The sequence below is a fragment of the Maniola hyperantus genome, chromosome 15 (genome assembly GCF_902806685.2).
Source record: "Maniola hyperantus chromosome 15, iAphHyp1.2, whole genome shotgun sequence".
Taxonomy (NCBI): domain Eukaryota; kingdom Metazoa; phylum Arthropoda; class Insecta; order Lepidoptera; family Nymphalidae; genus Maniola; species Maniola hyperantus.
In genome coordinates this window covers 3,963,603-4,213,168 of record NC_048550.1, presented here as the reverse complement: position 1 = coordinate 4,213,168, position 249,566 = coordinate 3,963,603, and the positions used below count along the sequence as shown (strand labels likewise).

At 37.7% G+C, this 249,566-nt stretch overlaps 17 protein-coding genes and 2 long non-coding RNA genes across 26 annotated transcripts; 11 read left to right on the top strand and 8 right to left on the bottom strand.

Moving 5' to 3' along the window:
- Positions 1–5,785: 5,785 nt before the first annotated feature.
- LOC138403334 (uncharacterized) lies at positions 5,786–9,752 on the top strand (the record flags this gene model as incomplete). The annotated part of the gene is made up of 5 exons (XM_069503474.1): positions 5,786–5,882; positions 6,837–6,961; positions 7,143–7,238; positions 8,169–8,449; positions 9,600–9,752. Coding segments are annotated over exons 1-5 (705 nt in total), but the record flags the coding sequence as incomplete, so codon positions are not given.
- Positions 9,753–11,240: 1,488 nt separating this feature from the next.
- Positions 11,241–26,030, bottom strand: LOC117988977 (uncharacterized). Its single transcript, XM_034976272.2, has 11 exons — positions 22,702–26,030; positions 22,394–22,461; positions 22,148–22,257; positions 20,258–20,488; positions 19,801–19,915; positions 19,624–19,681; positions 18,718–18,841; positions 13,585–13,720; positions 12,217–12,363; positions 11,966–12,105; positions 11,241–11,447 (listed from the first exon to the last, which is right to left on the bottom strand). The coding sequence occupies exons 1-11, from the start codon at positions 22,793–22,795 to the stop codon at positions 11,255–11,257; spliced, it is 1,416 nt and encodes a 471-aa protein (XP_034832163.1). The 5' UTR covers positions 22,796–26,030; the 3' UTR covers positions 11,241–11,254.
- LOC138403326 (uncharacterized) lies at positions 13,835–15,390 on the top strand. Its single transcript, XM_069503458.1, has 2 exons — positions 13,835–14,097; positions 14,177–15,390. The coding sequence occupies exon 2, from the start codon at positions 14,260–14,262 to the stop codon at positions 15,388–15,390; it is 1,131 nt and encodes a 376-aa protein (XP_069359559.1). The 5' UTR covers positions 13,835–14,097; positions 14,177–14,259.
- LOC117989008 (uncharacterized) lies at positions 24,619–44,397 on the top strand. Its single transcript, XM_069503473.1, has 12 exons — positions 24,619–24,634; positions 25,395–25,471; positions 26,004–26,128; positions 27,993–28,184; positions 28,743–28,857; positions 29,390–29,441; positions 30,089–30,191; positions 30,990–31,203; positions 32,561–32,686; positions 33,427–33,581; positions 34,838–34,977; positions 43,898–44,397. Exons 1-12 carry the CDS (start codon positions 24,619–24,621, stop codon positions 44,395–44,397), a joined length of 1,815 nt encoding a protein of 604 aa, XP_069359574.1.
- A 2,327-nt stretch (positions 44,398–46,724) lies between these two features.
- Positions 46,725–58,788, top strand: LOC117988815 (uncharacterized). Its single transcript, XM_034976031.2, has 10 exons — positions 46,725–46,960; positions 47,046–47,143; positions 47,465–47,650; positions 49,204–49,318; positions 49,915–49,987; positions 52,763–52,910; positions 53,382–53,517; positions 54,316–54,468; positions 55,028–55,188; positions 55,818–58,788. The coding sequence occupies exons 1-10, from the start codon at positions 46,871–46,873 to the stop codon at positions 55,999–56,001; spliced, it is 1,344 nt and encodes a 447-aa protein (XP_034831922.1). The 5' UTR covers positions 46,725–46,870; the 3' UTR covers positions 56,002–58,788.
- Positions 58,789–66,547: 7,759 nt separating this feature from the next.
- On the top strand, positions 66,548–69,346 carry LOC117988816 (uncharacterized). Its single transcript, XM_034976032.2, has 6 exons — positions 66,548–66,585; positions 66,987–67,055; positions 67,431–67,555; positions 68,190–68,321; positions 68,500–68,581; positions 69,060–69,346. Exons 2-6 carry the CDS (start codon positions 67,006–67,008, stop codon positions 69,211–69,213), a joined length of 543 nt encoding a protein of 180 aa, XP_034831923.1. The 5' UTR covers positions 66,548–66,585; positions 66,987–67,005; the 3' UTR covers positions 69,214–69,346.
- Positions 69,347–69,544: 198 nt separating this feature from the next.
- LOC138403346 (uncharacterized) lies at positions 69,545–71,263 on the bottom strand. The gene is made up of 3 exons (XM_069503499.1): positions 71,083–71,263; positions 70,716–70,843; positions 69,545–69,807 (listed from the first exon to the last, which is right to left on the bottom strand). Exons 1-3 carry the CDS (start codon positions 71,142–71,144, stop codon positions 69,578–69,580), a joined length of 420 nt encoding a protein of 139 aa, XP_069359600.1. The 5' UTR covers positions 71,145–71,263; the 3' UTR covers positions 69,545–69,577.
- Positions 71,264–76,326: 5,063 nt separating this feature from the next.
- LOC117988817 (transmembrane protein 203-like) lies at positions 76,327–77,432 on the top strand. Of its 3 annotated transcripts, XM_034976034.2 has the most exons (3): positions 76,327–76,514; positions 76,606–76,774; positions 76,857–77,112. In XM_034976034.2, the coding sequence occupies exons 1-3, from the start codon at positions 76,365–76,367 to the stop codon at positions 76,964–76,966; spliced, it is 429 nt and encodes a 142-aa protein (XP_034831925.1). In that variant the 5' UTR covers positions 76,327–76,364; the 3' UTR covers positions 76,967–77,112. The 3 variants fall into 3 exon arrangements, with proteins under 3 accessions (XP_034831925.1, XP_069359399.1, XP_069359398.1); XM_069503298.1 differs by lacking the exon at positions 76,606–76,774 and having other exon boundaries at positions 76,373–76,514; positions 76,857–77,432; XM_069503297.1 differs by lacking the exon at positions 76,327–76,514 and having other exon boundaries at positions 76,632–76,774; positions 76,857–77,432.
- Positions 77,433–82,688: 5,256 nt separating this feature from the next.
- On the bottom strand, positions 82,689–134,367 carry Ip6k (Inositol hexakisphosphate kinase). Of its 3 annotated transcripts, none has more exons than XM_034975843.2 (8): positions 134,022–134,367; positions 97,241–97,411; positions 92,308–92,434; positions 90,068–90,191; positions 88,632–88,708; positions 87,283–87,458; positions 85,709–85,914; positions 82,689–85,386 (listed from the first exon to the last, which is right to left on the bottom strand). In XM_034975843.2, exons 2-8 carry the CDS (start codon positions 97,376–97,378, stop codon positions 84,870–84,872), a joined length of 1,365 nt encoding a protein of 454 aa, XP_034831734.1. In that variant the 5' UTR covers positions 97,379–97,411; positions 134,022–134,367; the 3' UTR covers positions 82,689–84,869. The 3 variants fall into 3 exon arrangements, with proteins under 3 accessions (XP_034831734.1, XP_034831732.1, XP_034831733.1); XM_034975841.2 differs by lacking the exon at positions 134,022–134,367 and adding an exon at positions 113,478–113,617; XM_034975842.2 differs by lacking the exon at positions 134,022–134,367 and adding an exon at positions 111,502–111,841.
- Positions 134,368–135,609: 1,242 nt separating this feature from the next.
- On the top strand, positions 135,610–139,382 carry mge (translocase of outer mitochondrial membrane 22 homolog mge). The gene is made up of 5 exons (XM_034975844.2): positions 135,610–135,892; positions 136,147–136,206; positions 137,224–137,321; positions 138,252–138,393; positions 138,861–139,382. Exons 1-5 carry the CDS (start codon positions 135,776–135,778, stop codon positions 138,924–138,926), a joined length of 483 nt encoding a protein of 160 aa, XP_034831735.1. The 5' UTR covers positions 135,610–135,775; the 3' UTR covers positions 138,927–139,382.
- Positions 139,383–139,752: 370 nt separating this feature from the next.
- fliI (FLII actin remodeling protein) lies at positions 139,753–172,810 on the top strand. Its single transcript, XM_034975879.2, has 23 exons — positions 139,753–139,892; positions 139,980–140,090; positions 140,442–140,680; positions 141,573–141,734; positions 142,382–142,596; positions 155,847–156,069; positions 157,201–157,442; positions 157,829–157,988; positions 158,674–158,806; positions 159,174–159,287; positions 160,428–160,610; positions 161,721–161,854; positions 162,343–162,517; positions 163,184–163,347; positions 163,805–163,931; positions 164,401–164,522; positions 165,749–165,962; positions 166,245–166,514; positions 167,248–167,360; positions 167,932–168,082; positions 168,497–168,661; positions 169,039–169,152; positions 169,774–172,810. The coding sequence occupies exons 1-23, from the start codon at positions 139,830–139,832 to the stop codon at positions 169,906–169,908; spliced, it is 3,729 nt and encodes a 1,242-aa protein (XP_034831770.1). The 5' UTR covers positions 139,753–139,829; the 3' UTR covers positions 169,909–172,810.
- LOC138403312 (uncharacterized) lies at positions 145,597–150,016 on the bottom strand. 2 transcript variants are annotated; one of them, XR_011237597.1, is made up of 4 exons: positions 148,792–150,016; positions 146,975–148,745; positions 145,849–145,985; positions 145,597–145,759 (listed from the first exon to the last, which is right to left on the bottom strand). It is a non-coding gene; the product is annotated as an uncharacterized lncRNA (long non-coding RNA). The 2 variants fall into 2 exon arrangements; XR_011237596.1 differs by having other exon boundaries at positions 146,975–150,016.
- EMRE (Essential MCU regulator) lies at positions 171,868–173,285 on the bottom strand. The gene has a single exon (XM_034975891.2). The coding sequence runs from the start codon at positions 173,176–173,178 to the stop codon at positions 172,912–172,914; it is 267 nt and encodes an 88-aa protein (XP_034831782.1). The 5' UTR covers positions 173,179–173,285; the 3' UTR covers positions 171,868–172,911.
- An 889-nt stretch (positions 173,286–174,174) lies between these two features.
- Positions 174,175–182,397, top strand: Gga (ADP-ribosylation factor-binding protein Gga). Its single transcript, XM_034975882.2, has 9 exons — positions 174,175–174,308; positions 174,378–174,676; positions 175,726–175,995; positions 176,367–176,580; positions 177,141–177,419; positions 177,854–177,980; positions 178,588–179,005; positions 179,448–179,609; positions 180,402–182,397. The coding sequence occupies exons 1-9, from the start codon at positions 174,272–174,274 to the stop codon at positions 180,615–180,617; spliced, it is 2,022 nt and encodes a 673-aa protein (XP_034831773.1). The 5' UTR covers positions 174,175–174,271; the 3' UTR covers positions 180,618–182,397.
- A 685-nt stretch (positions 182,398–183,082) lies between these two features.
- On the bottom strand, positions 183,083–190,687 carry Lst8 (MTOR associated protein, LST8). Of its 2 annotated transcripts, none has more exons than XM_034975887.2 (7): positions 190,096–190,687; positions 189,792–189,944; positions 189,140–189,201; positions 185,957–186,110; positions 185,391–185,581; positions 185,027–185,169; positions 183,083–184,100 (listed from the first exon to the last, which is right to left on the bottom strand). In XM_034975887.2, exons 1-7 carry the CDS (start codon positions 190,222–190,224, stop codon positions 183,985–183,987), a joined length of 948 nt encoding a protein of 315 aa, XP_034831778.1. In that variant the 5' UTR covers positions 190,225–190,687; the 3' UTR covers positions 183,083–183,984. The 2 variants fall into 2 exon arrangements, with proteins under 2 accessions (XP_034831778.1, XP_069359425.1); XM_069503324.1 differs by having other exon boundaries at positions 190,083–190,202.
- A 1,966-nt stretch (positions 190,688–192,653) lies between these two features.
- On the bottom strand, positions 192,654–194,956 carry LOC117988716 (high mobility group protein D-like). Of its 2 annotated transcripts, none has more exons than XM_034975889.2 (4): positions 194,800–194,956; positions 194,020–194,182; positions 193,786–193,929; positions 192,654–193,613 (listed from the first exon to the last, which is right to left on the bottom strand). In XM_034975889.2, exons 2-4 carry the CDS (start codon positions 194,167–194,169, stop codon positions 193,542–193,544), a joined length of 366 nt encoding a protein of 121 aa, XP_034831780.1. In that variant the 5' UTR covers positions 194,170–194,182; positions 194,800–194,956; the 3' UTR covers positions 192,654–193,541. The 2 variants fall into 2 exon arrangements, with proteins under 2 accessions (XP_034831780.1, XP_034831781.1); XM_034975890.2 differs by having other exon boundaries at positions 192,654–193,610.
- A 2,544-nt stretch (positions 194,957–197,500) lies between these two features.
- Positions 197,501–210,917, bottom strand: Ssrp (structure specific recognition protein). The gene is made up of 14 exons (XM_034975881.2): positions 210,759–210,917; positions 210,115–210,300; positions 209,648–209,863; positions 208,463–208,641; positions 207,724–207,963; positions 206,669–206,797; positions 206,174–206,335; positions 205,226–205,358; positions 204,228–204,406; positions 202,887–202,995; positions 201,018–201,215; positions 199,210–199,324; positions 198,561–198,745; positions 197,501–197,892 (listed from the first exon to the last, which is right to left on the bottom strand). The coding sequence occupies exons 1-14, from the start codon at positions 210,807–210,809 to the stop codon at positions 197,800–197,802; spliced, it is 2,175 nt and encodes a 724-aa protein (XP_034831772.1). The 5' UTR covers positions 210,810–210,917; the 3' UTR covers positions 197,501–197,799.
- A 1,105-nt stretch (positions 210,918–212,022) lies between these two features.
- Positions 212,023–249,275, top strand: LOC117988719 (huntingtin-interacting protein 1-like). Its single transcript, XM_069503344.1, is given in 26 exon segments — positions 212,023–212,372; positions 230,212–230,317; positions 230,465–230,482; positions 230,834–230,935; positions 230,938–230,969; positions 231,267–231,287; positions 231,289–231,422; positions 232,252–232,270; positions 232,272–232,334; positions 232,402–232,585; positions 233,170–233,291; positions 234,123–234,230; positions 235,163–235,284; positions 237,954–238,050; positions 238,421–238,484; positions 238,561–238,670; positions 239,007–239,107; positions 239,467–239,875; positions 242,369–242,456; positions 242,999–243,153; positions 243,773–243,893; positions 244,411–244,637; positions 245,110–245,351; positions 245,716–245,945; positions 246,438–246,595; positions 247,350–249,275. Coding segments are annotated over 26 exon segments (3,147 nt in total). The 5' UTR covers positions 212,023–212,288; the 3' UTR covers positions 247,380–249,275.
- On the top strand, positions 214,564–225,277 carry LOC138403319 (uncharacterized). Its single transcript, XR_011237600.1, has 3 exons — positions 214,564–214,701; positions 222,523–222,715; positions 225,099–225,277. It is a non-coding gene; the product is annotated as an uncharacterized lncRNA (long non-coding RNA).
- Positions 249,276–249,566: the final 291 nt, after the last annotated feature.

The following is a 249,566-nucleotide window of genomic DNA, read 5'->3' as shown; positions in this document are numbered from 1 at the left end:
AAATGTAGACACTGAATGAGTATGCCAGTGAAGACCGCAATCATTAGGTAATCTATGAGGTATACTTTAGTTTTTCTTAGTTTACTGAAAAGGTAAACAAGTAGCTACTCGTTTAAACTAACGTGAGTGATTTCCATTATACATGTCTCACACCCGGCATTACTCACGTGTTTAGTCGACGCGACGAGCCTGACTAGTTTTGAACCCTTTCGGGGTCCTTTTTCACAGGGCTAACGTCGTCCAAACACATGAGTAAAGCCGGGTGTGAGACATATATAAGTAGCTTCTCACTAAAATACGTATGAGGCGCATTTTATTGGCCCACTATACTGAAGCCCGCGACTTCGTACGCGTGGATTTAGTTTTCAAAAATCCCGTGGGAACTCTTTGGTTTTCTGGGATAAAATATCAGTCTCCAGGTCTTAAACTACACCCATGCAAAAATCACGTCAATCCAAGGACAAACCAACAAACAAACACATTTCGCATTTATAATATGGTAATGATTAATTATAGTATGGAAGTACATATGGAAGTATGGACATACTTATAAGTACGGTGGCAATACCTGGCAGCACCAATGTCAGGGTAAAAGTTTGATGGTTTGAAGCTGGTTTGAAGATACTCTACCTTTGCTAAATGCCAAGGCCACCCACCCCCAAAGGCCTCAACCAAAGAAGTTGGAAGTACTACTACGTAGACAACATAAAGATATCAACAACCTCAACATAAAGATCTTTGACCCCAATTTACTTTTCAGCTAGGTACTTATTTGAAATAGGTCAGTTTCTATGTAAACTGTTTTATGTACCTACATAATAAAGTAAATAATAAATGGGTGTTTATCTGTTACCATCATCATAAAGACAATTTATTTACATCACCGATCTCTACTAAAACAAGTACGCTGGACTTGCGATTGCCGACCTGCTTTTGAAGCATCTTGATCTTCGCTATTTTGGCGCTGCTGATACGCAGCAGTGAGCGTTGTGAGCGTACTCGGAAGTAAATGGTAGTGATGAGACATCTATCAACATAGTGTCAATCAACACGAAGACCATTTGACACAAAGTGTGCCCTAAAGTGACCCAAAGTTAATATTTAACTATTTATACACCTCTTCCACCGTACGTGTATATTATGTCCATTTCAGTGGTGTTATTAATTGTTACCAACATAAAGACAATTTATTTACAGAGTAGGTAATTTACAGACATTGACATAAATGTTACTGCTTTGTTACTGCCACAATCCATGTCATGCTAGGTGCTAGGTACTTATTTTCAAAACAATTTGTGGAGCCGACTTTCTGGAAATATTTTATCTAAATGCTTTTTATTTATAACGATTTGAAGGTAAGAGAATAGTAATTACGTAATATCGATATTATCTAAGTGAATACTGATCTAAACATTGTAAGATTTTTTCTTATTGAGTGCCAATGAGCTACTTAATTGAACTATGATCTAGCCATTAGCCTATTTTTTTTGGCTTATTAGTACTTACCTTTGCTTTAACCTAAACGTATAAATTATCTCACATACCTACTAAGAACTAAGAAATTGTCAATTGAAGCATCTATAATTTCTTCCAGAGACACTTTGTTCACGTTTTCTTTTGTGTAGTACAGTTCTTACACTACACTTTCACTAATCTTTAAATGCACTAACTCGAAAAGGTTTAGTTCTTTTTAGTCTTAACACTATCTTCGTTAGGTACATCGAGTAGCTGGATTTCCTCAACGTTAACACTGACTAAAAAGGACTATGCACTACGGTTTCTTTATGCACTAACTTAAACCTTTTGAGTTAGTGCAGAAACTCAAAAGGTTTAGTCCTTTTTAGTCCCCACTCTCCAGTAACATGGTGATGAAGCCTATTCTAAGAATTACATAATAGAAACCGTTCCCAAAAAAATTACACGTTGACTTACACACTTTGTTTTAGATTACAATTTTACCTCAATTGAGATTTTCATTTTTGTGATGAAAATCGCTTAATACAGCTACAAAGAGAAAATTAAAGTCGCTTTCTCGTTTAAAACATATAGATGAGCCGCTGTAGTAGAATAGAAAGGGACTTCAAACGAATTTCCAAAAACGACCACAAACATTTGTTTAACGCTAACAAAATGGGTGTAATTCCATGCTGGTAGCGACAAAGAATTAACATTGTAGGTACGTACTGGCATGTGCTATCATTCTCACGCATAAATAAATAGGCCAAACTTTTATTGTGGCTATCTAGTGTCACGGGAAAAGTAAATAATGAAAAATAGTCTCAATCTAGGTACTCACATAACGTAATACGGTGATTTTGTCTTGAAAATAAAGATCCAAGAGTGGATTTCAGCGCCCATTGTCGTTTCAACAGTAGGTGGGATGAGCACCTCGCACAATCCCTCCTAACTGTTCAAGCACGTAGGTACAAATTAGCAGTAACTAATACTTTAGACTTTTAGTTTGTGGACGAGGCCAACTGTCAGTGTCCACGTTTCCGCTCCATACGTCATCACAGGTAGGACACACTCGTTGAAGACCTTAGTCTTAAGGCTTTGCGGTATTGACGATTCGAAGACCTGTCGTAGCTTTGAAAATGCTGCCCAGCCCAGCTGAATTCGTCTGTCAGCTTCCTTGTCGAAGTTGTTTCTACCGAGTTGTAAGATCTCAGACCTACTCGAAACACAACCTTTTACTAAGTTGGAAGTAAATTATAATATTAATTAATATGGCTAATTTTCTTTAAAAAAATCAATTACCAATCGTTTTGTATACTTACCTACTTATATAATATTACCTAATGCATCGATATAAATGACAAGATATGGTCAAGCGAACAAAATTTTTCACGGTTTTGGAACCAAATAAATCAGCGCCACCTCTTACATAGTAATCGAACGACCCGTTTGAAATCCAGACGTCACTGAGGTTGCATTGGTGCTAAAGCACCACTGAGTCGGTGCCATTTTGTTTGTTCAATAGCCCTGTCCATACGAAGTAATATATAAATCAATGACCTGACCTTTTGTGCAATACAGTTTACTTCTAATTCTTCTGCTTCTGCCCTGGTAGTGAACAAGGGAGTTTTGCGTGCTCTTTTTGACAACAAACTCAAATTCAATTATCCATACTAATATTATTATAAATGACAAAATCTGTCTGTCCGTCTGTTTGCTAGCTTCTCACAGCCCATCCATTTAACCGATTTAGATGAAATTCGGTACAGAGATAACTTGCATCCCGGAGAAGGGCATAGGCTACTTTTGATCCCGAAAAATCAGAGTTCCCACGGGATTTTTAAAAACCTAAATCCACGCGGACTAAGTCGCGGGCATCATCTAGTTATTTAATATATTATAACTATCAAAGCTGATGAAGCACCGTATATTCCCAAGCTTTCTTATGATTTAAATAATCCTTTACAATGTTAGATTATATACATCTCCGTTGAACCATACCATTGAATACATACCTAACTCATTCCTTACTTCTCATTCCAATTCCTTGGAATCCCAGTTCCCTTATTTATATTCAGCGATTTTTATGAGCCACAGCAGTATACTATACATTATACCTACAGATGCTTTAACATCAGTACCCTTATTATAAATGGGAAAGTGTGTTGGTTTGTTGGTTTGTCCTTCAATCACGTCACAACGGTGCAACCGATTGACGTGATTTTTGGTATGGGTATAGATAAAGACCTGGAGAGTGACACAGGCTACTTTTTATCCCGGAAAATAAACGAGTTCCCACAGGATTTTTAAAGACCTAATTCCACGCGGATGAAGTCGCGGGCATCAGCTAGTCAGTACTCCTATTATAAATGCGAAAGTGTTTGTTTGTTGGTTTGTTGGTTTGTCCTTCAATGTTCAATCACGTCGCAACGGTGCAACAGATTGACGTGATTTTTTGCATGGGTATAGATAAGGACCTGGAAAGGGACATAGGCTACTTTTTATTCCGGAAAATCAAAGAGTTCCCACGGGATTTTTAATAAACCTAATTCCACGCCGACGAAGTCGCGGGCATCAGCTAGTTTCCCATAATATTTTACCGGTTGCCGGGGCAAAGATTCAAAGCTTTCCGTCTTTCGAGAACAATACCCGTGATAGGTCTCGGCTACCATCGATACTTGAATGTGTAAAGGTTCTTGTACCCCCGAGGTCAAGTAGTTGTAGATACAACTACCTATAGTACCCGACTGGTCGAGATGGCAGTCGGGATACGAGGCGCGGGACGTCCCGCTCACCCGCGCTCTCCCGCACCGGGTTAGCGCGGGGCGTCCCCACCCCGATTGGCATCTCGACTGTTCGCGTTCTTTTCGTGTATGGGCACGTATGTAAACGTAGTAGTTTTATTTGTTTATAGGCAATTTTTTGGCATACCTATCTATTATCTGTATTAATCGTTTCCTCTAACTTAACACTGCATACAACTTTTTGGCACTATACGAAAATACTAGGTATGTACGTCTATCTAAATCTTACTCAACCATTGAACTAAACTATTACCAATAGAAGGGCTATTTTATTCAAAAATCGTGTTCTATAGAGCTGTCAAAATTAGTATAGGCACTGGACATCACCTCATCACCTTATAAGCAAAAGCGAATGGCAGAACGCAAAAACTTTTGTTCGGAAGGTCCTGTCTATTGCGTACTTAGTACGTACTACATAGAGGTCGTTTTTCTTAACTAGCTACCTTCCCTTGTTGTAAATAACAGCCTATAATAATCGACACTGTGTCTAACAGCCGCACTCAGTGTCGCTAATCGTTACTTAAGATTGAGTTAAAACGAGACAGATTTATGTGAGAGATATAGCTCTGTCTCGTTTTAATTAAACTTAAGTAAAAAATGAATATTTCGATCGCAAATCCCCATACGATTTTGTATGGAGAATTTTTGTGGAAATATTTAGAACGTTTGGACATTTTTCATAAAATAATGAACGGACACAAGTCTACAATAAAAATATGCACAGGGTCAATCAATACCTTTAGTTTACAAAAAGGATTTTTGTTTCGTATTTAATGCAGTAGACAAGTCATAACTAGTAGAACGCCACAAGGCGTTTTAGTTGGTTTTTCGTGATTTTAGCAATGTTTTACATTTTTTCCCGGGATAACTGTGGCACTTTTGTCAAATCAGAAAGTCGTACAAGGAAGGTCACCTTTTGAACTAGCTACACAATTTTTTGTATCTCATAACATTTCTGTTTAGTACTTTGAATAGTCCAAACGCGACAGCATGTTTAGTATATAGGCCCGTTAAGCGACTCTGAGTAGGTACGGCTGTTAGTCTACAGCTGAAAGTTACAAATTACAGCCATTTGTAAAATAAACATCTACATTCTACATTCACGAAGCACCTAATACGTTTCTTAACTTTAAATTAATATTAACTGATTTCGTAAACAAACATTAGGAGCTTAATGCTGGCATGTGTGGTGCTTACACTGAAACATTTTCTGGGTAAGCAATTACTTAAACGTGTGTATGCGACAATTATCATATTAATCCGTTTTTAGGGCTCCGTACCTCAAAAGAAAAAAAAGGAACCCTTATAGGATTGACTTTGTTTTTTGTCTGTCTATCCGTCTATCCATCTGTTGTCCAGAAACCTATAGGCTACCTCCCGTTGACCTAGAATCATGAAATTTCGCAGGTAGGTATAGGTCTTATTGCACAAGGGAAAAATCCAAAGACCACAAAAAAAAAATATGTGTTCCTGAACAAATTAGTATTTTCAAGTATTTTCAAGAAATTCACAAACAGTTTTATTATACTCTCCACAGCGAAGTTCCTGACATCCGACATCTTCCTGTAAAGTTATGTGCTACATATGCAGTTGTTTTACATGGACATTGGATTTGCTTCAAAGGTCAGTGAAAGGTTTAATTCAAAACCGACGTAACTTTTACTAGGTATACAAAAAGTCAATAGTTCGCAACGTATTAATTACTAGCGACCCGCCCCGGCTTCGCATGGGTGGCAATGTAGTACATACTAATATTATAAATGCAACCACCGCCGCCTCCGTCTCGTTTTTTGCGCGTAATATTTGTTAAGCCTGATTTCTTCCGACATTTTGTTCAAATATCGTCATATTTCAACAAATTAACACAAACCAATATTAAATTAAACCTTCCTCTTGAATTACTCTATGTATTGGTGAAAACCGCACTAAAATACGTTGCTTAGTTTAAAAGATCTACGCGTTCATACATACAGACAGCAGGAAGCGACTTTATTTTATACTATGTAGAGAAGCTGGGTGACATGAACACAAACGCAACAGTTCGCAACCCAAGCTAGGTAATAAGAAGAGTCTATTTATTTTTAGGGTTCCGTACCTCAAAAGGAAAAACGGAACCCTTATAGGATCACTTTGTTGTCTGTCTGTCTGTCCGTCTAGAATCATGAAATTAAGCAGATAGGTAGGCTTTATAGCTGGCATTAGGGGAAAAATCTGAAAACCGTGAATTTGTGGTTACATCACACACAAAAAATTAAATTGTGGTCATGAACTAATAATTAGTATTTTCAATTTTAGAAGTAAGATAACTATATCAAGTGGGGTATCATATGAAAGGTCTTCACTTGTACATTCTAAAACAGATTTTTATTTATTTTTATGCATCATAGTTTTTGAATTATCGTGCAAAATGTCGAAAAAATACGACTGTTGTACGGACCCTCGTTGCGCGAGCCTGACTCGCACTTGGCCGGTTTTTACTATGTGGTGGTCTATTTGTCTGAGGAACCTAAACGCAAAAACCGCAAGTTTGAACTGTATGTTTAAAAGAAGATATTTAGATACGTTTTCTGTTGACAGGATATTAACTTTTTTCCTCTCGTGCTGGTTGGTTTGTTCTGTATGCTGTGGACTGAGCATTGCAACCATTGCTGGAGTTGCGTACGGCTACAATTACTGTTTCGCTGAGTTTATTGTCCACGCAAGTAAGTTTGTTGATGTTAAAGTGTCTATCGTATATTTTCACCTTAATATTACACCGAATTGATCACCGAAAAAGTGGGCCGAAATTTCACGAACCCTGTTCGTGAAATTTCGGCTCTAAACCTTAACGGTGGTTACGCACTACGCAATCGACATTTTGTTTTTCATATCATTATTTTGCAGGGCCTGATGTAAAAGTGTACATGCGCCGAGGTCAGTTTTATGACAAGCCAGATAATATGTTGGTCCACCACAGAAGGAGTGATAAAGAAGATGACGGTAGGTAATTACTACTACGTTGATTCCAATTGTACCGCGCTTAAAATCAGCAAAAAATTATTTGTAATCGCTGAGTCATCATCTATAGGTCTATAGGTCTATACGTCATCATCTATATATCTATCCGCGACAGATCAAGATGGCAAGCGGGGAGGGAATGCCACGTATAACCTGCACAATCCCCGCACTAACCCGCTGCGAGCGAGCGCGGGTGGCGTGCGGGTGTGCGGGGCGTACCCCCGCCTCTTACTTCGATTGCCATCTCGACCTTTCGAGTACTATGGGCATATTGTGATTTTTTACACATTGAAGTCTGTACCTATATAATACGTGTGAATAAGGGGTCCCAACAGGAACTAGAGAATTAAAGAAAACCTACATTCAAGCATATGTTTACAAGTGATAACCGGTGTACTAAGGTTAGCATAACTAATTTTTATCTTATTGTTGGTGTATTTATGGTGTAAATAGAACATTTCAAAGTCAAAGTCAAATGATTTATTCAAAATAGGTAATAAATTACTCTTATTGATGGTCTGGTATGGTGTTAGATTTGTAAGATATAGTGGTGATAATTATTACGCAAACTTAAAACTAAAGCTACGATAGCTGGTAAGTTGCTGGACCATTTAAATGGTCTTAAAATATGAAGCTGGTAAGTTTGAAAGGGGCGTCTAAAGCCTGCCAAACTATGTTTAATTATATTTTTATGTGTTTATCCTAGGTTAATAAGACATAAACTATGTATATATTTTCGTTAATTATTAATAAACACATTTTTCAAACAAACAAACAAACATTCAAATGCAATGTGCCTTGTGGTACCTAGTGAACTCATAAAGATTAACTCACGTACCTACATTACGCAATTGTCTTCCCAAAAAATTCCCATAAAATTTTAACACATTTGCTTTCCTATTTTCAACACAGCCTTCGCCGCCAATCTCACTGAAGAATATCAGCAAGAAGCTCCACCGGGAGATGATTCTCTTGCGGAACAGTGGGAAAAAGAACGAGACACAAGTAAATATGCGGAGAAGCTCACGAAATACTCGAACAGCAAAAATAACATTGTTAACGCGGAACAAAGTGATATAAATCATAAAGAAGATCACTCTGATTCATTATATTGGGAGAAGAGCCAGGATACACCAAGATATTCCATTGGAAAGGCCATCTTCAATGCAGACCACCGAGATCCTGAGGTAAATGTAAAACATACGAACACTCCATCTGCAAATTTAACGTGTATAAAATCGTATTGACTTTTAACAATCATCTTATGTATTTAAATACTAGCTGACCTGGCGGACTTCGTACCGCCTTAACAGTCGATTCTTTTTCAGGCAATTTTTTAATTTTTTTCTCTCCGTAAGAACCATCCTCGTACCTACATCAAGGAATATTATAAAAAAAGAATTAGCGAAATCGGTTCAGCTGTTCTCAAGATTTCCGATGACCAACACATTTAGTGATTCATTTTTATATTATAGAGATTTTCCTTTTATTAACCTCTTTAAAAGTCTAAACGACGCAGTTATTTAAATAAGAAAGTATTTTCATTTTGCAGCTGTGGAGATTACCTTTATCTAAGGACTGAGAAACGCAAAAATGTCTATACCTATGTTTAAAGACTAGGTTTTAAGTCCTCGCCCCTATTTTACGAAGCTTCCTAGGGTTTAATCTGGTCATAAATCTAAACATATCATCATAGTTTCCCGTCTAGACGACAGCGTGGTCCTAAAACTGCCGGGTATATTGGATTTCTGCGAGAATCACATGCATGATATATTATGTTCAAGTACCTACTTACGTAACAACAAAAATTTTGTTAGTTTTCACTTTGAATGGCTTTAAAACTTGTTTTAACAAAAAAACCGGCCAAGTTTCAGGCTCAGGCTCGCGCAATGAGGGTTCCGTACTAAAGTCGTATTTTTTAGACATTTTGCACGATAATTCAAAAACTATGATGCATAAAAATATATAAAAATCTGTTTTAAAATGTACAGGTGAAGACCTTTCATATGATAGCCTACTTGATATAGTCACTCACTTGGAAAGTTGAAAATACTAATTATTAGTTCATGACCACAATTTAATTTTTTTGTGTGATCTAACCCTTAATTCGCGGTTTTCAGATTTTTCCCCAAATGTCAGCTATAAGATCTACCTACCTGCCAAATTTCATGATTCTAGGTCAACGGGAAGTACCCTGTAGGTTTCTTGACAGACAGACGGACAGACAGACAGACAGACAGACAGACAGACAGACATACAACAAAGTGATCCTATAAGGGTTCCGTTTTTCCTTTTGAGGTACGGAACCCTAAAAATATCAATTTTATAAATATTGTTTTATAGGGTAACAATTATTACTACAAACTCACAATGCCTCCAGCGCGGCGGGTATCGATATTACCCAATCCGATCATCCTTACAACAGTAATACAAAGTGGGTCTTCAGAAATAGTGATGAGAAAGTTTGAGCCTGGTCCAAATTTCTTCCCAGAACCAAATCTAGACAAATCTATCAGGATCATCAGTAAAGAAACTGCTTCGAACACAAAACCTCCTGAAGAAAGAGAGAGGAGAACACAAGCATTTTCACCTGATAATAGAATGCAGCTTGAAGATAGTCCTACAAGGTAATCTTTGAATGATAAAATAAGGTATAAGATTCAAGATCTTTGGTACAGAAAGTTGAATTCATCTACAAGGCCATTAAGTACCTACTAAGAGACTATAATATATAACCATAATATAACACTTGACTACCTTTTTAATTCACAGAAAACTTGTAAAAATGAGACACTGGGGGACATCTCCGAAACCAGTCATGTTGGAATACACGACAGACGTGGATGAAGACAACGTCATTTATAAAGCCGTGTAACGGATAAGAAAATATATAAATATCTTGAGTTACTTTAATCATAAACATTACTGTAGTTTTATTCTTCTAGTTTCATTGTAATACTAAATAATTTTATGCCCACGACTCCCTCCGCGAAGGTCACAAACCCCAATTACCCGCGTAAGAGCTAGCGCACACCACAGTAAATTTCCGTACGTTTTTTCCCGCAAAATCTGTGAACTATAGAATACATAAAAGCACGCGTACTGCGGAACTAACTCCACACCGGATTTCATACATTTAAACGATTTTTAAACGCACCGCAACTCGCCGCACCGTGGTGCGCGCTAGCTCTAAGGGTTGAATTTCCAATTCTTAGCGGATGTCTACGTCATAATAGCTGTCTGCATGATAGCCTGTTCTCTCCAGCAGTTTGAGCTGTGCGTTGATAGATCAGTCAGTCATTACTCAATAAATAGGTATATTATTTAGACTTTTGTGTAGTTAGATTTCTTATGTAAATAGAATCAAAGATTCTCCTCAGTAGTAGGTATCTTCTTAAGATATACTAGCGACCCGCTCCGGCTTCGCATGGGTGCAATGTAGATACTAATGTGGTGTCATTGAGGTGTCATTGCCTCGGAAGCTCTCAAATGAGAGGATTTTTTCCGACCTAATTCACATTATTTCAATTTCCCTAGAGATCTCTAATTTTTGAGAATTAAACTATACCTATAAACCTTCCTCTTGAATCACTCTATCTATTGGTGAAAAGCGCATTAAAATCCGTTGCGTAGTTCAAAAGATCTACGCGTTCATACATACATTCAGCCGCGGGAAGCGACTTTATTTTATACTATGTAGAGATGGTCTACTGTTGTTAAATTTACTGCACCGATTTTGATGCGAATTTTATCGTTCCACAGGTACTAAGGCTGAGATCGAGAGTGTACTTTTTAATTGCTCAGATGTAACTTAAAGTTAAAATGAGACAGATTTATTGTGAGAGACATAAACCTGTCGCGTTTTAACTGTGTCTTAAGGCTGAGCAACTAGTACCAACATTCTTTATACTTCAGCCTGCATGCATATTCTCAGACAAGTTTATCAGTAAAAAAAGCTTAGCTTTTGGTTTTACGAATCGCGTTTATTCATATTTTGATTAGGTACCACAATCGCAAATAGTTGATGCAGCTCCTACTAACGGCGTAGAGTGACTCAGTAGTTTGTATGTATTGGTTAAATGATTGTTGAGTAATTTAGGCAGCACGTTTAGTAAGTATCCATGGATGAATGATTCCAGAGATTTTTGGTCTTTTCGATGTTCGAATGGAAGAATCGAAAACTCAAATGATCTGAAAAAAAAATTTTTTTTACACAAGTATTATTATGAAACTATATTAACACTTGTATACATAATAAATTCGGTAATAAATTAAATTATTTTTAATTTATAGTGTTTGTGTATTGAAGTCGGTTTTTTTTTGTAAAATTTTTTTTTGATACTAAGTAAGTAGGTTAGGTAAGATTTTAAAAACGATAATTATTATATTACTAGCTTATGCCCACGACTTCGTCCGCGTGCGTGGACCCCCGTGGATTTTACCCCTTTAGGTGTTAAATTTTTAACTGACCGACCGACCGGCCGACTGACCGACTGACTGATCCATCAACACAGACACACAGCTCAAACTACTGGACGGCCCGGGCTGAAATTTGACATGCAGATAGCTATTATGACGTAGACATCGCTAAGAAAGGATTTTTGAAAATTCAACCCCATAAGGAGGTAAAATTGGGGTTTATGTAGTCCACGCGGACAAAGTCGCAGGATAAGCTAGTATCTAATGTATTTAGATGATATTAATTGTACCTCCAGCTGACAACTTCAAATCTTGCTTCCGGTTTTTCCACGTTAATTTCAAATTCGACGGCAACATCGTGGATTTCAGCTACAAATAAGTGTTTCTCTACAGCCGAATCATTATGAAAATAGTCTGTAATTCCTCTAACCTGTAATCAATCACAATGTAATGCGGGTTTTTCTTCTGTATTTTATTTTACTACTTAAAATCTGAATATTTTGGTTTCTAGTTAATTTTTTAAAAAGATGTGGTACCATACCATTAACGAGTCAAATCTTAATGATTCCGTTATTCTTGCGGACATCGTCTTAATAGGACCACCAGTGTGAGCGGAGTATACTGTATCCAACCCATGTACAGTCACGTTATCGATAAGGACATCACCGGAACAGAACTCTTCTGGGCACTTGAAATATAAATATACTAGCTGATGCCTGCGACTTCGTACGCGTGGATTTAGGTTTTTAAAAATCCTGTGGGAACTCCTAAATTTTCCGGGATAAAAAGTAGCCCATGTCCTTCCCCGGGTTGCAAGCTACCTCTGTACCAAATTTTGTCAAAATCGGTTGAACGGTTGAGCCAAGAAAAGCTAGCAGACAGACAGACAGACAGACAGACAGGCACACTTTCGCATTTATAATATTAGTATGCAAGCTTATGGATTAAACAGGGCTGGCTCATTTTTTGCGCAACGGATCAGCTTGACTGTCTAGCGCGGAAACACAGCCAGTATTCTTGGCACCATTCCATGTGGGCAAGATTTGTGTAGTATAATAAGATAATTGCTAGCTTTAAGTTTTATTGTAATACTAGCTGATGTCGGCGACTTCGTTCGCGTGGTTTTAGTGTCTTTTAAATCCCGTGGGAACTCTTTGATTTTCCGGGATAAAAAGTAGCCTTTGTCACTCTCCAGGTCTATAACTATATCCATGCAAAAAATCACGTCGATCCGTTGCTCCGTTGCAGCGTGATTGAAGGACAAATCAACAAACCAATAAACATCACGTCGCAAGGGAGCAACGGTTTGACATGATTTAGATGCAGCATAGATTACTTTTATTCCAGAAAATTAAAGGGTTCCTAAACCTAAATCCACGCGCATAAAGTCGCAGCATTAGCTAGTATTTTATTATTTAAAAACTAAATAAACACGCTTTTATAACTACACGATATCTATAGAGCGTACTTACTTTGACTTTGCTCAGACTTTACTTTTAATAAGTCTGAGCAAAGTCAAAGTTTTGTACACTTTTGACAAACTTCTACATAAACTTACTTTTAACCATTGTCAACTTGAAGTCTCTGCATAGCTTTCTGTCATATGTGCATATACATATTATGTGTGTCTACCATGTATAGTACGCCACAGGTTGAGATGGCAATCGGGGTATGAGGCGAGGGGACACCCCGCACACCCGCACGTCACTAACGCTATTCCGCGCCGCGCCGGGTTAGCGCGGGGGCTGTACGGGTGTGCGGGGTGTCCCCCACCCCTACGGCCATCTCCACCTGTCGGGACTTTACCAGCTCGATAGTTCCATAACTGTACTGTCAATGTCAACAGATTTTATTTTGATATCTGCAATCAATTAGGTACCTACCTATTAGTATTTTACCAAGAGTTTACCTTAACATCCCAAGTTAGGCTGATTGGCGGAGCATCCACTGTCGCCTGGTTTCCCGCAACAGTTTTACTGTCAAGGGCTATGGCAATATCTCTCATATATTTTGACGTCTCCTTAAATATATCATTTTGGTAATCTCTAAAGCAAATACATAATATATTTCCAATGAAATTCAGTCTGAATAAGATCAGAAGTAAATAGTACTCATTCTATTAATTAGAACTACTTATAATCTTCTCTATATATATATAAATGACCTTAGGAAGCCCATTTATTTCTCTTCATTTATTTGTCTATGTCAATGTCATCACTTATCTATGTCTATGATCACATAATTTGAATCTGCCGCGCATTGACCCGAGAGAGCTGTCAAGTGTCAACTGTCAGGTTGTTATTTTATTAAAACGTTAGCTGTGCGAGTGAATTTCGAATTATAATATAAAATTAGAATTTAAAGTTTAAACAATACCTAATAACAGTGAAATAATAGCTTCAATTGTTGTTTCTCTTTACAGGTAAGATAATCTTTAACAACTTATGTGTTTGGTTCTTGTAAAATGTCAGGTCGTTAATAAAACATAATTCTCTTTACAGAGCAACGCAAGATCTTTTATTTCACAAGAGTGTTTATAAACACATTATAAAACAACAATTCTATAGCTATTTTTTGCAAGAACATGGAGAAGTTAAGATTGGAATTTGTTGTAAAAAAATCGATGGATGATCCGAAATCAAATGTCATCTGCTTAACATCAATAACTAATAATAATCGTACCTTCTTAATGCCGGAAGAATTCCAACCAGCAAAACTGCACGACACATTGATAAAAACTCAAACATTTCAAAAAGTAAAAACCACACTACAAAAGAGAAATGATAGAAGACAAGTTTGGTTTACACTAACACCAGAGATATGTGGTACCTACATAGATGAAGATGGAAACATGCAGTTTAAAGGATATTTGCTAGAGGAATCAACACAAGAAACGCGGACACTGCCCTCTACTTCTGGAATTTCAGAAGAGGCTTTGACGAGAATCTTAGAGAATTTTGCTGAAAAAAAGAATTCATCGAAGTCCGACAATATAAAAAAGCTGACAGAAAAAATTGTATTAGAGAAATTCTATAATAAGATGTCAAATGTATCACAATGGATGGCTATTTTTGAATCAGAATGTATTCGTGTTGGTATAGAAGAAGACACTAAGAAAATTGACGCCTTGAGATTATTCTTAGAAGATTCATGCCTCGATTGGTACAGTTCAAGACTCATAAAATGTACAGTAAACTCAGAATGGTCAACATGGAAGGAAAACTTCTGTGAAACTTACGCAGACAGGGGATGGTCGCCAGTGAGATATGCAATGCTATTCAAATATAGACAAGGATCATTACTGGAATATGCTTTGAAAAAGGAAAAACTTTTATTAGAAGTTAATAAATCAATGGATAATACCACGTTAATTGATTTAATTGCCACCGGGCTCCCAAATTTTATTGCAGACAAAATCAATAGAACTAGCTTAAAGGAGACTAAGGATTTGTTTAATAATATCAGGGGCTTGGAACATCTAGTGAATAAAAAGAATTCGGGAATAAAAATGAAAGGTTTAGAAAATAAAATTAAAGACCGAGATGGAAGTTACAAACCATGCAGAATTTGTGAGAAAGAAAACAAAGTCCATTCCTTTGAAGATCGAAGACAGGGAAAAAACAGCATTTGTTACCCAGGATGGGCATTACCAATGGACATGCTTACCATTCGGTTTAAAAACATCACCTGCAATTTTTCAAAGAATATTGAGTAGTATTATACGGAAACACAGACTATCAGATTTCACTGTTAACTACATTGATGATATTTTGGTATTTTCTGAGACATTTTCAGACCACATCAAGCACTTATCACTTTTGCTGGAAGCAACATTAGAAGAAGGCTTTAGATTAAAATTCTCAAAATGTAACTTTGCACAAGACTCAGTAAAATATTTGGGCCATATTATCAAGAATAATACAGTCACTCCACTGAAAGATAACTTAATTGCTATAAAGAATTTCCCTGTTCCGAAAACCCAGAAAAATGTTAGACAGTTTCTAGGGAAGATAAACTTTTATGGGAAATATGTGCCAAAAATATCAATAATATTAGATCCATTACATAATTTGTTAAGAAAAGGACAAAAATTTATTTGGTCAGGAAAATGTCAAGAGTCTTTTGAGACAATAAAAAAATTACTTTGTTCGCAACCTATTTTAGCGATCTTTGACCCTAATCTCCCGATACATATATATACAGACGCTAGTATACAAGGTATCGCTGCTGTTTTGAAGCAACCTCAACACAGTGGAGAAGAAAAACCATGTGCATATTTTTCAAGAAAATTAAATGACACACAAAAAAAGAAAAAAGCCATTTATCTAGAATGTTTAGCAATAAAGGAAGCAGTAAAATACTGGCAATACTGGCTTATAGGAAAAAGATTCAAGGTTTTCACTGATCATAAACCTTTAGAGAAAATGAACATAAAGGCAAGAACAGATGAGGAACTAGGAGACTTAACGTATTACCTATCACAGTTCAACTTTGAGATAGAATACTCTCCAGGAAAATACACTGTGGAAGCAAATAGCTTAAGCAGAAATGCAGTATTAGACCCATGGGAAAATCAAGATGAAATTTTAAAAATTATAAACTTGATTCAACTAGAGGATATACAAAATGATCAAAAAAGGAATCAAGATATAAACCAGAATAAATATAAAGTAACATTAAAAGATAACATATACTATCGTAAGGATGGGAAAAGGGAAAAGATAATACTAACTGAGGAATTTAGTAAAAAATTTATACAGAAAATACATTATATGTACTGTCATATTGGGATACAACAGATGAAAAGGAAAATTAATCCATTCTATACAGCAAAAAATTTAACATATAATATCAAAAAAATTTGTGACAACTGTGAAATCTGTATAAAAAACAAATCTAGAGGGAAATATAATTTTGGACTAATGTCTCACTTAGGTCCGGCTACTTATCCTTTTGAAATAATGTCTATAGATACTATTGGTGGATTTGGTGGCTCACGTTCTACAAAGACATATTTACACCTCCTAGTAGACCACTTTTCGAGATATGCTTATATTTTGACTTCGAAAACCCAAAATGCCAATGATTTTATAAGGTTGGTCCAAAAGGTAACACGTGAAAATAAAATTGGCTTAATTTTATCTGATCAATATCCCGGCATCAATTCAAAGGATTTTAAAAATTTCTTAGACAAAGAGAATATACCTATCATCTTTACTGCAGTGAATTCACCATTTTCTAATGGTCTGAATGAAAGATTAAATCAAACACTGACAAATAAAATAAGATGTAAGATAAATGAAAGGAAAGATAAATTAGCTTGGACAACTATTGCTCATGAATGCACAAAAAAGTATAATGAAACGGAACATACTGTAACAGGATTTTCACCAAAATATCTATTGGAAGGAAAAAATGTTGATATACTACCAGAAGAATTGAAACAAGATAAAAGCCGTAATGATTTATTGAAGGATAGAAAAACCGCATTGGAAAACACTTTAAAATCGCACAATTATAATAAACAATACTTTGACAAGAACAGGAGAACATGTGAATTAAAAGTAGGAGACTTAGTATATGTTGAAAATGGTAACCGTTTGAACAGGAAAAAACTAGATGAGTTAAAAATTGGCCCGTATGAGGTCTTAGAAAAATTTCAACCTCAGTCTACAAAATAAACACAGGACATAAGAAGTGTGAATCAAACCTATTCCACATAACAAAATTGGTTCCAGTGTTGAATTGACGACGGCTGGGGGGGGAGATATAAATGACCTTAGGAAGCCCATTTATTTCTCTTCATTTATTTGTCTATGTCAATGTCATCACTTATCTATGTCTATGATCACATAATTTGAATCTGCCGCGCATTGACCCGAGAGAGCTGTCAAGTGTCAACTGTCAGGTTGTTATTTTATTAAAACGTTAGCTGTGCGAGTGAATTTCGAATTATAATATAAAATTAGAATTTAAAGTTTAAACAATACCTAATAACAGTGAAATAATAGCTTCAATTGTTGTTTCTCTTTACAGGTAAGATAATCTTTAACAACTTATGTGTTTGGTTCTTGTAAAATGTCAGGTCGTTAATAAAACATAATTCTCTTTACAGAGCAACGCAAGATCTTTTATTTCACAAGAGTGTTTATAAACACATTATATATAAAAATAAATCGCTGAATGTGTTGCTGATCGCAAATCTCGAGAATAGCTGAACCTATTTCGCTAATTATTTTTTTATAATATTTCTTGAAGTACGTACGTAAGTAGATTTAAGAAAAAAAATTAAAAAATTTGAATCAACTGTTAGGCGGTACGAAGTTCGCCGGAGCAGCTAGCTCCGGTAGAGTCCGGTATTCTATAAAGTATAGAAAGAAACGGTTCTAGAAAGAAAGTTATCTGCGTATAATGACCGCCAAACAAAGGGCGTGGACTGAAACCAAAGGGCCGTAGATTCAAATCCCATTCGTTGGACTATACCAGGCTTTAAGTTTAGTTAAGCATGTTTGTTGGTCATGCATGTTAATTGTTAAGAGGAAGAAAATTTGGTCAAAATTTGACAAGTTTTGGAGGTTTGATTAAAGCAAGTGATTGTTTAAAAACCGGCCAAGTGCGAGTCAGGCTCGCGCAACGGTGGTTCCGTAATTCAGTCGTATTTTTTAGACATTTTGCACGATTATTAAAAAACTATGCTGCGTAAAAATAATTAAAAATCAGTTTAAGAATGCACAGGTGAAGCCCTTTCATATGAAACCCCACTTGATATAGTTATCTTACTTCGAAATATGAAAATACTAATTATTAGTTCATGGCCACAATATTTTTTTGTGTGATATAACCACAAATTCACGGTTTTCAGATTTTTCCCCTAATACCAGCTATAAGACCCACCTACCTACCAAATTTCATGATTCTAGGTCAACGGGAAGTACCCTGTAGGTTTCTTGACAGACAGACGGACAGACAGACAACAAAGTGATCCTATATAAGGGTTCCGTTTTTCCTTTTGAGGTACGGAACCCTAATTTAAGAGACTTACCGAAATTTATACAGATAATCCTCAAATACGAGCGATGTATTAATATAAGTAAATACTGCTGCCTGAAGTTTCGGCAGCATTTCTGCGCGAATTGGTCTTGTCAACAAAAGTTCTAGCTGTTTACCTTAAAAATAAAATATTTTTTAGCAACTAGCTGATGCCCGCGACTTCGTCCGCTTGGAATTAGGTTTTCAAAAGTCCCGTGGGAACTCTTCGGTTTTTCGGGATAAAAAGTAGCTTATGCCACTCTCCAGGTCTTTATCTATACCCATACAAAAAATTACACGTTGATCCGTTGAACCGTTGCGACGTGATTGAAGGACAAACCAACAAACTAACAATCCAACAAACCAACAAACAAAAACACTTTCGCATTTATAATAAGGGTACCTACTGATAATAAGGGTTACTGATAAGCATTTAAACTATTGTAAGTCCATTTTAAATAAAATACAATCTTAATATTAGCGAAACCAATATTAATCTATGCTAAATATATATCAAAGGAAAAGGTTACTGACTGACTGATTGATCTATCAACGCACAGCTCGAACTACTGGACGGATCGGGCTGAAATTTGGCATGCAGACAGCTATTGTAACGTAGGCATCCGCTAAGAAAGGATTTTTGAAAATTCAACCCCAAGGTGGTGAAATAGGGGTTTTTAATTTGTGTAGTCCACGCGGACGAAGTCGTGAGCATAAGCTACTATATGGTATAAATTTAAATGTCGGAGTATGCCCGACTAGTTTCAAGCCCGACTAGCCCTTTTCAATGGGCCTTTGCTCGCGACGCGCGGCGCTAACAACTTACGTGTTAACCCAGTCGGGCAAACTCCGACTAACACGTGAGTTCAGCCGCCAGACATTTTATATTTGCAATAAATAATGAATATTGATTACATACTCTGTTCCACGGTAAAATATGGCGCTATTATCGGCGGCTGTCGACGATTGGAAGAAATCTATAAGGAATAAACAAATCTAGCTTTTAAAAGCTTGGCTTAGAATTTTTTCGCTATTAAAAGACTTTAATAATAGTTTCTTCATTTTTACTGACACAAGTCATTGGATGGATACATACCTCAATGCTAAATTTACAATTCCTTACTCGAAATGTGTCGTGCCCCAAGTTAATGGACATACCGCTTAGTTTTGTTACAACATAACCGTCTATTGTACAGTCTTCAGCAATGATACTAAACAAGAAAATATAAGTTAACTTTCTACTACACTAAATTTAGAGATGTTAAGGTTTCACCTACTTACATATTTTCAGCTGTAGGATCAAAATAAAATAGGTAGGTATACTAGGTACACAGTCGGAAGAAGGATTGCCATCTCGACCTGTCGCGACATACGTGACAGGTCGAGATGGTAATCCGGGCTAACCTGTACCTGAATAAATAAATAAGAAAATAAAAAAATAAAAAAACCATCAGGTGAGAACGCAGTCAAGGATTTAAGTAGTTGTACCTAATGGAAAAAAAATACGCCAACGTACGTCACGGGAAAAAGTTAGTAATAAATAAAAATCTTACGCCAACTGTCCATAAGGCGTCACCTGCACGTAGCTAAAAGGCGATTTGTGCAGGGTCTGCTCCTCTGGCGAGTACACGATATCAGACTGGTTTCTGATCAGAGTATACTTGGCTTCCAATATCATCTTGCTGAGACCGGCTTGCAGACGGAGGTGGTTTGACGCCAAAGCGAAGATCACGTCTGGCATGATAAGATTTGTTAAACTAGTCAGCGTTATGTCTAACAAAAGCCTGAAAACGAATTAAACTTTGCAACAATCAATAACTCACTGCAGCATCCTGTAGCATAAGGCTAAAGGTGTTTCAACCCTCCAACTCCCGATAATAGCTTCTTCAAACAGCTTAAGTACCAAAAACTATTTTGAAAAAGCCATTAGACACCCCAACCCTTTAGTAGTTGAGGCAGCGACATACAGCCCTGACCGGAACGACCAACCCCCGATAAAAGACGCTCTAAGCACGTCCTTAACGATCCCGGACGATCAAATCATGCCCGACAATCTCGTGGGGCTACATAATAACCTTATCACAGCGTCTTCGCCGGCGAAGACGAGGTTCCCGATTTGTAACGCCACCCGGACGTGGACTCACGCCACGGCCTCGGAGGCGTACGGACTAACCAGTAGTCCAACAACTCCACCCATCCCAACGTCATCCTAAGCCGTGGCCTGAGCCTCACAGGAGGACGTTGCCCCCCCGACCTTCCAAATTATTTCTTCGAGCCCAGCTAGGGCTCACCCCCAGGCGGAGCTTCGCACTCGCCACCCTCCCGGTGACGCTGTAGCGGCCAGTAGGGCCTACGCAGCATAGTCAATCCGAAACAACAACAGGTGTTTCAACTTCTAGGAGCCGTGGTTGCCACGACACGTTTTTGACAATTGAACAGAAGTTTCCCTAGCGCAGGAAGTCCGCTAGGGAAACTTCTGTTCAATTGTTAGGTTCAGGTTAGCACGCTCCGGGCGCACTCCAAACAAACATAGCTTGATTCTCATATCAATTAGTTGCGTGTCTACATAATTTCATTGTTGATTAGTAAAGTTATAATATTCAAATGAGAAGGAAACCACGTTTGTTTGAATTGCATCATCATCATCATCAACCGATAGACGTCCACACGCTACGGTTTTGCGCCGCCTGAATCCAGCGAATCCCTGCGACTCGTTCGATGTCGTCCGTCCACCTATAGAAGGGGGTGTTGGAACACTGCGTCTTCCGTTGCGAGGTTGCCATTCCAGCACCTTGGGACCCCAACGTCTATTGGTTTAACGAACCACGAGTATGTGCCCTGTCCATTGCTACTTGAGCTTCGCAACCCAGTGAGCTACTCGTATGTCGGTTTGAAGTGCGCTACGAATAAACTCCTCTCAAAAGATAAAGTCGGATCGTGCTAACCTAAAAGGTAGTATTGGATCTTACCGATCTTACCAACCTAGTGCCTACCTTATTAGTCAAGTTATCATTTTCCCTATTAAGGCTTTGCTGTTTCAGCGTACCATTTTAAAAGCGTTGGCAAAAAACTTTCAGTCAGGGTTTAGTCAAGGTATAACTAGAAAAGGTGGTAGTGGAAAACACTTAGGCATAGGAACCTACCCGTGGTACCTACTATAGTACGCGACAGGTCGAAATGGCAATCGAGGAAAAAACCGCGCCCGCACAGCCCCTGCGCTAACCCAGTGCGGGCAAAAACGGGTGATGTGCGGGTGTGCGGGGCGTCCACCCGTCGCATACCCCGATTGCCATATCGATTAAAACTTAGTTCATTGCTACTTTAAGATAAGCGCTTATAAAATAGAAAGTTGAGCGGGCGCGGGCGGACGGGTTGAATTTGTTATCATTAAACTGACTATATTGTATGTACTGATAAAATAATTAATTAGTAGGTATACTTACCAATCTATAACGTTATCAGATCCATATAAACCAGTGCATATTTTGAGGGCATCAGCTGATCGTCTTACGTATATGTTCATTCCTCTGTTCCCATAACTCTCTTTTAATGTCTAAAAAAATATTTGTTGTATCATAAACCAACCAATTTAACGGAAACCAAGGGCTTCGTCATGAAGATGCATGTTTTTTCATTTTACAACACGTATCTTTAAATGTGTTCTATATCTAGCTACTACATATACTTACCAAAAGTACAGCATTTTCGAAAGATTTTCGGTGTGTCCGCCACTGCTTTTGAAATGCCTTAAATACATCTAAAAAGTAAATGTTTCTTAAGAAAAAATCGATAAACCTATTTAAAAAAATTATACTTATCTGTTATTTTTTAATCAAATTATAAATTAAAGTGTAAAGGCCTATAAAGAATATGTAGTAGCTAAACGGTTATAAAAAACCTGATTAAAAAATCAATTTTTCAGAAATACTAACGATCCTTGTTAAATTGTTTTCGAGAAAATCACGTCGTAAAAGTTGATTTTCTATAAAATTCTTACCACTGCTAAAGTATTTTTTTACTTTATCTTCTATCCCTGATGAATCGACACCAACGGCCAGGACAAAAATAATAATAAATAAATTAACTTGCATTTCACTAACTTTTATGCGTAAAAATTAAAAAATTAAAACAAAGAAAGTGATATAAAAAAGAATGAATATTGCTTTATTCACTTTACCATGAAATTGCTTAATGTAATAACTTTTTCAACTCTACTCATAATTATGCATTTTTGCATAACCCTCGAGCCGCAATTGCGTCTATCGTGACTAGGGCTTTCGAATACTGGATTTTTTCAATACCGATTTTTTTTTCAATACCGGGATCCTGGGATCCTTTTATTGATTTGTGTCAATTAACAATTGAAATTCGGAAAAAAATGATTTTTGAAGAAGTGTTTCCGAATAAAGTAAGTTTTCTTCTTTCTTTCTTAGAAGGGCTTTCGAATACCAGATCTAATTGAATCAAACTTGACCCAATTTGATTGACGGAAAACAATAAAAAAAACTACAAAAATATCATATTGGTTTTGATCTTAACTTTTTATAAGCAACTGTGGACCCTTTATGAAAAAAGCTTTTTAATTTTAGAACTAAGTATATGGTCTATCACGTTGGAACAAAAACAGTAGGGATGGTGAAAAACATGTAATAGCAATAAAATACAATTTGAAACGATATTTTATCATAGGTAGCTTAGTCGGATAAAAAATATTGGCCATACCGCCAATACTGGTATCCCGGTATTACAAGTTTAAATACTGGTATTGAAAAAGAACGAAAAAGACCGGAATCCCGGTATTAGTCAATACCGGTATCTCGGTTTTGAAAGCCCTTACCGTGATACACGCAGATTTGACCAGAAATTATCGGCTATCGTCACGATAGTTTGGGCTGCGCTACGTAGCACAGCGCTTACCGCCTGAGCGGCGATAAATCAAAGGGTTTTAGCGCGCTGCTTAGCGATGCGCGTGGTCAGACTAGCTTTGTTCATTTTGACTGTTGATTCCTAACTGTGCAGATGTTCTGAATAATAATGGAGTGGAAGAAATGAAGGAGTTGCATTCCTAAATCATGGTGATCCCACGGGATTTTTAAAGAATCATCCATTTAAATGTTTTCACGAAATTTGGAACAGAGATACCTTGTATCCCGTCCCCCTAGGACGGGCTACTACGGCTACTTTTTGTCTTGGAAAATCAAACGTTTCCACGGATTTTTACAAACCTAAATTCACGCGGGCGAAGCGTGAGTACCATCTAGTCTAAAACAATTTTAGTTTTTAAACTTTACAAATGTTGAACTAAAGAAGAAGAGGAGTTCTCTAATGGCCTAAATTACAGGAATAAATCAGGCGTGTTGTTCTCAAACACCATCTTCACTGTTTAGGTTTTTTTAGTTTTCAAGTGCATGAAGTAATTGTTAAAACACATGTATGTCATCATCCATTGTCAAAACATCACAGCTGTTATGCGAACGGCCATCTTGGAATATTGCACGATTGTTCATTTACCTATTGATTCGAAGCTGCATATGTTACCATCGTATTAGCATGATAAATTTTTAACGCGCAAAACATACGAAGCTTCTGCACGAATTGCTTTGTACTATAGCCGCAAATGCGGCCGGAGCATAATAACAAAACTTCAGAGTAAAAAAGTCAATTTAACTTTAATTAGCGATAGTAATTAAAAACTGAACTGAAAGATTTTAAAATTAACTTTTCATCGTGTGAAGCAACAAGCAATAAAGTCTTCAATGAAACTTTATTATCCGATAGTACATTTAAAATGTTTTTGAGCCATATACTTTTACTAATAAAACCGTTGTTTTTCATTTGTTTGTCTACTGAAAATGTTGTCCATTGTAACAAAGATTGCTGGAGAAGTTATGATGCTGAACAACTCTTCGATGAAATGGATAAATTAGATGGTAATATATTAATTTAACATCGTGCATTATATTAGAAATAGTTATTTGTTATGCAAGGCTGCAAAGCTGTTATTTTGTCGCGATAGTTTGTATTGGATACGGTGTTTTACACCAAGCGAGAAAAATCTAAAAACTTATAAACAAGATAGTTTTAGCAATAAGCAATCGAAAAAATTACATTTCGCGAAATTCCAACGGGCACCCAGTTTTTAGGGTTCCGTACCTCAAAAGGAAAAACGGAACCCTTATGCCCGGTTTCTGAACTCGTCAGTTATGTTCTCATTAGCTGTTAATTCAATAAAGTTATTAATAAGATAAACGTCAGTTACAGTAACCGTAACAGAAAATGTCGTGAACAAACGTACCAGGTTGACTAACGCCAGTTTACCCGGTCTGCAGGATGCCCGCAACTGCATCTGCGTGGATTTAGGGTTCTAAAAATCCCGTGAGAACTCTTTGATTTTCCGGGATAAAAAGTAGGCTATGTCACTCTCCAGATCTTTAACTATATGCATGCAAAAAATCAGGTTGATCCGATGCTTCGTTGCTACGTCATTGAAGGACAAACCAACGAACCAATAAACCAACAAACAAACACAATTTCGCATTAATATCGGTAGTGATATTAAAGGAGCTAGCACGCTCCCTTAGGGTACACCGGAATTGATCTTACTATCGGATCTAAAAGGTGTAATTGTTGAATTTTGATGTCTATGTCAAATTCGAAGGTCTAATAACAAAGCTTTATTTTTTCTTTCAGAACAATATCCCAAAATCACACAAAATCACTACAAAAAGGGGGAAAAGACTAATAATTTTGATAAAGAAATGCTAAATGTAAGTTTTAAACTTTACACGCTGTTTTCTACGACAAGACGAACTTACTTATCAAACGCTTAATCTCAAGTACCTAGCTGATATCTTATTGTCCGTAAAATCGGACAAAATTAAGAGCCTCGAAAATTAATGGCTCGTTGGCGGGTGGAGCCTAAAATAGTTCCGTTTCGGTGAGTTGTGAGGTGTGAGTTCGGGTGAATGAGTTTTTGCAAATCGGTGTTTAGAATTACGCCTACTTTTGGCAAAATAAAACATTTTATTATACCAATTAAGACATTTGATATTATTATGAAGTAAAGTGCGACACGAAGTTTTTCTAGTTTATTACTTCATTTACGAACGCAGTTGCCTCAAAATTTGCCCTAGAGATTTTTCAAGGGACCTATATAAGGGACCTATTGAAATAAATAAAATTTTACTATATTAAAATTGTTTTAGGGCATAGATAATAATAAAGCCTAACTAAAACAACGTGGTAGTTTAAACTTTGAAGGCAAAAAGTACCTTATGTTAAGTTTACTTATGTTCACAGGCATTGCTAAGAAATAAATTAAAAGCTGCGCGGGCCATCCACGCAGCGAAGGGCGACAAGAACCTCATACCGGCTGGCATCAACCTTGGTGGATATTGCATGATGAGGCTACCCAAATCCATCCTGTTAGTATTTCAAAAGGTTCGCTGCATATTATCAGGAAACTTTGTGACGCACGCTTGACACCTTCACGTCATTATCACAAATTTTGCTACGACAAACCGCTCGGTTTGTGATTGGGCGCCAGCTCCGTGATTCTGAAGCCTGATGGTTTTTTTAAACTAAATATTCATGTGATTGACTGCAATCACATTAAAAGTACTTAGTTGATGATGTCTAATGATGCACCCAAAGGTGAAGCGTGCCTGCCTAGAAGGCCTATTCACTCTTCCTTTGAGGGTCGAAAGTCAACGGCAAGACTGGATCAAATCTGATACTGAATCACTAAAACTACAAGTAGGTGTATTTAAGGCAAATTTATTGGATTGTGCTTAGGTAGTTATAATAAGGGTCGTATTTAACGCCTCGCCAAATAAATAGTAATTCAGCTGTTTGAAATATTAACTACGGCTTCCAAAAATATTAGGTTGGCGTAATATTAGGTAGGTTGGTGATGCTCGGCGACAAAAAATAGAATCGGGAACCTGTTAATATGATTGTGGTATCTTTTAAATTATATTATCTGGCCGCGAAAATTATCTATTAAAATAGAATTAAATTATGGTGGGGGGAGGTCCGGGGAGATAGGGTAGATGAGGAAGCAGGGGGATGGTGTAGATGAGGTGGAGGGGAGGTGGGAGAGATCGGGGAGAGGTCAGGGGAGGTCAGTAGAGGTCGGGGGAGGTTGGGCAGGTGACGGAGGTTGGGGTAGAAGAGGGGGAGGTGTGGGGGAAGGTAGAGGGAAGTGGTGACGGGGGTGGGGTTCCCGGTTATTATTCTGTCAGTTTTCCTAGATCGCAAAAAAAAACTATTGAACTACCGCGTGCGTGCGAATCTGGAAGTTTTCGACGATCATAATTTTTCACCTAAGATCACAAATCATAATTAGCGAATCTGTGAATCGGTGTGACATCCTGCCGTCCTGCCGACGACGTGTTGTATTTTTTGTACTGCCTTTAATTTAATCTTTTAAGAAACTTTTGCATTTTAACAAAAACTCCCGTTGAAATTTCATTATAAATTCATACTGTAATTTTTGTGTTTTGTACGTTAAGCCAGGTTAATTAAGGCGTAGCTTGGTCGGCTTGTTGCTAACGAAATGAATATAGGTATTTTTAACATAATGATTTGGTTTGTTTCCATAATCCATGGAATGCATAAAAGAGTATATAATCACTACGTTTTACATGCATAATTATTATTATAAATGTCAAAGTGGATGTCTTTTTATTTGTCTGTGTTACCTTTTCATAGTTCAACCTAACTGTTCTTGAAGATTGGCGCAGGCTTACTTATGATACTTTTCATCCCAAGATTCCTCCCCATAGTTGTTCCGGGTAACCTAAGTGAGGGGCCGTCACATTTTGAAGCACGCTTGAAGGTGTTGACGACACCTTCGAGAGCGTAAGCACTGCGCCACTATCTAGCAGCTAGCTACTCTGCTGTACTGCTACAGTGCGGCACTGCTCTCTTGGCACTTGAATGACATTGACAGGGGGGCGCTGTTGGAGAACAAAGGCTTAGAATATTCAAACAAGAACAAAGGGGACACTTGACGGCAACGTTAGTTCTGATTTTTGCCACGCGCCAAGATAGCCTTGTCGCACTGTACGTTCTTACGTGTCGCAACTCACATGTGTGTGGACTAGAATTTGAATTTCTAGAGTACGAATGTATGAGCTTTGCCTTTCTGGAGTTTTATAATGTCCGAGTTTTTCACTGAAGAATAAATAAATAAATAGCAAGATTCGGAACTCGTGTTTTTAGTAAAAGGTACCTTTTAGTAGAATACTATATATTATTAAGATATCATTCATGTTTTTTTTTTAGTTTCTTCCACCGCATGAAACTACGAAACAACACCAATTTCCGTATAACAAGTCTGAAAACTGATATCAGTGAACTAAAAATAAATGCCCACATCATGCTGAATGACCTGCATCTCTTCGGTTCCTATGACTTCACCAACATCTTAAACAAACCTAATATCCTTTCTTATGACCCCACATTCGGACAAGTCGAGTAAGTACCAGGGGGGTGATTCGCTAACTCAGTGTCTAACACAGAATGATAGCCACCAAGCTCATTTGACATGGTTGGTTCTACATCGGTTTTCGTAGAAAGCCTTCAAGGGATTAAAAATAAAATAAAAAACCTTTATTTTAAAAGTTCGCAATGTATTGCAAATAAAACATCTGACTGTCGGTAGAAGTCAATAAACGTTACGTACATACTTAGATTGCCCGCTTACGACGCGGCATTGACCCCGAGTTTTGGACGCTATACATTGCGAATTTGAAAAATACTAAATCACTAAAAGTACAAGGATAAGGTAAATGATTTTATTGATATTGGATAAATATAAATAATAACAGCTCTAAGTTTTACTAGCATTCTAATTGCACCTGTATTATTTACGTCTAATTTAGCTTCATCTTGATTTTACAAGCACAAGTATCTTGTAGTAGAAAGAAGTTTAATTAAGTAGGACTCGAGATGACATGAACGTTTTAATTAGTCACTTACTTCATTAATTATTTCACTTTTGTATAATTTTCACAGTAATTATATCGTTTGCAGACTTTTATTAAAAAACGTGAGCTACAAGATGGAAGGAAGGTATCGTATTTTGAGATATAAACTCATTATAGAACTGATTGTTTCCGAAATTGATTTAGACGACGTTATAGTGATGGTAAATATTCTGATCTTAATTTTTCAGGGTCCTTACCCTACTATTATTTTAATTTTATTAAATTAAAATGATTTTTATTTTATAAAAATGATGGAAAATTCTTAAGTGAAAAATATTGTTTATTATGATAGAACGGTGATAGCCTAGTGGTTATGATGTCGACCTCTTATTCTGAGGGTCGGGGGCACACACCTCCAACTTTTCGAACTTATGTGCGTTTTAAGCAGTTAAATATTACTTGCTTTTACTGTAAAAGAAAACATCGTGAGGAAACCTGCATGCCTGATAGTTCTCCTTAAATTTCTTAAGGGTGTGTGAAGTTTGCCAATCCGCATTTGGCCAGCGTGGTGGATTATAGCCAAACCACAGCCAAACCATTCACATTCTGAGAAGAGACTCGTTCTCATGATGATGATAGATTAATTTCTTTTATAAAATTGATCATAAAACGCTTGACCATACTGTTTCGATTTATTTTTACTACTTAAGTGATAATATTGAGATTGACTTTCAAAATAACTTTTTGTTGTAGTATCGGAACAAAGACTCGTCACAATCAGTTTCACTACAAAGAAAAAACATTGGTAATTTATAGGTTTTTATTATTTAAAAATATATTGCTAGCTGTAGCTCACTTCGCTTCAAATCGCTCTTTCAAATACTAGCGTCTTCAACCGACTTGCAACCTGAAAGATTTCAGGCTGAAACCTAAAATGATTCTAATATTGCTGACTATGAGGTATCTCTAACTAAACCAAAGACTAACTTAATATATTCTAACGATCTCTCTGGCGCAGTGGTAAGCACTGTGGTCTTATTAGTGGGAGGTCCCGGGTTCGTTTCCTAGCAGGGGTTTGGAATTTTATAATTACTAAATTTTGTGGTCTGGTCTGGTGGGAGGCCGTGGCTAGTCCTACCGGCTAAGCTGTGCTACCAAGCCATTTAGCGTTCCGGTACGATGCCGTGAAGAAACCAAAGGGGCGTGGGTTAATAAAAACTGCCACACCCCTTCCAGGTTAGCCTGCTTCCATTTTAGACTGCATCATCGTTTACCACCAGGTGAGATTGCAGTCAAAGGGCTAACTTGTATCTGAATTAAAAAAAATACTTAAGTATCTACTATATTAAACAAATATTTTTTGTGATCTACGGATAAAACTACATAAGAAAAATCTTTCTAAATAAGTCCAAGCTGGACTTATCGGATGATACAACATTATTTATTATGCAGATATATTCATTGATAGACTGAAAGTTGACCTAGACAAGTGGCTGAAAGACTACTTCAACGACGACCTAATGTATGGAATCGGCTATGGGAATGCTCGGTTCGAGTAAGTATAAAGTTGAACTAGACAAGTGGCTGAAAGACTACTGCAACGACGACCTAATAAGTATATAATATCCTCTCTGTGAATGCTCAGTTCGAGTAAGTATAAACTTGAACTAGACAAGTGTCTGAAAGACTACTGCAACGACGACCTAATGTATAATATCCACTCTGGGAATGCTCGGTTTGAGTAAGTATAAAGTTGACCTAGACAAGTGGCTGAAAGACTACTTCAAGGACGACCTAATGTATGAAATCAGCTATGGGAATGCTCGGTTCGAGTAGGTATAAAGTTGACCTAGACAAGTGGCTGAACGACTACTTCAACGACGATCTAATGTTTCATATCCGCTCTGGGAATGCTTGGTTCGAGTTAGTATAAAGTTGACCTAGACAAGTTGCTAAAAGACTACTTCAACGACGACCTAATGAATCATAATATCCGCTTTGGGAATGCTCAGTTTGAGTAAGTAAAAATTAATGATCACCGAACTAAGCATTTACTTGCATAAGTTCAAGTACGTAGGAGAAAATAGAAATTCACCTACTAATATTATAAATGCAAAAGTGTGTCTGTCTATCTGTCTGCTAGCCTTTTACGGCAAATTCGTTCCACTGATTTTGACGAAATTTGGTATGGACGAGATAACTTGCATACTGGGGAAGGGCATAGGCTACTTTTTATCCCAGAAAACCAAAAAATTCCGACGTGATTTTAAAATCTAAATCCACGCGGACGAAGTTGCGGACATCATCTAGTAAACAATAACCAAAATTTTTGAAATCTGATTGGTCGATCTAATTACCTCTCCGCTTTGGTAGAAACCGGGCCTAACACTTTCTCGCTTTTGCAAAATCACTTTTTACTGCCTTTCAGAGCATATAGTCAAAAAAGGACGATGGCGCTCAATCAGTATGCAGACAGAGCGATAGACAAGGTGCTCGAACGACTGAACGAAATTAAAGCCAATGCCATCAACCTACCTTCTTTTGAATTACATACCATGAGTGTTGCGGTAATTAAATCACATACATAGATATATACTTACTTAATATGCGTTTAGTTAGCATGGAAAATATAAAGGGCTAAAATATGAAACTGAGATACGACGCCCTGCAAAATCTGAAATCTGAAATCTGTGAGCTCGCACGACTCTTCGAAATAACTTACAGACCTACGCATAAGAATTATTATTATTTTGAATCGCATCGCGCGTGCTTGTTATTCTTATTATATTTCGTTATTTAACCTATCTACTGAGGACGATTTTTGAACGAACGGTTTGGTAGGTTATCCGTACTATGGCAGCAGGTCCTTGCGGCGTGAAATAACATCGCAGTATCGTGTCGCACGCAACGCATTTTTTGTTTCGTCCCTCCTAACGCACAGTACCCGGCAGAAAATATTGTAGATACCTTTGGAAAGAGATAGCGTTTTGTAGAGCGTCTCTGTCGTTGAGACCGACAAAACGCCAGATAGGTACGAGTGACAGAAACAACGCTCTACGAAGCCGCCGCTCTAAAGGTCGATGGACAATGTTTTCTGCCAGATACTGGCCTTTTCGGTACACGACGATGCACAAACATTGTCGTAGGATTGCAACCAAAACCAAAATCAAATCCGAACCGTCACATGTGCTCAAATGCTCAAGTGCTCAAATGCTCTTCATACATTTCTATTTTTATTTATTTATTTTTATTTTTCATGTACCAAAATTGTAGTTACAAAGTACCTAATAATAAATTAAGTTACATTACATCTATATAGGCTACGGAATGCTGACCAAGAGGTGCAACGAAGTTACATTAGTGTTGTTCACCTCCGAGCCTCGTACAGCATGACATAAAAGCGTTGACTATGCGCCTGATCTTTCTCCGAGTTGGCTTAAATAAAGGAAATGGATTTAGGCATTGGGCCGACCGCCAGCGAGAAAACGACTAACTATCGGCGATTTTCTCTCTCAAGAAACGCACAATAAATGTACATTAATGTACATTTATTATGCGTGTAATGTAAATGTACATCGTGTAAACGAAAGAGATGCATATATCAAAAATTGCTCTCTGACTGTTCACACTGCCGGCGACGACTCGCTTTACTAGTTTTGTCGATGAGCGACGAGCTTTCAAAAATATTCGTTCAGCGATGCTCGCTTGCTTGAACACATGTAACGCGCGCTCAGGTTTGCACAGGACTGAGCGACCGCGGGCGAATGGCGCGAATAATCGCTCGTTGCACTTGCACACTCGCATATAGCCCGGTGACAAAACTATCGAAACTACACACTCGCTTCCCGCTGATCGCCAACTCGTTTATAGTTTCTAGTTCTACTGTCGGCAGTCGGACTTTTTTGAATTTTGTTTTACTTTTAGGAAATATCTCTAAGTAACGGGGTGTTACGGGGACTGGACAGCATTTACAGACGATCCATCGCCACCGGCTCGAGGCGTGACGACGTGCGTGCCGTCAACACTGTAGTTGGGTTCAGCAATTTGAAAGTGAGACTTCCTGTTTCTGATCAATCCTACTTATTTATTTATTTTGGATTTTTAAAAAAAATCTTGACATAAACTCGAGTCTGTGAGAATATAAGTAGTGGCTGAACGCCCCGTGCTGTTCGGAGTCCGCGAATTTTTCGTAACAATAATTAATTTCTCAATTAATTTTTTTTTTTTTTTAACTTTTTAGACTATGGTCAATATAGGTACCTAAATGGGTAAAATGGCGATTCACTTAGACACGGCTCTAAAAACACTGAAATTTTACCGTGTAGAGAGAAAGTCTATCAACCTGTCAGTTTATTGTTTTATAACCAACTTCAAAAAAAGAAGGAGGTTCTCAATTCGACTGTATGTTATTTGTATTTTTTTTGTATGTTTGTTACGCGATTACTTCGCCAATTATTATAAACCGACTTTGATGATTCTCTTTTTGTTTAGTAGGTCATACTTCAGAAGTGGTTCCATTACTTCAATTTCAATTTGGTTAAGATTTAATTAATGAATATCTTCGGAAATGGAGAACGGAACTGTATACTTACTGAACGGAACGAATGCTGTACACATATAGCCACTCTCCCTGATGGACTAAACATCCATATTCTTATACCGAGTCTATCTGAGTTTCACCGTTATTATCCTTGCAAAGTTAACTTTCCTCTATGCTAAACTACAAATAAGACCTGAGTCAGCTTATCCTTTCATATGTAGGTAGGTACAGATCAACTTGTTTTTTTTAGCTTAGCTACAGATACGATGCGTTGCTGCAGTCGGGGCCCCCAGTGACCGGGGTGTTGACTCTGACAGCGGATGACCTGACCGCACACATGGCACTCTCTCTGACCAGAAACCCGGAGGCAGTCGATCTGAGTTTCACTTTTTTGGAACAAGCAAAGTATGTCTGAGAGTATGAGTTTGTTTGTTATAAATCAATACTAAGTATAATTTTGCTTCCACCATACGTTTACAATAAACACTCATTGATTCTGATTTTTAAATGACATAAGTACCTATCTATTAACATAGAATCTCGTGTACTTAAGTACATAACTAAAATAATTAAATTAAACTAAATATGTACCTAACAATATTCGGAGTAAACTATCCACTATACTTACTACAAAAACATATTTTATTAAAAACTAGCTGATCCCCGCGGCTTCGCCCGCGTAGATTTAGGTTTTTAAAGATCCCGTATAGCCTTTGTCACTCAGGAATAATGTAGCTTTCTACTGGTCAAAGAATTTTTAAAATCGGTTCAGTAGTTCTAAAGATTACCCCCTACAAACAAACTTAACGACATTACCTCTTTATATAATATTATTATATTACAACGGGCCGTGCAGCAGAAATCGTAATATTTTAATTTCGCCATAACTTCAAAACCAAACGTCCAATTTTAATCATTCAAAGACCAAATATTATCTCCATAAACTGTTCTTAGTGATGAAATCATTTATTTTGATAAGGATTAATAGCATGAGTAAAATAAACGCGTTTAAATGTAGTCCAAAAAAAATTCAAGATTTTTAAATAAAAAAATGGTTGCTGTGCCTCACTCGACATAGATGGGTATAGTGTGTCGCGGACTTTTTTGTAGATATTTATAAGATCTACAATTAATTAGAACATTTTATGGTTCTATCTTTTATAGTTTAGGCAGCGTACGCAAAATAAGTAACTTTTCTGGTTGATTTTTTACACCTTGTGTCCGAAAAACCCAAATATCTTACGGAACCCTATTTTTTTCCAAAATAAAATATAGCCTATGTTACTCGTGGATAATGTAGCTTTCGAATGGTGAAAGAATTTTTAAAATCGGTCCAGTAGTTTTTGAGCCTATTCAGTACAAACAAACAAACATACAAACAAAGTTTTCCTCTTTATAATATTAGTGTAGATGGGTTCAAATACTACAAACTCGACGCAATACACATTAGATTACACAGGCACTGAAATTCCTATTGTTACGTTTTCACAGCTAGCATCGACTTAGTGATATTCGGTATTCAGGTAAACAGTAATTTAGTTAAATCGCTGCCTGAACCGATCTTGATACTGTACTAGCTTGCACTCTGAAGTCGTACCCAGGCTTGGTATTCATTACCGCAACAATATCTTACGGGTAAATAAAAAAACGTTATTTTTCAGACCGGAATTTCTGACAATAGAAGGTCCAGCTAACCGAATGATATCGAACTTCAAATATATGCTGGAACGTCACATCATCGCCTTAATGACCAACACTTTGATGCACAGCATAAAAATGCTCGGAACTTTAACCCGATGTGGTACGTACTGTTAGGAGGTCCGCTTCGACAGTCTTTTGAAAAAAAAAACCACAAGAAATGTCCAACGAATTTAATTTGGAAATTCACACACACGGAACTTTTACTTCACGCGAATACAGTAGTTTCAGTGTTAACTATTCAATATGGAAATGTGGACTGCTTCGCCGCCTCGCGGATTGTTCGCTTTATATAAATTGAAATGCTGAAGCAGCGAATTAACACGTCATGTTAAAATTATTAATTTATAACATTTCCCCCCTTTAGACGAAGCTTTAATTTAAAATAAAGCGTAGTAAAAAAAAGAAAAGGAAAAGGAGAGAAATGGTAAAATATTCTACATAATTTAATTATTTGAAAGATTTCTTTGCACTGATGCACTAAGATTTCGAAGGTCTACAGATGCGTTATCTTCATCATCTGTTATCTGTGACATTTCAATAGAACTTTGGGCTTTGTTTTCTTTATGCGAAATCTTTTTGCGATTACATTGGAAAAAAAATTGAATGCAGAATTTGTTACAATTACGTTGTTTAAAACATCTGATAATCTTATAACATAAAAATAGAAAAATTAACGAAATAATTATATAAGTAAAAGCAGAATAATACGAGCTATATTTTATAAAATGAGATTCCTCTTGGATCCTGTTGATTTGCAACTCAAGATCGTTGAATTGGTTTATCGAATTTTTTAAGGAATCTAAATTAATATTACTTAGGTTAATAGGTGATAGAAGAGGAATCGTTTTGTTAACAATCTCTTGGTTGCAGCAGTTATCATTAGTTATATCAAAATTAATATTAAAGTTATTATTATCAATAGTTAAATTTGAAATGGTAGAAGGTATAAATTGAATCGTTTTAAAGTAACCAATGCAACCTTTGTTCAGTTTTAATATTCCAGTGCCAGATATAGAATAATCCTTAAAGTTATCATTACAATTGATAGTTAGTTTGCTTGTTTTTGACTGTACAAATATCCATTGATTATTTTTTAATTTATGCCATATGTCAATAAGACCATATAGGATTTTCGGTTCACATTCCCTTGGTAAAGATAGAGTCACTTCAGTTAAAAGTTTTGTCTCGCATGAAGGATTCGAATTTACAGAATAAATTGACTCTAATTTACAGATGGAATTTTCACTATTTAAAATAGTACAATCTCTTAAAGTATCTAATAATACGTAATTTAATCTATCGTCAGTTATAGCTAAATAGGGTTTAGTAGGTTTGATTAAGGCAAAACTTTTGGATTGTCCTTCGTAATGAGGAGTCGGGAGCGGGATTGTTTTATAGACGTTATACTTAACGGGAGAGACAAGAGGGATCTGTATTACAAATACTATCTTATTGTTATAGAAATAGGAGACTAACTTAGATATATCTATAATGGTATGTATATTTTCTATACTTAGTGCTACAGGAAAATCTAAACCTTTATTGATTGAGTTTCTGTGTTTAGACAGTTCATCATACAGTTTTACAGGACTTAGAACAGAAGGATGTAGAACATTAACTTTTGAAAACAAAATTGCGTTTATTACAGTATCGAGAAAATTTGAGATAGCTAGTAAAGAGCTTTCGATTATATTAACTAAGCTATTAAATCTAGTTAAATACATTAATTTTTCATTATCACTAGTAACATAAGACAATATATCGTTTAATTTATTAATCTGAGAGTTTAACTTTATCTCATTTTGATTTAACCTAGAAATAGTAGAATTAAAAGTATTAATAGACGACTTAACTATATGAATATTATCTTTCATTAAATGAAATATCTCAGATTCAGATCTCTGACAAGAGCTAATTGCAGCATCATATTTTCGGGCATCTTCAGCATCTAAAGTGCCAAAGAAAAACTTAAGGATTTCACCACCAAATTCTAAAGATCTTTTGAATCTAGCAGGATTTTCGCTTGAGATAATATGAGATAGAGATTGAGCCTTGAGATAATTGGATTCTAGAAGTACTTCAATTGGACTAAAAACATTTTTGCAGCTAGAGTACTCTTCTGGTTGCAACTTAGCACAAACTAGAGAGGTTTTAACAATCAACCGGTCAACTTTGTCAAGCTGTGGTTCCAATGAGACGGTGTTGAGATGCGTGATTACTTTCCAATAATCATTGTAGAAATAAATTTTAGTAATGGGGTCGAAATATATTCCAGGGCTATGCGTTATGGGTGTAATCATTGGCTCAGACGAGACGTAGGAGAAAAATCTGAAAATAATGATAAGCTTAAGTTACAGCGAGCTTAATTAAATTAGTATGATACTTAACATGTTTTCTATTTATTAATAAAGTAACATTATGTTTTCCATTTATTTTAACGATTTTGTAAGGGCCTTTCCATATTGGAGATAAGGCTTACGAAGTCTGTGATGGTATTTTAAATATACCATGTCACCAACTTTATATTCTATGTTAGGATTAGAACTTGAATCATAGATTTGTTTTGAAGATTCTTTACTTGATCTAATATACTCTAAAGCTTTTTCGCGGCTTACTTTCATTCTATACTGAAGCGCACGGACATACTCGTGGTATGTAACATTATTATCTGTGTCGTAGAGAGAATTAGGAAGGGTTGGTTTCTGTCCAAACAGAAGTTCAAACGGAGTAAATTGAGTAGTAGTATGAGGAGTTGTATTATACGCGAGAACAGCTGTTGCTAGGTAGCAATGCCAATCATTTTGATTTTCGTTTACAAAGGATTTTAGGTATTCTTTAAGAGTAGCGTGGCTGCGTTCCAGCGCACCGTTAGTTTGGGGATGGTAAGGGCTAGAAAGTAAGGGTTTGATTTTGAAAATATCGGTAACTTGTTTAAACAGTTCTGATGTAAAAGTCATGGCTTGATCAGTAAGGATCATTTTAGGAATAGCGAATAAGGACATAAAGTGGACCAGATTACGGGCTACTTCTTCACTTGTTGAAGAAATCATAGGATAGACACATAGGAATTTGGTAAGATCATCTTGCAGAGTCAGTATGAACTTGAACTTTTGGAAACCTGCTTCAGGTAAGACACCAACTATGTCCAGAGCTAATCGTTCAAAAGGCTTTGTGCTCGTTGATGTAATAACCATAGGAGCTTTATTGCAAGCTCGTAAAGGTTTGTTAACTTGGCATAGTTTGCAAGACTTCACATAGCGTTCTATGTCAGTTCTCATTCCTTTCCAGTAGTATGAGGCTTTAATTCGACTATACATCCTATTCACACCAGGATGTCCTGCTATGGGAGTGTCGTGATTCTCTTTGAGAATTGTAGGAACTTCAGCTGGAGTTGGAAATATTATTTGATTTTTATAAATATGTATTTTGATATCAGTGTTATGAAATACGTAGGAAATCATATTATAAATTTTGGTATAGGATAATTTAGTAAAAGGTTCAGAGAAATCGGAGATAGCTATTTCATCAATGCTAGGGTGATGTGATATAAGTTCATCACGAAGCATCATCAAAGTGTCGTAAATGGAGCGAAAAGTTGTCTCATCGTAATGATGAACCTTGGTAAAAAGAAAATAATATGTTTTATTATTTTTTGTAACTGACCTTACCGAACATTGTTCACGTTCGGCTTCTAACAATGAAGCGGTGTCGGTTATCTGAGATAATAATTCCTCACAATGTGGCATTGAGTTGTCGAAATCTAGAGAAACGGGGCATGCAATAATTTTGCATTTGGAAAGATGTAAAGCTTGTGAGTGTTCTTCAATTTTTGTGTTAGAATCTGGTAAAGAGTTTGTAAGTTGTTTCTTAAAATATGCCTCGTAGGAAAGCTTAGTAAGATTATCTGTATTTATAGCATGAATTGGGATGCGAGACAGAGCGTCTGCATTTGAATTTAATTTTCCAGGTTTGTAAATAATCTCGTAATCGTATTCCTCAAGTTTGAGGCGCCAACGGACGAGTTTGGAACCAGGATCTTTGACGTTGAAGAGCCATACTAAGGGCCGATGATCTGTTACGATTTTGAATTTAGTGCCGTAGAGATATGGTCGGAAAGTTTTAACGGCGAATAAAATAGAAACTAACTCCTTTTCTGTGGTCGAGTAATTTCCTTCTTGTTTGTTTAAGGTTCTAGAAGCATAGGCTATTGGTTTGTCCTTGCCGACAGGGCCTTGAGATAGCACTGCGCCAACGGCGTAGTTGCTGGCGTCTGTGGTAACGATAAATGGTTGAGAAAAATCAGGGTATTGGAGAAGAGGAGCTGAGGTTAACTTTTCCTTCAGGAGGTTAAAAGCTTGGTCTTGTTCTATAGACCAATGAAAAGTGACATCCTTTTTGAGTAAAGATGTTAGAGGTTTTGTGATCTTGGAGAAATTGTCAATAAATCGGCGGTAATAACCAACGAGACCGAGGAATGATTTTACTTCTTTAGGATTTTTAGGAATTGGGAAATCACAGACTGATTTAATTTTTTCTGGGTTTGGAGAGACACCTTTATCCGTTATAATGTGACCTAGATAGGTGACTTCCTTTCTAAGGAATTCACATTTATCCGGTTGTAATTTGAGATTATAATCTCTGAAACGGTTGAATACCATTTTCAGTTTTTCACAATGTGATTTGAGATCTGCACTATAGATGATACAGTCATCTAAATAGACATAGCAATGTAAACCTTGAAGACCTGATAATACTGTGTTCATAAGACGTTGAAAAGTACTGGGAGCGTTCTTAAGTCCGAACGGCATCCTAGTGAATTCGTAGTGGCCTGTTGAACCATTTGTGTTGACTACAGTAAAACCAGTTTTAGGTGCATCTGAAGGATTCAGCGGAATTTGATGGAAACCGGAGACTAAGTCCAGTGTGCTAAAATATTTGGAATGACCTAGTTGATCTAGGATATCTGTGATCAAGGGAATAGGATATACTTCGGATACAGTGACGTCATTGAGGCGGCGGTAGTCGATAACTATTCGCCATTTCTTTTTCCCGGATGCGTCCATTTTTTTGGGAACCACCCAAACGGGAGCATTCCATGGAGAGATAGACGGTTTTATAATTTTCTGTTGTAGCATTTTCTGGATTTGGGAATCGACTTCGTTTTTATGACATTCGGGAAAACGGTAAGATTTAACATTAATAGGAGAGCTATTACCCGTGTCAATAGAGTGTTGGATAGCGTTAGTATGAGTTAGAGTGTCTCCTTCGAGATAAAATATATCAGAGTATTCAGAACAGCACTCTAAGAGAGCTTTTCTCTCCTCATCGTTAAGATGTGAGTGTCTTATAAGACTTAGAACACGATCGAGTCGATTTGATGAAGAATTAGAAACGTGGTTGATAATTTCGGGGGATTGAGACACTTGGCGTAGTTCAGAGAAGTCTATAGGGGTTAAATGGACCTTGAAATCTTGGATTTCTATTTGAGATTCAGTGGTATTTAAAACAGAGACATTGACTTTATAATTAGGCTTCAAACTTACCATACAGTTTGCTATATATACACCTTCGGATATAGAGTGATCTAATATGAGTGCGTCTTTTAAATGACGTAACTCGAACTTGTCATTTGAGACAGTGCATTCAACAATAGCTTCGGAGCGAGCCGGTATTATATATCTAGGGCTCGAATAATGAATTGGTAAAGTGTAATTTGAGATAGTAAGGGATTTAGTATTATAATCGATATTAGTATGGAAAAAATGTAGAAAATCGGTACCTAAGATACCGTCTGATTCCAGATTCAGAGCGTCAGTTATGACGTGGAATTTAAAAGAAATGGTGTGGTCGTTTATAATAAGGTTAAGCACAACTGTTCCTAAAGTTTCGCTATAGGAATCCTTATCGTTTATGCCTTTGAGTTTTATAATTTCTTGAGACAATTGGGGCTCTGCTGGTAAACACGAGCGCTTAATAATGCTGACACTTGCGCCTGTGTCAACTAAGAAACAGAGAGGTTTTTTATTACATTCTATTTGTAAAAATGCATGAGGTAAGGACACCAACTTTTTCAGGGTGCTTGTTTCGAAGATCGGGACGTCTTTAAGAGGCAATGAGCTTTTGCTTGCGTTGCTTTGGGGGTCATTTTGAATGACTTTAGATTTTGTAAGACTCAGTTGATCCTTTGAAGGAAACTGAGATTTAAAGGATTTTGTAGTATAAGAGCTAGTATAAGAATTAGAATGAGATATAGTATTATTTGAGCAATCTTCTTTGGAATGCTTTGTATTCGATTTTGTAGGAATCAGTGAGGATTTAGGATATGATTCAGCGATATTTTGGCAGTCTTTTGGTGATTGCCGGGATATAAAAGATTTGGTATAAGATTCAGTGTGACTCGGACAGTCATGTAGCGATTGCCGAGATGTAACGATTTGGGGGAATTAGTATAAAAGGATTTAGTAGTTCGAGTGCCATTTTGGATTGTTGATTTCGGCAGGCACGCATCCGAAATCAGTTTAAGTTTTTTTGATTCAGGGACGTAACTATTCGTCACTTCATTTAAGGATTCAGAGTATTCATACATGTTAACATTAGCACTGTTACTATGAGAGGGACCCGACGGAGGGTGAGAGTTCATCCGACGCTGATTATTATTATATTGGCGCTTACGACATTCTGAGATAAGATGTCCTTTGTGTTTACAATAGGCACAGGTTTTGACGAAATTTGAGTCCTTTGATGAACTTTGACTTGTTTCTGCAGAATATTGAGGGTTAGCGGGAGGAATATGGAAAGATGATCTCTGTGTGAAATCGTGCTTTTTCTTAAAGCACTCTGAGAAACTATGATTGGTCTTCTTACATAAGGAACAAAATTTAGTTGGATGTTTTGGTTGAGTAATTTTTACAAGTTTGAAAATTTTTTCTTCTTCGACTGCTAGAGAAATTGCTTCATTAAGTGTCGAAGGGTTTCTGCAGCGGACAATATTAGAAATGTTAGGGTTAAGACCCAATTGGAATGAGCTTAAGGCGAGTTCTTCCATAGCTGTGATTTTGCCTAGAAGGAGATTACGATCAGTGCATGAATTTTGAATATCAGCTTGAAGTCGAGTTAGGCATGCTTCGAGTCTGATAGAATATTGTGTCACGCTTTCGGACTGGCCCTGTTTACAGTTTTGGAGATCAAGTAGCAGATGGGACGAGTGTTTTTTCTCGCCAAACGTGCTTTTTAAATATGATTTTAATTCATCCCAATTATTGAAATTTTTAAGGCTGCAGGCTAATTGTGCTTTGCCCTCAAGTTGGGAGATTATATATTTACATAAGATATTTTGCTGGTCGGGAGCAGCTAAACTAATTGCGTTATCGCAGTTAGTTAGGAACGCGGCAAGAGTTTCCCGATTCCCATCATAAGACCTTACGAATTTAGTGAGTATAGAGAGAGTCACTTTTGCGTCCGAACTTTCTGACTTTAAACTCATTTTTGATCACTGAAACTGAGATATGGAGAAAAAAAAAGGATTTATATTTAAAATACAGTACGAAAATATACAATTAAGACAATTTACGCTTTTTATACAAAATAATATAAACTACTTACAGGATAACGGCAAACATCACGATTTATTTTTCACAAAAAGGTTTTCACTTTGATGTCACTGCACTGAAAGTTAAATTAGGTCGATGCGTTTGCGACACGTGAAGGCTTTGAACTGTACGGAATGCGTCTCGTATTTCACGCGGCGACGATATCGAGTAGGTTTCTGAAGATATTGAAGAAATTGTATTTCGTAATTTTGAAGGCTTAAAATTTATTTCACTGATGTTTTTGAGTGAGTCCAGGATATTCGCGTTCTTCGTGTGAGATGCGGGCTCAGTCTGGCAGGCTGAGACTTATCGTCGATCTTGAGTAGAACCGGTGCTTAGTGGTTGTGATGCGGGCTCAACCCTGCGGGCGAGGCTTATCGTCGATCACGACTGCGATGACCTCAGGATTCTTTGGATGCTAAGGGTCCTCTTGCGTGAACCTTCTTAGCATCCCACTTCTGACACCAATTGTTAGGAGGTCCGCTTCGACAGTCTTTTGAAAAAAAAAAACCACAAGAAATGTCCAACGAATTTAATTTGGAAATTCACACACACGGAACTTTTACTTCACGCGAATACAGTAGTTTCAGTGTTAACTATTCAATATGGAAATGTGGACTGCTTCGCCGCCTCGCGGATTGTTCGCTTTATATAAATTGAAATGCTGAAGCAGCGAATTAACACGTCATGTTAAAATTATTAATTTATAACATTATATGATATTTTTATACAGGAACAGGCATAACGCACACTGAGTAGGTTCCTGCTGACGCTGTAGTTGAGCGATGCGGGAGAGATGTGATGAACAGACGTGACGCGAGAGCTCAGGGACTCGTCAACTTGTGACAACTGAAAAATAAACCTAAATCTAAGTGTATAAATCTCTATTAAAGCTTGCATCATAGAGACAGATAAATAGAGTACCTACCTACCTACTTTTGAACCCAAAAAATATAGAGCTCCCACAGGATTTTTGAAAACCTAAATCCACGTGGATGAAGTCGCGGGCATGATCTAATCCTGTATAATACCAACATGTGGAATTTCTTCATAATATTATAGTCAACATGGACATATCACATAGGTACTAAAAAATACCTAATTGTGGTCGTAATTTGGTCTTCACAAACAGTCAACGATGAACGGTAATCTAAGGCTTTTTCTACACTCGACCTATTGGATGCTTAGAGGGAAGGTAAACGCCTAAGTTTGGCCTCCAAAGTTCAATAATTCAATTACCGACTTGAGTCGAGGATATGACAAGTACAATGGATGGTTAAACGAGTCTATTAAGAGACAGAATAATAAGAAATTACTAGGTTAAAGCAAAGAATAATATGCTGGGTAGGAGAAGATAAACAATTGCAAATAATATATTCAGGTTCCCATGACCCATACCCACTTTATAGATTTTACGTGTTTTTCTTCCAGTTCCATTACTATCGCCTTACAAAGAAGCCGAAGCTAAAACTAATAATACAGATCGGAATGAACATAATCAAAATTCACTTGGATCTATAAAAAATAATAATGAAACGGACACTACTGATACCGACACTGATGAAGTTCCTCCCTCTGAAGATATCAAAAAAGAAACGAATAAAAATGATAATACTCCAGAGCCTTCCGAAGAATCAGAGAATTCTGAAAATTATAAAAATGAAATTCCTCAAAATCCTTCCCAAAAAGTAGAGAAAGGTGATGAAGAAAGTTCTAATCAAAACGAAGATCACAGTAATAAAACACCTTCGCAAGAACTAAATGAAAATGATGACAATAATACGAGAAAAGGAAATCACACATCAAATATTGTATTACCCGGTTTTGTTGGAAACTGGACCGAAGCAGAAAAACAGAAACTCATAGAGAAAGGAGGCTTACGCTCTAAATTAAAACAGAAAAAGCGCATTCGTTTTCGTAGACGTAATTAAAGAAATTTAAGAATTAAAAAGAACAGCGAAATATTAATAAAAAAAATTACCTACTTCACCTGTTTTCTAATAATTACCTTTTTGTAAAATCTTCTTCGTAACACTCTTAGCAGAGTGGTCGTGGGCCGTGGCTATTACGAAATTACATCTTAAATAGGTAGGTAGATGTGCGCCTCACGAGCAATATCGCGACTACTACTCCCTGCTCGCCAACAGCTTATTATAGTGCAAGGGATACCAAACAGTAGGTAGGTAGGACTTTTATTTTATTTTATTGTATTTTATTGGATGCCTACCTACATTGTATTATCACTAGATGATGCATGCGACTTTGTCTGCGTGGATTCAGGCTCTTGAAAAATCCCGTGAAACTTTTTGATTTTCCGGGAAAAAAAATTACCTGTGCCCGTCCCTGGGATGCAAGAAATCTCTACGTCAAAATCGGTTTAATAGATGGGCCGTAAAAAGCTAGCAGACAAACAGACACACTTTCGCATTTATAAGTAGGTACCTACCTATAGTGTGGAATAAATATTCTTATTTAGGTCATTTTTATTTTATTATTGTCTGTTGTTGTTATATTTGGTAGGTACCTACTTACCTACAGTTAAAATAGTTTTCCCTGAAGTATTTTATTTAATTGATTTAATTAAGTACCTACCTAACCACGCTAAAAGTATCCTATATCTGACTCATTAACATCTGCGTAATGGATAATATAATGTTGTACAGTCGGCGCCGAAAATAATATACCTACATCGACGTAGTACATGGGATAGGCAGTTGCTACTTGCTCGTAGTGTCGCGATTGATAAAAGCATAAGCGTTTTTAAAACCTCAAAAATCTAGAATCCAGAACCAGTAAAATAATATTGCACGAATCACGAATGTATACCTACCAAAGAGTATATTTAATTTAATCACTACGTTTTATGTATACTCAAAAGTGCTCAAAAAAAGACACACTAAAGATTAGAGAAAGCAGTGTTTCCATATGTAAATCGAGAATTACCGTGTTGAAGGGTTAAAATTACGGTGTTTCTGGATTAAATTACGGTGGATTAGCTAAAAGAATACCGTGTAAATTACCGTGTCATTTTTAAAAGAAAAAAAGTCACGAATTTGCTTTTTAATCAATTATTAATATTATTCTGAATCCGACTCTCCTAACATAGCAATATCTTTTTCATAAACGGATTTATTCATATTATAATATTTTGTTAAATCTCATTAATTTTACATTTCACTCCTTCCTAATTGCTTGAATAAGGACGAAAATAGATTGCTGAGATTTGATGCTTAAACCGAGAGCAAGAGAAATGTTATTACGAAATCTAAGGTGACTGAGATTCGTACTCGTATTACGCAGTATATTATGAATTTTTAACGTGATTTTTGTATTACGGTGACACGGTCAAGGTAATGGCTATATTACCTTGACCGTAGATTAGGACTGAATTACGGTGCATCTACGGTAATTATCGTGTACATGGAAACACTGAGAGAAAGCAATATTGATACTGACCATAGACACTGACGAGTGTCAAGAAACGGCTTGTGTCAACACTGTCAACGTGCTGTCAACAAATTATCAATGTCACAATGTCATATCAAATCCAAATGCAATGTTACCACTTTAGGATATTTTACCTAAAGGTGCGGTAAAACTGAACTAGCAGTGTAATTGGGATTTGAATTAAGGTACTTTTAGGTGCAAAAAATTTACTTGTAGTATTTTTTTATTTATCATTTATAATATACCGACGACTTCGTCCACGTTGTTAGATTTTTAAAAATCCTACGGGAACTCTTTTATTTTCTGGGATTACAGTAATATTTCAAGCAATCTAGCTTTGTATCCAGTTTTGGTGAAATCGATTAAGTAACTAATTAAAGTGTAAAATTTACCAACAGACAGACAAATTCTAATGTAACGTTTGAAAGTCAATAATTATTTATAACTGATAAAAACTACAAACAACAGTAGGTAGGTACTGAACAAAATAGCTCAAAAATGGTACCTTATACAAGTTACTGCGGTAAGTGGAGCTTAAAATTATACCACGCAGCGCTGACAGTTCGCCTTGCGATGCCAATATGAACTTGAAGTAGCTTATCGCGTTTGACCTCGAGGAATTCATAGTCAAAAATATAGGGGCTTCTGTAATGCTTCTGTAGGGGACAATAATTGACATGTGTCATATTCAACCTTTAATGCAATGCATCCGGCCATCAAGACCATCACAGGTATAATAAAATCAAGATCTGGCAACACTCTAACATCTAAATGTCATTGGCAAATGTCATTACAAAATCATCCATCGTGATAGTATAGTAGGTACCTACTGTAGTAAATTATAATATACTGTGTGGCATTCAATATGTTTCGAAACTTTCGATAATATTTAAACATTTTATCGAATATTCCTGTGATAAAACAAGAATTTAAAGCACAAGTAATGTTCACATCAAGATGACAGAGGAAGAGACAGTTGATATCGAGCAGGAGCTCCAAAACCTGTTGACCAAAGTGCAACCGAACCTTCAAGACGTTATCAAAAGAGTAAATAATTTCACATCATTATTTTTGTGTACTATTTTAGTTCCCAACACAGTGAAGTTTATTATTTATTAAATTTGTTTTCTAGAGTTTTACCAATGTTGCGCTTCAGCAGACTAAAAATGGAGAACAAATTAAGGCTGATACCCTGGAAGATACCTCATACTTTGCCAAAAATACACAGGTGTAAGTAAAAAAATTATTATTTCGTAGGTTCAAAATGATGCGTTCTAATTTATAGCGACATACGACAGTTATAAAATTAAGTTAATATAAATGCTCCCGGCTGTACTCCCGTGGTTAGTCGACGTAAGCTCGACTAGTTTCGAACCCATTTAGGGTCCTTTTTCACTCATCGACTAATCACGTGAGCACAGCCGGCAGCATCTATATTTATAGTGGAAATCACTAAAGTCTAAAATTATAATCAAAGTTATTTTAAAATTGACACAAGCAATTTGTCAGTGTTGTAGTGTATATGATAATATTGCCCAAACCTTTTTACAGGAACCTCTCACGGCTAGAGCTAGTCAGGCCACCAACCTTCCACATGCAGGCCTTGTCGTTAGACTTGAAATCAATGGCTCTTATGTTACGTTGTTCTCTTGGTGAAGTTAACGTTAAAGGACTTTATAGTGCATTTAACGAGAATCTATTCAACCTCATACCTGTTATGGCTGAAGGACATCTTCTGTGAGTATGACATGTTCATTATTTTCAGCATCAATATAATGTTCACAGATTATAAATAATTGATTACTTGTGTACGTTAGATGATTGTAATGATGTTGGTTTTCCTTCAATTACGTCGCAATGGAGTAACATAAACTACATACTACTTGTTATCCTGGAAAATCAAAGAGTTCCCACAGGATTTTAAAAAACCTAAATCCATGCGGTTGAAGTCACTGGCTAGTAGATTATGAATTTGGGAATAAGTGTATATTTTGTGTGTTAGTTTGTGCTTCAATCATGCCACCATGAAGCAACAAATCAATGTGATTTTTTTACATCAATATAAAGACTTGGAGATTTTATTTTTTATCCCGGAAAATCAAGGAGTTCCCATGGGATTTTTAAAAACCAAAAAAGGTACAGGCATCAGCTAGTGACATAATTTTGCATCATTTCTTTGTAAAATAAAAGAAAAAATCATTAGGTTTATATATTCAGCTTTGTTTGTGTCTGCGATACTCGAAAAGCAGTTGATAGATTGATTTGTAATTTTTACACATACTTTATATTCCAAAGTTCTCACTGGAACGATAATTACTTCCCTAATATAATAATTAATATCAGAGTTAGCCACAGTGAAACTTGGCCGGGTTTAGCTAGTCTTATACATAATAATAAACTTACAATGGGGCCCATTCTCTAGTACACAATCTCTAAACTAAACTAAATTAACAGGTCTAAGTCTATTGCTATCCCTTTCATAATGTTGCTCGCGGAAAAGGATAGCACTAGATTTAGACCTGTTAATTAAGTTTAGTTAAGAGATTGTGTACAAGAGAATCGGCCCCAATGTATTATAATATTTAAACTAAATTTATATCTTCTAATAGCTGACTTAATTAAATCTAATAGGTCTTTCATGTTAAGGAAATAAAAGGTTTGTTGTGCACATAATTTAATTATTCAGGTACCTACTAATTATTTAAGCCTAAAAAAATTCTCTGAAAAATTGAAGTGGGTATACTATTATGAATAAACTTATCTAATGAATATATAATAATATTATGGGCTTGAAACCATAGGGGAAATTTTTGTGAAAAAATACCATACATTTTTAACAATTATAACATTGTTGCTAAGTAACTTTAGGACAAATTAAAAATAGAATAGATTATTAATTTTGGCTGTAAGGGTACTGTGGATCTCTATATGGCTTGAAGCTCACAAAACATAGATATAGAAAATCATGCTGGTTTGAAGTACTAAAATATAATTAAACCATAACTTTGCTTTGCAAGCACTTTTTGTGATATAATCTTAATCTTAATATATAAAAGGAGAAGGTGACTGACTGACTGATCTATCAACGCACAGCTCAAACTACGGCTCAAACTTGGCACGCAGATAGCTTTTATGACGTAGGCATCCGCTAAGAAAGGATTTTTGAAAATTCAACCCCTAAGGGGGTGAAATTTGTGTAGCTCACGCGGACGAAGTCGTAAGCATAAAATAGTAGCTATTATGTAAGCTGGTTGATACATAAAATATGCTAATTATTTTTTCAATTGCAGAATGACATTATCAAACTTGACAGCAGATGTCAGCGTTGGTTTGGTGCTAGAAGATGATGCCTTCTCATTTGTTAATCCTGGAATAGAATTTAATCACGATGAAGTGGTTGTTAAGGTATCGAAATAATTTAAAAGTGATTAGGATTAATAAGAATAATTAAAATTAGAACCTTAATTAAAAAGTAATTAAACCTATACTACATTTTGCTTTAGATGTGCCATTTATTCTGTTTTTTAGGGTTTCACACCTCAAAAGGAAAAAAGGAACCTTTATGGGATCACTTTGTTATCTGTCTGTCTGTATGTCTGTCAAGAAAACCTGTTGACCTAGCATCACGAAATTTGGCAGGTATGTAGGTGGTATGTAGATCTTATAGCATAATTAATAGAATAAATGTTCGCGAAAAAATTAATTTACTGTATATCACATATCCATGGTGCAGTCCGTCGTTACCTTGCAGTGTTCTACATAAAAATGTTAGGCATACCTTGTACGATGGCACGGAACCCTTCGTGTGTGAGTCCGACTCGCACTTGACCAGTTTTTTATTTGCTACTAATCTAAGATTATTAACGGGAAGTACTCTATAAGTTTTTTGACAGACAACGAAGGGATCCTTTTTCTTTTTGAGGTACAAAACCGTAAAAATCACGTAGTATATAAATATCAAATTAGGTAAACTATTGTTATCTTTTAATAAACCTTTTTAGTTGTCGTGGCCCTCACCACAAAGAGGCGGAGGATATGAATTTACGACTACAGAGCAGTTGGCAAGACATATTGGTATGTTTTTGTAGAATAGAATAGAATTTATTTTATTCAAGTAGACTTATTACAAGTGCTTTTGCATCGTTGACTAGCTTAATTTACCACTGGTTCGGAATGCCATTCCTACCGAGAAGAACCAGCAAGAAACTCGGCGGTTGCTCTTTTCAAGTCATCAATTTACAATATTATTATACCATACTGTACAAGCAATTGCAGCCCCGTGCATTGCTGGAGCGAGTCAAATCCAAGCTTTCCTATCATTTACATAGTCTTCCACTGTATAATATGCTTTTTTTAAGAGCATACTTTTAATAGATTTTTTAAACTTGTGTAAAGGCAAGTCTAAAATGGTTTGTGGGATTTTATTATAAAATTTTATTCATGTTATTGGTACCTAACCCTACCCTACGCTCTAACTCTGACCTTTTACTTTTCGGAGTAATGTGCATTCTAAGCAAGTATTTGACAACCAGTCAAATCAGTAACTTTTTATCAAACGTCAAAACGCGCGCTTAAGTAGTACCTACGCGACCTTCTATGAAATACTGAAATGTGACGTCACAATCATTCGACGTGTTTTTTTAGTTGAATCGATAATTTAAAATTATTATTACACCTAAAACTAACAAAAAAATTTACGTATTTTGGAAGACCCTCTATTTAGTAATCACTGAGAAATAATTTATTTTTGACATAGACATGTACCCAATTAAGTAGGTAAGTATCACTTGCTATAACTGTGAAGGAACATCGTGAGGAAACCTGCATGTCTGAGAGTGTTTTCAAAGATTTGTGAAATCTGCCGATCCGTATTTGCGCAGTGTGGTGGACTATATTGTGGTACCTAAAACCTTCTTATTCCGTACTCGATTCGCATTCCATTCAATGCTTCATGCGTTCACCTCATGCCGGTAGACTGCCATATCCCTTCCAGGTCAGGCCGCTTCCATCTTAGTCTGCATCATCACTTCACCGGCCGAGATTGCAGTCATGGGCTAACTTGTTTCTGAACTAGCTGACCTGCCCCGGCTTCCCCCGAGTGGAATTTAGAAAATCGAGGTGGGGGTTGAATTTCCAAAAACCATAGAACACGTATTTCTTCATTTGTGACCGGAAATCCAAATACCAATTTTCATGCAAATAACTTGAAAAATGACGGACTTTCATACAAACTTTCATCCCCTATTTAACCCACTTAGTTACTTTCCACCACTAGTAGAATTTCGAAAAATCCTTTCTTAGTGGATACCTACTCTATACAAAGAACACAACCCTCAAATTTCATGTCTCTAAAACCAGCGATTTAGGCTGTGCGTTGATATATAAGTCAGTCAGTCTGTCAGGACTTTGAATTTTATATATACAGATAAAAAAGGCAATGAATAGAGATGGTGATAATCCATACTTAATATTATAGGTAAATGCGAAAGTGTGTCTGTCTGTCTGTCTGCTAGCTTTTCACGGCTCCACCGTTCAACCGATTTTGATGAAATTTAATACAGAGTTAGCTTATATCCCGGGGCAGGACATAGGCTTATTTTACATCCCGGAAAATTGATGAGTTCCCACGGGATTTTTCAAAACCTAAATCCACGCGTACGAAGTCGCGGGCAACAGCTAGTTGCCTATAAAATTTACGCTTACTACCAAGACATTTAAATGAACGATGTCGAGTACGCCCATCTTTTAGGTCTATAGGCTTATCAAGATAAAATTCCGCCCTTAGGAAAAATTGCAGTCAACCACAAACCTCAAACAGCCATATTAGCTACAACATGACGTACAAACTATATTAATATGAAGTTAATTCAGGTTTATGTGCACAAACTAATTTGGTTCCTAAGTAACTAAGTCCGTCTGTCTGTCTGCTAACTTTTCACGGCTCAACCGTTCAACCGATTTTGATGAAATTTAGTACAGAGATAGCTTGCATCCCATGGAAGAACTTACTATACTTTTTATCCCGGAAAATTGAAGAGTTCCTACAAGATTTTTAAAAACCTAAATCTACGCGGACGAAGTCGCGGGTGTCATCTAGTTTTGAATGAATTATTTGACTTTTGAGCACAATATGTTAAACGCTATGTTGTCTAATTTCAAATTTGGTCACATACCACGGTGACTAATTTAAATCGAATGTAAATGTAAAACATAGCTTATCAGTTACAAAAGTAATTTCACCTCAAACAGGCAGTAAAGATAACTTAAAAATAACAACCAATCATACCACATTATTAACAATAAAACTATTCTGTTATCATATAACATAGTCTAAATTTCTGGTTCCAAATACTGGAATTTTCAGGATAAGATGCCCTCAGCATCAAATATATTAAATATCAGTTATCTAGCTTTTATAGTTTCAGATTCGCTCCACTCCTTGACCTTGTTCCTTGTTCCTTGTTGTGGGACGTACCTACTAATTGTCCCGCCCGTAAATGTTGGTTGCAACAGCACGCTCGACTTAGAGCGACCATACGCGAAAGGGCGCACCCCACCAATATATTCTTAGGTTACGTGACCCAGTGAGCCAGACCTGTTACCATAAAATACAACTTTTTTTATTCGATTACAAGTTAGACCTTGACTGCGATCTCACTGGTGGTAATAGTGATAATGCAATCTAAGGTGGTAGCGGTCTAACTTGGAAGGGGTTTGACAGTTTTATTAAAACCCATATCGGTTTCTACGCAGCATCGTACCGGAACCTTAAATCGCTTGGCGGCAGGACTTTGCCGGTAGGGTTAGTTAGCCACCAGTAAAACTACTGCATGGTTCGATTCATTACAGACGACCTACCTCTCACCGCGGCGATTTCTCTTTCCCTGTTTGCGTTACTCCGTCAGAAGTTGCAAAGGCATTTGAGCCAAGTGCTGCGTCAAGCCACCAGCGTCTCTGATGTCATGTGCTGCAACCCTAGCATGCTGGAAGCTTACAGGTAACTAAATGCTCATACTGGATTGTACATTTAAAAACCTTTTTTGGGTACACCCCTATGTATCTGTAACAGCAGTGATTGACAAAACATAGAAACCGCGTTTCTAACAACTTTCCAGGACTGTTCCTTAAAAGTGTCATAGGTGGCGTTTTTCGTGCCCTTCCAACGCCCTGCAAAGCCCTCGCGATAGCCCGGTGCGTGACAGCCTGGGTGACGTGCGAGTGTGCGGGGCGTCCCCCGCCTCATACCCAGATTGCCATCCCGATCTGTCGGGTACTATACGAAAGTTGGACGTTAGTGAGTGGAATGCATGATCAGTGAGTGGAACTTCCAATGACCTATGTATTCAATCGACCAATCAATCACATTCTTAATAGGATGACGTGAAAAAATTATAACGTCTGAATCTGATTGGTCACTGAACCTCTCTCCAATGGCAAACTGGGTCTTATGAGGATTTTTCCTTGGCAGCTCAATGGTAGAGCAACTGGCGCAGAACGGCAACAGAGTGGTGGACATGGTGCTTATCAACATGCGGCGAACCTTGCTGCAGACCTGCCGGGAGGTGCTCGAGCTGCCTCCGCTACATGCCACTTTTATGCACAAGGTAACTTATAAAAGTAAATCTATATATACCAGCAACTAAACATCACTTGCTTTAACGGTGAAGGAAAACATCATGAGGAAACCTGCATGTCTGTGAGTTCTCCATAATGTTCTCAATGATGTGTGAAGTCTGCAACCCGCATTTGGTCAGCGTGGTGGACTATGGCCAAACCCTTCTCGTACTAAAAGAAGGCTCTGTAGTGAACCAGCGAGGGGTTGATTATGATGATATACATACCAGCTTCATGTGGTAAAGGGTGGATATTTTAACTATATTAAAACTAGCTTATGCTCGAGACTTCGTCCGCGTGGACTACAAAAACTTCAAACCCCTATTTTACCTTCAGGGGTTGAATTTTGAAAAATCCTTTCTTAGCGGACGCCTACGTTATAATAGCTATTTGCATGCCGAATATCAGCGTGATCCGTCAAGTAGTTTGAGCTGTGCGTTGATAGATCAGTCAGTCAGTCGCCTTTTCCTTTTATATAAATTATATAGATCGGGTTCCTGTCGCTTGGTATATTTTAATAGTATACTATATTTATGTTTATGAATTCAGTTTAAATTATTTTTTGCTTTTGTGTTAAGTGAGATGTCAAACGAAAGAAGAATATTACTTTTTTGGATGTAACATCCGTCAATTCGATTTTATTCGGTTTTATTGTATGAGTGACAGAGACAACGCTCTACAAAGCCGAACTCTCTTTCTAAAGGTCGATGAACAATATTTTCTGCCGCGTTCTGTATATTGTTATACAATCAATCCGTAATCCTCCCTTTTCCCTGAACAAATTTCAGATAGGATCGATATCGTTCATAGGCAAACTGGAGACCGACACGGGCTGGCTCAAGAACTTGGCGACTGTGAACCGGATCAATGACGTCAGCGTCACGCGCCCCGACCCCATGAAGACCAGCTTCCATGTCACGCTGAGGATAAAGGACTTGCAGGTTGGTACAACACACCTCTTACCATACATTTTTTATTCGATTACAAGTTAGCCCTTGACTGCGATCTCACCTGGTGGTAGTGATGATGCAGTTGAAGGTGGTAGCGGGCTAACTTGGAAGGGGTAACGACTAGGCACTCCATATGTTTCACGTTCTCAATCATTTTGTTTGTATTATCACAATGCCGGCCCGAGATGACTTTTAGAATGGATTCAATGTAGGTACCAAGTAAGTACCTCTTTGGTTGTCAATTGCTAAATTTGTATATCAAGCAAAGTGAGTGCGAAGATTTTTCTATAATTATGCAGATTTTTAAAAAAAATATATTTAACTAGCTGATGCCCGCGACTTCGTCCGCGTGGATTTACGTTTTTCAAAATCCCGCGGGAACTCTTTGATTTTCCGGGATGAAAAGTAGCCTATGTTTTAATACAGGGTATAATCTATCTCCGTTCCAAATTTCAGCCAAATCCGTCCAGTAGTTTTTGCGTGAAGGAGTTACAAACACACACACACACACACACACACTTATACAAACTTTCGCCTTTGTGATTCTTAGATCGGCTATGATGAATACCGTATCAAAGCAATGGGCGTATCATGCACGGGGCGAGTGGAAGCCGCCTTCACCAACAACGCGATACACATGGCCATCAGTGTGGGCCTCACTCGCTGGGAGCCTTACGCGCAGCTGGACGACTTGAGGGTGCAGTATATGGAGTAAGTGATTAGTCAAATATAAGCCAAAAGGTTTTTATCACTGACCTCTATTAATAAACACTGGAACTGCGATTGCCGACCTGTTTGTCAAGCAACTTGATTTTCGCCATTTTGGCGCTGACTGCAGCAATTAGGGTCATGAGAGCGTTCTCAGAACTAAATGTTAGTGATCAACATAGAATAAATAATTAAATAAAATAAATAAATAAAAATCTTTTTATTCGAATAAACTTTTACAAGTACTTTCGAAGTAAGATAGTGTCGGGACGAGACCATTTGATAATTTTGACACAAAATATAACTTATGTTGGCACACGTCGTCCAACATACTTGTATATTTCAGTGAGTTGTCTCACGGTTCACAGTAACGAAACTTCTATTAAAACGTTGAGGCTTCATCTACACTGGCAAGCGTCAAATATTACCTACATTTGACGCTAAGTAGGCTATGACACGACTAGGCATCTCTGATTTCACGTCCCCTCTAGCCTAATATTTTATAGATTGTCCATTCAGAATCAAATCAAGAGTTCCCTCACTCTAGTTCATTTTGGCTGTTCTAAATCAAAAAAAATCAAATTTTATTGATTTTGCCAACTAGTGGCTGATATCAAAATTTCCTCCTCCAGTGGCATGGACCTACACGTCAGCGGGCTGGGTCCGCTGAGCGGGCTGACTGGCGCCGTGCGCGCCTGGACGCGTGGCGCTGCCGTCGCGCACGCCGCGCCCGCGCTCGCGGCGCAGCTGCAGCACGAGCTGCACACCGCGCTGGCCGAGCTGCAGCTGTGGGAGCTGCTGCACGGGAAGCAGTAGCTTATTGACTAGAGGATAGAGTTCAATATCAAGACCAGCCCTTCGACCGCGTTCCTTCTTGCTGTGCTGCGGCATAGGAAACAGTAGCTTATCGTCTATAAGATAGAGTTTAATATCAAGCCCAGACGTTTCTTCTTTTAGTCAGGGACCAGGGTGTTTCGTCGCTATACCGTACTCGCCCCGCAGCTATGCATGACGCTGACGAAGCTGCTGCACGGAAAACAGTAGCTTATGGACGAGATAATAGAGTTCAATATCAAGTCCAGGCTATTTAACCTCATTTCTTTTAGTCTAAGAGTGTTTAAATACTGTACCGTATTCGCCGCACAGCTACTCATGGCGCTGGCCGAGCTGCAACTGTGGGAGCTGCTACACGGGAAACAGTAGCTTATTGACATGGGAAGAGAGTTCAATATCCAGCCCAGCCCTTCGACTTCATTCCTTAATTAAATCAAGGTGTTATATTACTTACTTGCCGCGCAGCTTCAGCTGTGGGAGCTGCTGCACGAGAAACAGTACCCTATCAACAAGGGATTAGAGTTCAAAATCCACTAGTTCAATAAAGTTGTAACTGTCCTCACTAAGGTTTTCAAAATCAATAATACAAAGCTTGTACTGTTTACTGTGAATGCCGTGCCCACACAAGTTGCCTTTTATTTTTGTTTTGCAAAATGGGCAGTCGTTTGCTCTACAAAATATATATTGTTTAGTGGATTAATTATTATTAGACTTCTGGGTATAGAAACTTTTTAAAATCACAAAACATTCACATTAATGTGAATTTGATATTTTTTTATTGCTAGTCTTTTTATCGTTTTCTTTCGTGATATTTTTATATATATTTAATTTTAATTCTCAAATATTTAAGAAAACATATCCATACCAAGTTTACCTAAATTAGATTTTTGTATAAAAAGCAATTTGTATAATTGTATATAATAATATATTGTAATTGTATAAAATATGTGTTTGTTCTTTAATCTGTTTTTTAAATATCTCGTTCGAAGCAATAGTTATAAGTACATTAAAATTTTGTTAGTAGAAACTAATAGTGTTACCTTAGTTAAACTATCATATAATGAAGTTTGTTTGTATTATCTTTAATAATTGCATTTTTCCCAAAAGTTTTCTATTTTATTTTACCGCTAGATGCGCGACTCTGTCCGCGTGGATTTTGTTTTTAAAAATCCCGTAAGAACTCTTTGATTTTCCGGGTCAAAAAGTAGCATAGGTAGATATGTGCTTTCCCAGCAAAGTAAAGTAAAATATTCTTCATTGTACACCAAAACAATAGAAATATATAACAATTTTTTATTTAATTAAAAAGTCAAAATCTGTTAAATGGATGGGTCGTGGAAAAACAGCAGACAGACATATAGACACTTTCGCATTTATAATATTAGTACGGATACGTAAATTGAAAATTTCAGTTTGTGGTGACTCAGATTTTTTTACATGCAATATGAAAACTTTTGGGATACCTACTAGATTAAAAATTATGTAATTTGATGATAAAAATAACAATCAATAATTACTATCGACCCAGTCGATAACTTATTTTATCATTCAATAGTTTTAATTTTGATCTATTTTGTATATAAACAGTTGATATTATAATTATTGTACTCAGGCAGGCATTTGTTTGTAGAAATCTAAGGTACGGTTTATGTATAGTACGCTACAGGTCGAGATGGCAATCGAGGAGGTAACACCCCGCACAACCGCACAGCCCTCACGCTAACTCAGTGCGGGCGAGCGCGGGTGACGTGTGGGTGTGCGGGGCGTCCCCCCGCCTCATACCCCGATTGGCATCTCAACCTGTTGCGGACTATAGATGTGGCGACAGCGGGAGTAGCACAGACCTATGTCACTACTACAGACCAAGTATGTTTAATATATTTACGCCATAGTTGGCACACGTTATACCTAAACCGCACCTATGACTTGTTACCGCTCATTTACACATTCGCCCTCGCATCTCGTCTCGCCATATTGTGTCTGAGGTGTCTCGCAATGTCAATGACGCTACTTGTCTCGTGCATCGCGTTCACACATTCGCTACAACGGGCATGAATGATAAGTTTCTACCACCAGGTGACATTATTAGAAACCAAATAGATTCGAAAGAGGCTATTGTAAGCAGTACCTACATTAGATTCAGAGATTTATTTTTTATTCTACTCGAAACGAAAAATGGAGGACGAGGAAATATTATGGGCAGCGTCCGCGTTTCAACAGCTTTTACTTATAGCTATTTAAAAAAGTTTGTTTCCATCCGTTATATAAGTCCCGCAAATTGTTATTACGCTGGAACCATGTCTCATTAACATAGAAATGACGTCATTTGATGTATATTTAAGTAAAAATATACCATCAGCTCGAATGTTCAGTCTAGTGTTGACGTCACTAAAATGGCGGCCACACGCATTAGCAATTTGCGGGACTTATAGTATTTATCGTTTATATTCTCTTCGGTCATCGACTAATACACTTGGGCAGAACCCGCCACCGTGCACCACACGAATGCAAGACGATGCACGCGCATGTGTAAATGCACTTTAAAAGATAAGGATTTCACGGATTATTACAAAATTGCTCAAAGTATCCCTTTAACGTAAATATTAATTAAGCATAGGTATACCTATTATTTATTTTTATATAAAAAAATATGGCTTCCATCCATGGGCGAAACTTCGATAAGCATTATATTGGTTGTGCCTTATTTTGAGACTGTTGTATTTTATAAAGTATACAAGTTGTTTAATAAAGTCCATAATCGCTGTTAAATTTTGTATTTTATTAATTAATTAATATACCTACCTACCGTCAATTTTAGGATTAAGGGAATTGGATTCGCTAATGACAGTTGCCGTTTCACCTTGAAACTAGCAATTTTTGTTTTGGCGTTTGGTTTTGGCGCAATTTATTGACATTTGATCAGCTGATACTAATTACTAACACGCACTTTTAGTACTTTAACGTACTAGGGTAAAGGACTCCAGGAAATGAACGAATACGAAACCTCGAAAAAATCGGTGTACATACATTTAAAAAAACGGGCCGAATTGAGAACCATCTCCTTTTTGGAAGTTGGTTACTAAATGCGAAAGTGTATCTGTCTGTCTGCTAAGGCTAATTTTTAACCCGTAAAATTAGAGAGTTCCCACGGGATTTTCAAAAAGCCTAAATCCACGCCCACGAAATCGCGGGCATCATTTAGTATTTTTTTATTATTTTGTGTATCTATATTATAGTCATAAATTATTTAATAATCAAAAAGAGCAAAAATAATGCGCGGTATTAATTATTGTTATACTTATATTTTTTTATTTAACAGGAAAACTTAAAGCTAATTGGAAAAGTAAATTGATAAGAACAGAAGAAAATTGAAGCTGATGACAAGTTTCACAAATAGAATTTATATAAGACTAGCTTATGCTCGCGACTACGTCCGCGTAGACTACATAAATTTCAAACACCTATTTCACCCCCTTAGGAGTTGAATTTTCAAAAATCCTTTCTTAGCGGATGCCTACGTCGTAGATAGATAGAAATACTTTATTGCACACAAAAAATATTACATAACATGACAAAGAAACTAAAACGAAAAAAAGATTGTATGCAAAGGCGGCCTTATTGCTCACAGCAATCTACCAGGCAACCTTTGGTGAAAGGAGAAACTAGGTGTGTTGGATAGTACTTACACGCAATACAGAAAAATGAAGTAGTATAAAACAATATAATATAATTAATTAATAAGTACCTACCGTAGTGGCACCAATAATCGACAAGGACCAATAATCGACAATTTTTTCTTTAACCGTCGAAAATAAGGACAGACAACGAGTTTTTTAATTTGGCAACACTGTATCATAGGCAAAGTACTTCGTACTGTCATCCAGTAAAATGTCACGGAAATCCGCCATTTTATTTAAAAATGTCGAATTAAAAACTAAGTGGAGACCGCTCGTCTGTAAAAAATCAAGATTTGTTAAAGAAATGGTTAAGAGGGTGAGTCCAAACTTTTGACAATTGTTTTAATACTATGAAAGTTATTTGAATGAAACTTTATTTTATGGATTTCTATAAATATCCTTTTAATGATTGTGTAGATAAACTATTTGAGGTCATAATAATTTTGTCAAAACAGCCGGTGTCGAACACTAGTTCCTGTAAACTACCTTTCTCCAATAATCGACATATGTCGATAATAATTATTTTTGACGTTTATTTAATTGTTAATGCAATCTAGCTCTTTTTTCTTTCCTTGTTGATTTAATATTTGAAAGCAATTGATCAGTGTTTAACTACCAGTAATCGACAAAGTGTCGATGACTGGATATAAATGTGTCGATAGTTGGTTTCACAGATGGTCCCGAGAAAAGATTACACCTGCTGATAGAATTTCGAATTGAGAAGAAGCAATTGAGGCCGTAAAAAAGGAAGAAAAGCTGCAGTTAAAAAAGTGGGCTCGAATTATGCTACACGATAAAGTCAGAGGGAATACTCCAATTTGTTGCACAGTGGAACCGAGCACAGACCTATCAAAAACAGAAGAGGATATATTAATGAGATGGCTATTAGCATATATACCCAAAAATCTATAAACGCCCTCCGAGTCCAGTATAATAACATCTTCAGAATAATGTTGGGACTGCCTCGGTACTGTAGCGCGTCCGGTATGTTTGCGGATAACTGTGTAGACGGCTTCTTCGCAATCATACGGAAAAGGATCGCCTCAATTAAAAGTAGGTTGGAGAGAAGTCCTAACATTATCCTGAAGGTGATAGCAGACAGACAGGACAGCGCTCTCAAGGCGCACTGGATGTCTGCATTAGTTAATAAGTATATTAATTATATTAACTAACATAGAATAAGTTTCTTACTAACATACATTATATTATAATATAGTTACTAACATAGATTAAGATGGTTACTAACATAATATTGTGGGCCTTGATGTCTGTGAAATAAAGATTATTTATTTATTATTTATTTATTATCTGAAAGACATTCCAATGACAAAAGACAATTAATTGGACAGTGTGCAGAAAGCAAAGCGTGGAAACGATATTATGAAAAAAAAAGAGAAAGAATGGATAAAAGTAAATCCAGGAAGAAAAAAAGAGAGATCTAAGCAGAGAATAGCTAAATAGGAAAATATAAGACTAAATTATTGAAGATAAAAGAAACAAGTCTAAATTTAAATCCCAAGGAAAAAAAGAACTCGAGAAGAATTGACGTCTGAACTCTGAAGACACTAATTTGGCAGATGATGAAGGACCAGAAATAGAGAATGTAACAAAAGAAATACGTCTAGAGAAATCCAGCTACAAACCACAATTACCGCTATTCGACTATAAAACGGATAATTTACCTAAAAACAAACTGTTTTCTTTGCAAGCCAGGAGATTGAAGAAAAGTAAGAATTTACTTCCAGGAAAGATCGTAATAGTAAAGTACGAAGGTGAATATTTTCCAAGGAAAGTGGAAGATGTGCAAAAAGATAAATATGAAATAAGTACAATAATTCCGACAAAAGGAAATACATTTCGATGGCCTAATTAACACCCCAAATAAAATATTGTACAGTCGTGAAGAGATCATTGAAATATTAAGCCTGTATGTCTCAACAAAAGAGGTTTTTACAGAATATTGAAAATGGATAAATATTTGCCCGATATGTATACTTAATACGATCTTTAAAATATTATAATAAATAAATACACTTACCCAAATATATTTTAATTTTTTATTTGTTTGTCAAGATAACTTCGGGATACGTAAAATTATAAAATAAATAAATTAAAAAGTAAGTAGTTAATCGAAGTACCTAACATTAATCCAATGATCCGATAGAAGAAGCCGATGTCGATTATTAGGTGTCGTTTACTGGTGACTGTCGATTACTGGGTGTCGACTACTGGAACTTCGATGTCGATAACTGGAGATTTTTAATATTTTTGATTATTTGGCTTTTTCTTTTAATCTATAGCTTTTCAGTTAATAAAAAGCTAATATATATTTTCTTAAAGATATATTTTATTATTTGCACTCCTAGTTATTGCTCTAAGTGTTAAACATTTATTTTTAAATTGTGATGAAAATACACAACCTCCTTAAAGTGTCGATTATTGGTGCCACTACGGTAACTATTTCAGTAATACATACATAACTATCATACATATACATATCTATTATAAATATCAATAAATATACAATCCATATTAGTAATATATATATATATATTACTCGACTACGACGACGATAGGTATATACCTATCGTCGTCGTAGTCGTAATAGCTATCAGCATGCCAAATTTCAGCCCGATCCGTCCATTAGTTTGAGCTGTGCATTGATAGATCAGTCAGTCAGTCAGTCAGTCAGTCACGTTTTCCTTCTATATATTAAAGATCAAAAAACAAAAAAAAACTCGACTGAGGGAGAGAGAGAATAGAGGCAAAAGTAGTAAATGTTTGTCGTATACCGTCAATTGTAACACCTACAGTTGACGATTGATTTTTAAAAAACCTAATTCTACGCGGACGAAGTCGCAGGCATCACCTAGTAGTTTATAAGTCACTTAGGACCTTTGTAAACAGCGTCATACTTCTTCTTCTTCTTCTTTCTTCTTTGGGGCTATACAGGTCCTTACTATCCCTGAATCACTGCGACCGTCTCCGATCTATTGTGTTTGCCTCCACTTCACATTTCCTTGTCAAATCCAGTGGCCGCCAGATACAGCAGCACCTTCTTGACTGGAATTGAAGTAACATAGCGTCATACTTACTCATAGGCGAGCAAAATCCGACACGATTTTATTCCGAACGTAGAGGGCTGGCAAAACACCCGACATTTCTTGTCGGCGCCAACACAAAATCGGTTTTAGTCAAGCGTGCATCATATAAAATGTTCTGCCACTGGAACATCCGATTAAAATCCGGGCCCGACAACCGACAAGTGGGAACCGACTCTTACGGAAATAATCGACTGTGATAGACAAACAGACGGAAGGACGGAGCAAATCGAACCATAAGGGTTCCATTTTTAGGGTTCCGTAGCCAAATGGCAAAAAACGGAACCCTTATAGATTCGTCATGTCTGTCTGTCTATCCGTCCGTATGTCACAGCCACTTTTTTACGAAACTATAGGAGCTATACTGTTGAAACTTGGTAAGTTGACGTATGCTGTGAACCGCACTAAGATTTTCACACAAAAATAGAAAAAAACAGTAAATTTTGGGGGTTCCCCATGCTTAGAACTGAAACTGAATAATTTTTTTTCATCAAACCCATACGTGTGGGGTATCTATGGATAGGTCTTTAAAAATGAAATTGAAGTTTCTAATATAATTTTTTTCCAAACTGAATAGTTTGCGCGATACTTCCAAAGTGGCAAAATGTGTGTGTGTGTGTGTGTCCCCCTGTTACTTCTAAAATACTAGAATGATAAAACAAAAAAAAAATATGATGATATTACCATGAAAGTTTGCTTTCACCGAAAATTGGTTTGAACGAGATAGAGTAAGTAGTTTTTGATTTATCGTGCAAAATGTCGATAAAATACGATTGAAGTACGGAACCCTTAGTGCGCGAGTCTGATTCGCACTTGGCTGGTTTTTACGATTATGGTACGGAAACCCTTAAAAACTCTTATTCATAAAAATTTGTATCAGCTGGTTTAATTCCTGGTAGTTTTTATTTATGGTAAAAACCTGTGATTTGTTTATTCACTTGAGTCTTTTACCCTAGAACCCGATTAAACCGACCGCCCCATATCGAAACCCAGTAAATGTCATTTTTTGAAAAATCGTTATCTTATGTCATAATTCTTACTTCAATAGTATCTCCCATTATTGTAAGGAAAACAGCATTAAAATCTATACTTCCACATCCATATCTATACTCCATACCTACTTAATATTATAAATGCGAAAGTGTGTCTGTCTGTCCGTCCGTCTGTCTGTCTGTCTGTCTGTCTGCTAGCCTTTCACGGCCCACCCGTTCAACCAATTTTGACGAAATTTGGTACAGCGATAGCTTGCATCCCGGGGAAGGACATAGGCTACTTTTTATCTCGGAAAATCAAAGAGTTCCCACAGGATTTTAAAAACCTAAATCCACGCAGACGAAGTCGCGGACATCCTCTGGTTTTCCATATAACAGAAATTTTGATACCTCTAAAGTCTAAACCTACAGTACGCGACAGGTTGAAAAAATGGTAATCGGGGAGGGAACGCCTCGTATACCCGCACAGCTCCTGCGCTAACCCGGTGCAGTCGTGCGCCTTATGACGTGCGGGTGTACGGCGCGTCCCCTTGCCTTATATCCCGATTACCCTCTCAACCTGTCGCAGGCTATATATAGTAAGTGCACCTTATACAATGAGAAAACCAATTCAAAGCCTAGTAAGTCGCTGTGACCATTTGAAAAACATAACCCATGATCTAAAATCCAAATCAAAACAGTAAAGACGTTTAATAATGCATTAAAAGTAAGAATAGGAAAGGCAATAAGCTCTATAGTACGCGAGATGAATGATGAGAAAATGACAGATGGAAATCGGGGTAAAAGGCCCGCACACCCGCACAGCCCCCACGCTAACCCGGTGCGTGATAGCGCGGGTGACGTCCCCACCCCGATTGCCATCTCGACCTGTCACGTACTATAGGTACATGTTAAATGTTTGCAAGGAAAATACTTTGCATACAATAATGTTTTTTCTGCATTATTTAACAAAGTCTAACTACTAGACAATCTACTGAAAATACTTAGTCTTAAAATAAAATAAATTAAATTATCTCCCTGCGATCTCGTCTGATGTCGTTTACAGGGTTTGGATTTTAGGCAGCCGAAATGTCACTGTTGACGCTATCAGAAGACCTAAAGCTTACGCTAGAACACAGAACTGTCATAATTCGTGTTCACTTAACCTAACGTCTCTCAGAGGGCTGAGAGGCAATAAATCTTTTTCTTATAATCCATACTAATAGTATAAATGCGAAATTGTGTCTGTCTGTCTGTCTGCTAGCTTTTCACGGCCCAACAGTTTCACCGATTTTGATGAAATTTAGTACAGAGTCAGCTTATATTCCAGAGAAGGCTACTTAGGCTACTTTTTATCTCGCAAGAGTTCCCAGGGGATTTTAAAAAACCCAAATCCACGCGGACGAAGTCGCGGGCATTATCTTGTTTTAAATATCATTTTAATTTGAAATAGCCTTAATAATTATTATTAAGGCTTCAAGTTAACAGGTTATGCCAGATGCTTTCAAATTATTTTTTTTCAAAATTTAAGAAGAAGAAGAAAGGCATAATCATCATCATCATCATCATCATCAACCGACAGACGTCCACTGTTGGACATAGGTCTCTAATAAGGTCTTCCTCATGGCACAGTCTTTCACCGCCTGAATCGAGCGGCTCCCTGTGACTCGATTGATTCGTCTGTCCACCTAGAGGGGGTCTTCTAACGCTGCGCTTTCAGGTGCGAGGTCGCCATTCCAGTACCTTGGGAATTGGGATCGTATTTTGTAAATATATATTGGCTTTTCGAATTACGAGCGCTCATTGCCACTTGAAATGAAATGAAATGAAATTCAAATATGGATCTGACACATAGGTATAATACTTACTTAGAAAATATTACTGTCTGTCAACATAATCTATGACAACCTCACAACTAGTACGTAATACTACGATAATTTTAAAATAAATTTGAGTAGTGAGCAGGCTACATTTTGAGATAAATAAATCCCTATTTTATTATTCAACCATTACCAGTACATATAAACACAACTTTCATTCAAAAATAATAAGTTTATAGCGTAATTTTACGAAGAAATGGATGCGCGCAGCTCCGCCCGCCATGAAAGCCAAAAGGCTACTGACAGGATTTAGCGCCTGCAAGAAAATGAATAATTTCCGTTCGTTTTAGATTATTTAAGAAATGAAAAACATTTAGTTTAAAACCAATAATTTAAAATGATAAGATAACCTAAACATATTGTTTTGTGATGGTTTGAATTTAACACGTTTAGCCGTTAAAGAAAAAAACAACAAAACAAGTTGATCATAGCAATGTTTTCAACATCAATTCTTCAAAAAACGGGATAATTTGAACAAATGTGATATAGGTCATTATGATCTTCACAAATTGAAGTTTTTTATTACATGTATTTAATAGCTATTAATGCTTTAGGAAAGAAAATCTTTTTCTTCAAATTTACAGCATTTTCGCGATTTGACACTTCCTTTCCCCTTAAAGTGCTAATCAAGATATCGGTAAATTCGCAGAACAATTTGATCAAGGATTTGATGGATATGGATATGAACTAGTCTCTCTGATTTCACTTGAATTTCACACTGGCCAAATAATATTTGAATTTTTTATAAGGTGACTTAAACGTGACATGACATTCGTTTCATAACACAGATCTGTCTTTCATAATATTATTATGAGCCTACTTTGCAATAATATTTACTTATTTATTTTAATTATTTGATAAATGTTCTATTTTAGTTCTTATCTTGTTCATCGAAATTATTAAACTAACAGTGACTTGAGTTTACCTACTTTTGTTCGTAAGTATCTACCTATAGTACGCGACAGGTCGACATGACAATCGGGGAGGTAACGCCCCGCACACCTGCACAGCCCCCGCGCCAACCTGGTGCGGGCGAGCGTGGGTGTACGGGGCGTCCCTCCACCTCATCCCAATTCAACGTTAAAGCTATAACATAGCAATGGAACTTAAGTACGCAGCAGTCACTTAGGTATTAAAAGTTGAAGCAAGAGTTTAGAAGCGGGTAGGTTATAGGTATGCCTAAATACTGTGATAATCAAAAAGTAACGGGGCACCTCTACGAACAGGTACACGACGTTGCCTTTTGTCAATGTAAGAGACCACTGGGTCAAAAAATGAAGATGTCTTCAAAAGGTCCTGAACTTAGGAAGTGGAAATCATTATATTTAATTTTTCCAGATTTACAAAGTAGCAAAATATGGGCTTACTACAATCAGTATTTTGTTCTATAGTATTCTGCGTTGAGAGGTAAGATGTTACATTTTATCTTTATACCCTTGAATACATCTTACATGAAAAATTTTTGATTTTAGGACTTACGTACTATTATATTACGTATATTTTAACTGATACGTTTTTAGCGTTGATTCATATACAGCTACTTACGTAGTAAAATTCCATAAATAGTTTATTCAAGTAGGTAACTAGGTACTTATATAAAATTTTGTGGAATAGCTTTTCAGTAGCTCTTTCTATTGGACCAATTTTGATCAAAATTGAAGCAGTATTGTAGTCATAATAATTATATTTTTAGAGCATAGTTTAATCTGAATCGATCCAAAGGTTTTGTGTTATAAATAAACAAATAGACAAATATTTGATGAGTTTTTCTTTTTACTTTAGAGTGCTAACATGGACTTGCTGCGCTTTCCTGCTCATGTTAATGATGTTTACAATCATCATACTGATGGTGTACGGCATATCAGTTGGATATCATTATGCTCAAAAAGAACTTGCTTCTTTTGCAAGTAAGTGCAAAAGCCCATTAGATTCGCCGAATCGATCGCAGTTTCTTGCCTCCCATATTAGGTACCTACTGTATGTACAATTGATTCATTTAAAAATAATGAACGCCATTTCTGAGTTTATACTATCCACACTAATATTAGAAATGAGAAAGTAGGATCTGTCTATTAGTTACCTTCTCACGGGTCAACCGCTTAACCGATTTTGACGGCACAAAAGTACCTAGCTGACATCCCGTCGACGAAGATAAGACTTTTTACCCCCAGAAAATCAAAATTCTAATGGGATTTTTAAAAACCTAAGGCGTCATATAGGGAATTAACTATTCCAATCGGCAAAGTGGACGTTAGGCTACCTGATATGAAATAAACTGCTAAAACCTAGACCTATTCAAAAATACTTTAGGGACCTGTACCTAACAGGTCCCTAAAGTATTTTTGAATACATTTTAATTCAGGGTACCTATAGTACGCGACAGGTCGAGATGACAATCGGGGTACGAGGCCCCGTGCTCGCCCGCACCGGATTAGCGCGGAGGGTGTGCGGGGCTTTCCCACCTCGATTGTCATCTCGGCCTGTCACGTACCTACGTATAGGTACGTGACAGTTAACTTTAAACAATGTTTTTATTGACAGTGACCTCCAGGTCCACGACAGAACCGACGATGATGAGACGATCTGGCGGTGGCAACGCTGATAATCGACCAATTGTGAGACTGGTTGCCGTCAACCAGTCTGAGGTCGAGTCTGCGCCGGAACCTCTTCTTGGTGAGTTCATAATCATGAGTTATTTATTTACAACGAAAAATATCACTATCTATTTTAATATAAAATCTAAGTTTATAGATTAAACAAATAATATAGGTACCTAATAATATTATTTCCCGTGTAGGTAAATATACCTAATTACATTAATACTTGCCTAACTACCGATTTATTTATGCAGAGATTCACCAAACTAAAAGACCAGGCGAACGCGTTTACTTGGAGACATCTGAAACCCCAGTTGTCCTTCTTGAAACACAAAGGTGAGATGTTTTGTAATAAATAACGTGCCCTTTGCTAAAGAACTTGAACTCTTAGTTCATCTGATGGTAGGGCCAGAGAGGATTGAAGTGTTCCATTTTTTACGTGATTTATTTACTTACATTTTTCTAGAAGTTTGTTGAATTTAAATACTTAATCAAAATGTCCTGGGAAGATTGCAGTCTTCCCAGAACATTTTGAATCGGACGAAAGCGCCATGTCTCCTCCTAGCTTTGTAACTTGTCAGTAGGCCGTAGCATTTTATATTATCATCGATCGTATAGTGAGGTCGCTGCCGGCCAGCCTAATCACCAGTCACAGATTAGGTATTTGTTCTGAGACCAGAGTAGACCCATGGGTACTTTCTAACTTTCTTCAAATACCCAGTACCCACGTAAAGAGAAAAAGACAGAGAGGTGGCGTTCAGGTACGGGCGTGGATCAGATCTTTACGGGATTGGGTAAACTTTAATGTTTTCAGACCGCCTAGAGAACCGGAATTGTCACCACATGAAAGAGAACTAACGCGTAGACTCATTGGAAGATTCCGTCGATCAAGAAACACCACCTCTACGTCAATACCATTTCTACGTCCTCTTAATAGCACAGAACGGCCGATACCAGCAGCTGCATAGAAATTCCCCTTCGTTTGAAACATTTATCTACGCGAAAGTTTTAATAATTTTGTGGGTAGTTGAAGATTACCTAGCATCGATCGTTAATTCGATACAAATTCAATTGTTTAACATTATGAATCGATGACGGCGATCGATCCTTGATGCGAACTTGCGAAGTATGAAGTACAGATACGAGGCGCGTTCGGTCAACGCGTTCTGATATGATTAGGAGCAAATCTAGCTAAATTATGCGAGTGGGGAAAAATACCGAATTAATATTATTGTTAACAAGAACCGTATGATGGACCTTAAAATAAAAGAATATAAGAAATAGAAAATGCATTTAATTTCTGCTCCTTCTTACATTAAATACCCGCAAAATTCAACTCAAACCTAATTTTGTGAAGGTTGTGAAATTAGTCCGAGTGTAAGACATTCTCGATGAATTAAACTTGTCTATGGTTGCATTGTTTGAATCCGGTGAATTGTCTATATCTCTTCGCGCGACTCGATGTGCGAATCCTCTTGTTGCTGCTCTTCCTACAGAGCGCATTACACTGCCAGGTTTTGCAGGGCCCGATCGCAATGCGCCCGCAGCCTCCGCTGCTTTAGCTACAGAAAATAAAGGCTTAGTACACAGTGAGTGACCGCAAAACAAAGTCTAATCTGAAGTGGCAACATAGTGATTTGCGCGGGTCAGAGGATAAAGATAATACATAAGGCCAGCTGAGGTCTGTTTTTGCGCAACTCATACGCCTCGTGTTCAAACTGAACTAACTAGGTGCTTGTTTTGCGCGCACTATACAGTTGGGTTCAGGTAAAAAAAACCTCTGGACAACTACAGTGTAAAGGAATTTGTCTGCATGGTAGGTGTGTCACGCAGGAAGTAAATGTTAAGAAACGCGTGGTGGCACATAGACAGCACCTTACTTACCTAGCAAATAGATCGAAAAATATCGCCCACTGCGCTGATTCAAAGTCGTATGAATCATACATGAAAATTGGGCCGATTATGAGTTTTTCAGCAGTTAGATTATGCACAGTTCCTACCGACTGCACCATTCATGATAATTATTGAACTTCGAAGATACTAGTTAAAGAATACAACAGTGGTGAATGCAATCTAATTTCACTACTTACCTCTACTACTTAGTTTGTACAGTAATTGTCCAGTCTGAAGTCATACGCAGGCTTACGCATACCTACATAGTGGACAAATACCACCGAACGTTAGTACTAGTAGGTACCTAAATACTTAAAGTAAAACCACTGAGTGTATATTTTACTAGCTGATGCCCGCGACTTCGTCCGCGTGGAATTAGGTTTTTTAAAAATCCCGTTGGAACTCTTTGATTTTTCCGGGATTAAAGTAGCCTATGACATTCTCCAGGTCTTTATCTATACCCATGTAGTAAATCACGTCAATTCGTTGCACCGTTGCGACGTGATTGAAGGACAAACCAACAAACAAACACACTTTCGCATTTATAATAAGGGTACTGATTATTCAGTATTCATACCCATAGAATCGACGGAATTTTGTACAAAACAATAGTGGTATCCGATCCCAACGCCGAGCAACATGACCGTTAATATTGTCCAAGTCAGGCAACATGTAAGCATCGCACATACAGTGCATAGTGATACCCTGCAAAATTATATTTTTAAATCCATTCTAACAAGAACAAAAACTACAAACAAAACTTAGGTAAGTAACTATATACCTACCTACTAAGTATTTAAAAAACACAGTTTTTCTAAAACTGATTCAGTCGTGAATCGAATCTTAAACATATATACGCATACCGATGTGCCACGTAGAATATGGGATGAAACCTTAATGAGATAGATAGCAGCCCGGTGCAGTCTTGCTATAAAATGAAATACCTTTCGAGAGCATCTAGGAGAATTGACACGAACGAACTCAGGGAACAGCACACGCAGCCCATTTTCCGATGCCTATGCCAGTTTTATTTTCTTACTCAAAATTTAAAAACCAAAATTCTAAGCATCTGGGATGATTATACTCACTAAAATATTAGCCCATTAAATTAAATTTAAAATAACTTTTAAAAAAATATTACAAACCCATTACAAAGCACAACAAAGAAATGTCTATGTTAATCAAATTTATTTGCCAAACATAATAATATTGATAATAATTTTTGGACATTCTCGTCTTTAATCCATGTAAGAGAAACCTCAACCTATTTTTTCAGTTTTCTTTTGGATTTCATTTAAAGTTACAAAATTATTCCTTGCAGTAATTATTTCTTTTTCATGCATTAATATTATAATCGATTTCCATTGAATCGATTTTCAATTGAAGTGAACTTCGTGGAACTTCTGCGGGCCGATTGCGAATCGACTGCATCTATCATTTAATGACAGCATCAATGTCAAAATATGGTTTTCCTCGGGCCGATTGCGAATCGACTGCATCTATCATTTAATGACAGCATCAATGTCAAAATATGGTTTTCCTATCACGGTTCGGTGAGACAGTCCACAAAGGATAGATGTGGACAAAAAAATGTTTTGACAGTTCATTTACACTATCGATAAAATTTATTGTATGAAAAATGCTATTGCGGACGCGTTTTGAAGTTTGATGTCATATAAGAACCTCGACAAATGTTACGTCAAATGAGGTTTTCATTGAAACAACTCGAGAGGTGTTTTTATCAGTGACATAAGCTATCCGCAAATCGTTTTACTACTCATATTAATTAAAATAAAGTTATGAAAGGGATTAAAAAAGGCTATAGTAATTCTTCTGCTAGATAAGAAATCAATTATTAATTTTAGAAGCTAGTATAATAGTATAAAAGTATTTTTAGATTAATGTAAGTCTCATAAGTACTTTTAAAAGAATATGTGATGACTCTTTCATTAGTAGGTTTGATGCACAGAGTACATTAAATATAGAGGTATACTAACACTGAGAAATGAGAATCACAGAGTACTTTTTACACGCACCTATAACTTCTTGGAGAACAGTTATGTGCATTTTAACTAAATAATTAAATATCATTGCTTTAACGGTGATGGAAAACATCGTGTGGAAACCTGCATGCCTGAGAGTTCTCCAAAATGTTATCAAAGGTGTGTGAAGTGAAGTCTACCAATCCGCATTTGGCCAGCATGGTAGACTATGGCCAAAACTCTTCTCACACTCAAGAGAACCGTACTCTATAGTGAGCCAGCGACAAGCTGAACATAATAGTATACCTTTGACTCCTTTGAGAACAATATGGAGAACTCTCAGGCATGCAGATTTCCTCATGATGTTTCCTTCACCGCTAAATCAAGTTAAGTATAATTAATTGTTTAAAACGCACATAACTCTTAGAGATGCGTACCTAGAATTGAACCCCCAACCTTCAATTATTCAGAGGTGGACATCCTAACCACTAGGCTCTTCGGGGAACTTCTAAAATTATTCCCCAAAGTAATGTCCAAAAGTCAAATCATTTTCTGATTTAATTGATTTAGCTTTGGAAATTACTTTGGAATTTAAATTATTTAGGCAAATAAAACAACAGTTTGATGATTTTTTATGTATTCTTTATTAAAGTAGATTAGATTCTGACATTTTAATTATATCACCATCTGCTTCTTATAAATCTAATCTGGCACCGTTCATTATTTTATTTGTCTCTGCACGGGGTCCAAGAGCTCGAGTTCACAACATATCCCAATCCATATCTTTGTCAGGATGAAGAAATGAATGCAGCACTGTATCACCTTTGCCTGAAAAAAAATTATGATAACTGAGTAAGTGACCACTGACTGTGTTGCTTAATCTATACCACTAGGCACTATCTGTTTAGGTATGACGTTGTCTGCGAAGACTTTAGAATCAGTGTATATGGTATCTTTGTTACTAATTTAGCTAATCCAAATTGTTTCTTTAAATATTTGTGGTGCGAAGGAGTAAGAAACATCCAAACTTTCATATGAAGAGCAACGTTTTAGGCAGCTCTAGATACATAAGGAAACATACTCGAGAAAGCACTTGTAGTGTGGAGGTACTTACTATGAAGTCATAACCACCAGTAGCAATGGACTCAATTTGTATAATAGGTACTTTATGAAACGCTGTTAAAACTCCTCTAACTTTTCCGAGTTTAATACCATTGTAACAACTAAATATCACTTGCTTAGCTGTGAAGGAAAAGGAAGATCGTGAGGAAACCCGCATGAGAGCCTTTACTTGTATTGAATGATAACGTTTGTTAACTTACGAGTTTTAACTTCTACCACACCTCGTCACACAACAACTTCTCGAAGCAGCTACAGTCCGTCAATAAGGGTCCCAATACTTAGGCAAATCAGTGCCCAGGCATTTGCGTATAAGTTCAGTGAGAAAAACTAAGTCTCCGGAGTCCGAGGAGCAAGCAAAGTTGCAGAATTAATCACAAAAAACAAACGGGTAAACTAAGGAAAAACAACAAAAAATTGTACTCTGTGGTCTGGGGTTCTAAATAGTTAGGTACCACAGACTAACTACTTACTTGTAATAAGTAACGTAGCCAAATTTAGGAGACTGTTATGTCCATGTAAATTGCTAGATTACCAAGTGATTACCATAGATATTCGATTTAGTCGGATTATAATAGGTCCGTGCTACCAATACGTCATCAAAATGTCGATAATGACCAAATGCGATATAGTGCATTAGTCGTCCGCGATAGCAAATTTATCAACTGTAACGATCACGATTCTTAAGGATATTTCTATTGCGATGTCACATGTCAGTTTACGGCAATCGGCCTGCCTATCACGGTTCGGTGAGACAGTCCACAAAGGATAGATGTGGACAAAAAAATGTTTTGACAGTTCATTTACACTATCGATAAAATTTATTGTATGAAAAATGCTATTGCGGACGCGTTTTGAAGTTTGATGTCATATAAGAACCAAGACAAATGTTACGTCAAATGAGGTTTTCATTGAAACAACTCGAGAGGTGTTTTTATCAGTGACATAAGCTATCCGCAAATCGTTTTACTACTCATATTAATTAAAATAAAGTTATGAAAGGGATTAAAAAAGGCTATAGCGATTCTTCTGCTAGATAAGAAATCAATTATTAATTTTAGAAGCTAGTATAATAGTATAAAAGCATTTTTAGATTAATATAAGTCTCATAAGTACTTTTAAAAGAATATGTGATGACTCTTTCATTAGTAGGTTTGATGCACAGAGTACATTAAATATAGAGGTATACTAACACTGAAAAATGAGAATCACAGAGTACTTTTTACACGCACCTATAACTTCTTGGAGAACAGTTATGTGCATTTTAAGTAAATTTTTAAATATCATTGCTTTAACGGTGATGGAAAACATCGTGTGGAAACCTGCATGCCTGAGAGTTCTCCAAAATGTTATCAAAGGTGTGTGAAGTCTACCAATCCGCATTTGGCCAGCATGGTAGACTATGGCCAAAACTCTTCTCACACTCAAGAGAACCGTACTCTATAGTGAGCCAGCGACAGGCTGAACATAATAGTATACCTTTGACTCCTTTGAGAACAATATGGAGAACTCTCAGGCATGCAGATTTCCTCATGATGTTTCCTTCACCGCTAAATCAAGTTAAGTATAATTAATTGTTTAAAACGCACATAACTCTTAGAGATGCGTATCTAGAATTGAACCCCCAACCTTCAATTATTCAGAGGTGGACATCCTAACCACTAGGCTCTTCGGGGGACTTCTTCTAAAATTATTCCCCAAAGTAATGTCCAAAAGTCAAATCATTTTCTGATTTAATTGATTTAGCTTTGGAAATTACTTTGGAATTTAAATTATTTAGGCAAATAAAACAACAGATTGATGATTTTTTATGTTTTCTTTTATTAAAGTAGATTAGATTCTGACATTTTAATTATATCACCATCTGCTTCTTATAAATCTAATCTGGCACCGTTCATTATTTTATTTGTCTCTGCACGGGGTCCAAGAGCTAGAGTTCACAACATATCCCAATCCATATCTTTGTCAGGATGAAGAAATGAATGCAGCACTGTATCACCTTTGCCTGAAAAAAAATTATGATAACTGAGTAAGTGACCACTGACTGTGTTGCTTAATCTATACCACTAGGCACTACCAGCTTCTGTTTAGGTATGACGTTGTCTGCGAAGACTTTAGAATCAGTGTATATGGTATCTTTGTTACTAATTTAGCTAATCCAAATTGTTTCTTTAAATATTTGTGGTGCGAAGGAGTAAGAAACATCCAAACTTTCATATAAAGAGCAACGTTTTAGGCAGCTCTAGATACATAAGGAAACATACTCGAGAAAGCACTTGTAGTGTGGAGGTACTTACTATGAAGTCATAACCACCAGTAGCAATGGACTCAATTTGTATAATAGGTACTTTATGAAACGCTGTTAAAACTCCTCTAACTTTTCGGAGTTTAATACCATTGTAACAACTAAATATCACTTGCTTAGCTGTGAAGGAAAAGGAAGATCGTGAGGAAACCCGCATGAGAGCCTTTACTTGTATTGAATGATAACGTTTGTTAACTTACGAGTTCTAACTACCACACCTCGTCACACAACAACTTCTCGAAGCAGCCACAGTCCGTCAATAAGGGTCCCAATACTTAGGCAAAACAGTGCCCAGGCATTTGCGTATAAGTTCAGTGAGAAAAACTAAGTCTCCGGAGTCCGAGGAGCAAGCAAAGTTGCAGAATTAATCACAAAAAACAAGTAAACTAAGGAAAAACAACAAAAAATTGTACTCTGTGGTCTGGGGTTCTAAATAGTTAGGTACCACAGACTAACTACTTATTTGTAATAAGTAACGTAGCCAAATTTAGGAGACTGTTATGTCCATGTAAATTGCTAGATTACCAAGTGATTACCATAGATATTCGATTTAGTCGGGTTATAAATAGGTCCGTGCTACCAATACGTCATCAAAATGTCGATAATGACCAAATGCGATATAGTGCATTAGTCGTCCGCGATAGCAAATTTATCAACTGTAACGATCACGATTCTTAAGGATATTTCTATTGCGATGTCACATGTCAGTTTACGGCAATCGGCCCGCTGGTGACTATCCTCTGTAAATAAGTGCTCTGTGGCTTATAAGAGTGTGCGTGAACAATTGACACATAGATGACATTGACGTTTGACACTAAATATGGGAGATGAAAATATTGCAAAAAAGAAACAAGATCAAAGAAATCCTAAACGCCTCCCAAATAAGAAATATGCTATCAAAAAGAGATTACCAGTGCGGCCTGTTGAAGGCGAAAATGTTATATTTGTAACCAAAAAGACGAATTTCAAGGTAACCTTAAATTTTATTTGTTTTACAAATATTCCTGGAAAAGGTGTAGGTACACTAAAACTTGTAATATTGGAATTGGCATTATTTTTAGGCCCAGCTTGAAAAATGCTGTGATCTCTTGTCTAAGGGTGAGAAAGAAATAATACTGCATGGTTTGGGAGCAGCTATTCAAAGGTGTTGTAACCTAGCCCTCCAGCTGGAATTACTTTTCGCTGGAACGTGTCAAATTGAAGTAAATACAGGAACAGTTGATATTATTGGTTAGTTGTACTTTGTTCGTACTTATAGTAAAATATTAAATCACAATTATTTACTACTTAAATGTGAAATGATTCTTTACAGATGATCTGGAGCCACTGACAGACGATGTAGACTTCGGTGCTCAGGTCAGACATTCGTCATCAATTCACATTCGGATATTCAGGAGTGCAATGCTTGGGGCCAACAAATAAATATGTTTTTCACACTTAACGAGATAGTGCAGTGGTTAGGACTTACTGTTTTTGAAATATGGATAAATTTGATTACGATTGCTATATTCACTGCGCTGCTAGCTCTTAAGATTGATGGTGTGGTGAACAGTGCATGGTGGACAATATTTGCCCCATTATTTGTGAGTGATGCTATGAATGCGTATTTTTGTTGCATAGTGTGTATAAGAATGACTTTGGAAGTCTCCTACAAAGCCTCACTATATAGGGTATCCTGGAGTTGTATATTTTTAGGTCTGACATTTGTGTTTAAGTTCTTACTATGTAGAAAGCTTCAAGGCGACTCTGCTATAGAATATAGTGAAGTGTTTGCTCCACTGTTTATTTTATTGCAACTCATAGCTGTTAGAGCTTGTCAGTTACATCAATAAGTATTTAATCATGTTTTTATCTAACTGTTCTATAATAAAGATATACAGAACATAAAGATACTGGTTTTATTTAACTTAGGGCCTGCACAGATGATAACTATTGTCAGATTCGCGCATTGAGGGTTCCAATTGAGGGTTGCCGCTTTACTTCTCCCATAGTAATGAGAGAAGTAAAACGGCAAGAATTACTTTAAAATAAAATCTATGGCTTCCAGGCATGAAAGACTTAATTTACTCTACTTTTTGGAATGAGTTGGATAAGATTAATTGAAGCTGTTGAGTTATATTTCTACACATAAGCAGAATGAAGACAAAATCACCTTTTCTTAAACGATTAGTTCAGTAGCCAGCAGAAAATATTGTTACGCCACACACTTGAGCCAACCCGAGCCAATCCGAGCCAACCCGAGCCAACCTATGTGAGGCCGGCTAATCACTGCCCAGCCGGTCTATCACAGCCAATGACAGCCACTTACCGCCACTGACAGCGAATCACCGCCAACCGCAGCCTAACAGCGAATCACAGCCCACCTACCGGACGCCTTCGGTAGGGATACAGCTTTAAAAAGCCATGAGAGCTCATTTCGAGAGATATTATTGTACGTAACATGGTGTCAGCAAAAACTATGCCAGTTTGTGTTCTAAATATTAGTTAGTCGGTAAATTCAGTGTAAGTAGAAATTGTGACAAGTAAATCAATGCAAATTAATAGTGATATAAATAAACAGTAATAAATACATCAGTGTAAGCAAAAACTAATGTGTTGTAAATAGTATTAAATATAAATCAGTGATTATTATTGCGATGAATGATTAATAAATGAATTGGAGCGATTATACTGCTTGCTGGTTTTTATTTAACCCACTGCTTCATCTCAGAAGTGGGATAGATAAGGAAGGCTATGTGGCATAATCGCGCCGATTCGGAAAAGACGGGCTGCTTTGTTTGTCCGCAAGGATAGAACAAATCACCACGTGAAAATTCATGTAAAACGAGCGGCAAGAAGACACTTCTGCGGCCCGGAAAATCCTTAGAAGAATTTTGGAAAGAGATATTCATCTGCAGTGTTTATGGTTTCGACACTCGATGTCAACCTTCCACAGCTACGTAGACATGTTAACAGAGGTATGATCCATCCATTACTCATTTCAAATTTTGATCCCGTTTATAATGATATTAATGCATAGTGTAAAATACGCAGCATCTCACTGAGATACCCGCAATTTGAATTCGCAGTTTAATTCTAGAAAACATACTTGGTGTCTTAGTTGAAGTGCTTCCCAACCACGCATGCTGTTTTTCCTATGTGGAAAACCATAAGAGTGCTATATCACCATACCGCTACAGTAAAAAAAAATATTATATGAGAGGTATCATGTTGTCTAAACTAAGGAAAAAGAACTAAAAATCATGCATAAAATGTTAAAAAAAAAAAAAGACAGCATTATTTTTGAGTTTGTCCGTAAATAAATAAAATACCTGTACGTAAAACTTAACAAGTAATTTTAAAAATAGTTTTCTAAAAACCCCTGACTGCGGTTTGCACCGCACCTTTTTCAGCCCGCACATTAAAGCGCATAAAATCCGCAACTTTGAGTTTTTTATTAAGTATTTTATGTACTTGGTGACACACGCCATCAAGACGAATGATGTATCATTTATCAAAATTGGTTAAGTTGTCGAGTAGTTACGAACAGACATACATATTTCAGGTCAAACAGTAACCCTTCCTTTAAGCTTCGCGTGAGTTAACAAAAATATCTAGTAATCGATGATAGCAGTTTTCAGACTACCCGCATATCTCAGCCAGAATATTTTTTTGAAACAAGCTTTGACGTAATTTTTTTCATATTTGTAAACGGTTCAGTCGTAGTGTAATTCTAAGGTTAATTTTTTAAGTCGGTGATATTCCCGCCGCAGTCATACAGACTACAGAGGGCAGGTGTGAGATACGTATAAATGATTTTGATGGGCACAATGATATCAGATATTATCTTAAGAGTCAATTGCTAAACAGTTTCAGTGTGCTCAAACTCTGTTTTACATATTATCATATTTTACGTTGACTATGGAGTTTTTGTGAAATTAATTTTTATCTGGTGTTAGATTGTTGTAAAATGAATATAGATCTTTATAAGAGGGAGAGACGTCCTTCATAAACCAACCGGAAGCTACTTGTATTTAAACGATATTGTGTTCAAAGTTATCTTTCTTTTCTCGGAACTTTTGGCGAGTCCGTGAAGTGCAAGTGTCACCACCTATGATGGTCACCACTTAGCGGCTTTGTTCTGTGGCCTGACGCCAGCAGTCGGTGCGAGGTACCTCATCATGGAGTGCAGGGTTGCAGCCAGCGGGTACCTATATGCCGCCGCAACATTGCCTGTTCGGGAGTGCTCATTTATGTTGTATGGTATGACTTCATTTTTTTATATATTATTATACTAAAGGTAGTGTTCATGATGTTGGTACGTGTTGTAACTTAGCACAGTAAGTAAATCTTACTCGCATACGGCTCTAGACGTAGTCTCACATAATGTACGAGCCAGTGTATTGGTACGAGTAAATAGTGTAATGACGGCAGAATCAGGCACTTTAGGAAACGAATTAGTAATAACCATTACTAGTTAGACATCCTTATGGTTTTGATAATACTTGTGTTACCTGAAAAAAAGAGTAGTGCTTGTATGTACAACACATGTAACGTACTTTTGCTGACAAGTTTTCAACCGAGTAAATTTAATCTCATTCTACCTTTAGATTTTCGGTTTAAATGGTAATTTTGTTTTGAACCATATGATTTAGCCATGTGTCCTTCATTGTTAGCCAGGTGGACCATAAATACCGTCAAAAATTTTACTAAGCCGACTAGACTGACGTTTTACATAATTAGATCTAGTTCAGTTTGTGCTATTACGCCTACCTGGTTATGTACGAGTAGCTGAAATAGTAGAAATGGATAGAACACTTGTTATTATTTGACTAAAGATCCTGTATTGCCTAAATTCAATCATGAGCTACCTACGAAATTGCATAGATATTAGATACCAAAAGCCTAAGTTTTTGTAGCCAAGCCTAAGTTTTTGTAGCCAAGCCTAAGTTTTTGTAGCCAAGTCTAAGTTTTTGTAGCCAAGTCTAAGTTTTTGTAGCCAAGCCTAAGTTTTTGTAGCCAAGTCTAAGTTTTTGTAGCCAAGTCTAAGTTTTTGTAGCCAAGTCTAAGTTTTTGTAGCCAAGTCTAAGTTTTTGTAGCCAAGTCTAAGTTTTTGTAGCCAAGTCTAAGTTTTTGTAGCCAAGTCTAAGTTTTTGTAGCCAAGTCTAAGTTTTTGTAGCCAAGTCTAAGTTTTTGTAGCCAAGTCTAAGTTTTTGTAGCCAAGTCTAAGTTTTTGTAGCCAAGTCTAAGTTTTTGTAGCAAAGTCTAAGTTTTTGTAGCAAAGTCTAAGTTTTTGTAGCCAAGTCTAAGTTTTTGTAGCCAAGTCTAAGTTTTTGTAGCCAAGTCTAAGTTTTTGTAGCCAAGTCTAAGTTTTTGTAGCCAAGTCTAAGTTTTTGTAGCCAAGTCTAAGTTTTTTGTAGCCAAGTCTAAGTTTTTTGTAGCCAAGTCTAAGTTTTTTGTAGCCAAGTCTAAGTTTTCGGTAGCCAAGTCTAAGTTTTCGGTAGCCAAGTCTAAGTTTTCTGTAGCCAAGTCTAAGTTTTCGGTAGCCAAGTCTAAGTTTCGGTAGCCAAGTCTAAGTTTCGGTAGCCAAGTCTAAGTTTCGGTATTCGGTAGCAGTACTTTCATCTCATTGCTCGTTAAAACATTTACATGCAGGAATTTAAGTAAGATTCCTTATAAGGGGTAATAGCACTCACAGCAAGTAGCTATTTACTTCAACTTTACCGCCGGTTAGTCTTTCAAAAAAAAAAAATCTTAAAAGTAAGACATGGAAAATAATAAAATTCTTACTGAAAACGGTAATAATTTTGATGAATATTGAGATTTCTGTCTCGGTTTTATAGTTAGATAAGATCGCAGGTTGAATCACAAACCAATAGCATTGGATTAGGATTTTACAGAGTTCATGTTAACCAGTGATCACATAATATGACCCTTCCGTAAGATAGCGAAAGGTTATCGCTTATGATCAGTATACAGGTTGGTTATTATAATATGTTGTTTTCGAAATTTGTGATAGGATAAAGCTAACTAGATAATGTAACTTCGTATGACAGGGGGATTTAGTTATTTAGCGGCAAGTCCCCACAAGCTTTGCAACAAAAGTAAACACTGATAACATTTACCCTGGTACATTCTTGTAACTAAGCTGGTAGGCATTGGTAGGTCCTGAAGTATTAAGGGGCTTGGAGGCTACAAATTATTTACATGCCTGGGTGCAGCAGACTCCTTAATTGCCATATCACAGTGCTTACGGTTCCTATATTGCCAACTATTCCTATAAATAACGTGAAACCGAAGATCTCGTTGAGCTATTGCCTACTAGAAAGTTAACCAAACGTTTTCCCATTGCGGGAGCAATCATTGTTTCAGGACGGCCGAATGTTACGCCACACACTTGAGCCAACCCGAGCCAATCCGAGCCAACCCGAGCCAACCTATGTGAGGCCGGCTAATCACTGCCCAGCCGGTCTATCACAGCCAATGACAGCCACTTACCGCCACTGACAGCGAATCACCGCCAACCGCAGCCTAACAGCGAATCACAGCCCACCTACCGGACGCCTTCGGTAGGGATACAGCTTTAAAAAGCCATGAGAGCTCATTTCGAGAGATATTATTGTACGTAACATGGTGTCAGCAAAAACTATGCCAGTTTGTGTTCTAAATATTAGTTAGTCGGTAAATTCAGTGTAAGTAGAAATTGTGACAAGTAAATCAATGCAAATTAATAGTGATATAAATAAACAGTAATAAATACATCAGTGTAAGCAAAAACTAATGTGTTGTAAATAGTATTAAATATAAATCAGTGATTATTATTGCGATGAATGATTAATAAATGAATTGGAGCGATTATACTGCTTGCTGGTTTTTATTTAACCCACTGCTTCAATATTGTACATCAACCTTTAGAAAGAGATTTTGGCTTCATAGAGCATTGTCTTTGTCACTCATACCTGTCATAGTGACAGACACCCGAAAAAACATCTCATAGGTAACCAATGTGATGTTTTGTCAGTAGACAACGCTCTACAAAAATGCTACGAAATTGCTCTCTTTCTAAAGGTTGATGTACAATATTTCCTGCCAGGTACTGTAAATATTTTGTACTTGTTAAAAGAATGACTTATAAGGCCAAAGTTGATATGAAATAAAACTCCTGTTTCGGTCAAAATACTTTTATTACATTTAGAATAGTGCTAATTAAAAACGAAAAATTATTTTACACTTAAAATTTAATAACAAAATAGTGTGTCATACAGTTATTTAAAATAACAGACAATAAACGATAATTTATAATACATCCTAGCATCCTAACTAAACCAGGTACTTTTTATAAATTTATCCCACAATTAAAAAATAGTAACAAACAGGCAATGAATGCAGCACGAAGGAATGTTGGCTAACCTTGTCACAAAACACTGAACGTGCATTAATTTTAGTAAACTAATGACATGTTCAGTGTTTATGTATTAGAATTCAGAACCCATCAATTATTGCGAAATATAGGTTAGAACAACTAAGAGCTGACTACATAAGTTATACGTATCAATCTCATCTTCATGAGTTCATAGTCGTAGTTTACAATTATGTATTTGATGATTTTTTGCAATTAAAGAGTTCTTGTTTTAAACCAATGATAAAATGATTAATTTTGTGAGCCAGCACTAACTGCCGCACTCAGAGTCGCTTAATCGTTACTTAAGTTTAGTTACAATGAGACAGAGCTATACCTCTCACATAAATCTGTCTCGTTTTAACTCAATCTTAAGTAACGATTAACGACTCTGTGTGTGATAGGTGACAAAAATGACCAGTAACCTCATATATGTATTAGGGTATGCTTTGTATGTATGCAAAGTTGTGGCCTTGCAGTAATGGTCAAACATTCATTGATTCGTGTGCAAGCTAGATGATTTACACTGATTGTTTACACAGCACACGCAGCCACACCTGCCCTAAAGCGGAAACAAACTACTGTGGGCCACTCCCTTCTGGCGTGACAACCAATTGGACCGTGTTTCGAGCGTCATATTATGACAGACCACTATGTCCATACAAATCTTAATGTATGACTCCTATCGCCTAATATGGCATCAAGCCACACCACTACCCTGTAGTTTGATTGCACTTTAAATCCACCCCACCCCACGCCATACTCTTCTTTTCTTATCTATGGCTCTTTGTACTGCGGTTTATATATACTGCGGCAATAATTCCGCCAATGTCAATTCAGTGGAGAAAACATAGTTGTAATTTGGTTCTTGAATTCCTTTCATGAGAGACTTGATAACACATTTCGTTGCGTATTGGCAGTGTTTTGGATCATTACATAAAACACTACTCGTATTACGGTATGATGTATGGAGTGAGATGGAATGTTGCAAATGTGTCTGACATTAAACTCCCTGGCAGTCTCAGCCTCGTTACAAACAGTTATTCGATTATCCCACGTAGCAAACTCCAAAGTACATACAAAGTGTCCATTTCACTTATCTTGGCAGTGTATTACATACTAGCACCCATGCCAATTTCAAATCAATTTCCGAACCAAACTTAATCCTGTCACACAAACTCTAATAATACTGCTTACATTTCAATATAATATATTTTTTTATTCTTTATATTACACAATATTACAAATGTCTAGATATAATCGGAAATATACTGGCAAATGATATTTTCATGTGATTTGAAACATAGTCAACCCAAAAATATTGCACATCAATTGTTTAATTTTTAAACACTATTAACATTATTTTACTTTGGTTTTTAATAATTGTGTTTTAAGAGTGCAGTCAAATTAATGAATATAAGTTGGGGTATTTAAATGCAAAACAGATGTCACACTTAACCAATTTTCGTACTGATCATCCAAGCCAAACTAACTAACTATGACAGGGAATGTCTACTAGATTCTGAAGGAAAACGTGTTTTCAAAAGGTCAACAAGACCCGTAGAAATAACCGAGGGGATATAATACAAAAGCACGTCAATCTGGAATAACTTAATAGTAATACTTAAAATACACTTTAGACTAGCTACTGGGTCCCTTCGAAATTATAATTTTACATTAAATTAACGTATTTTGTACCGCCAACATTCACTAAGTGCGTCGACCGCTACGCGGCCACACGAGGAGGTCACTTAACGTCTAGCGCGCGTCGGGCGAAGCGAAATGCGCCGCTATCGTCCGCTCGAGGCGATCGCCTGGCGTTACTGTGTCATAAATTTCACTACTACCAATAGATAGAGATATCAGTCGTATGTTTGTAATTTTTCAAAGAAATTAGTTTCTTCCGTAACGATCTGGGTGGGGCGGGTCTCGGGCGCGCTCGGCTCATTAACTGTAGGGCTGCGGGTGCAGGATCTCGGTGAGCAGGCGCTTGAGCGAGTCGACGCCGGTGAGGAAGCCGCAGTCGGGCCCGTGGTGCGGCGTGCTGGTGGCCAGCGGCGACTCGGCCTCGGCGGCCGCGTACGCCGTGTGCGCGAAGTCGATCATGCGGATGTCGACGCGCTCGTCGGGCGGCGGCGCAGGCGGCGAGGCGCGCGCGCGCTTGCCGCTCGCCTCAGCCTCGGCGGCCGCCTCGCCCGCCGCCTCGGCCTCGGGGCGCCACGACTCGCTGCTGGCGGACGAGTACGCCATCCAGCTGTCGGCGCTGTCGGGGCTGGGCGGGTGCGCCACGTCGGCGGCGGCCGCCTCGCCCTCCTCGTAGCCGCCCATGGTCTCCTCCGAGTGCGTGAGCGGCGCGGCGATCTCGTGGTGCAGGGTGGACATGTCGAAGTGCGAGCTGGACGCGCCCGACTCGCTCGCCGGCTGCGCGCACGGCACGTCGCCCTCGTACACTATGAGCAATGACCTGTAATACAAAAATATGTTTTAAACATAAAATTGTATACCAGACCAGAATGTGTTTGGAACTTCAATACATACCTAATTATTTTTTAAAATTTATGACAAAAATAAGAAAATCATTTATAATGATTTCTCTCTAAACAGTTCCTTTACGAGTAGCTTGTCGAAGTTACTTCTATTCTTCTTCTTTCTCTTCTACCGGGCCTAACGAAGTTTCAATTTTTGAATTGGGGGTGGTAAGTGGTATCCAGCACCTGATGCATACACTCAAACGACAAGGATGTTGGAGAAGCAATCGTCACAGTATCAGTAAAGATATGACTCACGTGGAATAAAACCTATAGCTGGTCTGTTTGGCGATGGCGCGGCCCAGCGCGTCCAGGTCGCGCAGCACGCGGCGCACGACGCGCGCGCGCAGGCCGCCGCCGGCCGCGAAGAAGTCCCGCAGCGCCTCGCGCAGCCCGCCCTCCGACAGCGCGCGGCCCCAGTACTTGTCGCGTCTCACGCATGACCCCTTCTCTGGCATGTATACCTACAAACAACGACACCTTAAGAACACCCCCTACACTGACAAGCGACCAGATTTAATTATCTGCTATTGACAAGGGCAGGCGGGGCTGTACGCAAATCGAGCTGGGCTATTACACGATACTCTTACGTTGTGGGTGCGAAGAGAACGAGTACCACTTCTTTACGTAGTAATATAGCATTCTTTGTCGGTCGATTCCAAAAAGCTACATCAATTACAAATTAAATTGTTGTGATTGGCTCAATTTATGGCATTTTTGATGCAATCTAGTATTTTGGAAAATAGCGACAGAGTGTCAGCCAATCAGAGGTGATTGCGATCGGAAACTACCACGGCAAGGCCCCGAGTTGTCCATATCGCAGTCACAACAATTTATACATAAGAGCGTTACCTTAGTCCTAGTTAGATACTGCCCGACACGTACGAACTCATTTTTGCACACGTAACATGACGTCACGAATCTCAAGCCAATCTCGTTCGAACGGAGGCTCTGCAACTGCTACTGATTGACCCAGATTAGTTTCTGAGAAAATGCTTTCATATATACGAGCTTATCTTAAATGAGCAAGTAAATACGTATCATACGGGTGTCAAAATACAAGCTTATAGCGAAAATAATTGTTACTTTGAAATCCGCGGAACCACAAGCCTACCGCTATTTCAGCTGATTATAGGAAATTAAGCTTGTGGTTCCTTGTATATCATGGATTTCCGCACAGTATCGCCTGCTTCTATGCCACAATTAGTCTGAAATCGCCCTAAGGAGTCCATATTTTATGTTCTGTATCGGCCAATCATTAGTGATGAATGATGATGATTAGCCATTCATAGCAGTGACTGGAAAAACTGGCAGAAAACCATTGTGTCTAAAAATGCTTATAAAGTATACATTTTGAGATCTCACTCGCCATTTTAACTCTATGTTTCAACAGTCACGTCAAAAGTACGGTTCACAATTAAAATAATGATTAAAAAGCTAAAATCGTACTTTTGACTTGACAGTTGACACACAGAGCAAAAATGACGAGTTACAGCCTGTTCCCACCTTTCATCTGTCGGGCCCGGGGATTTTAATTATAGGAAGAAGTAAAGTGGGAACCGGCTCTGAGATCTCAAAATGTACCCGGCAGGAAATATTGTACATCGACCTTTAGAAAGAGATAGATAGCGGTTTTGTAGCGTTGTCTGTCATTAAGACCGACAAAACATCAAATAGGTATGAGTGACAGAGACAACGCTCTACGAAGCCGAAATCTCTTTCAAATAGTCGATGTATAATATTCCCTGCCGGCTACTGTATGCACTATGTTGAAATCGTTCTAAGGGCGAAAATGAGCACTTAGAGTTAAGGTATATCTAGTCACTACACACCTGCATGCCACATAGCCTCACGCCCAGCGTGGCAGAAGTGCTGGCGGCACACTTGGCCATCTGCTTGCTGCGCTTCTCCGCGCTCGCGTCGTCGCCGTGCTGGCGCGTGCCCATCTTGAGATCGAGAACGCACGGCCGCCGGTACGACGACGTTATGTTCTCCATCATCAAGAAGTCTGCACCGAGATAATCTTATTTGAAATTGGTAGAACAGATTGATTCTAACCCTGTACTTATACTAAAACTAAAATTTTCTTTAGATTTCCTCATGATAAGTGTATACCACACTCATCATGAGGAAATCTGAAGAAAATTTGTAAAGCCAATTGAGACTCCCAATTAAGCCTATTTCTAAAGATGGGTATGCGCTTGTAAGGGTATGTTCGGAATTAGTTTTGTTGCCTAGTACTACGAGGCTTCTGCTAAACGGGCAGGCGTCAAACATTACATACATTTGACGCTAGGTAAGCTATGAAACGACTATAACTGTTTTTGATACAAATAACTCCCCTGATGTATAAAAATGACAACGTCAGAATTCCATCGAATTAAAAATCAGAGTATAGGCATCTTTGATTTCATGTTACCCCTGGCCTAATATTGATGTCGATTGATGATCAAACCCTCATTCTAGTTCACTCTGCTAGTACTACTCAAAGGTAAATGGCGTAGTAACTGTTACATGATTCTACTTTTTCTGACAGTGGGAAGTACTTATTCTAATAGAAATGTTTACGCTCAAGAAAAGCTGAATACGAGAAGGAGTACGGAGTTGGCTGCAGGTGCAAAAATGAGTAAATAGCCAGCTGGCGATGCGTCTACCCGGGGGCTCGTTAGTCGTTACGGTGCCAAGTGTCAACACAGATTTCTACGCGATTTTATGCGATTACGTCGTAGAAACGGATGTTTTTAGTTCGGCATATTGTCTGTGCGAGTGCGTTCTTTGACCAAAGCAATGTTATAAAATTTGAAGTCATCAATATGTCTAAAAATCTCGAAATATTTTTTATATTCAAAATATTCAAGCAAAACAAATCTACGTGCTTGATGTCAAGCCTCTAGACCGTCTCGGCACCTCTTAAGATTCCATGACCTCAGGCTTTTTGCATATTTTATAATATTAGTATGATAATTTGGACCTTTGAGCCTCATAAGGTCATTTAGGTCCTTCTTTATCTAATTTAAGTACTTACTGAATTAATGACTAGAATATGATAAGGAAATTATTGCCATCATAAATAACGTATAAGGGCAAATATAGGAACGTGTGCACCTTGTTTTGTGAACCAACACTGATAATGCATTAGCGGGAAAATATAGATATGGTCTAGCAAAATATTGACACTTACATTGCTTATTTGAATTGTCCATGTGCGCAATGCTCTTAAGCACCTCGTTAGCATTGCCGTTTCGATGCACTTTAAATCTGCAAGAGGAAATGATACTGTAAAATGCCGCATACGTGCTAAAAGCTACGATTAACATACAAGCAGATCGCATACTAATCTGCACGCACCGGATAAATGCTGCGCATTCATTTGACGGATTTAATATGATCGATACCCGATACCATCGTCACAAATGTTCACAGGCGAGTCACATGACAAACCTACGCAGTAGCTTTGTGCCCTATCTCACTCACTAGGAACCCGTAGTGGCGCAACTAAGTCGCGCTACAAACAAAATTTCGCAACCAATTGGACACCAGGTGAGGTACCTCCATAGAGCTCTATGCATTTTGTTGGCAGCGTGACCTGGTTTCGCCACCACTGCACTGGTGTCTTAGTGGGATAGTGCCTGTATTGTAGAACTGTTTTGTGCTGTATTGTGTCGATGGTTTCAAATTAAAAGAGCTCCGGAGGACCGTAGAGGGGAATCGGTAGAAAAGATTAAGTTAGTCCGTACCGTACAACCGTATGTCATGTATGTAGTTATGTCAACCGTCATGTCAAAAATACGGTTCACCTTTAAAATAAGGACTGAAATAGTACTTTTGATAGACACAAAAAGTAAAATGGCGCGTGAAGAATTACATTTTACGGGTTCTAAACATCTAACTTTAGAAAGCTTAGGTTTAGGTTTCATAGAACGTTGTCTGTCATTGAGACTGACAAGTCAGTCAACAAGTAAATATGAGTGACAGAGTTGACGCTACACGTAGCCGAAACTGCTGAAATCTCTTTCTATAGCTCGATGTAATCTTTCTCGTTGGGTACGGTGTCACTGTTATTTCATACTGCGTGGGAACGTAAATATGCATCTAGTCACCCCATGCCGTCGCGTCTCACTTCGTAACACTATTGATAAACCCACTACGCAAATTCAAGGTCAGGGCTTTTTTTCGTGAAGCCAACTGCACAAGTATGTCATGTGACTCGCTAAAGCCCAAGAAAATTTGTGGCATTTGTATAGATGACGTCGTCAGTCGCCGGGCTATAAGCGACTGGCTATACGGTGCGTGAGGACCAGTGTGCGATGAGCAACAAGGAGCAAATTGAAACACAGAGCTGTCGTAATCGTTTATATTGTTAGGTTGCAACAAACTGTATCATTACCACGACTCCACGACGCATGTCACATTCTCGGCTCGCCGTGTGAATGTCGTGCATCGCTCGCGAATCACGCGTTAGTGGGATAGGCATGTAAGTATTGCGATGGTATGAATTAATGGCGACGTCGGGTTGCCGGTCCGGCGTCGTCAATCTCTGAAATATGATAAAGGACACATGACAAGTGTCGAGGAGTGTACGCCATAGGCGGGGCCCGAGGCGCGCCGGATACGCACTTGAATACGTCGTCGCGCTTCCGCTTGCCGCCCAGCGACGCCTTGCGGCCGTTCTCGTCGCGGAAACAGGGCGAGTAGCGCTTGTCCAGCTTCGTGCCTCCCGTCGTGGACGCTTGCATCACGCCTGCAACAAACGGCCGCCTCGTCAGTGCTGCGCTCCAGGCACACGTCACAGTTACATACTAATACTGCCTCTAGTCATAGATTCCAAAACAAAATGTAGGCAGTGACATTTTAACGTGGTTAAGATGAGGAGTAGACGTTAAATTATACATTTTTATTGGCAGTGAATTACGTTTACAAGTGAGGTCGTTACTGGGCACAAAGATTGACTAAATACAAGCTACAAATGTAATATTTTGGTTTTTTACTTACTATTTTACAAGTTCCAGCTTTAAATTAAATATTAATGAGAAGTGATAAAAATTATCGTTTACGTAATTTCAAAAAAGGGTTTGTATATCTTTTGTTATGTGTCTCTGTATCAGTGTGGATGTCGAGTTAGTGTGACAGTGCGGGTGTTTGTTGCGTCGTGGTGAGCTGTAGGTATATGCCAGTAACACCGTAACGAGGCACCTCACCATACGTCACGCCACGCGTGTTAGGTTTAATCAAAGTTTCGTATTTTCTATGACCAGAACGACCCAACGCGTGTTATAGTCGGATGCTTCTGATTAAGTATAGAAAATACTACGATTTGATACGACGCACCGCGCGTGACGTGGCATGCGGTACAGTGGTGTGTATAAAGCCGCATCCACACAAATAAACATTTGCGCTGTGCGTCATGTTTTAGGAAAATTATTGTGTCACACAAATTTTCGTCAGCGTGGCCGTGGACGTATTTACGTGGAAAGATGGGGCAAAAATATATCAACGTTCAAAACGCACGACGTAATTTTTTTGGCGTGGACGCGGTCTAACTAGTTTCGTACGTGACTGGTTGTGAGTGTGGTGAATGTAGGTTTAAGTAAAGGTTTACAAACCCATAATGTAAAATTACCGCTAGGGCGCTATTAGGGGGCGGTAGTGTGGTGCGCCGCCGGCGTCGCTCCGCCGCCGCAGCGCCGCAACCCTTGCGACAACAAGGAAACTAATATTGTGTTCCTGACCCCTGACCCGCTCGCGCTCGTCTCTCGACCAAACCCGCCAGCCGCCCGCTCGGAGCTTGTGGCCCGACCCTAATACAAGCACGCCATTCAACCTCCAATATTCATTGGTATGTTAAAACGACATGGGTATTTTTATTTTATCAATGTCAATGGCGTCATATTTGTGATAGCCCCAAATAATATCTGTTTTATGTTTTTTGCTTCTTTTACTATTCGTATGTACATGTATACTGCATTATCAACATTTTATCCAGTAGAAAACTCCAAGAGTTTTGCTATTCCTTTGATATTCCTTACTGCATTATCAAAAGCTTTATCCAGCAGCAAACTCCAAGAAAATACTTATTTAAATATATCATTCTACACAGGTATATACTTAATATTATGCATAATGCTTCATTAGTTACTGGCCTTCTAGAGGCTAGATAGGTGCTACCTACTTATTCATCGAGTTTTCTTATCGTCAAAACGGATGGAACACCGACACATTATATTATAAGCATTTCGTGCGATTTCACGTCCAACCCAACACTCGGCTTCACTTTCACAATATTTTATTTGAAATATAAGAAATCTATTCGATCGCGGTCGGCGGGTTTGTGTGTTCCTCATTCATGCATCTCTTTCACATCTCATAGAAATGATCAAGTGAGCAATAAGGACAGTTAATTCCGTCAACACTTTAATCACATTATCCCCTTGTCCACACTTTACGCATCGACATACAGTTTACTTATCGATGCGCAGTTAACTATGTAACAGTTATTACGTCGATACGATCGTCATGTCACATGTTTTTCAATGACGCACAATTTATCAAATCGTACGGCTTGGTAAAAAGTACACAGTAGGTACAATCTATTTCGATAACATTGAAATAATAAACAGCAAAACAGAGCGCAATGAAGAAAATAAAAAAAGCGATAACTTCCTTAGTGCTCGAAAATGCAATAACAAACAATTATTTGAAGACTAGGTAAATAAAATCGAATAAGTAAATACAAAAAATTGAAAAATTTAAATTAAAATGTTTGATGCAATGAACGATAGTGAAATGCATTCAGCGAAAATATAAAAGCGTACCGAGCAAACGCTTCAACTCAAACTGCGGTAAGAGGTGATGCTTACCCTTGTAGCGTGGGACGAAGTCCTGGATGTCGTCGGGAATGTTCTGGTAGAAATGCAGCTCGCGTATGTTGAGGGGCTTGATGACCGTGCTGTCGTTTAGCACTAGCAGTCTAGTGTGCCCGCCCACCTGAAGACAACAATAATCTATTAGCTCATGTAGTCTAAATATATTTGGTCAGATATAATGCGTGTCCATAACGCAATGTGTCAAAGCGATTGCTAGACATTATTTTATTTTATTTTGTTAAATTGCAAGACAGCAAAACTGCATATGAAGAAGTTCACACTGCTAGCAATTCGCAATGTGATGTGCTACAAAGAGTTCCTTGTACACACACGCATTCAGATTTCAGTGCCATGATGTTCTACTGTGCTTCTTCCGTCTTGTCTATCCACGCCTTTATAAAGCCGTTATAAACTCTTTTAAGTTGTAACGGATTTTTTTTTATTAAACAAAAATTAACATTTCTAAATATTCTTACTTGTTTCAGGATCAACACGAACAAAAATATACTTAGTCATTAATTAAGCAAAACACATTTTCCGAGCACATGAATTTAAAATTCTTATCTTCATTTATAATAGTAATTATTTTTTGTTTTCATAGATTACCCGATAAGAAAGGTTGAGGCTATGAGTAGGTACCTACATAATAAAATTATAGTTTATAATTCCATCAAAGCGGTTTACGTTGTAGGAACGCTTAAAAGCTTTGAATAATAAGCAAATTCTGTTTAGATATAATACTGGAAACTTCATAAGATAAAAAAGTATTTAGAAGAAGGCTTGGATATTCTCCAAAAATAACAAAACCTACAAAGACCCAAAGACCTTGGATGCTTGTTGATTTTAGCAAAAGAAAAAGTCGACGGTGTAAGGTAGGTAGCTATTTCAGCACAACAATGTAAAGCTATTGTTGTGTGTAGAAACACGAATCCCTATTAAGATTCGAGAGACTTGACATTTTTATGAGAGGCATGCTCTTCTGCTAAGCACATACGAGCGAGAGAGTAGATATCCAACAGTAAAAAACCTGTCAAGTGCGGGTCAGACTCGCACACGAATGGTTCCGTACCATCGTACAAGAAATAACACTTTTTAATTTATTTTTTAATTTTCATGGCGACCATTTTGAAATTTTTATTATTTTTTATAGCGGCAATAGACATACACATTCGGTGAAGATTACAACTCTACCTATTACGGTTCAAGATATACAGCCCGCTGACAGACACACAGACGGACGGACAGCGGAAGCTTAGTAATAAGGTCCAGTTGGCATCCTTCAGGTACGGAACCCTAAAAAAGATGATGTTCAAAGCGATTGCGGTCGGAGCCCCAGGTAACGCACACATGGAAGGCGGTGCAATACCACTATGCTAGCTGAGTGTAGCAGCAATCAAACGACCATGAAAAAAGTTAAGCTGGTGCCATTGACCCCTCGCCTGACTACAAAACATCTAAATGCTTACCTGGCAATGCGAGAGCTGATGCAATCTATAGTACGCGCCAGGTCGAGATCGCTATCGGGGTATGAGGCGGGGGACGCCCCGCACACCGGCACGTCACCCGCGCTCGCCCACGCCGGGTAAGCGCGGGGGCTGTGCGGGTGTTCGGGGCGTTCCCTCCCCGATCGACCTGTCGCGTTCGTGTAGTTTCCATGCAAAAGCTCATGTTCTCACGAAAACCAGTTTCATTGGCGATAATGGTGCTAAGCTCATGTTCTCACGAAAACCAGTTTCATTGGCGATAATGGTGCTAAGTAAATTCACAAGTATTTTTTTTTCTTCACATTACATCGACAGGTCGAAAGTAAATTAAAAATATTGTTTAAATTGTACCCCGACCTTGACAATAATCTTCCGGCGATACAAAGTCTAGTAAAAAGGGAGTGCAAAACATAACATCGACAGGTCTAAAGTAAATTAAAAATATTGTTTCAATTGTACCCCGACCTTGACAATAATCTTCCGGCGATACAAAGTCTAGTAAAAAGGGAGTGCAAAACATAACATCGACAGGTCTAAAGTCTTTCCACAACGATATGTTTTGCACTCCCTTTTTACTAGACTATATCACCGCGCCGGAAGATTATTGTCAAGGTCGGGGTACAATTGAAACAATATTTTTAATTTTAAAAAATGTATAAGTGGGTACATTACTATTAATTATTATTAACGTAAGTACATATTATACTTGCACCACCTATCTAAAATACTATAGTATAGGTATTAGGTAACAGTATAGGTACTGGTACTTACTTTGTTTTTAGGAAACAATTTTTCGCTACGCCATAGCGACATTGTCACGGGTAAATGAATTTCACGGTTCTTTTGGATTATTTGTAACAATAAGTACAATAACAACAACAAATTTCAAAGAATTTTTTTACGATAAAATATAGTGAAGGTGACGATAAAAATGTTACCGGTTAAAATTTAATTAACTCAGCTAATTGATTGGCAGGTGCTCAACTATGAAAATAGGCCATTGTGATGAGTTGATGACAATATGTATTGTTATTTATTTAGTAATACATAGGTACTTCCCACGGTACTTCCAAACGGAAGTAGGTATACTAACTTAACTTCGTAGGTATGTAACTATTACATACCAGTTCAAAGAAGGCAAAACACTAATTTTACATTTTAGTTAATTACAAAGTCCCTTCCTCCTTCTAAGCCAAAGAATTTGTGCTGTAGAGGGTCTCCAAGAGAGATCAAGTACCTATCTCTATTCTCCCAAGAAATCGGGTAAGTAGGTATCTTAAGTGGATTTTCCCGTAAAAATTAATTGTTCACTATTCGTTTAAATCAGAAATGAGTTGACGATCGATGAGGATGATGATGATTCGTTCAATAGGGTCTGTGCGCGATCAAGTTTCGCTTGGAGCATTTCAGTTTGATAAATGTTATCCCCGAATATTATCCGCGGGAAATTGAGATGACACCTATCTAGAATCTAGATACACCTCAAAAGTCATTATCTAAATACAAAATACCCACAGAGCACATAATGTTACCTGTACGCTTAGTATTTTACGTCTCAACCAACGTTGCTAGAATTCGAGATTCGAAACACAATAACGTCAAAGTAAAATGGACCTAAAGAACTTTGAATTGAAGTCAAAAATTCAATGATTTTAATTTCGCAACGTTTCCGCTTGGAGCGCTAGTTGTAGATGTATAGACAAACTTGAGCTTTAAAACAAAGTAGTTAAGATCCAGTTTTTCATAACGCAGAAGTGTTTCGACACTCGAATACTATCAACGTTGGTGAGACATAAAATCTCGTACTAAGCATACTGATGGAACAGCGTTACCGTAATAAAGAAATAAGTCCCGCAAATTGCTATTGCGCTGGAACCATGTCTCATTAACATCGAAATGACGTCATTTTGACATCATTTGACGTATATTTTAGTAAAAATATACCATCAGGTCGAAACTTCAGTCTAGTGCTGACGTCACTAAAATGGCGGCCACGCGCATTAGCAATTTGCGGGACTTATAATATCAATTTCAATTTATTTATTCGAATAGGTATAATTGTAACATTCTCTTTGTTAAACAACAACAAAGACATATTGCGTCCGCAATGCATAATAGCAATCTGAGGTGGCATTTGCTGTGAATGCTATGCCATTATCATAGCAATGGCTAACCGATTAGTTCTCGGATGACGGACTACGAGGAGGGACAAAGAACTGACTAGGAAGAAAACGTAATTGCACGTTTATTCTCCGATCTGTTTGCAATTTTGAAGAATCTTATACCTAGTCCAATTATATTACGCTCCTGCCGCTGCTCTTCGCATTGCTTATCCATCCTATTATTATAAATGCGAAAGTGTGTCTGTCTGTCTGTCTGTCTGTCTGTCTGTCATTCTGCTAGCTTTTCACGGCCTCTCCGTTCAACCGATTTTGACGAAATTTGGTACAGGGATAGCTTGCGTCCGGGGAAGGACATAGGCTACTTTTTATCCCGAAAACTCAAAGAGTTCCCACGGGATTTCTAAAAAACTTCAATCCACGCGGTCGAAGCCGCGGGCATCATCTAGTTTTTAAATAAAAATAGTTAGCACACGAGCACGCGGGTCACCTGATGTTAAGTGATTGATTACCGTCGCCCATGAACATTTGCAGCATCAGAAGAACTGCCAATGCGTTGCCGGCCTATCAGGAATTTGTTGATCCGCCTTTCGAATAACCCCATGTTGTAATCTAGCCTTCAATATCTTTCAAAAACTTCTACAGAAGTGAGAATTTAAAATATTCATATTTCTCGCGCTTTGAAGCATCGGTTAGCGCGACTCACAGTATTAGTGGATATTATGACCTCGCAGCACTCATTTCATGCTCACTTTAGCACCCAATTATACACTAAAATGAAACCGGTAAAGCTCTTGTTTCCTAGGAAATTGCCTTTTATGTACAGACGTTAAAAATCACTGTCTAAAAAACCACGCCATCTTGTTTCTCAATAGATAACAAATCAGTGATATCATTCGACGCTGCCTGTAACGCTAGCTGACTAGCACGGACGGTTACCGTTACTAAATTTTTAACGTTAATTTCTTTATGTTACGTCAAAAAGGTAATGTTAATACTTAATAGTAGCGGTATACCAATAAACCTACCTATTTTTAATCGACTTCAAAAAGGAGGAGGTTCTCAATTCACCGGAATCTTTGTCTTTTTATTTTATTTTATTTTATTTTATATAATCGTGGAACGATTATAACGTTAGTATTATATTTTACACCGGTATTAATAATGGTATCTAGACAACGTTAATGGATGTATCGATATTATTTTATCGATACTTTTTAACGTTATTTTGGTAACGCTACAAAAAATATGTGTGTGTGTGTATGTGATGTATCTAAGTTGGTCCCTGTCGTTACATATGACGGCAACGCAATCCAAGTTTACCTGATTGTGGAGCGGCAGCACGTCCACCTCGTGCCCGTCGTCGGGCGAGAGCGTGTGCGCGACGGGCAGCTGCGCGCGCTTGCGGTCCAGCGCGCGCCGCTCCGGCTCCCCCATGCCCCAGCCGAGAGAGTACACCATTACTTCGGCAGAGCCACCCCCGCCGCTGTCCACCTGGAACAAAACGGAAATATTCTGAGAAGCTGACAATAACGCCGGCATAACTTAGAAAGTGATAGAAGGAGAATTGCTTGAGAAAAGTTACCTCGCAATGCCGGCATAACTTAGAAATTCGTAGGAGAATTGCTCGAGAAAAGTTACCCAGCAATTTGCAAAAACAGACTCTGCAACGACTAAATTGTAATTAAGTCATGAACATACCCAATTTTATCTCAAATCAAGACGAGTACGGACTTCCTTGAGGTTAAGAGGAGAAGCACATCATAATAGAGCCAAACTGGAAGGATCATTTTGTAGAATGTAGTATTTTAGCTACGGCGGCGGCTCTATCAAAAATACAGTATGTATATGTATTGATATAAGAATGGTGCTGAAATAACAAACGGTCAAATTTTCAATACCAAGTACCAAATACCAATACAACATAATAAGATACCAGAAAAGGAAGTAGCACATTTGACAGTCATTTATTGGACTATATTATTACTTGAACAATAGTATTATTAGATAAATCATGATATTACACAAATACCTTTTAGTAAGTCATATTCTGGGCGCCCGCCCAACCGCGCCCTACCGTAACAGTGACTCCAAATTAGATTACAAACATTGATTAATTAACCAGCCCAGCCTGTCTTATATTAGTACCTATCTTGAAATACCACAGCTGATCTGTTACGTTACGTAACATTAAAGACCAGAATGTATTCTATTACTCTACAGCAATCAGCATATTTGATAATAATATTTTTATGTTATCTTTTGTCTTTTATACAATATCCTTAAGAGATGTTATAAAAAATTAGCCTTAAGCAACCACGAATTGTAGCATAACCAAAAACCTCTGTTTAGACAAAATAAGAGTAGATCTGCAAATTTATCTACAAAACAGGATTATTATTTTAGATCTGCTAGAAAGTATTAAAATGTGAAAGTATTTAAATGACAGAAAAAGGAACCTCTTAATGAATTGTAAAACACTTTATATGGAAATTTCTAGGTCTATGGCCTAAGAGATACACAAACGTTATAATATCTACTATAACTACTCATGCATAAATAAAATTAGTATATATTTGAAATTTTATTCGACAACATATTGCTGCTAATTAAATAAAACTGAGACATAAACAAATATTATGCGTTTGTATATTTGTAGAAAAAAAGTTCGATCTAATAAGAATAAGTTCTCAAATAAAACGATATTAAATAAACACTACCCAGTGTAACGTTTTTACCACTTTGCGTGTTTTCATTGAGATAAGACTTATCTAACGGTTGTATGACGGAAGTTGATTATACTTAATTCAATAATCATACGATCCATATAAATTTTGGCAGTCTTGGCATTAAAAAAATTATTAACTTTAATGTGAGCCATAATAATATTGTAAACTTGAACTTTAATGTTACGGAAATCGAAGCTAAAATTGTCAGGACAAGGCGAGCACTCACATTATTACATCATATACCTACTACCTACACACAAGTGTATTTCACGAAAAAACGCATACCTAAAAGGCGTCTCGATTTTTAGCGTTTACGTAACTCAGTATTTTTAGGTTCATTTGAAGCCTTAGAATATATCTGGGGATTTCCATTGAATTTGAATCCAAGCATCTCTAAGCTACAAGTTAATCTTATACTTACTAGGTAGGTACAATCTTTTCAGCGACTTAGTATTACATTAAATTAGTACTAAAGTACTACCTACTAGAGTACTTAGCATTAGATGAAATGTAGTAGTAGAGTACTTAGTACTAAATCTAATACTTTGAACACTTTGAATATACATGTATATTCAAAAAATAATGATGTAGATAGATCAGATCAGACTTAAAAGACACCAATAAGAGAAGACTATACTGACAAATGCATTAAGAGAGCATACAGTCATACATACTGTTTACTCTTATAATAATGATAGAATAGGACAACTGGATTCTTATCATACTCGACATTGTATAAGTAGTAAATAAACACAACAAGACATGGCGCCAAATAACAGAATTAATGCACCCCTTTATCGTACGTCAATGTGTATTATAAAGGACAACAAATATTGGTTATATCTAAAATTTACAGTATGCGACAGAAAGTAACCTACATCGGCCTTTAGAATGACATTTCGGCTTTGTAGAGCGTTGTCTCTGTCACTCATACCTATTAAGATTTGTCGGTCTCAACGACAGAGACAACGCTCTACAAAATATCTACTATCTCCTTCTAATAGGTCAATGTACATTACTTTCTGCCGCGTACTGTAAAATGTAGGTACATAATCTTCTTCGTTTCAGCTTTTGGGATCTGCTCATTACATATTCCAACCTGATTTGACAGGCTACAAGTTTTTACACGGATCGCTTGCCGTCTGACCTTCTAAAACCAGTTTGGGATGAACATATTGTAGCTCGGGTAAATTTATATTTCTATTAAATACTACTTAATGCCCGGCATGCACTGCAATGCGACTTGTGCACCACCTATTGTGAGTTGATGGTACTATGTCAAGGGCATTCACGCAAGTACCAGGAAAAACTAAAATTTCAACTTAATCTGATGAACAATGCGCAAACGCATAGCTAACGAACGGACTTAGGGTGAGATCTACAGAGCGCACTCTGACTTTGCTTAAACTTAAGATAGAGTTAAAACGAGACAGATGTATATCTCTCACATAAATCTGTCTCGTTTTAACTCAATCTTAAGTCTGAGCAAAATCAAAGTGCGCTCTATAGATCTCAGGCTTACTAAATGAACCTAATAGGTATGTAATAATTAACAATTTTCGAATCAGTAGAGACGGCAATCATTGCGCCCAAAGGGTATAAACATCAAGCTGACGCAAGAGTGGTACGCTTTTATATTATATTATATATCAACTAGGTACTAACGCTACTGTCAATTCAATTACACTGCAATTTATTTCAATCCAACGCAATAATTGGATAAAGAACCAAAGGAAACGTTCCATTCAGCAAATGTTTATACTTTATAATACAGCTAAGAACTAGTTCTATACGGTCATCAGCCGGTCAGCAACCGAGCGACGACACGACCTGCTAACAGACGCTCGACGGACGCCAGACTCCGAAGGAGAACAACCGATTAAGCGATTATTAAAAAAAGCTACTTACTTTATGCTCGCGGCAATCACCTCAACATGCAAGGGCATTGTAGGGCATTCACGCAATACTCTAAAGACATTTTAGATACATGCGCTTATATTGTATCCTTATAATAAATTAAAGTGATAATTTTTTTTTGATGTAGGTGATTGCTTAAGGAATGTCTACATAATAAAAGACATACAATAACAAGATTTCAGGCCCACGCAAATTCTTTGCAATTTCCGCTACGGTCATAATAATTTAGAGCTGAAAATAGGACACGTGCTATTTAAAGCCACCTATAAACAAAACAAATTACAATAATAAAGTTATTGTGATTAGGCGGAGTTACACCCACAAATATTGATTGACGTTTCACAATATTTCAATGTGTGCCCGTGACGTATACAGTCGTTCGTATGCACGGATGTTACGTAGCAAATGTTAGGTGCCGACGCCAAGCCGCGTCGTCACCAAATTAGAAGCGAAACCGAGCAAACGTGCTCTCCCAAAGATTTATTTGTGTGACGTGAGGCCCCGCCTTAGCCGACCGGTTGCGACTTTCCCAGCAAACCAAAAATCACCACGACGCGACGTGGCGCGTGGTGGCGCGCTGTCCGCACAGCAGAGTAAACAAGTACATACCTATATAGGGATTAAAAATAGATTACGAATTTAAACTGCACTGCCAATAATAACTTCTCAATGCTGCCAATAGGAAATAAGATGTAGCTACAGTACATACCTACTGCTATCTGTATTTAAATCGAGACAAACAGAAACTTAGGAACTGTTGCAATAAAAGTTCTAACATGCATTATAAACTGCATAATTTAACTAATAAAATTGATTGATATACCAGTATAATATTACGTTCACTCTGATATTACTATAATATAATATGATACCTATAAAGATAAGCGAATAAGTCCAAAGATTAATAAACAGTAAAGCTACACAACTGAGCGTGGCACAAGATATCACTAATATTTTTGAACCTGTTTAGTATTGTATAGATGGGGGGGACATGTAACCACAACAATGTGATATCTATCTAACCGATGAAAACCAGTTTGGACCGTCTCGAAGACGTTTCGATGACCACAAACTTATCTTCCAACGTCCACTTCAAATGTCCAAGGCAATTACATATAATATTTACTCTAATTACTATTACTACAGAGTATAATAATGCAACTGATAGCACATTTTGGGGGCACTGGTAGAGTTTATCGTTAAAGGGCACATATTATTGTAATTATAGTAAGACGTAATTTCACAAAATGCATGAAAGTTATAACTAGTAGAATATGCTTACATAATATATAATATGTATTTAAGTAGACGTGGTCATTCCAAATTGTGAATCATAATTATATGAGACTGGAGTGTAATTTAAGAAAAAATCAACAATTTTGAAGATAAATCCACAAACAAAACAAAGATAGGAAATGGTCCAGACGTTCGCTATTTATAAACTGACTTCATACACGTCTTAACAACAAAAGCATTTCACGTTGATGCAAACAGACAGAGGCGCAATATGTAATCAAAATGGTGACACGTATTAGATATATTTTGACATTAATCCAAAAAATATTAGTCACACGGAAAACCCATTCGGAATTTCTTCAAGTCAAAGGAAAATACAAAGAATATTAAAAGTTAAAACAGCTATAAATAATAAGCAGAAATCTGATTGTGAATACTATATCATTGCATTATAAATTATAATTAATGTGAAAAAAATATCTTGGCGCTATATCAAATTATACATCACAATAACATGACTAATATAATCGCAATAAAAACGCACGAAACGCATTTCACACCACAAATACTTTTAATAGACATGCTAGTTTGAAATGTCCTTATAAAACTTTAAATGCCAATAATCTAAATTACTTTAAAAAACGCAATGATGGCCTTAACGAGACCTGTGCGCAACAGTGGATGCCATGGATGCATAGTGACTGGTGATGATGACTGTAATAATGTAAAAGCACTATCCAACATTTGTCTTTTATAATCAGAAAAGATATATGCTTTTTGAAAGGCAATAATACGAATCAAGGACAACGGTATGGTGCAAAAGGTCGGGACGAGACTAGTGAATGTTGTTTTAGGAGTTAGGTAATCCGATGTATGAACGATTTAACAGATTAACAATATAATGCCTACTTAAATAATGTAGCTAAAGCAAACATTAATATTAAATGTAGCTGGAATTTACATGGCCTATTTCAAACGTTCCTGTGACGCAAGTTTTGACTTTCTACTAAAATGTGATAACTTTCCACTTGTATGTTTTAATAATACGACGTAGAAAATATTTTACAGTGTCTTTAAGAATGAGTTATTTATATAATGAAACTCATTCGCCGTCTCAATTGATTACCTTACAAAAACAATTAAACTAAAGATTTAGAAGTACTTGATGATTAATACGCAACCTTCATTGAAGAACCCTTGAAGCATATAAAACGGTGTTTCAGTAAACTTAATTGACGACTGACGTGACTGGGCGATTGTGATATTAACGACGCTTTGTTTCCAGATTGGCATACAAATAATATTATGTACTCATTTCTTCTTCTCTGATGTGATTAGTGTCAATAATGTATTGACGCGTAAACTTTTTTGACAATCTTTACTATAGAAGTGATAACATAAAAAAGTATTGAAATAATGAATTTTTACCATAATTTTACAAACACGTTTTAGACATAAATATCTGTGTCTGTGGTTTTCCAGATTTCAAAAAAATGTGTAGTTTTAAAGTTACGCACACAGGCTCAAAGATTTAAATACAAATTTTTGAGCCCGTGCAATTTTGAACGTTCGTGCGCTTCTAAAATGCGACCCACATAATGTAATTGAGTTTGACTAGTTAATATTCGAATGAGAATCAAATTACGTTTGTATGGAAATCTCTGGCTGGGGAGCGCTCTAGGTAAACTTCTCATAATTTTCACACCTTGACCGAATAATTTGTCGTCGAGATTATTCTCGTCCGTACCAACGCGTTGTTGTCGCAAATTAGAAAACTATTTCAGGCAAGATCGTTCCCACCTGAAACAACAGCTCTGCTCTTTCAAATTTATATAGTAGTAGGTAATAATTTTGATTGATGCTAATAAAGTAATAAACCAAAATTTTCTTCTACTCCGATTCAACATTATTAGTTAGGTATTATAAATGCGAAAGTGTTTTTTTGTTGGTTTGTGCATCAATCATGCAGCATTGGAACAACAGATTGACAAGGTTTTACGCAAGGATACAGATAACAGTTAGACCTGGTGAGTGACAGGCTACTTTTACAGGTTATGTTTGTTGTTAATAACTAATCTAAGTACTATATGACTAATTCAATCATGCAGCATTGGAACAACAGATTGACAAGGTTTTACGCAAGGATACAGATAACAGTTAGACCTGGTGAGTGACAGGCTACTTCTACAGGTTATTTATTTTATTTTTGATTGCAAGTTGACATCCTTTTTTTTGCACTTTTGATGTCTGTTTTATTAATTGAAATATTGACATTTTGTAATTTCGCATTATTTTATTTTGTATTGTATTCAATATTCTCCTTATAGTAATTACTAGCTTATGCTCGTGACTTCGTCCGCACACAACTTTCACCCCCTTAGGGGTTGAATTTTCAAAAATCCTTTCTTAGCGGATGCCTTTGTTATAATTACTATCAGCATGCCAAATTTCATCCCGAGCCGTCCAGTAGTTTGAGCTGTACGTTGATAGATCAGTCAGTCATTCAGTCAGTCAGTCAGTCACCTTTTATATATTTAGATTATTATTGATAACTTATTTAAATTAGGTATATAATATGATTGACATTTATTGTACCTACTTAATAACATTGCACACTAAATTTGGTAATACACTTCCAAAAAATATTGTAACACCACTTCACGTGTATTTTTTGCAATAAATGAATTATCAATTTTTATCGAAGTTCCCAAAGGATTTAAAAAAACTTAAATCAACGATGACGAAATCGCGGGCATCATCTAAGTTAATAATAATGTTGATTCGAGGTGTGCACAGTGCAAACGATGGAAGTAGGTACACTTTTGGGTTACTAGGTCGGGAGCAATATTGGCATGTTCGCTCAGTATATATGCAATACGAAACGCTAGCATGCTCTACAAAATAAACCCGCATTCAGTAGGGATATTCTTGACATAATAATGCGTTTACTTAGATCATTTATTATAATTGTTCAAGCGTTATAATAATATTAATGCGTTTGCTTAGATCGTTTATTATAATTGTCCAAGCTTTACTTTTAAAATAAAGATATTTGATCAAAAATAAATCTTTTCACGTAGGTGTATATGTGTTTAACATTGATGATAATACCTTGACGTTACTAATTCTTCAGACGTAGCACTTCGTATAATAATGATCTACAAAATAATACCCGCATTCACTATATTTTTTGATATATTAATGCGTTTACTTAGATCGTTTATTATAATTATTCAAGCGTTGCTTTTAAAATAAAGATTTTTGGTCAAAAATATATCATTTCACGTAAGTACCTACTTATTATATGCTCTGAAAAATAAAGCCGCATTCGCTATAATTTTGATATAATAATGCGTTTACCTGGATCTTTTATTATAATTGTTCAAGCGTTATTTTTAAAATATATATGATAATAAATAAATCACATTACGCATAACAAAGCAGAACCACGTAGTCGATGACCAGATAAGATTAGGACACTTCCGTTAATTTAGCGTGACTAATGTTTGAAAAGTTATGATTTAAATACAATAACTATATAGAATGTAATACCCTTAATTAGTTTTATATGAAGCTCGAATTACTCCAAACGTAGATTTAGCACAATATAATAAAATAAATAAAATACAATATAATAAATAAAATTTATCAGAAACATAAAAATATTTATATGCCATTGTAATTTGTAGGAGCCAAAGTTTATCTTGACTGATTGAAATGGAAGGGACATTTGCCAGCAGTTTGTTCATCAAATTCATTCATGTGAACCGAGACTCAATTAGGTAGTTATTACGAGATTTTAAAAGAAAAATATTGTGTTGTTTTCATTCGCATGCCCAAAAAATATTGCTTTAAAATTTTATATAAGTAGTAGTAGAAGTTTTAGCTTTTCAAAAGCTTGAGGTAGAAACAGACAACTACACATTTACGGGACCTATTCTTCGTAAATTTAAAGAAACACTAGAAAGAAATAATAATGGTAAGATTAGTTTACGTAACTCATTTAGATCTCACACGTTTTAAGAAAATTCAGGTCAACTTTGACGAACGCTTAATGAAAGAACGCAATTTACCTTGAGCTTGAACTGGCTGTAGTTAATGAAAACTAATGAAGCTATTTAACAAAAAACGTTTACATAATATGCAGGTGGGTTATTCTCGTTCATTAATATATGATCGATGTTCTGAACCTGACGCCCACATGTTCTAATTTAGTGCATAGCAACTATCAAGCCTTTCGATTGGAACTGGCGGCCTCGACTAGAAGTAATGAATAAATCAACCTTCGGTAAGTTCTGCTGGGTGACTTGTGCACGAAACGCGACAACTTTATCGTACTACTGTTTGTAAACAATGTAAATTTGATTACAGCTCACGTGAGCTTACGCTTACAGCTTACGCTCACTTTATCGTGAGATCATTAAAATGACATATTGGAAATTTTGTTAGTGGAATAGAATAGAAGAATAGACAAAAGAAGATCGAAAGCTGACGCTGAAGAAGTTTAATATGTCCAATAGTGGATGTACATTATTGGCTAAGATAATGATGGCAATGATGTTGATGATTAAATAGGTCACCCAAGAGCCCAAGAGTAATCATAATACTGGGCAATTGAAAATAACACTTTAGTGGAAGAAATCAACTATCAACATTACAATGACGGGTATGAATAAAGATAAAGTCACAGGTACAAGTATACAACCCGTAAATAACATAGGCATTACTGTAGGTAGACCAGAATCGCATAAAATGAAATTCCAAACTTAGCAACACTACAATGTGAACATCCCATGTGCCTAGTACTGTGTGGTGAATATTAATAATAATTCACCACAATATTCACCACAGAGTACTATATACATAGAATATTCACAGAGTACAGTGTTGCTAACTTTGGAATTTCATTTCCGTATTTTTCACAAGATTCTGGTCTACCTAAGTGTGGTACTACAGAACACTTGCGACAAAGGAAAGGTACACTCATTGCATTTCTTGATGGATAAGAAGAATAACTGAAGAAAGAAGCAAAACATTACGGATATATCCTGTAAATCAAAGTAGGTACGAGTTATTATATTACAAAGGGCTACTTTCTGTCTGTAACATAAATTTTTATTCAGTTTGCTTTCACACTATTGTATATTCGAAAGCCGTACTGTAATATCACGTTCTGTAGCACGTGGTACAACTTTGTGCCAAATGTCTGCCAACGCTAATTATTATCCCCATAAAAAATATTAACATCGAACTAATTTATACGCCCTCACTCCTTACAAAACGTGCCATTCGTACTTTAATACTGGTAGAGAAAATAAGCTTTGCCAACTTGAAAACTTTATAGATTGGTAAAATCAAGATATTTGTTAGACACTTCGACGTAGTTTGCTCGGCCGTGAAGTTATTGGAGTACCCTGGCCAAGTCATAGCCAAAAAAAAGTTTAGATAAGTCTCATCACGACCGCAACTTCATATTTCTTCAAATATCCACTATGACAGTAAGTATATTAAAAAGAATACCATTTATCAGCTCTATTCTGTATCAAGCCTTAAAATTAGATTTGTTTGGATTTGTAAAAATAGATGGGATATAGGTATATTACATTGCTGATGCGTTCAACACGTAGGGAGATAAAATTATACTAATGCACATTTATCAGGAAATACTTTTGCATATTATTCCATGGAATCATAGAGGACAAACGCAACGCTACATTCATAACGGAATTTTCCACAAGCTTTCTAGAACTCCTCGGACGATCGTCTTGCGACATAAGCCTGTAATGTTTTGTGGCGCTGCAGGTCGCGCCCGCATCGCCACTTTCACTATTCGCGAATCAACTGTTCTCATTATAATTGCCACAAACAATCGATAAAGTATAAAAAGATAAACTGTCTGACATGTCAACAACGTACAGATAAAATCGCTGGCACTAGAAACTTGAGATATTGCAATGTTGGTTTTGCCTATAACGTAGAGCCAAATTATAAAACGATTATTAAAAATTCCACCCGCGCAAAGTCGGGGCGGTAGTCAGCTTACCATTAATTGACTTTACACTAGTTAAAGATTAAACCAGCCTTTGATTGATTTGTTTTTATAGAATTAAGTTACGCTTGAGGAGTATTAAGGTTAATACAATACAAAAATTGAGAACGCCGCAAGCAACGACACGAATCAGCGCTTTCTGATTGTCGCTAGCACTTGGGCTATCACGCTTCCTTTGTGTAAAATTATAAAATGACTGATGATATAAGATAAAAATCCAAAGATGGTTTGGATGTGGACACCTAATAACAATTTGAAGTTAATAACATCAAAACAAGCATAACAAAAAATACCAGACTGGACGCTAGTCACTATCGTACGATAAAAATTCGTCGAATTGAAAAGACTAACAAATACCGGTAGTAATGCCCTTGAACGTATAAAAACCAGTACTCAAAGAATATCAGAGAACGCACGCGACGGAATATTGTGTGACTTATGAATATTTACCAATTCAATACACCTTCAACGCCTACAGTCTATCTAGACCTTAGGTACAGTGGATCATGAAGTTACAGTTAGTTGGAACACTTACCAAGCTACTACAAGAATTTCGCTGCAGAGTGCAGATAAATTAATTTATCTATCGGCATACAAAGATATATTTTTTTATATTATGCTTATTTATTTATCTATCTTAATCTAATCTAATTAATTTTCTTATCTATAAATATATATCGCTGTAAAAACTTAATCAAAAGTAAAACAAAATTAAAATACGAAACAAACAACACCGAAAGGATGGTTTCGCAGATTTTGTTCACAGTAAATTACATACAGTAATTATTATTGTCTCCATGCAAACACAAGTCACAACAGGTAAAGGATATGAAATGGGTATCGAAATCAATAGCCTTAGCAGCTTCCGCTATAATACCAGGGTTATCACAGGGAAACTGACTTCGAATTCTGCATATCAACAGATCATGCAAGCGATGTTTTTTTAATAAATACAGTACCCTTACCCCGGAAATCTATAAATTCAGTTGATACAAACAATATTATTTCGAAATAAAAAGAACGGAAAAATGTAGAATTTCCTGATAGATGTGTTAATGTGCTAATGTGTTAAATTGAGGTGCTAATTCAAGATAAGTTAATAATGCGCTGGATAAAATTTTCAAACTTTAAGATACTGGAAACAGTATTTGTTCCAATGTCAAAGGCGACAAGGTCGGTGGATGTAGACTGTAGAAGCTAGTAGTCTTAAAGAGATACCAAAGAATTTGCAAGTACTACTACGTAAGTAACAACAGTGTGACACAATAACAAGTTATCACGGGGAAACTGACTAAATTCTGCATAACAACAGATCATGCAAGTGAGTATTTTAATAAATACAGAATTCTTTGCCCGGAGGAATCTATAAATTCAGTTGATACAAACAATATTTAAAAATAAATTTAAAGAAGGGGACAGTGTAATTTTCCGATCGACGTGTTGATAATGCTAATTCAAGATGACTTCATAATGCTCAAAGACTTAAAGATGCTGGAATCGGTATTTGTTACAATGTCAAAGGCGACAAGGTTGGTGGGTGTAGAGGGCAGAGGCTAGTGGTCTTGAAGAGTTACAGCTTGCTAGCAACAAAAGTGTGACACAATAACATGAGTAAACAGTTTTTCTTTTTACGCAAACTGTGGCCTTCGGTCGCTACAATCTTACATAATCATATAACAAAATGATGTCTATGAAACCACAAAATACAACTTTTGTAATGACTAAACATGTATAGATAACCGGTAACTTTTAATTATTGAATAAAACTAATAAAATCTTCATTAACAGCGATGACGTACCTACTTAGTTAGTTTACCATGACACGAATTATTTTTTACTGGATACTACGTATATTCCACGCTCGAGGTATTACCATATTATTACGTTCGATTTTTGTTTTGTTTATTATGTGGTTAAACTCAAACCACAATCCATTACACACAAGACAAACAATTCATATCAAACAAGTCATATATTACATTTTAAAAAGATACAAATTAAAAGTTAATTAATTAATAATTTAAACTAAAACTAAAACCTTAAAAAATATAATATTATAACTAAAATATATTATTAAAAGGAGTCCCTTTAGGCAAGGTTCCGAAGATACTGGCAGCGTTCCCCCTTTGAATAGCTAGGCTAATTCTTTGTCCGAGGTAGCTGCCAGCTCTTCGGTCTCCTGTGATGTCGACTAACCTTTTTGCTATTTCCTTAAAAATAAGTTATAATATACATATGCACTTACAATATTTGTAATCACGTTTAATTTTTAATTAAGGTCAAAATTTTCAATAACTTATTTATACTTAAAATACTATATTTTCTGTCATATATGAAACGTTTACGAAGGTTTAAATAAATTACGAGATTTGTAGATGTGTAACGGTTACTTATTCGAGTTAGACAAGAATAAGTTCATTTTCAAGTAAGTACTTATACCTGTGTAAGCAGGTATTAAATTTTTTTTTTTGAGTCTTGTCGTGAATGTAATAATGACTAGGTACAATATACTTAATAATATAAACTTTAAAAAAGTATATATGCAAAATAGGTAATTAAGCGAATATACTACAACATACTAGCTTATTCCCGCGACTTCAATCGCGTGGAAATTTCAAACCCCTATTTTACTCCCTGAGGGGTTGTATTTTCAAAAATCCTTTTTTAGCGGATGTCTACGTCATAATAGCTATCTGCGTGCCAAATTTCAGCCTGCTCCGTCCAGTAGTTTGAGATGTAAGTTGATAGATCCGTCATTCAGTCAGTCAGTCACCTTTTCCTTTTACATTATGTACCTAGAGATATAGAAGATTTAGGAAAACATAAACGATATAAAATAAATATGTCGATAACATCACATGCACGTGTACAAATATAATGTGTTCGTAATTTACATTGAAATAAAAAATCGCCCAAGTGCGAGTCAGGCTCGCGCAATGAGGGTTCCGTACTACAGTCGAATTTTTTCGACATTTTGCACGATAATTCAAAAACTATGATGCATAAAAATAAATAAAAAGCTGTTTTAGAATGTACAGGTGAAGACCTTTCATATGATACCCCACTTGATATAGTCACTCACTTAGAAAGTTGAAAACACTAATTATTAGTTCATGACCACAATTTAATTGTTTTTGTGTGATCTAACCCTAAATTCACGGTTTTCAGATTTTTCCCCAAATGTCAGCTATAAGATCTACCTACCTGCCGAATTTCATAATTCTAGGTCAACGGGAAGTACCCTGTAGGTTTCTTGACAGACAGACAGACAGACAGACAGACAGACAACAAAGTGATCCTATAAGGGTTCCGTTTTTCCTTTTGAGGTACGGAACCCTAAAAATGAATAGGAGATAAGAGCCGAACTAGCCGAGCTAGTGACGTAGTGACTGGTGAGCCGCAGAGAGCTATAAAAATTAATCTATCGCAAAAAAATTGCCAATAAATAATATAGAAGTAATATCAAAGCCAACGTAAGAAAAAATATATATATATATATATACCTATCGTAAAAACATCAGAATCTATAAGCGAACAGTTTATATAATTTGTTTGACGAGACAATCAACATTAATCTATAACAATAGACAAATACATAACTACAAACACAGTATCGATAGTATACTAAGACCATTCATGACGTCATAACTTACTTGACTATAAACTTCCTTGAGTCCGCTCGTGGTGAAATCCCAAAGTAGAACACGTTCGCGAGGAAATTGTCAGTTTCTATCAAAAGCACAAGCACAGCACCTAACAGACAGTTACTCTACACAGGAATCAACAGAGCGATTAGACTTAGCTCCAAAACTTACAAATCACTTAACAATGGCTGCCAAGTCGCATTCAAAACTAAATTCATAAGCAATTGGTAACTGGTTTCTCTTTTAAACCCAAGATTTGCATAAAAAAGGATTCAAAATAAAAGTTATACGTAGCGGTGAACACTTGTTTCTCGTAGCGTTGCGCACTAGTGACTGAATTGAACGAGTCGCGAACCATGAGCACGAATCAATGTTCATTGCAGCTGTGTGGCATACGGCGTGTCCGTGAGTCGCCGCACACATCGATAAGTACGCTTGCCGGGGCGAAGCGACAGCCATCATTGTCTCGCCCTCATAGCACTCCCTGGACCGAGGTACCTGTTCACTCCCGTGAATGACGTGAATGAACCCTATGACCCCAAATAATCTCACGGTCAACTGCTGATCAACCAGTTCTTAGACAAGAACAAAAATCAAGGGCAAAAAAAATCTAACGATAGCCGTGGTTAATTGTTCTATAACCAACCACTGTAATTTAACAACTGATTTTGTGTAGAAACAAAGGTAGTAAGTGTTATTCATCGCTTTACGTATTAACAATAACTATTGTATGTCCCAAATACACAGAACAAGTAATAGGTATATAATAATAGGTATACAGACAGTTATTACAGAAACTTGTAAAACACACAAGGCACTCATCTTCTCAATTGCTTTAAACTGACCTAGCAATCTACCATACTAAATTCGCGAGCAAGTTTATATTGCACTTCACAGTTATATGTCATAAATCACAAAAGAGCTGCCAGTAAACTCCTGTAGTAGGTAGGTACATAGTAGGTATAACTCAAACTTAAAACCGACTTTGCTATTCAATTTCCTAATTCAAATATCCCAATCCATAACATATATACCATAAAAAACATTACAAACGACATTAACCCAAAGGAACCGAAACCAATGAATTTTTTAAGACTATCTATTTTTGATCAAATGAACCATAAAGAAATTATTTAAAACAAAAAGTACTGCTTCTAAGAAGAACAACTAATAAAGATAAAAGCTTGATAAAAGCTTAAATAATGAAATATTATAATATTCCATTATAAGATGAATGGTTTGACTTCAATATACTTTTTTGGCAAACGATAGAAAAACCATTACGAATAGTGTATAAAACCCGTTAGTCATTTCTTTACAATAATATCAAAGATGATTAATTAAGAGACTATAAAATGCAATTCGACAAATATTATTAATCACAATGTTGTGTCTTTTTATAATATTGAAGCTGAATCGAACGTTAAAAGCAGGTTTTTTTTTCAAGTTGTACACCCTAAACTTTAAACTGAAGAAACTATGGTTTGAATAAATAATAATTAATCGACAATTAAGATATTTTTGCCAGATTCTCAAAATCAGAGTCTTGTTATCATATATACCTAATATTCAAAATTAATTACGATTTACGATAATGCAATATAGATCCTCAATGATGATTATAATGAGAATCATTAATAGATTTTTAAGTTTGTATACAATTAGATAGATTTTTAATTTTGATACAACAACTTTATCTTTTAGGTACTTAATCCAAATATCGGGTTAAAAATCGGGTTTTGTACCTGAGCGTATTATCAAATTATCAATAAACAAATATTATTTGATAACTATATTTAGAAATCACGTAATTAAAAAAAAGTTGCTATCGAGCTTATCAAAATAATATTAACAATCAATTTATATTGATAACAAGCAACAAAAATTTCCAGACATTTGAATTTAACTAGACTATATTTTCATAAAATAAAAGTAAAACAACATTTGTATCGTAATGATTTTATAAAATTTTTGAATGTTCGTACCTGATCCAAATCATTTTCTGTTGGTTGGATCGCGAAATCGTTCTCCGCATTATGCAAAGTTTGTAGAGACGTGCGTCGCGTACTGGAGAGCAACATCGTTTAAATCTAGTCTACACTCTTACTACACCCTCACAATTCACACTAAGCACTGTGCACCGCACAGATACATCGATAAGATAAAACCTCTAGGGCTCTTTATGACTAACTGCAAATAACAACGATAATACGGCAATCTACGTTCGCAACAAATAATATTGATGATCCTCAAAAGAATCACGAAATTTATTTTGGCGAATCTTAGGTCACTCTACTTCCGTTTTCATTTGGAGTGAAAATCATACATCGAGGGTAAAAGTAGAGGGAGCCTTTAACTTTGGAACTAATGGAAGAAAATACTAGACCAGGCCAAATGAAAAACTAAACAAAACAACATGAACAACTCCAATAGTAGAAAATCAAGGAAAAAGATATAAAATTATGGGCCTGATCGACGCGACGTCCAAACATTACCATTTTACCGCTGTTTTGGTTGCTCGCTGGTAAATATTGTTTGTGGATCATTGCAAGACTACGCTTTTGTGAGCCAACGAACTACGAGTAAGTGTTTGTTCACGTCAACTTGCGGATGCAGTGGCGGCTGCGGTCACGAAATATCAAACATAATATGATTAAGAATCAAAGTGTTCACGTACAAAAGGCAGATGCGGTGTAAGTAGCGGGCAGTGTAACTGTCGTCATCTTTACCAGAAGCTTATTGTTTCGCTCTTCTATTAGGGCCTTAACTATTAACAAAGGTAAACATTGCAAACTTCTCGAACACAATACGACAGCTCGCAATACCCAACAAAGTGTTTAGAATCATTACCATTAAAAGCATATCATATTCTGCTATTAGTAACAAAGGATTTCAAGTTTGTTAACATACTAAAAGATAGACAGCAGCTGTGCATGATAATTCTATGGAGAATAGGTAACGTGAATAAGCTATTAAAACAAATCCTTCAACACTGTAAGAGAATACAATAAATATAAGAACCGTAATAGTGCAAGAGAAGCTAATACAAAATCTATAAGGCTTTAACAATATTATTATAAAACAGTTAAAAGAAATTTAACAGATTTTATCATATGTGTTACATTCTAGAACGCACTTCATGACAACATGAATATGCCGACAAAACAAAACCACAGTTCACGACCAGTTAGGGAGCTTCTAACAAAACGTCGTGGCTTTGACGTCACTGGCAGGCGTCAAATGTTAGTATTAGCCTTAAGGTAGCCCTATTTTTTCTATACCGAGTATCATCGATTCAGAATCAAACCGAGAGTTCCCTCACTCTGGCAAAACTAAGTATACAAAAAATTTTTTACAAAAAAAATAAAAACCGACTTCGTTACACAAACACTAAAAATTGAAAAATAATTTAATTTATTACCGAATATATTATGTATACAAGAGTTAATATAGTTCCATAATAATATTTTTTGGTTCCGGTGCCAATTAGCTTTAGCTGCGCGAATCGTCTAGACTTCATATTTTTATAGGACTCCACAATGGCACCTCATTGGCACCGACCCCAAAAAATATTATTATGGAACTATATTAACTCTTGTATACATAATATATTCGGTAATAAATTAAATTATTTTTCAATTTTTAGTGTTTGTGTAACGAAGTCGGTTTTTATTTTTTTTGTAAAAAAATTTTATTTCACAATTTTTAGTGGCTCCATGGAATTATGCTGACTGGTTAAAAATCTACTGTTTACTAAGCTATTACACTGATCGCGAGCAATTTACTCTTATCCGTTGAGGAGTTCCAGTATCTATCTTCGAAGATGTTCATCAGATCTTCACCAAATTGAAATGGGACCAACTTTGAAGTATACCCTTTCAAACAAAAAAAGAATTTTCAAAATCGGTCCAGGCGTTTTCGAGTAATCGGGGAACATACATAAAAAATAAAAATAAAAAAATAAAAAAAAAAAAAGATTCCGACGAATTGAGAACCTCCTCCTTTTTTTGAAGTCGGTTAAAAATAAAAATCATAAATTAGCCTTCACGTTATCAGTGGAAATCTAGATATGGAATCGCGTGCCACGCGCTAAGCTTACTGTTTATCTATTTATATTAAGACTTTAATATATCGTAATGTTTATAGCATCGTAATATATATAAAGATTATTCGTAGCTAATAATATTATGACCATATCGTATATACGAAGCACGTAGGAGTGAGGTAGGATACGCGGTGAAAATGGAACTAGTTATGGTGTCTTCTTGACAAACTGAAGTCTGTCGGAGTACTCCTTGCCCAGGCGTGTTTTTACAGGTATTTTGGGCTACAGCCCTTATAAGTTAATGGAAGACGCGCAGTCACTAACTTGTAGGTTGCAGTATCAGAATTATCAGATACATTACATGCTATCCTCGTGAGTTTCGGAAACTTAGTATTTTACCGATCTTCTCAAAATAATACAGTATTCCATTATAAGTACCTACAGTTACCTACTAAAATTATGTATGATACTACTCATATTATATGTTGTTAGATTTATAAGGGGAGGGTTATGTATTACAGGGACCCTTCAGATTGCATACAATTCTTCTGAATAGAAATATTGGTCATGTTTCAGTAATGTCCTCACTTGTTTATAGGGCAGCAGTTTAATAACGAGAAACAAGAGATGACAAATCTTTAGTTGTTACTAAATTCCTTCGTATTATATTGGCAAACGGCCATTAAATTCGATCTAGTGCTAATTAAAGTAACACTCTGGACTCCCAGTTATCTGTTCTTATGTTCGGTGAAAATTAGGCAGCAAGGACGACGTACCTACATCATCATCATCAACCGATAGACGTCCACTGTTAGACATAGGTCTCTTGTAGGGACTTCCACACGCCACAGTCTTGCGCCACCTGAATCCAGCGGCCCCCTGCGACTCGTCTGATGTCGTCCGTCCACTTAGTGGGGGTCTTCCAACACTGCGTCTTCCGGTGCGAGGTCGCAATATATATATGTACGCAATAATATATAATAATTTAGCTCGTTGTTACCGCAGAATAAAGTCTCTATTCTCTATCATAGATATCCGAGGTCTCTACATTCTTCGCTGCATTAACTATTTAGTTCAGTTCATTGTATAAAACACACATTTTATACATAATAATACAACAACAATAAATGATTACATAAAAATAAACAGATATTTCAGAATTTTAATTTATACCATATTTTTGAATGCGACCTGAAATGTATCACACTGGAATGTTTTGTGTTAGCACTTGAAATGAAAGTGGCGCCTACGAAGATATGTTTCTGTATCTGAAACTTTCAGCACTATTTGCCCACTAACATTCAATGTGATCTAGGTTAGGTATTTATAGGGCTACACGTGCTGAAATGCGCAGGCAATACTAAAAATACAGAAATTCTCCACAAAATATTCCATCACCTTCGGCTGATATCTTTAGAATTTCAAGAGAGCATCGACCCAGAAAATATTCTCAATTCTCAATATCCGATGTACACTTTCATTCCAACTTGGCATAATTATTTTCGTTGTTTCAGACGGCATTGCTCAATTAAAACTGAAAAGCATGAAGTTGCAATAAAATGACCAAGCCGATACCTTCAAGGTTTCATTTATCTTCTTATTCATCCAGATTTCAGTACCTACAGCTGTAGTTTGATAAATGATAGCTACAATAATATATGATGATCGCAATCATATCTGATTGACCGACACTCTTTCACTATTGGCTACAATGCATTATTGCATCAAGATTACCATAAGTTCAGCCAATCACAATTGAAAATTGTAATAATGATTGATGCAGCTTTTCCGGAATCGACCGACTGATACTAGAGAATAATTTTGAAGTGACTAAGCAAGCCGAATGATGTATTTTTAATTCGACTCTAGCACTCTGCTACTTCGCGTACAGTAGGTATGTATTATGAGGATAACATGCTAAAAAATCCATTAGGTATCAATTGCGATAAATGTGAAGTGTTTTGTTTTTGCTGCACGATAAAAATTACGATTTACATAATGCAAATGTATTACTTATACGTCTACAGAAGGTAATTTATATTCTACTAGTTTACATGCACAGGCCAATCAAAATCTAGTTTTTATTATAACACTAGCTGCCCTGGCGAACTTCGTTCCGCCTAACAGTCGATTCAAATTTTTTAAATTTTTCTCTCCGTAAGAACCATCCTCGTACTTCAAGGAATATTATAAAAAAAGAATTAGCGAAATCGGTTCAGCTGTTCTCGAGGTTTGCGATGAGCAACACATTCAGTGATTCATTTTTATATTATAGATTTTATAGGTGATGTATAGTTATATTATTATCATAAACAGACCATGATGAGTTTGACTGACAAGCAATCAAACAAAAAGTTATTCTAAAATCTTATAAAATGGGTTATAGCAATGAGTAAAATTACAGGACTAATAGCAGATAGGTACTATAACTAATTAATAATAATCCCCAATAGACAGGTATTTGAGGTTATATTAGTTCCACGTGTAGGTATCTAAAATAACTGAAGGTTCGTTTTAAGAGATAACAATAATGATAGATATACGGTTACCAAATAATAAATATTGACGATAGCCCAAGATGCCCAGCCAAATACGATAAATATAAATCACGTAAATGAAATCATTAATGAAAATAGACACTAAATTCTTTGAATTATTCGTCAACTAATTTGCTGCGACTGAACACTAAAATATTATAGGTTAGTGCAAAAAACATGTACATCTCTGTATATAAAAATGAATCGCTGAATGTGTTGCTGATCGCAAATCTCGAGAACAGCTGAACCGATTTCGCTAATTCTTTTTTTATAATATTCCTTGAAATACAGGGATAGTTCTTACGGAGAGAAAAATTTAAAAAGAATCGACTGTTAGGCGGTACGAAGTTCTCCGGGGCAGCAAGTTTTCCATAAAACTAACCTACGTTACATAAGGAAAATGTGCGAAACATTGTGAATAAAGAAAAATAGAGCAAGTATTCCTTTTATGGAGGCGCAAACTCGCGGCAAAGGCGGCGGCGCGCGGGCGGCGCGGTCGGAAAAAGGAGAGGAGAGTAACCTCTAAAATATTTAAAGCCGTGGTTTTTCTCGATGCGGTTCAGTTTTAGGGTACATAAAAATTCTAAGAGCCTCTTGTATATAAGGAACACTTTGCCGAGCGGATTTAGCAACTTACGAAGAATTTTTCCCGGTGGATTTTGGTTATTTCTATGCTACATAATACCGAATCACACAAATCAGTCAATAATGAAAATCATGCAAACATTTCCAAAGCAAATATTTGGTTAGTAATTATAAACTGCCCAAACTTTTGTAAACCTACCACATTTCACGCCGCGTTGACTGTATAAGATAATATTAAACAAATCGTTTATTTATAAACTGCTCATTGTATTTTACAATGTTTGCAAGGCTACAAAGAGATCCGTTTAATCTGAACAAACATTGCAGGCTGTCGGAAAATTTTAAAAGGTAATAGAAATTTTACATGCAGCAACGCCCACGTTAGACGACAAAGTTCAAATTCAAATCCGGCCTACGCCTACGTCTTTAGTTTAACCCTCCGAGTATCCTATACTATATCGAGTAGCGACAAGGTTCATCGTTTAACCTTTAAAACTTCCAGCTCTTTAAAAAAACCCTTGCACACCTACTTTGGCTCAACGTGCTTGGCGAATCAACTCTGCCAACGTTTGAAGGTTTTATTTGCCTCGTGCGGCGGGCTTTGTCTCTTGTCCACACTGGGCACCGAAAATTAAGCACGTGGGCGTGGGTTATCAATATCACACACAGATCAAAAGCTCTAGCGCAAACAGCGTTTACATGACACCAAACATGTTGGGCCAATGTGAAATAGAACTAGGAATAAACTTCAGGCTCCTTTCCAAAACACGTAAAAAAACCGGCCAAGTGCGAGTCAGACTCGCGCACTGACAGTTCCGTACTATAATCGTATTTTTCTCGACATTTTGCACGATAAATCAAATACTATTGTGCCTAAAAATAAATAAAAATCTGTTTTAGAATTTAAAATTACAAGTTAATCCCTTTCATATGATACCCCACTTGGTATAGTAATCTTACTTTTAAAATTGAAAATAGCAATATTTGTTCATGAAAACATTTTTTAGTCTATGAAATTATAAAATAAAACGATTTGCGTTTGCCGTTTGTTTTAAATGCAAAAATTTCATTTGATTTTTTTTTCTAATTAACATGCCAAAAATGGTGCTGTGATTGTAATTTAATTATAAGTTAGGATAAGGTTAACGTTTTCATGTTGAAATTTTTGTTTATTGTTTGTTTTGTTTAAAAGAAAGAAGCTAGAAGTTTTAAATTGATTTTTTTTCTTTTTAATGCTGTGCTTGTGCTGTAATTGTATATATATGTATAAGTCACAAATGTCAGAATAGCTTATTTTTTTAGTTTTCTTTAAGAAAAAGAAGCTAATTATGTTGAAGACTGTCAATAAAAGTCTTATAATTATTTTGGTACTTTTATTTGAGAGGAAACCACTGAATTTGTTGATTAATCGCATTATTGGAACCGAAGAATATGCAAATCCGTACGTAAATGTAAATTTCTCGACAACCCGAGAAGACCCGAGAAATTAGCCTCGAGAATTCTCGAGACCCGAGAAATTGATAAGCTCGAGAAATCATGAACCCTACCCTTATGTCTGCTATAAGATCTACCTTACTGCATGATTCTAGGTCAACGGGAAGTACCTACCCAATAGGTTTCTTGAAAGACAGACAGAAACAGACAGACAACAAAGTGATCTTGTAAGGGTTCCGTTTTTCCTCTTGAGGTACGGAACCCTAAAAACTACGAACATGTTTCACGGGTGTTTCTCAAGTGCCGCATTGCGTAACCTGCTACTCTCCCGACGACTTCGAGGTCAAATTAATAACCTACAATACTATGAATACCATTCCCTTCAATTGTGGCATGGAGCACATGAACAACCCATTCGAATAAGTAAATTATATCACCATTAAAACATCCCACTCTACGAGTATCTATTGACTGGAAAACGTGGACTTTTTCTAACGCCTACCCGTTTCCAGTCTTCGGAAAGGCTGATAAAATTATTTCTTAAAGAGCACGTAGAATATCTAAACAAGTTTCAGGGACGAATTTCTCGAGTGTCGCATTGCGTAACCTAAGACGACACTAGTCACTACCGAGTACCGAAACCTTGGCCATACAAAATGAAATACATTTTTACAGGTGAACTGTCTAGTCGGAAAATGTCGACACTCCTAACGTATTAAAGAGGAAACCCATTAGCAGATTAGTATGATGCGTAAAGAATAGTTTTTAAAATTTTACGTCACGCTTGAATGAAAAGTCTTGCTATTTCTATTTATTGGAAATTTTTTGGAATTATTTGGAATTGTTAATTGATAAATAGTAAATTAACAAACGTTTTTTTTAAAAAAAAGTTCGAGTTAGGCTTAGGACGTCCGTCTCCTAATCGGAGGTCGGGGGTTCAATCCTGGCCACGCACCTCAAACTTTTTAAGAAACTAAATATCACTAATTGCTTTAACGGTGAAGGATAACATCGTGAGAAAACTGCATACCTGAGTTCTCCATAATGTTCTCAAAGGTGTGTGAAGTCCACCAATCTGCACATGGCCAGGGTGATAGACTATAGCCAAACCCTTCTCATTCTGAGAAGAGACCCGTGCTCAGTAGTAAGCCGGCGATGGGTTGATCATGATAATGATGAAATTAACAAGTAGAAACTATACTATTTTTTTAGCCTTTTGTCATTCTGCCAACAGGATTATGTTTGCGAAATGCAATAAGCATTTTATAACAGTTAGAGAAACTCTGCATGAAGTTTTATAGATCAAGAGTCAACAATCGACATCCGATTTTCGGAAATTAAATTGAATTGATCGGCACATTAATTTCGGTATATGTATGAATGTTTTTTCATCATGGAAGGTTAAAAAAGCCAGTCCAACGTCAAGCATATTGGAGGGTGTGAGGCTTCGACCTTGGATAGTGCGTAGGTCGTCACGCAGTTATGACGTCAAGAGTCGGTCGATTGTCTCCTACTTTGTAGTCTCTAGGGCAGCATTTTCCGCATATCAGACAATACGACGCCAATCAGCGAGTGTGCGATAAATAACTAACATAAAAACCTAATAGTTAACTAAGTTTCGCTGAGTTGCCAAGGGCGCCCAAAGGTTAGCAAGAAACTAATAAATAAGATAATAATGTTGATCAATGTTTCAATCACAAAAACAAGTTGAATTTATGAAACGAACAACATAATAATATGGGGCTTAAAAAGTAGGCACTCGATAAATTTTTGGACGACCCGATATTGTATATTACATGATTGATATTGGCTAGATATAATTTATGAAAAATACTTTAAATTTGTTTAATGCCCGGGTAACAAGGAAATTAAAAATTGATTATTATCAGAGAAATAGGAGTCCTAAAACAGAACGGCCAATTATACTATTATTAAAAATCAAATCTAATAAAGATTCCCCTACCAGATCTTTGAATTTCCGTCCTTCTATTGCCTTTAATTTTATCGGTTACCTTTTCACGTTTTATACTTCACTTTTATTGTATATGTGTTTATGTTATTCACTTCATTCCTCAATAAACAAACGATCTACAATGCAATTGCTTCACTAATCCCATTATTTGATTGATAAGAATTTCGTTCATAAACACCCACGTCATAGTGTTTCATAACAATGGGTATAATTCCAGAAAAAAATATTCCGAACTTACTTAAACTATAAATAAATCGTAAAGATTAGCTTATCTCTATATTCTAAATCTAATGCTTTACAACACTGACTCAACTGACGTTGTTGTTTGCGTATTTTTACCCGACTACGGCGAAGCCAAAAGGAAGGGTTATGATTTTAGCAGTCTATGTATTTCAAGATTATAATAATAAAAAAATATTTGACTAGCTTATGCTCGCCCTTCGTCCGCATGGACTACACTTTCGACTCCCTATTTTACCCCCGTTGAATTTTCAAAAATCCTTAGCGGACGCCTACGTCATAATAGCTATCTACGTGCTAAATTTCAGCCCGATCCGTCCAGTAGTTTGAGCTGTGCGTTGATAGATCAGTCAGATTGATATGATACGTAATATTTTGTGATCTTAACCTGAAATTTTATAATACTTATCTGGAAAATTTACCGGAGCAAAGGCACACAAATCCAGAGTTTAAAAAGAAATTAGCACAATTTTTTCTTATAATAAAATGCAATCCATGCCATCGAACTTTGGCTTTCTTTAGCGTGTAGCACTTTCGTATCGCTGTCCACCAACATCTGGCAGATTTCCAAAGAAAAGCAATAAATAGCGAGCCACGGGCGCCAGCCTGATCCCGCCAGTAAGCGATAATGACGGAAATAGTGCACTTTATGTAAAATTGATTACGCATATCGTACATAATAATACTTATTGTTTGCCCAAGGTAAAGGCATAAGAACTAACTATTTCTACGTAAAGAAACGACACTCGCTCCCTCCCGCTAATAGTGTATACCCTTCAAAGGTAGCATAGGTCGCATAGGATCGCTCTTTGTAAAAACTTATATCCTATCAAATCAGAATAAACCGATAAAGATAATGGAATCGATGGCCTTAGTTTGACAGCTACAGCACACCCCTGACACACCATACAAGCGAACTGATTTAATCACGTATTACTACTACCGGCACACCGGCCTGTCCTGCTGAGCTGCCGGCTGAGGTCTGAGCGAAGCCAATCGAGCGGGATAAGGGCAACGTAAGCAACATTCGTCATCGAATGCCATTACTTTGCGGGCGACGATAAGTTATTGGAGGTGAAGAGTGAGGCTAAGATCTATAGAGCGCACTTTGACTTTGCTCAGACTTAAGAGTGAGTTAAAACAAGACAGATTTATGTGAGAGATATACATCTATCTCGCTTTAACTCGGTTTTAAGTCTAAGCAAAATCAGAGTGCGCTCTATAGATTTCACCCTGAGTGTCGCTTCTTTACGTAGTACCTAAATAACAATACATATAATTATGTAGGTAGTTAGTATTCTACGGCAGGCTACACAGTACACTGTGTGACGATCGCAATCATATTGGCATAAATGCAGTCGCAACAAGAGTACCATAAACACAACCAAACAACAATTGGGATTGTAAAAAACAATCACAACTTTCGCAATCGACCTGCAGGTTGACATGCCGTAGAAGACCGTACACGTGATATAATCCTGAAGGCGAAATTGCGGACAGTATGTAGGTATTTAAATGAAAATAAACCTAAATAAATTGCGCGACGCAAAATTTATGCGACTTTTTATGAGTGACACATTCCGACAGAACCCATATTTTAACGCTATGGTGCGACAAACATTATTTTCGAAATAAACTAGCTATTTATAAATTTTTCTTCTGTTGCTATTCCGCTGGCCTGGCAACCCGTATGTGACCATGAACACGGGATTTTTATCAAAATAAATTTTTGACCAGTTAGAGAATTTGAAATTACGCAGCATAGAGCAGTTAGGATTTTTCAAAAATCAACTCCTAAGCGGGTAAAATAAGTTTTAAATTTGTATAGTTCTCCCGGACGAAGTCGCGGGAATAAGCTAGCCTATATAATATAAAAAGGAAAAGCTGACTGACCGACTGATCTATCAACGCACAGCTCAAACTACTGGACGGATCGGGCTGTAATTTAGCATGTAGATAACTATTATGACTTAGATATCCACTAAGAAAAGATTTTTGAAAATTCAAACCCTATTTGAAATTTATGTAGTCCACGCGGACGAAGTCGCGGATATAAGCTAGTTTATCGATAAAACAAAAAGCTAACTTAAAAACATTTTCATAAGGTAACTGGCACAACTGCTAAAAATAATTTAAAACAAAATAGTAATACAAAATAAAAATAAAATGTATTATTATTGAAAGGTCGTTTGGCTAATTTTAATCATTATCATTTATCAATAAAACAAAAAGCTAACTTGAAAAAATTTTGATAAGAAAGCAATATTATAAATAACTTATCACAAAGTCAAACAATGAATACAACTTGATAACAACATTTTTATATCCCACGAGGCATGGAGAGAGGCGATAATTTTTTCTACTGACTCTACAAAGTATCGGGTAACATACCGTGAACGTAACTAAAGTCAAAACTAGCGCGATAACAAAATGCTATACATACATGGATGATGGATGTAACCGGAACGCTAGCAAAAACTTAGCGTCATTGTTATACCTACTACCTAAACACAATCCAATACCAATAACCATTTGCCTCATTTTGTAGTTTTAGTGATTTAGTATTTTTCAAACCCGCAATGTATAGCGTGCCTACGACGCGGCATTGACTCCGAAAGGCCTACTTACGCAACGTTCGCTGACCTGTAGCGTCGGTCAGATGTTTTATTTGCAATATATCGTAAACTTTTACAAAATTATAGAATTTTTTATATTTTTTTTGCGTTTTTAGGGTTCCGTACCCCAAAAGGAAAAACGGAACCCTTATAGGATCACTTTGTTGTCTGTCTGTCTCTCAAGAAACCTACAGGGTACTTCGAAGTGAGTGACTACATCAAGTGGGGTATCATATGAAAGGTCTTCATCTATACATTCTAAAACAGATTTTTATTTATTTTTATGCATCACAGTTTTTGAATTATAGTGCAAAATGTCGAAAAAATACGACTGTAGTACGGAACCCTCATTGCGCGACCCTGACTCGCACTTGGCCGGTTTTTTTTTTTTGCGGTATCTAGGTATAGTACCTACTATCACCTGTCTTGGTTTTTGCCAGTGTTCTGGTTACACCCTAGCATATGCTCGCGATTTCATCCGTGTGTATTAAACAAATTTCATACCCCTATATTATTTAACCCCTTAGGGGTTGAATTTTCAAAAATCCTTTCTTAGCGGATGCCTAAGTTATAATAGCTATCTGCATGTCCAGGTCGATCCGTCCAGTAGTTTGAGCTGTGCGTTGATAGATCAGTCAGTCAGTCAGCTTTTCTTTTTATATAATAATAGATGATGCCCGCGACTTCGTTCGCGTGGATTTAGGTATTTTGAAATCCCGTGGGAACTCTTCAACTTTCCGGGATAAAAAGTATACCAAATTTCATCAAAATCGGTTGAACGGTTGGGCCGTGAAAAGCTAGCAGACAGACAGACAGACACACTTTCGCATTTATAATATTAATATGGATATATTAAACAATTAGGTACTCAAAGTTTTGAGAACATACTTCGGAATAGAACAAGCACAAAGAATTCAGAGACCACCATGGACCACTGGTTTCCTAATGAGGAGGTACTATAATGGGTACGGGACACGGGTATCTAACGGTAGAAGACGTAGGCACTAGCGATGCCATCAAGGTGTTAAAGCTACCTATTTATAACGTGATACTGCATCATTAGCAAATAGCAACGATTATATGGCATGGATTTTATTATGATTTTACTGCCTCAGACAATTCTTATCTTCAAAAACAAGGGCAAAAAGAACAGGGAATCAATGACCTAAAACTTTGCTTGGAGTATCTCTATGTGAACAAATCAGAAATGAGGAGATTAGTAGAACTAGAAGAGAATCATAACAACTAAGCTCAATAAGGGATGATTTATGCTAGACCGTGCCGGGCCCGAGTCGTTCCGCGCCGAGACACCAGATTGCGAATTTGTATGAGGTCACGTAAGACCTCGTCTGTGTTACGTTTCTTCATACAAAATTGCAATCATTCGATCTTCCGCTCGTCGGCGCCCGGCACCGTCTAGCATAAGTCATCCCTAAGTCGAGTAAAAGTTGAAGTGATGAGCGGAGCACAATTCGGACCATTTACTAATACCGTATTGAAATCCAAAGGACCTTGATACTGCATGGCGAGTGGCGACCATGCGCTGAAAGCGCAATGTTAATCGACTCCCCCACTAGTAATACGGACTAGGTTCAAGCGAGACATAGTGAGCCGTTGCCTGTTAGAACTAGAATCTAGATACATGCGACCATAGAGTTCGAAGAGGCGCGGCGGACGAAATAAAGCTGATAGGTATAGCGATCATGTAGATCTGTTATAGGCATTAGGAATAATACGCTTATGGTTATCAGATAACATATTATGACGAAAATTAGGATTGAACGACAACAGTGAAGTGCTATTAGCAACAATGTAAATTAGCTCATACAATTTTATGTTGTATACGACATGGATATAAAAAAACAGTTTCTTTTATTGCCAAAGATCATAAAATAGTCGAGAAGTAAAAATCATGGAAAAAATGTAAAAAAAAAAAAAAAACTAAATTATGGCCTAAACGACCGTTTCTTCACGTGGCTAGTCACCACCGTACCGGCAAAGCCATGCCGCCAAACGATTTAGCGTTCCGATACGATGCCGTGTAGAAACCAAAGAGGTATGGTTTAATAAAACTGCCATACCCCTTCCGGGTAAGCCCGCATCCATCTTAGATTGCATCATCACTTACCACCAGGTGAGATTGCAGTCAAGGGCTAACTTGTATCTGAATAAATAAAAAAGCTGATTTTTAACAATGGCTCCCACAAAGATGGTCGTTAGGCAAGTTTAAACATTTAATGAGGAAAAGGGATTCTCCCAATCGCGAAGTATGTGGTAAGGTATAGAAGATGTCTCGCACTTACTAATGGCATGTCTTCGCAATCATAATTTGAGAGAAATACTTAACGTGTGAACTAAATTTAAATTTTATGAATACTTCCTGGTATTTTTAACTGTATTTTGAACAAACCTTCGAGCATTTCGGCAATGAAAGTGTATAAATTTGTTAGTGATTCTCTCAAATTGATATTGTTTTAGGTTTAATTATGTAGTTTGATTTTAATTTAGTTTGTAACGATGGGGCTGGCATATAGATTATCTGTAAAAGCCCCTTACAAAATGTCTGATTTAAAAAAAAAAAATGGTCGTGGTGGCATAGTCGTCCGAATGAATGCCATATAAAACCATGAGCCTTGTTTAGAAGCTATGGTTGCTAGAGAGGCCAGACTCACTCCAATGTGCGCCCAGTCTTTATAGTGGTTACTGGTTACTGGTATAGCCATCAAACGCACGGATGAATTTGTTCTTCCGCGAATCAGTTCAAACCAATTACAGCAAGTACTTTCCAGACAGCTCAAAGATGAAGATAAATGACAAGATGCATCAGAGCATGACAAGGGTCTTCATTGATTCCGCGAACCGCTTTTTCTCTTTGTTGATGAGGCCACAAGGAAACGCGCCGGCCTGCTGTCTGACAGGCAAAAAACCGGCAAGTGCGAGTCAAACTCGCGCACCGAGAGTTCCGTACTACAGTCGTATTTTTTCGACATTTTGCACGATAAATCAAAAACTATTATGCATAAAAATAAATAAAAATCTGTTTCAGAATGCACAGGTTAGGCCCTTTCATATGCAACCCCACTTAGTATAGTTATCTTATTTTGAAAATTGAAAATATAATTACCTATTTATTCATGCACACATTTTTTCGTGTGTAACCACAAATTCACGGTTTTCGGATTTAACCCTTATGTGTGCTATTTCTACCAACCTGCCAAATTTCATGATTCTAGAATCTAGGTCAACGGAAAGTACCCTATAGTGTCTTGACAGACAGACAACGAAGTGATCCTATAAGTGTGGTTTTACAGTGACGCTTACTGTCCGGATGACCCGCTCGAAACTATAAAACGGCCGAATTGCCGTCAACGCGGGCCATCCGCGCGTGTTGGTTAAACTATGTAACGATCCAAGAGACGCAAAGCTCGTGGCCGGTGGCCCACGACGTTTACCAACCGCGCTGGCGAAAGCGTCACTGTAAAACCACACTAAGGGTTCCTTTTTTCCTTTTGAAGTACGGAACCCTAAAAACGACACGGAAACAAATGAAATCAAAACAAAACATTACACCAGAACTCCAGTCTGTCTCTAGTCACCACGATTACAACCTTGAACCCAATATCAAGTTCGTGCATTATAGAGAATCAACCTTACAGAAACACGTCTCTACACTAGACAGGTGTAGGCATTGATAAAAATTACACACATTTGTCACGTAAAGAAATCTAAACGTTAAGTAATACAATAAGCAACCGTTTTGAAAACAAATACATAGGTATTATCTAGAATCTACGCAATCACAAACTAGTAACTACAGTACGCGACAGGTTGAGATGGCAATCGGGGTTAAAGGCGGGGGGACACCCCGTACATCCGCACGTCACCTGCGCTCGCCCGCACCGGGTTAGCACAGGGGCTGTGCGGGTGTGTTTTCTCCCCGATTTCCATCTCGACCTGTCGCGTATTATACGTAGATGAGATGAAAAGAATCTAGATATACTGAAAATAGAAAAAGATAAAGTTTGTTAGTTTGGATGTAGCGGGTAGGTATATCTCCAGAACTAATGATCCGATTCTCAGAATCCTTTCACTGATCTTTCATCTACATTATCCCCGATTGCTGCAGGCTTTATATCACGCGGACGAAGTCGCGGCAAAAAGTAAGTGAGCGAAAGTTAAGTAAAAAGTGTGAATAACTCTAGAGAACCCCTGTCTGAGTACGCAAAAAACTTCGACCACCCATGCAAATAATTACGTTGGTTGTCAATAAAAAACAGCGAACAAACTGCAAAAATAAGGGTTGTTTTGCCTCAGGATATCCCGAATACATCCTCAACGTTATCATGGATATTGTACATGTACATAAACCACAACATTACATCTATGAACTGATTTGTCATTGTTTACATAGACCCCGAACCTAACCTTAACCTAGAAAATTAATTACGAGTTGCTAATGCGTGTTTTGCGGACAATTTAGCGAGTTACAAGATTCACTTGCTACGGTCAAAATAAGAACAGCGATCCAAGAATGCGTGGACGTTGGCCTTGGACGATTTAACCTAAGGACGCGCCTCGCATGATTATTCCCCTCTGTCAATAGAAATGGATTTTTAATCCACTGCGTTTATAAACACTGTTTGCGGAATCGATTTTGTCATTGTCAGAATCGTTTTCGATGTGTGACGACGTCTTACACGCTGGGTGAAAAATGCCTGTTTGTGCCGTTAGTGAGTGCAAGAACAAATCAAACACATCAAATTTACAAAAAGATGGAATTTCATTTCATAAGTAAGTATTTTTGGTGTAATAAACGCTTTCTATAAATTAAATTACATAAATTATTATAATAAAATAACAATCGAGAACTTTACCGATTCAGTAATTGAGTACGTAATAATTCGGTAGAAACGAGTCATACTCCTCACGAGACTATATTTTGTTTTTTCTAAACAATTGCAACCCTCGATAAATACAAATTAGGTTAAAATTTGAATACGCGTGAACAGCATGAAATTACGTAGTAGTACGATAGTGATTGCGGTTCGATTATCGATATCGATGTAAACATTTTCTTTATTATTAACGACTAAATTACCGTCTTCAAGTCAAGTAAAGAATAGTTATTATTAATTACCACAATTTTTTCGCTACCTATACTTGTAATAAAACTGGTCGATTTCTGTGATAATAATATAAGTGTGTGTGTGTGTGTTATATAATAATATAAGTCATTAATAAGCACATTTTCACTATCGAAATTTTAAATGAAAATTTCGTTATATAAAAAAATACAAAAGATTAAAAATGATATAAAATAAGTAAAAAAGTATGTGCATATTTTTTAAATAAATATTTTTCTTATTTTTACGTTGCATTATTAGTTTTTGGGATAATTACCTATTAAGTGAGGTGAATGTATGCAAGAATACGCTACGCTTACCAAACACTGGTTTTAAGTAATTAAATACGAGTAATAAATTCTTACTTCTACTTTTGTTTCTGAAAAACTATCGATATATTTTAAAATATCGATACGGTAGCATCGCAAATCAATTTGACTGTCTTACACTCGTAATGTCTTTGTATGTTGATGTATATAACTTATTAGTGTGCGTAAAATGTAGTAGTGTTGAAGATTTAGATATGTGTGTGTTAATAATGACACAAACCTTTGTTGAGTGAGTGTGTCAAGTTGTCTATGTAGTGTTTCCTCGTCCCGCACCAAAAGTGACAGAAATTTTTATTCGTAATATTAGGCGCGTTACAAGTCCATAGGTTAAATCGTCCAAGACGTTGGCACTTCGCCACAAGTGTGCACGAAATCTCAGGAAACATCACTTTGTTTGCACTTCGTCAAATCTTTCAATGGGCGCCGGCCCACCCATTCGGACTATAAACTTGAATGGTTTACACATACTTACTATTTAAATCTTGACGTGGACACCGACAGTTGGCCTTGTCCACAAGTTCAAAATCGCTCAGTGTGCTATGGAGCGGGCTACGTTGAGCGTCTCGCTGAGAGACAAAATCCGTACCGAGGAAATCCGTCGGAGAACCAAAGTGACTGACATGACATAGCTCAACGAATTAGCCAGCTGAAGTGGCAGTGGGCTGGCCACGTCTGCCGCAGAACCGATTTGAGGAACCAGTGTGGGCTGGATGTGGAAAATGATTGAATCAATCAGTTCAATATAATATCGACATGATAATATTATGTCAGCTCATAAGGCTAAACTGCCCGTAATGGATCTCTTACCTAATAGGTAGTAGGTATAGGTACTAGATGCGATTGTGTAACTCATCACACGTGACAATATCATGATACGTTTGTCACGTATTTGATGACGACACTAAGCAATTCTGCCTATAATATATTTATAGTAAACAAACTGCAACCTGCTACTTTGTTTGTTTGTGTGTCATATCGGCCATCGGGCAAACATAATTCCAATATTACAAGTACAATGAAATAATTCCAATGTAGGCTTTTATTTGCACTTGCAAACACACAATATAGGTAGGTATATTGTGAGTAAAGCTGTTGACCGATATTATATGTAATACTAGATTATCCCCGCGACTTCGTCCGCGTGGATTTAGAATTTTAAAAATCCCGTGGGAACTCTTTGATTTTCCGGGATAAAAAGTAGCCTATGTTCTTCCCTGGGATGTTAGCTATAGCTGTACCAAATTTCATCAAAATCGATTGAATGGATGGGCCGTGAAAGGCTAGCAGACAGACACACTTTCGCATTTATAATATTAGTATGGATTAGTATGGATAGGTATAGCCCGCTACATTGACGGGGGCGCTGTTGGAGAACAAAGGCTTAAGACTATTCAAACAAGAACAAAGGGGACACTTGCCGGCAACGTAAGTTCCAATTTTCGCCAAGCGCCAAGGGTGTAGGGCGGGGACGCCCTCGCACACCCGAACGCCCGCACCGGCTTAGCACGGAGGCTGTGCGGGTGTGCGGGGCGTTCGCTCCCCGATTGACATCTCAATCTATCGCGTACAGTTCCTACTTGGAAATAGAGGAACCAGCTTCCACCAGCTGTGTCCCTCAAAAATAAAAATGTGCTATGAGAGCTCTTGTTATAAACCGCATTAACAAGCAGAGGAATAGAAAACTACTCTCCCATAACAGAAAAAATAATCAACTATTTACTGATGAATAAAGGAAAATGTTCTCAAAGGTGTGTCCAGTCTACCAAGTGTGGTCAAGTGTGGTCAACTATGGCCAAAACCCTTCTCACTCTGAGAGGAGAGCTGTGCTCTGTAGTGAGCCGGCAATGGGTTGATCATGAAGATGAAAGAAAAATAAACAAGCACAATCACTTGCTGTGTACAATAAAGTTCCACATCAATGAATCAAACAATAAATCACAAACAATCATCAAACAATGCTTTATATTGCTATATGATTGTTCAGTCATTGTAAATACAAGGTCACCAAGTTAATAATGTTTTTTAAATGAAAATATACCTAATATTATAATCATTTGCGCGGTGCAGTCCAAGATACAAAGTAGCCTACAGTAAGCTGTTTCCATTCCAGCCAAATCAATTTAATCATTGTGATGTGAAGGAGAAAGAAACATTCAAACTTTCACATTTTAAAATATTAGTACGATATTTAAGATTTCATAATAAGATCATTTATTAGCAGAAGTCTTCATCATAATGGCTATCAGCATGCCCAATTTCAGCCTGATCCTTTCAGTAGTTTAGAGCTGTGCATTGATAGATCAGTCAGTCGGTCAGTCAGCTTTTCCTTTTATGATAATATTATTAGTTATTATTTAAAAAAAACGATAAATTGACAAAAATGTGTGGGGGCAATTCCAGAAAACCTGCATCAATCGTTATCACAATTGTTGTGGTGGGCTGAATTTATGGAATACTTGTTGCAACAATGTATTGTAGCCAATAGTGAGCGAATGTTGACCAATCAGAGGTGATTGCAATCGTCACACTGTAGCTGTCATTTTACCCCTGTATATGTATGTACATGGAATTTTTTTATGAGGATAGTTCCATTTGAATAGATAGACTATCTCCAGCATAAAATGGATTAACAAAGCCTTTCCAATACCTATTAGCCTTAGTAAATACTAAAAGCTATTCATTTACAAGATTAAATACATAATAAGTTTAGATGGCCTGGAGGTTAAATCAATTACCTATATTTTCAACAAAGCCTGATATTGCCTGTGTAGCCTGAAGCCTGATGATACAACTTACAGCTAAAGTTACTAACTAGAGGTGGCTGACAAAAGCATTTAAAATCCACCCCTTTTCAATAGTACCAAACCACTAATTCAAGACAGTTTATTTATGTACATATTGTGGCTAATTCCTTTGTACACAATCTCTAAACTAAACTAAAATATCACGTCTAAATCTATTGCTATCCCTTTCATAATGTTGCTTGCGGAAAAGGAAAGCACTAGATTTAGACCTGTTAATTTAGTTTAGTTTAGAGATTGTGTACTAGAGAATCGGCCCCATTGGTAGGTTTTGGATATTTAAACACTAGATGATGCCTGCAATTTTTCAAATTTAGGTTTTTGAAACTCCTGTGTGAACTCTTTCTTTTTCTGGGCCAAAAAATAGCCTACGTACAGTACTATTCAAACGTAAATGCGTCCCTGAAGTTTGCACACGACTGGCACCACACACATTTTGGGTGTCCGGGGCAGCGGGGAGGGTAACAGTGCACGTCTCGCAACTTCACGCAGACACATTTAAGTTTGAATCGTACTGTAGGTCTCGAAGATGCGAGCATCCTCTGTATGTTTCATCAAAATTGGTTATCTATGTAACCAGGTAATAGAGAAACATTTTCTTTTTGGTCTTTTATAAACATGCTATCACTTGACTGATACCTGATACTTCAATGCCTGACGTAGTTAAGTCATGTGAATATGCAGCTTAAGGTGAAAATATCCTTGCCTAAAACATATAAGTACCTACTTACTATAATATACTACTGGTAGTGGTGGAGAAATGAAAGCCATAATAAACTCTTGTATTCCTAAAATAATATATAGGTTATAGGTAGATACTAGGTAGGTACCTATATCTTAAAACTTACCTTTGACAGGACTTCAGCTGGTTTTCAAATCAGATGTTCAGCTTGAAGACAAATTAATTTTACAACAAAATCACTTCTTTTAGAACTTTGTTAAGACAGTGTTTGAATTTAAGGAGTTGTGGTGTAATTTTAATATATTATAAATTAATTATCAAAATAACACGCCTAAGGCAAGATAAAATTTTAATATGTCCTATAGATCATATTATAGTTATTAAATTAATCGTTATGAATTTGATAAATCTATTCAGGATTCAGATTATATTCAATTCTTACGGCACTTCCAGAAAGTATGCAATAAATTCAAATTAATATAATTTGCACTTTGCAAGCAATATTCACTAATAGTCGAATTTTTGTAATGAACAATTTTTGACGGTTCAGTTCCAGTGCTACCAGACCATATGTTAAAAGTACTCTGTGTACCAGACTTTTATGAAAAATAAATAGTGCGGAGGCAAAAAGAATCACCAACTGAGTTGGTACAGTAGCTATGGGTTACTTTGGAATGCTGTAACATTGCGAATCGATGGTTCAATGGTATTAATTATATAAAAATTATAAAAAAAAAACTGAAACACCTGCTGTAAATTATTTAATATTTAATACCAGTGGTAAATTAAAACTACCTGACTATTCATAAGCACTTTTAAAAAGTTTACATGAATAAAAAAACATTCTATTCTATTCTATTCTAATAACATCTAAGACCACCTAATTACTCAATAAAATATATATTTACGTAAGTAATATCTTAAAACCGTCTTTTAAATCACTGTTATACAAATCTAAATTACCTCTAATACTTATTTTAGTTTAGTACTTATTTTAGTTTAGTAATTATTTACTAGTTTTATAATGCTTCCTATTTACTCTGCTTGTGTGAGCTAAAATTAAAATAGAGAAGTGGGAACTGGTTCATTGGCTCCTTCACATAACACAACTGAACCACATACATCACTATTACTAAATCATAAATGAATCTCATGAAATCTGTACTCCGCAGACCACAGATATGTCCAGATTTGCAACTAGCGTGGCCCCCTCAGTCCCTCTCGCTCAAGCAGATTTTCTTACTTGTGAAATGCCATTCTTTCTACACTTCACGTTGTTTGTCAAATACTCACGTACAAATACATTTTGACAAACAAAAAAAAGTGGCCACGGTGATAAGGACAAAACGTCATCAATCATTTTGTCACGTTCAAACAAGAGCTTAAATGCATTTAGCTATCTCGCTCTAACAGTAAGTGTCACAATAGGGCTACTTCTAACAGTCCTTATTCTGAGCCGCGAACACTCCATGTCTCTGACGTGCTCTGACTGTATTTTACAGCACAGAGTACATTGCTTTACAGCAACTAGGGTAAAACCGTAGATAGAGTAATAAAGCTAGATAAAGGAACGTTTGCTTTCTCATTCACACTAAAAAGAGAGCACAGATGCAGTTACTAATGTGATAAACAGAGACGCAGCTAACCAATTTTTTGTCCCTTATCGTGTAACCGATTTTTTAGCTTTTTACTCAATCTACGGGTAAAACCAAAATCGTAAGTATGGAAACACTGGTTTGATAAATGTCAATCGTGTGTCAATCAAAAAGAAAAGAGATGACGAAAAGTGAGAACTGAAACAAAAAATATTTTCAATTTTTCAATATTAACCTTTGTTTTTCATACACAAAGTGGTTCGTTTATCGTGAGATAAAATTGCATAAATTTCACTACCTCTAGGTTGTTTTAATAATCCATAACATGTTTATGGAGTTACCGGATGAAAACGAACTGAGCGATAGCGGCATGGAGTCTTTGACGGCGAGCAAAGACGATACGCCAGAACGCAGGCCCGAGGATATGTTCATCACACCAGTGGTATGTAACAGCTTATCTATTTAACTGCTGTGTAGATCCTGCATAAGCACACCTCTCTGAATTTTATATTTTTCTAACCTAAATTACTTCAAATACCTACTCACTCCAGAAGCTTGATATTATAGTAGCTTTTTGTTAGGTGTTATATTAATCTGCTTGATTATTGCACATTTTAATGACTTAAGCATGCAGGCTGGTTATGGAGACTGCTCCATCTACTATTTAGCCATTTATAAATGTGTATTTTCTTATAGGTTGGGACATCACCAAGTGCAGGCACTCCACCATACTTAGCTCTCAAAGAATTCGATGATGTATGTATTAAAATGTAATTACAACATAGTTTCATGTTTCAACAAATAAAGTATATTATTAGTATATATCTAAAATAATACATGAAAGGAAAAGGTGACTGATCTGTCAACACACAGCTCAAACTACTGGATTGATTAGGCTGAAACTTGGCATGCAGATAGCTATTATGATGTAGATGTTTGCTAAGAAAAGATTTTAAATTTCTAAGGGGATTAAATAGGGGTTTGTAATTTGTGTGTTCCACATGGGCATAAAAAAGTATATTTTTTTTAAATTTTACATTCAGTAAAACATGCAATGTCTTCTTTTAAGTGTAGTGTAAATACATCTGTGACAAGCTCTTCAATTAAAATAATCAAAAAATTTAGTACAAGATAAATAAATGGTAATGGCATTATTGGGGTTTTTATACATTTTTTCCCTGTGCCCATTTGGCACAAATTAAAGCCAATATCTTGGAATTGAATTACACATTCTCTAATTAAGTTTGTCATGAAAAAACCGGCCAAGTGCAAGTCTGACTTGGCACCGAGTGTTCCGTACAACAGTCATATTTTTTAGACATTTTGCACAATAAATCAAACACTATTATGCATAAGAATAAACAAAAATCAGTTTTAGACTGTACTGATAAAAAACCTTTTCATATGATACCTCACTTGGTATGATTATCTTATTTTGAAAATTGAAAATACTAAATAATAGTTCATGAACACATTTTAATTTTTGTTTCTGAAGTAATCACGAATTTGCGGTTATCGGATTTTTCTTTTACTTGTGCTACCTACCTAACTGCCAAATTTCATGATTCTAGGTCATTTACAGGCCAAATTTCATAAGCTAGTAAGCTAGTTGCATATAAAATGAAAATCATCAAAATTCAACATAGTATGTGTTGCCAGTTCACAGTCAACATGCAACAGTCTGCAAGGAACCAGAATGTCATTTCATTAAGTGAATTGTGTGTGAATTATGCAAGAAGTAAACAAAAAAAATATATAACTTTAATGTTTCAGGAGCCTGATGAGACATTATCTGAAAGATTATGGGGATTGATGGAGATGTTCCCAGAATGTGTTCGTAATGGCACTTACACTGTGACAACAAAAACTTGGTAAGTTTTGAATTGATGGTATAGTAAGCAAAACAAAACAAGTAGTTTATTCTGAAGATGAGATATATGTATATTGTTCATAAACAGATCTTATCTGGGTTTGCATTGTGGACTATGACCTAAACCCTTCACATTCTAAGAGCATACCATGCTCAGTAGCAGAGCGGCGGTCATAGATTAAGATAATCATGATGATGTATGATGTAGCAGGAGGGAGCAATAGCTGCATTCAATACTTGTTCAATACTAAAAATGTATGTTACTACAACACTAAAATTCAGCCAGATCGGTCGCATCGAAGAAAACCGGTTAAGTGTGATTCAGACTCGCACACCAATACCAATATTCCATATTAAAGTTGTATTGTTTCAACATTTTGCACGATAAATCTTAAACTTTTGTACACATTTGAGACACTTCCAAAGTGTTAAAATGTGTAGGTGTGTGTGTGTGTGTGTGTGTGTTTGTATGTGTGTGTGTGTGTGTCCTGTAACTTCTAAAATAAGAGTATGATAAAACTAAAAAAAATATATGATGTACATTACCATGCAAACTTCTATGGAAAATTGGTTTGAACGAGATCTAGTAAGTTTTTGTTATATGGTGCAAAATGTCGATAAAATACGATTGTACTACGGAACCCTCAGTGCGCGGGTCTGATTCGCACTTGGCCGGTTTTTTTCCTTTTGACCAGAGTTTAGTGTAGATGTGACCCCTACTTACCATGCACTACAGACGGAAATGTTTAAGTGCAGAAACCAGCCCAGAGCAAAGAAAGAAAGACCCCTGCTCACATATTTTCAGTGCTTGCCTGACACTGCTAACTTGAATCTCCTTTTCATTAATAAGAAATGTGCCTCCCAACTTGCAGTTGCGAGTTGCAGCCATGTGCAAACAATACAATCTCCTTAATACTTGTGATATTTTCAGGGGAGGAGTCAAAGGCTTTTACCAACTGTCTCGCACCGTCATGTGGATAGTTGCAAGCTCATCAGTTATTCTATTTGCACCTGTCATATTCGAGGTGGAAAGAGCACAGGTTGAAGAAATGCAGAAGTCTCAACAGAAGCAGGTGTGTGCACATTATTTCGATTTTAGGAAAAGAATAGGGCTAAGAACTATTCTATTTTTGCTAAAGGCAACATGTGATATCCTAGGACCTAGTAGTTAAGATATCAGTTTCCTATTTGGAGGGTTGGGGTTTTGATGGGGCATGCACTTTTGTTTTAAGCAATGAAATATCACTTGCTTTAAAGGTGAAAACATTGTGAGGAAATCTACATGACTGAAAGTTCTCCATAAAATTCTCAAAGGTGTGTTTAACACAGAATTCTATGGACTGTGCAAATATGCACTTTGGCCAAACCCTTCTCATTCTGAAAGGAGACCCATGCTCAGTAGTGAATTGACGATAGGTTGACGTCATAAAATTGCAAATTGTTTATTTTAATGAAGAATACTTCTTTAGTACGAAATAGTTTTTTTTTACTTTTATAAATAACATTACGTAAGTACTAAACAGATGTTTTTTATTTCTAGGTCCTGCTTGGAACAAACACTGCAATGTCAGGCCCAACACCCGGCTTGCCCCCAATGCCACGATAACTATAATAAACCAAATAACTTTATTTTATAGAAACTACCCGTTTATTGTGTATTCATCAGAGTGAGCATATGTATAACTTCTAATGTCAGCCTGAATGCTTTAATGTTAGTTTAGGTAATAATAGGTACTAATGGCTTTTGGCATCTTAACTGAAAGATCTTACCTGCATTTCTAATCTGTATTTTTAAAGTTATGTTTATCGATGTATGTTTATAACTAATATTTTTAATGATTAAGTTGTGTCCCAAAAATGAAATAACTTTATGAGTTGTGTACTGTATATTTATGTATAACTGTATATTTTTCTGACCTGACTCTGAAAAAATTAGTATTTTTTAGTTTAGATGGCATTTGGATTAGTAGGTATTACATAATAATATTATGTATTATATTATTTTGAAAGTGTAGATATTGTTTTGTTTATTGTCTCTAGCAAATAAAAATCATTAAAATTGTTCAGTGTTATTATTTTACTCTGCTATCCATTCATGAAATCTATTTTTTGGAAATAACACTTCTTGTCTTGAAAAGAGGACTCTTTGCAATAGGATTTGTCGAGAGCCTTGTCAGACTGATTTGTGAGCATTTGTGAGACTTAAACATGGCTTAAAGTTAAGGCAATTGCACATGCACCAATCGCGACATGCACACAAAGAGAAGCAAACGAACACTAGTTGAGTGTTTTCACTTGTCAACTTGATAAACTCAAAAAATTACAATCCAGAGCCGTAAGCCCAGTTTAAAAAACTATAAAATTGACAGTTGACAAGGTTGACATCAATTTGCTTGACATGCTTGACATTGACAAATGACAATAAAATTATAAGCAAGTTTAGAAAAAAGTTGATGGAGGATAGATGAAATCGAAACCAATGTTTTAAATTCTCCATAACACTAGAAACATGGCAAATACAGGGCTGTTGCCTTTCGTTCGTGGTGTCGATTTTACCTGCAATGATTTCAGTGTAAGTTGATGTAAATTTGCTTTTTCGGAGACATGTTTTGGTATCACAAGTTAATCTCTGCTTTTATGTGGCCTATTCTAATTACAGGGTGACAAATTCCCAGATGCTATTCGGTACATGACTGGACTTCAATGGCTCAGGCTAGATAAAACTAACTTGGATGAAATCCCTGAAGAATTGGGGAAGCTAATGAAATTGGTGAGTACTGAGTATGTACCTAATTTGCATCTTTGTTTACATCCTAAGCCAATTAATTCTTTTTTACTCAAAACAAGTTGTGATCAACAGTGCTAAACGCAAACAGTGCTCTTCTTATTATATTATTCTTTGCAAAGATAAATTGTTAAGAAGTTATGTTTGACAATATTTTATGAAAAACCTAAGTAACTATGAATTGACCCCACATTGATCAATTGTTTTCTTTATCATCAAGTGTTCATTATACAATCTAAACCCACGTCAAAACTAAAGTCGTGTAAAAAAACTATATAAGTAAATTATATATATATATATAAGTAATTTCCACTAATCTCTTTCTTTATTTTGTAGGAAAATTTGTCCATAAAAAACAATAACTTGGAGAAGTTGTTTGGGGAATTGACTGAGCTAAAATGCCTACGTTCACTAAACGTAAGGCATAACAATGTAAAGAGTTCGGGCATACCGGCTGAACTGTTTAGCTTAGAGGAATTGACAACTTTAGATCTCTCACATAATAGACTGAAACAAGTACCTGAAGGGTTGGATAAAGCTAAATCTTTGCTTGTGTTAAATCTCAGTCATAATAAGTAAGTATAGCAATTATAGTCATTATCATCAACTTATCACTGGCCCATTACTGAGCACAGGTCTATCTACAAAAGGGTAAATTTTTTCCTTTATTTTACAAAAATGATCTTTTTTTACTTTTGATTTTTATGAGGGCCTCCCACTCAAAACTTGCTGTAATTTACTGAGCATATTTAGGACTTCTCAAGGTTTCGAGGCCTTCTAGACCCGAGGCCCAGGGTGGACTGCTCCCTCTGTCCTATCTTTACTCTGCCACTGGAAGGATCCCATATTTAAAACACCAATGTGCCAAAGGGATAGTAAAACAACTTATTATAGTTATTCTTTTTTCCAAAGACTATTTTGCTATGTGTGTGAGAGTGCACACATACACATTTTTACTGTGTGTGTGGCTCTCCTTCTCTACCGCGACGTGGCTTACGTTATCAATTATTGGTACACTCACTACTATACAGGGTGTAACCAGAACGCTAGCAAAAACCTAGCGTTATTGTTATACTACCTAAGCACAATCCAATACCAATAACCATTTGCCTCATTTTGTAGTTTTAGTGATTTAATATTTTTCAATGATGCAATGTATAGCGTTAAAAATGCCTCACGGTCAATGCCTCACCGACGACGCGGCATGACTCCGAATGGCCTACTTCCGCAACGTACATTTACCTCTAGCATCAGTCAGATGTTTTATTTGCAATATAATATCGTGAACATTTACAAAAAAAAATTCGCGTTTTTTTCTGTGGTATCATATCAGTAATCATCAGTACTATCACCTGTCTTCGTTTTTGCTAGCGTTCTGGTTACCCTCTTTATACAAGGCTGAGCAGTCATGAAACAACTATACCATAAAAGTTTTGTAATAAAATTGGCACATCATACATGTTTTAGGATAGAAAGCATACCACCGACACTGTTCGTACAGTTGACAGACCTGTTGTTCCTGGACCTGTCCAATAACTCTCTGGAGACTCTGCCCCCTCAGACTAGACGACTGGCGAACCTGCAGACTCTGGTACTCAATGATAACCCACTAGGACTATTTCAGTTGAGGTAAATGTATTTACTAGATGATGATACATGTGGATTTCGGTCTTTAAAAATCCCATGGGAACTCTTTGGTTTTCTAGGATAAAAGTAGCCTATGTCACACTCCAGGTCTTTGATTATACCCATGCAAAAAATTACGTCAATCCGTTGTTCCGTTGCGATTGACCAACAAACAAACAAACACACTTTCGCATTGATAATAAGGGTATTGATTTTAGACCTACTTCAAAAATGTATCTATGATCCTATTTTCTGTCATGTATGAACTGAATTTTTAATTGTCTTTTACTTAATAATATGGTGTACTATTGGTCACATTAAACTGTATGCTTACTGCATAATATTTGGTTTTTAATTATATAAACTTCAATAAAAGTGCATCCATCATGTATGCATGAATAAACATCGTCTAGGCAAGCATGCCCTATCTTGGCTGCATCATCACTTGCCAGCAGGTTTGATTGCAGCCTATAAATTAAAAAAAAAACTGCAATTTTGCAGTTGACTCACAGTCTATCTATATAGGCACTAAGAACTGTACACACTGTGCCAACTTTTATCCTAGCTATCGATTGACCAAGCATGTAGGCTGTAGTTAGCCTAAATATAGACTCAAAGGGAGCTTATAAAATGTGCCTATTTTTTTACAGACAGTTACCATCACTACAAAGCCTGGAAACACTTCATATGCGCAACACGCAGAGAACGCTTGCAAATCTACCAACATCATTGGATACTCTCTGCAACCTGTCAGACGTGGACCTCTCCAAGAATGCCCTAACTAAAGTACCAGATGCCCTCTACTCCTTACTGAACTTGAAAAGGCTAAATCTAAGTGATAATGAGATTACAGAAATATCATCAGGTACGCCAAAGAGAGCTTAGGCTTTAGCCTATTTATGCTTTTAGCACACTGACACATTCGAATTTTGAACGCAATATGCCTTACGGCGATTACGCACTGCACTTCCGTGACGTCATCCAAGTTCTATCCGTCATCCGTGAGAATACCAGCGATTATCTACGACATATGTCATAAGTTCCTATACAAAACAAAAAGGAACATATTTTCACGGACTCGGATGGGATGCGTAACCGCCGTTAGCCTATGTATGCTTTTAGCACACTGACACATTCGAATTTCGAACACAATATGCCTAAGATTACGCACTCATGCGATCCGAGTCCGTGCAAATATGTTTCTTTTTGGAACTATTTCGTAGATATTTTTTATATCCGTATTTTCACGGATTCCGATCGGATGAGTGCGTGATCGCTGCTACGCCTTAGACAACAGGTGATATATGTTTTGCCATCATATGCAAACGTTTTTGTGTGCTAAAAGTGTTGATACATATATTAAAAACTCTAAACTCTAAAGCATTTAAAAGCCTCTGCACACAACTTTCCAATGTGTTTGTGTCACGTACAGTTACCAACACTTTTTAAAGCGTAGGCATGTATTCAATCCCATACTTAAAGTTATACCACACTAGCTTGTTTGATTTGTACACATTAAAAAACCGGCCAAGTACGAGTCAAACTCGCGCATCGAGGGTTCCGTACTACAGTCGTATTTTTTCGACATTTTGCACGATAAATAAAAATCTGTTTTAGAATGTACAAGTAAAGCCCTTTCATATGATACCCCACTTGGTATAGTAGTCTTACTTTGAAATTTGAGAATACTAATTATTATTTGTTCATGAACACATCTCAATTTAATTTTTTGAATGAAGCCAAGTCTTACCATTAGCTTAAACTACAAAACACCTGCTTATTGTAATTAATGCTAATGAGTCAATTTTCGCAATTTACATTGTTATAAAATAGTTCACTACGACTTACGCACATAAAGATTTAGATAAAAACATTTCACATTACTTCAATTAAGGCTAGGCCACACAATAGTACTGAAATATTGTGGCTAATTCTGTTGGACACAATCTCCAAAGTTAACTTAATTGACAGGTCTAAATCTATCTAGTGTACTTTTTTGCAAGAAGCATTGTGAAAGGGATAAAAAAAGGAGATCAACCATCTCCCATAGATCATTGGGCCCAGAAAATACAAGTTCCAAATTAGTGTGATTTGTTAAATAAAAATATATCCTTTAGACTGCTTTAGTTTCAGTTTGAGTGACAATTGCATAATCAAAATATATGGGCTCAAATCAATAGTTAGGTTGTGTTAGATAATGTGTTATGTAATCTATTTATATAAAAGGAAAAGGTGACTGACTGACTGATCTATCAACGCACAACTCAAACTACTGGGGGATCGCGCTGAAATTCGGCATGCAGATAGCTATTATGACGTAGGCGTCCGCTAAGAAAGGATTTTGCAAAATTCAATCCCTAAGGGGGTGAAATAGGGGTTTGAAATTTGTGTAGGCCATGCGGACGAAGTCGCGAGCATAAGCTAGTTTTAATAATAATTAGACGACTAGTGTACTGTTTAGATTGGTTTCCTTAAGGTGACGCTGGATGCACGTCCGAACTGCTCGGCCCACGTGGGTAACCTGTATGCTATTTCACCTAACATTGTGATAGAAAGAAATAGACTCAGTGATGAGCAGTGTAGCGAGTGCATGCGCTCACACTAGCGTCCGGATATATTGATGATGGCACACAGATAGTTGGACAGATGTCACCGATGAATTTTTGTAAATATATGATTTATGAAGGAACTACTTATTTCAATTATTATTGTATAAGATTTTATGGAAGAGCGGGGTCGCCTGCCACGAGTACTCGTAGCAATACTAAAACAGTTACTGGGATGGTCCCAATTACTACGCACTATGTGAAATTGTTTTACCTACTGAAATAAATATTTTTTAATTTTTTTTTGAATGATAATGATTACCTACTTATCTTTTGATGAATACTATAAAATCTCACTTACATACATACCTATTAGGTAACTACTGCCTCAGCGTGTATAAACAACTCGTATATATTATAGAAATCCATACTTCTATGAAGTGTCTGTCTGTAATTTCGAAATAACTACCGCAAGCTCATAATATTGTTATTTGAACTGTACCATAACAGCTGAATCAAACGTTTTTAAAAACTGTCTGTCTGTCTGTCTGTTTGAACGGGCTAATCTTCGGAACGGCAGAACCTATTTTGACGGGACTTTTACAGACAAGTAGAGGATTAACAAAGGATACTTTTTTAACCGACTTTTAAAAAAGGAGTTGTGTTTTTCTACCTATGTACACAGAAATCTCCGAGATTTCTGAACCGATTTGCGTATTTTTTTAATTGATAAAGAAACTTTGCAACATTGTCCTATATAAAATGTCATTTTATATAGGACACACAGGATTTCAACTCCTCAATCCTGATGCTGCAGGGGACATGACCACCAAAACTTATGGGATTTTGAAACTGTCGGTTATAAATTGATATTGGAGGTAGGTACCTATATCTATCAAGTAAAGACTTTATCATTGAACTCAAAGACCCACTTCTCGACCCTGATGCTGTACCTAAGGAATTGCATTGCTAAATCGTGGTGATCCCACGGAATTTTAAATGAATCATCGCCCACGCCCGTTCGGTACCCTCATTCCGCACATTGTTTTGATTAGTCAGTCCACCAATCACAACAAAGCATTCTCCCCTGTCCCCCGCCAACATTTTACGATTTTGTTTTCATGTAAAACCTTGTATATGCGTACTCTAGGAGTTGAATTCTCTGTGCTGGCGGATTACCTATTAGGAACACATGATTACACATTCGTTTGTCTGTGAAAATAACTTTTGTTGCCTACACTTATCTATTAGTAGCGACTAAAAACTATATATACTATCTACTTGTGTATACAAAAGTCAAAATAAATTCCACTTTGATCTCAAAAATGAAAATTTTATTTTTATAAGTAGGAAGTAGGTACAATTCAATTTCCCTCTAAAAGCCCACTACACACATAAACACAATATGTATCATTTTCTGTTTCAACAGTCACATTAGATGTATCATTCGACGCAGAACTATTGAAGCTCTCCATTTCATTTCTGGAATTAATAAACATACAATCAACATAATTATATTGTGAGTATTATCTATATAGAATGTATGCAAAAAACATAGCATAACAACTTACAAGTATGGGATGGTAGACCTTTCAATATTTAGTACAGAATTGAATGTTGCAGTATCATGTTGGATTTCAGTGGTACGTATATTGGGCATATTCATTTTATTTTCCTTGTTTTCTTCTAAAAGGAATGTCTTGAGTCACTAAAATACAACATAATTCAGCATTGACAAATCTGACAACAAATAGTTAATCTCTATATTATATAAAAATGAATCGCTGAATGTGTTGCTGATCGCAAATCTCGAGAACAGCTGCACCGATTTCGCTAATTCTTTTTGATAATATTCCTTGAAGTACGGGGATGGTTCTTATGGAGAGAATTTTTTTAAAAAAGTCCTGAAAAAGAATCGACTGTAGGCGGTGCGAAGTTCGTCGGGGCAGCTAGTAACATAATAATTATATTATCCTAATCCTAATCTAAATATTTAAAAGAAAAAGGTGACTGACTGACTGACTGACTGACTGACTGACTGACTGACTGACTGACTGACTGACTGACTGACTGACTGACTGACTGACTGACTGACTGACTGACTGATCTATCAACGCACAGCTCAAAATACTGGACGGATCGTGCTGAAATTTGGCATGCAGATAGCTATTATGACGCAGGCATCCACTAAGAAGGGATTTTTGAAAATTCAACTCTGGAGGGGGTGAAATAGGGGTTCGAAATTTTGTGTAGCCCACGCGGACGAAGTCGCGAGCATAAGCTAGTCTATAATATAAAAATGAATCACTAAATGTCATCGCAAATCTCGAGAACAGCTGAACCGATTTCGCTAATTCTTTTTTTAAATTAGGTATTCCTTGAAGTACGAGGATGGTTCTTACCGAGAGAAAAATTTAAAAAATTTGAATCGACTGTTAGGCCGTAGGCGGAACGAAGTTCGCCAGGGCAGCTAGTGGAATTATAAATGTGAAAGTGTAGATGTTTGGATGTTTGTTACTCAATCACGCAAAAAAGGCTGAACGGATTTGAATGAAATTTAGAATTCTTAACTGGATTAACACATAGGCTACTTTTTATCCCGGAAAATCAAAGAGTTCCCGCGGGATTTTGAAAAATGTGAAATCCACGCGGGCGAAGTCGCGGGCATTAGCTAGTATCTAAATAATATCAACTTACAAACACAGTGTCAAATTTTCAGAAGCTGGCTCTAAATGGTACGGTGTGATAGCATCATAATCTAATTCAATTCGATTTTTTGCTTTGTCGTTTCCTTGTCAAAGAAAATCCTGTGATCCACTAAAATAGAAGTATAATATATAAGTATTTATTGAAAATAAATAAATGTCATCATCAAATTCACCATCCTGGAGAACCTTGAAAACGACACTCGCGTCTATTTTTTATAAAAAGTGCTGGCCCGCCATCTTAGATTAAAAAATTAATGTCATTATCAAAACCAGCATCCTGGAAACCCTGAAAACGACACCCATTTCTATTTTTTGTGAAAAGTGCATGTCTGCTATTTTGGATTTGAAAATAAATGTCATTATCAAATTCAGCATCCCGGAAAAGTACATATTCAGTCAAATAAAATTCCCCTCGAGTCACATTGTTACTCACGTCGGGTGTGACTCACAGGAATAACCCCGAAAAAGTAATGGCATTATCATCACAAGATAATATTATGGTTTGGAAAGATTCTGATGAATTTTAATAGATCTCCTCTTTGCAAGGGATTTGCTTTTGCGAGTCTAAACCGTTTCTTTTTCCTCTTCCGCCAATCCATTTTTGTTTCTGTTACATGAAAACTCAAGTATATAATTAAATTGTCTAAGCACACAATATGACCTACATACTTATATTTGAAATGAAATGAAATGAAATGAAATGAAAATCTTTTTGAAAATGTATTTATGTATTTGTAACTAGATGATACACGCGACTTCGTCCGCGAGGATATAGTGGTTTTTTAATCCCGCGAGAACTCTTTCAAAAGCGATCACTATTTCAAATTTCAGCCAAATCCGTCTTGTACTTTTTGCGTGAAAGGGTAACAAACCTATACACACACACACGCAGATACAAAATTTCGCCTTTATAATATAAGTGTGATTTGACAACCCTGACTTTCGGAATTCGGATAAGTCCAAATTATATTTTATTACTAGTTGATGCCCCCAACTTCGTCCGCGTGGAATTAGGTTTTTAAAAATCCCGTGGGAACTCTTTGATTTTCCGGGATAAAAAGTAGCCTATGTGTTAATTTAGGGTATACCCTAAATTAACACTTTTATCTATCTCCATTCCCAATTTCATCCAAAACCGTTCAGCCGTTTTTGTGTGATTGAGTAACAAACATCCAAACATCCACACACACACATCACTACACCTATTATAAATGTGAAAGTGTGTTTGTTTGTTGGTTCGTTGGTTTGTCCTTCAATCACGTCGCAACAGAGCAACGGATCGAAGTGATTTTTTGCATGGGTATGGTTGACCTGGAGAGTGACATAGGCTACTTTTTATCCCGGAAAATCAAAGAGTTTCCACGGGATTTTTAAAAATCTAATTCCACGCGTACGAAGTCGCGGGCATCACCTCATCATCATCATGATCAACCCATCGCCGGCTCACTACAGAGCAGGGGTCTCCTCTCAGAGTGAGAAGGGTTTTGGCCATAGTCTACCACGCTGGCCATGTGCGGATTGGTAGAATTCACACACCTTTGAGAACATTATGGAGAACTCGGCATGCAGGTTTCCTCACGATGTTTTCCTTTACCGTTAAAGCAAGTGATATTTAATTAATTAAAACGCGTATAACTCCGAAAAGTTAGAGGTGCGTGCCCGGGATCGAACCCCCCGACCTCCGTTTAGAAGGCGGACGTCCTAACCACTAGGCTATCATAGCTTCACCTAGTTTATAATATTAGTAGGATATATGTAAACTACTACCACCAGCTGTCGATACGATGCATTCTAAAATAAATCGACCGACCGACCGACAGACCGACCGGCCAAGTACGAGTCAGACTCGCGCCCCGAGGTTTCCGTACTACAATAGTAAAATGTTTATCTCTAAATCTCTGTTTAGAGATAAGCATTTACAATGTAACTTAATTTATTACTACTATGTAACTAGAATTTCGGTACATATAAAAATGAATCGCTAAATGTGTTGCTGATCGCAAATCTCGAGAACAGCTGAACCGATTTCGCTAATTCTTTTTTTATAATATTCCTTGAAGTACGAATATGGTTCTTACGTAGAGAAAATTTTTAAAAAAATCCTGAAAAAGAATCGACTGTTAGGCGGTACGAAGTTCGCCGGGGCAGCTAGTGAAAAATAAAAATAAATAAATAGGTAAATAGTATTTTTTGACATTTTGCATGATGAATCAAAAACTATTTAGTATGCACTAGATGATGCCCGTAACTTCGTCCGCGTGGATTTAGGTTTTTTAAAAATCCCGTGGGAACTTTGATTTTCCGAGATCAAAAGTCAAAGTCAAATGATTTGTTCAAAATAGGTAATAAATTACTCTTTTCGATTGTCAGTTGTTGGATTTGTAAAATATAGTGGTGATAATTATTTCGCAAACGCTACGAGGGTTCCAAACGTGCCCAAGACTGAGAAGAGCCCACAGCTAACTCAGCCGGGTATTCTTTTTATTATCACCACTTTACAAAATCATAAATTAAACTTATTAGAACTATCACAAAGCCGAGCAACTCATTTCCAAGCTTGCTTATCATTTAAATAATCCTTTACAATGTAATAGGATTTTTTAATTAGTTTACGTTTTATGAAAACTTTGAACTTATGACAGTCACTTTGAACTTATGACAGTCACTTTTTTTTTTAATTTATTTATGTTTTTATATACGTACAATAAATTTTCAAAAATATATTGATTATGCACTGTCATAATTTTAACTTCTCTAAATTTAGTTCTCAGCGACTCTCGTGGTCCCATACTATATATGGCTCGAACAGCCCTTTTCTGCAGCACAAAAATAGAATTTATATCAGCAGCATTACCCCATAATAATTCCGTGGTGCCATCTGAATCAGGGTTTCTACTGAAAACCAGCGCTGTATGTTTTTGTACTTGTGCAAGACAATATGCATTTATGCTGAGTAGGGACCTTTTTTTTGGGTTGTGCCACACATGACATACTTTATTCCGGCGCTTCTTCTACTTGAGGTTTTTTGACTTTATTACTCAAGTAGGGTGACATGGTAAACAGTGAACCACTAAAATTTCAAACATTTATAGATCCACCCTACGTGAATGTAGTTAAGAACTATTGGCATTAGACGAAAGGTAATTTATTAAACTTGTGTTTTGCATATCAATTTCAGCACTAATTGTAATAGTTTATAGGTAATATTGTTTTATTTAAAAGATGGCGAATGGTTCACTGTGTACCAGTATATGTACACAGTGAATCAGGGGGTGAGTCGACAGTGAACCAATGTGTACACAGTGAATCATCATTTTAATTACCTACATTTGTCACATATTTAAAAATATTTATTGATATAAATGTCGTTAAATAAAACTACAGTAAAGTAATATTTAATCATTTCTTTATATATTTGTATTCTTTAGCAACAATCACATAAAATCAGTAGGTACAAAAAACAAACTAGTAGATACTAATTTAACTTACAAATCTAATTAGGAATACTGACTATATAAATTAAAGCTTGGATTTTTATATTTCCACTTATTAGTATTTTCACATAAATCTTCTCATAGTTGAATATTTTAAATTACATTCTTGTGCTGCTTTGTGTATACTCATTCCGTTTTTTACAAGATCTACAGTTTTTTTCATGTCTTTTGCATCATGTCCGCCAATTTTTCGATTTTTTACTGTAGTTCGACACATTCTAAAACAAAAAGATTACTATTATTATATTAAGTAGTAGATCTTCTTTTAACGCCTTTTTGTTCATAACAATCACAGTTGAAAGTTAATGGATAAATTGTATCGGACATAATGAACAAAGTGATTGGTACACAGTGAACCATGGTTCACTGTGTACCCTACGATTTTGAGCCACTGTGTGCAGACACCACTTTCTAACCTTTAAGGTTACATAACTATTAAACATACCAAATTCAAAGGATATTTATATATCTAAGTTATTAAGGAACAATTACTTTACACATGGAAACAGTGCAATATAATGTTACTAAATATACAATGATTCTAGAAAGAAAATAAATGAAAACACGTGTACTTACTTTTTTTGGCTCCAAGGACAAAACCATACACTGTGCCACTGTTACGGGCGGGAGAGCGCCGTCGACTGGGGAGTGCGGGAGGTGGTAGAAGGCGAATTGTTTCGCGTTTGCAGTACGGTTTAGCAACGTCGCGTTTTTGAGATATGAGTGGTGGTGCACTGTGTACTACTGGGCCACTGTTTACCACCTGACCCTATAAGAGGCGCTGGGATAACCTAACCAGTTGGTAACTGGTAATGTGTGGTACAGCTTTAAAAAATAAACGTTTTTTCTTTTCTTTCTTTTTCTTTTCTAATAATATGCCATATGACATAATGCTGTGAAAGTAACTAAAATATACTAGTCTCGCCGTTTCTATGTCTGTCAACTGGCGAATCTTTTTTACCGCATTTGCAGCAGAACTGTCTGTTCGATAAGTTATTTATATGAGAGCCCCATTGAAGTTTCGCATCTAACGTTATTTCCAGAAAAATAGCGGTATCCACTAAATCTTATTTATCATAAAAGTAGCCTATGTTCTTCCCCGGGATGCAAGCTATTTTTGTACCAAATTTCATCAAAATTGGTTAAATGGATGAGCTGTGAAAAGCTAGCAGACAGACAGACTACGCGTACTAGTACGCGTTGCGTACTTTATTTGTAAGACGGACAGACAGACAGACAACAAACTGATCCTATAAGGGTTCCTTTTTCCTTTTGAGGTACGGAATCCTAATGATCTCTCTTTTTGCACTGCATTTAACCTGAATCCAAGAATTTCCGATCCGAAATAGTCGTAAGCAAGACTGTATCGTCACCTACCACCAGGTGAGATTGCAGTCAAGGGCTAACTTGTATCTGAATCAATATTATTATTATTATTTTATTACTTATAATAAAACTGTAACAGGTGAAATTCTGTACATTGAAGATATTTTGAAATTTTTTTTTCGAGGGCACTCTATAATCGATACTGAACCCAAAACTGGATTTTTTTTCATTTTTGTCTGTCTGTCTGTCTGTCTGTCTGTCTGTATCACGGCCGCGCATCACGCTGAAACTACTGAATGGATTCCAATGAAACTTGGTACGATTTGACGTCATACTATGAGGATATAGGATATAGGATACTTTTTATCCCGAAATTCAGCATGGTTCCCTTAGGAGAGGGGTTGAAAGTTAAAATGTATACTGAGCTGTAATTCATTAACGCGTAGTCCGATTTCATTCATTCTTTTTTGTTAGAAACCATACATGTTAAAACTTCAAGTTCCAACTTCTCAACCATCATCATAATAATGACGGGTAGCTTTTGTACTTTTGGATTTCAATCAGCTGTTTTAGGAATAGTTGATGTTGAATTGATATTAAAGGTACGCTTAGAATAAACTATCTCTGGTTTAGGTACCAAGCAACGACTTCATAATTCAACTCGATATCCCAACTCTTCAACCCTGATGATGCAGGGTACTGGGTATTGCACTCCTAAGCCACTGTTGATTGTGAGATAATATTGTAGATGCCAAACATATATACCATTATTGAACTTTAAGTTCCAACTCTTCAATACTGATGCTGCAGGGTACTGCACTCCTATTCTATGGGTTTTAGGAACTGTTGTTGGTGAATTAATATTGTACCATTTACTATTGTACCAAACCACGACTACATGGTTGAACTCCGTTCACAAAAATCCACGCACTCCATCGAAATCCTATTCTATTCCAAACTTATTCGCCAGCGTGACAGGAGTGGAGAAGGCGGATAGGGACGTGTGAGGGGTGCAACGGATCAACGTGATTTTTTCCATCATCATCAGCCTGCGGTCGTCCACTGTTGGACATAGGCTTTCCCTAAAGAGCGCCACCACACCCGGTCCTCAGCCTTCCTCACCTAGCCACTTCCCGCCAGCCTCTGTATATCGTCGGTCCATCGTGCTGGAAGGCGTCCCACACTACGCTTACTTATACCTACGCGGTCTCCACTCAAGAACTTTCCGGCTCCAACGGCCATCACCTCTACGACAGGCATGACCTGCCTTCTTTTATCCCAGAAAATAAAAGAGTTCCCACGGGCTTTTGAAAACCTACATCCACGCGGACGAAGTCGCGGGCGTCAGCTAGTAAATAAATAAAAAAGTACTATTTGTACGAAGCGTTGCGTACTTTATTTGTAAGACGGACAGACAGACAGACAGACAGACAGACAGACAGATAGACGGACAGACAGACAGACGGACAGACCGACAGACGAACAGACGGACAGACGGACGGGCAGACGGACCGATGGACGGACCGACAGACGCATGGACGGACGGACGGACTGACGGACGGACGGACGGACGGACGGACGGACAGACGGACGGACGGACAGACGGACCGACAGACAGAGGGTTCCGTTTTTTCCTTCTGAGGTACGGAACCCTAAAAATACAAAGAAATACCACCAGGTAGGTACCTACCTACCTATATTATTATACATATACAGGTGCCTTTTTAGGGTTCCGTACTTTATAAGGAAAAAAGGGACCCTTAGGATCACTTCGTTGTCTGTCTGTCTGTCCGTCTCTCCGTCTGTGTCGTATCTGTCACACAAACCTATAGGATACTTCCCGTTGACCCAGAATCATGAAATTTAGTAGGTACGTAGGTCTTAGAGCACAAGTAAAGGAATAAATCCGAAAACCATAGATTTGTGATTACAACTTACAAAAAAAAATTAAAGTGTGTTAATGAAAAAATAATTAGTATTTTCAATTTTCAATGTATGATAAGTATACCAAGTGGGGTATTATATGAAAGGGCTTTACTTGTGTATTCTAAAACACATTTTTATTTATTTTTATGCATAATAGTTTTTGATTTATGGAGCAAAATGTCAAAAAAATACCTGAGTACGGAACCCTTGGTGCGCGAGCAACTCGCACTTGGCCGGTTTTTTAAAATTAGATAAAATAAATAACTAAACAAAGTTACTTACCTATTGTACTAGGACCACACGAGTAGATATCCCTACTAGGACCTCAACAACAAAGTCAGGTCAATAAACCAATGAATAAAATTGGTGTCCAAATTTCAAATTCCAGAGGTCAATGTACAAAATGCAATAAGTATTTGAAGGACTTATTGACTCTGCTCTGCTCAATCTTCTACACATTTGCATAGCCACTGAATAAAAATTAATTTTATAAAATCATTACGACTTTTGTTTTTGAAAACATATTAATAACAACAGTTGTCGTCATAGAAACCACAATATTACACGCGCAGCCGCGCGCCGCTGGGCTGGCCCTTCCCTCCGCCACCCGCGCGGTGTCTAATGTTTTGGGGTGAGAAGCATGATGATTTTAGCCGAAATCTAGCGCTTGAAAAGGGTTGAACAGTAGTTTGGGAAAAGTATTTTTGAGAAAAAACTACTGAATTTAGGTTTGCAAAGTAAAGTTATTTCAACTAATGAATAAATAAACTATGTCTAATGATAATTTTTTTTAGAATTTTCCTATTCCTAATCTTATTTATTTACGCCCAAAGTTGACATAAATTTAGTGTTAAAATAGGAATCTTTTGAGGCTCGTAACTTTTAAATCAATATTTTTTTCAATGTTTTAGATATCATTGAACCTAGATAATGACGAGATAAATCGATATAATTCTTAGTTTTGTGCGTACAATATCGAATATTGTTGTATTTTCCCTCCTACGTTTGTATGAAGAAAGCACCGAACTGAGCTGCCTTAAAGGAACTTGTAACATTTTACCTACATAAGTACCAAAAATAATCCTACATCCTACAGCACTTACACCATCCCACTATACAATTACAGAAATAATCTCGACAAAAACACAGACATTTCCGTTAATATTTTTCTATATTTTGCAACTGTAAAATCAATTTTTTTTGTGATTTTGGTTTACCATAAAATAAAGAATTTTTTTCAATAATATTTTTTTCTGTAACAAGACTGGGCCTAAAACTCGGCGGTCTCCTTTAGAACTATCTGACATTCAATTGCTTAAAATGCACATAACTCCGAAAAGTGACAGGTAAACTTGCGCATGGAAGGTCGACATCCTACTAGGCTATCACCCCTATCATCATGTAGTAAATAATAATGATTTAGCTTCAATACCCTTACATGTATGTAGTCTAAGCCTTAACTACTCTCATTATGCGTTGACGCATGTCGTTACACACAACAATTATCCAGATGAAGCTGTTAAACAGCTTTTTATCATCAATCAGTTTTCACTTATGCAAATACGTCGCTCGTACAGTATGCAATTATGGCAGATTGAGATCTCTCCACCGTAGCTCGAAGCCGTGCGTCATTGGGTGAGAGCATGCTATTTCAGTCCGCATTTACGCGAGGGATATACTCAAGAGCGAGATGCACGATGTTTTGACCGCGCGAATTAGTGATTGGTATTACGTCAATTTTACAAAACTAATCAATGTTTAGAAACCGCACTGTGAATGTCTTTCTACACCTAAATATATAAAAGGAAAAGGTTTCTGACTGTCTGATCTATCAACGCACAGCTCAAACTACTGGAGGGATCGGGCTGAAATTTGGCACGCAGATAGCTATTATGACGTAGGCATCCGCAAAGAAAGGGTTTCTGAAAATTTAACCCCTGAGGGGGGGAAATAGGGCTTTGAAACTTGTGTAGTCCACGCGGACGAAGTCGCGAGCATAAGCTAGTTTTCTTATAAGGATACGTGAAAGACGCGTTGCGTATTCGTCGCGCGTTGCTGCCATCGCGTGTTGTGTCTGAAGATGACTTTATTCTTTTTTTTGACAATCTTGTATAGCAATGGACATCTGGCAGAAACTGGAAAGTCTTAACCTATCTCGCAACAAGCTAACCGCACTGCCAGCTTCGCTGTGCAAGCTGCAGAACTTGCGAAGACTCCATGTTGATGATAATAAGTTGGACTTCGAGGGCATACCCTCGGGGATTGGGAAGCTGGGCAATTTAGAGGTGTTCTCGGCTGCCAATAATGTTCTGGAGATGATACCTGAAGGACTGTGCAGGTAAATATGGAAATCAAAGTCTAAAATATCTATGTTACCTTATTCGAATCGTAGATAGAGTAATAAAGGTAGATACAGGAACGTTTGCTTTCTCATTCACACTAAAAAGAGAGCACAGATAAAGTTACTAATGTGATAAACAGAGACGCAACTAACCTATTTTTGTCCCTTATCGTGTAACTGGTTTTTCTCAAGAATACATACCAGGAATGTAACTTTAGTTGCAAAACAAACTTTGAGAATTCGTGGCGTAATTGTATTTCTCATTAGTTATTTACTTGTTTTCACATAATAAACGTTTAATACAAATATTGTTGATCGTTTAATACAAATATTAACTACTAAACAATGGTAATAATTGTCGTGTTATTCATCGCTACGTCGTCCAATCGCTATCTCATACGCGGTTACACAGTACTTCAATCTACCTTTATTACTCTATCTACGATTCGAATGCTAACAAGCCGCGGTGTTGCCAACTTCATTTAATACTTCGTTATTTTACAAACATTATTAAATTTTTGAATGAAATCGTCAAGCCGTGCCTGTAGGAGGTATTTTCTTTGGCCGACATGATACCGATATATATCTTCGCCGATAATATAGACTCACGATACCGGGGCACTGAAATGTATAGAGTGTCCTGTGATGCTTTTTCACTGGCCATCTATGCTCCCCATAGAATCGTCCTGATGATATCAACGATGTGTGATGCAGTGACGCATGTGTGCATACAATGTAACATCCCTTTCTACACCCCGCTAATCTGTCATTCGCTCTAACGTCACTCCAATAAAGCGAACAACGGGCGGGCTGCTTATTTATCAGTACCCATATTATAAATGCGAAAGTGTGTTGGTTTGTTGGTTTGTCCTTCAATCACGTCGCAACGGAGCAACGGATCGACTTTTTTTTTGCATGGATATAGTTAAAGACCTGGAAAATGACATAGGCTACTTTTTATCCTGGAAAGTCAGATTTTTAAAAAAAGTCGCGGGCATCAGCTAGTTATGAATAAACATTCAAAAGACTTTTTAACATTTTTTTTCTTTTTTGCGACATAAGCAAAGCAGATATAAGTTGGTTAATGAATATAACTTGTCTGCCATACTCATTACTCACTCCCCACAGATGCGGTTCCCTAAAAAAACTCAACCTAAGCTGCAACAAACTTATAACTCTACCAGACGCGATCCATCTACTAAGTGACCTAGAAAGCTTACAGCTACATGGCAACACTGATCTCGTGATGCCTCCTAAGCCGGTAGAAAGACCAAGAGGCTCGGGGCTTCAGTATTACAATATAGACTTCTCTTTACAAACCCAGCTGCAACTGGCCGGCGCTGCTACACCTGAACTTGATGCACCTAATCGTAAGTATTATATATGTCCACAGATTCCTAAGATTGTATAAGTTTCACTCAAAGACCAAAAACGCTCTTTGAGCGAAAAACAGCTTACAACGCAACCCCAGAAAGGCCATGACGCAAAATTCGTGGTATGGCTTTTATAAAAACACTCAAGATGCGTTGTGGTAATCGCAGAAAGGTCACTCAGTGAAATTCGTGTCGTGGCTATCATCCTATTCGACCACATCGCGTTGTGGCAATAAAGAAAAGCCACGACGCGTTCTAAGTACTAGTTGGTATATCTTATGAACAAAAACAAGAGGAGGTACATAGTGCTATATTTAGTTCGATGCTATGGAACCTTTCGTGTGCAAGTCCGACTTTCACTTGACCAGTTTTTTTTAATTTAGTGACAGGTGCGAAATCAGACCCGATAGCTAGGAAGCTCCGCCTGAGACGAGGTCGACCCGAACCTGAACAGAAAGACTCAGCGCTTATTCTTCGCGGCATGCAGGAGCAAGCGAACACTCAACACAATCAGTTAAGCGATCAACCCAATAGCGAGCTCAAGTAAGTTTTTTATAGGGCTTTTTTTTACTAACAACCCGCACTGACTTCTTACAGGTAGCACAAAGTATCTATGTTCGGTGGCAGTGCGTATTGCTGGCTTGGTGGCTTAGTAGTTAATAGTGGGAGGGCCGGCTGTGCATTATGCATATATCGCAGGCTGCCTGTTGTACAATACAGAATTGTCTCTTTTGGCGAATTATTATTAACATTGTTACGCTGGCTGACTGCCCCATCAACGAAACGTGAGCTACCTACCGAAGACAACCTTCGTGTTCCAACATCGACGCGAAAGGACGTGTACAATATCATTAATTTTATAATATACCATTTTATGTAAAATAAGTAATTAAACAGTTTTCACAACCAAAAAGACTTCTACTTCCAACACCAGCTCCGGGCAGACGCCCTAATGTAATCAGCTGCTTGTTCCTTTTTTTAATACTAATAAAACCCGGAATAGAGAGGTCCATTTCTAAACGCACATAGCCAATGCACTCGACTAACGTGTAAAGAGAGGGCCGTCTGGGCGACGCAGATGTTTATGGGTTTCCATACTAACATCTAAGCCACACTTTGGCGAGTACTTGTCAAACGCGTTAGGCCACTGTGTAATGTAGCCTGAAATGACCAGAGTCCAGACCCACTGTGTCTGTTCAGAACCTTAAGAAAATCTTTTTTTAAATAGACCTAAACGTTGGGACGAAAGCTTGGAGAAACCACCATTGGACTATTCAGAATTCTTTGACGAAGACACCGGACAAACACCGGGCTTGCAGATTTGGGAGATCGAGAACTTCATACCCGCTCCTGTGGACGAGGTAACTTATGGCTGAATTTTTTTTTTTTTAGAAAAGATTATTGCAATTAATGATAATGATCTATCTATCTGTAATATGTCGAGAAGTTACTTAGCAACGTTATTATTTATCAAAAAATACAATATAGTTTTTGTCAAAATAACAATGTTTTTTAGTAGCTTAATAGAAGTAACCCTAGGGCGCTTCCTAGCGCTTTCCACACGAACGTAGTTTGATTGTCAGTAGAATAATAACCAATCAAGCTCAATGATTTATTACGTTCTAGAAACATAGCAAGACGCGGTGAGCTGACTAAGAGTAATTTATTACCTATTTTGAATAAATCATTTGACTTTGACTTTACGTTAATATAATACTTTTTTCACAGGTAGCACATGGAAAATTCTTCGAAGGCGATTGTTACATTATTTTGAAGACATCAATCGAAGAACAGGGACAACTATCTTGGGACATACACTTTTGGATTGGTTCTAAGGCAACGGTAAGTTTAAATATAAGTACGGTAACGGTGTGATAGCCTAGTGGTTAGGACATCCGCCTTCTAATCGGAGGTCGGGGGTTTAATCTCGGGCACGCACCTCTAAGTTTTCGGAGTTATGCGCGTTTTAATTAATTAAATATCACTTGCTTTAACGGTGAAGGAAAACATCGTGAGGAAACCTAGATGCCTGAGAGTTCTCCATATTGTTCTCAAAGGTGTGTGAAGTCTACCAATCTGCACATGGCCAGCGTGGTAGACTATGGCCAAAACCCTTCTCACTCTGAGAGGAGACCCGCGCTCTGTAATGAGCCGGTGATGGGTTGATCATGGTAACGGTGAGTTTCAGTCAGTTTTTTGGTAACAAATTGCGATTGTTCGAAGTTCACTACTCACAAAAATCTGGTCAAGTGCGAGTCGGACTCGCACACGAAGAGTTTCATACCATCGTGTACACTTATAATAACACTTTTAAATAGTTTTTGTGATGAAACCACAAATTCACGGTTATCAGATTTTGCCCTTTATCTGGTTTTATAAAACATTGCTACCTGCCAAACATGATTCTAGGTCAGCGGAAAGTATTCTATAGGTTTTGATTCCCTTGACGGGTTCTGAGAGACAGTCAGGGAACGAAGTGATCCTATAAGGGTTCCCTTTTTCCTTTTGAGGTAAAAATTGGGTTTTTTAGGGTTCCGTACCTCAGAAGGAAAAACGGAACCCTTATAGGATCACTTTGTTGTCTGTCTGTCAAGAAACCTACAGGGTACTTCTCGTTGACCTAGAATCATGAAATTTGACAGGTAGGTAGATATTATAGCTGACATTTGGGGAAAAATCTGAAAACCGTGAATTTAGGGTTAGATCACACAAAAAAAATTAAATTGTGGTCATGAACTAATAATTAGTATTTTCAACTTTCGATGTGAGTGACTATATCAAGTGGGGTATCATATGAAAGGTCTTCACCTGTACATTCTAAAACAGATTTTTATTTATTTTTATGCATCATAGTTTTTGAATTATCGTGCAAAATGTCGAAAAAATACGACTGTAGTACGGAACCCTAATTGCGCGAGCCTGACTCGCACTTGGCCGGTTTTATTTAAGTTTTCGAACTGTAATTATTTATATTAATTTTAGCTAGACAAAGGCGCGTGTGCAGCGATGCACGCGGTAAATCTCCGCAACTTGCTAGGAGCCAAACGTACGCAAAGGCACGAACAGGGCGACGAGTCACCTGAGTTCCTGGCTCTGTTCCCCACTCCGCCCGTGTACATCAATGGCAGCAGGACGCCCTCCGGCTTCTTCACTGTTGATGACCCGGTAAGTTTTACCCACAAGTTAGCCCTTGGCTGCAATCTCATCTGGTGGTAAGTGATGATGCAATCTAAGATGGATGCGAACTTACCTAGAAGGGATATAGCAGTTTTATTAAACGAATTATAATTTAGCTGGTTGTTCCTTTTTTAATACTAATAAAAGCCGGAATAGAGAGGCCCAATTCCAAACGCACCTAGCCAGTGCACTCGGTGAACGTGTAAAGAGCCAGTTGGCGTACTTTTTTTTAAATTCAGATACAAGCTAGCCCTTGACTGCAGTCTCACCTGGTGGTAAGTGATGATGCAATCTAAGAAGCGGGCTAACCTGGCAGGAGTATGGCAGTTTTTATTAAACCCTTACCCCTTTGGTTTCTACACGGCATCGTACCGGAGCGCTTAATCGCTTGGCGGCACGGCTTTGCCGGTAGGGTGGTAACTAGCCACAGCCGAAGCCTCCCCTCAGACCAGACCAGAATTTATGAAATTCCAAACCCCTACCGTGAATCGAACCAGGAACCTCCCACTAACAAGATCACAGCGCTTACCACTGCGCCAGGGATATCGTCAAAGTTACAAGTACAAGGTAAGTTACAAGATACCGGTCTGAAAACCCCCTATACACTTTTCTATAATCCACAAATACCGGCCAAGTTGTACTTGCGCATCAAGGGATCTGTACCTTAGAAAGGATACTTGTAAGTTATTGCTATCTCCAACCGCAAATACTTATAAGTTGGTATTTTTTTGCCACTTCCGTTCGAATATGAATTCAATAGCGGATGCCTGCGATTTCGCCCCCGTGGATTTAGATTTTAAAAATCCCATAGGAACTTTGATTTTCCGTAATAAAAAGTAGCAGGTACTATGTCACTCTCCAGCCTGACGTTTGTTTAAGAAAAAATTTCGTAATCGTAATCGGTAGCAAATTCTGCTGCTTGATTGGTTGTAAAAAAATGTGAACACCGAAGTCAATTAATCAAGGGGCAAAATTTACTGTCGATTACGACGAATACGTTTTTTTACATAATCGGGGGGCTGGTCGTTAACCTATATTCATGCAAAAAATCACGTGAATCCGTTGCGGCGTTATTGAAGTTGATCTAAAACCATACAGCACTACGTCACCCGCCTATACCGCGTGCACGGCGCGGGCAGCAGCATTCACCTGGAGCCGGTGGCGGTGAGCGCCGCCTCCCTCGACCCGAGATACGTCTTCGTGCTGGACACCGGACTCGTTATTTACGTATGGTAAGACATTTTTGACAACATACTATTTAAAAAAACTGGTCGAGTTGGACTCGCACATAAAGGGATCCGCACTTGATTCGTCCAAGTTTCCTCACCATCGTATAAGATATTTTAACACTGCAAGTTAATGACAGTCGGCGCCATCTACATGTGATTTAGAAAACTAATTATATTCGTGAACAAATTTTAATGTATTTTTTGTGATCTAACTACAAATTCACGGTTTTTGGATTTTTCCCTTTACTCGTAAAAGAAAAAAAGAAAATGCTTTTAAGACACTGCTATAAGATATTGCTACCTTCTCAACTTTATGATTCTAGGTCAACAGGAAGTACCCAGGTTTAGATTCCCTTAACCGGTCTTGACATACAGGCAACGAAGTTATCCTTTGATTTTTGATAAGGGTTCCTTTTTTCTCTGGAAATACAAAACCCTAAAAACCAACATCCTACAATTTAAATTGTTGTAAAAGTTATAATTTTCTGTAGGAACGGCAAAAAAGCTAAAAACACCTTGAAATCAAAGGCTCGACTATTCGCGGAGAAGATAAACAAAGAAGAGAGAAAGAACAAAGCGGAGCTGATGGCGGAAGCGCCCGGCAAGGAGTCCAACGCGTTCCTACAGATACTCCAATATGAGGGAGATACCCCGCTAGTCACTGAGGTAATCTCTTTTATGTCAGACATTTCAAAAGAAATAAAGCGGCATGATAAATAAACCTAGTAGTTAAGACGTCGGTCTCCTATTAGGGGATCCAGAGTTCGGAGTTATGTGCGTTTTAAGCATTAACGGTGAAGGAAAACATCTCAAGTGAACACGCCGGAACTAGTGAGTGAGCGCTCGTTTTATTGAAACGCGAAATGCACGTGTTACTCTCGCGCGTGTATAACGTGTCCGCCAAAAAGAGCGTAAAATCATAAAAAACCGGCCAAGTGCGAGTCAGACTCGCGCACTGATGGTTCCAACTATAATCGTACTTTATCGACATTACGCACGATAAATCAAATACTAAAATGCCTAAAAATAAACAAAAAACAGTTTTAGAGTGTACAAGTAAAGCCCTTTCATAATATGATAACCCACTTGGTATAGTAATTCTTACTTTGAAAGTTGAAAATAGCAATACTTGTTCATGAACACATTTTGAGTTTTTTCTTTGAGATTTTTCCCCTCATTTCTACTATAAGACCTACCTTCCTGCCAAATTTTATGATTCTAGGTCAACGTGAAGTACTTCCTTTTGAGGTATGGAACCCTAAAAACGATAGTCTGAAACTACCCTTAAAACACTCAATGTATAGTTACTATTTCCTTATGATTATACATCAGGAACACGTGGCAGAAGACTTCACGTGGGCGTCGCCGCGCCTGTACCGCGTGGAGCTCGGCATGGGGTACCTGGAACTGCCGCAGGCGAGCGGGCCTCTGTCGCGCAACATACTCGCGACGCGGAACGTGTACATACTGGACGCGCATCAGGATCTCTTCGTGTGGTAATTAGGACCATTAAAATTTTGAGTAAAACTTCTTTTGAAATAATTTAAAAAAAAAATCGTTAACTCGAAAGTGTGAGAATCAATAGTAATTCACTAGACGTAACTTGAATTACTAGGTATGTTCATCCACTCGAACCGCGCTGCCAATAAAGTGAAAAAGTTTAGAGCAAAATAAGCTCTCGCGCGGAGTGATACGGCCTGCACGCACGCTGTATTACTATTGGTTCGAGGTCTCATTCGTTTTTTGTGTTTCTCGATTGTAAATTTGCCATTTTTGACTAATATTTTTTTAATATTTATAAATTGATTGTAGGATTGTTGTCAAGGTACAAAATCATTTCGCTTCGGGAAAACAACCATTACAGTTTCAGCGTGTATAAAAAGATTTTTATCCCTGAAAGGCGTTTCACGTGGTTTATAGGGTCTGTGTACTTATGTCGATTTATTGGTGCAGGTTTGGAAAGAAGTCATCTCGACTGGTGCGGGCGGCAGCCGTGAAGTTGGCTCAAGAGCTTTTCAACATGGCGCCACGGGAGCCCCACGCTCTAGTCACTCGCCTACAAGAGGGCACGGAAACACAAGTAAGAATTGACAGATTGATTATTATTTATTACTAGATGATGCCCGCGACTTCGTCCGCGTGGATTTAGGTTTTTAAAAGACCTGTGGGAACTCTTCAATTTTCCGGGATTAAAAGTAGCCTATGTCCTTCCCAGGGATGCAAGCTATCTCTGTACCAAATTTCGTCAAAATCGGTTGAACGGTTGAGCCGTGAAAAGCTAGCAGACAGATAGACAGACAGACACACTTTCGCATTTATAATATTAGTATGGATAGTTGTTGCATTTCACGAAGGCGAGTGGCTCATGCATGTGTGTAAGTCATATCTGTATTGGTAAGGTACAGTAAATGTGTGCGTTTGCGAGCTACGTCATAATAGCTATCTGCATGCCACATTTCAGCCCGATCCGTCCAGTTGTTTGATCTGTGCGTTGATAGATCAGTCAGTCAGTCACCGTTCCCTTTTATATATTTAGATAATTGACACAGGTATTCAAAACGTATTTCGCCGGTTGGGAAGAAGTGATCGCCGTAGACTTCACGCGCACGGCCGAGTCGGTCGCGCGGACCGGCGCCGACCTCGCTTCGTGGGCCAAACAGCAGGAGACCAAGTAAGGCCATTGGTTTCACAAACATCCCATAGGACAGTCATACACTGGCAACTTGAAGAGTTATGAGTTATGACCGACCACTTCTAGCTGCGATTGCATAGCCATTACAATCTTGCTTTCGTTGTCATACACGAGACCGCTTGATCAGTTGACAAAGACTGTTTCAGCTGTTGATAACGAGTTTCAAGCAGTTAATAACGACTGCTCGAACGGGGGTCCGTATAAATTGTTCGACAATCAGCTCAAGCTACCTATCCATGTACACCTGTTCTAATAGTCATAATTCAGTTGTATTTTTTCCACAACACACAGAAGAAAAGAGAGAAATTGGAAAGTGTTGGCCTAAGGATCAGCCGAACTAAGACAGAACATATTATGTTCTGTGACTTCGGTGGCCCCTCCAGTTTCTCTGAGATTGCTCTAGATGGCATACCCTTACCTGTTTGTTCCAATTTCCGGTACCTCGGTTCGCTCTTCCAAAACGACGGTAATATTGACCGAGACGTGAACAATAGAATGAATGCGGGATGGATGAAATGGCGACAGGTCTCAGGTGTTACATGCGACCCGCAAATGCACCTCAAACTTAAGGGGAAAATCTATAAAGCAGTCGTTAGACCTGTCACATTGTATGGTTCAGAATGTTGGGCGGTAAAAGGGACGGATGAAAGGCGAGTACATGCGAATGTTGAGATGGATGTGTGGTGTGACAAGGATGGATAAGATAAGAAATGAATATATAAGGGGTAGTTTGAAAGTAGCGCCAGTGGTAGAAAAGATGAGGGGTAATAGGCTGGCATGGTATGGACATATAATGCGGAGGGAAGAAAGCCCTGTCACTAGAAGAATGTTAAGTATGCATGTGGAAGGAAAAAAGAGGAGAGGACGACCAAAGAAAAGGTGGATGGATTGCGTGAAAGAGGATATGCGTGAAAAAGAAGTGGATAATACGTTGACGAATGACAGGAATGAGTGGAAGAAGAAGACATGTTGTGCCGACCCCACGTAGCGTGGGATAAGGTAAGGAAGAAGAAGAAGAAGAAGAAGACACAGAAATTAGTACAACAAAGGACTCAACAATGTTTTCAAGTTGATGTAGAAAGCTCAGAAAAATGGTTTTTAATAACTTATTTATTTACTTTTAAATTTATTTAAGGGGTCAAATGACTTACGGCTTTTTAAGATTATTTATTCGTCCTTCTAATTGGAGTTTTTTAATTCTCTAGAACGGACCTCTCTGCCCTATTCACTCCCCGTCAGCCGGCGATGTCAGCAGCGGAAGCTAAGACGTTATCGGATGAGTGGAACGAAGACCTTGAAGCGATGGAAGCCTTCGTTCTAGAGGGCCGCCATTTTGTGCGTCTGCCCGATCCGGAGTTGGGCATCTTCCACAGCTGCGACTGTTATGTGTTCCTGTGTCGATACATTGTGCCGGCTGAGGTTTGTATCTATTCTATCTATAGTTTGCGCCAGGTCAACATGGCAATCGGAGTGGGGGCGGCCCTCCTTCCACGAATCCATTCAAAATTTCATTCAAATTCGTTCAGCCGTTTTTGCGTGATTGAGTAACATACATCCAAACATCCACACTTTCACATTTATAGGATTAGAATTATTAGGATTAGGATTTTGAATAAATTATTTGATTTGATTTGGCAGATACGCAACCATGCCATGGACGTGACTTTGTTGTTTTGTTACTATATCTTTGTACTTTTCCAGGTGGAGGAAGAAGGTGAAGGCGCAGATGAAACGGAGCCAGACGCGGAAGCAGAAGCCGAAAGCGCAACCTGGGTAGTATACTTCTGGCAAGGACGACGCGCGCCCAACATGGGCTGGCTGACCTTCACGTTCGGCCTCGAGCGCAAGTTCAAACAGCTGTGCAGGCGCCTGGACGTAGTGAGGACTCACCAGCAGCAAGAGAGCCTCAAGTTCATGGCTCATTTCAGGAGACGGTTCATCATACGCGATGGGAAGAGAAATCAGCAGCCGGTGAGTCTTCTTCCATTCTTCTGTCTGGGCTGGTTGTCTGTTGTGCGTGCATTCCTCGCCGGAGTTTTCACTCCAGCCATCCAAGCTCGCTCCAGAAGCCGAGTAGACCGCCCAGGTTGGTGAGGGCTTCATGGAGTGAGGTTGGGGATCTCAAATGGCGCTCGTTGTTCTGCCACGCCCGTGCACTCTAGCAGTACGTGCGTGGGTGTTTCATCTACATCTAAGTAGAGTAAGCCGGTGAGTCATTGATCTTTCTACAATTGCCATTTTGGGCTTGAACGCAAGTTAAAACAGCTGTACAGACGCCTGGATGTTGTGAGGATGACAGAGGTGACCAACAGCACCCTCCCCGCGAGCCCTCGTGAGGATCTATGGATGATGGACACGGGGCAGATGGATGGTTGGCGTGCTGTGGTTCCGCCATGCCTCTAACGGTGTTTGGGGACACGTAGTGTCCCAGTGGTGGGTCTGCTGCAGAGTAACGAGGCGTTGTTTGTCCCTTGTGCTCCGTCGTTAGCGGTGGGGTGGAACTTCGTGAGGTTTTTAGTCGGTAGGAGTCCGACATAACCACTGTGGCCGGTGGTATCCATGATGGATGTCCTCACGAGAAAAAAAAAGGTGACCAACAGCAAGAGAGCCTCAAGTTCATGCCTCATTTCAGGAGACGATTCTATGATGATTCGAAATATGGCGGCCCGTTACTAGTTTTTAAGTCGTTTACTTTCTGGTTCAGGAGAGCGGCAAGCCAGCGGTGGAGCTGTTTGAACTACGCAGCAACGGGTCGGCGCTGTGCACGCGCCTCGTGCAAGTAAAGGCAGACGCTTCCAACTTGAACAGCGCTTTCTGGTATTAGCACAGAATACGTAATAATTCCATAGAGGTATAAAAGGCTCACTACGCAAAGATGTTCAGATTAATAGCGACTCTTCTTACGCGACGCAACTAAATGCAATTCAGCTCGCACAGCCCTGCAGCCTTTTTTTTTTTTTTTTTTTTATTAGCCTTATCATTTAAACTCTTAACTCTCTCTCTCTCTGTCACATCTCTTAAGTATCTTTCACTCTCTCTTCTCTTAACTCTATCTCTCTCATCTCTTAACTCTCTATCAGCGCTTAACATCTCTCATCTCTCTTTTAACTATCTCTCTCTCCCTTTCTCTTCCTTACGCGTGAGCGGCCGAAGGGGCGCGCTCTAGCTATATTTCTCCAGTCAAGTGATCAAGTGAAATGTTAAAATTGGAAAAAAAAATTACTTACCCTCTTGTACGTCATGACCCTTGTTGGATACGTACTTATACTTATATTTTGAACATATGAAAATAGAAAAATCCATGCTAAAAAGTAAACCCCGTCAATCAGCAAACTGTGATGTTTAGTGTCAACTCTTTGGTTTTGACCATGTATACTTGTGTGCGCAGTTATATACTCAACGTGCCCCTGGAAGGGTCAAAGGAGTCCTCGTCCGCGATCGTGTACGTGTGGATCGGCAGTAACAGCGACGCCGAATGCGCGCGGCTCATCGAGCAGATCGCCAATGAGAAGTTCAACAGCGCTTGGGTTAGCATGCAGGTCAGTAGCCATTTCACACGTCCACTGCTGGACACACACCCCTTGTGATGCAAGGTAATATCTGAGTGAGTTTCTTGTTGGGATTCTTAACAGACGCGAGCGAGCGCATTTGAAATTTTAGTTTTAAGTTGAAATTAATAAATTATCCTGACTCACTTACATTAAACTAGATGATGACTTAGTTCTCATTGATTTAGGTCATTAAATATTCCGTGGGAGCTATTTGATTTACCGGGATAAAAAGTAACCTACATCTGTCCCTAGGATGCAACCTATATCTGTATCTTTAATCAAAATCGATTAAACGGATGGCCCTTCAAAAATCCAATGGGAACTCTTTACGAACTAACTTTTATTTCATAACGTGATATGTATTTTATTTATGTTTTTTAATTTATAATATGTATCGCACAGGTGTTAGCTGAAGGCAGCGAGCCAGATAACTTCTTCTGGGTAGCGCTGGGCGGTCGCAAGCCCTACGACTCTGATGCGGACTATCTCAACTTTACGCGACTCTTCCGCTGCTCCAACGAAAAGGGCTACTTCACAGTGTCCGAGAAGTGTACGGACTTCTGTCAGGTACGTACGGAATTCTGTCATGTTGAAACAGACTTCTATCAAGTATGTTTGGGCCTCTGTCAAGTATATATGTAAGTAGGTCTTCTGTCGTGTATATATGTACGTAGGTTCTACTCTCAGGTATGGCAAAACTATAATATTATCATTAATTTTATGTGACAAACAATGTGTATTAAGCAAATAATAATTATCTCAGGTATGATTAGATTTCTGTCAGGTACCTGTTTAGTAACTTTTACATACAGTTTGATATAAAATTTGAGCTTATTTAGTTCTTACTTATTTTTATAGTCTTTAATTTTCTAATACAATAACAAAATAGTGTCTTTATTGAATCTAAAAGTGGATGTTAATGCGTGTATTGTTTGGCCGAGTAGGACGACCTGGCGGACGATGACATCATGATACTAGACAACGGCGAGCAAGTGTTCCTGTGGCTCGGCGCCAGGTGCTCGGAAGTTGAAATTAAACTCGCCTTCAAATCTGCTCAGGTGAATATTGAGCTAAATTATTTATTTTATAAATACGAAAGTGTCATTTGTTTGTTGGTTTGTCCTGCAATCTCGGCGCAACGGTGCAACAGATTGACGTGATTTCTTGCATGGGTATAGATAAAGACCTGGAGAGTGACATAGGCTACTTTTTATCCCGGAAAATCAGTGTTCCCACGGTATTTTTAAAAAACCTAATTCCACGCGGACGAAGACGCGGGCATCAGCTAGTCTGGCTATATTTTTATAAAAGGATTTGGCCATATTCTACCACGCAGGCCAAGTGCGGATTAGCAGACTTCACACATTATAGAGAACTCTCAGGCATAGGTTTCCTTGCCTTTTTTACTGAAAAACCAGTAAGAAAGTCGGCTGCCCTTCAAATATTTAATCCATACTTAATATTATCAATGCGAAAGTGAGTCTGTCTGTCTGTCTGCTAGCTTTTCACGGCTCAACCGTTCAACCGATTTTGACGAAATTTGGTACAGAGATAGCTTGCATCCCTGGGAAGGACGTAGGCACTTTTTATGCCGGAAGAGTTCCCACAGGATTTTTAAAAACCCAAATCCACGCGTACGAAGTCGCGGGCATCAGCTAGTTTACCACAATGTCCGGCAGGTATACATTCAGCACATGAAAACAATGCAGCCGGAGCGGCCGCGGAAACTGTACCTCACGCTGAAGGACAAGGAGTCTCGCCGGTTCACCAAGTGCTTCCACGGCTGGGGCGAGCACAAGAGACCTCCAGAGTAAACCAGTATATCACATGTTATATAGACTGTGTTAGCAGTGTAAGACAAAGAAACCTGAAAACCCTGGCTGACCCCAAATTGTAGTTTTTGGGTTATCAGTTATCACTAAAATTGTGAGGATTCTTAAAACTTAATTTTGCTTGGAAGGACCGCAAGGTTCAAGTAAATTTTTAGTTTGGGGACCAAGGTTCAAGTAAATTATTAGCTTGGTTTTACGCACCATACTTTTCAGAAACATTAGTTTTTTAAAATCCCCACATTTTTCAATGATTAAAAGTTAAAAGACTACTTTTTATTACGTTTTTTAGCAAAAGAACGTGAGGAAAAGAAATTGTCAACGTGTTTGGGGCCATCTTCTTTCTTACAATTTTATTATTCTGGTAAAACTTCTTGTTATAATGTATTATTGTTTCTTGACTGTGGTATAAAGTCCGGCGAACAAAACAACGCAAGTAGTTATTAATTAAACTCGATTTTTTTTCTATCAGGTGATAATTATTTCTGACACTTAGTCTAGTAATATTATGTTACAATCTTTAGTATTTAAATCCATGAAAGGTTCAAGCAGTCATAAATATGGTCATACCAGTTTCTGTTATTATGCATTTAACAAAAATGTTATCATGTTTATACACATGGAACTAAGAATGGACTTAGCTTATTACTATTTGTACATACTAAATAATAAAGTTATTGACAATGTGTGGTATAAACATGCTTAACATTTATGGACTGTCCGAACCTTGCCTATTAATAAATAATTTGTTTTATAGAGGCCATATTTACTTGTCTTTCTATCTTTTTGTATATTATTTAAATGAACCATACAGAATTACCATTATTTGATTTTAATAGGATTATTATGTATTCTAATTTCTAATATTGATTATAACTTATAAAAAAAATTTTTACAAAAAAAATAAAAACCGACTTCGTTACACAAACACTAAAAATTGAAAAATAATTTAATTTATTACCGAATATATTATGTATACAAGAGTTAATATAGTTCCATAATAATACTTTTTGGTGCCGGTGCCAATTAGCTTTAGCTGCGCGAATCGTCTAGACTTCATATTTTTATAGGACTCCACAATGGCACCTCATTGGCACCGACCCCAAAAAATATTATTATGGAACTATATTAACTCTTGTATACATAATATATTCGGTAATAAATTAAATTATTTTTCAATTTTTAGTGTTTGTGTAACGAAGTCGGTTTTTATTTTTTTTGTAAAAATTTTTTATTTCACAATTTTTAGTGGCCCCATGGAATTATGCTATGACTGGTTAAAAGTCTACTGTTTACTAAGCTATTACACTGATCGCGAGCAATTTACTCTTATTCGTTGAGGAGTTCCAGTATCTATCTTCGAAGATGTTCATCAGATCTTCACCAAATTGAAATGGGACCAACTTTGAAGTATACCCTTTCAAACAAAAAAATAATTTTCAAAATCGGTCTAGGCGTTTTCGAGTTATCGGGGAACATACATAAAAAAAAAAAAAAAAAAAAAAGATTCCGACGAATTGAGAACCTCCTCCTTTTTTTGAAGTCGGTTAAAAATAATTAATCATTCAGTATTCAATTAATTGAAACAATTATATTATCTCATTTATGTAATTTTACAGAGGACATTTCATTTTTTCTTTAGGACATTTGTGAATTGTGAGGCTCTAAAAAACCAGAATTTTATATGGTGTAAAAATAGATTATTGAATTTAAATTAACAAAAATCCCACATCTAATAGGTATTAATTATATTATATTATTCTCCATAGAGTCTCAAAACTAATTTGTGGTTTCTAAGTAAGATTCAACATTGATCAAGAATATATATTTTTTTCAATTATATATTATTATAACTACAAAAAATCTTCCTATAAACATAGTCTTCCATAAGTGGAATTAACCAATGTGGAATTAATAAGTTATGAAAAAATAAAAGACTGAAAATGCCATTTTCTGAATATATTTATTCACCACACTTGCTAACAAGCACAAGTTTATTGAGATTTCTCTACACAGTAAGGTTGGTTTCCCACTAGGCTTCGTCAGGTGTTATACTGGATGTTTTATTATTAAAAATGATTACATTTACGACCGATATTAATATAATATCAATCTATCTAGAATCTGTTGATATACTGTTAATTTGTTACATTGTTATTTGTCAAGAAAAACCATATCATTATTGACAAATAAGTGTTGTTAAGCAACATATAGACAGACTAGCGTATGCACGCGACTTCGTCTGTGTGGACTACATAAATTTAAACCCCCTATTTCACTCCCTTAGGAGTAAAATTTTCAAAAATTCCTTCTTAGCGGATGCCTATGTCATAATAGACATCTGCATGCAAAATTTCAGCCCGATACGTCCAATAGTTTGAGCTGTGCATTGATAGGTCAGTCACCTTTCCCTTTTATATATTTAGATTACAGATAGATTAATTATTAATTTTGGTAGTAAGTTGTGTGTCACAAAATGAACAGTTCGAGATGTTTTAATATCTCAAGCTGTTTTTCTGTTGTGTCTTAACACTGCTTAGCATAGTTGGAAACTAACTGGGAGTAATAACTAAGGTTTTGAGAGTAACTATGACTAGCTTAGCAGAATTGTAAAATGAGTTACTCTATGATAAAAATATGAATTTTATTATGAAAGATAATGTGATTGATTTCGAAATGAGTGTACAATATTATTGAAGGTAGTGTAATATGTATAAATAACTGTACTTATATGTATAATGTAAATACAACCAATAGCTCTTTACCAATTTCAAAATGTTTGATTAACAATTGGCTATATCCTATATTATAATGTTTTTATGTGCAAGCACAAAGTCACTAATTGCAATGTTGTTTTTGTACACACAATAAACTCTTTATTAACAAATCCAAGTTGATTCATTGACGTACCTGCATACACTCTAGTATTTCTAAATGAATTAACCTAGGAATAATTTAACATTTTGCTTAAAACAAACTGATGTGTGTTTAATCATCGTCATCGTCGTCATCAGATGGTACAAAGAGTTCATTTTCTTCTAAGAAATTAGCAATGTTTTTACTGATCGCAGCTCCAATCAGTAGTCCAGGGACGACAGCACAAACTAGACCAAGGAGTCCAAAAGGTGTTTTCTCTGGTTCAGGAAGTATAGCGCCAGTAGGAGTAGTGGTTGCTGTTCTTCGTGGGAAAACTGGCCCATATTTAGCTATATGTTTAGATTGTACTACAAGTCTCGTCAGTCTAGAAAACGCCATTTTGTTAGTTATAAAATAAAATTATTTTTAGCAGCACAAAATTTTCAGTAAATTCCACTTTGCTTCTTTGCTTTCCTTCCAGAAATTATATGATAGATTGACAGATCACAGATGACACTGACAGATAAATAGTGAATTTAATTGTACTCTGTGATCACAGACCAATGACTGTGATGGTTACTGTACTTTGGCTGCCCCACAGAATGTATAGGTACTGCCCTCTTGCTTATTGAAACACATAGAGTAATGTTGCCAGCTGAAATGTGGCAAATCCTACACTACTATGCACGAGACTTTAAAAAAAACAAGCCAAGTGCAAATCAGATAAGTGCACCGAAGGTTTCCGTACTGCAGTAGTATTTTTTCGATGTTTTGCATGATAAATCAAAAACTGTTACCTATGCCTAAAAATAAATAAAAATCTGTTTTATAATGCCCTTTGATAATATGATACTCCACTTGCTATAATAATCTTACTTTTAAAGTTGAAAATACTAATTAGCCTTGTTCATGAAAACAATTTTTTTGTATTATGACCACAATAATTTCACGGTTTTTAGATTTTTTCCCCCATAAGTCTGCTATAGACCTACCTATCTGCCAAACATGGTTCTAGGTCAAGGAGACGCTCTAGGTTTCTTGACAGACAGACAGACAATGAAGTGATTCTATAAGGGTTCTTTTTGAGGCACGGAACTCTAAAGAGATACAAAAAGCTTTAAAAAAATATGATGCTGCTGCACTGCAGACTTATGTAAAAAAAAACTATCAGCTACTAAATAAACTATGGGTATTTAGTAGTATGGTAGTTAACTAGTTGGATTTGCCTTGTCGATTTTTATATTTACGAAGTTTTATAATATCCAAAAAAAGTACGAATCTCGTACATTTCATCTCTTCTGGCAATGCTGCCATAGACCTAACATTGTCAAATTATTGACGTTTTGAGCATGGGTTTTGAGTTTTGACGTTTTTTGCCATGAATTGTTGTTATTGGTCTGTGAATTGTTGTGGAAGGGAAGGGACTTGCGTCGCTTATTAATTAGAAAAAGGATAAAAGTAATAAGTAACAGTAATTGTAATCGTTTATAAAATGAACGTCACACTCACAAGTTTGGAGGCTTTAATCTGTGAGTATATCGAGCGTTTTTAATGTTTAATATCACTAATTTTCGGCTGAACATATTGTGTTTCTTTAGTAAAAGCAACACACGAATCGCTGCCACAGCCTGATGCGCCAGCACTGGAGGCGTTCTGCGCTGTTATGCGTGACTCTACTGAAGGGCCTCAGCTCGCAGCTCAGGCTCTAGCGGCTCGCATTCATTCCCTGAACGCACGAGAAGCACTCTTGGCTTTGATGATGTTAGACCGTTGTATGCGCCGCTGTGATGCTAATTTCCACGCTGAAGTGGGCAAATTTCGATTCCTGAATGAGATGATAAAGCTGGTATCCCCTAAATACTTTGCAGATAGAACCGCTCCTGAAGTAAGGACAAGGGTAAGTTATATTATACTAGGTCTTATATTGTGACTGGATCATGCCCGCGTCTTCGTCCTCGTGAATTTAGGTTTTTGAAATTCTGTGGTAACTCTGATTTTCTGTCATATATAATCTAGGATGCAAGGTATCTCTATACCAAGAAGATGACGCATGCAACTTTGTAAATTTAGGTTTTTGGAAAATCCTGTAGGAACTCCTTGATTTTCCCGTACCAAAAGTAGCCTATGTCTTGCTTCCGGAAGCAAGCTATCTCTGTATCAAAATTTCACTCACTAAGCATTAATAAGTAATATCTTTTGCTTGTTACTTTAAAGTGTAATTTGATTGTTTGATTGCTCTGTACTTATTTCTGATTTAAAAAGTTACACTTTTCTATATATGAGATTTGAGCCCATGTTATATTATGTAATGCTATATTATAATTGAATTGAATTGTATGTTTAAAGCATGGTTCTAATTAAAACAGAAAACTTTTCCTCATAGATAAGCTCAGTTTTATGAACCACATAATTATTATAAAGTTCCTAATTAAAATTTACTTGCTAATGATCATGAACATACTTTTAATAGAATTTTGTTTATTAATAGGCTATCTATCATCATCTTTAATGACTTTTGCTTTAAATAATGCTTTGTCAAATAAATAAATAAAAATTCCTGCTTTAATGAGGTTTTATAAACCCTTTAGTCTTTATATTTATAGGTAACTGTATGATGTCTGACTTCATCTGTGTGGTTTTTGGTTTATTAAGAATTCTGTGGGAAAACTTAGATTTCTTTTTGATCTTTGATGAGAAATCCTAGAGAAAAAGTGCCTTTTACCTTCTCCAGGATGCAAGCTATCCATGTACAAAATTTTGTCAAAATTAGTTAGAATTATGAGCTGTAAAAAGATAACAGACAGAGACTTTCGCATTTGAAATATTAATATAAATGTTTTTACTTCAATAGTTGATATTCTTCGCATCTGAAATATTAATATGAATTTTGTTACTCCAATAGTTGATATTCTTTAATTATTGCAATAATTAGATGTTATTATTTAGGTCCTACAATTGCTACATGCTTGGTCTATAGAATACCCGAAAGAAACAAAGTTCAAAGTAGCGTTTGATATGCTGAAAAATCAAGGTGTCATAAAGGAAACCCCACCACCATTGCCTCCTGAAGACAATAGCGTTAATGCTCATCCGAGAGCAAAGAATGCCATTTTTGAGGATGAAGAAAAATCCAAACTGTTACAAAAACTACTGCAAAGCAAAAAGCCTGAAGATCTCCAACATGCAAATAGATTGATTAAAACAATGGTGCGAGAAGTAAGTTTTTGAACTAATACTTAATTTTTTTCTTTTTAAAGTAACAACTGGCATTACTAAGAGGGTCTTACTTTAATGCTGTGAAATTTTGGATCTAAACTTGTGATTGTGACTTGAATAAAGCTGATATAGTTCTAGACTTTGTGACTTGAATGAAGCTGATCTAGTTCTAGACTGTATTAGGAACTTCAACATGATTCGAAAACAAAGGTTTGTTTGTGATTGGTTGGTCACTCAAAATGGTTAATGCCCACTCACTTCTTTGTCTATGTCATTTGCACGAGATTATGTAACGAGTAACTTGTCTCTATGGATAGAGTAGTCTTATCTTGAACTTGAACACACTGGCTTGACCAGCTGCATTTCCCCAGGAGGAGAGGCGCAGCGAGGCGAGCAGCCGGCGCGTGGCGGAGGTGAGCGCGGCGCTGGACAGCGCGGGGCTGCTGCGCGACATGCTGCGGCTCGCGCAGGACGCGTCGGCGGACGAGGAGCAGCTTATCCACGAGCTGCACTCCCGCTGCGCGCGCCTCCGCCCCGCGCTGCAGCGCCTCGCCGCTAGCGACACGCACACCGACACACACTTGAGTGAGTGTGTATTCTTGTCATTGACATTTAGGTCCCAAACAAAAACTAATCGCTCAAGTGGCCACGTTTGCACACATAAGTATATTATGTTTCTTATTACGAAATAATTTTCAAAATGTACAAAATTGTTCATAATATCAACAACTTAAGGTTACTATAAAGTGCATAAAGTTTAATTACGATTGCAAAATATTTATAGAGGTAAATATATCCTCTTTATTTAAGTTTGTGTATGTGCGCAAGATGAATGTATTCGTTTTCTTCTTCTCCCTCTTTCTTGTCATTGGAGATAAGCAAAAATAAAAAAATTTAAAATGAAGCTCGAGAATAAAAAGAAAAAAATAAGAACAAAAATATAAGAAATATTTTAGCTTTGATGGCGATGGATGGATGGAAAGTTAAATACTTTATTACTAATATTTTTGTGGCCCAAGTGTGGTAAACGGTTACTTTATAGTTTTAGTGAAATAATAGCCATTTTTTTAAATAGAAATAGCGAGCAAACGAGCAGCAAATATTGATTTATTTTTTAATTACTTCTGTTTTCATTTATTTTCCAGGTGACATATTACACGCAAACGACGTACTAGATGAAGTGTTCGACAAATATAACAAGTTTGTTGCGGGAAAGAGGTACAAGCCAAAGGAAACAGAGAGAGAGCCCCACGGTTCAAATAGTCATAGTTTGTTAGACTTTGCTGGGGCCAACGCCCACAGGAGCGAAGAGCCAAAGAATAAATCTAATAATGCAATGGATGAGTTGGGAGATATATTTTCTAATGATAGCAGTACCAACAATACTGCAGAGTTACTTAAGCCTGTTAATTTAATGTCTACTGGTAAGAAGTATTCATCTTAATGATCAACCCATCGCTGGCTCACTACAGAGCACGGGTCTCCTCTCAGAGTGAGAACGGTTTTTTGGGCCATAGTGTACCACGCTGGCCATGTGCAAATTGGTAGACTTCACACACCTTTGAGAACATTATGAAGAACTCTCAAGGGTGAAGGTTTGCTTACGATGTTTTCTTCACCGTTAGGGCAAGTGATATTTAATTACTTAAATCGCACATAACTCCGAAAAGTTAGAGGTGCGTGCCCGGGATCGAATCCCCGACCTCCGATTAGAAGGCGGACAACTTAACCACGTCATCAGTTAAATCACTTCAATCCGTTGTACTGTTGCGACGTGATTGGAGGACAACCCATAAACCAACAAACAAACACTTTCGCATTTATAATAAGGGTACTGATGTTGTTATTTTATTGTCAGATGATGCAGAATTGTTAGGGGAAAAGGAAAAGAAAGTGGAAGGTTGGAATGAGCTGGATTCACTTGGGGAGAAATTGTTGAAGGAATCACTACCTGATAGCGCGCGACGCCTAGATCATTTTAATAGGTAAGTTATATGGTATTTTATTTACTAACTAGCTGATGCCCGCGACTTGAATTTAGGTTTAAAAATCCCATGGGAACTCTTTGATTTTCCGGGATTAAAAGTAGCCTATGTGACTCTCCAGGTCTTTAACTATACCCATACAAAAATCACGTAGATCCGTTGCTCTGTTGCGACGTGACGAACCAATAAACAAACACACTTTCGCATTTATAACATGGGTATCGTATAGGTAAGTATCTTTGAAATGACCAATATTTTTAATTTTTAGTTTATAAAACTGACTAACATCAATATATAGCTCAAACTATTGAGTTTAGCGAGAAATAACTACTTACTGATATAAATGTGTCTTCTTGTGGCTAAATGGCTGACCATTTACATCTGTTGTTTCTAAATCGCTGAATGGACTTTACGAAAGTCCATTCAGCGATAATAACATATTACGAAAATACGACACAATAACTTGTCTCCTAGGTCCTATAGTACCTAACATATGCTACTTTGATCCCCGAAACTTATCTTAGTCGCTCTTCAAAACAAAAGATGAAACCAAAATACAAAAACTGCTGACGTATCTTAGTAATTATTGTATTGTATTTTTTTACAGTAAGCACACAAAGAAAATCCCAATGAACGCGTTGGAAAAGCAATCACCAAAACACGAAACGCAAAACGCGAACACAGCGTTACTAGATCTGGATTTTTTCACCAAAAAGCCTGAAGAACAAAAGCTGTCTCCCCCTGCACATTCCTCAAAGTCAATTACCCCTAACGATGACGTAATGGTTGACATAAGCTCGAATGATACACCTACTAATCTAAATGATAATTTCAAGCTACGTACAGACAGCCCGTTAGACAATATATTAGATATAGGTACACCTTTAGAAGACAATGCCAAAACGGAGACACTAGTAGATAGTAAGAGTAATGGGAGTGAAGAAAGGAATAACACGAAGAGTAAATGTGATGTAAAGCCATTGACAGATATTAATGTGACATTGCAAAGTGTTCATCCAAGCAAGGTAATCTTCTATCTATAAATTAAAAATGAATCACTAAATGTGTTGATCATTGCAAATCTCGAGAACAGCTGAACCGATTTCGCTAATTCTTTTTTTTTATAATATTCCTTGAAGTACGAGGATGGTTCTTACGGAGAGAAAAAATTAAAAAATTTGAATCGACTGTTAGGCGGAACGAAGTTCGCCGGGGCAGCATATCCATATTCAATACTATTCATCCATATATAACATATTACTAGCTTATGCCCGCGACTTCGTCCGCGTGGACTTCATAAATTTTAAACCCCTAGTTTACGCCCTTACGGGCTGAATTTTCAAATATCCTTGATAGAAAAATCCTTGATAGATCAGTTAGTCTGACAGTCAGTCAGTCACCTTTCCCTTTTATATATTTAGATTTACAGTCCAATAACTAAGAAAATTAACATTTTTCTTTTTCAAGGTGCCTCCCCTAACAGCATACGAAGAGGAGGATGGATTGACGGTGGTGCTGCACTTCTGCAAAGACAAGCCGCGGCCCGACGTCAATGTCATTGTGGTGTCCACCACCAGCAAAAACAGATCCGCCATCGAGGACTACAAGTTTCAGGCGGTCGTTCCTAAGGTAATCTAAATATATAAAAGGAAAAGGTGACTGACTGACTGACTGATCTATCAACGCACAGCTCAAACTACTGGACGGATCGGGCTGAAATTTGGCATGCAGATAGCTATTATGTCGTAGGCATCCGCTAAGAAAGGATTTTTCAAAATTCAACCCCTAAAGGGGTGAAATAGGGGTTTGAAATTTGTGTATTCCTCGCGGACGAAGTCGCGAGCATAAGCTAGTGTTATAATAAAACTTAAAGCTAGCCTTATACTCCAGCTATCAAACTCTTCATTTTGCTGCAATTAAATTTAAACGTTTTCTCAGTAGTTAAGATTAATTTTCCTCAGTCAATAAGCTAGTTTTCACTTAAAAAACCATCATCATCGTCCACTGCTGGACATAGGTCTTATGTAGAAATTTCTACACGCCACGGTCTTGCACCGGCTGAATCCAGCGGCTGCCTCTGACTCTGTCCACCTGTCGTCGGTCTACCAGTGGCGTGCAGGTCATAGAGGCATAAATGCACTGCTTACCCCAGTTGTAATAGCTCAATGCATATTTTGTCATTATGACCTGCCAGTAAACAGGTTCCTACCTAACTAATGCCTACCTTGGCTTCTAACCTTGTGCACGCCACTGCGGTCTACCTAGCGGGGGCTCTTCGAACGCTGCTCTTTCCGGTGCGAGGTCACCATTCCAGCACCTTGGGACCCCAACGTTTATCGGTTTTTCGAACTACCCATTGCGACTTCGTTTCGAAACCCGTTGAGCTATGTCGCTTCAAAAATGATGTTTTGTAATTGTCAGGGTTACAAGGTCCGCCTGCTGACGGCGTCAGGCAGCGCGCTCCCGGCCTACAACCCGTTCCTGCCGCCGCCCGCCGTCACGCAGCTGCTGCTGTTGGGCGCGCCGCGCGCCGCGCCGCCGCCCAGCCTCAAGTTCGTGCTCAGCTACACCTGCGACGACGACGCGTGCACCGAAGTGGGGGAAGTCGCCGACTTGCCGCTCACACATATAGACTAGCGGGAATTATTTAGCAACTTTGATGACTAAGCTTACGCCTTTGGTGGTGTCTAAAAGTCATAGCTCATTACAGCCTCCCGGCATCCGACCTGCACCGCCTTGCCTCGTGCAGTAAGTATTCTTTACTAGATGATGCCCGCAAATTCGTCTAAAAATCGAAGAATTTCCACGGGTTTTTTAAAAACCTAAATCCACGTGGACGAAGTCGCGAGCATCATCTAGTATAAAATATGTACAGTACCCTGCCGAAAGTAATGTACCTTTAGAAGAAGATAGCAGATTTGTAGGGGGTTGTCCCTGTCGTTGAGACCGACTAAACGTCATATAGGTATGAGTGACAGAGACAACGCCCTACAAAGCCGAAATGTCATTCTTAAGGCCGATGTACATTACTTTCGGCCGCGTTCTGTATTTTCAATGAATTTCGTTCTACAAAATCCATTAAAAAATATACTGAATCAAAATCATGAATATGTATCATGTATGTCTGTACTTACGTATGAATATAGCACTCTTAAGTCCTAATACCTACTTGAAGTAAATACCTGCTTATCGCTATCCAACTTCACTTGCCGTGCGAGAGCGAGAGGTCGGACACCAGCGGTTGCTCTAATTTGTTCGTTGAAGTGGGATAGCGTGGTATTTACTTCAAGTATAAGTCGCGCAAATTGCTATTGCGCTAGAACCATGTCTCATTAACATCGAAATGACGTCATTTTGACGTATATTTAAGTAAAAATATACCATCAGCTCGAAACTTCAGTCTAGTACTGACGTCACTAAAATAGCGGCCACGCTCATTAACAATTTGCGGGGCTTATAGATATTACATGCGCCTGATCCATCTTCATTATACATTCATGATCAAAATATATTTTCTTTCTTTCTTTCTGACACATTATACATACATTGTTTTAGCCGGTTGTCGCGCCGCGGTAAAGCCTGTTGATAGCGCAAAATGCTTTTTGACGTACTTATAGTAGATAAGTTGAGATGACGCTAATGTTGACTTGGGCGTAACAGTAACAAAAACCTTCTCTACAATGAATTTGCGTTTTTATTGCTACGCTCAAATCACCACTAATCTGTGTGAATGTTAACTATTGCATTTATTGATACTGTTTCTAGTCTCAAATCACAATTTTTGGTCTCGACATTCCTATATTTAGTTACTTAAATTTATTTTTTACCTGTAATATCTCACTGACTGAATACTACAATGGGGCCGATTCTCTTGTACACAATCTCTAAACTAAACTAAAATGGCACGTCTAAATCTATTGCTATCCCTTTTATAATGTTGCTTGCGGAAAAGGATGGCACTAGATTTAGACCTGTTAGTTTAGTTTAGTTTAGAGATTGTGTACAAGAGAATCGGCCCTATTGCCAATTAATTTATCTTGCGCGCCTCGAATGTAAAGTACTGATTTTTGACGGTTATTTTTTTCTGCTGTTAAAAACTTATTTTAAGCAGCGCTTATGATGAGATTTTTGGTATTCAGAAGTACTTACTATTAGATCTGAATTTGTGAAAAATTGCAGTTTTATATGTAAAGTTCAAATGTATATGTTTGTGTTTGTCAAAAATGTATATTTATTATGTCACTTTTATTTATATAGAAGATACGTACGGTTATTATAGATATGTATAGATTTGTTTTATTTTACGTTGCTGTGCAATAAAATATACTTAATGGAAATTATTACACATAGATACATAATATGACTTAAAAATATAATTATTTATATTATTATCTAAAGAATAAATTGTATTCGCTTACTTTTTTGTTTTATTTCATAACTAGCTGATCCCCGCGGCTTCGCCCGCGTGGATTTAGGTTTTTAAAAATCCTGTGGAAAGTTTTGATTTTGCAGGACAAAAAGTAGCCTGTTCATAGTAGCCCGCAAACGCAAGGATGCAGTACTAAATTCCATAATAACATGTGCACGCATGATTTCTTTAAAATCCCGTGGGATCACCTCAATATTTTAAAAATGCAATTCCTTACAGCATCAGGGCTGAGGAGTTGGGGCCTCGAGTTCAAAGTCTTTATTTGGTGAGTACCTCCAATATCAATGTATAACCGACAGTTTCTAAATCTCATCAGTCTTGGTGGTCAGGTCCCCTGCAGCAGCAGGATTGAGGAGTTGGAATTTAATTTTTTTATGGGACAACTGGTTACTGGGGGACAATGTAATAGTTTCTCTATCTTATCTAGTTTAGAAATCTCGGAGATTTCGGTCTACTGAAAGTCAATTAAAAAAAGAGCCTGTTACTCTTTGGTTAATTCTCTAGTCTGTGAAAGTGCCATCAAAATAGGTTCAGCCGTTGCGAAGATGAGCCCGTTCAAACATATAGACACATCCATTTTATTTATTAGAATAGATTAATATAGATAGCTTATAATTTAAAAACAAATATTATAACTAAATCATTTATTTTGTAACAAACAGCTATTTACATGTACTTATGTTTATATATTTACATAGTAAATGCACATACATTTAAGAAGAACTTATTTACATGAACTTAACACTATGACTTAAAAATCAGTAGTTGCAACTTGTACTTTGCACTAATACATGGCAGTAGTTAAACTTAACGAAATGCAAAACCCGTGACATTACCGACCGGAGACCTGATAGGCTTTACGTGCTCTACGAGGCACGCAACAAGGTAACTTCCAGACTCCAGGCTAGTAGGAACTAAGAGAATTTCTTGACAGAAAACCCAATACCTATTACAGAACCTCGTTATCCGCACTCAAACATGCTGACCTCTAAACCAACGAGGCGATCAGGCATACACATTGACCTTATACAAGTACACTGGACTTGCGATTGTCGACTTGTTTTTAAAGTAACTTGATTTTCGTCAATTTGGCGCTGATAACACTTCCGTAGATGATGACCGATGACCTGAAGAAGGTGGTGGGGAGCGGATGGATGAGAAAGGCGGAGGACCGTGTTTGGTGGCACGCTCTTGGAAAGGCCTATGTCCCGCAAACAGGCTGATGGATTGGATTGAACACTGCAGTAAACATGTCAGAAGGTCATGTGAGCGTATGGGAACTAAGGCCCGGTTTCTGCTTTAGCGAGCCTACAGGAGATATATAAAGTCAACCAATCAGATTTTTAAAAGATGACGTGATATTTTTTCACGTCATATATTCTGACTGTTTAATGATTAAACAATAAACACATCTATCGGCTCCGCTTAGGCGGAAACCAGGCTTAAATGTTAGTGATGACTTGATAAGACATGTGTCAACACGTCACCGAGACGAATTCCCGGTACACATTTTGTGTACGACATCTTTTCCGGCGTACTTGTTTATTATGTCCATAATATCAGTGGCCGTACGCTTTACACAGCCTGGTCTCTGAACGCGAGAGCGGTGATGGGTTTCTGGTGTCCGCAGTACTCCCGCTCCAGCGTGCCCTTCTCCAGATCCCACAACCGAGCGTAGCTGTCTGATGAACCTGGCAAACAAATAAAAATATTTTGAAACAAAAACCCTCTGACGAGAAATGGAGGACCGTCGAGAGGAAATCGCCCTTCTCGCGAGCCCTGGCCTCTACGAGGACCTGTGGATGATGGACACGGGGTGGTCCGTCGCTCACTGTACGGCCCTCGTGTTGACGTGTTGTGGTTCCGGCATGCCTCTAAAGGCCGGACCGTATTACAACGGCGCTGCACTGCATGGCACAAAGCGTAAAAATATTATTTCTATTATTTCGTACTAGCTGATGCCCGCGACGATTTAGGTTTTTTTTAATCCTGTGGGAACTCTTTAATTTTTCAGGATAAAAAGTAGCTTATGTCCTTCCCCGGGATATAAGCTAACGCTGTACCAAATTTCATCAAAATTGGTTGAACGGTTGGGCCGTGAAAAGCTAGCAGACAGACAGACACACTTTCGCATTTATAATATTAGTATGGATAGTATGGATGGTGAGTCGCACTAGAGCGGCGCTGCATAGCGCGTCGCGGCATACAGACCGTTCACTATAACTGGTCCCTTGCCGTCAAGTTGGCACCATTGCTTTATTCAACTTAGGGTTTATAATTGTGTGATTTGCAATGGTGCCAACATAACGTCAGGGGTCAAGTCATAGTGTAGTGAAGGGGTCTGTAGAGAATATTTTGAAGCGAAGCGACGCGCCGCGCAGCACTACTGTAATGCGGTCCGGCTTTAACGCGGTAGTGGGTCTGCTTCAGCGGACACCCGCTGACGGAGTAACGAGGAGTTGCCGATTTCTTATGCTCCATCGTAATCGTCGAGATGGAATTTCGTGAGGTTTTTAATCGGCAGGAGTCCGACATAATGGGGGCCGGTGGTATCCATGATGGATTTTCCCTACGAAAAAAAGGTCCTCGCAGCGGCGATTAAGAACGATTACTGTACCTGTGAAGAGATACCGCGAGTCGAGAGTGAAGGCCGCGTCCCACACCCAGCGCTGGTTCTCGTGGCGCAGCTCGCGCAGCAGCGTCCAGTCGCTCGTGCGCCACACGCGCGCCGAGCAGTCGCCAGACGTCGTCACCAACATTCTGCCGAGGCGGATTTGCATTGCTTCAGTTACCAACTAAAACTACTGTCCTGCTCTGACACTCTTAGACATTATGACGTTTTACAGGACTGAACAGAAAAAGTAATGTAACTTTTTATTATAATGTTCCTCTCTTTTTTCCTCCGACATGGCGTACTGAGACTGTTCTAGGTCTAGGTCGGTACTCTGATTAGTATAACACACAGGAAACATTGGTCTCACGTGGAGTCGTAGCTGAACTTGCAGCGCAGCGCGTACTTGTCGTGCGCGCGCAGGTGCTTGCGCGGCACGGGGCGCGGCGGCGCGCCGCCCAGCGACCACACGTAGCAGTTGCCCTTGTTGTTGACGGCGGCCATCAGCTTGCCCGACGGGTCGATCGCGATGTCCTGGATGCTGCTCTCTGCCTCTGGAATCTGAGTTCACCGGCCTCATGTGAACAACTACAGCTGAAGTGGCAATGGGCATGGGCATGGCACATAGTCCAAAAAACCGTCAGACGTTGGGGGTTGAGGTGCTGGAACTTGCACCGGAAAGCGCAGCGTCGGAAGACCCTCCCACTAGGTAGACAGACGACGTCAAGCGAGTCGCAGGGGGTAGCTGGATTGAGATTTCAGACGACGCAAGACTGTGGCGTCCCTATGAGAGACCTATGACACTATTTTCAATTAAATAGTTCTTCTGTAAACACATGTGTATTCCCAAGCGACTAGATCATTTAAAAATTAGTTAAAATTGTTCAAACCTTTAACAATAGAGAAAAAGAAGAAATCTTTAAGAAAAGAGTTTACCAGTTGTTCATTGTGATCAGTCTTCAAATCCCAGATGTGTATGATGCCGCTCTGGCCGCCGACCATGATCTGCGACTGGTCGGGGTGCAGCACCACGGCGTTCACCGGTGCCGGCACTTGGAATATCTGCTGGCATTGGAACGGCCGACCTGCTCTACAAATAACAAAAGATACCCTTTTAACCCCTAAAAAACAAGTCAAGAATGAAAAAAGGGACCCTTATAGAATCACTCTGTTGTCTGTTATATCAAGAAACCTATAAGGTACTACCTACCCAGTGGCGTGCACAGGGTTTGAAGCCAGGGTATGCATTAGTTAAGTAGGAACCTGTTTACTGGCAGGTCATAATGAAAAATATGCATTGAGCTATTACAACTGGGGTAAGCAGTGCATTTATGCCTCTATGACCTGCACGCCACTGTACCTACCTACCTACTTCCTTGACCTAGAATCATGAAATTTGGCAGATAGGTAGGTTTTATAGCACACTTAAGGGGGATAATCCGAAAACCGTGAATTTGTGATTACATCACAAAAAAATTAAAGTGTGTTCTTGTATAAAATATAGTTTTTAACTTTTCTCTGTCCTCGTGTACTTTTCCTTCTGAGTGGGGGAAAGCCTTTGTTATCCCAATACCTAAAACCTCCAATCCGACATCCCCCACACACTTTCGACCAATCTCCATTCTTCCTTTTCTGTCCAAAGTCCTTGAGCGCATTGTTAACAAACAACTGAGTCTCTTCCTTACTAAAAATAACATCCTATCTTCATTTCAATCTGGCTTTAGACCCGGCCATAGCACAGTCACTGCGCTAATTAAAGTCTGCGATGATATACGGAAAGGTATGGATAACAAGTTAGTCACTGTTCTCATTCTCCTCGATTTCAGCAACGCTTTTAATAATGTCGACTTCGACCTACTTCTTGCGATATTAAGTTCCCTGAATGTATCCTCTGACGTAATTAATTGGTTCAGATCGTACCTAAGCGGACGTCAACAATGTATCAAAATCGATGGCAAGTGTTCCACGCTCTCACCGCTCTCTGCAGGTGTCCCACAGGGTGGGGTCCTGTCTCCTCTTCTCTTCTCTATTTTTATTAATACAATCTCCTCGGTCATTTCATCTTCCTTTCATTTTTACGCTGATGATTTACAAATTTACACTTCAGAAACCGTTGAGCGCATTCCAGCTGCAATTAACACACTAAATTCAGATTTGGCCAAGGTTTGCGAGTGGTGTAAGTGCTATGGACTTGCGGTAAATCCGATCAAATCGCAAGTAATCATTATTGGTAATCCCAGAATGCTCTCTAAGCTACATAATCTACCTGCAGTCCGCTTCGATGGTATAGCATTGCCATACAGCAATAAAGTCAAGAACCTTGGCCTAATCTTGGACAATTCTCTCTCTTGGGGTCCACAAGTGGGGGAGGTGGGGCGGAGAATCTTCGCCACTATTGGATACCTAAGACGGTTGAAAAATCTTCTGCCAATAAAAACTAAGATTACGTTAGCTAACACACTTTTGTTGCCAATATTAGACTACGGTGACTCTTGTTATCCGGACCTGACACAAGAACTTTTAAACAAGCCTTGTTTGCCAACCAATGTTTCATCTTCGGCCTACGAAAATATGATCATGTATCAGAGTTCCGTGCTAAACTAAAGTGGCTGCCAGTATCTCGGCGGAGGGAGATGCACGCTTTGTCGCTCCTATATCGTATTCTGTACTACCCTCAAACACCATCATACTTAAAAGAACGGTTTTCCTATCTTGGTGAGAACCATCAGTTCTCCCTCCGCTCCAGCACCGACAATAAGCTTATGACTCCACACAGCCGCACGGTATACTATGGTAACTCTTTCACCACTAACAGTGTCAAGCTCTGGAATTCTCTCCCAGCTGAAATACGTCAGGCGAAATCCTTAAACACCTTCAAAATCGTTTGAAGAACTATTATTTATCTATGTAAACAGAATTATGTAGTATATTATAGAGATATGTATATGGGTATATATAATTATATTTATTTGTGTATTATTTGAATGTACTGTGTATGTAGTCTAATTTATAATAATAATAACTAGGGCCATTTTCGGCTGCCGCACCAACCCGTGCTTTCGTGATTCCTTTCGTCAAAGGTTGCCTGGAAGAGATCGCTTTAGCGATAAGGCCGCCTTTGCATGCTACATCTATTAGAATAAGATCCTGTATTGTGTTTTTTCAATGTTTACTTTGTGTTGTGTGCAATAAAGTGTCAATAAAATAAAAAATAAATAAATAGTTGCTATTTAGAAATACGATACTACTACTATGTACTTTCAAAGTAAGATAATATAACAAGTGGAGTATCATATGAAACTCCCTGGAGTATTGCCCTGCTCTGATGCACAAATGTAGTGTCCACTTAGGGAAACATAATATCATTTACCCTGAGGATGTTACTTCAATTCCAGTCAAAAAGGTGCTGCTGTATTTGGCGGCCACAGGATTTGACAAGGAATTGTGGAGTCAAACACGATAGATCAGAGACGGTCGCAGTGATACAGGGATATCAAGAACCTGCATAGCCCCAAAGAAGAAAGAAGAAGATCATATGAAAGGGCTTTACTTTTTATGCATAATAGTTTTTGATTTACCATGCAAAATGTCGTAAAAATACGACTGTAGAACTGAACCCTACAACAAGAATTGTAGATCAAAAGAAAAAATCATCAGAAAATACAAAGTCAAAACTTTGTTTTTTCTGATGATTTTTTTCTTTGGATTTAGGTTTCTAAAAATCCTGTGGGAAGTGTTTGGTTTTTCGGGATAAAGTTACCTAGGTCACTCTCCAGATCTTTAACTAAGCAAAAAATCACGTCAATCAGTGGCCCTACCGCGGTTGTTTGACAGCTACAATGTCACGATCGCAATCATCTCTGATTGGTTAATGCTCGCGCACTATTGGCCACAATGCATTGTTGCAACAAGAATCGCACAAATTCAGCCAATCAGAACAATTGAGATTGTAATAATGATTGATGCAGGTTTTAGACAATCGCCCTGCAGTTGCTCTTTTGCGATGTGATTGAAGGACAAACCAACAAATCACTAAACAAACTCATTTTCACTTTTATAATATTGTGTAGTGATAGTTATTTGATAAATCCTAATTGATTAAACTACAAAATACTGTACCTTAAGTCCCATATTCTTGCAGTACAGTCTTCACCACCTGTGTACATCCATTGTCCATTTTCCTAAAAAAAAATTGATACACATTGCACGGAAAAGGCAGTTTTATAAAAATTTAAATAAGACTAAAAATACTAGAATTTAAACTATTGTGAGTGCTATAGACTAAAAATACTAGAATTTAAACTATCGTGAGTGCTATTTGAATCCTCCTGGATGTTGTGTGCAGAGGCCCATTGAATACTGGAGAGGTTAGAAATAAGTCGGGATACTCCGACAAACACAGATTAAACTCAATGTTTAGTTTGGGGCACATATAATACTTATAGCGAGGCTTTAAAGTATTCTTCTTTGAAGCATTTTTTTAAACGAGATGGACAAAATTTGCCCCAGGCTGAACTATGCCTATCATGAACTTAATGCCAGGACTGCAAAACAACATGCGACCTTTTTTTTCTTCTCAAAAATAGAAGATTTTTACTATTAAATGGCACATGTATTATCATCTCTGTACACTCTCTGGGCATCTCCATACAATTTTTGTCCATCTCCTTTAAGTAGATTCTCCAACTCTTAATTTCCCACATAGCGCAATTAGCATGTGCAGCATTGGTATTAGAAGTCCTGTAAGGAAGAGGATAAAATTTTAATCTACCTGGAAACCAACTCTGGACACATTTTTGACAACACCCTCAAAATTCAAGACTGGGTCTGGATTAGCGCTGGCTAGGTCATACATTCTGATGTGTTGGTAGCCACATGCTGCAACCATCTGGCTGTTGGGGTTGATTTCCAAATCATTTACTTGCTGTAAAGAAACATTATTATTTACATAAAAATGGTGTTAACTCACTATCTTGTCTGTATTTTATATTCCTACTTATTTTCTCTTGTTTCTTTTATTTATCTGTTACTGTGAATAATTGTAATATTGCAGTGTTCACACGTTTTTAGGTTACCGAATCTGGGTGCTGCATAGTCCGTAAGCAAACGCCGCTGTGTGCCTGCCATAACTTAATAGTGTGATCATATCCTCCTGTAACCAACGCCACCTGGGAACCGCTTCCTACGGTTCCTTCGCCTGCCATTTTTTTGATCCAAATGCACGTTCGTTATGTTTATAATCTCATTGAACCGTTCCTTTAGCTAATCAGTCAAAAAACAGTCCTGCTGTGAACGTATTAAAAGATCAAGGTAGCGCACAAGACACCGCAATATCGAATGAAGTTATGTCAATTTAAAAATCACAATAATATTGTTGAAACACTTTTAATCATTTTGGAGGTTCGGAGAGGCATAGGGAGTTGTGTACATCGATGATTGTGGAGAAATCGGAGGAAGGCCTTTGCCCCGCAGTGGGACTGGCTTATTGGCTTGTATCTAGCCTAGATTAGAATATTTGTACAATAATATTAACAATTATCCCCAAAACAATTAACTTTAACACGTCTTCGAGTTCTTCGACATAAATCATAATTTCAATTTTCAATCATTCAATTTAAAAAATAAATAATAAAAATACAGTGCGACAAGCACCGACCGACAAGGCTCTCTTGGCACTTGAATGACATTGGACAGGGGGGCGCTGGTGGAGTAATTATCTCTATGGGCTAAAAGCATAAAAGAATCTTAAGCCGTAAAATAAATTAAAAAAAAAAAAAAATCTTAATCAATCATATCAATTTCAATTTCATTTTATACTAGCCCCAAAGAATTTCTAAGTAGGTACCTACTACTTCGTATAGAGTAGGTAGGATGTATTCTAAGTTGACACTAAATTGTTGGTTGACCGAGCACGCATGGATGGATTTAGGCTCCTAAAGAAATTTTATGTACTTTTCGTAAGAATTATTACCTCCTATGTCGATGGGAGCATTATAATAAAATATATTCTCTATCTAAATGCACTGGTCACTTAGAGCTCCCGCAGACTTACAATTTCAAGTTGGGCAACTAAATTGGAGAGTATACTAATAGGCATTGTAACTTATGAGTATGACAACCCGCACATCATGTCCAACTAAATCGTTCAACTAAATAATTGGGCATCGATCGTATCAGAGTCGAGATTCCCTTCCGACTGTGCACAATTAAAAGTTGACCAACTATTGGCCAACTGCTTATTAGCATGGAGACCTATGCAAGCTCGCAGACTATCCAACTTAATTGGTCAGTCGCACGGCAAGATGCAATAGGACAATACGCGCACGCATGATTTCCCCGCGCCCAGACCATTGACGACTTTGCAGTACATCTTTTTCAACTCGCATTTTTATGAATTGTATGTGCTTACCCACTACCCAGTGACACTCGCGCCTTCAAGACAAATTTTATGACGTATGCAAGATAACATCATATCATAACTATGACGTTACCCATATTCTAATCTATCACTTTACAGAGAGAGTTGGTTATTTCCCACATTTCCATGCACATGTCACCACGCTAGCAACACTGTCACCAACTAAATCATTGAACTAAATCAATTAGATCTGCGGCTAACAATGAATACAATATAGTTGGCCGATTAAATTGTGAAAGTTCGCGATTTAGTTGCTCAACAGTCGTTCAACTTGAAATTGTAAGTCTGTGGGAGCTCTTACATTACAAATCCAATGGAAAGCAAAGAACTCAATTTTAATAATAATATTGATCTTTAATCACACATTAAAGTTGTTTCTATTATATTCTATACCAAACTATCAGGTCGTATTGTAGTTACTATCGATTATCGATATCAATAAGCGAAAAACTGTTATTTCTTTGTTTTGAGTACAAAAAATAGAATTTATTTGCAACTTTTACATTCAAATAATTTTATCAAAACAGAAAAGTCGAATATCGACTTTCTAGGTGATATATCGATTTTTTGGGGACAAGAAATCGATTCTCCAATGCGCCATTATTGGCTATTATGATTGCCATGCCTATTTCTCTGCTGAGCAAAAACAAAATGGCGTCAATGCGTCGTTCCAATTCGGTGGTTCCAATTTCCAATCGCCCGTTCAGTTTGTTACTTTACTCCACAGAGTACATTGAATATTGCTTTACTCTAGGCCGTCTCAATAAATGTACCGGTGAGACGCAATGTCATAGATAATATACTAATACGGGTACGCAATGTGATGTGCCATGAAAACATCAAATTATTGATGACCCAATTAACTTTTACTAGACCGAATGAATCAGTAGGTACTGATGTACATATTTTTATCTAGTTAGGTATAACCTAGGCACATGACTGACTACACAATTGATATATATCATACTTATGCCTTTAGTTAGTAGGTAGTCCGCGACATGTTGAGATGGCAATCTGGGTATGAGGCAACGGGACGCCCCGTACGGAGGCTATGCGGGTGCGTGAAGTTTCTCCAACTGCCATCTCGACCTGTCGCGTACTTTACCTACATATTTTTATTAACTGCTTTAGGTATACTTACCTTGATACTATTAACATCACAGATTAAAGTAGCATAAATACCTTTAGCCAGGAAATTAAGAATGAAAAGACAAATTGAAAAATAGAATCTTATATGAAATTACTTTATTGAACATGTAAAATCCGTATTGACATGAGGAATGCTAATTCTCATTTTTAAAAATAACACAAATGTAAAATTTGAGAGACTAATCACATTGAAAACCTACCTATAACTAAAAATACAACATACACATCAATTTCCTAACAGATCGGGCTCGAGTCCCAACTGATCTTAGCTTAAAAGTTTGGTACCATTATAAGCATTGAAATTTACAATGAGAGAGGTAGGTTTAATTAACAATAAGCTGTCACTTCATACATATGGAATTGTCTCTTATTTTACATGTTGACATAGTTTGACCAAAACTTGTCTATGTGGGCAAAATAAATCTAAGACGTAAATTATACTTATGGCATATCAAATCGATTTAAAGAGCTTTACGGCAGAAGGATTGTAGTAGACACAGTTTTGATAAAACCATTCAAAATACAATTAAAAGGTGAGCATCCAGAGTCACAGCGAACTTAACGAGGGAGGGCTAACTGTACAATTCCCCAGTGTATACATGCTAACACTTAAATTATTTTTTTTAGGCTTGAAAACCCTAAAGACAACAAGCCTGCGAAGAACTTTCCAAACTCTGCACACTTAAACCTAAACACTACTCAATACTACGACCAAGACATAAGTAGTAAATAACACCTGTCAAATAATCAACAATTTTATCATATCCACCGAATATAAATACATTAAATTGTTAATTAATCTTTTTCTTTGAATCATTAATAATCTGTAATAATCATAGAAATTAAGAACATATGGAAATACAGACTTTGGAAAGTCGGTCCGATTTTACTTTGTTAATAAATTAAATCCAGTAAATTTATTCAATATGAACAGAAATGCCTATGGTAAGGAGATCATTCGCTTTCCTCGTCCTCCTCCTCGCCACCATCCTCATCCTCAGACTCCTCCTTCTTCTTCTTAGCCTTCTGAAACAAGTTGTACAATCAAATCACCTGTGTACAACTTTGCACTGCTATCTCTCGATGATAAAGGTACAATACATATCGCTTGACATGATAACAAGTTTGCAACAAAATTATTAACTAAAACAATTATGAAAATGAAATAGTTTTGAAAATAAGCAAGAGAAATACTCACGGGTGCTGGAGCTTTCTTGCCCTTCTTTCCTCGCTTTTGGGGCTTCTTGCCGCCACCGCCTTCACCACCTCCACCATTGGCATTATATGATTCTAGATCTTTAGTGTATTGCTCCTTTGCTTCAGCCGCCTTTTCCTCCCATTCCTGGATAAGCAAAATATACAAACAATAAAAAAACAGGTTAGGACAAAGACCTAATTAGAGAAATATTTGATAAAATAATAGAAAGCTTACACTCTTGTCCTTCATCCCCCTCCATATTTCACCTCCCTTTTTAGCTATTTCGGTGACTTTTAGACCGGGATGTTCAGACTTGATTTGCTCTCTTGCACTGTTGAGCCAAATCATGTATGCTGACATAGGACGCTTCGGCTTGTCCGTCATTTTAACTTTTTTCCTGAAATAAAATAAAGATACAAGTTATTAAAAGCGTGGCAACAGGTTAGGAAGCTCGAACAACCATTATCTTTCGAGCTAACGTGCAACCACGCGCCCATTAGCTTTGCACGAGAAGCGTTTTGGCGGGAAACGTTTTTGTAGTCTTATTTTAGCAAAATAATGAATTCAGGCAATTAATTAACCTTTAATACGCTAAATTACACTAATTCGACTAAGTTTTAACGTAAAAATCGATGAAATAAGTAATCGCCCCATACATCGAGTTCACTGGCCTATGCTTCGGTCGAACGAGCCATTTTGTTTTCTCATATTGTGTTGAAAATACGCAATAAGTTTAGATGACATAATTACCAAATAGATCTTGAAGTATTTAACAAAAGATCGTAGAAGAACTGTTGCAGACGTTCAATGCAAAAGAATCGAGAAATTAATTATTAGAAATAGGGCGTCCTTTCCCATACCCACGCGTACTACGAAAGTAAGACGAAGCCTATAGCCATGTTTGACTCAAAATTCCAACGTGGATTGAAAGATATTATTACGAATCACGGACTAATAATCACAATTAAGCTTATTAAAACGCGTAGGTTTAATTAGAAAATTGATTAGACTTACCTTATGGCGAAAATTTTGAATTATTTTTGAACTGGTACACAACCAAACTGCAGACGTAGAGAACCAGAAGAAAATGTATGGAGCTCGAAGTAATGTTCCCAGAGCAAGCTAGCTTGGGTCGTCTCGCGTCGCTACTACAGCGACATCTATGTCGTTCCTGATTGGCTGACGCTGGCAGTTCTACCAACTACACAAGTTCACGGAAGCATCTTGTACTACGTATATCCGTAAAGTATAGGCTAATGTCTCCATTCGAAATAGCACCTTATTGGACGATGATAAAGCTTAAATTTTACTGAGCGTGTTGGCCCCGTACATTGTGCTTAAAAAAATTATTTGGTGAAATACTACGAAAATAACAATAATTTCTATTAAATCACATCATAGTATGATGGTTTAAGAACAAATAAACATTTTTCATGACAACTTTTCATATATTAATTTAAAGAAGTATCTCAAAATGTGGTTTAAGCCTCTTTAAGGTTTCCCTTATGAGAGACTCACAAAAGAAATCGCGCCAGATTTCGAATGCCGCCAACGTTTACTTCGAAAATATAAAAAGCGCGGCAAACGAAGTGGGAAAGGGATGCCAATAAAACAACGTTTGTGAGCGCGTTTGTTTACGATTTGATATTTTGAGGAACTTGAGAAATAGTTTTTATTTCTTGGCGTATAAGGGTGTAGTGCTTAAGATGTTAGCAATAAAATACATTCTAGATATTCAGTGAACTGAAACTGAATAATATCTTCAAGAGATAAGAGCACTGAGCAACACAGATTAAGTATGTAAGTAGGTAACTATACCTATAACCTGCCTACCTAATATACCACCTACCCATTTATAGGCAGTAGGTGCATAGAAGATAATAACGAACATACCTACTTATTTTATTTAAAAATTGTAAAGTTTCTATATTATAACTAAAGTGTCACCACATAACTCACATAATACCTATTATATAGGTATCAACTATCATATCGCTGTTAAAATCTAAAAAACTCGGTCAAGTGCGACTCGGACTCGCACAGGGAAGAGTTCCGTACCTTAGTACAAGAAATAACACTTTTTTTTTAATTTTCATGGCGAAAATTTTGAAATTTTTAGTATTTGTTGTAATAGCGGCAATATAAATACAAATTCATATTCTGTGAAATTTCACGTCTCTATCTATTATGGTTCACAATGATACAGCCCGCTGATAGACAGACGGATGGAGGGACGGACAGTGGGGTCCCGTTGCTACCCTTCGGGAACGGAACCCTAAAAAAAGAGGAAGTCGTTAAAAGTTCCACTGCGTGTAGAAAAAACGTACCTACCGGTTCTTGGCGCGTCTTTACTACACTTTTTGCCCGTTAAGTGGTTCGTATTAAAATAATTCAAGTAAGTAGTACTTAGGTACCTTACTATTGTAATAGTGCGAACCCTTCGAGTGAAAAAGTGAGCGTATACCAAGGCCCCAGGGTAAAGCAATATAGTGTAAGATCTCTCTATTATTATAGTTCATTAGCAGGTACAATTTCTCACCACCTTTTACTACTATACCGGTTATACTTGTATGAAATAGGTAGGAAGGTACTTACTTACTTACGTGGGGTGCCCGCCGGCCGCCAGGTAACCTCCCAGTGTGCCTGGGTGCTGTTGGTCCCTTTTGGATGAATTGGCTCCCTTGCGCCCCGGTAACATGGCTAATAATTTCTATTCGGGAATATTGTTAGCTATAGTATAATGACCTGGCAGGGGGGGTCGGTATCTCCGCGTGTCCCTCCGACTAGCAGAGGGCACAGTGGACGAAGCAAAGGATGGGACGCGAGCGATGTGCGGGGAAACGCGTTGTCGCCCGTTTGTGCACCTCGGACATGCGGCGGGGGACCTCCCGAGTGGGTACCCGGTGGAGGGTCCGCCTCGGCGGATCGCGGTTGATTGCTTCGGTGTTTCCGTGACCCAGTCACCAGGGCCCAGGCGCAGGTACGCCGCTGGGTTTTAGTGGGTATTCCGGTCGCCTCTCACATTACACATACCTTCCCTGGCTGGCTGGTTTCCGAGGGGGATGCGTAAATGCATTTCCCAGCGATAAAAAAGTAAAGTAATTACTTACGTGTTAACTAATACTAGTTAATTTATATCCATACTAATATTATAAATGCGAAAGTGTGTCTGTCTGTCTGCTAGCTTTTCACGGCTCAACCGTTCAACCGATTTTGACTGGTACAGGGATAGCTTGCATCCCGGGGAAGGACATAGGCTACTTTTTATCCCGGAAAATAGAAGTTCCCACAGGATTTTTAAAAACCTAAATCCACGCGGACGAAGTCGCGGGCATCATCTAGTTTTTTATGAATAAGTAATATAGAATAGGTAAGTAGTTACCTACTTATAAAAAAAATTGTTTTATGGTTTTATTTTAGCATTTAAACTATCGTGAGTGATTTCCATTATACATGTCTCACATCCGGCTTTACTCACGTGTTCAGTCGACGCTAGACCGACTAGTTTCGAACCCATCCGGCGTTCTTTTTCACAGGCACTCAGATCGCGCACGCGTCGCGGTTGAGTCTCAACCGAACTGAGTTTACAAGTTTTAGAGGGTTTTGAATTTTTAATTTAATTTCGGGTTACTTGAAACAAAAATCTGTCAAAATGATAAAAACTTGTGAAATTTCATGTCAAAAGTAATTAAATTAATTAAAAACAAAATTTATTGATATTTTTTTTAATGAAATCCTTATTTATACATTTATAAAAGAAACTTAATTGTAATAAAATATCACGAGATTGTATTCCTAATCGTTAAACTTACGTATGTAGTTGGTTTCAGGTAAAAAGAGCCCTTTACGCTGAGCGTGAAACGAAATATTGATTGCCGGACCAATCACGTGGCTGCATAGACACCGCCGTCGTCGCATTATATAAAAGATCGATAAATCACCCACTGCGCAAGTATGGTGAGAGCTCTTTTTACGTGACTCCAACTGTACTATAAAGGTGGAACTAGGTATACACTAATCGCTCCCGCTACCGCTTTCATCACCAGAACCTGATGACGCTTCCGCCTCTGATGATGACTTAGTTTTTTCCTTTTTCGATTCTTTACTCTGAAAGAAACAATATTTTTTTTTTTCACAAAAATGTAACACCACTATTTTAAAATATCAATAAGGCAAGTTCAATGTTTACATTTAAAAAAAAGTTAGTGTGGTTGGTATTAGTCATGTATGTATCTATATATACCTTCTTCTCTTTGTCAAAGTCAGCTGTCGTTATCTTCACTGTAATTCTTGCTGGTGACTTTGTCGTTTTTCGCCTTGTTACTGCTAAGCTCTAGGAATAAGGGTTTTGTTACTTACCTCTTTGGTGTATTTCTTCTCTTTGTGTCCTTCTCCTTCTTGTCTTTCTCTTTTTTGGAATCAGAGGATCTGTTTTCGTATTCAATGTTATTCTGTGTTGGTGACTTTGCTGTTCTTCGCATTCTTACTGCTAAGCTCTAGGGATAACGGTTCTGTTACTTACCTCTTTGGTGTCCTTCTTGTCTTTCTTCTCTTTGCCGAAGTCAGAAGACCAGCTGTCGTCGTCTTCATTCAATGTAGGTACTCCTTTCTGGTGGCTTTACCGTTCTACGCCTTCTTACTTACTTTACTTACTGAGGCTTGTGTTACATACGGTAGGAAAGGCATTCCGAACCAGTGGTAGTTGCATCCGACTATTCGTAAGTACTTGTAAAAGTTTATTCGAATAAAAAAGATTTTTATTTATTTATTTATACCTCTTTGGTGTCCTTCTTCTCCTTCTTGTCTTTCTTGTCTTTCTTCTCTTTGTCGGAGTCAGAGGAACTGTCATCGTCTTCAATATATTCCTTGCTGGTGAACTTGCCAGATCCAGAGCCTGCGCTTGTGTTCTTCGCCTTCTTACTCACTGGGGCTTTCGTCTTCTTCTCCGCGGCTTTGCGATCTTTAAAAAACAATAGAATACTTTATTATGTATCATGCCCATACACATTCAAGTCTCATACAGCCTCTATAAAGGCCGGTACACATTCTGTAACGAAGTTTTCGTCTTATATATAATGGAATACTTTATTTAAAAGGCTCATAATTATACGTTATATAAAGGCCGATACAAATATGACGAACTGTTAAATAACAAACTAGTACTGAATTTTTTAGTTGTTGGTTTTCGCAACGGACCAACGACGGATCGACGTGATTTTTTTGCATGGGTATTAGTTAAAATATACCTGGAGTCAATAGTCATAGTATACTTTTTAGGACATAGGATACTTTTTATTCCGAAAAATAAGAGTTCCCATGGGATGTTTTACATATACAGGTAGATGCCGTCTAACAAAACGTCGAGGCGTCGAAGATCCCTAACTGTCGTAAACCTGTGGCTATAGAGCTGTACCATGTACCTACCTTTATCTGCTTGCTTTTTCTTCTGCTTGTACTCGTCCGCGGCGCCACTGTCTTTGTACTTCTGCATGGCTTGGTTGTAGTCCTCTTTCGCTTTGGCGGCTTTCTCTTCCCATTCCTGTGGGAAACATTTAATTTAATTATTTATTAATACTACGTAGACAGACGACATTAAACGAGTCGCAGGGACCCGCTGGGTTCAGGCGGCGCAAGAATATGGCGTGTGGAAGTCCCTACAAGAGACCTTATACCCAGCAGTGGACGTCTACTGGTTGATAATGACGATGATGATGAATTATTTATTTAATATTATTAACTCCTGTAAATACATTAGTAAACATTCATTATTATTAAAATGAAACAGCTAATTGAAGAATTATTAAAACTCATGACTGTTACCGCCCCTCGGTTGCCTTAATTAACATGTAAAACATGCTTATACTGCGGTGATCATGAGGTCATGGTTTGACCTTGACACCACAGCTCATCACTCTTCGTGGCGACCTCGGTGGCCTTGAGGTCGGGGTTGTTTTTCGTTGTGACCTGGAGGCAGCAACACAGTATAAAAAGAGACACGGTTGACCGCGACGCCTTAGATCTCATGTGTAATGCATGTAAATGACGCCCACGACGACCTTTCCACATAGAGCCTTTAGCCAGAGCTACTGCGTCGCGTCGCTCCTTTGTCCTGCACTTACCCCACGGCTGGAACCTCTGTATGTAATATCATATCCTTACTCTGTGGCAGTAGTAAGCACACAATGCAATATGTACAGATTTGTCCTTCATGTCTCGCCATAACTCGCCGCACTTCTTGGCGACCTCGGCGACCGTGATCCCGGGGTTTTCGTCGACGATCGTCTTGCGGTTCTCTTGACATGCAGGTAGTAGTGAGCATGCGGTAAGGGTAATGCAATACTTACAGACTTGTCCTTCATGTCTCGCCACAGCTCGCCGCCCTTGGCGACCTCGGTGACCTTGACCCCAGGATTTTTGTCGATGATCTTCTTGCGGTTCTCGTGACATGCAGGCAGTAGTGAGCATGCTGCAAGGGTAATGCAATACTTACAGACTTGTCCTTCGTGTCTCGCCACAGCTCGCCGCCCTTCTTGGCGACCTCGGTGACCTTGATCCCGGGGTTTTTGTCGATGATCTTCTTGCGGTTCTCGTGACATGCAGGCAGTAGTGAGCATGCTGCAAGGGTAATGCAATACTTACAGACTTGTCCTTCATGTCTCGCCACAGCTCGCCGCCCTTCTTGGCGACCTCGGTGACCTTGATCCCGGGGTTTTTGTCGATGATCTTCTTGCGGTTCTCGTGACATGCAGGCAGTAGTGAGCATGCTGCAAGGGTAATGCAATACTTACAGACTTGTCCTTCATGTCTCGCCACAGCTCGCCGCCCTTGGCGACCTCGGTGACCTTGACCCCAGGATTTTTGTCGATGATCTTCTTGCGGTTCTCGTGACATGCAGGCAGTAGTGAGCATGCTGCAAGGGTAATGCAATACTTACAGACTTGTCCTTCATGTCTCGCCACAGCTCGCCGCCCTTCTTGGCGACCTCGGTGACCTTGATCCCGGGGTTTTTGTCGATGATCTTCTTGCGGTTCTCGTGACATGCAGGCAGTAGTGAGCATGCTGCAAGGGTAATGCAATACTTACAGACTTGTCCTTCATGTCTCGCCACAGCTCGCCGCCCTTCTTGGCGACCTCGGTGACCTTGATCCCGGGGTTTTTGTCGATGATCTTCTTGCGGTTCTCGTGACATGCAGGCAGTAGTGAGCATGCTGCATGGGTAATGCAATACTTACAGACTTGTCCTTCATGTCTCGCCACAGCTCGCCGCCCTTCTTGGCGACCTCGGTGACCTTGATCCCGGGGTTTTCGTCGATGATCTTCTTGCGGTTCTCGTTAAGCCACAGCATGAAGGCAGTGGAAGGCCGCTTGGGCGCGTTAACGTCTTTATCGCGTTTCTTGGACTTATCTTTGCGTTTGCGCGGCGTTTCTGACTGTAATCAATTGAAAGTTAGTTTTAATTATTTTGAGCACTTTAGGATAGCAAGAAACTGTCATCAACTGGTAAAACTACCATGGAATCTGCGTGATGTACTGAAATATTTAGTATGGCTGAGTATTTGCTTTTATAATATGGCCCCGAAAGAATTTTCAGATTTGCCATTACACAAAAAATTTAAACAGTGTGTAAAACCCACTTATTAATTCGAGACTATAATAAATACAATAGGCTACTTGACTCATATCTAATTTCGTCCCATAAATGATTATTTATTATAGTATTTTGCTTAAGACAACGAAATATATCAATAACAATTATTAAAAACGCAGGATGGATATATAAATCCAATTTAAAAAAATACAATTTTTATTTTTATTTGAAACGCAGAAAACGCTGTCAGCCATGATGTGACGTCATTAAATATGTAAACAAAGAAATGTCATTCCTATGTCACGCGGGGACTAACGTAGTATCCATATATATAAAATTTAGAGTCCTGACTAACTTATATATCAACGCACAGCCTAAACATCTAAACAGCTGGTCCTAGATACATGAAATTTGGTGAGTGTGTTCTTTGTAGGTAAAGAGAAGGTATCCACTAGGAAAGGATTTTTTGAAATTCCACCCCTGAGTGGGTTAAATGGAGGTTTGAAATTTATGAAGTCCACGCGGGCGAAGTCACGAGCATAAGCTAGTTTTTATATATTTCTAAAAACTCATAGTAAACGTAAAAAAATATCGTTTTCTCTTTATAAATTGAATAAGTTATTAAGTAAGACTTACAACAAAGTGATCTTTGCAAAAATAAATTTGGGTTGAAGTCGTTAGTCATATAGGATCCCTTTAAGCAAGTCTTTGCGTGTTACGTATATTTATTTCACTGGGCACTCTAATCCACAACTTTCCTGTGGTCTTTATCGATGCGTTTTTTACATTCTCGGATGATACAATAACGATAATTACTATATTTTTCATGTAAACTAGTATAGAAGTCATGTTTATTAAACTTTGGTAGGTTATGCTCAGTATATTATATAATGTACTCTGTGGTTATGCTGTTGTTTACAAATGCATGACGTCAGAGCACAGATAATCTATCGGCCAAACATGGCCGACAGTGTTTTCACCTGTCTAAGAAAAATATTTTTTTAAATTAAAGTTTTACGGTTTTTAGGGCGCAAAAAAATATAGTGTTAATTTTTTTGATATAATAGGACAAATATTAACCATTTAAGACCAACTTAAAAAAATTGTCAAGTAGCCTATTGCTGAATTACTTGATGACAAAGTTTTCGACGCAACTTTGTCATTAAAGAATTCAGTTGGTGGTTGAGCTTTCATTTGTCCACAGTTTAGTTACTTTGATAATATTGTAACTTTTTACGGTTTGAAAAGAGTAATGGCAAATTTTTTGGTCAGTTCATCAGTAGAATCTATTTTCCGAACCTGTGATAGAGTCACAGACGTAGCACAATCCTCACTACTAGTCGTACATAAAATAAAATACCGTTTGATTCTAATTTTTCTGTTTGAATAGTATAGACACGAAAAGACCACGAGCATGTCGATAAAATACTAAGCAATTTATATTTAAGTATCCACAGACATAATAAGACCAAAACGTTCTCCGGGTGCAAGAGTTCAATTAAATATTACTCACAATAGTAATAGTCTTTTTCGGTTTCTTTTCTTTCTTCTTCTCTTTCTTGCTGTCGCCGGAAGCGCCTGACGCGTCGGAGTCTTCAGACGACGATGGGTTGGTGTCATATCTGATTATTTGACAAAAAAAAAAACCAAATAAATATAACTCACAACTACTTGGACAAATCTGACGGGAAGATAGACAAACCGGAGCATACAGAGGCTTCTACTAATAATGTTTTCATATTGTTTTGACATTTTCATACAAGTTTTGCAGGAAAATGTCAAAACAATATTAAAACGTTACTACTTTAAGCGATGTTAGTAGGGCCCCAGTACTAGGTAATTTTTCGCAAACGCAACGTAGTCGCAACGGCATAAATCGTTTGCGCCGAAAAGTGGAACCTAACGCCGACTAAAACCGAATGTACCAAACAAATGCAGACCTTGTTGCTTTATGATCAGATTTTAAACTCAAGAACAACAGAGAGTCGTGCTGTCTCGCACAAAATTCGCGAATACAAAACATGACGCGTAGGCAACAAGCAACAGCGGATGGACTTGCGTGGAATCTTATTTTTGAATGATGTGTAAATATCTCAACCCATCATTCAAAAATAAGATTTCTGCGCAGGTTCATCGGCGTAACTTATAAAAGTAAGTAGTAGTACCGTACAGAGCTTATCACGACAGACTAGTGTGAACATCTCCATAATACTATGAAATTTATGACTTTTGATTGTTTTTTTTTGTTTTTCCTGCGCGTTTACGCTTATTGTGGCAAACGCGCTTCCCAATTATCCCGTCCTTTCACTTCAGCCTTCACTCGCTTTGCTACGAGAAAAAAACATCTATCTCACTTACTCTTCAGCCACGTCGCTCTCTCTAGCCTTGTCAGGGTTGAAGTCTTCGTCGGTACTCTCATCATCGTCGCTATCGTCGGAATCCCGTTCTTTAGCTTCGGCCTTGACGCGCTCCAAGTACGCGTCCGGTTCCTTCTCGGTGTCCCTACCGCGGTTGTTTGACAGCTACAATGTCACGATCGCAATCATCTCTGATTGGTTAATGCTCGCTCACTATTGGCCACAATGCATTGTTGCAACAAGAATCGCACAAATTCAGCCAATCAGAACAATTGAGATTGTAATAATGATTGATGCAGGTTTTAGACAATCGCCCTACCGTTCTTTGGTCTTTAGCTTTCATAAGCTCTGTTAGAAGGCTCACTTACTCACTCGTCTATCTCACTCACTCCTCTGCCACATCGCTTTCTTTTACCGTGTCAAGATCTATCGTTGTCGCCGAAAACCCGTTCTTTCGCCTCGCTCTGCTAAGAGAAAGATACATCTGTCTCACTTACTCTTCAGCCACGTCGCTCTCTCTAGCCTTGTCAGGGTTGAAGTCTTCATCGGTGCTCTCATCATCGTCGCTATCGTCGGAATCCCGTTCTTTAGCTTCGGCCTTGACGCGCTCCAAGTACGCGTCCGGTTCCTTCTCGGTGTCCGAGTCTCCGAAGTCGTCGTCGTATAGCGCTTTGTCCTGTTAATATTAAAAAAAAACATTTCTCAAGTGCAAAATGCAGTCCAACACAATTTCGCTTCGAGTTAATACTTATTCAGCCCAATATTATAAATACGTTTGTATGTCTGTTATCTTTTCACGGCCCATCCTCTTAATCGATTTTAACAAAAAGTCTAGAGATAGGATCCTGGAGGATTTATAGGACTTTTTATCCTGGAAAATCAAAGAATTCCCGCTTCTGAAAAACCAAATCCACGCAGGCGAAATCGCCGGCATCAGCTAGTATTAGTTCTTTATACTACTCCGCAGCCACTGGAGTTGATAAATACCTAAAATTTTACTAAATGTATAGGGCTGATGGATTAGAACTGGATTTACGGTACACATGGATTTATGGTTTAAAATTTAATCCTGTGGGACTCTGCTTTTCCGGGATAAAAAGGAGCAGAATGTCATTGTCCAGATCTTTAACTATATCCATGCAAGAAAATCACGTCGATCCATTGCTCCTTTGCAGCGTGCGTGAAGGACAAACCAACAAACAATCACACTTTCGCATTTATAATATTATGGTTAGTGATGTAACGTACATTGTCGTGACTTGGCTTCGTCCGCGTGGATTTAGGGTTTTAAGGTTGGATTAGAACTGGATTGGACTTGAAAAACCCTGTAGGGACTCCTTGATTTTACAGGATAAAAAGTAACCTATGCCATTCTTCAGGTCTTTAACTATAACCGGCAAAAAATCACGTGTTGGTCCATTGCGGCGTGATTGAAGGACAAACCAACAAACAAACACTCTTTCGCAATTATAACATTGGTAGTGATATAACATACGTTTTTGCCAGTATTCTTGACATGCAGCTTCTTGGACGTGATGTAGTCGAAGAGCTTGTCGTATTCTCCCTTCTCGATGCTGCTGAATGTATGAACGCTGCCCTGCTTCAACTCTATCTCGAAGTCGAAAGATCTATACAACGAGAGCAACAATAAAAAATCAGCCAAGTGCGAGACGGACTAGCAAACGAAGGGTTCCGTACTGTACAAGAAATATGCCGTGTAGAAACCAAAGGGGTGTGGTTTAGTAAAAATTGCCATACCCCTTCCAGGTTAGCCCGTTTCCATCTTAGACTGCATCATCTCTTACCACCAGGTGAGATTGCAGTCAAGGGCTAACTTGTATCTGAATAAAAATAAAAAAAACACTTTTAATTCTCATGGCGACCATTTTGAAATTTTTCCTATTTGTTATTATAGTGGCAACAAAAATACACATTCTGTGAAAATTTGAACTTTGTACCTCATAATCATCATGATCAACCCATCACCGGCTCACTACAGAGCACGGGTCTCCTCTCAGAGTGAGAAGGGTTTTGGCCCTAGTCTGTCACGCTGGCCATGTGCGGATTGGTAGACTTCACACACCTTTTAGAATATTATGGAGAACTCTCAGGCATGCAGGTTTCCTCACGATGTTTTCCTTCACCGTTACAGCATGTGATATTTAATTACTTAAAACGCACATAACTCCGAAAAGTTAGAGGTGCGTGCCCGGGATCGAAACCTCCCGAATAGAAGGCGGACGTCCTAATCACTAGGCTACAACAGCTTCTATACGCTACAAATAATCAAATTTAAACATAACCTTACATTTCATTTACTTTATTCCATTTACGTATTAGTCGCCTCTACGGCGTAGGCCTCCCCCAAATCTTTCCAGCACTTTCTGGGACAGAAAGCGCAGAAAGATTTACTATAGTGAGTCATAATAAAGGCACAGCTTACTTGGTAGAGGAAGCGCCGCCTCTCGCGAAGTTGACGGAAGCGATTTCCTCGAAGCGAATGTGAACGGGTGGCTTATGCACGTAGATGAAACCTTTCTCCAGAGGGTACAAGTACCCGGCGGCCGCTTTGTATGAACACGCGATCGCTGGTGTCTTGTGATGCCTGAAATATGAAAGAAAAGATCTTATAAGGCAGAATCAAAGTTCTATGCTTTATGCAAAGCTAAATTTAGGGTTATTACTCTGTTTGTCCACATAGTGGGGGGTCTTCCAACGCTGCGCTGTCCAGTGCGAGGTCGCCACGTTGGGACCCCAACGTCTCGGTAATAAAAGTAAAAAGTATGACGTTATTGGACTGTCATATTCTATTCCAGAAAGAGGCTACACGATTGCGAATAGTCGCGAAGAAGTCAGACTCTCGCTTCGGTGAACATGCCTGACGCGCTGCAGTACCTCGGCTGCATCAGCTTTAAATATCTAAAAATTTTATAATCACCCCAAAAAGTCTCCAGGTCCAGTGACTCTCCTGTTAATGATTACTTTCATAATTTTCGCTAATACTTCATAGGTTGGTCCAGATAATTCCTTTGTTATCTTCCCCTCGTATTTTTCCTTTAACTCTTCCCTGAAAAAAATATATTTGATTGACAAACAAATTAAATTATTCCCAAGTAATTTCCAATATTAAGTTACGGCATATTGGTCTGTGTAATTTACGTAATTAAGGATTAAATACACAAGCCAAGCTAAAATTTGTTTTTGTACAATGCCTACGTCATAACCAAGTCATACGCCTCATGTTCAGATTGGACTACATGTTTTGCTCACACATGGTATGATCATGAGTACCCTTGGGGAGTAGCTTTTACAGTGCTTTAAATCGTCAGGACAATTTACCATTGGCACATTTAACAATTAATTACCCGTATCACCAATAAGTTACTAGTCTATTGTGAAAGTTATGATAATCACATGGGTACAATCTCAATTACAATTTGCGTATATAGAAGGCACTAGATGATCCCCGCGATTTCATCCGCTTGGATTTAGGTTTATGAAAACTTTTTGATTTACCATTTACTGAAACTCTATGATAATATATAATAATAAAGGACTGAAAACCGAAAGGTAGACGGTTCAAACTCCGCCCTTTGCACTATTGTCGTACCTACTCCTAGCACAAGCCTGACGCTTAGTTGGAGAGGAAAGGGGAATATTAGTCATTTAACATGGCTACTATTCTTTAAAAAAAAGAAAAAAAAAAGAAGACGAGTGATGTCTTATTCTGGAAGAAAAGCACTGAAATAATATAAGGATTATAAAAAAAATTATCTATCTATACTTTAATATTATAAAGCGGTAAAGTTTAGGTATAAGTTTGTTTGTAGGGGGTAATCTCTGGAACTACCGAACCGATTTTGAAAATTATTTCACCAGTAGAAAGCTACATTATTCATGAGTGACATATGCTATATTTCATTTTTAAAAAAATAGAGATTCCTCCAAAAATTGTAATAAGTTACCACTAGTTACTAATTTAAAATAACTTACTCTGTAAATGGCAGTTCCAAACTAGTTTCCTCCTCTACACCAAACAATAACACTAAGTAGTGGTATCTGGTTTGCCCCTGTTTGATCGGCGGGTCCAATGATACCACGAAGAACATCTGCCTGGTATCCTTGTGTGGCAGGAGGAACAACCGTAGTACGGTCGACATGGGTATCTTGTAGTCGAACGTTTTGCCGTGCAGTTGGAAAAATGTCTGGAACACTTTGATGTCGTAACGACCACTGGAATACAAGAAATGGAATTAGCAATGAAATAAAAATTCTTAGACCTTGCCGAAGAGGCGACTTAGACGCGGATCGTTTCAACGAATTCATACGTGCGTGTTACCGAGATACTGGGCGCCAACACATCCCGTCCACAAGCAGCGCCAGATGTCGCCAGATGTCGCTTCGACATAGATTCGCACGAACTCGTATCGTACACGTACGATAGAGTCGCGCGGGTAACTCGCGCAAATCAAAATACTAGTGACACCTAGATTGCATCAAGTTTACGCGCGAACTTCAGAGCGAGTGCACGCGCTGCATACTTTTTCTGGACGCAACGTACGCGCATATACACGCGAAACGGTTCGCGGCAAATTCGCTCCTTCTGGATAAGGTAGTAGTAATCTGAAATTGTTCATGACATGAGCGACTCAGTCGCGACCTGATAATACAGAGGAATGCGAAGAGGACTGCCTATTATAGTTAGTCTTTATTACTTGGATTGCATAGATACCGAGGAGTGAGGCATTGCAGCTCCCTGAAGATAGCGATAGCGTCGCCAGACACAGAGATGACGCTCGCCTTGTTCATGACTTGCTGGTGGAAAGCATCCACCGCGTCGAGGTCACCTGCCAACTCGTTTGTCGGTATATGAAAACGCATTTCCATTAGCGATACGGGAGTGTCGTCATTCTGTAACAAAAGGTTTGCTTGCATTAATGCGTAGTCGTATGCTGCTGACCTTGGATTGAAATACAATGTCAATAAGACTGAAGTCATGATCTTCAAGGCGGGTACCAAGTGTCCAATGTATATTCCACCTTTGAAGCTCCATGGAGTAGTTGTCAATAGAGTTCACAAATTCAAATACCTTGGGCACTTGCTAACCGAGAACCTTGGAGATGATGAAGATATGGAAAGGGAACGCAGGGCATTGTCAGTCCGAGCGAATATGGTGGCCTGCAGGTTTGCCCGATGTACAGATGCTGTGAAAGTCACGTTGTTCAAAGCATACTGTACATCCTTATACTCGGCAAGCTTGTGGTTTCAGTACACGCAAAGGGCTTACAATGTGCTGCGAGTCCAATATAATAATGCGTTCAGGATTTTGTTGCGGCAACCTCGGTTCTGTAGTGCATCAGCTATGCTTGCTGAGGCGCGGACAGATGGCTTCGATGCCATCTGGCGCAAGAAAACAGCATCACTATTGTCCAGAGTCCGAGGAAGCAGCAACAGAATCCTGCGCATGATAGCAGACAAAATGGATAGTCCTCTAATGGGGAAACTCGTGCAGAGGACTAAATCCCTTTTAGTTATTAAGTACTAACATAGTGATTAAGTATTTTGTTACTAACTCCTTAGTGTTTAAGTATTAACATAGTTATTAAGTATTTATTGTTACTAACACATAATGGATCAATTGTTGTCTGATTTAATAAATAAATTGAAATTGAAATTAATATTTCTTGATATTATTATTTTTAGAAAAAATTTAAGAGGAATATCCACCAGCTGATTTTGATGAAATTTCGTACACAAATCGCTTACATCCCAGAGGAACATACACTACTTCTAAATGAAATTTCCAAAAGACCTAATAGGTCTATAGGTTCCACCTAATAGGCAGATAAATCACAAAGCCATAGACCCTTTTTACTATATATTATACAGAATTTATGTATAATCAGGTCTGAATTACCTGATGAAACTCCAGTGTGACCTCATTTTTGCCAGTGTTGCACTGTGACACATAATGTAAGGGTATCTCAAAAGCTGTGTTAGAGCCAACATTGTAACTGAGCACTGCTCCATTAAACTTAGCCGTTCCCCAGTTCCAGCCTTTTAAGGACAGCTCTTTTTCTAACATATCCTTCTTGTAGTTGCTTTTGAAGAACTTAGCTACCTTTTCTTGTTCCTGAAAAAATATAATACAATACAAGTTACAGTAGAAGAGCTTGCATGCAACACAGGAAAGGGAAATTAAACAAAAATGAACTTTGGGTAACTGCTACAATTTCATGGACCATCTGTTTAACAGATTTTGATACTACGTATAGAGATTGCATTCCAGAGATGGACATAGGCATAATTTTGTTCCAGACAATTAATGAGTTTCCACAGAATTTTTTAAAAACTTAAATCCACATGAGCATACTAAATACTTACACCTTCTTTGAAGCCACCATATCTGTGAAGAGTCCCATTTTTCATGAACACCCTTAAGCCCCAGGACCCTATAAACTTTTGGAAGTTCACAAGTTCAATATCATTGGCTGATATCTGTTCCACTTTGCCAGTTTTGCTGTTTTTGAAGATTATGTTCTGGTCAGTCATTTTTATTTTGCCTGGCACCTGCAATTTACAAGATTGTTCAATATCAGCACTTTAATGTTTTCCTGTATTTAAATACTAGCTGATGCCTGCAACTTCATTCATTTTTAGACAATTAAAAAAAATATTAAACTATACATATATAAACCATCGTCTTGAATCACTTTCTATTGGTGAAAACTTCAATAAAACCCGTTGCATACTTTAAAATATCTAAGGATTCATACAGACAGTGGGATGTGACTTTATTTTATTTTATACTATGTGGAGACCAGCTAGTTTATAGCCCAGCTGAGTTTGTACAAGCTGAAGGGCAGGGAGTAGATTGAACAGGCACTTCCTAGATACAAGCTATCTGAATGCATTTTACCTTCTTATATGCTATGAAATATTGTGAAATCATAGTAAAAGCCCACTAAAAGCACTCAAACAACATTGTAGTTTATTTTCTTAAATACCGCAATATATTTTGTACTTACCATGGCACCTTTGATTTCAGCCGAGACATCATTATATTCTAAGAACTCCATTACCAAATACCACCTTGGAAAGGTTCAATTAAAACAATAATTATTTAAAATTTATTAATTATTTTGAATCTCACACGCCTGCTATCACGCTTGACCACAGATAAACACAGATAACATAGGTTTCTTAGGGTTCCGTACCTCAAAAGGAAAAACGGAACCCTTATAGGATCACTTTGTAGGTCTATCTGTCTGTCTGTCTGTCTGTCTGTCTGTCTGTCTGTCTGTCTGTCTGTCTGTCTGTCTGTCTGCCTGCCTGTCTGTCTGTCTGTCTGTCTGTCAAGAAACCTACAGGGTACTTCCCGTTGACCTAGAATCATGAAATTTGGCAGGTAGGTAGATGTTATAGCTGACATTTGGGGAAAAACACAAAAAAATCAATTGTGGTCATGAACTAATAATTAGTATTTTCAACTTTCGGAGTCAGTGACTATATCAAGTGGGGTATCATATGAAAGGTCTTTACCTGTACATTCTAAAACAGATTTTTATTTATTTTTATGCATCATAGTTTTTGAGTTATCGTGCAAAATGTCGAAAAAATACGTTTGTAGTACGGAACCCTCATTGCGCGAGCCTGACTCGCACTTGGTCGGTATTTTTTTTAAAACTGGTATTACGGCTCTGGGTTAAATAACATAGGCTGAAGTCAGTGTTGCCATCAAGCTTTATAGACTTGCCGTATTTGAAACTTCAGATTGCCATATTTTAAAATAAATATCATGAAATTGCTGTATTTACTTTTTTTAATGATTAACGTGTTAAAAATACAGGTACATAACATAGTAGTTAACTATAATAAAAGGAAACAAAAAATAACTTAACTGTAATTAATATCATTGCCATAGAGATTTCTAATAGGTAAAAAAGGCGTTTTTAAAAAAAGTTTTGGCGTTGCCGTTAAGTATCCCCCATCCCATGCCCATCCCCCTTTGTTCTTGTCACGAATTTAAATATTAAGCCTTTGTTTTCCAACAGCGCTCCCCTGTCAATGTCATTCAAGTGCCAAGAGAGCCTTGTCGCACTGTATTACAGAAACTACCTAGCAAGAAACTTAGTAAAACGTGGATATTATATAGATTATTTCATCTGGGTAAAACACATAGTTAATCCACATATCACTGGTAAAACATGGTATGGTATTACCTCGGTATAACACAGTAAAACCAATATCGTAGCTGGAAACACTGCTTTGACATTCATCATTGTCTGTGGTTCAGTAAAATTGTTTCATTTTCGTAAAAGGACGTCTAATGTGTTTTAAAGTTGCAGTTTGGTTAAATTGGTGAAAGCTTGTTTATATATTTGAATAATTTCAATTTCCAGTCTTAGTGTTCATTAAGCTATAACTTTTAGTTTGATTTATGTTGTGGATAAATAGGGATTATTAATTTAAACCGGCATAAACCTGTGGTCCTTGATCCTAACTTGGATTTTGTCATTTTGTATAACTTGTATAATATCTTCGTATGTGCAAATTCTATGGCGTCATTATCCTTACCCCGTGTCCTCCAACTAAAGAAGAACAGCTTGGAGGCTGAACGAGAGCAGTTTGAAAAGTTCCAGGTATGTATGATGATATTACTTATAGTTAGCCTACAGCTGCTGTTATTAGCATAAAACAGTCCATACATAGGTACATTCGAACTTCTGTTCATCATAGTTCTTAATATTCTTCAAGGTGGGAGTTTATTTCAAGCTCTATGCAGTTGTATAATATGATTACTGTTAATTAATCAATATTGGTTAAGTAAGTAAACAATAATATTCAAAATCCTCCAAAAACCCCTGCAAAGACTGCCTTGTTGTACTGAAAACTCAACATTATTCTTGCATTTAGAATGATTTGGTGATAGACTGTCAAGGCAGCCAGTTATTTAATTTATCATGTTTTTTCTTCTATTATTATTAGTGAGGCAAATGTCAAAACAAATCCATGCTAAGTAATATTATAAATGCAAAAGTATGTCTGTCTGTCTGTTCGCTTTACCAATAACCATAACGCAAAACCAATTTTGGCGAAATTTGCTTGCATCCTGTAGAAGGACATAAGCTACTTTTATCCCAGATAATCAAAGAGTTCCCACAGGATTTTTAAAAACCTAAATCCACCCGGATGAAGGTGGGGGCCATCGTCTAGTAATCTATAAATATTATAAACGTATCATAAGTAAATTGATTGTCATTCTAAAAAGAATGCAAATTAGTATTACAACCACATAACAGTTTATTATGTTGCAAGCCTGAGTTACATCAACCCACTTCCTGCTTGATTACTGATTAGACAAACATATTTATAATCTTATGTAAAACAGATTATCACTTACAGTATGCTGCAGATAGTAATGTACATCAATCAGCCTTTAGAATGACATTTCGGCTTTGTACAGTGTTGCCTGTGTCACTCATACAACGTTTATACGACTATATGACTTTTTGTCAGTCTCAACGACAGAGACAGTGCTCTACAAATCTGCTGTCTCCTTCTAAAAGTCGATGTACATTATTTTCTGTCGCGTAATGTACAAGCTTTCCCCTGTGACTTCAACTGCTATAGGTACATCTTAATCCCAATCACACTAAAATAACGTTATAATTAACTAGCTGATGCCAGCGACTTCGTCCGCGTGGCATTAGATTTTTAAAATTCTGTGGGAACTCTTTGATTTTCCGGTATAAAAAGAAGCCTATGTCACTCTCCAGGTCTTTATGTATACCCATGCAAACAATCACGGTTATCCGTTGCACCGTTGCGACGTGATTGAAGGACAAACCAATAAACCACCAAACAAACACACTTTCGCATTTATAATAAGGGTACTGATTTATCTGGCTTAAACAATTACAAACAATTGTAATTTGATGAAAGCTCACAAGGCTGTTCCGCCAAGTGATTTAGTATACTGGCACAAAGTAAAAATAGGTAACTGACTACCTGTAATTGTATCTGCTTGGTACAAAGTCGCCAAGCCAATTAACCATATGACCTCCTGTCAGGTCCATAGACTGCATTAGGTAACATTTACCTTCACGAAAGATAACAGGCTTTTTTCAGTTAGCTGGTGTTATTTGTTTCCCTGAAACTACACTCTGTATATACTTAAATTAGTGATATAGTGCAAGCTTGGGAGGTTGAGTTGTGCTGGATATCAACATTACCACTTGAAGCGCCTATAGGCCGCGACAGATCGAGATAGCAATTAGGGTATGAGGCAGGGGACGGACCACACACCCGCACATCACCCGCGCTCGCCCGCACCGGGTTAGCGCGGGGGCTGAGCGGGTGTGTAGGGCGTTCCCTCCCCGATACTAGCGTACGCGTTGCGAGCTGCGAGCATTTCGTTAGTGCTCGACTGCGTTCCGCCTGTTGTCGGTTTTTTGACGAACACAAAGGGATTTGCTTCGCGCTCGCAGTGATCGAGGACAGTGATCGTTGTAGGTTCGTTGTACGTCCACACTTGACGCCGCGAACGACGAAGCCGAGAACGGCTCCGCTTGTGCTTCGCTCGTGCTCGGTTCGTCTAGCGTAGACCCACCAGTAGAATACTTAATTCTACTCCCCTTACAACCTCTCACGCAATGTCCGTGTATCCGACGTGACCACAAGTAAAGTCCACACGCCTACGTTAATTGCAAGAACTAGTTAGGTAGGTCCTCAAAATTCGTTAGGAATCGTATGCCTACATAATATACACATCGATAACAGACCGTCCTGCTATCGTTCGTTAGATAGTGGCGATTGTTGTGGAAACTCGACGCCTCCCATATCTTATCAGTGTCACTTCGACACTATAGTTATTTCGCCTCCATTGTACACTGAACTCTTGTGACAACAAAGGCAATACATATTTATACTTAACGTTCTTTGTAAAGATTTTACCTGGATACAAATAAGGTGAGTGTACATACTATAGTTGGGTATTTGTTACTAGCAACCGCCGGAATTTTGAATATTCTGAAAGGAATTTGTGTGCAAAATTTCAGCTTCCTAGGTCCAAGGGTTTGGACTGGGCGGTGATGAGTCAGTCAGTGAGTCAGGACTTTTGATATAATTCTAATATTTAGTGTTGATCCTCAATGTACTTTTACCATGTTGTTGAACAGATGAATGAACCGTAACGTTAGCTCGACTGCGATCGTTTACATCTTGTTCTCTCGAAAGGATATTTACGTAATCTATCTATAGTACCTATGTACTACTAACTGACTTACTGACATTCAACGTCGGGCTCAAACCGCTGGGTCTAGATTCTAGAACCTTGCGATTTTCCTTGCAGGTTTTCTGTGTGAAATCGTTTAAAAAGGAAGGATATGATTTTTAGAAATTCCTCTGAAGCAAACAGGAGTCTGCTAATAAACATAGTGTTTTTTTTTTTTTTTTTTTTTATTCAGATACAAGTTAGCCCTTTACTGCAATCTCACCTGGTTACCACCATACACCATTCAGTCTTAGACTGCATCATCACTTACCAGTGATGATGCAGTCTAAGATGATAGCGGGCTAACCTGGAAGGGGTATGGCAGTTTTTATTAAACCCATACCCCTTTGGTTTTTACACGGCATCGTACCGGAACGCTAAATCGCTTGGCGGCCCGGCTTTGCCGGTAGGATGGTAACTAGCCACGGCCGAAGCCTCCCACCAGACCAGACCAGAAATTTAGAAATGATAAAATTCCAAACCCCAGCCAGGAATCGAACCCGGGACCTCCCACTATTAAGACCACAGCGCTCACCACTGCGCCAGGGAGGTCGTCGGAATACTAGTAGACATAGTGATGTACTTACACAATTTTACTTCAGGAACAGTTGCTTTGTCTGCCCTTTGCCCTGAAAAGGGATCAAAGAAGGTAGAAACCTGTTAAAAAATTGATCCCTCTGTGAATTGATCTCTCATCGTTATCAATGTTTGTACTTACCTACTCTAGGACTAGGAGTTATAATCTTAATTTAGTAATTTTCCTGTTAATTGGTTTTCTTTGTAGCACAATAGGCGTTTTATCCTATAACCCCGATGTTTTTACTTGATAGGTAGACTAGAGAGACTAGACAATATTTTGGGCGGTATTTAACTTATTGCCTTCTGTTTTCCCTCACCTGTTGAAGCTAAAATTGAAAAATCTGTATACAGTAGGAAACCTTGAAAACCAATCGATAAATCTTTTTGAAAATGAATATCAATACAAATAGGGAATAACTTAATATATGTAGGTAGGTATAAAGAAGAACACGTGGCTATAATAGCTCAGTCATAATATTTTCAATTTACAATGCACTGTGAATTTTAAATGCCCGCGTGGCCTTTACCTACTCTGGCATTCGCAACACTTGCCTTGGGGGTACATAATGCTTATTTATTTATGTGGAGTTAGATTGTTCGTTGTGAAGTTCCCAAACAACGTTAAACTATGAGAATGCTTTGTACATAGTACTTAATAATTTCCGACAAGCGGTAAGTAGGTACCTACCGAGGATTATATTTTCTAGCTTTACAAACCTAAGCTCAGGAATTGCTTCATCTTCGTCGTCATTTCAACCGATAGATGTCGTTGTACATAAGCTTCTTACATGGATTTTCACAAAATACGGTCTTCCTGGTGCCACTTGTGTCCAAACGACTTGCTTCATATCGTCTTTGCACCTATTTGAGGGTCTCCTAACACGGCATTTTCTGATGTGAGGACGCCGCCGAGATTCTCGCTGGTTTTTCTCGATAGGAAGGGCATTCCGAACCGGTGCAGGTGGTAGATTAATTTGACGATTCAAAAGCACTTGTAAAAGGAAAAGCTGACTGACTGACTGACTAATCTATCAACGACATCGATGATCAACGCTCAAGCTGCTGGACGGATCGGGCTGCAATTTGGCATGTTGGTAGCTATTATCACGTAGACATCCGCTAAGAAAGGATTTTTGAAAATTCAATCGGGGTAAAACAGGGGCTTGAAATTCGTGTCACACGAGTAGATATTGTGTTCGATAGTACGAGCTAGGTATATGCCCATTGCCACTTTAAGCTAAAGTAAACTTTGACATTTCGCTTTTTCTGGTTTTAAGTATAAGGAATTTTCTCATTTCTGATTTGGTCATGTGGAAATACACCGAGCATAGACTTATTTAAGTAATAAATAGCATAGACTTATTTAAGTTAGTAATTTTAAATTGATATATTTAGGCATCTTGTTATTGTATTGACCCCATTTGCAATCAACTCAGATTTCATAACTTCAGAAACTTCCTACGCGGTTGCAGAAACCATATTTTGCCTACAATGCATAAACAAAGCCAAATAGCAAGACAATCGCTTCATTACATAAATAAACGATTGTTAAGAACCTAACAATTCCTCTTTTACGAAATCGAAAACCACTATTTTATCCACGCACATTGGAAGCACGCATTTGTGCAATTGCAGTGCAGTGCAAAGCATTTTTATCCCTAATATAAATTAGGGTGAAAACCGAAATAGTTGAGCAAAAGAGGTGTGCATAAAATTAAATTGTGGCACATATCTCTAAAATATTATAACATGCGATCCACTTTTGATCACACAACAGAAGGTCCATGGCATCTGCCCACGCTCCACGCTGCTCGATCGCTTATATCTTTTCCCGTTACGTTTACATGTTCAATGAGTTTATGTGGTGATGATATCTGCCTTTGTACTCTATGCATACTATAATATTACGTATAACCACAGATTAGAGAACTTCTCTAATTTGTGTGTATAACTGTTCACTTTTGTTTAATCGCGATCAAAGTTTCTGAAAATGCTGGATTTGTTTTGTCCGCACAGGGGGAATCTAAAGATTCTTCTTAGAAAGGTCTTATTAGTAAGAGGTCCCGGGTTCGATTCCTGGCAGGGTGTTGGAATTTTATAATTTCTAAATTTCTGGTTTGGTCTGGTGGAGGCTTCGGCCGACCACCCTACCGACAAAGCCGTGCCACCAAGCGATTTAGCGTTCCGGTCCGATGCCGTGTAGAAACCAAAGGTATATGGGTTTAATGATAACTGCCGTACCCCTTCCAGGTTAGCCTGCTATCATCTTAGACTGCATCATCACTTACCACCAGGTGAGATTGCAGTCAAGGGCTATGTATCTCAATAAATAAATAAAAAATCTCTTTGGGGAAAAATCGGGTTATGTGGTGTACTACAACCACTAAACCACTAAAATTATCTCGGTGACCATCCTAAGAAACCAGCGCAAATCAAAAGGCTCCCGGAACTGTGACGAACGTGCGTCTCTTGCGCCATGCCCATGCCCTCATCCTTGCATGCAGGTACGACAACTTGTGCAAGCTGTCGGCTTTTCAGGGTCGCCGGCCATAGCCCCACTCCATCCACTCTCGACTCCCTAAACCTCCAATTACCTAGCATAAGATTAGCAGAAAAATCTTCCACGTGACGTAAAAATTGTTTGCAGTTATGATCTTGCTCCACTGGAGAGTGAGTCACAACTACACAAGCGCAGTAACCTACTGTTTGATGTGTATAATTGCTATTCTAGGTATTAACAATGCAGTTATATCCTTGACCTTGTCTCCAATTGCAGTTATTTGCATAACATGTTTCACACTGTTTTTAAATGATGTAATTGTTTCGTTATTGACATTCCATTTGCGGAGAGTTTTGCTAGACATTAGCATTAGTTTGATCATTTTCAGTTCTTATGACGATTCTGTTGAATCTTAGTTTGATCATAATTTCTTACTAGCTGATGCCCGCGAGTTCGTCCCCGTGGATTTAGGTTTTTAAAAATTCCGTGGGAACTCTTTGATTTTTGGGATAAAAAGTAGTCTATGTTACTCTACGTCTGCGTCCTTTCAATATCTCTATGCCAAAAATCAAGTCGATTGGTTGTATAGGGCGTGAAGGAAGGGCAAACAAACACACTTTCACATTTAGGTATAATATTAGTATAGAATGTAACACCCCTGGTATAGATATTATATAGATGCGGATCTTGTTGAATCTTCTTCGTTCGCCGAGGATCAAATCCAAACCAAACAAGTTAGGCGAATTCGTTTTCCTTTTTTAACCGACTTCCAAAATGGAGGTGGTTCTCAATTCGGCCCGTTTTTTTTAATGTATGTCAATCGATTTTTTCGAGGTTTCTGAACCGATTTGCAAATATTTTTTTTAATCATCCACTAAGCATTTCGATAGAAGCCAAAGTTATCTAGTTCCGTGTTCTATATCCATACAAACGTATACCTATATATATATTATATCCATTTAATTTGTAGTCTTGTTGTTTTTTGAGTATTTTTGAGTATTTTATTACCACATTCAATGAGTTTTTTTCAGATTTTTAGAGAATAAACCAACTCTATTATCTATAGGGAAGACATCAAACAAAATGAATACGTTAAGTGGTTTACCATCTCTCGTGTAAGGTTTCCGTCTTTCGGTCGTTGTATCTACTCCCACGTTGAAAAGAATGTACCTACGTATAGTACCTACGCGGCAGAAAATAATGTACATCGACCTATAGAATGAGATTTCGGCTTTGTAGAGCGTTGTCTCTGTCACTCATACCCATGTGACGTTTTTGTTGGTGTCGGCAACACAGACAATGCTCTCCAAAACCGCTATCTCTTTCTCACGTCTTTCTAAAGGTCGGTACATTATTTTCTGCCGCGTACTGTATATCTTTTAGTTCACATTTTCTCCATTACAACTTGACTGTCTTCTTACTAGTTATCTCGTTAAATCGTATCAACTTTCCATCACTTCTCGTCCACTTTTATGAATACTCACTTTCTTATTGGTAAGTATTTCATTTTTCACTGAGTTGATTTTCTTGTTTTCTTATTTCTTCAATTTCGCGGTTGCGTTAGTGTTTGCCATTATGGTCAAACCTGTGTCGAATTTTATGTAAATTGTTTCTAATACATACTTACCTAATTGAACAAGTTTTTAATTATTTTATACTTCGACGAAAAAAAATTGCCGACGAAAATCTTCTTTATTAATATTTAAAATTCAAAGTCCTGACTGACTGACTGACTGACTTAAATATATCAACGCACAGTCTAAACCGCTGGTCCTAGAGACATGAAATTTTGAGGGTGTGTTCTTTATAAAGAGTAGGTATCCTCTAAGAAAGGATTTTTCGAAATTCCACCCCTAAGTGGGTTAAATGGGGGATGGAAGTTTGTATGAAAGTCCGTCATTTTTGAAGTTACATCAATGAAAATTAGTATTAAGGCTTTCGATTAAAAAAATCACGATTTTTTTAAATTCAACTACCAATGGGGTTAAATAGGGGATGAAAGTTTGTATGTCTTAATCCTGGATACCGGGGTGTCGGATGTAGTACGTGTGTGGTACAGTCGATTTTGCAGAGTGCCCGGTCCGTTTATGCGCATAAAACGCACCAATTAACTCTGCATTTTTTTTGTTATATGTTATCTTATGTTTATACATAGTTAAAATGATGCATATAAAATGATGTAGGAAGTGAAGTAGTATGGGGGGCAATCGCCGCTCGCTCCCGTTCTTTTCAGAGCATCAACTCACATCCCGTTGTTTGACACCTAACACCCGTACTGAGTACCGATTTAATTTACCACGCTGTTCCTGTTATCTCAATAGAGATTTGTTATAATAACCATAGAGTAGGTATTTTCGTACTTACTAAATCAGCCTTTATAAACACTCTTATCTTAAAACAGTGTTTTTGTCGCGTTTTTGCTTTCCGCTTCTTTCTACCTTGACTAAACGCAAACTATTGCAAGTCGCAACTGCATGTTACAGTGTGTAATTAATAACCGGCCAAGTGCGAGTCGGACTCGCGCACCGAGGGCTCCGTAGTACAGTCGTATTTTTTCGACATTTTGCACGATAAATCAAAAACTAATATGCACGTAAATTAAAAACAATTGTTTTAGAATGTACAATTAAAGCCCTTTCATAAGACACCCCACTTAGTATAGTAATCGTACCTACTTTAAAAGTTGAAAAAAACTAATTATTTGTTCATGAACACATTTTTTTTGTGATGTAACCACAAATTCACGGTTTTCAGATTTTTCCCCTTATGTCTGCTATAAGACCTACCTATCTGCCAAATTTCATGATTCTAGGTCAACGGGAAGTAGGTACCTTGTACGTTTCTTGACAGACACGACAGACAGACAACGAAGTGCTCCTATTTTGAGGTACGGAACCCTAAAATTAACTGGTTACGCGCTGATTCCTTGCCAAATATTACAGGTGTTACGTTCTACTCACAGCTTAGCGATTAAATACAGTTCGGAGACTACATCGCGCTTCGCAAGACACTTGAAAGTGCTGGATCATTAGCTTAAAAAGCTGTCATCGAAGTGTCCGAGAATTGTTGATCTTTTTCTATTGACTCAAGATGACTTTCTCGCAACAGATCACGTGACCTCCGTTTTAAAAGGCGGCAATTGCAAATGCGATAACATTTCTGTTGTGAACGTCTGTCGGTTGACGACGGAGACGAAGATAAGTCGCCGTTACGTGAGCCTCTTAAAATGCATATTGTCCTGTCGCACCCCGTTCTATCAAATACACTCCAAAGCAACGAGACTTATTAAGTTTTCTATCGGGTGCTGTAACATTCTGAACTGTATGATCAGCTATAGTATACCTGCAATCAACTCGCGCAACGTCCTGTTTGCGAGAATGCCGCAAATTATGCGTAGCGCAACTCTGATAACGGTCACACATGTACTGCTCGACGAAAGCGGTCATTGTAACGTGGGGCATGACTGAACTTGAGAACATGATATTCTTTTGCATATTATGCAAAGACTTTGAATACCGTTTACTTATAATATGGATGATGGATACAGTTAAACTATAAGTGGATTTTTATACCCCGAAGGCACATGAGTAGATGTGCCGAAGGTATCTTTCAGAGACGTTGAGAAATTCATTTCTTTATGCCCCATAAGGCATGTGGGCTAGCTTTATCTTTAAATTTAAAATTTACATTAAAAAAGTATAACTTTTGAATTTTAATATCTATAGTACGCAACAGGTCGAGATGGCAATCGGGGTGGGGACGCCCCGCACAGCCCCGGCGCTAACCTGGTGCGGGATAGCGCGAGTGACGTACGGGTGTGTAGGGCGTCCTCCCGCCTCATACTCCGAATGCCATCTAGACCTGTCGTGTACTATACCTACCCTGCCTACCCGTCGACGTCTACGTGTGTACGAACCTCATGAGTCATGAGCCTGACATGGTCAATAAGCCAAATCAGTTCTCAGTAAACAGATCACTAAAAATTACTTCGTGGTGTTATTGAAAAATATTGAATTTCATTTTTAATTGCGAACTTAATTAAACCTTTATTATTTAAACCTTCAGACTTATTTATTACTAGATGATGCCTGCGTGTTCGTCCGCGTGAATTTAGGTATTTTAAAAATCCCATGTGAACTCTTTAATTTCCGGGATAAAAAGAAGCCTATGTCCTTTCCCGGGATGTAATTTTATCAAAATTGGTTGAACTGTTGGGCCGTGAAAAGCTAGCTCCGACAGACAGACACACTTTCGCATTATATAAAATATTCATTTATTTGTTACAAATGTCATAAAATTACAATAAATATTGTCAAAAATTCTTAAAAAATATAAATTATTTATTATTCGGTAACAACGTCGTCAAAAAGCCCACCCCTAGTTGCGCCTGGGCAAACTTTCGCATTTGGATTACGTCATTCAATGTTTCATTTATCAGCAGGTGGGATTATCCAACGACCTGGATATTGAATCACAAAACAACGGCTCACAAATGCGGAACACACTCAATACAATTGAGTAAACAATGCCTTCGAAACAGACAAATGAAAACCACCATTTCCGGAATCCAAGAAGAAAACAGACAATTATATCACTATCTGTGATCATTATGAACAGTACTGACCGAAATTGTATGACTTTGTTTATTCATTTAATTAAAATACGGAGTTGATGTGATTCGTGAATTAATCTAAATATATAAAAAGAAAAGATAACTGTATGGTCTAACAAAGCACTGTTACAGCGATCACGCACTCATCCGATCCGTATCCGTGAAAATACGGGTATAAAAAATATCTACGACATATTATGTCATAAGCTACCATACAAATAATTCGTAAAACAAAAAGGAACGTATTTTCACGGATTCGGATCGGATAAGTGCGTGATCGCTGAGGGGGTAAGATAGGAGTTTGTGTAGTTCACGCGGACGAAGTCGCGGGCATAAGCTAGTATAGTATGGTAATATAATTATTAGTCCATCTGTTTCTGGACTTGTCAGTAAAAACACAAGCAGCCGTGTTACTGGGATTTCATTAAAAATACAATAGACATTGCATAAAGATCAGAGACAATGGTACGTGCCAATGCAGTTGTGCATTGTCACATGTAAACATGGATTATTATTGCTTTTTCTTAACTACTTACCATTAACTAAATAAATCATGTTTCTTACTAAACAGAGGTTGTAAATTTACATCGCGAGAACATCTTTTTCATCTTGAACCGATACATCATATATAGGTATCTACTGTTAGACGTAAAATGGCGCCGATTCTGTTGTCTTTCTCTAAACTATAGTATTGTTAAAAAAGGACGGAACATGAATTTTGCTTTAAACACTAAATTTTAGTGCACGCTACAAATTTAGCAGCATAACAAATTAAATTTTAGTGCAGCTAAAGTCACGAGGTTTGACAGCTCTAAATTAAATTTAAAACTGTCAAACTGTGTCTGTCTTTTTCATATTACAATAGTAAGAAGAGGATGCGAATTACGATTTAGATGTGCTCAGAATTAGTACCAATGCGTCTTTTCTAAAATGCGCTGCCACCTCTTTGGCAACCTCTATTCATTATTTTACATAGCATTGCTTCAAACGCACATAGCTCCGAAAAGATAGAGGTGCGCGCCCGGGATCAAACCCTCGACCTCCCGAATAGAAGGCAGATGTAACCACGAGGCTATCACCGAGAAAGATGTCTCATTATTTGAGGATCATAGAACCCCACTCAATGCGTGTTCCAAACACACACTGGTCCTGTCATTTAACTCCAATGGGATACGGGCTCCAGATGAGAGCTCCCTAAAGTGTTGCTTCCGGATTAACTCGCGACTGTCGGAGTTTTTATTATCGTCTGCGTATTACTTTTATTCGAATCCTCAGTTATTTGACCTCGTTAATCACCACCAAGTGAGATTCATTTATTGCAAAGTTATATGAAGTGTCTTCTCAAAGGAAACAATAAATCAACATAAGTCACTTAAGAGTGCTCTCAATGGTCACTCTAAGTAGAGCGTGAGAGGCGAGAGCACGGGATATTTCAGAGGCTGTAGTCTATCGGTCAACTTTTCTAAGTCCAACGTCTACGATATCTGTCTGAGTAACTCCCTTAGTCTTATTCGTTTTATGTTTGCAGCGTCTGCTTGCAATGGTTGAGTTCCGTAGTCCTTCACCAGCTGTTATATCCTGCTGCCTATTTTTATTGTATTAAGTACTATTACAATAATTATGATTAATACAAACACGAAGTAGATACGTGTATTATCATTTATCATCGCTACGTTCATTGAGAGACAATATGCATATGTATATTTATTTACTACGTACCCAGTATACCTACCGAATGTAATTTATGTAATAAAAATTCATATTTTTGCATAATATTATCATCTCAACCTACCTATCGTCGACCCACTACTAAGAACGGGTTTCCTTCTACTGTCCACCACGCTGTCTTGGTTTACGCGAATTGGGAGATTTAACACGCCTTTGAGAACTTTATGAAGAACTCTCAGGCATGCAGGTTTCTCACGATGTTTTCTTTCACCGTTAAAGCAAGTGATATTTACTTAAAACGCACATAACTCCAAAAAGTTAGGGGAGGAATCTAATCCCGAATCCTCCGAAAAGGAGACCGATGTCTTAACCTCTAGTCTATCACCACTTGCATAATAATAATTATTATTATTATTCATTAATTGTATATCGATATAAATAACAATAGATACCTACTACATAGGAATAGATTTTAAATTCTAGTCGATTTGAAATCAATTTTATTATTTAATTGCTTATTAAGTACCTATAGGTCAGGTCAGGTCGAGATGGCAATCGGGGTAGGGGCGCCCCGCTCAGCAGCCCCCGCGCTAACCCAGTGCGGGTGACGTGCGGGTGTGCGGGATGCCAGATACCTCATACCCCGATTGCCATCTCGCATTGCATCTCGACCTGTCGCGGACTGTACCTAGTGTATTACTATTTTCATAACTAATGATTTTTTTCTTTTACAGGTAATCATTTTAACTAAGTCGAGGTAAACACCAATAGTTTCTTACCAGGTAAACAAGTGGATAGCCTTAAAATAATGATAATTATATTTTATGTTACTTAACCTATACTTAAATTATCAATATTTACAACTGACTTTTGATTATGCATGTTCATCAGATCATCATCAAAACTCATTTCTTAATTACGTCTTTAACTTATACCCAATACCTTCCAAAGAAAATAGGGCTACCAGCGTAAAATGTACTAACATTTGACGCCTGCAGTGATATCGAAGCCTTGGGTTTTGTTAGAAGATCCCCAAGTGTCGTGAACTGTGCCTATATCCCTATTCTAATAAACTAAACATACGTCTCCCGGCACGTTTCATTCAGCATAACTCTTACTAATGCATGCTGACACGGCTCTGCACTAACCCGTTACTATGGCCACCCCCTGCAGCTAAACGCTCCATCAGCTGGTGAGTGCACTTACACTGTATTGCTTAAGGCGTCCTCGAACAAGTAGGCGGCCGACCCTCACAACGAAACTTGTGGTTATCACATTGCTGTCATCGCAATTGCATTAATCGCAAAACCATTAATTCAGCCAATTACAACAATTGATTATAAAAGATAGCAATTTGATAAGCATATCGTGCTAAGGGCGCACATTAATTTATTTGGCATGCCATACATAGCCTTGTCGCAGGGCCACAACTATATCGCATAAGTGGCAAGCGGCAGATTGCGGAGAGGAAGACACCCCGAGACACGCGATTTTTGAGTGTCCCGCGTGCGCGGATCTTAGAGAAGCAGCACAGGGAGCAAGTGACAGTGTCAACGCCCAAAATCTGGTAGCCCGTATGGTGTCAAGAGAAAATGAGTGGCACAGATACGGTCAGATGCTGAGAGCCATAATGTTGAGAAGGGAAGATAGATAAAAACAAGAAAAAAAGGAGAGAGAGCAACCAGAGGGTCAGCACGAAGTAATGTTCCGGTTCACGGTTCCGTGCTGATCTTGCAGAGGGGGAGGTCTTTTTAGTCCGTGCGAGTCGGACACACCCTGTCGATAGACATAAGTCCATTAGGGATTTTTCCTCCTCCTAGAAAAAAAAAAAAAGATTACTGGAGGGGAAAAATGTGTAGGAACTGCTCGCCACCGCGCGTGGCGCAGCGTGAACATTTTGCATCAGCAGTTTGCACATTTCATAATCGAATTTTATTTATTTCATGTAGGTTGTAGGATAACTAGTGTCTGCTACGTCTGTGACTACCACCGCGCCGCACTGAAAAGCAGATTCTGTTTGTTGCCTGCCCTTGTTATCATAAGTTGTTTCGCTTATTATGCGACAATGTTGTGGTCCCCTTCGATTTTGCCTTTTTAAGGTGATGCTTATTGCTAGACCCATGCCGGTTCTCGAACCCGCTGCCACGTCCGTCGCGCCGGGACCGATCCATGGATTGCAATTTTGTATGCACTCTGCATCTTTTCACTTTATTATATAGCCACACTAAAGCACTCGGATTATATTCTTCGGTTGGTGTTGTGTGTTAATCAGCCTTATAGGTAATTAATAATTCATTTTTTGGCATGCTTAAAATAAAATAGAAGAAGATGCATTTCAATCACAACACTTTTGTAAGTATTTTCAATTCTGATTTGTCCCGTTTATATTTTATCTTTTGCTATAAGTACCTACTTAAAATAAACCATAAGATTTTGAGTTCGTACTAAAAGATAAACTGTAGCAACTGTGAAGTAGTCATAGGGCGTTTGTACACTGATCGGTGATTTTACAGATCCGTAAAAAAAAATACGAATCGAATGTACGTATTTGTATGAGCCGTCATACAAATACGTACATTAGATTCGTATTTTTCACTTTGAAAAATCACGGATACGAACCGAATATGGATGAGTGCACAAACGCCATTAGGACGCGATTACACCTGTAAGTTTTACTCACGTAAGTAGTTTAAGTAGGTACGTAATTATTTGACAACAAATGTACTTTTATGAGCCTTTAGTAAATTTATGGCAAGTTAATCATGCAAGCTACTTATGTAAGTAAAACTGACAGTCGTATCCGCGGCCTTAAGGTATGATTCCGAACCACGCTGCACGCAGCAGCGCTGCCGCATGTTCCGCTACATTGCTGCCGCGACATTGCTGCCTAGCTCGGAATGTAATGTCATATTTTTATAGAGATTGTATAGGGACCAGTAGTGCCGCGACAGGACTGTTGCGGCAGCTCTGCTGCTGCGTGCAGCGTGGTTCGGAATCATACCTTTAAGCTAAACTATATCTTTATTTAGTGGCTAAGTTCTGATTTAACCGTTGAGTTTCCCACATTTACGTGGTCAATTACTTTCCTTGTATTAAAACATGTTACTTCGCATGTAGCACGCTATCATTGGGTATATTATATCTAGTGCAGTGTTTAACTTTGGAACGCTTATGTAGGATACCTATAGTCCTCGACAGGTCGAGATGGCAATCGGGGAAGGGAACGCCCCGCACACCCGCACAGCCCCCGCGCTAACCAGATGCGGGCGAGCGCGGGTGACGTGCAGATGTGCGGACCGTTCCCCGCCTCATAGCCCGATTGACATCTCAATCTGTCGCATACTATACTTTATTATGTAGGTCCTCGTAAGTTTGCATGCTCAGTATTCATTCGTCATCCTTGAGCACGTGAATCTGACGTCATACACATACTTAATGCACATACAAAGACCTACATACACTAATTCACACGTACAAAACGCCTTCCTGGGTCAGTGTAATAAATGGATATAGGTACCTGTAACGTTTGTAGGTTGGTATTTCCTTCTGGGCTTTATGTCCATTTATAGTACTTTAGCACTTAGATATTACCTATGTTCTTTCTTAATTGTTTGTAGTTATAAGTTTGCTAAGTAATATAATGTTAAAAGCCTGTTAATAAAAGATTAAAAAAGAAAAAAAATATGCGATTCCTTTTTCGATTTAAAAAGATTTGTCTGGTGGAGTCTGGACTGACTGATCTATCAACGCACAACCTAAACCACTGGGGTCAGAAACTTGCGGCAGTAGGTTCCTTTTGTGATGTAGACATTCACTAATAAAAACGGGTTTTAGAAATTCCAAAGAAAATTAAATAGGGGAAGAAAGTTTGTATGAAAGTTCGTCGTTTTTCACGTTATGTCCATGGTATTAGAGATTCCGGTTAATAATGAAGAAACATGACGTGTATCAAGATTTTTGGAAATTTCACCTCCATAAGAAACGAAGATGAAAGTCAAATTTTGAAAATTTCATCCTTTGCCGATATTTAAAAACCCCACTCAAGAAAATAGGCTTAGCTCAGCTCAGCTAACTTAGATCAGCTGGTCTATTCTATTTTGTAAATGAGTTGATACTGTATTGTATAAAACGGGTACATACCACGATTAATTATGCGATTTTTAACTGCCGATATTTCGACTCAGGTGCATGAGTCGTGGTCACGATGGCACTGCAGTGCTGCGACAGGTGAAGTACCTACGAGCTGTAATAGACAGTACCCATCGTGGTATGTACCTGTTTTTAGGGTTCCGTAGCCGAATGGCAAAAAACGGAACCCCTATAGATTCGTCATGTCCGTCTGTCTCTCTGTCTTTATGTCACAGCCACTTTTTTCCGAAACTATAAGAGCTATACTGTTGAAACTTGGTAAGTAGATGTATTCTGTGAACCGCATTAAGATTTTTACACAAAAATAGAAAAAAAAACAATAAATTTTGGGGTTCCCCATACTAATTATAACTGAAACTCAAAAAAATTTTTTTCATCAAACCCATACGTGTGGGATCTATGGATAGGTCTTCAAAAATGATATTGAGGTTTCTAATATCATTTTTTTCTAAACTGAATAGTTGGCGCGAGAGACACTTCCAAAGTGGTAAAATGTGGTCCCCCTCCCCCTCTCTGTAATTTCTAAAATAAGAGAATGATAAAACTAAAAAATATGATGTAGGTACATTACCATGCAAAGGTCCAACAAAAATTGGTTTGAACGAGATCTAGTAAGTAGTTTGTGATTTATCGTGCAAAATGACGATAAAATACGATTGTACTACGGAACCCTCAATGCGCGAGTCTGATTCGCACTTGGCCGGTTTTTATACAATACAATATGTCGTTGAACCACGAAATAAGCTTAAAATCATGAGTTTATACTGTTGAAATCAAAATAAACAGCAATCTGTGGACGTTTATATGTAGTCTTAGGGTGGATATAAATAAACCACCCACAGTTTACCTTCACGTTGATCTTGTGCATTATTATTAGCACCCAGTTTGTAAACACGGGTCGAGTCGACACGACCTTTACCTATGGTGCAGGGTGTGCGGCGCACACGGGCGCCGGGTCTAAGGGGGCGCCGAGCGCCCTCTAATGCGACACCTCCAAAGATGCGTCGATGCCGGCGCTCTCAAAGACCCTGCGCTCGTGTTATGGCCGACGCCGTCATCATTTAAAATTGCACCATTTGCATCCGAATTTCCGTTTGAAAATATAACTGTTAGTATTCCATTTTGACCCTGCTCCTACTAGACTAGAGGGCGCCAGGGTACTGGTTGCACACGGGCGCCACAAGGGCTAGAGACGCCTCTGCCTGTAAATGTAAAAAACTAACTAAAAACGATGAGTGAGATTAAACGGCCACACATAAATAAGGGATGTTATAATTCTCTTAAAATAAGCACGTCAATTTTCAGAAGTCCTTAATTAGAGTTCCTTACCCATAATATGTAAAATTCAAAAATAAACAGCAAACTGTGGATGTAGTCTATAGAGTGGAATAAGTAAAACCTGTCACCACGGTTTACCTTCCCCTTGATCTTGTGTAGTAATTTAGGCATCAAGTTGTTAAACACGGGCCGTGTCAACAGCCTGGCTCCAATACAAAATGCAGCAATAACATTTGCGTTTACGAATTATTCCCGGGCCGCACTCAGAGTCGCTAATCGTTAGTTAAGATTAGTTAAAACGAGACAGATTTATGTGAGAGATTATCGCTCTGTCTCGTTTTAACTCAATCTTAACTAACGATTAGCGACTCTGATACGGCTGTTAGTTCCAGATTTATTAAGCTTGTTTTTCTTTTCCAGACATTAGCTATACAGAAAGCTATAAACACAATAGAGACACCCGTCAAAGAGAAACATGTCCGAAGCACTATCATTGGCACTTTTCAGGAGCAGAGCGCGACTACTTATGGGGTAAGAAATCGATGACAAAATGCGTGCTGAAATTATAAGCTTCAGACGTAAAGAATTTAAATTTCTATGCTTGAATTACGTTCAGAAACTTTTAATAAAAATTCAAAATAGCTATCATATAAATTGATATTTTTTACAAAACTTTGGACGATAGGTATCCGTTAAAGACGGGGTTAAAAATTAAAAATGTATGGAAACATACATTTTTGCTGTATTTAATAATGAGACAAACGTGTTTGCCAATTTTTTAGCAACTCATACAAAAATAAATCCAAAGAACAATATATTGGTTCTTAATATACATTTTTTGTCTTCTGTAAATCTCTATATAAAAAAAAGAATCACTAAATGTGTTGCTGATCGCAAATCTCGAGAACAGCTGAACCGATTTCGCTAATTCTTTTTATGGTTCCGTACCTCAAAAGGAAAAACGGAACCCTTATTTATAATATTCCTTGAAGTACGAGACATGACAGAGTATGATTTCGTAGGGATGGTGGCAATCCGGCAGGCCGTTTGCAGGACAACCGCATCGTGGCGTGGAAGTTCTGCCACGTGACGCACAAGCTGCTGCGCGAGGGCCACCCCGCCTGCCTCGACGACTCGCAGCGCCATATAACATGATCGAGAACCTCGGCAAGCTATGGGTGAGGTCTTTACGCACTGCAACAGTCGCCATTAATAACATCCTCCCCGCTAGCGTTGCTGCTGCCGTGAGGGCCATCCCGCCCTGCCTCGATGACTTGCAGCGCAATATACATGATCAAGAAATTGGTGAGGTCTTTACGCACTGTAACAAAACCAGTCGCCATTTAATAACAACCTTCCAGCGCTACCTCAACGACTCACAGTACCCATATACATGATCGAGAACCTCGGCAAGCTATGGATGAGGTCTTTACACACGTAACACAATAAATATGTACGTATTTTTTCTATTGCAGGTACATCTTCGAGAAGGATACCGGTAGACTTATTAATTTTATACTGCAACCTACTGGGACGAAGCTAAAGTTCACGCGCGAAATCCCGCTTCCCCGCAATATGTTACTGACCGTCGATGAGCTGGACGCGATCGCCGAAAATGACGTCAACAACTAGTAAGTCAACTAACTACAGCACGCGGCAGAAAGTAATGTACATCGGCCATTTAGAATGACATTCCGGCTTTGTAGAGCGTTGTCTCTGACACTGATACCTATATGACGTTTTGTCGGTCTCAACGACAGAGACAATGCTCACATCTGCTATGTCCTTCTAAAGGTCGATGTACATACATTACTTTCTGCCAGCGTACTGTAATTACATTACTTTCTTCCATATAAAATTACTAATTCTTGAGATGCCCGTCGGGCGTCGACTGAGTTGCCGGGCAACTATCGACTATACTCTGACTTTTAATTCGGTGGAATTCTGACGTTCTCATTTTTATACATCAGGGAGTTATTTGTATGAAAAATCGGGTGAACACCACCTGAAGTAGGATTTTACCTCAAATGACCTGAAATCCCCTATCATATAAAAAATCCCCAAGACATACCTTCACACTAAAATAGGGTGGCAATCTTTAAAAGGGAAAGGTGGAACTGGCATCAAAAGGTTCCGTTGATTTGAGGATGTAATATTGACTTATACGTTGAACATTTCTAAGTTTATTTTTAGTTACCTCAATTTTAATCTTGATGTGTCCTTAAAGTATAGTATACTTAATTATATTTGAGAATTAAAAAAAATATATTTCGCCAAAGACAAAAAACCTTGTTCTTTACGAACACTGCGAAAAATCGGCCAAATCAGTCGATTTGTTCTCAATTGATGATGACGTCACAATTCCACCGAATTGAAAATTCGACAGGCACACACGGGCGGTTATATAGCCACCTCGGTTGAATCTATGTTATATGAGTGATAGTTTAAAATTCGTTGCAGTTTTCAGATTTGCGTGGAAACTATTTGACTATATGGACGATATACTCACGTTACAAGCTGCAGGTATGTATTATTCACGCATGGTTCACTGAGATGGTGATGTTATCATTGATATAGTTACGTATATTTAAAATCTGACTACACTTTTAGGTATTCGACAGTCTGGGCAACGCTCGAGCGAACTCGATGACAGCGAGCGGCCAGTGTCGGTTGGCAGCATTGATTCCTTGCGCTCAAGACTCTTCGCACATCTATGACTGCAATGTGCGCCTTCTATTCCGACTCCACGCTTCCCTACCTCCTGATGTTCTGGCCGGGCATCGGAGAGAGGTTTGTACCTAATAGATTTGTATGGCTTTTTTAAATTTGGAATTTGATACTCAGGGCCACGCAACAGCGAACTCATGTCGAATGTCGGTTGGTAGCATTGATTTCAATTATAGCCTCAATAGCTCAACCGGTAAAGGAGTGGACTGAAAACCGAAAGGACGACGGTTCAAACCCCGCCCGTTGCACTATTGTCGTTCCTACTCCTAGAACAAGCCTGACACTTAGTTGGAGAGGAAAGGGGAATATTAGTCACTTAACATGGCTGATATTCTTAAAAAAAAATTACGAGTTTGATCTCGACAAAGTTAATACTTTTCAGGTATCGAAATTCGAAAGGCTACAACGATGAATAAAATCGTTATAGCCTTTCGAATTTCCATACCTGAAACAGGTCGAACTGGTCGAAAAGACAATCGGGGAGGAAACGGCCCGCACACCCACACCGTGCACAGCCCCCGTGCTAACTCGGTGCGAGCGAGCGCGGGTGACGTGCGGGTGTGCGGGGCATCCCCCCGCCTCATACCCCGATTGCCATCACAACCCAGCTTACAAAATTAAGAATATTGTAATTTTGATGTGTTTTTGTAGATTTCGGCATCAGTTCAAGAAAACTAAGCTCCTTCTATAAACACGCGAGCAGTCTACAATACTACAGGAACTTGTTAACGCTCCCGGTTCTGCCTTCCAATCCGCCTAATTTCTTACTGCAGGTAAAAACGAGAATTACCATACTTTGACCAAATTACGAAATATTTGAAAATGTCATTACGAAATGACATTTTCAAATATTTTAGAACTTCATTGTATCATTCTTACAGGCAAATCCTTTAACTCTGAATTTAGGAATTCTAATTATTATCAGAAGTTAGAAACACATGGAACAATCCTGACTGGCTAATTTACGTCTCGATTCTTTCACGTACTCTTATCCTAGTCAAAGTCAAAGTCAAATATTTTATTCAAAATAGGTAATAAATTACACTTTTTGATGGTCGGTTGTCGGATTTTTAAGACGATATAGTGGTGATAATTTTTACGTGAACTTAGTAATATTACTAGTACCGCTTCATTATTTTCAATCTCTGGCTGAAATATCCTATCGTCCGAGTGATTTGCAACATAAATCTAATTCACAGTCCTTCCATTCTTTTTTTTAAATAAAAATAGCGAGCAAACGAGCAGGCGGGTCACCTGATGTTAATTGATTACCGCCGCCCATGAACATTTGCAGCTCCAGAGGAACCGCCAATGCGTTGCCGGCCTTTCAAGATTTTGTTTTTCTTAATGATTATTACGTAGAGGGTCTTCCAAAATACGTAAAATCTACGTTCTTTCGTAGTTTTAAGTGTAATAGCCATTTTAAATTATCGATTAAACTATAAAAGTACGTCATTATTATGTGACGTCACATTTAACTATTTCATATAATATCGCTTACTAAGTGCGCGTTTTGAATAGTTGTCAAAATAATCATCATCATCATCATCATCAATCATCAATCATTTCGTATTGGTGAAAATTCAAAGTGCACCTGTTTTCAGAGTGATTTTGGCACTTACGTGGCGCCAGTGGTCTCTATCCCGGAACAGCCGCCAGACGACATCGACACCGTGGGCTCTCTGATCGACACGTCCGATACTATTAGCCAGGTACTTGGCGCCGATTTTCTAGTCTTTCTCTAAACTAAATTTAGAGTATCTGCATCTTTTTCTTTTTGATATTGCTAAAAAAGGACGGATCATGAATTTTACATTTATAGATTCGTCGTCATCGAAAGACCGCGTCTCGGCAAATGCAGTATCATGGGGGTGACAGTGACGTACATTCAACTAATACAAACCTAATGTATGGAAAGCGGTGCCATCTAGCGCTCAGGACGTGCTAAATAAATTCGCATAGAGCCTTCAAACTGTACTAGATGTCACTATTGTGCACTTAAATCTCACTATTGTGCATATAAATCTATAAGCAAAAAACCACAAAACGATAGATTCTTTTCACGTTGTGGTTATCTGTTTTAGATTATTTACACAAATACTTAATAAACCCTCAAAAGTTAGCAAAGGTACTATAGGAGCTAGATACTAGGTGCGTAGGATTATATAATATGCTAGCGCCATCTAGTGGAGAGGTCGTGTAGTTAAAAACGGCAGAGTTGTCAGTGGCGCATCTATTCCAGTATATTATGTATTATCTATGTGCAGTATATAGCGTTCCTCGCCTAGGTGGAGCGATGATATCCGGAGAGTAGTTGGTATGCAGAAGCCAAAGATAGGCAATGTTGAACTTAACAAGTCCAGTGGATATATACTGGCTGTTGATAATGATGTTGACAAAGAGTTTCCACTGCATTTCAAATAAACTTAAATCTTGCAGATGTTCCATATTAGTATTGTAAAAGCAAAAATGTGTCTGTATGTATATCTATACCGATATTGACGAAAGGTATACAGACTATAGAACTAGTTTTGATCCCGGAAAATCGAAAGGTTCCCAAGGGATTTAAAAATTAAATCCAACGGATGAAGTCGCGGCCATCATGTAGTACCTAATAAATGAATGCAATACTTATGTTTGTTAGGTGACAACTCCCGATAACATGGATATGGTGGACACCCGCGCCACGCCCTCTCCGATCCCTGACCCTATAGTGGAGCGAGATCGACTCATCGAACACCTTCAAAACGAGCTCAGACGAATGCGGTAAGTTTTACCCATAGAGCAGAAACAAAGAGGAGATGTTGTATTAAGATTTCCCTATGAAATATCGAGTGACATTTTGCGGGGTGAGGGTTGTGGAACGCCGCCACTTCTCAATTTTCCATCTGCGGGTTAGTAGCAAAACTACTCGCTTAGCGACCTAACACCGATATATTGATGTCACTACATAGTTCAGCTATCTCACACTAGATGTCAATAATCTAGAACTATTTTAATAATTACGTATAAAATTACTTACAAATGAAATGTGATACATTCATAGCATCAGAACTAGAGGTGACCAATTTATTTATTAACCTGTTAATTTAACACATATTAAAGTTTGTTGATTAACTGCGATACTAAAACTTAACAATTTTAAATAAAAAAATATTATTAAATCAAAAAATACAAATTATTATAGTTAGGACCTATACCTACGTTCTAAGTAGCTGCAGTAGGTACTTAAGTAGGTAGCGCGAAGATTCCAGGAAATTAAATTTCGAAGGGGGCGCGCGGTGCAAAACGCGTGCGCGACGACATTATACCTACCGATTGCGACCGATTACGTCATGCGCTAAAAATACCGATGCATTGAATATGGTTAAAAATAGCAAGTCAACTAATGTTAAATAGCACCACATCGATATGATGATAAATTTAGCATATCAAATGATTTTGTTGTTCCCATCGAATACCTACGAAGTGTTAATAAATAAGTTAAATAATTTTGTTATTTTTGTTGATGCTTTGATTTGATACATAAATAATACAATAGTCGAAATTTTTGTTATTTCTGTTTATTACCGATACTGTTCGATTAACGATAGTGCGCGTTCATAGACTTTTTGCTAGTTTATTTTTCGGGTAATTTGATGGTGTTGTTATTTTGCTCACTTCGTTGTCTGTCCGTCCGTCTGTCTGTCTGTGCGTCCGTCCGTCCGTCTGTCTGTGCGTCCGTCCGTCCGTCTGTCTGTGCGTCCATCCGTCCGTCTGTCTGTGCGTCCGTCCGTCCGTCCGTCTGTCTGTGCGTCCGTCTGTCTGTCTGTCTGTCAAGAAACCTACAGGGTACTTCCCATGGACCTTGAATCATGAATTTATCAGGTAGGTAGGTACCTACCTAGGTTTTATAGCACACGCAAGGGGGAAAATTTGAAATCCGTAATTTCTGGTCACGTCATCATCATCATCATCATCATCATCAACCGATAGACGTCCACTGCTGGACATAAGTCTCTTGGAGTGACTTCCACTCCACACGTCACGGTCTTGCGGCGCCTGAATCCAGCGGCTCCCTGCGACTCGTTTGGTTACATCACCAAAAATAAATTGAAATGTGTTCATGAAAGTAGTGTTTTCAATTTTCAAAGTAAGATGAAATCAAGTGGGGTAGGTATCGTGTTTTTTTTTTTAGTCAGTGTTATATTTTTAACGTGTTTATTTATCAATAAATTTTAATAACAATTATTGATATTATATTATGTAAGTTTAACAGTATTTGACACCACTAATCAGAACGTCTGTCTGAATAACTTTGACACGATAAAACACAACACTTCATCCTTTTGTTCTTAAAAACGCGAAAACACACCGATAATACGAGTCTCAATATATGTGAACCTGACGAACGCAGACAGCATACTAACTAAGGCCCCGCCCACAGTGATGACGTCAGGACCTAGTTGAAAATCACAGTGCACAGTTGCTTAGGCCAACTCCTCTTTGTTTCTGCTCTATGGTTTTACCCATGGGGAGTTATAGGTACACCAGAATCTATAGCGAGCAAACGAGCAGGCGGATCACCTGATGTTAAGTGATTACCGCCGCCCATGAACATTTGCAGCACCAGAGGAACCGCCGATGCGTTGCCGGTATTTTAGGAATTTGTTGGTCCGCCCCTTGAATAACCCCATGTTATAATCTAGTGGGAACACCGCCGATGGGAGTTGGTTCCACAATTTGCACGTGCGTGGAAAGAAGGAAAAAAAACTCATGAAAAATGCGGAAATAAAATTTCAAAGTTAGCAACACTGCACTCTGTGAAAATTCTATGTACATAGTACTCTGAGCTGAATATTGTGGTGAATCAGTACCCTTATTATAAATGCGAAAGTGTGTTTCTCGGTTTGTCAGTTTATTGGTTTGTTGGTTTGTTGGTTTGTCCTTCAATCACGTCGCAACGGTGCAACGGATTGACATAGGCTACTTTTTATTCCGGAAAATCAAAGAATTCCAACGGGATTTTAAAAACCTACTATATTTTACTTGTTTTGTTATTGGCTCGTAACCACCCTACCGGCAGCTAGTAGAATTCAAGTCATCTAGAATAATAGACGTCATAGTATGACTAGTAGCCCCCAAGCGATTTAGCGTTCCGGTACGATGCCGTGTAGAAACCAAAGGTTTAATAAAAACCGCAATACTCCTTCCAGGTTAGCCCGCTTCCATCGTCCATTCCATGCATCATCACTTACCACCAGATACGGGTAAGATTGCAGTCAAGGGCTAACTTGTAGTGGAATTTAAAAAAAACTTCTGGCTTTTTGAACATCACAAAAATTTTCTCTTAATATCCTACCAGTTCAATGGAATCTGTCATTAATCATTATTCTCGTATGGATGGAACAAGTAAAATTACAAAAGATTATAGAGAAATATATTCCTTTGCGCAGGTCCGAAGTGTCGCAGATAATACAAGAAAGGAACACAATGCTCGGATCAATGAGGGAACATTGCACAAGGATGGAGTCCCAGCTTCGTGCCACAAAGGTGACCTTATATTATTTTATTGTTTTTGAAGATGGTGACAGTGTGCTTACAAAAATGATTCCTATTTTCATATTCATGTACATAGACATGTATAGTCCGCGACAGGTTGAGATGGCAATCGGGGTATGAGGGAGGGGGGGGGGGCGCACCTGCACGTCACGCGCGCGCAACCCTCGACCTGTCGTACCATATACAAATTTTTGTTATTACATATGTACGTTAACGCAAAAAAATTGTAGAGCATTGTCTCTGTCGTTGGGACCGACAAAGCGTTATACTTATAACGTTTCACTCTTCAAAGCCAAAGGTCTATGTACATTACTTTCTGCTGCGTACTCTATGTACTATGAACATTCTTTTTTATTTTTAGAATGAGCTTGAGGAAGAAAAACAAAAGGCTGAAGTTTTATTAGTTGAGACACCACAAATCAAAAGTAAGTATACAAAACAATAAACTGAAATGTAAACTCTAAACAAATTATTTTACGTATGAATTCTGTGTTCTTACAGAAAAACTCACGGATACGGAGGAAAAATCTAAAGTACTCGATGAGAAATTCCAAAAGTTAAAAGGAGCTTACACACAGTTGAGGGAAGAACATATTGCATTGATAAGACAGGTCAGGATGAAATGAAATAGTTTATTTGTATGAATATAACCAACCAACCAATTAACCAATAACTTGATAAACCAATAACTTTTTTTAAATCCATTAACATTATTATGGTTTAGTCAAAGCGACGTCGTATTCCTTATTGATGAAGGTCGTGACCCCTTTCCATAAATGCCATAATGGTAGGATCTTCTCTTGGGACAATAATGCGGCATACAACTCGACTAAGAGAAAAACCAGCCAAGTGTGAGTCGGGATTTTAATAAACTAAATCCACACGAATGAAGTCGCGGGCATCAGCTAGTTAATAATATAACTAAAATTACAAGATTTTTGTTTTAGAAAGCGGAGGTTGACAAATTGTCTGCAAGTTTGCGAGCCGCCGCGGCCCAACATGAAAGTGCTAAAACTGCGTTGCAACAACAACTGAACGATCGGACGAAGTAAGTCAAATCTTTTCGAAAAATATTTTAAAGTAGTCTTTACCTGTAAATTATAGCTTGTTGTGTACAATTTTTGGATTTATTATTTACTAGATTATCCCAGCGACTTCGTCCGCGTGGACTACACAAATTTCAAACCCCTATTTTACTCCCTTAGGAGTTGAATTTAAAGAATCCTTTCTTAGAGGACGTCTGTCATATAGCTATCCTGCATACCCAGCCCTGATCCGTCCAGTAGTTTAAGCTGTGCGTAGTTTGACTGGCTTGACTTCCTGACTGACTGACAGTTAGCTTTTCTTTTTATATATATTGACTAATTTGGCTGTTGTTATATGCTATTATATTTGTCTATTATCTAGGCATGTCGAACTGCTCCAACAAAGCGCATCCTCAAGTGAAGAAATAGAAGCGTACAAAAATGAGATATCACACCTCCGAAGTGATCTAGAACAGTCTAGGCTCAAAGAAGCAGAGTTAGAATCCCTCAAAGCATCAATTGAAACTTTAGAAATTGAGCATAAGACAGCTACCACTGAACAACAAGAGAAACTTACAGTTTTAGTAAGCGATCTGAAAGAGGCGAAAGAAAGTATTGAAAAATTAAAAGCAGAAGTAACAGATAAAGATAGTGAGTTAAATAAAGTAAAGGAGGAATTAGTAGGACTTAGAGCTAAGAGCACTGATGAGTACAAAAAAGTGATAGAAGAGAAAGAAGATGCCCTTAAACAGTTATCTGAACTGAAACAGCGATATGAACAGGAAAAGGAGGTGAGTTATCTTTTGAAAATTCTCCATACAATATGCTTGTAATGTTCAAATTAACAATAGCATGTCAATATTGCATCCTATCTTTTACTAACTAATATAGAAAGGGTGAAAAGCAGCTTTTTGGTAACAAAAAATTTGGCTCATTAAAATGTAAGCATGACCATAATAACAAAATAATCCACATCTATAGTAATATCAGATCTCAGGCTGAGATCTATAGAGCGTACTTTGACTATGCTCAGACTTTACTTTAGAGTTAAAACGAGACAGATTTATGTGAGAAGCATACATCACAAGTCACTGAGCAAGTTAAAGTCCGCTCTATAAATCTTAGCCTAAGTTTCATAGTAATGAATAATTGTTTCTATTAGGAATATGTGAGTAACACTAATATGTTAGAGGGTGATTTGAATACTTTGCAAACTAAATTGACTGATGCACAAAATAGTTTTGAATCACAATGTCAGGAATTAAAAGAGGAGTTGTCTTTAAAAAACGAGAAATTTGAAAATATTCTAAATGAGAAAAATAATGAAATAAAGGAAGCTCTTGAAAAACTTATTTTATTACAAAATGAAATAAAAAATATTGAAAATAGCAAAGAACAACTTATTCAAGAGCAGTCCAACGAAATAAATGAGCTTAAACAAAAAATTAACGAATTTCTCCAAGAAAAGGAACAGTTAGAAATACTTATACAGGGATATGTAGAACAAATTAAGAAACTAGATACAAAGGTGCGACAAGAACAGGAAAATAGAATAGAATTACAGGTTTCACTGTCTCAAAAAGCTCTGGAATGTCGGACCATGATTGTAGACAAACAGGTTTGTTTTAAAAGTAATATAAGTCTTATACACTAACGATAAAAAATCTATTCGGTTATGATATATTTATTTTATTTTATCAGGAACTTGAAAAATCTATAATGGAATGGCAAAGCAAAAACATTGATTTGACTGTTGAGTTAGACAAAGTTTACAAAGAAAAACGAGATAATGAAAACGAGTTGAAACTTGAAATAGAAAATTTGAAAACTGACTATGCGAGATTGGAAGGTGATAAAGATGCTGAAACAAACATATGGTTAGATAAAATAGAAAGTGTAATATTAGAAAAAGATGAGGCTCTTAGTAAAGCACAAAATACTATTGATAATCTAATACCTAAAATTACTGAACTAGAACTACTAAAGGAAGACAATATTAGAACACACGTAAACATCGACAATTTACTTGTAGCTACCTCCGCGAAAGATAAAGAAATTCAGGTTAGACTAACAAGGGTGGCTGGTCGTTGTCGATTTGTCGCAAAGTAAAATAATAGGGTTTGGGCTAAGGTTGAATATGATTATTATGTGTGGGCACTTATTTAAAGATTAACTCCCGTCATTTGAGAAAAAGTATTGTCTCCAACATATTATGTCATTTATACGAAATGCTTTACTGTACGCGGCCACAAGTGATGAACATCGATCTTTAGCAGGAGACAGCAGATTTCTCTGTCGTTGAGACCCACGAAGCGTCATATAGGTATGAGTGACAACGCTCTACAAAGGTGAAATGTCATTCTAAAGACCGGTGTTCATCACTTTCGGCCGCGTACTGTAGTTAATGTGTTAGTTAATGTTTTGCGGCGGGATTAGATGGTTTTCTTTATTAATTTCATTCTCGATGTTGCATCGATGGAGCACCATGGTTAAGCGTAAATTGTTTTTTCATTAATGTTTCATTGCTGATTTTGTACTGCTATCCTTCATTTATTGTCTTTAGGTGAATTCAGACTAAACGAGCAAATGCTCATTCAACCTTCTCTAGTAAATTCTCTTTCTATAAACATTTTGTTTATAGAAAGAGAATTTACATAACAATAAACTGTTTATACAGAGAGAAGTAGGCAGAGAAAATGTAATTTGCTCGTTCGTTTAAAACCCATGTTTTAATGGTAAATGTTAGAAGCATTTGACGATTCAAAAGTACTTGTAAAAGTTTAATTAAATAAAAAATATTTTTATTTTTTATTTTATTATAAAATAAACCGACTAATTGCGCCTTTGTGTTGCGTCCTTAGTTATAAATTCAATACATCCATAAATGTTTCTAATTATTTACCCTATACTTTTTGATATGTTCTTTTCTGATTTTCTTGTTAATTGTTACTAAATTTGTTAATAGTTACTAAATTAATTTGTTATGTCAAAGCCTTTTTGTATTGTTTCATTGATTGTGCATCGTCAATAATTAATTTCTAATTTTCTTATCTTATTTGCATGTAACTCTAACGGCATGTTTTACTTTCCAACTGCGCTCTGCCTCTATAATTCTACAAAATTTCGCATGCCGATCTCCGTCTGGGCGATAATTTCTGCTTTGGACTGTCAACTTCAATGGCATTACGTTAAGTATACCTTACTTCTTGGCATCACGATAGTTAACTGAAGCTAGATTACAACATACGGAGAGCGAAAGATTGAACGCAGAGTGTGAATTACAGGATTTGTTGCAACAAAACACAGTCCTTGAGGCCGACATGGCGTCGCTCAGAATACAGTTGGACGAAGCGAATGCACTTATCAAAAAACGTAAGTATTCGTTCCAAATTCAATTAAAAGAGTATAAAAATTTTAACAAAGTGACTTAACATATTTTATGCACATATACATTTTTTATTTTTTTAAAGAATATTAGCCAAGTTAATAGCTGACTAATATTCCCCTTTCCCCTCCAATTAAGCGTAAAGCTTGTGCTAGGAGTAGGTACGACAATAGTGCAACGGGCGGGATTTGAACCGGCCACCTTTCGGTTTTCAGTCCACTCCTTTACCCGTTGAGCTATTGAGGCTTATTTTTTAAGGTGGTTTGATACATCCAGCCGCGAAAATTCAAATATTAGTTAGTTTTTCGAAAATAGTAGACTAATCATACATCGAAGGCTTATGGTAATGAGTATTGCGGGCATAACATATATGCATCTACATGTTTTTCCATAAAAACTTTGAATGAAATGTCAAAAATACTCATTTACTTCATATTCGTGCAAATCTGGGAAAATTCAGAAAATTATCTTTCAGGAACAACAATGAAATTTGTAATAAAATAATCCATTTCTTACGTTCCATATCCAGAATCTTGGAAATTGGTGGCATGTGCCGGCGAAAGTGCCTTGGAAGTAGTGAATGAAGCGTTATCTACTTTCGAGCATTCCAACGCGCAGGATGCCAACAAGCTCGCAGCACAGCTGGCTACCAAGGCGTTTGAGGAGCTCGCCAGAAAGGACCAGGTAATAACATTGTAGATCAAGTTTTTCTGCGTTTTAATTGTAATTTTATTTAAATAGTTAAATCTTAAGAAAATCTTCAATGCTCAGCAGCTCGGTGACTGTCATTCAGAGTTATGCACTGAGTTAGCGAATAAGGAGGCTGACTGATCTATCAATCTACTCCAGCTCAAACTACTGGATTAATCGGGCTGATGCAGCTAGCTATTACGACGTAGACATCCGCTAAGAAAGGATGCTCGCGACTTCATCCGCGTGGACTACGCAAATTTCAAACCCTTATTCCACTTCCTTAGGAGTTGAATTTTCAAAAATCCTTTCTTAGCGGATGGCTACGTCATAATAGCTATCTGCATGCCAAATTTCAGCCCGATCCGTCCAGTAGTTTGAGCTGTGCGTTGATAGATCAGTCAGTCAGTCAGTCAGTCACCTTTTCCTTTTATATATTTAGATTCACTCCCAGAAACTCGTGAACATGTGCAAGCTGTGCTCGTACTACCACTCGTGGACACATCCACATCATGTTCTCATGATGCGGGATGCGTGCAAGGTTTGTGCGCGTGCGCAAGATCTGCCTTTAATGTTGTCCGTTCATCGCTTTATGATAGGGTTATCATTTCAGATCGAGGGCAACGAGGAGCTAGTGGCCAAGTCCTCAATATTGGCAGCTCACAATGCAGCACAACTGGCCGCGTATGTCGCCGATCTCTCCAATATATCCACCGATTTGGAACTTTCAGACAGTAAGTAAAAAATATAAAACTGTAAAAAAATATAAATACTAAAACACATTAAAAATAAAAATCGGTCAAGTGCCTGTCGTACTCGCACACGAAGGGTTCCGTACCATCGTACAAGAAATAACACTTTTGATTTATCTCAATATTCATTACGGCCATTTTTAAATTTTTATTTCTTGTTGTTATAGCGGCAATAGAAATACACATTCTTTGAAAAGTTCAACTCTCTACCTATTACGTAATAGGGTCCCCTTTAGGTTGGCACCCTTCCGGTACGGACCCCTAAAAATTAGTAGGTATATACTTTCATAGAACAAATAGGTGTAGGACGGCTTCGCGTTCAACAAATTCGCGTAATTTGTGGAATTAAAAAGAGAGGTAAAATTTTTTTTTAAACTAACATTATTTTACTGATTTTGAAAATTTCCTTTTTTGGCGTTAAGTCAAATACTACTTTTTGCAGTTAACTGCCGTTTTACGTGTTGGATTACAACTTGGCTCAACAATACTTACTTTTCAGAGTTGAACAACGAATGCCGAAGTATGCTCACATCAACAAAGCAATGCCTCGAGACTATAACGGGCGGTAGCTTGGACCGCGCGTCGTGTATGGAGGCGCGCGTGAACGTGCAAAGTGTCGCGCGCACTGCGGCGGCCGCGGACCGCCTCGCGAGCGGCACGCGCAGTGTGGACGACGAGCTCGCTGACATGGACAGCGCGATCGAAGACGCGGCCAGCCAGATCGAGGTATAACTATATCATTTTTAGGGTTCTGTACCTCAAAAGGAAAAACGGAACCCTTATAGGATCACTTTGTTGTCTGTCTGTCTGTCTGTCCGTCTGTCAGTCTGTCAAGAAACCTACAGGGTACTTCCCGTTGACCTAAAATGACGAAATTTGGCAGGTAGGTAGGTCTTATAGCAGACATTGGGGGAAAAATCTGAAAACCGTGAATTTGTGGTTACATCACACAAAAAAAATTAAATTGTGGTCATGAACAAATATTGCTATTTTCAACTTTCGAAGTAAGATAACTATATCAAGTGGGGTATCATATGAAAGGGCTTCACTTGTGCATTCTACGTATTTTGCATAAAAAAAAAAATTACTAGCGATCTTCGAAACAGAAGCATCAACTTCATCCTTCTTGTCAGTAATTTTTTCAACAATCTCGAGTACATTCCTAACCTTATACATGAGTACATTATTTGGTCAACAGAGTTTGTTAGCGGCCAGCCGGGCGGGCGACTCCGGTGTGAAGCTAGAAGTGAATGAGAAGATTCTAGACGCTTGCACGACTCTGATGGGCGCAGTCAAGCTGCTGGTGCAGGAGTCCCGCAAGCTGCAGAACGAGCTCGGCGACCCCAAGACTCGCCAGAAGATGTACCGCAGAAACCCGCAGTGGTCTGAGGGACTCATATCTGCGTCCAAGGCTGTGGTGTTCGCTGCCAAGCTATTGGTGTAAGTATAGTTACACTTCTACAGATGGGTGCAGCTAAGCTGCTGGTACAAGAGTCGAGGAAGCTGCAGAACGAGCTCGGCGACCCCAAGACTCGCCATAAGAGGGACTTATATCTGCGTCCAAAGCTGATGTGTTCGCTGCGAAGCCATTAGTTGATGAGTTTAATTTAGTACTACTACCTACTTTATATTAGTAGTAATATAGTTCTCCGTTATAATCTCAAAAGTGTGTGAAGTCTACCAATCCGCACTTGGCCAGTGTGGTTGACTATGACCCCATTCTAAGAAAAGAACCCTGCTCAATAGTGAACCGGAGATGAGGATGCAGTTATTTGGTGAAGTTACAACCGCAGTTGTTGTGCAGGTCGTCTGCGGACGAGGCGGTGGGCGCGGCGGGGCGCGTGGAGGGCGTGTCGGCGGCCGCGCACGAGGTGGCGGGCAGCACGGCGCAGCTGGTGGCGGCGTCGCGAGCGCGCGCGCCGCCCGCTGCGCCCGCGCTGGCCCGCCTGACGGCCGCATCGCGCGCCGTGGCCGCCGCCACCGGCGCCGTGGTAGCCGCCGTGCGTGGCGCCTCCGCGCTCGTCAGGGACCAAGGTGAGTGACACAACTCGCACGCTCAGCTTGATTCAGAGGTAAAGCATTCCGAACCAGTTGTATTTAGATGCATTTGACAATTCAAAAGTGTACAAGTTTAATTGAATAAATAGTATTTTCTATTCATATAAGACATAGTATGTAGCAGACACGTAGGTACTTACCGTTGTTCTATCCATATATCCAAATCGATTTTATCAACAAAAAAAAATTGCAAGATCTTAAAGAATATTTTTTATTTATTTATTTATTTTTATTTAGACAAAACGAAAAGTGAACAATTTACACCACACTTTTAGACCAAAGCACTAGATAAAAAGCAGAGACTGGTGTTGGCAGTTTGCAGCCTATGACATGCATATGACATGACAGATATTTGAGTGGGCTATGTCATCCGTTTCACGTCATCTAAACTTTAGTTGCAGAACCCCGTAAAGATTCCGTAGTTACAGTAAAGTATTATCGTGCGCTAAGCTAGCTATGTATAAACAGAAGCGCTGGACACGTCCGCGCTGTCGCTCACGGCCACGCGGCGCCTGGAGATGGACAGTAAAGTGCGCGCGCTGGAGCTGGAGAGCGCGCTGGAGGCAGAACGCGCCAAGCTGGCGGCGCTAAGGAAGCGGCACTACCACCTCGCGCAGCTGCAGGAGGTAATGCCGTCGATTCTGATGTTTTTCTCTTGACTAAATTTAGAGTATCTGCATCCTTTTCTTTTTAATATTGCTAAAAAAGGACGAAAAATGAATTTTAAATTTGTTTAAACGGCTCACGACTGGCTACCTGAAGTCACGAGATTTGACAGTTCTAAATTAAATTAAACTAGTCTGTGCTTTTCTTATACTAAGAAAATAATGTGAACGCTCTAAAATTTAGGTGCGTTCAGAATCAGTACCAATGTAACCTACGCTTCACATTAATTTCAAGTCTTATGGTCTAATCTAAGATCCCACTTTTCGACCTTCAGTGATCCTTAACCAGATAAAACTGATTTGACTGGAGACTGGTCGAGAAATTATCCTTTTTCTTCGGGAATATTACGAAAAGGATGACGTTACTATTAAATTACATACAACTTTACCCCTTTAAAGACATACCGAGACGGTCAAGCGGCTTGACGTCAAGCACGTAGATTTGTATTGCTTGATCAAGCCGCTTGATGCGCCCGTCAAGCGGCTTGATCAAGCGAATGGCACTTTTCTTATATCTTAAACAGTGTCCGAACGTCGCAGCAAACAAAAATATAAAATCGCATCAATCATGCGTCAATGACTTTTCAAGCAAATTTTGTAAACGGTCAAAATGTTTGACTCGAGCAAAAATCTACGTGCTTGAAGCCCTTAAAGGTCTTCAATCCAAATTGTGCATGTACACAAATATTTATATTGCTTTTGATTTCTGTTTCAGAACGGCAATGTAACTAACGGCGAAGAGTGAAGCAGGCAATGGGTAGCCACTACACAACATTTTATACTTGACATACTATAAACCACACATCCTTCACTGTAGCTGTCGTTGCACGAGATTTATCATATTTTTCAACAGAATTAGCCACATTATTAGTAACAAAATGTATGCAAGTGTCATACACCCGCACTCAGAGTCGTTAATCTTTACTTTAGATGGAGTTAGCATGGACAGATTTATGTGAGATTTAGATAGAGTGCGGCTGTAAGACAACATTTTAATTGAGAATCTTCATCTCTACAGCTAGGTTGAACAGATTGTAACAGTTTATTTTGTCATAACGATCATTCTAAAACTGCATTTAAATTTTATACAACGAACATTAAAAAAAAATTATATCAAAATTGCTCATTTTTATTATCTAAGAGAGATAAACGTCTTCCATTCAGGAATTTGCGAGTAGATTCGAAATAGAAAAGTAACGAAGTGTTAGATCATAGAGGATACAATTGGACGTGAATAGTTTTCTGCGCAGGTACATTATAGGCGTATCTCATAAAAGTGGTAGTACTGTACCGTAATTCGGTTAGTTTATGCGTCTAAATATCTTTTTGATTTGTAAAGGCAATTCCTTATAATTTTCATTTTAACACTGACATTTACAATATTAGGATACCAAATTAGACAATCTGTGTTACGAAATAATTATAAAATAAAATCGAGTGTTAAAATACTCGTAGGTATTTACACTTTACGCAGATGTTTTAGATAAGTCAATTTATATTCCATTCCAAGCGACTAACGAATACGTATTATTGGTATTCTGACTGAAATACACTAATAAAATATTTTACTTAATAATAATATATTAAATATCGTAAATTAATTAAATTTTTCAAAAGCTGGCTACTAGCAATAAATATGATCGCACATTTCATATTATGACGTCGCCAAGACCGCAATATTACGCGCTGAAAAATGCGGCTTTGTAACGATCAGTAAATGACATAAACCTCAGCTGATCTTTTCCACAACTTACTATACGAAAAGGATAGCGCTACTATAAGTGCTGTCGATTTAATTTAGTTTGCTTGTAAAACACAAGTAGCGTACGGAATAATAATAGTCGATGTGAGTATTAAGTTTGAGCAGTGGTAATTGACAGATATTAAGCTTTAAGAATAAGACTAAGCTATGCAAATAAACTTTACATTTACGTACATTCGTGTATATTTTATATTATTTATACTTATTAAACTAACTTTAAGGGCCCTACACATGTTTCTAACGGTCCATACGTATGAGATTTAAATTAGAGTACGATGGATATACATAACAAGTATAATAGTTGAACTTTACATACATATACAGTAGGTATACACTATATACACACATTTCAACTTATTTATTTAGTCTAAACTATCATGTTGGTGGCATTGAACATGTTTAGAGCCTCTAAAGTAAGTACCTATAGAGTTAATTAGGATTGGTATATAAGATACTACATAATAATTAATATTATGGTTTCACGCAAAATGACACCAACACAGACTCGGATTTAGGGTTCTGTAGTAATAATAATTGTAATACTGACGGAAAATTTATGAAATAATCATGTTATTATTTAAATAAATAATTAATAAACATCACTAATATCAATGTATTCTACCTATATTTATACGTGCAATAGTACAGATCGCACATTACAAGACAAGCCATATGGTACGTATTTTTAATTTTTTAGTACTAAAATTTCGTCATCGGCACGCATTTAGCAGCTTGTAAAATGCGCCGCTTGCGTACTGTAGTGTGCGAACTTCTTTATTGAGTGATGATTGACTTAAAATGAATTTTGTATTTCTGTAAGTGATTTATAATATTTGTATAAAATATGATCTATTATGCAGTTTACTAATAAAATATCTAAACAAATATCGTCTTTCAATTCGAAGATTTAAGAGAAAGAAAGAGTAAAGAAAAGGATGTTTCCATGAAGCGGAGATGAGTAATGAGACGTGCAAGAAAAGACAACAATAAATTTTAGCACATCATCTCTTAAGTCTGATTCAGATAAGTAGATAGGTACTTACCCACCATAGAAAACTACGAGCAGGTACAATACGCGGCCTAAAGTAATAAACATCGATATTTAGAAGGAGATAGCAGATTTGTAGAGCGTTGTCCCTGTCATTGAGACCGACAAAACATCATATAGGT

Coding starts and splice junctions, on each gene's coding strand:
- LOC138403326 (XM_069503458.1), top strand. CDS start 14,260: ATGGAGAAGTTAAGATTGGAATTTGTTGTAAAAAAATCGATGGATGAT.
- LOC117988977 (XM_034976272.2), bottom strand. CDS start 22,795: ATGCAAGTTAATTTATTTATTATTATTTTTGTCCTGGCCGTTGGTGTC. Junction 19,682..19,800: donor ATTGTAAATTTAGCATTGAG/GTATGTATCCAT, acceptor TATTCCTTATAG/ATTTCTTCCAATCGTCGACA. Junction 18,842..19,623: donor ATATTTTACCGTGGAACAGA/GTATGTAATCAA, acceptor TTTATTTTTAAG/GTAAACAGCTAGAACTTTTG.
- LOC117989008 (XM_069503473.1), top strand. Junction 28,185..28,742: donor CCCACATTCGGACAAGTCGA/GTAAGTACCAGG, acceptor TATCGTTTGCAG/ACTTTTATTAAAAAACGTGA. Junction 30,192..30,989: donor TATGGGAATGCTCGGTTCGA/GTAAGTATAAAG, acceptor TGGTCGATCTAA/TTACCTCTCCGCTTTGGTAG.
- LOC117988815 (XM_034976031.2), top strand. CDS start 46,871: ATGACAGAGGAAGAGACAGTTGATATCGAGCAGGAGCTCCAAAACCTG. Junction 47,651..49,203: donor ATGGCTGAAGGACATCTTCT/GTGAGTATGACA, acceptor TTTCAATTGCAG/AATGACATTATCAAACTTGA. Junction 52,911..53,381: donor AGCATGCTGGAAGCTTACAG/GTAACTAAATGC, acceptor TTTCCTTGGCAG/CTCAATGGTAGAGCAACTGG.
- LOC117988816 (XM_034976032.2), top strand. CDS start 67,006: ATGGGCTTACTACAATCAGTATTTTGTTCTATAGTATTCTGCGTTGAG. Junction 67,056..67,430: donor ATAGTATTCTGCGTTGAGAG/GTAAGATGTTAC, acceptor TTTTTACTTTAG/AGTGCTAACATGGACTTGCT. Junction 67,556..68,189: donor AGAACTTGCTTCTTTTGCAA/GTAAGTGCAAAA, acceptor TTTTATTGACAG/TGACCTCCAGGTCCACGACA.
- LOC138403346 (XM_069503499.1), bottom strand. CDS start 71,144: ATGGGCTGCGTGTGCTGTTCCCTGAGTTCGTTCGTGTCAATTCTCCTA. Junction 70,844..71,082: donor CTCCTAGATGCTCTCGAAAG/GTATTTCATTTT, acceptor ATAATTTTGCAG/GGTATCACTATGCACTGTAT. Junction 69,808..70,715: donor AAATTCCGTCGATTCTATGG/GTATGAATACTG, acceptor TATTTTCTGTAG/CTAAAGCAGCGGAGGCTGCG.
- LOC117988817 (XM_034976034.2), top strand. CDS start 76,365: ATGGGAGATGAAAATATTGCAAAAAAGAAACAAGATCAAAGAAATCCT. Junction 76,515..76,605: donor CCAAAAAGACGAATTTCAAG/GTAACCTTAAAT, acceptor CATTATTTTTAG/GCCCAGCTTGAAAAATGCTG. Junction 76,775..76,856: donor AGGAACAGTTGATATTATTG/GTTAGTTGTACT, acceptor GATTCTTTACAG/ATGATCTGGAGCCACTGACA.
- Ip6k (XM_034975841.2), bottom strand. CDS start 113,573: ATGTTGCTCTCCAGTACGCGACGCACGTCTCTACAAACTTTGCATAAT. Junction 87,459..88,631: donor GGACAATTCAAATAAGCAAT/GTAAGTGTCAAT, acceptor ATCTCGGTGCAG/ACTTCTTGATGATGGAGAAC. Junction 85,915..87,282: donor TGAGGCTATGTGGCATGCAG/GTGTGTAGTGAC, acceptor CGTTGTTTGTAG/GTATACATGCCAGAGAAGGG.
- mge (XM_034975844.2), top strand. CDS start 135,776: ATGTTTATGGAGTTACCGGATGAAAACGAACTGAGCGATAGCGGCATG. Junction 136,207..137,223: donor CTCTCAAAGAATTCGATGAT/GTATGTATTAAA, acceptor TTAATGTTTCAG/GAGCCTGATGAGACATTATC. Junction 137,322..138,251: donor ACTGTGACAACAAAAACTTG/GTAAGTTTTGAA, acceptor TGATATTTTCAG/GGGAGGAGTCAAAGGCTTTT.
- fliI (XM_034975879.2), top strand. CDS start 139,830: ATGGCAAATACAGGGCTGTTGCCTTTCGTTCGTGGTGTCGATTTTACC. Junction 141,735..142,381: donor CTAGGACTATTTCAGTTGAG/GTAAATGTATTT, acceptor ATTTTTTTACAG/ACAGTTACCATCACTACAAA. Junction 168,662..169,038: donor AGTGTACGGACTTCTGTCAG/GTACGTACGGAA, acceptor TTGGCCGAGTAG/GACGACCTGGCGGACGATGA.
- EMRE (XM_034975891.2), bottom strand. CDS start 173,178: ATGGCGTTTTCTAGACTGACGAGACTTGTAGTACAATCTAAACATATA.
- Gga (XM_034975882.2), top strand. CDS start 174,272: ATGAACGTCACACTCACAAGTTTGGAGGCTTTAATCT. Junction 176,581..177,140: donor GCACACCGACACACACTTGA/GTGAGTGTGTAT, acceptor TTTATTTTCCAG/GTGACATATTACACGCAAAC. Junction 177,981..178,587: donor CGCCTAGATCATTTTAATAG/GTAAGTTATATG, acceptor ATTTTTTTACAG/TAAGCACACAAAGAAAATCC.
- Lst8 (XM_034975887.2), bottom strand. CDS start 190,224: ATGGCAGGCGAAGGAACCGTAGGAAGCGGTTCCCAGGTGGCGTTGGTT. Junction 189,202..189,791: donor TGTCCAGAGTTGGTTTCCAG/GTAGATTAAAAT, acceptor ATTTTTTTTTAG/GAAAATGGACAATGGATGTA. Junction 185,582..185,956: donor CTGATCACAATGAACAACTG/GTAAACTCTTTT, acceptor CGGTGAACTCAG/ATTCCAGAGGCAGAGAGCAG.
- LOC117988716 (XM_034975889.2), bottom strand. CDS start 194,169: ATGACGGACAAGCCGAAGCGTCCTATGTCAGCATACATGATTTGGCTC. Junction 193,930..194,019: donor GGGGGATGAAGGACAAGAGT/GTAAGCTTTCTA, acceptor TTGCTTATCCAG/GAATGGGAGGAAAAGGCGGC. Junction 193,614..193,785: donor GCAAGAAAGCTCCAGCACCC/GTGAGTATTTCT, acceptor AACTTGTTTCAG/AAGGCTAAGAAGAAGAAGGA.
- Ssrp (XM_034975881.2), bottom strand. CDS start 210,809: ATGGAGTTCTTAGAATATAATGATGTCTCGGCTGAAATCAAAGGTGCC. Junction 202,996..204,227: donor GAGAGCGACGTGGCTGAAGA/GTAAGTGAGACA, acceptor TCAAATAATCAG/ATATGACACCAACCCATCGT. Junction 199,325..201,017: donor GAGACATGAAGGACAAGTCT/GTAAGTATTGCA, acceptor TGTTTCCCACAG/GAATGGGAAGAGAAAGCCGC.